General features: G+C 39.8%; 15 protein-coding genes and 1 long non-coding RNA gene across 44 annotated transcripts; 10 read left to right on the top strand and 6 right to left on the bottom strand.

The window, feature by feature from the left end:
* Positions 1 to 22,687: 22,687 nt before the first annotated feature.
* Positions 22,688 to 47,273, top strand: si:dkey-121b10.7 (heparan sulfate glucosamine 3-O-sulfotransferase 6). The gene is made up of 2 exons (XM_035403062.1): positions 22,688 to 23,704; positions 44,219 to 47,273. The coding sequence occupies exons 1-2, from the start codon at positions 23,133 to 23,135 to the stop codon at positions 44,835 to 44,837; spliced, it is 1,191 nt and encodes a 396-aa protein (XP_035258953.1). The 5' UTR covers positions 22,688 to 23,132; the 3' UTR covers positions 44,838 to 47,273.
* Positions 47,274 to 77,948: 30,675 nt separating this feature from the next.
* Positions 77,949 to 84,157, top strand: meiob (meiosis specific with OB-fold). 2 transcript variants are annotated; one of them, XM_035403726.1, is made up of 14 exons: positions 77,949 to 78,148; positions 78,483 to 78,608; positions 78,933 to 78,990; positions 79,232 to 79,363; positions 80,000 to 80,072; positions 80,820 to 81,015; positions 81,158 to 81,258; positions 81,358 to 81,410; positions 81,502 to 81,597; positions 81,872 to 81,967; positions 82,461 to 82,614; positions 82,853 to 83,039; positions 83,556 to 83,642; positions 83,866 to 84,157. In XM_035403726.1, exons 2-14 carry the CDS (start codon positions 78,540 to 78,542, stop codon positions 83,965 to 83,967), a joined length of 1,404 nt encoding a protein of 467 aa, XP_035259617.1. In that variant the 5' UTR covers positions 77,949 to 78,148; positions 78,483 to 78,539; the 3' UTR covers positions 83,968 to 84,157. The 2 variants fall into 2 exon arrangements, with proteins under 2 accessions (XP_035259617.1, XP_035259616.1); XM_035403725.1 differs by having other exon boundaries at positions 77,949 to 78,187.
* A 1,428-nt stretch (positions 84,158 to 85,585) lies between these two features.
* Positions 85,586 to 93,300, bottom strand: narfl (nuclear prelamin A recognition factor-like). Of its 2 annotated transcripts, none has more exons than XM_035402707.1 (11): positions 92,971 to 93,300; positions 91,733 to 91,828; positions 90,868 to 91,011; positions 90,101 to 90,230; positions 89,374 to 89,508; positions 88,933 to 89,051; positions 88,508 to 88,637; positions 88,293 to 88,365; positions 87,751 to 87,888; positions 86,736 to 86,893; positions 85,586 to 86,432 (listed from the first exon to the last, which is right to left on the bottom strand). In XM_035402707.1, the coding sequence occupies exons 1-11, from the start codon at positions 93,034 to 93,036 to the stop codon at positions 86,191 to 86,193; spliced, it is 1,431 nt and encodes a 476-aa protein (XP_035258598.1). In that variant the 5' UTR covers positions 93,037 to 93,300; the 3' UTR covers positions 85,586 to 86,190. The 2 variants fall into 2 exon arrangements, with proteins under 2 accessions (XP_035258598.1, XP_035258599.1); XM_035402708.1 differs by having other exon boundaries at positions 90,101 to 90,227; positions 92,971 to 93,298.
* A 236-nt stretch (positions 93,301 to 93,536) lies between these two features.
* On the top strand, positions 93,537 to 99,823 carry mlst8 (MTOR associated protein, LST8 homolog (S. cerevisiae)). 3 transcript variants are annotated; one of them, XM_035402719.1, is made up of 9 exons: positions 93,537 to 93,679; positions 94,206 to 94,359; positions 94,954 to 95,005; positions 95,084 to 95,246; positions 95,394 to 95,469; positions 96,324 to 96,476; positions 96,812 to 96,936; positions 97,055 to 97,218; positions 99,449 to 99,823. In XM_035402719.1, exons 2-9 carry the CDS (start codon positions 94,231 to 94,233, stop codon positions 99,565 to 99,567), a joined length of 981 nt encoding a protein of 326 aa, XP_035258610.1. In that variant the 5' UTR covers positions 93,537 to 93,679; positions 94,206 to 94,230; the 3' UTR covers positions 99,568 to 99,823. The 3 variants fall into 3 exon arrangements, with proteins under 3 accessions (XP_035258610.1, XP_035258612.1, XP_035258611.1); XM_035402721.1 differs by lacking the exon at positions 93,537 to 93,679 and adding an exon at positions 93,686 to 93,848; XM_035402720.1 differs by lacking the exon at positions 93,537 to 93,679 and adding an exon at positions 93,686 to 93,869.
* Positions 99,824 to 99,987: 164 nt separating this feature from the next.
* On the bottom strand, positions 99,988 to 105,790 carry bricd5 (BRICHOS domain containing 5). Of its 3 annotated transcripts, none has more exons than XM_035402728.1 (6): positions 103,580 to 105,790; positions 103,162 to 103,308; positions 102,815 to 102,967; positions 102,606 to 102,710; positions 100,881 to 101,034; positions 99,988 to 100,491 (listed from the first exon to the last, which is right to left on the bottom strand). In XM_035402728.1, the coding sequence occupies exons 1-6, from the start codon at positions 103,631 to 103,633 to the stop codon at positions 100,397 to 100,399; spliced, it is 708 nt and encodes a 235-aa protein (XP_035258619.1). In that variant the 5' UTR covers positions 103,634 to 105,790; the 3' UTR covers positions 99,988 to 100,396. The 3 variants fall into 3 exon arrangements, with proteins under 3 accessions (XP_035258619.1, XP_035258620.1, XP_035258621.1); XM_035402729.1 differs by having other exon boundaries at positions 102,815 to 102,955; XM_035402730.1 differs by having other exon boundaries at positions 103,162 to 103,293.
* Positions 105,791 to 105,833: 43 nt separating this feature from the next.
* Positions 105,834 to 110,119, bottom strand: pgp (phosphoglycolate phosphatase). Its single transcript, XM_035402723.1, has 2 exons — positions 109,137 to 110,119; positions 105,834 to 108,964 (listed from the first exon to the last, which is right to left on the bottom strand). Exons 1-2 carry the CDS (start codon positions 109,729 to 109,731, stop codon positions 108,639 to 108,641), a joined length of 921 nt encoding a protein of 306 aa, XP_035258614.1. The 5' UTR covers positions 109,732 to 110,119; the 3' UTR covers positions 105,834 to 108,638.
* A 2,836-nt stretch (positions 110,120 to 112,955) lies between these two features.
* On the top strand, positions 112,956 to 120,631 carry e4f1 (E4F transcription factor 1). 3 transcript variants are annotated; one of them, XM_035402704.1, is made up of 14 exons: positions 112,956 to 113,600; positions 114,714 to 114,865; positions 115,214 to 115,304; positions 115,491 to 115,654; positions 115,881 to 116,001; positions 116,108 to 116,260; positions 116,864 to 117,003; positions 117,362 to 117,571; positions 117,749 to 117,863; positions 118,198 to 118,415; positions 118,670 to 118,868; positions 119,053 to 119,213; positions 119,390 to 119,443; positions 119,575 to 120,631. In XM_035402704.1, the coding sequence occupies exons 1-14, from the start codon at positions 113,462 to 113,464 to the stop codon at positions 119,923 to 119,925; spliced, it is 2,268 nt and encodes a 755-aa protein (XP_035258595.1). In that variant the 5' UTR covers positions 112,956 to 113,461; the 3' UTR covers positions 119,926 to 120,631. The 3 variants fall into 3 exon arrangements, with proteins under 3 accessions (XP_035258595.1, XP_035258597.1, XP_035258596.1); XM_035402706.1 differs by lacking the exon at positions 112,956 to 113,600 and adding an exon at positions 113,993 to 114,173 and having other exon boundaries at positions 115,194 to 115,304; XM_035402705.1 differs by lacking the exon at positions 112,956 to 113,600 and adding an exon at positions 113,994 to 114,173.
* Positions 120,632 to 121,412: 781 nt separating this feature from the next.
* zdhhc4 (zinc finger DHHC-type palmitoyltransferase 4) lies at positions 121,413 to 125,023 on the bottom strand. Of its 5 annotated transcripts, none has more exons than XM_035402717.1 (8): positions 124,825 to 125,011; positions 124,347 to 124,477; positions 123,506 to 123,579; positions 123,040 to 123,218; positions 122,813 to 122,938; positions 122,464 to 122,579; positions 122,335 to 122,376; positions 121,413 to 121,812 (listed from the first exon to the last, which is right to left on the bottom strand). In XM_035402717.1, the coding sequence occupies exons 2-8, from the start codon at positions 124,467 to 124,469 to the stop codon at positions 121,522 to 121,524; spliced, it is 951 nt and encodes a 316-aa protein (XP_035258608.1). In that variant the 5' UTR covers positions 124,470 to 124,477; positions 124,825 to 125,011; the 3' UTR covers positions 121,413 to 121,521. The 5 variants fall into 5 exon arrangements, with proteins under 5 accessions (XP_035258608.1, XP_035258609.1, XP_035258607.1 ...); XM_035402718.1 differs by having other exon boundaries at positions 122,335 to 122,373; XM_035402716.1 differs by having other exon boundaries at positions 122,335 to 122,579; positions 124,885 to 125,023.
* Positions 125,024 to 129,366: 4,343 nt separating this feature from the next.
* grid2ipb (glutamate receptor, ionotropic, delta 2 (Grid2) interacting protein, b) lies at positions 129,367 to 164,907 on the top strand. Of its 7 annotated transcripts, none has more exons than XM_035402692.1 (23): positions 129,368 to 129,788; positions 131,270 to 131,508; positions 131,596 to 131,928; positions 132,067 to 132,221; positions 146,027 to 146,299; positions 148,709 to 148,794; positions 150,032 to 150,101; positions 151,597 to 151,884; positions 152,005 to 152,156; positions 152,296 to 152,430; positions 153,829 to 153,929; positions 154,052 to 154,199; positions 154,549 to 154,862; positions 155,628 to 156,407; positions 156,532 to 156,619; positions 157,718 to 157,807; positions 158,482 to 158,678; positions 158,822 to 158,977; positions 159,494 to 159,580; positions 159,806 to 159,935; positions 161,202 to 161,320; positions 161,840 to 162,004; positions 162,304 to 164,907. In XM_035402692.1, exons 1-23 carry the CDS (start codon positions 129,707 to 129,709, stop codon positions 162,373 to 162,375), a joined length of 4,260 nt encoding a protein of 1,419 aa, XP_035258583.1. In that variant the 5' UTR covers positions 129,368 to 129,706; the 3' UTR covers positions 162,376 to 164,907. The 7 variants fall into 7 exon arrangements, with proteins under 7 accessions (XP_035258584.1, XP_035258583.1, XP_035258582.1 ...); XM_035402691.1 differs by having other exon boundaries at positions 131,255 to 131,508; positions 157,730 to 157,807; XM_035402690.1 differs by having other exon boundaries at positions 131,255 to 131,508.
* Positions 164,908 to 168,117: 3,210 nt separating this feature from the next.
* Positions 168,118 to 172,631, top strand: LOC118219513 (testis-expressed protein 47-like). Of its 3 annotated transcripts, none has more exons than XM_035402726.1 (7): positions 168,118 to 168,416; positions 168,761 to 168,842; positions 169,612 to 169,715; positions 169,855 to 169,916; positions 170,209 to 170,401; positions 171,812 to 171,959; positions 172,050 to 172,631. In XM_035402726.1, the coding sequence occupies exons 1-7, from the start codon at positions 168,303 to 168,305 to the stop codon at positions 172,085 to 172,087; spliced, it is 741 nt and encodes a 246-aa protein (XP_035258617.1). In that variant the 5' UTR covers positions 168,118 to 168,302; the 3' UTR covers positions 172,088 to 172,631. The 3 variants fall into 3 exon arrangements, with proteins under 3 accessions (XP_035258617.1, XP_035258616.1, XP_035258618.1); XM_035402725.1 differs by having other exon boundaries at positions 168,761 to 168,857; XM_035402727.1 differs by lacking the exon at positions 168,118 to 168,416 and adding an exon at positions 168,518 to 168,550 and having other exon boundaries at positions 168,761 to 168,857.
* A 178-nt stretch (positions 172,632 to 172,809) lies between these two features.
* arhgap17a (Rho GTPase activating protein 17a) lies at positions 172,810 to 215,606 on the bottom strand. Of its 6 annotated transcripts, none has more exons than XM_035402698.1 (21): positions 215,510 to 215,606; positions 215,044 to 215,157; positions 196,299 to 196,338; positions 193,175 to 193,279; positions 192,987 to 193,063; positions 190,775 to 190,886; positions 190,389 to 190,465; positions 190,124 to 190,241; positions 188,603 to 188,671; positions 188,015 to 188,096; positions 185,858 to 185,985; positions 184,563 to 184,674; positions 183,877 to 183,958; positions 183,640 to 183,720; positions 181,957 to 182,070; positions 181,633 to 181,724; positions 180,828 to 180,984; positions 179,480 to 179,731; positions 178,108 to 178,271; positions 177,341 to 177,856; positions 172,810 to 174,501 (listed from the first exon to the last, which is right to left on the bottom strand). In XM_035402698.1, exons 2-21 carry the CDS (start codon positions 215,094 to 215,096, stop codon positions 174,356 to 174,358), a joined length of 2,577 nt encoding a protein of 858 aa, XP_035258589.1. In that variant the 5' UTR covers positions 215,097 to 215,157; positions 215,510 to 215,606; the 3' UTR covers positions 172,810 to 174,355. The 6 variants fall into 6 exon arrangements, with proteins under 6 accessions (XP_035258589.1, XP_035258594.1, XP_035258590.1 ...); XM_035402700.1 differs by lacking the exon at positions 215,510 to 215,606 and adding an exon at positions 175,163 to 175,207 and having other exon boundaries at positions 174,364 to 174,501; positions 215,044 to 215,503; XM_035402702.1 differs by lacking the exon at positions 215,510 to 215,606 and adding an exon at positions 176,755 to 176,778 and having other exon boundaries at positions 174,365 to 174,501; positions 215,044 to 215,503.
* lcmt1 (leucine carboxyl methyltransferase 1) lies at positions 179,964 to 232,778 on the top strand. Of its 4 annotated transcripts, none has more exons than XM_035402710.1 (12): positions 179,964 to 179,987; positions 220,086 to 220,206; positions 220,754 to 220,845; positions 222,059 to 222,180; positions 222,397 to 222,473; positions 224,841 to 224,902; positions 226,399 to 226,501; positions 228,010 to 228,130; positions 228,234 to 228,335; positions 229,567 to 229,658; positions 231,588 to 231,685; positions 232,207 to 232,346. In XM_035402710.1, exons 2-12 carry the CDS (start codon positions 220,121 to 220,123, stop codon positions 232,227 to 232,229), a joined length of 978 nt encoding a protein of 325 aa, XP_035258601.1. In that variant the 5' UTR covers positions 179,964 to 179,987; positions 220,086 to 220,120; the 3' UTR covers positions 232,230 to 232,346. The 4 variants fall into 4 exon arrangements, with proteins under 4 accessions (XP_035258601.1, XP_035258600.1, XP_035258604.1 ...); XM_035402709.1 differs by lacking the exon at positions 179,964 to 179,987 and adding an exon at positions 219,777 to 219,936 and having other exon boundaries at positions 232,207 to 232,778; XM_035402711.1 differs by lacking the exon at positions 179,964 to 179,987 and adding an exon at positions 219,871 to 219,889.
* Positions 232,779 to 234,680: 1,902 nt separating this feature from the next.
* Positions 234,681 to 238,972, top strand: aqp8a.1 (aquaporin 8a, tandem duplicate 1). The gene is made up of 5 exons (XM_035402724.1): positions 234,681 to 236,276; positions 236,623 to 236,749; positions 237,537 to 237,751; positions 238,165 to 238,299; positions 238,760 to 238,972. Exons 1-5 carry the CDS (start codon positions 236,005 to 236,007, stop codon positions 238,800 to 238,802), a joined length of 792 nt encoding a protein of 263 aa, XP_035258615.1. The 5' UTR covers positions 234,681 to 236,004; the 3' UTR covers positions 238,803 to 238,972.
* Positions 238,973 to 241,620: 2,648 nt separating this feature from the next.
* Positions 241,621 to 247,028, top strand: LOC118221192 (aquaporin-8-like). Its single transcript, XM_035406022.1, has 5 exons — positions 241,621 to 241,950; positions 243,701 to 243,827; positions 244,030 to 244,244; positions 244,604 to 244,738; positions 246,490 to 247,028. The coding sequence occupies exons 1-5, from the start codon at positions 241,697 to 241,699 to the stop codon at positions 246,530 to 246,532; spliced, it is 774 nt and encodes a 257-aa protein (XP_035261913.1). The 5' UTR covers positions 241,621 to 241,696; the 3' UTR covers positions 246,533 to 247,028.
* A 2,921-nt stretch (positions 247,029 to 249,949) lies between these two features.
* zgc:163057 (uncharacterized protein LOC563335 homolog) lies at positions 249,950 to 254,542 on the bottom strand. Its single transcript, XM_035406023.1, has 3 exons — positions 254,130 to 254,542; positions 252,064 to 252,268; positions 249,950 to 251,391 (listed from the first exon to the last, which is right to left on the bottom strand). Exons 1-3 carry the CDS (start codon positions 254,219 to 254,221, stop codon positions 251,263 to 251,265), a joined length of 426 nt encoding a protein of 141 aa, XP_035261914.1. The 5' UTR covers positions 254,222 to 254,542; the 3' UTR covers positions 249,950 to 251,262.
* A 130-nt stretch (positions 254,543 to 254,672) lies between these two features.
* LOC118221194 lies at positions 254,673 to 256,064 on the top strand. Its single transcript, XR_004764069.1, has 3 exons — positions 254,673 to 254,740; positions 255,529 to 255,748; positions 255,975 to 256,064. It is a non-coding gene; the product is annotated as an uncharacterized LOC118221194 (long non-coding RNA).
* Positions 256,065 to 284,780: the final 28,716 nt, after the last annotated feature.

The following is a 284,780-nucleotide window of genomic DNA, read 5'->3' as shown; positions in this document are numbered from 1 at the left end:
CATGGCACAGAATGTTCATTTATTGCTAATGATTGTTTTAAATCATTCACATGCCGTTTATTAAGCTTTTCTTGTCTGTTAATGAATGAAGGTTAAATTTAATTTCTCTCACAAGTGTGCTGTTGGACTGATGCGAAACAACTTGAGGTTGAAGGTCTAAAGGGACTTTAGACATTCAATACTATTGGCACACTCACCTATACTGTCTGTTTTAATAGGAAGTAAAATATTTCTTCCTGTAATTTTACTGAGAATATATGTGTATGTGTGTATATATATATATATATATATATATATATATATATACACACACAATACAAAAAACAAACTCAATTTTTTTTTGTTATTTCTGAGGTTGTATGCTGCTTTAGGCCTATGATCACAGCCCCAAAAAGTTCATATCTGCAGTATTACTTTTTGGTGCCATGGTTTATTGCTTCGCACAATTTCTTGGCGTTGGAAGGAGCCTCTACATCCGTGGGGTCGTACGCTACCTTAGGCTCCTCCACCCCTTGTGCCCCTGAAGTATTACTGTTCAGGGCCGTGGTTTATTACTCCCACATTTAGTATGTCAGAGGGTGTGCAGATTTGGGAGGTGGTGGCTCATCTGTGGGGGAGTTTGTACAACAAGTCTGTATAAAGCATGATGGGATACTAAAAAGTGTCTGCATCAGCTGTGGATGCAGACGATGCATTTGACCTAGTAAGGGTTAGTAGAATTGCAATAGCAACCAACTAGGCCCCACAATTCTTGGGAGCCGGTGGTTAAACACATCTGTTGTGACCCCAATGAGCTGTCCATAGCAGCATCGGACAGCCTGGACTGTCCACCTGACCCCTATCAGACAGTTTGAGGAGGGCTCAGCGTCCAACCAGGGGGAGTGCTCCTCTTCATCCGGGCCTCCAGCCTTGGATCCCTCTGACCAGGCTGTGGTATTCAGGGCAGCTGAGCGTGCTGGCCCTCCCTCTCCACCCCCAGGAGCCCAAGCCAAAGGGTTTGCCGTTGCTTGACTTCATGATTGAGTTACAATCATCTTGGCAGTCTCCGTGGACTTCAGCCCTCCCCAGGACCCAACTTGCCAATCTGGCTGGTTCTGCGTGCTGTGGGGTGGCTGCTGTTCCTTTGGGATGCTCACAGGGCTGAATGAGATTCCTGGCATCCCAATAAAGACTGCCAGGATACCCACAGTCAGCTGTGCAAAGCCTACCAGGCTTCTGACTTTGTTGCTCTCCTAGTCAGCAACAATGCACAATTGTTGTTGTATTTGGAGGGGTTGCTGCAGGACACATTCTTTACTGCTCCCACTGACTTAGCAGTGGAGATGTTGCAGGTGGTTGATGTTGTGATGCGTGGGGCTAGTGGTCATGGTCAAACTCTGAAGCTTTCCATAGCCACACTCATTCAGACATGTTGCCAGATGAGGCTGTCCCAGTCCAGTCTGGCAGACGAGGATGGCCCTTGCAACCCCTGTGATTCACTGTTTGCATCACCTGCAGAGGCTGCTATGGAGCAATCTCGCAGGGCGAAGGAGTTGATATGTTCTGTGAGGCACCATCATCTTTTGGCCCCACTATGTTAGAAGCCGGGTCTTTATGGTGCCTTAATCAAAACAGAAAAACCGCTCACACACTGGATAAAATTGGAAACCCTTACTTTATACATAAACCCCTGAATTTCCTGCAGCTGTTTGAGTCTGAAGCCACTTTAATTCTGTTTTCTTCCAGCACAACACTGTTCAAAACATTATTAAGACTGGATTTGCTAAATGTGCTTCACAGAATCACAGAATTGTTAGGTAACACTGTACTGCTCTGTACAGAACACAGTCCATCAACTACGTGTCATGCAATCCTTTACCTGAGTCAATCTTGCTGTGAGGTTTCAATGTATTCTTCTGGGGCCTGCAGTGCCATAAAGTTTCCAGCAGATGGTGCTGTATGTCACAAAAAGGCTATTATGCTATAATCCAACTATGGAAAGTAATGACCTCATCTTACTTGGATAATTACAGCCTCTGTTGTAGAGGATATAATTTTGTTTATGTGCCTGTCTATGTCAGTATCTTACTGCATTGTATTTCTGGTAGTCAAGTGTATCAAACTGACCCTTAAATCCAGAGTTTCACAGTTTAGTTGTGTATTCTTCCAAATACTCAGACTAGAGTGGAAAGATTGCTGACCACCGTCACACAAGGTCTCTGAGCAGCAGGGCGCAGAGCAGAGTGTAGGTTTCTCTCTCCTAAATGCACTGAAGGATTCCTAAGCAGTACATGCCCACTTATTACCCTTATTCTTAAACGAAGACACTTTAAGAGCCTGATTAAAGGGCTTGCAGTTTAGAGACTGGTTTCATGTTGACTGTTTGAAGGAGGAGTCTTTGAAGATGCCAGGACAAGAGATTCTATATATTTCAATTTTATGATTGATCATACACCCTTCAGCTAAGACGTAGCTGTGCATGAACTGGCAACCCTGCACTCCACCATCCAGATATGACAGTAAATGTGCAAATCACCCTCTGTTTCTTTTTTGTTGTTGTTGTTGTTGGTTTGTTTTTTACATCAGAAAGAATGGCACAATAAGAGATAAAAAAAAAGAAAAACATCAGGCGCCGAACAGATGTTTCCTAAATGCCACTTTCAAACAGGGCTGAAGTGGAGTCCCAAACAAGAAAGGAATTTGGAAAGCATTCCCAAGTGTTTAAGTGCTCTGAAGTACAGGTGTGGATCTAAAATACACAGGGCATGGGAGAACAAGTGGAGTTCAAAGATCAGGCGCTCATAGTTCTTACACTTCAGAGGGTTAGCTGTATGGGCAGAATCCTAGAAAAGGTAACTGCCTGTTACTGCCAATAAGCTACTGCTTGTATTTGCGTATACAATTAGACCTGAAAGCTTCAGCATTGTTCTGTTCACAAACAAAAAGATTTAACGAGGCCAGATCTAACAAAGTACCACCAAACCATAATCATTTTTTGTAAAAGGTTTCCAGTTATTCATTTCCAACTTGGAAGATTGGAAGACTAAAATTATAAATAAAATACAGTATTGGAGTTTATTTTTTTTTTAAAGCATTCCAAAATAAAGGTTTTATACCATATAAAATGTTGTTCAGGAATGGTATAAGCTGGTTTTGTATTCAAATTAAATTTATTGCTTCTTGTATGTGTTTTTCCTCCTATGTGTATAGGTAGGAATAGATCTTAGTTCTGTTTCCCATTCAGTGAAATCTGTAGGCTGTTGTTTTCCACTGGTATTCTTGAGTCAACTATGGATGAAGAGGGTTGGGGAATATGAACCAGTCTGGACTCTATGCTGGTATTGTGTATAAGAGCTGAGAACAGGTCCAGTGAGGTGAGGTGGAATTGTCTTTCCTCCTTAGTTAATATTGAACTAAATTAACCTGCATTAGTTGCGTGATAATTCTACGAGGGCACATTCTGTTTTACACAATGAAAGGGCACCTTCTGATTGCCAGAACTATAAATTTATATTGGAGGTCAGCAATATGATAGCAGGTCAGAAGGTAAAAATGTAACCCTCTCCATGTCTGGAAGAACTGTGTTTTTGTCTGCCTATCAGTATTGCTGCAGTAACTGATTGGTTTATCAGTTTAAGGCAATGAAAACATTTACAGGAACGTGTGAAAGAGTCTAATCAGTCTTAGTTACACAACATTGGAAACAGAAATTCAAGGGTTAATGGTGCATGAAGATGGCAGCTGCTTTGTGCGGTGGATGCCAGTGGGAGCATTACAGGCCAAAACACAGGGGCATTTGCAGTGTTTGGTTGATTAAGCTGTGTGGGTATGTGAAATGGGCCCAGGCCACCACAAGGGGGCTGTTTCACAGTCTCTCTTTGCCTGTTGCCGACATTGAATAAGCCATAGGGCTTAGAAAAACAGGTGGATACCAAGCTACGCGTAACAACTCATTATGAGTGTGCGTAGAGACTACGCATCATACTTGACCTCAAAACAGATGGGCCATATATCACACAAGGTGTGTTTCTCAATTTGTCATTCTTCCTCAGGTGGCTCATTTGAATGGTCAAAAAGCTATGAGAGAATAAGTTTATGGAAAGTCTCAGCTCTCTCTTTAATTAGTTCCCAATACTTTATTCTATAAAAATAAATGCAAAGCCTATGGTGATCTGTGCTATGTATTTTTTTGCACACTTTAATTTTGAATGGCCAATTTCAAATGATTTCTTGTGATTAATTAAACGACTGCTGTGACATTGAAATCAATAGTTCTACTTACAATATAAAAATTGATATCTGTCTATATCTTTACATTTCAGTACCATTACAAACTTAATTTAGTGAAGTGCTGTAAGACTATGGCAACAAAAATATATATTATGAATTGAGTGAGAGTGGTTAAAATTTTGTTGTTGTTTTCCTCAGCTGACCTCTCAGGCTAATTTGACTGATAAACAGAACAGTGGCTAAATTAGATTAAGGCAGCACTCACATCGCTGCATCATTACAGCCCCTATGAGACCACACCTGTCAATGGTACCGACTCACACAACATCTGGAGTGAATTAGACACCATTTCCCCTTTGCTGGCAGGTAATCACTGCATCCATCTTCATCTGCGGACATGCAGTGCTTCCCCCCCCCCCCCCCCCATTAGCTCCACCCCATCCCCCATGTCACATGTTACCCTCATCAGCCTCATCCCCTCAGTGCCGTGGCACATGATACATCAACTCCCAGGATCCAGTGATGTATCAGCATACGAGCTGCCACTCAAGAGTCCTGAAGGAGACAAGTATCGCATCTGAAATGCAAATAACATGCAAAGCTCATATTTTCGCCTCGTAGATAAAAAGGCAGGCCATGTTACCAATTACGCATGCAACTGTTTTTCACATTGTCTTCTTTTTAAAATAAATTAATTTCACCTCCTTTCCTTGTCTCTAAAATGGACTCTGCAATTATGCTTCCCAAGTTCCTAGGATTTCTTGAGCTTATAGTTAGGAAACCAGTGGTCTTATAAAATGTCAGTAAATGGTTAAGCAGTCTCTTCTATGTTTAGTAAATCGATGCAGTCCCTCAACGCGTATTACTTTGTCATTTTGTCATTGTATGTCCTGGCATGCATGGTCTTGAGATAAACATTCAGAATTTCAGTTTCAGTGCACGTATGGCGTGATTCTTATTCACATGGACAAACACATACAGAATTCCTTTTGAAACAGGAATGGTATCCATATGTTTTTAGTGAGAATGCATGTGTGCTTTTATGTGTGCAGCCAAACATCTGTCACACTGTATGGTCAATTTGAAGCTGTATACAGTATCCTTAAAGATGGATGAAACTTTGCTTCCGCCTTGGATCAGAATAACTTGCCTCATGATTTTTGCACATAGCCTGTGAGGTGCTTTTGTTTCCCTGCTGGAAGACTTCATGTGTGGACTGTTCTGTTTCTGGGTGAAGATGTCATGGATAGGCACACTATTGACAATGCCTGCATTATTCTCAGTAGCATGCAGGATCACAACATGCTTTTGTACACAGTGCATCAGCATTGCTACTTAGGTTTAGCTCCAAGTAATAAACAAATCACAAAATCGGCCCTGTATTTTTACCTGCTCACTCTTTTACCAAGGGATTCTGATGTAAAAGTAAAAAATGTGAAGATCTACTGTCTACATCCTTTCTGTATAGCAAAACAAATATCAAAACACCTGCATTTCATTTTTTGATCTGTTTCTGTAAGAAATTGGCGTCCTGTAATTCTGAATTACTACATACAGTACCGCTTGGCGAGCTGTATACAGGCATCTGGATGAATGGCAATCATTTGTGAAGACAGATTTTTGAAGATTTTGAAGAGAAATGTTTGTAAACATCAGACCTGACCTCTGTCTCATGTTCTTATCTTCCCTGGCAGAGATAGCTGTAGAACACTGGCTGTTGGAGGCTTCAAAGCAGACATATTCGAGGGAGCTGAGATGCAGGCACTGTAACTATTCAATCAGAATCTTTTCACTAGACTTCTGCTGCAGACCTGCAAGTATGATAACCTAAAAGATCCAAACAGGGAAAAAGAATGCTTTCTTTCCTCCCTTTTGATTCCTTTAACCTTGCTGGGTGGCACAGGTCCAGTCGGATGGACTATTTGAGTTAGTGGAAGTTAGTGGAAGAAGCACACAGTGCTTCTGGATGTTATAATCACAGCTGGTCATATGGCAGTGAGAACCTTCAGAGGAAGAGAGTCTTTCATTTGTTATGCAGCTGTATAAATTTTTTGTTTTTTGTCTAGAATTATTTCCGCTTGTGTTCCTGATTTTATATACATTTAGACTGAATAGCAAAAGCAAGCACAGGTAAATACATGGAGAGTTTGAATGATTGATCTGTTGTTGAAAGATCCATGAAGCAGAAGGACTGTTGAAATGGCTAATCGTGATATGCATTAATATGGCACATAATCAACCAAAATTATATACATTTTCAAATCTGATATAAATGGCAACCAGAGGTTGAATTTATGTGAAATAGTGAGTCTTTTTTGAAACATGACCAGTATCATTACATATGAAGTCTTTATGTTCAAGTTGATGAACTTACAACCTTGACATTGTAGATAGAAAAAAAACCCCACTGATCTGCATCATGTCTTGAGTAATGCCCATGAGCTGCATGTGTTCTATATGAAATCCAGATCTTTGAGGGAAACAGGATGATTGGTTGCAGAAGCAGGGGGCCCAGCAGAAGATGTCCTTCTGAAAAACACTCAGTTCTGTGGCAGCACATGCGGCCCTCAGCTGGATTTGATGGGTGGTCTTATTAGAGCAAATTGCCCCTCGGATAGCCTATCAGAAAGGGGCTGATTGCTTACTTCTGTGGAAAAAAGGCAGTGTTGATTGTTGTCAATGGCGTTTAAACATTTTCTTCTTTTACTTTTGTAGTAGTTCTTTGAAATTACACATTGGCTACAGCAGTTTTGACATAAGGAATAAAGTATGCCATTTGGAAGTATTTTTAACCACTGTTCAAAAGCTAATAATGGTGCGAAAAAAGCATATGAGCTCTTTTGTATAAGTTATCCAGGTTATTACTTTTTGAGGGATTTAACATACCTGTAGATACCTGCAGTTAATAGCTCCAGAAAGATATGAATTCAAAAGATGTGTGTAAGACACAAAACCAGGCATGATTGATTAAGGGGAACTACAGTGCTTCATGTGGCGAGGGTAGGGGCAGGGGGGCCTAGCTAACACTTCTCACAATATTACTGGAATGCTTTGTCAATGTTTTAACACTGCCACTACATGGCAGCAACATGGTTTTTGTTAGCTGGGTGGGCCTGTTTCTTCACACTTATTGTGGCCTGAAGGTGTGTGAGGCATACATAATCCTGTCCACAGCTGCCAGTACACCAGACGGGGGAATTTCCTGATGCAGCACATATCACTTTTGGTACATTTTGGGGAACAAAAAAGTGCACTTCTTCATTTGAGACATTTTATCTTTCTGTAAAGTTTTTAAATTTTGCTCGTCTCAACAAATGTCAAGGACTGTAAATAGTCTTTTTGTTGTGCCAGTTGGTGAACCCATCATTACTAACTATGTCATAAAATACAGACTCATTGATTTGACCAGAAGTCAGGCTACAATGACTAATCTCCGTGTTCAGTTATGTGTGGGATGCAGGTGAAATGAGTGTCCTGCAGCAGAAAGAAGAAACTGGCGCTCAGCAGTAATAACTGTGTCACCCCCTACCTCCTCCCCATCCTCCTCCCCCTCCCCCTTAGCTGTTGTATTATATGTGGGAGCCATTAACAGTTCTTGCTGAAGGCCCTCTTGGACCTTTAGAGTGACATCCTTCCATAGAAACAACAAAGAGAGTCTAGATGAGCACCATGGGCACCAGTGGACTAGTCTATCTGTCACAGGTCACATGAATTCAGCCCTTTACAAGATGGCACTCTGAAAGACACGTGTGTTATTTTTACTGACAATGTGATGGGATCCAGTGCTTTGAGAGGCTGTCTATTGCTGCATTGATGCATAAAAAGGCCCACCAACTGACATGCTGGAAAACCCAGATACCATGAGTGGTTCTGCGGGATTATTCCCCTAGCCACAAGCTACTCATTTAAGAGCCAGTGTCTCATTCCTCAGGGCTTTGGTAAGTGGGTATTCAGCATAAGGTCAGAAACTGCATGTTATTCTGCATGGGTGACAATGGGGATTTTGCCCTACAAGAGTGGCACTGTCAGCAGAAATCACATGGATTCCAAGGCCATGCCTTCACATACTAGGCATCCTCACTTACAGATTTATGGCACGTCTTTGTGGCCCAGTCTGAAGCAGTGTGGGACTGACATACAATCTGGTCCAGTCAGGTTAACTCGTAGGCCTCTAATGGAGAGATACCTGAAGGTTCTCACATCTGTAGTATACAGAGGTTTGGCTTTACTTGATGGTGGAGTTTACCTAGCCTCAAGGGTTACTTCCTGAGATGATATTTCTGAAATATTTACAACAGTCAAAATTACAAAACCTAATCCAGTGATTAGAAGCAGTTATGTTGTCTATCTGAACTGAACAGACCTGGATGAATTAAAAGACTCCAGACATGAGGAAACAGAAAACAGAAACAGAAATTTTTTTTAAGTGTAAGTAACTAATTATTTTGAAATTGTCTGAGCATAGTTATTCTGTAAGACCTTGGGTTGTTTTCCTGTCTTGTGATTATTTTGGCAAATGATGGCAGCAGTTCTTCGATAGTTACTCAGAGGTCAATGATAGTGGTGGCTTAAATTCAAGGCTACATTACCAGCTGACTGGCACCATCATACCAGTGTAACAAAACTAATAACCAACAGTAATTTCAGTGAAAATGCAGAGTAACTGAAACGTCAAGGCTGATGTTTCTGTATGAGCACTGCTTAAAGAGCATGACTCCAGACTTATTTAAGTGTAAACGTTCTGTAACTATGGCATTGTCAATAACCATGCCTGCAAAGAAAACATAATCCAGAATAGCAATGCATACAGAGTTCATGTATGCACATGTAGCAATATGAGGTCAGAAATTTCACACTTAATAACTTGCTAGTTAGTGTATATTGTAAAATGTAGCAGTTTGCGCCTTAACATCATAGTGATGGTGATGTTACACAGGCCAATAATAACACTTGATATCTTTTTTTGAAGCCTTTCTTAATGCATCATTATTGATAAATAAATCTAATCAAGTTATTGTAACTTTTGTAAATCCAATGCACATTAAATGTATTATAGCAACATATACAAAGGCTAAACAAGACAAGAATATTGCAATATAACCTTTCCTTACCAGTTAATAAAGATGAAAACCCTATTGCATGCATATATACAGTACCTCTCTGTTTATGTTTCTCAGGGAGTCACTCACTGTTGTGCAGATTCAAAATATAGATGAAATAGGCTAAGGGTGAATATGGTCACAAGCTGTTAGTTCCAGGCCTTGTTTGCACAGACCTGTTCTGAGCATGAATGAGGCTGAAAAGGCAGTAAGCTCCTAAATTTGCTCTAAATATGTGGCTAGAAGCTGTCAAAACACACCGTTGTGTCATTCAGTCTCAATGTGCTCTTGGGCACTTCCTTTGGTATTCAAATATATATATATATATATATATATATATATATATTCAGTGTTCTCAAATCTCTTTGAGCCTTGACACTTCTACCTGTCCAGCCAATGCACAGGCAACTGATACATCTGTTCAGCTGCAAGGATGTTGCCATGACACGTGTGTAAAAAGATACCCTCTGTCACACCAAAATGTTGTTTGATCTGGATCATGTTGTGAAGACCTCTTGTAAGGAGACATCTGAACAGCTGGGAATTCTATCTTCTGTCAGAGTGGTGGGAAAATGTAGGACTTTTTTTTACAGAAAGAGTTTGAAAATCTTTTTTTTTTACCTGAACTACTGACCCAAAATGACAATCATATGATAATATGATTTTCGTTTAAGTATGAATAATACCTCCAACCCTATTGTAATTGTATAAATAAAAGGATAATGACTGAAAAATGTCATTCACAGTGTAATAAAGTTGTATTGTGAAAATATTATTTATTTATTTATTTATTTTTATTTATTTATTTATTTATGTGATGCCATGGTTTTTTCACATGACAGATCAGTTCTACAAGGTATGTGATTGACAGTCATTTACAGTACATGTTTTGAGTTTTTCTTTTTTTTTTAGTTTTTTCTCTACAACTGAATTAATCACATGTATTTTTTTGAAAACTATTCACAAAATGTGAGCAAACATTATCTGCAATGCTTCTTTTTCCTGGTACAAATATCCACAATAAAAACCAGATGAGATTCTCAACCCCTTATTGATTTTTACAGCATTTACAATGTGATGTTTATTGAAAAGCAAATGGTAAATGGTAAATGGACTGCATTTATATAGCGCTTTTACAAACAAACAAAAATATAAAATGGTGTAAAAAAAAGCTTTGGGATAAAAACAGGTTTCATTAGAGAGATTGTAAATGTTCTACTAGCTGTAAATGTTAAATGGGAAAATCAAGTCAGCATTCTTCTGCAGCTTTGATGGCATATTTGTCTTCCAGGTTCATTTCTTGACTCAGAATGCAGATAAACATTTTATTCTCAATTCCCTGGTTGCAAAGAGCATTCCTGTGCAGACACGTCTGGTATTTACATCCTGTTCTTCTTTGAAAGCTTTTTGCTCTGCTATGCCTGTTTTGTAAGGCACACAATTGCCTCCCCTATACTTACAGCTAACCACAAAACTTACAGTGAGCTGCAATGCGCAAGCTAGGGCTTTGCCACTTGAGTTTGCACGATAAACTCTAAAAGGGCTGTGCGGGGTCAGTCTGGCACTAAAGCATGAAAGTGTATGTATATAAACATTTACAGTGTTTCCTTTTTGCTCTTGTGCTGAATGAACCTTGACTTAATGAGCACAGGACTCTAAGTATATACATTAATCTGCTTCTGATTAATCAGAGCAGTGGCAGTAGTTTAACAAGATTAAAACTGTAAGAATTCTAACAGCACAACTGACACAAAGCTGGGTAACCTGTTATACTGTGTACTGAGATTTTCTCACAAGATGTATTTCCGTTTATACAGAGTACATTTTTTATACTATCAATATCTGCAATGAATCTTGAGAAAACCTGTTTTAACAAGTTCACATTTATATTGCATATAATTATTATTTAAAAGTCAAGTAACACAGCATGACAAGAAAACTAGTTATATTCTGAAATGAATTTAAGAATATTATTAATGTGGACAATTGTGACAGAGCATATTACATGCCAGAGAAGGGCTTTAATCACAGAATGTAAATGCACTCTCAATATAAATATTTAATTCAATTTAAACAAATTACTCAATGAGATGACATAAACAGGCTACCGCTAGCACCTATGTGAAGCAATGCATTGTACAATTTATGTTTTAAATTCCAAATGCTATGTGAATTTGATAAGTTAGTCAAGCACACAAGATTAACAACTTGATTTAACAATTACAAAAAAAGTTACGAAAATCTTTAGAAGTTTCAATTATGTTCTGGAGTGTTCTGACTAAGAATCATTCGTGCAGCTGGTCTGAACAAGCCAACCATTGAGGTTCATTTCGGCAACCAAATAATTGCATGCTTAGTGCTCAACACTTTTCCCATAATGACTACAGGCTAGTGATACAGTTGAGCACATTCCATAGACACTTCTAACTATTGCCTAAACTATTACACAAAGTCATCAGTCCTGTTCATGCCCCACCATTAAATCGGACTGTGCTCTTCCACTAACATAAAAACAGCAACAACACACTCAAATCACGCAGATACAGTAGAATACCTAAATATTGTATCTCTAATATTGGTCTGCTTTGCACCTTAATATTCAGTTGATATTTGGGGGATGTGTACGATGTTTTGTACAGTTTGTCTCCTTGTATGTGTCTCATCTGGCTGATTCTTGCTGCTGGAGTCTCTGCTGTGCAGAGGCTATGGATTCCGCTGGCAATATCTCTACACAGTAGCCTAATGTTGAGTATGGCACAAATGACTGTTTTTCTTTTCTTTTCTTTTTGCATTCCTGTGTATATGCAACACCTGCAACTTGTGGCTTACCCTAAAGTATATATCTTAGAAGCATCTGTTAAATTACCAACAACTGTTGTCCATGGAGATTCAATATTAGTTTTTACCCTCTATCTGGATACAAAAGCTAATATTTTCCCTTGTTATGTGCAACATTCTTGCACAGTACTGACAAAAAAACCTTGCCAGAGTGATCTGTAACCTCAGAATTCACCCTCACCTGTATTTCTTTTCCTTTCCCCTTGATTTATCCATGGACACGGGGCACAAGGATTGAAAAAAGATGCCTGCTTGTCAAAGGTGGTGGGGTTGGAATGGGAGCCGTGTATCAGGTTGAGCCTCGCCATAATACATACATCCGTTCACATATTCTTTCTTCTCCCTCCTTAATGAATATCACCGGTGACCACTGAATAAAACTTCATTTCATGTGGCTCCTTTTATGATGAAAGGCGGAGGGCATAAAGGGAGGAACATGGCTTTGCGCCGCGGAGCCTTTGTTCTGGGGTGTCCTCTATGATCCTGTCTGACAGCACCGACTGCCTCTGGGGACAGCATGCTTCCAGTCTGAAGGGATCGATGCCCCAGGGTGAGGCCAGACTGTGCATTCCTGCTAGGTGATTTAATATCCCTTTTCAAGACCTGGCTTTCCATGTGAACTAACCAGCAAGCGGACTGGTTCAGGCAACACATATTGTACAATGGCAATATGGCATAGAAAGTGTGAGAAAGTATGTGAACCCTTTAGGATTTTCTATTTTTCTGAAAACAGTTGACATGAATTTAGATATTCATCTAAGTCATACCGTTAAAGTGAATCTGACTAAACAAATAAACAGACAATTATTATTATTATTTCATTTCTTTGCTGAACAAATTGATCCAACACTGTTGAAAAAGGTTTACCTCTAAAATCTCTCTAAAATCAATAAAGTGTGCACCACCTTCAGCTGGTGTTGATAAATCCTGCACATCGGCTAAATGAATCATATTCACATGCATATTTAAAGTATGTTTCTGTCCTGATAATACATGTTGCACATAGTATCAGACATTATAGTATAGTATAATGGGTAAGGAGTTGGTCTTAAAGGTCACAGGTTTGATTCCCCAGTGGGATACTGTCGTTGTAGCCTTGAGCAACGTTCTTAACCTGCATTGCTTCAGTATATATCCAGCTGTATAATTGGATACAGTGTAAAATGCTATGTAAAAAACTTGCTCTGGATAAGAACATCTGCTAAATGCCTGTGATGTAATGTGATATCGAAGGTATTTAGTAGAGTGATATTGAAAGTACATGTTAAGTCAAAATGCAATGATCAGTTCTCTCAGTGAAATTTTAAAAATATATACATTTGAATGGATTGTACAAGACAGGCTTGACTGCTGTGCACTTTGGCCAATGCACTGTTTCACATGTGACTGAGGGCTTCCTAATAGCCCTGGAAATGACAAGCCCTGGGTGGAACATGTTCTTTCATGAAGGAGACTTGTAATTTGCCATAATCACTGACATATGGGCACAGCATCAGTGAGCCTAAAGCTTAGGAAATCTTCTCCGTCCAGAGAATCTAAAACATAATATACATTTGCCAAACGTTTGCTTTTATGAGTCTTGGAATCCTGAACTGGAATACTGAATCTTGGAATACATGCACTGGTTACTGACTCTGAAACTCTCAAAATAGATTTCTGAAATCCAACTGAGAGGGAAAACAAAACAAAAATGAAAAAAAAAAAAATCTATTTAAAAAAAACTGAAATAAGTGTTTTGCTGTCACCCAAATCTGCAAATCTGCAAAGCCTGTGCACACACAAGCAAATCCCATTTGGCAGGATAGTTGAACTAGATTATGAGCTCTCTCAATGCTTCAGCACTATTAGCCATCATTTATTTTTATTTTTTTTTTGAAAGTTAGTGGTATAAGACAAGTGAATATTAAGGGCAACTTATGCATTTTAAAGACGAATCTAGTGCATAAGTTGCCCTTATTATTCACTTGTCTGATACCACTAACTTTCAAAAAAATAAATGATGGCTATAGTGCTGAAGCATTGAGAGAGCGCATAATCTAGTTCAACTATCCTGCCAAATGGGATTTGCTTGTGTGTGCACAGGCTTCGCAGATTTACTTAGAACAACACTGGCGATTTGTCTGTGGATTGTTGTGAAACAAGGTATACTTTGTTAACTAAATGCTCTTGATAGTATAGAATGGGTTGACACTACACTTGTAGCTTTGATCAAAAGTTAAAGAACTTTTAAAGCATTCAACACTTCTCCTGAACATTTTAAAAAATTTGTTTTGCATTTTGTGTCCCATGGTACTGTTGTGTGCAGGGAATCATTCAGTTTTGTCATTCTGGAGACCTTCACTCTGACAGAGAAAACAGACAGCAATAATTTACCCTTCAAAGGAAATTATCAAGCCTTCATGAAATTTCCATTTGCATGTTTACTAATAATGCACTGAAATGGTCAAGAGCATACCAAAGAGTGCACCTTTGAGGTATTTGTTTGACAAACCAAGGCATATCTACTTTAGACTGAGATGTTGAGTAAGTGCAGACACGCTTTTGATGACACATCTTTCTTACTTTCTGACACTAGATGTATCTCAGACTTCATATCTTAGAGAAGCTGATTAATTATATGCTTTCCAAAAAGAGATATGTCTGTGTGTCAACTTAAGTAAGCTGTTGCATACCAATGCTATTGATAAAAGTTGTGGTGAGAAGTGTTTCAAGGGCACAGCTAATGGCATGCTTCCAAACACCTTTAAGAGCTTTTGAAGACTGTTTTATGAGCACAATGCTTATGAGATAGAAGAAGATGGGGTCAGTGTCAATTATATTTGTGAATACTGTCTACATTACATCAACTTGCTAAAAGCTTAGTGATGAAAATATTTTTCAAAGGAATACAACTCATATTTTCCAGCTTTACATGCACAGTATGGACTGTAAATGTAGGCACAGAGGCTGTGATTGATTTTTTTATGTATTACATGAATACTATCCTAATATTTTATATCACAATGATCGCAAATATGTCACTTTTTACTGATAGTTACAAGCCAGTATGCCATTAATCACAAAGTACTCATATGGGGACATTGGGTCCAAATATTTTTAAAATTCAAAGATTTGCTACAAATCACACTTCCTTTGCAGAGATATCAAACTTTCTATAATGACAAAAGTCCTCATAAGAATATATATGTGCTTTATCAGTTGGTGCCATCTTGAATTGGCCACCAATTTGTATTATATTTGTAAACATCTGTAACAGTATATTTGGATGAGTGGGGGAAGTGGGGGCAGGGCTTTCTCATTTCAGGCCATGTCTCAGAAGATAAAAATTGTGTATTCAAATCTGCAGAGGGAAGCTGCTCCACATCCCAAACCAATTCCATATTTTTTCAGCAATACAATACTTTAGTTTTCTCATTGAAGAGTTCAGTAAATGACAAACCACATAAATCTGCACATAAATTCCAGTATAAATAAATGTGAAAAAATCTGATGATATTGTCAGATGAGATCAGATGGTATTATAATTAATTTTATTATTATCGGTTATTATTTCTGTATATTTTGGCCACATATTGCCCTCTAAATGAGAAATTCAGTTCCAAAATGAATCTTATCGATTCAATCTATTGACTCAATTTTTTTTCATTTTTCTAACTTGGACTCAATTAAATGTAAGCGTTACATTCTTTTCCCAGTTCAGAGAAATCATCCATCCATCCATTTGGTACAACGCTTACTCCTGGTCAGGGTTGTGCGATGGCTGATCCCATGGGGTGGGAAGGGGAACACATCAGACATTGGGTGAAAGGCAAGAATACACCGGACAGGTCACCAATCGATTACAAAGCCCACACACCATTCACTCACACATTCATACCCCAATGACCATTTAGACCCTCTAGTTAACCTAGCCTGCATGTCTTTGGACTGTTGGAGGAAGCCCACATGGACACAGGGAGAACATGAAATCTTCACACAGAAAGGCCCTTGGCTGGAATTTGAACTTGGTACCTTCTTGCTATGAGATGACATTGCTACTGAATGCACTACTGTGTCACCCTTTGAGAGATTAGTGATCACTAAAATGAACTCATCTTTTCTTACTGAAGAAAAAGAGTAACACTCACATTTTCTTTCAAAGTTATGTACAAATGTTTCAAATTGAATCCAGGCCTGATTCTCCAGTAAGAATTTCCCAGACACAATAAGTAAACAGGAAACAGAATGTATTTATTTGTGCAGTAATTGATTTGAGCCGGAAAACTATGTGCGGTAAAGAAATAATACAAGAAGACATTTTCATTTTTTCATAATATTTTTCCTTTAGTCTGAGCTCTTTTGCCCCAAATCTTAAGCACAAAAAACATTTTGACAGCAAAGATATACATCTATATATCCATGAGTTCTGCTACATTTACAGACTCCTTCCACGCAACAGTAGCCAATTCAGTTTACTACTGTTAAGCTTTGCATGACTTCAGTGTGCATCCCATGGATTATTACATCAGCCTTTACCATCCCTGAGCCCTGGCCTTGACTCTAAGAGAATGTGCTGATGCATGTGGAAGCCAGGTGTCGCTTGGTCTAAAGCATGGTTTGCACCAGATGGACAGATTCTGGGAAAAGCTGGGGTTGTCTTGTTTCCTCCCACTTGGCTAGATCTTAAGAACACAGTCCTCAAACCCCAGATTGGGCCTGGGTAGGTGTATAGGCAAATTGCTTTAATCAAAATTTTGATCAAAAAAACTAAAATCATGGAAAACCCTGTAAGGCAAGTGCTGATATACAGTAACTTATCAGATTGGAAAAAATACACCTCCATATGTGAAAATAGACACCCAGTTCAGCATGCGTGAAAAAAAAGTTGGCTTGCTCCAGGGTAATATTCCAGGGTTATTTCCTAGCTTGTTTTTTTCTTATAAACACCATCTTGCGTGACTCTGAAACCCTTTGTTTCACATTTGGTCCTTTACTTTTTGCAAAGGTAAGCTTGAGCGTGCCTAATGTCACAGTTAGGTCACTCTGTGGTTTTCCCAAGGATTTCAGTTTGTGTTCTGTTGTTACCATTGGCTGCAGTGAAAAATATGAAGATGGGTTAATTATAGTTTTACTTGCACCAACTGGAAACTCAACCAATAATTTTCATTTTTTGTAAACAAGGTGTTGAGGCTCTGGCATGGCACAAGGCAATCATCAGGAAGGTCTGTTTTGACTTGCAGCCTCTGAGCTGAGACTGTTTAATCAGATAACCGCTTCAAAGAGGCTTCTCGGTCTGTGACAGAGCTTTATCTGCCATGGCACAGAATAACAGCACTGCGCAGAGCTTTGTTCAGCTGTTTCTCTCCCTCAGTTAACACATTACACAGGACTGCAGGAATTTGACTTGGGTAATGTCACTCACAAGCATACCACAACACCTGACATAGGGTACCATTTAATGACATGAGATGCCAGACAAAAACAGGCACTTTGTGGTTTTTTTTTTCATGCCAAAGCCCAGGTCATTGCAATTATGATGGCTGGGGAAAAAAAGAAGACACAGTAAGGAAAAACGGTGGTGGTGCTCATGAGCACAATGTAACTGAATCAAGATGATATTTGCAAGAGCATTACACTTTTATGCTAAACTGGTCTCTTTGATGCCTGACATGTTTTGAACCCTGGGAATGTACAGGTCAATAATATAGACTTATATTAAAAAGGGAAAAGATGAATGCTGAGTGAAACTGCCGGGACTTTGACATGCTGCCAGGTTGAGCAATAAAGATCAATGGAGATTGTCATGTGTCTGAGGCACAGATGAATAATGTCTATCATACACAAGGTTACTTCTAACCAATCATGGGTTTTTAGTCTTAGAGGTGTGCCCTTATCTTAATATTCTGCAGAGACTGGGAATCATGCAGCTTCACACCTTATAAGACTCAAACAGGATTCTTTTGGAGATTCTTTTATCTTAGCCCTCCTCCGGTTTGCTGATGTCTGACAAAGACAGTGCTCCTATTGGCTGTTGGCAGTGTAGGATTATAAAGCACATTATTGACCATCACAAACCTATTCATTCAAGACTAAAGGCTCACGATAATATTAAACGTGCTTGATTTTGTCAGAAAGACAAAAAATTGTCACAAACTCAGTTGGGCCATCTTAATACGATGGCCCAACTAACTGGATGCACCGACTGAGGTAAGACTGGCAAAATTTTACTACGACTTCTAAGCGTAAGGCTAGCATGAGTTGCAAACTTCTCCAGTAATTAAGCTTTAAGTAGGAATAACCTCTTCTTTAGGTACAGATAAGAATTGGAATTAAATAAAATAAAAATCAGCCTAGTCGAGAAATATACTATATGAACAATTCAACTAGAATGTCATATACTGGCAGTCAAAATCACCCAGGATCGGAATGTTTAAGATATGTAAAATGTATTCTCTGTGCCTGAAGTGAAAATATGATACTACTATTCTAAACCTCCTCTTCAGACCCATTCTTTTTGGGTTTGGCAGTCGTAATATGGAGACAGTGTTTTGGCCCACACACATAGGAGACACTGCAGCTGATGCTACATTGTACTATGGTAGAGCTGGCAATGAAGAATAGAAGGGCACATCTTGCCTGTAAGCAATATGGGGAGCATGCTGTGATAACCCAAAGAACCCAGGCTGGCTTATACCCGTGGGCTAGTGTAAACCAGGCAAAAGCTCATTGTGTCTTGCTGCTGCAGAATCAGCACCATTGTTGGCTAACAACACAATCTAGACATGAATTAGCAATGTCTGGGTTACAGGGCTCAGTCCTCCCCAGCACAACCACCACTCAGGAGGCCCCTTCCTGATACATATAATATGTAACACCATAAACAGTTTTTACCGTTTCATTTCAAACCATGATTCATAGTACAATCTGTAGAATGTTACAAACCATGTATTAATTGTATGAACTTGAGTGGCTGAATGACCTTGCATATCAAAAGGTATTGGAGTGTGATTACTTGCATGCCTATGGACAATTGTTTAACTATTTTGTGAGTAATTCAAACAGATCTATATAGTATACGTGTTACTCCTACTCACTGACCCACACTAATCTTCATGTAGCATTACTATAAGATTACTGCTGTATATATTGTGTGAAAGTGAAGATTGTGTTTGCTACATTGTTATTGTTGTTGGTTTCTTTAAGTTCTCTTACGTAATCATTTTCATAATTCTCTTACCTCTGCACTTGTCTTTTGAACTCCAAAGTCCAAACCTTTGCCTCACACATTATCTCATCTTGGGGTTTAAGCCAACGTTGATATGGTGAACAGTGCGTACTTTTGGCATAAGTTAACCTGAATTAGTCAGTTCTACTAATTTAAAATGATGATAAGAGATAATGTCATGCACCTCATTTGTCTGTAATTGTGCTCACTTACATCTGGCTCAACCCCCGATTTGAGTCGAAGTTATTAAGTTCCCTGTGCAATAAGACAATGAACAGTTATTAAAATATCACATTAAATGTTCAAATGCATATTCTGCAAGTTCTGATACACTAAGCCAAAAAATTAAATATTCAAAGAAGACACCATTTTGCTATTTTCAGTCAAATAATATATCCTTGCCAAATTTTGAAAGAAATATGCACACACTAAAAATTAGTTTACATTTTTTCGGTGTCGCTTTTCAACTGACACAGCATTGGATACACCTGGGTGCAGGGATGCATACCAATTTTGTAACTTGTGCACAAGGGATACACATGTTTCAAAGATGTGCATTTAGGCACAGAATGTTTTTGATCTGAAAGTAGATTTCTGCAGCCTTCCTTTGAGTGGTAGTCATTATCGTGCATTAGCATGTCAGACTCTAACTTTCACCAAAATCAAAAAGGCCCTCTTCCCTTCTATTCTAGATTCTTGCTCTCTTCAGTAAATAGATGCAAGAAAAGAAAACTGTTTTCGACCTGACTTTGATTTGATAATGATCTGCACATGAACTGCCTTGCTTGACTTCACATGCAAGACCCCGGCATTGAATGAGCATTCATCTTTCCCTGCAGATGCCTGTGTTTGTCTGATTCATTTCTGAAAAAGAAAGCAAGAGAAAGATGGTCTATATTAACCTTATCTGATTATGGCCGATCAGGTGAATTAACTCAATTAATGTGCTTCCCTCAAGCAATAGTTCAAAATGGCCTTACATTCATGTGTATATGAAAACAAACAAACAAAAAAAAGATCTATGTATGTTAATTGGGTACAATTATTATTGCCAGTAAATTATGTTTTTATATTCATAATATTTGTAATGTTACTTATTGGTTATTGGTTACAATAATAATACTACAGGGGGTGTTAACAGAGCATCCAAAGAATGTACTGTTTTCAAGCTGTGTTACTAACGGCATGTTTATTCTTATACAAAACTTCAAGTTGGAGTATTTTTAGAAATACAGTGCCTTCACCCCCCATTCCCGTGATTGTTTCTCATTTTGCTGTGTAGCAAAGTCTAATTAAAATATTTTTAAATTGCACTTTTTTTCTACTGTAAAATGAAAATAAGTATATCCATGTCTTCAGAATTATATTAAAATGAAAACCTGAAAATGACTTGACTTATAAGTATTCATCCCCTTTGTATTAACAATCTAAATTGGTCCAGGTGTATTCAATTTTCTTAAGAGATCACACTAAATACAATTTATGATATCCACTTGTGTCGATTTCAAATCCACCGGTGTACAGTTGCATGATTGCATAATAAAATTATTAGTTTGTGAAGTCTCACAATAAAACAGCAGTTAAGATCAGTCAAGCTATCATGAAGTCTAAGGACTGTGGAACTTTATGATGAAATTGTCAGGTGACAAAAAGCTGTAGAAGGTTATAAAAAAGATTGATAAAGCTTTGAACCTTCCTCGAAGTAGGGCCTTCAGTTGAGTCCACAGTAACAAAATGGAAACAGATGGAAAAGCCCAGAGGTTTGGCCATGCTACCAAGCTGAGCAACCAGATGAGAAGGGCAATTGTCAGGGAAGTGACCAAGACCAGCTATATTCACACAGATGAAGAACACATTGGCTGAAATGGCTGAAACACATAAGCCACATGACAGACCCTGAGACCTTCTGGAAAGTGCTGTGTTTGGCACAAACCAAACACAGCCAAGCACTCGGGCAACACCATTACTACCATCAAGCATGGTGGTGGCAGCATCATACAATGGGGTTGCCTTCGAGGAGGATGGACTGGGAAGCTTGTTGCCATCAAGGAAAAGATAGATGAAGCCAAATACAGGCAATTCTTTGAGGACAATCTGCTTTCAGTAGATCTGCGGTTGACAATGATCCAACGTACGTGGCAAAAGCTACAAAGGAATGGCGTAAAAACAAGAATATTGGTATTCTGGAATGGCCCAGGCAAAGCCCAGACTTAAATTCTATTAAAAATCTGTGGTATGACCTAAAACTTGCTGTCCACTGGCAATTTCCATTTTAGGCAGAGTTACAACAAATTTCCATGGAAGAATGGACAAAATTTCCTCTAAATGCAGAAAGCCCATTGCAAAATTAAAAATAAATGCACTAAAATTTGAAGTTGTAACAGGACACAATGTGATAAGGATTTAAAGGAGGGTTAATTTTTTTCAGATGGCGCTGTACGTATAGGATGCAGGTTCCTCCTGTTAAGAAACATTTCCTTTTTTATCCCTTATTCCCTAAGGATAAGATTCATTATTCACAAATCTGTTCTTCCGTGATCCAGTACACAGGTGATTGCAAATGCATTTCAGTAATACACGAGAATGTCTTATAACTCCCTTAGCTGGCAAATTATTATGGTTTCCTTTAGCTATGTTTGGTGTCAGTCATTTGCAATTGCGCTTTGCTTAGTTTTCTGTCCTCACAAGTAAAATCTAAAACAAGACTTTTACTATAAGTTAATTTAATGAAACATTCAAATACATATAGGCTATCGGGGTTTCAGGAAAACATGTTTTACGTAAGTGTCTGTAAAATACTGTCTTCTTGATGACGCTGGCCACGAGAGTTTCCGACAGATGACACCTGTCCGGCCCCATTTGGTGTTGTGTAAAAACGGAAGAAGCCTGTGTCCAGCCTGTGAGCCTGTCTTCCGATACAGCGTGTGTGCTGACGGACAGTTGGCAGAGAGAATTATGTCAGTCCTCTGAGAACAGTCCTACAGAACTGTGCCTTTCATCTATGTATGAGAATGATAGCTAATCACCGACTCCACAAAATAGACAACCATAATCAGGACATGCTCAATAAATTTTCTTCTTAGATATTGTAAGAATTCAGATACATTTTAATTATTTAATGCCCGTTGTTGTCTTATTTAATATATTTGGATGCACTGAAAGTGGACTAGCTTATGCAAATAAATGGTTATCAATGAAACGATAATATAACGTATTATTTTCTCCCTAACAGCTGACTTACGTTAGAATGCTTCTTTTTCCAGAATACGCCGGATGAACTAAAGGGGTGGGGAGTTTTAAAAAGGGCGTGGATAACAACCTTAGAAGGAAAGGAGTCTGCAAAACCTTGGCTGCCGGGAGAGGGACAGAACAGCGAAGAGGGATCACGCAACTGAGCAAAGCAAGTCTCTCTGGAATCACTGACATAAATAGTTATCACAAAAGCTCAAACTCAGTGAAACACGGGGCACTGGATTAATTGTCAATTGACATTACTGAACTGGAAATGCTCTTGCGAGTGGAAAATTGATGACATGCATTTATTTAGAATATGACAACTAAATGAAAACCATGCATGGCATATGCAGAAAGATTGCCTCGTATAACACATGGACTGGTTTACAACTGTTCAGCTTGTTAGACCTGACGTTCTATTGATCCAGATTGGTTCTTGGCATGCCTTCCCATTGAACTTTTCCGCTTAAAATAGGCGAAATACTTGAGGTAGTGTAATGAAGCATGATTACGTTTTGCCTCTTGCATATTGATCAGCATAGCGACTCATGGGATGTAGTATATGGAGGACTAGGCTCAACTTTGGACAACTGAAGGTGCAGTCCAAAGTGTCGGTATTTTTTACCATGATTATTATTTTCACTTATTTATTTTACTGTCTTACTGGATATTGCGACTCCCTTCCGAGACCAGTGTACGACCATAAAACTTTAACAAACACAAACAAATACGATGCACTGGACACCGTGCATAACGGATTCGGGTCTTTGGCGCCTTTACCTCAGCACCAACTTGGCGCACAGGGCCACTGGAACAGAACCTCGGCAGCCCCAGAACTTCCTGACTTGAGTGAGCTACACTCCATCCTGCAACAGATTGGACAAGTACATCAACAGATATCGAACGGCGAAAGGGCGAAAACAGAAGATGTCGACAACAGCATCTCTGTGTTCAACAACTTCGGGACCAAAAAATTCCCACAGGCTATCATCATAGGCGTGAAGAAAGGGGGTACGAGAGCGCTACTCGAGTTTCTTCGTATTCACCCTGACGTGAGAGCCGTCGGCGCTGAACCGCACTTCTTCGATAGGTTTTATGACAAGGGACTCGAGTGGTACAGGTAAGCTCCTTCCTTATATATTCAGAGATATATCTTAGAAGATAGCTGACGGACAGTTCATAGAGTGTTTGTGTTACACACCTGAGAAAAAAAGTTATCGGTGGTCATCTAAATGGAACAAGCCTACGATTTTTAAAAACACAAGATAGGTCTACTTCGAACTAGCTACATTGCCAATTAGACACGTAGCATATATTACTTGATCTACAGCCTTTGAGAAAGTGCATCTTTGAAAATAATCATGAATAATTATGTTTTCCTTGGAATAATGAATTTGAATTTGCATAAAACTTTGAAAATTGGCCAACATATTGTTAACCTTAATTTCGATAATTTCGTAACTTGATAGCCTTAAAACCTGCGACTATTAATTTGACACCAGTAGCCTAGTCTCAAAATTGCTTATTGTGCAGGCTAGTTATTCAATAGGCCTAATAAACTCGCACAAATCGTAGTAGCCTAGCCTAAATCATTAAAATGGGAACAGTAAAAAGAAAATTGACTGACTTATAACATGCAGTGAAACTTCAAATATATGGAGATGCGTATTAGTAAGCATTATTAGTAAGCCTCTATTTATATCACCGGGCATAATCAATAGATAGCCACTGACGTGTTCAATTCTTGCCATTCTGGAAACGTAGTTCAATAGTTCAAAAGTAATCATCTGCTTTAATTTCGAAGCATCCTCCCACGCGCACCTTTTTTCCAGAAGGGTATCCCAAAGTCTCCAAATAGCCTGAGGATATATTATGTTTTTATTAGTCTGTTTTATTCATCTGTTTAAATAATTTGTGAAATATATTTCGTAAAATGTCCATACGATTAAGACTTTCTTCATCCAGCTATCCAAAGGGAGTGTGCTCCGGCAAGATAAGCAACAACATTATTATTATTATTATTATTATTATTATTATTATTATTATTATTATTATTTTTGTTGTTGTTGTTGTTTTTGTTGTTGTTGTTATTTGTTTAGTTGTATTAGTAGTTGTACGAATAAAATGTGTACTGCAGTTGCTTGAAGTAGTTGCATACAACACTTAAATCTGTTAGACATGGTAACTGTTTTGGTGGGTCAACTGCTTGCAGCTAAAATGCCTTTCATTGCCTAAATCCAAAGACAATTCTGTTACTGAGATTAAGCATTAATTATGCATTCAAAGTATTTTCTGAATTGTGTTTTTTATTTCATTCATGATATTACGATAAATAATCAATCTTTAATTTATTCTGTCGAAGAGATCATTTAATCAATAAGGTAAATTCATGAATAGGCTATTGTGTAAACCGGTGTATCTGTTCAAATGGTGTATTGAGAGTTGTGTCTTAATGACAATGTTTTAGGAAACACATCAAATATTTTGGCTCATGTGAATTGATAGTCAAAAAAGGCCAATGTGTTCATTATCTGTAATATGGAATGTACATTGGGAGCCCTGCATGAATATAATCTTTGAGGATGGTTGATAGTAAGAAAGCAAAATTAAAATGTGTGCATGAGAGAGAGAGAGAGAGAGAGAGAGAGCAACCGCAAAGGGTGGTGTAATTGATTATTTCTCCTGAGCAGCTTTCTCTACCTTGTCAGTGCTTCACTCATTAATATCACTTGTCAATAAACACTGGGGATTAGAGCCACACTCATTGGCAGGGTATTCAGTCCCTTGCCAATAAAATGCTGTTTATTGACCTGACACTCACAGAGTTGAAGTGACTCAGTAATTCCCTGGGGTTTGCACTATGATTGATGTGTATCCACACTGCATCATGGGATTGCCTGAATGTAACTTGACACATGTGACGTGACACTATTCCTCAAAGAGACTGTATTAGTTCAGAGGTTGTCTATTATCACTTTTAGGGGTGGGGGGGCAAGTTTGGCTTAAACTGATACGAACACTAAATATTTTTTATTAAATTCAGCAAATTTAAAAATAGTTTAAGTGTGTTTCTCACACTTAGAGTAAGAGTGACAGACTATGGCAGTTAGCATCCATGATTAGATCCATAAAAATGTAGTTAACATGGTGTAAAAGTTTCCCTGCTTTCTAACCATACTTTGTTGTATTCATTGAGACAGAACAATAAATCAATGCACAGCTTGAACGATGAGTTGCACATGGCCAGGAAAATAAATCAAGCAGGAAAGGATGAAACTCCACTCCTAATAATCAAAAATGATATGTTCTTTTTATATATTTCATGACAGAGAACCAGAATGCTGGCACTCAGAATGCCTTGGCGGGGGACGATGGGGACAATGGGATAAACAGACTGCTCTTTTCTCCCCTTCATTAGCAAGTTGACAGTTGATGCGAGGACATGTCAGATCTCCCTACTCCTCCCTGCTCTCATCAGTCAGGCACATGTTAATGCATATGCCAAATTAGGTCCTGCAGTGAATGCATTATGTGATCATTTAGCAGGAACTTTTGTGACAAATTAGAAATTTCCCCGTGCATGTTGTCAGTGAGAGATTTTTAAAAATATTAATTGTGTAAAAGGCATCTTATTAATGAGAAATGTGAATTTACACTTTTAAGTCCATGTTCATGTCGACACAATGTTTGCATCATTCATTGGTTTGTACATGTATCTACTTGCTCTATAAGACAAGCTAAAATAATGCAACAAAGAGAAAACAAGCTGAAGAGTAGCTGTACTTATGGAAAAGGAACACTGTCTGCACTGTGAGTGGAAGACAACACAAACCAAGCGTGCATTAATTAAGAGCACTAGTTCCACATTTCAGATTGGGACACAGGCAGACTCTCTGGACTCTCTGAGATGTGCTCTTGCGATTGTTTTCTATCTCATGGCCTCCCACAGTCCAGCCCCTGGGCTTTTAACATCATGTATTTAATGCTTTGTTCCACCTCATAGGTTTTCACTTGTGCAGAAAAAAAACAGAATGGTTTTTGTAGTCCTTAGTCTGCTGACAGCTCCGTCAACACCAGAAGGATTTTGCATCCGTAATGACAGCCAGGTATCAGCTCTACTGGCTGGGAGTCATTGAAGGGGGTTAGAGATTATGACCCTGTCACACTTGACATGACATTACGCAGAGGACTGCTACATGCTTTGACATGGCTTTTATCTGAGCTCACACAATAGCAGGGGTTTAATGAGTATGGTGGTAAAAGGCCTGTTGGGAGAGGAGCTGGGGTCTCTACCCTCATTCACATGACTGCTCTCCTGTGTGCCGCGACGGAATTGTGGCAGCCATTAGAGGGATTGTAAGGGTAATCAAAGGAGGCAGGGAGCCAATGACATACTCTCAAGGGAAGGACCCTGCATGCGTACTTTGAAGGGAGGAGAAAACTACTGTGACAACTGCTAGTCAAGTATCTCATAGAGACATTGAGAAGAGACCGGCTTGTAATTTCAAAAATGAAAAATGTAGTCTTTGTGTATGTAACAGAATTAATGCGAATGGAAAAGATGAGCTGGGTAACGGTGAGCCAGCCTGTGAGTAAGGGTGGCTCACTGGCTCGCTGCTGTGAAGGCCTGACTATGAGCAGATATCTGGGAGATCTGAAAGAGTCTTTCATGAGGACGGTTCTGTCAGTTCTGAGAGAGCATAGCATGGCCAAAGCGAAAACGGGAACCAGAGAGGGAGAAACCACAAACATCATCAAAATTCACAGCTGTAATTTCATCTTTTATGTTTTCTTCTTCCTCTTTTGCTTTTTAGCAGCATCCAATTCGAAACATGCAAGCACATGGAAACGCTTTTCCCCTGATAATTTTAGTCCGCCGGCACTGCTTCTCTCTCCTTCACACTGGTCCCGTCTCCCTCCTCTCTCACACACGCTCTCTGTCAGTGCTTTAAAGGCAGGAGATTAAGTGTTTGCCTGGAAATGCCTGTGGCAGACCTGGCTTCCAGGAGGCGAGGCTGGGTACAAATTTGAAAATTGCTTTAGCAGCACTGTGCTGTAACAGGCCGGCTCGGAAAGAGCCGGGCCAGCTTGGCCTCCCGTGCGACCATGTAACCAGATAAAGATGCGGTCGAGCGAGCGATGGTAACTGTGGCCTTTCAGATCAATTACGTGTGTGTGGGAGCACATTCTTCATCTTATTATTGTCATTCATTGAAGTAAGCTTGGCAGATGCCGTCATACACCAAGTGGTTCCACTGAGTGGAAAAGACAAATACAGCATTTAAACATGTGGCACAAGCTGAAATCTGAAGTCTCAATGTTCACAGTCTGCAGTGTTTGAATTCAGTGATGTGTAACATCACTAAGGCAATGACAGTTTGGACAGTTTTGATATATATATATATGCATAGCCATGTCACAAATTTTATGTAAAATCTTTCAAATGGAGTTGTTCTGAATTCATTATAAACCCTAATATATGTTTGCATGCTACTGTCTGTTACATTCAAATGGTGTGTGCAGAATGTGTACTTCTAGGTGACCAGTCTGTCCTTTGGCCTAGGTCTTACTGCTGCTGCATAGTTAAATTACTCGCGTAGCACTTTTTCACTACACCATAAATTTGCTTTTGGGTATAATGTCCTTTCCAATATTGCTTCTTTAAATTAGGTTTGTCCCATTCATTGATTGCCTTATACCTTTCTTTATTAGGGTACTGCTGGAATAATGCCTACCTCTGAATTTCCAATACCGTCAACTAGATAGCACCATTAAACACTGACAGTTACTTCTGGCTCACCTATTGTATTTATATGTTCTATTAGTATATTGTTTGAGACTATGTGATGTCAGGAAATAATCTTAAATATTTTCTTTCTGTCTTTAGTGCTGTATTTACTGGATGATTCGGGCACAGCATGCAGGGGTCTAGGCAGGACTAAGAGCTAAGCCTTAAACAAAATGCACATACATTATAGACACTGGGAGCCCATTGCTCATTTGTGTCCATTTTTGCATTTTGCTATTCAAATCAAAGCTGCTCATGCAATCCACTCATTTCTTTCATCGTGCTGTTTTCCTATGGTTCTGCTGATACAGACAAGGATTTAATCCTCTTTGTGGAAGGAATATAGGAAAGGCTAATGTACTGTACATGTTCTAAACCCAAGATTGCCACCAGTTTATTTACACTAGTCATGATCATCACATTGCGTGTCCATCATACAAAAATGATATCAAGGCAGGTCAGCTGTTTTCACTGTACCTGCTCTTAGTGTGCTCTATGAAGAGAATGTGCTTTGTGCTTACTGTCAGGTTCAGAGGTTACTGCATTTACTGCTTTCTCCCTGTCACTGGATCTTTGGGTTAGAGGCTAGAAGGCTAGAAGGTATTAGTATCTCTTTTCATCATGCATGCTTTTAAAGAGAGGAATGAGCCTGCCTTAAGGCAAGGACCTTCTTTTCTTCCTCTATCCTGCACCTTCCATCACTAACAGCAGAGAGGAACAGTGAGAACAGCTTCTCAGCGATCCATCACACATAGTATTTTGAACCAGGGCAACAAGATATTAAGTGATGTCACACCTCAAATGTACAAAGTTTACTGTACACTTTAATTTACGTCCTTTTCAATGTACTCAAATAGAGCAGATGAAAGGTAAGCACTTGTCAGTGTGAATTCCTGCAAAACATTTCCCAAGGAGGATATAATATAATATAGAATTTACAAACAATTAACAGATTGTTTCAGAGCGTTCTGTACTATAATGGATACCCCTTATTTGTTGCCGCAACGAGAAACAATTGATGGTATTCTGAGATGATGAAGCAATAAATAATAGCACTCATGCAGGATAATCTTGCAGACTGTATCATGTTTTCCTGGTCATGCTGTACGTGCAATTTGAGGCCAAACAAAACTAAACGATTACAGAAGAAAACAAGCGCTGCATGCCAGATGTGTGGGTAGGGCTCCGCGTAAACAATGACAAAACTACGATCACAGATCTAGCAGGTGGATCTGATACCGCAATTACTGCCAGTTACAGATGAAGACTAAGAGCAGTGAAGCCCCGTGTGAGGCAGTTTTGTGAATGCGGGTAAGGGGTCCCCATAGGGGTGACCCCTTTCTTTTGTGCGGGTCATCCTGCCACTGAGAGACAATGATTTACAGAAACAACTGATCTTTGAAAAAGGATGACACAGCCTGAGAGGGTGTTCAAAAGCCAACAAACAGACACATTGCAAGCACATAACAAAACTTTTATTCAGTAAAAGTTACACAAAGGAAAATGACCCATGTTAAGTAGGGTGTTTTCACTGCACTGGTTTGCACAGCTTAAATTGTTGCCATCCACTTTTTTATGATTGCTAATTAATGTGCAAGTAGCTTGTTTGCATGCGTATGTGTCTGATATTTATGAGGGAAAGATCTGTAAAACAGTGGAATCATTGTGGGATTTAATTATGTTTTTCTGGATTAAAAAATGCCTGATCAAGCAAGTTACTTGCTTGGTTTTTATGGTGCACAACCTGGCTTTTTAATGAGTTGTTTTGTTTCGTCTTTATTTTTGTAGTCTTTTTCATTTTTTATGTAGCATTTTTGTTTTTGAGAGCTAACATTTCTGAATGAAAAGAGGAATAAGAAAAGTTGCCAAAGGGACCTATAACTGCCACCTCTTAAGTGGCATTTGGTGTGAGTTTGATTCTGCATCACCCTCTTAAATATGACCTCAATCCCTACAAAGCAAACACAGAACAGTTGGAAAAAGGGTGGGGGACAGAGAAGGACATTGTTCTGAGAAAGTCTTTCATGGTTGAAAACATGGAATTGATTGTCTTCAGAATAATCAGATCTTTATAACTTGAATAAACAAAGCTGTCATTGTCTGGCTAACTATTACAATGTCCAGGCAGAAGATTAGAGGGAAGGGACCATTAATTGATTTTAACACTTCTTATTTTCACTTTTCCAAGTTTCCACTCAAAAAAACATTGTAAATGTAGCTTTGACATTTTGAGACTTTTCTCCATTTCAGTATTTAACTAATACTGTTAACCTGAACCTACAGTTATGTCACCTCTTATTGTATCATTAGATATGAAATTGCTCTGTTACTATGAGGTTATGAGTTATTAAATGTTTTGAAATTAGGATGCTTAACTTTCATTTGTGTGCTAGTAGACGTTTATTTGTTGGAGAAAACCTTTTATTTTCTCCAACAAACTTTTGAAAATCAGATCCAATGTTATGACAATCAGATACAGATCTTGATGTCTCAAGATGTTTGAAGTAATAGCAAAGGCCTTCATTCTTCGTAGTGATGGACCCCAAATGCTGATCATTCCAGGAATGATGCCATTTAGCAGATACGTGCATACAAACAGGTTTAGGCAACAAGCAGTGTTGATGATAAGTCATCAGGGTCACAGTCATAATCTTCAATACATAATCATACAACATAAAGTTAGATTATAAGACTATAGAGTGAAAATGTTGAAGTTAGCTATTGGCCTCTTAGAGGAACAGAATTGACAAATTATTTTGTGCAGTACCATTGTTCTGAAGTTGCAACCAGACACTGTAGGGGGAAAAGGATATAAAACTATTTTTAGTCATTTGTCACTTTAAAAAGTGATTTAATATTGATGTGTCATGTTTCCATTTAAATGTGTAGTTTTAATACTGTTAAACTACCAGTTTACTATCTTTGGCAAACTGAAAGTAGGGTGGTGACCGTTACAACTCTTAGAATAAAGAGATTCTGCCTGGGTGCAAATTCTTAGTTTTTGTGTGTGAAAATCCAGTCAATACATTTCGGTAAAGGCAAATACTTAATAATGTTTAATGTACAATAGCTGCGGTGCTTATTGCAGCAACATTTCACAGAGAGGCTTTTGATAAGCATGCTGTTTTGTTTGTGTATCTAGCGTGAGCTAAGTATATCGTCTATATTTCCTTCATATGTCCTGTTCATGAAAAACAGATGTTGATTTATAGGCATCAATTAAGCTGGTAATTATTCTTACACTTTTTTAAGAGCAGATGAGCTGTTTTAAGGTTTTACTGATAGACGCCAGTTCACTGCCTCAGTCCAATAAGAATGTACATTGGACTTACATTAATGTTTTATAAGCCAAAGGCAGAACCAGCATGCAATTTAATGTGTTCCCTCTTGTATTCCGAGAAATTAAAGCAAATTGTTGCATGCAAGTTTAGTTTAATGGTAAAACCAGCCTCAACCATACACTGAACATATTATGCATCAGCGTTTAAAATGCCCACTTCTTCAGACCCACAGCAATGAAAGCCACAAGGAAGACTAAGCAAAAAAAGTCTTTTAAAAAAGCAAATGAGCCTACTTTCCAAGGTAATTATGCAATCATTGCCTGGATAAAAATTACTTCATTTGACCATTCAAGTTATTTGACCATAATTCCGTCCTTTAATAAGTACATATTATTCATACATAAGTATTTTACTGATGCATTACATGGTTCTGGACTGTCTTCATACATCTACAGAGGAAAATATTTGAAATACTGTTTAAAGTTTTTAGGAGTTTTGCCAGTTTAAGAAAAACTGCTTGGTAGAACCTCTCTTAAAGCATTTTTCCCAATGTTCCCCTGTGACAACATTACATATTACAACTCAGTTCGGAATATTTGTGTTTTAGAGTGGCAGCTATGATCCATGCTGGTAACAGTCAGTGCAAAAAATCCTGTGCATATAACTAGAAAGACATTTACAAAGTTATAACAATTATTGTTTCACCTACATGCTACATCATTTGATCAAATTATAAAAAATGAAGTAATTGTTCATTGACAGTAACCATGTCAAAAGAACACAACGGACAGTGGATGTGAATTGTCAAATATCAGACTTATAAGTCTGATATAGTCTTTGATATAGTCCAGGGGATGTATTGCATTGTCATTCAGAAAGAAAATGAACAGGATTAAGTAACATTTCAACATTGCATATTTGTTAAAATGTACAGATATTCAATGCAGTATGTATGAATGTATGAATTTAGCTAGCCAAATCTTAATTCCAGTGCTTTGATGTTAAATTATAATTTGAAACAGGGAATTTCTCTCTTCAGGAGTTTGTATACAACATTATTAAGAACTTTGCTTATGAAGCATAAATTCTGTTTCAGGAAGACTTCAGAAGTATGAAAAATAGCTGATTTCTCTTGAACTCTTAAAACTCTTACATATAATAATAATAATAATAATAATAAATTCACAATTCTAAATACTCAATGTATTGATGGTACAAATATTAAGGAGAGTAGTCTTATAGGTCCAACAAATACTCATTATACCATAACTCTTAAAATGACCTTCAAACTTCTTTCAGTATTACTGTGAAAATGCCTATGAAAATCAGCACTTGGAATAAACAGGCAAATACATACTGAAAGCTGAACATGGCCTGTTAAAAGGTTCACATTGGCTTTTCAATTTGCGAAAAGCCCTCATCCACAACCTCTGCCATCAATATTTTGACAGGTTATCAATTGTTTGACCTTTACTCCTTGATGTCAGACACCTTCTTCAATCAGAATTCAATTAAGAAAATAACATAAATCTTTAATTTAGCATGAGGGCTAGGGGAAATTGAATTTTGAATAGAGAAAAAAGACTATATAAAAGGCAGATCTTTTTCTTCCTGTACACGGTTTGCTACTCTTTTCACTGCACATAGGGTCCGCATTGGATAGTATTATGTATTCACCTGGATACTATTTTTACATTATTTTTGAACATCACATGACCACAACAGTGAAATGAATAGAAAGGGTATATGTTATTTATGAATGAACATTTCCCCCCTGCCTTCTTACTGACTGACCTGTGTATTCTCTGTTCATTAAAATAAATGAATACATTTTAAACAGATTGATCCACCGTGACTGACTATTGATTATGCAGAGAGATTAATTCCTCTCTGGCAGGTTCCTAACTTAAAACCACTCACTGATTGATCTGGTTTGTAGGGGACAACAGAAAGTCCAAAATAGCCAACCAGGTACCTTCAGTTAGAGACTTTGGCATCAGAAAGAAAAATAAATTACATATATTTTAACATAATAAGATATCATAACTTTTAAATGCAGGTTTTTAGAAAGTAAAAAGAAAGTGGTAGCTGTTTTAGTTTTAGTTGATATATTTGTGGCTGATAGCTGAAAGCTTGCTGTTAAAAAATTATGTTTCTGGTGGTATAAGTTATGATTGTGATTACAAGAAAAAAATTGCATGTGAGATTCAATTGAATGATACCTTTGGGCAAAACACGTAACCTGAATTCTCTTGTAAAATATTCAGCTGTACAATGAAACGATCTTTTCTTCTTCTTCTTCTTCTTCTTATTATTATTATTATTATTGACATAAAGGTGCCTAGTTACTGGCTTGCCCATTTGGTCTCTTTTGTCCTACCCTTTCATACTCATGAACTAGCTTTTGAGCTGCAGCCTTATCATTAATGATACATTTTTGGGGCTGTTGTCTCAGTGATGCTCTGTTGTTCCTGTCTACCATTGTTTGATGTCTGGCAGTACTCGGGGTGATGGGGGTGGGGGTGTGGGCTTTAAAATAGACTGCTGCCTGGGACTGGAGTAATTCACCTTTATTTGTTCCGGTCTCTGTTTTAAGTGTCATTTTGCCTTTTGGTAAGCCAGTTAGAGATAAAGTCATTTTATACTACAGTAAGCCTTGCGTCATCATTCTAGGCATGAAGTTGATGAAACACTATGTATGGCAAAGACTGCGAGGTGGTGTATGCATGCTTGTATTTATGTGGGTGTTTGCGTGTAAACATGCATACAAGTTCATCTGTGTTTACTCTGGAGTCCTGAGGCCTTTAAGTATACCCTTGACATGGGCTAGACAGTCATAAAAACAGCAGTTCCATGGTGTTAAGTAAATAACTTTTGTCATTTGTGGCAGTCCATATACTGATGCAAAGTCAGAGTGATAAACTGATAAAAGGAAAAAAGTGATTTTCTTTTAGATTTTCTAAAATGTATATTTTATTAGAACTTAAGGAATGACTTGACTGCACTGAAGAATACTCTTTCCCAGGCCATTGCTGTCTAGGAATCAACAGTTTTGAAGTAGAGAGGACTGAACAGCTGTACAAATTGTCCTCATGGGAGACATTTAAAAATCAGGGGTGAGGTTTATTTACAACTGTCTTTGAGCCAGCTTCCTTTCTGTCAGAAATGGCTCCTTGAGACACAGAACCGCTGTTAAATATCCTTCATGGAGATTTGACAGTGCGACAATATGGATTCAGACTGCGCGTATGAAAGTACAGGACTCCTGCACATCAAAAGGCTTCACATCCATTTTCTGGGTGTGGAGCTTTTTTTTGGGCAAAGCTGGGATCTTTCCAGCTCATTCTCTCCACAACGGTCCCTGTACGTCAGTTAAGGGCAGCCACCAGGGACAAGCAGAAACCGCAAGGAGTGAGATCTTTAACAGGCTGGGAAGTGGTTTTCTGTGCCGTCCAGTCACAAGTCATCTTAATGGTGTGGAGCTGGGTAGGTGCCAAGCGGCCCATGTTTGAAGGCCATATGGTGTAAATTATAATGTTCTGAGGTGCACGCTGGTTCATTTGAAAATGTTCATTAAACTGAGCAAAAACTTCAGACATGTCATTTTTCGCTCACTGCAGTAATAACACAGTTGGGGGAAATGCTATATAGTGTTAAGTGCCTGCGTAGCGCAGCTGGGATTGAATGACAAGGCTGCACAAAAATATCAGCTTCAGCCCCACTCTAAAGAGCTGTTATGGTTTAGCACTGTCTGTAATACTCAGAATAAAATGTAAGATTAGACTTTCAACATTTTATTATATGACTATGAAATTATTATTTGGTTTTATACATAAAAACATAGGGGTTGGGTTGTTTGCCTTTTGTTTGTATTTTTCCTTAGTCCTTTGCATGTATTGTATCTGTACTGGTAAGATCATGGCTAACAGTTTCTGCCATACAATGTGTGGTCTACTGACTGTAAAGAGAAATCAGAGTGTAGAAGTTTAAAGCTGGCTTTACCTAAAAATGGTCATCTGCTTCTTTAATGGCAATAAGAAACTACTGAAATGAAAGACTAGCTGGAAATCTTGTGTTCTTTCTGCATGTCCATTCCCTCATTATGTTCATTTTTTTGTAACAATGTTGACTTTAGCTAATGGCTAATTACTTTTTTTTAAATGCATTTTTATAGTTAGGACAATGCTGCTTTGCATCTCTCTATTTGCATTTAACAGAAGTTAAATAAGCTGGTTTGCACCTTGGCATTATTTCAGCACGCCTTAGTAGGGTATAATTTGCATTGGTTCCTTTGAAGGTTCATAATTAATACTGGCTGCTTCTCTTTAGAAGTTAAAGTGCATTTCAATGTATCATTGCAGTAATCTCACATACAGTACAGTAACTGGTTATTTAAGCACAAGTACTGTTCTGCCTTCCTCTCTTTCCCAAAACTTTTTTGTGCCGTAAAGTGTCCAGTGGAAATGTAAAGCTTTGGAATGTTTTAATTATGAAATGTGTTGAAACAAACAGTGATTTAAAAACATATTTCTGCACCTTTAATTTCCTCACCTGAAAGTACAAGATGGGCATCTTGTACTTTCAGGTGAGGAAATTAAAGGTGCAGAAATATGTTTTTAAATCACCTTTCTAATTGCAGTAAAACTTAGAAGCGGTTATATTGTTATCCCCAAAGCTGAGTGTTGTAGTTTCAGTGAGTGCATGGTAGTAGCAGGAAATGAATATAGTAGAAAAAGTCTGAGTTTTAATTGATGGGGAAGTTGCCCACAGCAATATAACCTTCAGTTTCCTCCTCTTGTCTGTTCATCATTGGGTGTGGGCAGTTGTGTCCCGGCACAAAGAGATAAACTCACAAAATCTCAGAGACTTCTGAAGCAGGGGTTACATTAGAGAGACACAGATTTTCCCATCTGATACAGGGAAACAATTTGAGTAAACCACAGACATAGCCCTCCCCCTCCTCCTTCCTCTCCCCTCTCTCAATCTCAGAAAAGTACCTCCTCAAGCAAACAGGCCCGAATGATCACATTGACTTTGAGTGGATCTTAGACCTAGTGATGCCTCATGTTATTATTTTTGGCAGTCTCAAAAAACTTAGCTTAGTGAGGACAGCAATAGATGAATATGACACACAGTTGCAGTTCCATTTGGGAGAGCACATGCCATATCTCTGAGGCATCCTCCCACACCCCTGTTGTCTCTGGCTGCTGGACTTGGTTGTTACTGCTCTTTTATTGGGCTGCTTGTTGCTTACAGCTGCCTTTTAATTGCAACCCACAAACTTATGAAGCTCTCATTTGCCCTAAATAATGACAAGGCCGTTTCTCACCAGAGCACTTAATCACACACAGACCATCTCTCAGAGTCTACAAATGCACTCAACCGCCTGTATATTTATATGTCATATTTTTCTCTCGGGCTGATGAGACTGAAGCCTTACTGAGGTGGAGAGCGCTGTGTGCTCTGACAGTGGGAACACTGAGCTTGGCTCTGTGGCTACATGTGGAAGCACATAGCAGTAAGAATAGTTTTAGTGTTTTAAGGAACCTTAGAAAACATTTCCTCTTAACCTATCCAGTAAAGTTTTCCCCCTCATACACATACATGCTTAGATTTCTTTTGACCATAATTACAGGACATTGGCGTGAATTCAGTCAAAATGTGAACTTAACGTTGATTCACAAGTGAGTGCATGTGCTACGTTTTTTTATTTATTTTGTGGACAAAAAAAATCTTGAAACAATATCTGTAGAAAAATTATAAATAAAATTATGAACTAATTACCTCCCAAACAATGAAGAGAACCAACGCTTACATTTAATTGTGAGTGTAAAAACAATGTTCTTGACATTAAATACCAGGTTCTGTGGCAATATAAATGTTATATATGTTATATATTTATACTGACTTATCATTTAATGATTATGTTAATCACATTGCATTCCATTATATTAAATGTATTGCTATTAATAAATTAAGCATGCATTCACCCTTTTAATCATGAGATTTGCATGATGTGCTGCTCATGTCAATGGATAAAGCATTGTCACATGTGGTGGAATAATGATTTGGGAATAAAGGAAGGTGTCTCACAAATAATGACCTCTCCAGATGCTGCATACATTTTACAATAAAGGTGTGAGACACAATAGCTCTTTTTTTAAATGTAAACATGCCTACAGTCCTCATGCACTGATACAATGAGATTTTCAGATTAAATCTATTTGAATCATACAGGACTGATCTCTGGTGGAAAACAAAGCAATTTATTTCTCAAAGACAATGAACATTTATATTTTCACAAAGGCGGTAGCTTTCATAAAATATAGGATATGCCTGCATTTTCACACCAGTCATCAAAGAGGTTAATAAGCGATAGTATTATAAATAGCACAGTATTCTGGAACAGCCTACATACCATTCAATACACACTGGTGACATTTTGCTGTCATACCAGAAAGCAAACATTCATGGAGTTATAACTGCAGAAATAAAAGGTGCTACTAATTGTTCATCTGCTCCCTTTTTCTCCCATTCAGTCCCCTTCAATGACATATGTGGCTTCAAATGCAGCCCTGCATATTATTGACTACCTGAGACTGTTGGAAAGGTCAGCTCAGTTGTCTCAGTTTCTTAGCCTTGTTATTCCTATCTTTCAGTGTCTTAATATGGAGGCCAAAAGGTCTCTAATTTTCTGTGAAGAGAATTTTCTTTGTCTTATGGTATTTTATGAACCCTTCCCATAATTCAGTTGGTGCTGTGTACTGCATGCAGTATGACTCCTGCTCTCCTTAATTTTATTGCATGTTTTGACTGTCCAGCATGTTTCTGTGCAACATCTAAGTTTCCAAACCAGCATGATAATTTACAGGGTGCTCACTGAAAAATGTCTTCACAGTATATAAAGCGCTCCAAGCTTTGTGCGTGCAGTGGGACTGACTGCTGAAGAAAATATACAAATACACACAGTTACATGGTGGTCTGTAGCTCATTCAGTTAATCATTAATGTCTCATTGTGACCTTGAGGGGGAAAAGGCCTGTAATCCTCTAACAGTCGGGTCTGGTCTGGCTTGGTCCGGAGACTTGCATAACAAAAAGTCAACAGCAATTTCAAAAAAAGTTCTGGCTGAGCTTTGAAACCAGGGACAGGACTTCCTATCCCAGCAAACACGTCTCTCTGCTCTGAGCCTTATTGCTGCCAGATGTTGGAGCATCCTGTGCCATTGGTAGCTCGGTAGAAGGCTGACCCTGCCTCAGTCGGGGGGAGCATCAGGGTGTGTTCCTGAGAGAGGGAAGCCATTTATAAATCAAAACTTCTGCCCATTATTTACACTCATGGGCCGCTGGGCTGCACCCTGCCGTGGGGAAATAAGTCTTGCGTTCAGTGGACAAACACCGATGAAAGCCCCTGGCCGAGCTCTCAGTGTGTGCTGTTGCATTTAGCTCTCCAATGGACTGGAGTTAATGACCTCTCTGTTTGCCCTACCTGCTCAAGTGCTCCCGCTGTACACATGACGCTCACTAATATGCAGACCTCACCGGCAGAACCCATATGTGTGCGCTGGTTATTGTGTGCCCATTTATCTTAGGAAGATGCAATTTCATTTTTATATGTAAGGGCACCCCAGGTTTTCCTTTTTACTTATATCTTCCATGGTTCCCTCATGCAAGGAACTTGTGCTTGATTATCTGTGCTTGTGCTTCATTCAGTTGAGTATTTTGAATAAATCCGTAGAACACACTAAGAAGAGCACAGATATGTTATGAGAGGATGACTGTACTCTTCTGAAGAGTGTCAAAGTTTTCAGTGCCTAAATTCCAATGAAAAGGTGAATCCCCTTGTAAATTACATCCTTTGTGCCTTGTTCACATGTAATGATTTACAACGTAAATGAGTGGCTTTTTCTAGGGAAAACAATTAATTTTGAGTACCAGACCTTGCCTTGAGCTCATCTCACAGAAGTGAGAGTGAATGTTAGGTAGACAGGGTCCATAAAGCCGTCAACCCTTAGACCTGGGCAGCCGACAGAGGCTCATAACTGCACACACACGCAGGACACACATGTTGACCTTATTACCTCTGCCATGGACATGACCTAGAGCACAGATACAGAGCTTCAGTCATGACTAGATAACAGGAAATTTATAAGTTAAGAGCAGTGAAGAATTATCAGTATAACTCTACCAAGAGCAGTATGTAATTGTTTTTGTAGCTACGTATGCAAGTAATTGTTTTTGGTTTGTTAGTATTTCAGCAACTACACGCTTGTCACAGATTTGGATATGTAATTCTGTTTGGATTGGCAGTTTTGACTACATGCCCATCAAAATGTCCTTACAGTGGCATTGCTTAAGATATCTTGGAAAATGCAGGGGCGTGTGGAGAATAAATATCTGACAGAGATAATTGGAGGAAAGGAAAGTGCCTCAGCATTCAAGAAACTGGCACCAGTGTAACTGAAGAGAGGAAGCGTACTGGAGACAGTGAGGAAGAGTGGGCAGAGAAAGCAGGGAAAAAACCGCATCATTAACTATTGATAGACACGGCGGAGCTGCATAAACTCATTTACAGAAATGATGCCTGCCCCCTTAGAGGTAACACAAGCTCAGATGGGTGTAAGTGACAGAGACAGAAAGGCTCCCCGAACTTAATTTCCATTACCCACCCCCACCCACCTCCCCCCATCATGCCCCCCCCCCCCAAACCACAGAGACCAACATATTGATCTTCATTTCTGAACCAGGTGACAAAGAGCCTTTCACAGAACGGAAACGGACATTGCACAGTAAAAGGGTGACATTTTAAGATCTTAGAATATCCAGACTTGAAAAAAATAAGAATCTGCTGTGTTTGCGCTAATATCAAACATATGCATATTACCAAGGCCTGTATCTGTAAATAAAATAATGTGTCATCACTTAGCGATGTCTTCATATTAGTCATGAATACATAGGCTACCAAATTGTTAAATAACAAGAGCGTGAAAGGTGGCGAGATTTTACACTAAATTATAAGCAGGTAGACTGGAGTAGAGCATGGGAACCTGGGCCCTATTAAAAAGCGAATGCGCGTTGGGCCACCCACACATCCCTCCCCAGCCTGTAAACAGCATGCTGATAGCCGTCTGTGTGGTGATAAATGCTACAGCATGCGACGGGTCAACCGTCGGGCCACAGCTGCCGAGAGAGCGGCGCAAGGTGTGATTAAAACAAACAGCAGGACAGGGGCCCCTCAGAACCTGTGTAAAAATTTAAAACACCACGTCTGCTGATAATGATAAATTACAAACCGATAAGCTACAAAAGAACACCAGGCTCTGCCCGATCGGCATGCTGCTGCTTTGAATTAGCTTGGGCACAGTTTGAGGTGCAGAAACGCTACTTTTTTATTGGACAGGAGAGCTTATCAGGCTGCACTCCCTGTTCCAGTGATGACTGGCTGGCCTTTACCAGTGTGTGGCCTCCTTCTCAGCTTTGTGTATTATCCAAGCTATTCTGTGATTACAGGCCAGCACTCTAAAATGTAAACATTGTGTCAACGTGCGAGGCCTGCCCAGCATGGCTTCCATTAGCTTGATTGCTTTGAATTAAACATGCACTTAGTTCTGTACATATACTTAGCCCAGCCGTGTTACCTTTTGCACTACTGCTGATTATTATCAAAAAGAAAGACCATCACGCTCATATTTAACTCTCTAACACAACCTTAAATTATGGAGGAATGAAAAGATGAAATAATTTGGGACATCCACATTGTGGCAGACCATAGAGGTCATCAGTGGGAATTCTTGAGACATGTGGGTCTGGGTTAGAGTGCACATCCTGGGGTTAAATCACAGAAACAGTAATATTCTCTGTTTACCCTGTGCATTTTCAATCAGGCATGTTTGCTTCCTCACAGGTGTGGGTTGTTCTCAAATGACAGGATGGGTGAAACATTTTCCCCCAGAACTGACCACTGTGCTGCCTTGTCAATCTCAGTAATACTCACCCATTCAGTGACAACCACCCACCTATCCCACCTCAAATCTAATGGCTAAATCCCGCCGAGGGCTCCTCCCACATTTTCAACATTGGAAATCATGACTTGCCTGGCCTACTCATGCATTGAATAAGAAAGTTTGCCATATTACACTCATGTTTTTCATTCTGTGGCTATTGTAAATATTCAGCCATAAACATTCTTCATCTTGGGGCTAAACAAGGCAGGAGTGGTTAATCCATATGCATGTATTATTTTATACAGCAATAGTAAGAGGACTGTAGGTTGGCTTTCCAACTAGGATTTGCTTTTGTGCCTGTCCATTGACAGATATGTTTAGCCACTTCAAATCTTAAGACTTATGTTGTACTTTACTTGTTTTTTTGCCAACCAGAGATTGAAGAGCAAGATTCAAAATATTTTATGTGTAAACAACATACTATGTGCTATAGAAGTCATTTTAAGATTTACAGATGGATTTTGATAATTGCAATACGTATTTCTTAAACAGACTGTTACAAATGATAATTGTTCATTTAGCTGTTTTTACTTAGACATAATTTCTTGTTTTTAGCAAAACAGTTCGCTTTCCTTTTTTCCATTAAGTTTCCCAAGCCAAGGAGTTCATTTAAGAAAATCTGCAAATGTTTTCCAGCTGTAATAAAGTATTTCAGAGGGAACACTGCTTAGTAGGTCTAGACCACATGTCCTCTACGATTTAAAAAACAAATAGCCAAAAATGTACCATAATGACTGCTTCAAGCGACACAATTTAATGTTCATTAAAATTAGTCAATCTTTTAATGTAAAAACCTAAGAACAAAATCCATGCCTCATCTCTCTCAATATGTTAAAGCTCAAAAATTGCATCCAGCTTTGAAGATGTCATTTTTAAAGTTGCTTCTGCATTTAAGAATAAAACCATGCATGCATATTTTGGTTTGACTCATAAAATCTCAATTACATTATCAGAATCAATTAAGCTATGATGATAAATATGGGGGTTGGTAGATGGTATTTTCCCACACTGTACTTTCACATCACATTTTTTGTTTGTCATTTTTATTAAAATTTACTACACTATGGCAAGAACATCATTGCAAGCTACAGAAAACACATATGAACCATCTGCTGTACTAGAGAATGTGAGTGTAGTCTAAGAATACACCCTTTGAAACCCTGATCATGTGAGACAAGTGCCAAGACTGTTGCAAAACAAGAAGAAACTCATAACAGTAGCGCGATGCATGTCCTTCTTATGAAAACTATCACCCCTGTATGTTTTCAAGATGGTCAATAAAAGAGGCTTCATGGAGATGGGAAGAGGATTCACTGAAGAGAAGCACGGCCAAATCTTACATCCATGCTTTTTGATTAGGGCTTATGGGTCTAGGGAAAAAACCATGCCTCTGACAAGCATGAAAACGCAGAGGTTGTCTCTAGGAAATTACTGTTAAGTGTTTCTTTGGGGCTTGTGGCTTTTTTGAGTAACCTCTCATTCACTTGGCATTCCATCACACATGTATTTCACAAGGCTAAGATTTAATGTAATAAATATTTAATATTAATGTAATCACAAGATGTTAACTTAATAATAAGGTAGAAACCAAAGACCTTCACATCTGAATTAGAGTCAAGGGGGGTGTAGTCTGCACTCTGTAATAATGAAACATAAAGTAATATCTCAGTAATATGTAACATATGGTAACAGCCTTGCTCATATTGTAAGTCCACAGGCACCAAAGCTAATTCGACATGTCCCAGTATGTGGCGGTGTGTTGTTTGTTTGATCAAACTGAGTAGTTATTTTTAGTGTCATTATAGATTTTTGTCAATTCATCACAACGTATCATGTCTATATGTAACTGCAAGGCTAAGAGTATAATATGTCTACAAATGTAGTCAAACATAGTCTTAAGATATGAAAAAAAACATTTATAATTTGACCAAAAAAAGGAAATGAAATTGATTCAATTTTCCCCTATGAATTGTGATATTATTGCCAGCTGTGTCATTTCAAAATGATAACTGAAGGGCTGCTGTGTAGCTTCATGTGTAGCTTCAAGATCTCGGATCAAATCTGACCCGTGCAAATGCTGATTGTGGCCGCCTGCCCCACAGGGGTGATGCACAATTGGTTTCATGTCACCGAAGGGATATATGGGAGGGATTCAGTAGCTGATGATAGCAGTGTTCATTGCTCAAGCAACCTCTGTTTGCCATCCAGGCCTCCGTGGCTTTCTCTCTGCGCACACGTATGATTGGGTCTGCTCCGCACCCCACTCTGCATGTGCGTGGTCTGTGGCTGCAGTGTGAAAAGAAGCATCTGGCTGACACTGCGTGGTTCAGAAGAGAACTGCAAGTTGTCTTCACTCGTCTGAGCTGGCTGACAGGGGGGCATATAAGAGCTTTCTTGTACACAGTTCACAAATTGGACATTTCAAATTGGGATGGGATTGCAGCGGGCAAATTTATATATTAGAATATATGTATCTGAATATTGACTAGAGGCAGGAAAAATGTGAGACTAGTTTTAGTCTGATCGTCTTATTCTGACATATGCTCTCCTGTCTCTGTATTAGAAACCTGATGCCTCGTACATTGGATGGCCAGATCACCATGGAGAAGACGCCCAGCTACTTTGTGACCAAGGAGGCTCCACACCGTGTGTTCGCCATGAGCCGTCACACCAAACTCATTGTGGTGGTTCGGGACCCTGTGACTAGGGCCGTGTCCGACTACACCCAGACCCTGTCCAAAAACCCAGGGTTGCCCTCCTTCCAGAACCTGGTCTTCAAGAACTCAAGCAGGGGGCTCATAGACACCTCCTGGAGTGCTGTTCGCATCGGGATCTACGCCAAGCACCTGGAGAACTGGCTGCAGTACTTCCCCCTCTCGGGCCTCCTGTTTGTCAGTGGGGAACGGCTGGTCACCGACCCGGCGGGAGAGATGGGCCGAGTGCAGGACTTCCTGGGCCTGAAGCGCGTCGTCACCGACAAGCACTTCTACTTCAATCAGACTAAGGGCTTTCCCTGCCTCAAGAAGCCGGAGGGCAGCAGCCGCCCACGCTGCCTGGGGAAATCTAAGGGCCGCGCCCACCCCCACATCCCGCCTGAAGTGCTGCTTCGGCTCAGGGACTTCTACAGACCTTTCAACCTTAAGTTCTACCAAATGACTGGCCACAACTTTGGCTGGGACTGAGCACATAGGCCTGGTGTTCTGAAAAGTTGTTGAGGGGCCAATGGAATTTCTTTTCTGTTCTTATTTGATTTTTAGAGGATTTGACTACGCTGCGCAAAATGACATTAGGATTAAAGAGTACATATTGTACACATGTGGTTGGTGATGGCAAAATAATTCCATCTTCCTGACATTTTGTTCTGAAAGGCATACATTATATGAATGTGTTTGCATTCTTTTCAACTTTTTTCTTTCAAATTATACATTTGTTTCATTTTGAATCAAAACTTATTTTGGCTTGTTCTGTAGCGATCCTCCAGTATTGCGCATGTTAGGCATTAATAAGCCTGTCTGTACTAAACAAGATAACAGTATCTTAAGGGAAGCATTATCAATTTCTTTAAAAAGGTCATGAGTGAAAAGCACAAAGATTTGTAATCTTGGGTCAAATATTTCACAAGTGGTACTCACTGTGACCTTTGACATCGTGAGCTTAAAATACTTGAGCACTTGTGTTATGAAACAGATAAGCCATGGTTGATGTTAATAGCTTAAAGGCAGATAATCTCATGTCCATTTTAAAAGGACGGCATCCTTATCTTCCATCTATTTCAGAAACTTGCATACCTGCATTTTTTATTTATACTGGCTTTTGGGGTAGTAAATAGGTGCATCTGAGCATTCTGTTTTGTACTTTTGATTGGTGGCAACATTCAAATCTCTGATGTGACAATGCTGGTTGTGGTTGAGTTGAGTTTCTCCCCTTCGTTATTTTTTTAAATGGCATTCAGAATGAAAAAAATTCTTTGCACAGTTTGTTCTCCTTGTACAAAATTAAATGGATTGTTTTTATTACACAGGGACTTTCTTTTTAACTATTTTACTCACAGTCATCTATATGCGTGCATCATTATCATTCTTAGCTACTTCAGTGTAGCTCTTCAGGATCAGAATTAAGAAAGCACAGATAGAATACATTCCCTTTTTTGAGTCTCATAAACCAGAAAGATTAATAGAAACACTCTGGCTACTTTTCATATACCAGATAAGAAGCACTTACAGTAAGACTACAGCCACTTGTAATTAAAGCGATTTCTGTGTGCATTGGTTGTGTGAAGGCTACAAACAGACATAAACTGCCACATGCTCTACTTGACTGCCATGAATCTGCCATCGCTGTAGATCAGGGGTTTTCAGTATTTTCTGATCCCAGGTCCCCCACCCACGCCCCAGAGTCATCCAGGGGACCCCATTATAAGTTAAAAAGGGCTATATTTAAATAAAAAAAGGTTTTATATTTTAAAATATTTCCCCAAATCTATATATAGTCATTGCATATGAAGTCTGGCCAGAGACCCTACAGGACTTTAAAGGACACCCAGGGGTCTGCAGACCCCCTGTTAAAAACCCTGGGTCTAGATTATAATATTGAACCATATATTCAGAATGGGGGTTCTTTCATGAGGGTTTTACTTCTGGCATGTTTTGTGTTGTCAATGCATTCATTATATACTAAGATTACTGTTTAATAAACTACCACCAGGCCCACCAGGTAACACAGTTAATGCTGATATAGTATACTGTCGAACAGGGGTGCACAACTCTGGTCCTGGGGGGGCAGTCAGTTTTAGTTTTCTGACAGCTCTCCAGACTACGCTGGTTCACTCCTGTACTTGAGCACAGTAAAGACTTTACGATACACTTGCAGCTGTGGCTGTAGCTGGTGCTACATACAAATGTCAAACCAAGATATGATTGAGCTAACTAAGAAATTATGAACAAAAGTTGGCACAAAATCCTCAACTGAATTTGCCTTTGTTGTGCACCACTGCTGTAGAATTGCATTACATGAAAACCCTCTTTTCATCCCTTTGTCCAAAAAACCTCTATCAGCTACTTTATGTAAAAGTGAGAAACATGATTTATTTATTTATTTTTGTTTAGTATAAAAGTCTTTAGGTATTAAAATAATATTTAAGAAGTGTTGCAACAGTGGCTTGAGAGACATTTTATAAAGAAAACCCTTCCTTCTTTATAGATGTTGCTGTTGCTTTATTTAAAATCCTATTCATTTGCATTTCGCACATTTCATTGTTTATGTACATTTATGAACAGTTATCAGTTGCTGGTTTTCTCTGATTTCCTTTAGGTTTTTCTTACTGTAAAATTCATTGGGATGAATGCTGGATTTCTGCTGGAGTTTGCCTTACTCTCTTGGTACAATGTAACTCTATAAAAAACATAAGGTATATGCAATACTCACTGTAAATCACCACATGTAATTTATACTGTAAATGTCATGATATTGGGGATTATGGTCTTATATACTGGACATATGGCAAAAGTTTATTTAATACTTATTTTTTCTAATACAAAACTAATACTATTCTTTCTCTGTACAAAAATGTATTGCTAATTTAAATATTAAACAATGCTGTTCTCTTAGGTGGGATGTTACATTAATCTTCTGTGTGCATTTTTAATGTTTTCAAGTCTTAGCTGACTTATTTTAAATGTGTGCCTTCTCTGACTCATGGAAGATGCCTGTGCCTTCATGAGTGTTTCACTGTGGTTTTGCGGTATTTTTTGTCTGCTCCTAACACCTGTTATACCAAAAAAAGACAACAATTAAATATAATATGCACAGAAGGATAGCTTCTTCTGCAGTAAAGCATTGTTCACTCACTATTAACATGTGAACATCTCGCAAATTGTGGGTTCTGGAACCACCAAGCAAAATGCATTTGCATAAAATTAATGGGTAAATGTTCACATTACCCATTGTAAACAAGCCAGGAATCCTCTTTAAATGGAGCACTCCAGAGCTTTGTGAGGGGAAAGGAAGAGGGGGTCATGGCTCCAAGGCTAAATTTGAAGTTAACATAAAGGGGAGTCTTTTGAATGTGTAAGCAATCAATTGGCAAGGGTCATTTGAAACCTTAGGAATGGCATTCTTTGACCCTTGCCTGCCCTTTGACCCATGTGCTGTGTTGCATTAAAGTGCTGACCACTGCCACTGGCCACAGGAGCTGCTTGGCCATCTTTTCAGCAGAAACCATTTGTATTGCTAACTGAACTCCCATACCCTGGCTAGAGGGAAATTGTTGAATCAATAACTGCCTTCTTAGTTTATAGGTGCTGCAATATGCGCTTATATGTACTATGTGCCTATGTCAGTTTGATTTAGTTAAGGTCAAGGGTAATACGCATTTATAAATTATTCTTAAGGAGTGATTTAAAGTATATGTCATACAAATCCAATTGATGCAGGGTTTACAGATGATAGTTAAACGTCTTCTTAGCAAGCATATGGAATTTCATATGAGTCACTCATCAACTATTTAGCTTCTTGGTTTTATTTTGTTGTCTAAACTTCAGATATTCAGCTGAACTCCTTTCACTGCACATAGGATTGCTGTTGAATGGAGGACTGGGACAGGCAGAGAGTTTGCTGCAGTAGCCTCATGCTTGCGTAATGGCAGATCACCAACATTTTTTAAATAGAACAGTTCCAGAAAGGAGTGACCTGATTGTTTAGGGTGATCGACCAGTGATTCCATGTGAATTTATCTTCCTGGAACAATATCCTGTGGGATAAATATTAACTGTTTATCCCACAGGATATTGTAATATTAAATATTTACTTTGGGGTTCTGTTCTGCGTGTTATCCAGTTTACTAAAGGATTTTCAGAAGTCTTAAGGAGACTTAAGGAGCATGTTTTTAAGGATAGGAGTCTGCACAAATTAGGACAGACTTGTAAACAGCCCCAAAAATGTAAGGGTTTACACAATCACACATGCTCAGTGGAAGCCAGTCCACAGAAGTCACTCCCTCTCCATTACCAGGGTAACCCAATAGAGCGGCATCAAAATGCTGGTTTTGTTTCATCCCTGAATCATTCACTATGGCTCTATCTCAGTATTCTTGCGTGACTACAACATATTTCAATGTTCCCTGGTCATGTGTTTATGGTGTCAGAGTTAATGAATGAATTTCCATATGTACCTTACACATCAAGACAACACTATTTGTACAAAAGCAGAGAGTTGATTGGCTGTAGATGGAGTTTGAAGGGTTGGAGGTAAGAGGAAGACATGGAAGAGGCTAAAGGTTCGCTAAAAGGGAAGAAGGAAAAAACTGGGACAGAGGTACAGGGCAAGGGCAAGGGTCCTTTCTAGGTCATTGTTCTTCCGAAGAGGAGTGTTCAAGTCGAATCTCTTTCGGGTGAAGAGCCTTTGAGAGCCTTTCTTAGGAAAGTGGCCTTTATGAGGCAGGACGAGAGGTCTGAAAGCTGAGATAGTGATCCTATTTATCAGTTGAGTGGCTGCATTCAGGCCCGAACATATTGATATGCAAAGAGGCATGCCCGGGGTCTGCAGCCCAGCCTTTGTCAGCGGGCCCTGCTCTTCGCTCAGGCTGTGGCTCTCCCGCCAAGGCACAATGGCATGCAGGCAGAATCCTGCTTAGCTGAGCAGCATTCGGTCTAGCCTTCTCAGCGGCCTCTGTGCTACCACAGGGCTGTTAGGCCGTGGTTGGAGTTTGGTAAGTCCATCTATGGATCCGGCAGACCTGACCTGAGGGGACTCAACCTGTCCGACAAACATAGTGAGACTAATTGCTGACCTCTACCATGAGGGTCAAGTATTGGTGTTCTCGGTAATGGAGAAGAGCTAATTCAGGCCTGTCCCACTGCCATACACAGCTCATCAGTCTACCAATGGAACTGATGGTGGGATTGATGGTGGATGATTAGTGGATGATGTCAAAGCATAGCCATCACTATAACATCTTAGTTTTTCTGATCATAGTGAAATATTTTATATACTTTCTTGACATGGAGACCTACATAATAAAACAAGCACAATATTTACATGTAGTAAATATGTGTTAAACTTCACTCAACATCAAATTAAGATCCCAACATGTTTAAAAGTCCTTACTATAAACACAAAATCTTTTTAATAACTTTGTATATGCAGATCATCCATAAATACACATACTGAAAGTATGTACATCAAACATCTTCCATTATGTCTCAACCAAAGGTACTCTTTTAGTATTAGTATATATCTTAGTATATAATTGTCAACTTGGACTACTAGACAGCTGACCCAGGAAATGTCCACTGTCTCTACATGAATGGCCACACACATTCTGCACATTTCAACAGACTTGAGCAACTGTCCCTGCAATCCTGCCAGGAAAGTGTGTCCTCATGGGGGGCATAACCTGCTCCTGTTGAACTGAGAGGTCAGAGTAAAAGAGCATTCCCAGGCCCTATCACCTGTGTGCATCGGAGCCTCTCGAACATATGCTACTCTTGGAAATGGGAAAGTACGTCTCTATAATGCCTGGCACTTTTATGTGCAGTGTAAGATGATATAGGTGCTAAATCTGTTACAGATATAGAAACATATGTTTTGTACACACCCACAGAAAACAAGAGGCAAATAGCTATGATTTGACCAAGTATGAGAGTAGTCAGAACATCTATAATATTGACTGTGAGCTCAGTTTCATGCTCAGTGGAGGGCGAAACTCATCCTAAAATATATGCTCCGGTATAGTGGTGGTTGATGGGATATATGTTGGAGAAAGGGAAGCTGCCCCTTAACAGAGAAGGTGACAACTGCTGTCATCTGACCCTGTCCCCTTTAAACACCAGAGGTAATGGGGTCATGGGAAGACTGGCTGTCCGGGAACAGCACCCATGGAATAATGTACATGCTAACCCTTCTATCTTCACCCCTGACAAGGTACCCATAACTGTCAGCTGATTACTGTATTCCAGTACACATATTAAACTAATTTCTGTGATATAGGCTGTTTCACATATTATTCTTTCAAATGTAGTGATTTGAGTCAGCACTTGAGTCAGCTAATATTGAAAATCTCCCCTCGGCAATCAGACGCTTCAAATGAGAAACCAGGTCCTTTTTGCATTCATGGCAGGGATCGTGCACTGTGTTATTTCCTGAGGCACTCAGGCTGTGCCTTACTTCCCCCTATAATTACATTACCTGGAAGGATACAAACAGGACAAGCTCTGTCTGAATGAGCAGTCATGTGCTGGCTACAGAGTAGGGTCACCTCCTTCAGCAAAGAAACAGAGCTCTGCAAGCTCTTTTCCGTCTTGCTCAAAGTGAGTCACCATGTGGTGACAAGAGCTCCTGAACTAGAACAGATGGCAAAGAAAAAGCCTTCCCCAGCCATTTTCACATGGAAAAATGTCTTTCATTGCAAAACGTGTAGGCTGTCTTTAATAGCACGTTTGTTCGGCAAAGGATTTGCACCCATGTTTCATATTTGTTAGATTTATACGACGTCACATGCTGCACATATGTTCCGCAATAGTGGTTCTCATTGTGAGAATCTGCCATTTGACAGGAAATTGAGCTATGCTGTTTCAAAAACTTTTAGCTAAAAAAAAATATATAAAATCTAACAATCTTTAAAGTATTGATTTTGTCACATGTGGCCTATAGGTAATTCTAATAATAAAGCAATGAATCAAGGAAATTGTCTTATAGTCTACAAAGGACAAACTGCAAAGGAATAACCTTAACCTACAGTAGGTGGCTAAAATGTTGCTGAATAAATCAGTGATCATCACTGACTGTAATTCCTATTTTTACACTAGATGTATACCCATATCAAATGCAACATTTAACTAGATAGCTAACAAGTTAACTAAATTACTAATTAGTAAGCTTGTTAGTACTAGATTAGCTACACCACTGCCAATGTGATGCTTGAAGTTCATCAAAGCTAACTACAGTACACATTGCTTCCTCAGTAGAGGAAGAAGTATAAAGCAAAAGCTGCAAACTATGTAGATGCAGATAGAATAAATACATCTTGGTATCCAATTAGCCTGCTGATATGCATGCTGACATCTAGTTAAGAAGCTAAAATCTACCACAAATGTTTGCATGTAGCTTGCTAGTTTTGGTCATTCTGATATTTTATATTATTTTGATCATTTTGTTTACAGAAAAGCAAAGTGATCCCTAGTATTTTGGTTACTGCAATGTTGAGGATATTAGAGCTGCTGAAACAAAATTTGTCACCGCTAACAATATATTTTAAAATATTATATTTTCCCCGAGAAACAGGGTTATGTAGCCATATAACCCACTGGCATCTGACATCTGACATCTGGGTAAGCTAGCTAGACATTGTAATCACCCAAAGTGTGCAATGCGTTTAAGAAGTCACATTGGTGAAACCTATAAATAAGATAAGTGTAGGGTAAAAGCAATATTGCATTTTTTTCTACCAAAAAAAAAAAAAACAAGGATAATGATTCAAATATACTGTGTCTAACTCAATGTGAGATGATTGTGATGGCTTCTCAACTTGAAAGGCATGAATATCCAAATTATTTACTGTGTCATGTGGAACTATTTGATTACCAGCTTAGACCCCAGCAACTCAAAATGCATCAGAGATACAACATCAGAACAAAGCAAAGGTTGTCCATAGTGCGCTAAAATGAAATGATAGACTTTTAATGATGGAATGATGCAGGCCCATCATCATTTTGGTGGAAAACGAGAGAAGTAAACACAGCCGACTTGTCCCCCGGTCCTGTTATTAGCAGCAAATGAGGCTGAACTGGAAGTGGAGATGGATCTCTGCCCCCTGCCCACGAAGGCCCATAAATAATCTCCCTCCACTCATCCCCCAGACTCAGGCTTCACTAATGCCAGGAGACAGAGTGCCTATTCTAATAGGCAGAGAGCAAGAACAATACCCATTCCACACTCTTTCATACCACGGTTGAGCGCTCTGCTTCCCCACAGTGCTGATTACCCTGTCCTGTCCCTGTACTTGGACCGTGATTATACAGCCGGCCTCGCAGTGCGTACGCTCACCACCTGTACTGTGTCCACTCACAGGACTCAATCTCCCCCAGAGAACGAAGGACAGCCCAGCCCCCAAAGGTAAATTGGATGCCACCCCACTTAGCAGCTGTCTGTAACTGCCTTGGAATGGAATGGAGTCAAGATCTCCTCCTTATGATGTCACATTTGAGACCTGACCCTGACTAAATAGTGCCTTTTTTGTTCTTCAATGGGGGAGGTATAGCTGCACCCTGAGGGACAACCTGTGATTACTATATAGTTTGTAATTTTCCTTCAAGGGGTTGAGGGGGAATGGAGTGGGACAGGTTGTTTTGCTCATGGGTCTAAACTGTAATTGTCAAGTGAACCATCTCATTAGGGCTTTTAAGACAGAGGTCTCATTCAGCAAAATCACCAGGCTCACAGCATGTTCACCTAGTATTATCTGTTAAATTATAAATTTAAAGGTTTCTTGGGGCAAATTACAGGTAGCCGAGAATGTAAACTATGGTCGATAGGATCCAGAAAAATCCTTGTACAGGATTTATCATTGGGATCTTATTCATATCCTGGAGGATGACAACCTTTTACCGCATATATTGTTCAGTTACATTCCTTAAACTTCACAGCCTACCTTTAAGGTGTCTAATTCTACATTGATAAACTTACCACTTTCTTCAAAATAAAAACTGTGGCAAAGCTATGCATCAGAAGCTGCCGTGTGTGAAAGGATCATGCAGTCTGACAGAGGAGGTTCTCAGCTGCATCACAGCACTATTTCCAAATGCCTGTAATGTAATTTCCAGCGATTAGTGATCAGATCTGAGACAGTGTCCACTTCCTGCGCCGCTGTGGGAGACAGGGCTGTGGATTATTCCCACATTTTTAGGTGGACGGAAAACAGCCACAGAACCAAGAGGCCCCCGAGGCCAGGCTGTAACTGCTCCCCCAACTCCTCGCTGTTTAATATCAGACTACTTTATACAGAGGCTGCTGGGTGGTCAGAGATTTACCGCATATGATGTATTCACTAACAAGGCAGTTACAAACAGCCTAGGAGCAAATATTCCTGACCTACAGTTGAGAAGGGAGGATTTGTTGCCTGCATCTTCCTGAGAATGAAAATACCTCCTCTTTGTAAGAATACACATCTGAGGAACATCTTTCAGTTGTTTATAGAGACCAGCGCATTGATCGTATGCCAAGAACTTGTTTTCCACTTTTGAGCAAAAGACAAGAAAAATTTAATTAGCAAAACTAAATAACTGTATTATTTTTACTAGTGTAAAATGTTTAATTGTCTGAAAATACTGGCCATTCTCTACCACATGTTAAGTGTTTCATTTACATAGTTTGCTGAAAATATTAATCTTATTCAGTAATGAGAACCTAGAATTAACTTAAATGTTTAGAAAGAGTATGGCAATGGTAAAACAATGGGTGTTTTTTTCAGGCCTGTAGCTGGCATCCAGGTCCCATCTGCTCTATTGATTTTCAGTAAAAACTAGTTACCATGTACAGTACAGAGGCATGTGTGTTTAAATGTTTAAGGGCTACAGTTACACGCAGCGCTAAGCTTCCACTTGGCTCTCGTGGACCCCTCCTGACCGCACCTCACCTTGTCCCTGCAGCACTGTCACATTCCTTCCCATCGCCCACTCCGCACATACCGCTATGGGGGAAGTTTTACTGGCCTGGCCCACCTCATAAGCAATTAGTGGTTTTGCTGCAATTAAATGCTATTGGCATCCGGCTTCTGCCAGTTTGTATTTTATTTTTTTAAATGGTTGCCTTCCGCTGCTGATCGCTCCTTTTCCCACAGACTGCTGCTCAATTTGTGCCTCTTTGTGCCTCCTGCTGCCAGCTTTACTCAGGCCTCCAGACGAGGAAAACATCAGCACCACTCCATCATCTGCAGGACAGAAATGGTAAATGGCAAATGGACTGCATTTATATAGCGCATTTTACAGCAACAACTGCAAAGCACTTTACAATGAATGTCTCTCATTCACCCATTCTCACACACTCACACACCAACGGCAATCAAGGCAGCCATACAAGTCGCAAACCAGAAACTACAGTATTGCTACATCAGCATTTATTCATCAATATATTACAATCCAAGTAAAAACTTCAAAGCCTGTGGGGTGGGATCAGGTTTCAGCAGAGTGTTTGTTGCTAGCTAGTAGCTACTGCAATGGCGGCTGTGAAGAAGCACATGTAGCCCACAGCAAAGTGAAATGACATGCCGACAGAGCTCCTTCAAAAACCAGAGTCAATCTTGGAATTGCTTTTCCAATTCACTGACAGCGCTGAAATTCACAAAGGGGATGAAAAGTCACACAGAGTTGGCATGTTTTCTGTTGGACCTGTAGGTACCAGTACCTCTAGCTATTCAGCTAGCTACGTTAGGTACCTAGATGGTTTAAGTCGAGTACTCGGGGTGAGTGGGTGGTGTTAAAGACAGAGGAAGAGACTTTGATTGTAAACACAGGACTACAGCAAGGCAAAACAATTCTGCATAATATGCCTTAAAAAGAAAAGGCGGGGAAGGCCCACTCATGAAGGCATTTGAAGGCACCTCTTCTCAATTCTAACTAAACATGAAAAATACCTCAAATGCTTGAACACTATCAAAAACAAAACAAAATTCTACTTTATAACTGTAGTCTAAACAGTGACCTCTATGCATAGAAGGCCATACAACACTAGTTAATTATTCAGTGTCTGAAATCTAATATTTTGATGAGAGTGTTGCAGTGAGATATAGGGCCGGCCCTAGGATTTTGATGGCCCTAAGCAGGGGGCGGTGGGGGGGGTTAGCTTGGTAAAATCCTTCTTACATTACATTGTTATGAAATGTTCGGTTCCGTTTAAAATTTATACAGCTAGTTCCGCGATAGGGGATAAATAACGTAATTGCGAAAATAACGTTATTTACCTTAGATAAACATTGGATCGTGTGGCCCCCCCTCGTGGTCATGTGGCCCCCCCAGTGTTTTTGGCCCTAAACAACTGCATAGACCGTTTATGCCACGGGCCGGCCCTGGTGAGATATATCTACAGTGCAAAATTGTATTTCCATTACTCTAGGTATGTCTCAGTAATGTGGTGGGCAAGCTACAGGACAGCCTTTTGATATTCTGGCTTTTTAAGTCCTTGTACAACTGGTATTATAGGAATTCGTTTTTTTATGTAGTTTTACACAAAAAATATTGTGCAGGACTATAACAAATGCAAATGATCAATTAATATTTTTCATTTAACTATTGTTCAATGTTAAAAATAATAATTTCATTGTTATCTACAAGTATCTGTATACTACAGATATTACGTAAATCCAATGTTTTGCATTCATGTATGATTTTGTTCTGCTTCTGATTAAAAGTATGCATCAAAAGCGACTTTGGCTGGGTGATGGGGGAATCGGTGAACTGTCTCATGCCTTTTACCTATGCTGTAGCTCCTCGGTCCATAGAATCAGATATTGCCACTGCTGTCCACTCAGTTCAAAATGTCAGGCGCTTTTAATCTTCATATTAATGTGCCAACAAAGATTTACCGTCTGTTCACGAGACTGAATATTTAATCATGCATCAACCTGAATCCATTAGGCTGATATTCATATTCAGGGCAGAAGTAATTTAATTTTTTTCTCCAATGTTTATGCTGTGGGAGGGGCTGTGAGGTCACACAGTGAGGGCTCCTAATGTGACACATGCCATTCACCTCCCCAGCAATCGATGAGCAGCTCAAACCAGCGCAGTTTAATTCCGTCCCCACCACCATCCAGGGCCATGACATGCAGAAAAGGTTATGCAGTGGATTGGAGTCCACATACGAGCTTCAAGCCAGGGAAGGGCAGATCAATAGGGAACTATAAGGACAGGTAATAAAATATTGATGGTCTGGTTGTGAGCTGAGAGGAACGGGATGAGTGGGGGGCGGGGGAAGTAAGGGGGGAAATGTAGATGTATCCTCAGGATGCATTCAGAGATGACATGGCAGTGCATTTATTATAGCACTTTCACTCAGTTCTCTTCTGTCAGACTGTGCTAGGCCGATGTATCACAGCACAGTCGCAGTGGAGGGAAATCAATGAGCCTGAGAGCTTGTTAATTGGAGCTCTACATTAGTACTAAAACGGACACCTTGTCCCAGACATGCCAGATGTTGAGACAGAACATTGGCATTCACACTTCAGTTAAAATGGTGCATCATCATCATAGGGGTCTTTTTATGTGAGCAGCAATTCTTTATATATCTCCTGGTAATCCGTGAAAGGCAAAGATAACTATGAAATACAAAGAGATACTAGAGGAAAAGACATGCACGATTCACCCCACCAAATATCCTGCACTGGCAGCTACTGCTAACTCAAATCCAGCCCACTATGTACACCAGAGATTTGCATGCATAAACAAATCAATCATATTCTTAGAGTCACTTTTTGAACCAGCACACTGTTCTCATCTAACACAGTATCTGAGTGGTTACATGCCTTGGGAGGTTCAGAGTATTCACACTTGAAAGCAATGACATGATAATTTAACCCATTGAAAATAAACAACAATTAAGTGCAGCAAAAACACATGATAATTTAAGAGAACTGTATGACCTATCTATTATGAGACTGAGATTTTTCAGTTTCACAACTGACTGTGAAAGGCCCCCAGAGCACCAATATGTACCATGGTATCTCCTCGATGAACATACGCAAAAACCTCCAAAAATTAAGCTATAAAGTAACTGAAAAGCAAATTAACATTGCGAAACACAAGCCTTGGGTATTTGCATGTGTGTCAATAGAAAAGTGCCTTTGTGTGTGTGTGTGTGTGTGTGTGTGTCTGTGTGAGCATGTTTATGTCTGTGAGGTGCAGTATATTAATTCCAGAGCTGAAAGGGTTCTTCATCCATTCGTTTTACTCCCCTTGAATGGTCGCCTGATCAAAGTGCTCGGGCCAGACTGTGAATGGGGACAGAGCCTCAGACAGACTGAAGCCCAGAGAGCAGCCAGAGCTGGGGCCCCCAAACCTGTCTCCTCGGATGATACGGTCTGGAACAATCCGCACCCCCCTCTCCACCCAACCTTTCTTCCTTTCGTCAAATGAAGTGAAAAGGAGTGTTTAATACAGTAACACTGTGGGGTGTTGAGAAGAGGATATGAGATGAGTGTGTCAGTGGGAATGCAGCTTTTTTCAGTGAGGCCAAACAATAGTATGATGTCACCGGTCTGTACTACAGCCTGGACCTAAAGGAATTCATGCTTTCAGAATTCCTTAACAAGCAATTAGCAAAATAAATGTATGTTTTTACAAACTGCCTTCTTTTGATTCAAGCACAAATGGGTGGATTTGGAATTCTACAACACAAAAACTGCCCCCCTCACCAAACAGTACCCATAGCAGAGAATTTTATTGTCACAGGTTAGTGTGCTATTCTTTAAAGTTCACAGAAAGCAGACACAGAAAGCAAAGAAATCAGTACCAATTCATAACAAATGCCCTAGGTGTTTCTGTAAAACAAAAACATCATACAAAGTACAATCACTTCTAACTTCCAGGCATGGACTGGGACTTTTGATTTGGAATTTCTAATCCCTAGGAATTTACTCATTACTTCAAGTTATCCTCAGACAAGTAAGCATTTGCACTTTCAATAAAATATATATTTTTTTGTTTAAAGATGAAAATAAAACATATTATATCTGACAGGCATGAGGTTATAAGATACTTATCCTAGTATGTAGTTCATAAGAAATTTAAAGTAAAGGCTTGCCATAGTTTCTTACAATTGTGGCTTTTTGCCTTCTATAAAAAAGATGAATCCAATTATAATCCTATAACTTAGAAGATGATGGAAATATGCATTTTATGTGGGATCAGATTGTGGCTGTTCCTTCAGTTCAGAGAAAAAATAATCAGAAACATGCACTCAGAATAAAAGGATGACACACTGAGGATGCTGACTATGCATGGAATAATTTACGGATAAAAGAGACAGAAGTGGAATTACATAGAAATTGTAGCTTCACATTTTTCCTTCCCAACTAGGAACTGACCAGAAAGGAGCAAAATCTATTTCTCTCTTGATTATTTCTCTTCTCTTCTACTCTTAATAATGACATTGAACTATTGTTGTTTTTTTCCCTTCTCTATTGTGCAGAAAACATCAGTATGATCAGAAATGCACTCCAGTCCAGTAAATGTGGGATTCTTGCAGTGTATAGTCCATTATAGGACCAAATATACTAATTGGACGGCTATTCTCTTCCCACGTGGTATACAGCATGACTTGCCTTTGGAGAAAATCTCATTTTTTCCTATGCATAGATTGCTGAATTAATTGAAAATATGTATTTCTGTCTTTTACAGAGTTAACAAATTAACAGGCAGCCTTTTATGTGAGTCATCACATGCTATTTACAGCAGATGTAAATTCCCATCTTCACAGTGTCATTTATTGCTCCACTTGCAGTCTTTCATTAAGCAGGGTGTTGGCAACTGCCAATGTCTGCAGTAGGGCAGCAGTCACTGGGAGGTTTTCCCAAATTTAATTTTGTGCATTGATTAAAAAAAAAAAAAAAAAGCTTTTGCTTGTATTTCTGTACTCTCCTGTTTGTCTTCTTTCTTTTGCCATTTATTTCAACTGTACAGCAGAAAATGTGCCTACAGGTCTTTGGCTTTTTCATATAATGTGCATTTATTTATCCTTAAAGGTTTTTTTTGGGATTGAACTCCTACTAGGCTGTATCAGTGTGGTTTAGGACAATAATAGTATTTAAAGGTAAAAAGTTCAGAATTCCTCTGCTATTATGACTCCCCATCCTGCTTTCTGATGAAAACCTTATTTCCATAAATACCATGATCATACATAAGGTCACCTATCCCAACTGTGGAACAGACCCCAGGGCTTGGCTGGTTAGAGTCCAGTAGCCTTCTATTCAGCTGAAAATTCCTGATCTGAATCATGTTTCCAATCCATGGAATGGCATTTTGCCATCCTCATACAAGGGTCAGATTGGTTAATAATACGTTCCATGTTTTTATTAAACAGAACCACTCTGTTATTAATTCTTCTTGAAGGGTTGCCTACAACAAAATGTGATTGCTCCCATATGTGGCATAACACCCAGTCAAGTGCTTACCATCCAGAAAGGGACTGATGCAGTGAGACAGCTAATACTAGCAATACACTTTGGATCATTTCCCCAGTGGGAATTTCCATTTTCCTCACTATTTCAAGGCAAGGTTATTAGATCTAGTCACTGCAAGTAAATCCCTGTTAGTTATATTAGTATTGTCTGATAATTCTAGTTATCTATTAAATCATAATCAAAATTGTTTCTGTGACAAATATACTTTTATATTTTATGTATCTTTATATTTGCAAGCATGCATCATTTGCAACATTTGTCACATTGATGAGATGTTGGGGAATGGTCAGTAACCTGTAAAGTACAGTGATGATTGAACTAGTTTTGTATAATGCTTTTATCATATATTCAGGTATCATGAAATCATAAAAATGGACAAGTAACATTATTACATTTATATGAGGCAGGAATTTGAAGACACATTTAAAGATTAAATAGGCACATACACACATATACATATAGAAATTCACATCATCACGTAAGAGTGCAGAAACCTAATCTCTTTAAAATAATCAGGCTGCTAAGTGTATAGTACCACTGTCAAACTAAGGACAAAGCACAGCAGGCAATTTGGCCAGAGATTGACGCTTTCCATAAGTCTGTCAAGCATGAGTGTTTGTCTCAGTTGTGGGTTTCAAATTCATGAGAACACAAAGTATAGCAACTCACACAGAAAATGATCACACAGGATGGGACCACATGTCAGATTTCACTCTCCAAAGAAATAAAATCTTTTCTCATTTTATTGGAAATGCCATTATGTTTAATATTTCCCAAAGCTATTATTTTGTCCTTCCAGCACTAGGGTGCAAAAGAAACATTTACTACCTGTGACACAATATTGTGTATGAGTGCAGTTTGGGGGGGGGGGGGGGGGTGAAAGTATTTAAAGTTAGGAAACAGGATGCATCCATGCATCCGCATTCGGTCTGCACTGCTCATGTTGAGTCCCCTCTGATTCAATGTTTCCAGTCGACTGGGGAGGTATGTACGTATGGTTCTGGGCACGGTGAAGAAATGAGCAGCCACACTGCTGCTGTTAACCTGGGCCCCTGGCCCCTGCATCACTCATCTCCTTCACTGGACTCAGCTTTCAGCACAGGACTCACTTTCACATGTCATTGTCTGACTGACAAAAGGAGATGATTTCTCCGAAAGAAAGAAAGAAAAAAAAATACTTCTTGAGAAAAATGCTTAGAAGCGTCCAACACTGAAACGCACCTGTTTCCAGAATGAAATTATGTGGAAAATGCCATGCTGATTACACGTGGTCTGACTGACTTACTGACTCGTATTAGCTTAACAATGGAGCTTTGCAGCCTTTTAACAAACAGTCATTCATAATAAAATATCATGATGAAGTCTTTGATTACTGTGAATAATTTACACATAATTTTTGTACTCACTTGTTTCAACTAGTATTGCACAAGACTGATCATGTGCATGATATACAGTACAAGACATACTGGCTCACATTGTCAGACATATTAGCGCTACAGGCAGTCTGTCTGGAGCAGTGTGTAACCAATACCTTAATAATAACACCTAACCCCACTGGGCAAATTCTTCTGCACTTTACTAATATTGACAAGAATCATTCATGGTAGGCAGATTTACACATGCCCAAAACACAGGCTGTCTATGTGCTATCTTCACTGTCAGTGTCACAGAATATTTTTGTTTGGGGCAAAGTAAAAAACCTTTTACTGACCTACATTACTCACATGCTGATGATACAAAGCAACAGCGGCAACCTGATTGGCTGTGTACTGAACAAAGCCTCATTCAGGTTGAACACAAAGTAAATGTTACACATATTTCCCGTGTATCAGCGAAATTGCATAGACACTTCTTCATGATTGTTATTGCTTGCATTTGTGAATATCTCACACTTTTCATGTGAAAAGGTGTCACAATCTTGGCCCTGACGTATAGGCCAGAGGTCACCCATGGCGTATAATAGCTTCACTTGTCAGGCTCAGATATACAGTATATAAGCCTCACTAACTTTTCTCTCCAATGTGGTATCACCCCACCAACTTTTTGATATGCTTTGTTTATAAATCAAAGGTGTCCCAGAGTGCTTTGGTAAAAATGGTTTACACACGAAAGGCTTGTAACTATCCATCTACTGCACCATAAAATATTCCACATGAAATGCTGGTCGCTTTGCTTAGCTAGTTAGGAAATAAGGATGTCAACCTACTATAATAAAACAAGACTTACCACTGAACCTCTGGAGAGGCACTGGAGTGTGCTGAAGATGAATGTCTCCAGTGATACAAAAACAAGGTAAAACTTGACATTAGAAATATATATTTAACTATGTTGGCATTTCGACTGGTACATGTAGCTGACAAAGCCTTTCCCTTCAAATATTCACTTGTTTCTCCATAGAGACATCATTCTCTAGGCCTTGCTGGATATTTCTTTGATTATCAACCACAAACCTGTTACCATATCAGGCTTCAGTTTTCAACCAAAGACCTACTGCAGTAGCTTCAAATAGGGGCGCAATGAATATTGCAACAGCAGCCTCAAGAACATCTTAAATCTCCATATTAGCAAAACAAATAATCCACTGATGCTAGTTGTACCAAGTGGAGAAAATCACTATGGGAGCACACTTCAGTTTCCCGCTGTTTTTCAGTGGGCACAGATACTTGTCGTGGGTCCATAAAATGAAAAAACAAAATGACCCCAACTAATCAAATCTATTATAGGAAATCTGCTACCATCAATGAGATTACAGGAGGCCTTTGCCAGAAAAGTTAACTAAGTTTCCCTGATACTGCCTCAGATGCTGAGCATCTATATTTATTTATTTCAATAAAATGATGTTTTATAAGGGTGTGAATCCTCAAATTGGACAACGTCTTCTCTTTGGCTGGTCTATTTCATTTTTTATAATGTCTGGTGCTTACCTTTTTAAATCTATTGTAAAATGTGAAAAGAAGATAAATAGGGGTGATAAGGTCCCGCCTCTTGATTTTTTTGCAGCTGAGTTTTGGACAACTTAAAGAGGATGTGACGTATTGCAATGTAAAAACAGCATTAGAATAGTCTATGTGTGATGAAATAAAAACATATATAATAGCTTCAGTATCTCTAAAATGACTAATGTTCATTTTATCCTGTATACAAATCATTTCCTGGACCTGGTGGCTCTTCATGAGAATCGATATCCAATACATTTGTATTTATTATTCAAGGGAGACATGACTCCTCAACAGTTAGTTATTAATGGAACTAAACGCAGTGTTACAGGAGAAAAATTTTAATAATGCTACTGTGCACACAAATTCTCCAAAAATAAATAATGGTAGATAACATAATGGATTTATCCAAATGAATTAAACCCATACTTTAACTACAGGTCATCAGTAGGTTCAAACCAAATGTCAGATCAGTCACTCATGCCACTTCCAAAATAAAACTTAATTATTCATATGTCAGGACATAATATTTCTGCACTCACATCCGTGAGAGAGACATCAGGAGCAGTACCATTTCTGTGGAAAATACAACTATCTCTGTCACCTTGAAATTTCCACTTGAGACTGGAGTCACATTCCTGAAAAATAGACAACATATGCAGCTGGTGATGTCAGCAGTAGATTAATGAGCCCATTGTCCTTTGTCATACCTCATTGTGACCAACTGTGAAAGTTAATGACTCCCTAAACACGTGCGGATGGTTTACCTCTAAGGAACACAGTTGGAGCAGGACTGACTGCTGAGATCTCATTTTAAATGCAGGAGTAACCACCTTCCCATTACTCTGATGAATGATGCATTACCCAGGACAAATTAAATTACATGAGGAAATCATCACTAAAGAGGCTGTATGGTGTTCCTGTTTTCCAGCAAATATTGCAGCTGTACAATAAATTCAGGTGCATAGTCTGCACTGTTTGAAGCTGGCTTAATTTACGGTGTATTTCATTCCTGGTCCTGGAGAGCAGCAGCATGGTCTGCTGGTTTTAGTTTTCGCATTAATAATTGGCTGGTTTAATTGATCAAAAAAGTGTGAACTAACAATAAAAACCAGCAGACCCTGCAGCTTTTGAGGACCAGGAATGAAGATAACTGAAAGTGAGAAACAAGTTAGAAAGTGTGTTTCTCACATTTTGCAGTTACTCTCTTCTATCACTTTTTTGAGGAAAATATTGAAGAAAAGCAAATACTCAAGGACATGTTTTTATGTTTTCTCCAGAATGGTACAGAGCAGACACATCTCAATGGGATAATATTTCCAGTTAAAGGAATGGTGCACAACTCCAGCCCTGAAGGATCAGTCTGCAGGCTGGTTTTTGTTCCAACCAATTACCTTAGTTTTAGTTTTCTGACTGCTCTATAAATTGCACTGGTTCACTCCTGTACATGATCACAGTAAAATCTTCACAATTCTCTTGCAGTCTGTGGTTGAAGCTGGTGTGTTTCACAAATTTCAAATCAGATGTGGAAAATCCAGGTTAAAAAAGTAAAAGTCCTCCCCACTATTTTGTTCCAGTCACCTGGATTTGCTAATTAGCAGAATTCTTCGACCGGAAAGTAGAGCTATTTGAATGAAATCAGCTGGTTGAGTTCATGGTGGAAGCAACACATGGCCGGCCTTTTACTTTTTTGACCCCTGGACTTTCCACCTCTGTGTCAGATTAAGATATAACGGAGCTAATTACATAATTAAGAGCAGAAGTTCAAAATCCTGAAACAGATAAGTCCTTGTTACTCTGCGCTGAATCAGAATCTGCATCTCAGTATACAATATTGCCATCATACATTTTATAAAAGGTCGCCTTTGCAAGACAGATTAACTAGCCACCATTAAACAGATTATTAATTGTTCTGTTCTGTTAAGTGTCAATTTTTAATTACCCGTAACCGCATCTCAAAGGTATTTTTATCATTAAACCAACCCTATATAACCCTCAGTAGACAAACTTTACCACCCATTACTAAGGAGCAGAGCTGTACGGTGGTGCACCTCGTGATCTGTAGATATTATATAAATAGATGGAAAACAATCACTGCTTAGCAGTAGCTGTTGATGTGCTCTTCCTTATTTGCAAAGGAGATCTAAGTGTATTTGAGAGTGCATGACACAGATGCCCCCTGTGGGGTTGCCAGTCTGCAGGCAAGGAGAGAAAACCCCAGACTGGAGGCAGTTTGCTTTGCCTCACATTAGTGACTGGCATCCAAGGCCTGAGCTGTTCATCTGGCACAAAGAGATGTCATTTCTCCTTAAAGGTATAATTTCATTTACTCTATTTTAACTATTTCCAAAAGAAATCCAGTAAATGGGTACATTTAAAAACTTTCAAATGTAATTTCAGTTGAAATATATTTTATGGCACCATTTCCTATAGTGTTTCAAATTCCTTCACAATGACTGAATAGCAGGATTTGTACAGAAATAGTAATTTTCATTCCTTTACTTGTGCATGTTCAGGAGTAAAATGGCCTCATTGTTCTTCGGAACATATTCAACTCAGAAATGAGCTCCCTCTTTATATATTTGAGTTCTTGAACAAGTGTGTGTGCCTTTCCGTTTAGCACTTAAAAGACCTGATTTATTCATAAAATGAAAAACTTTGATGAGACCCACTGTTTATATTTTTGTTCTGGGAAGCTTTATGAAACACACTTGATACATCTACTGTACAGAAAATAGACTAAAAGAGTCATGCAAAATGTAGGACACAAATAAAACACAAAGCAAAGTTTCTGGACAGTGCTGTATTAAATGTTATTTAAAGCAGTATGCACTTTATCAGAATCTCAAGAAGGTTTAAAGCAAAATGTGAGCAAAACATTTCTATAAAGTAATATGGTAAGATGTCTGTTATGATTGTGACTGCATTGTGTTCAACCTATGGTTTTACAGATATGTATGTTGCTAAGCAATGGCACTCCAGATTAATCAATCAATTTAGCATTTACTAATTGATACCATACCATATACAGTACAGTGCATCCCAAAGTTTCATTTATGGTGATTTTGAAGACATGAAAAATGTAGAGTATATGTTTACTATGAATCCTGAAAAAGCTGAAATCAGGTGAATTTCAGCTCATATTTTCCGAGACATAAAATTCAACAGTATTGCGACAATACCACCGAACATGTCTCTACACTGATGAATAGTGATGTATTTTTTAGACTATACGCCATTCTCCTATCTGTTCTGACATAACAACTGCACATATTGACAATGAAGGAAGTTAGTAGTGTAGGCCTGGTCTATTAAACCTTTTATCAATACAGATAAAGAAATAGTCAAAATCTTTACTAGGGTAACATTAATCATGATATGAATCTTTTCCATTATCGCAGAAGATAAGAATTTTCCAAGTAATTACTTCTCTTTGATATCCAGCTTTAAATATCCATTGCTTGCTTAATAGAACTTTTTCCTCCAACTTACAGCATTGTCTTTTGGAGAAGGGCAGGGGCATGCCATTTACGTACAATCAAATGAATGAGGCACTTTGTCCGGTCTTCCCTGTATTGTATTTCAAGAAATAAAGTTTTCCTTCAAAGGACTTTCATATTTTGCCTAGGTTTAGGTAAATTGCTGTGCTTATAAGGCACAATAACCAAACAATCCAGATTTACAAATTGTGCGTCAAGACATATTGATGTCATAAACGGTTATATGAGGTCTTCAGAAAGTTCAGGCTGACTATAATTGAATTCAGTCAAATAGTCAAACGGCCAATGAATGGATTGGCACTGCACCTTGAAATGAATATAACAGATGCATTATTTGAGAAGGGAAACATTACAGCTCGAACATGCTGATTGCTGACATCATGCAGGGCTGTCTCACTGCCTTCCATCTGTGCTGTTTTTCATCAGCACATTATTAATATGATTTAGGCCCATTGCAGAATGCCAGCTTCCACAGGCTCAACGGGAAACAGACTGTTGGCTTTGTTCAGCTCGGAACAGGTGATTGGAATTACAACCTGAGAACTGAATCTTAATGCTCTCTGCTCAAATGAATGCACTGACTTGTCTTTACCTGTTTCTCTTATATTACTTAAGGCGGTCACATCAGTGGAACTGGTTTTGTCATCAGTACAAAAGCTGCCAGTGATCTTTCCCTGTCCCATTTGCTTTTAAACAAAGTGAGGTATCCGTGTCCATGACTCACTCCCACCATCCACCCCCCCATCAAGAAGCTATTTAGAAAGTCATTCTATGCAATTGGACAATATGACTGACATAATCATTCAACTTGATCTATCATCAGGGTTCAAATAATGTCCATAGCATCATGCAGGCAGACTGAGGGATTCCCATGGATTTGCTTTCAAAGATGACATTTAGTCTGACTGCCTGTATGGTATGCTGATCACATGGTTGACACGATTCTACCTTTATTCAGAGTGCCCTGTGTAAGTGTAGGTCACCAGTATTTGAAAGGAAATCGGATGTATCAAGCAGTCATGACTTCCTCAGGTTAGCAACATAAAAATGTCTAATTGTCAGCCTAAGGAATCATCTTATTTGTCTGAATGAAATATGACATTAGGACAATTCTGTTCCATATATATCAAAACAAAGGTAAGGCAGGTTATGAAAGATAAAAGGTTGCATATAATAATGCAGCTATATAATGTACGTTTTGCTACCAGCAAATCAGCTAAAAATATGGCATCATTAAGGTCAACAGCATTATGGCAGACAAAAAAGCTAACACATTTCAGAAGAATGTTTTTATTACAAGATCTATCTGAGATCATATTGCACATGATAAAATACTATGTTATGTAGATTATGTTTATTGGCCCATTCTGGAAGACTTTTAAATATAAAATTGAGAACTCAATCAATCAGAATGGAGAATTGTGTCAATAATCAATGATTATGCATATCGCTTTCGGTCAAAAAAAAGCCAACAATACCTTTACCTAGCTACACAAACAAGTTATAATTGCTATATTTCAGTCTCTGGAGAATCTACAATGTGGGCACATTCAGCAAAGATGTTGCATCACAGGTCTGACTGCAAAGATGTGGGCACATTCAGCAAAGATGTAGCATCACAGGTCTGACTGAAGAGAATCGCCATTGTTTGTGCTTGGTGGGAGGGTTTTGGTTTACTGCAGCCGAAATCCAGCCTCTGAGAATATGAAGTAGCTCTTCTGGCTGTAAGACACATACAGTATAACCAAAGTAATTGATGGCACCTCTATTTTCACTTGGTCTATAAATACTGGGTTTCATGCAAAACCTGGGAGAATTGCAGGCCTTTGACTGCTATCCCTCTCAAGAGGGGAATATTTGCAAACAAATTATATAGAAAGTGCAGTCTGGGGAGGTAGCTGTCTGCTCTCATTTTCGAGAAGTCAATTAACTATAAAAATAATCAATTAAAAATAATACACTGCTCCACCATCTCAACCATATTAGAACTTATATGACAACATTAACATTTTATTATTTGATCTATAGGACAGTACAGCCCATGTAATATTTCCATGTTTATGATCTGACAGCTCGACGTGTGTTTGACTGCAGTAATGCAGATATCTAGCACTCTGCCCCAGGATGTGGGCAGTCCCTACATTCTCCATGTTTCCACGAAAAACGTTTTTTGTGTACTCAAGCTTCTAAATGAAGTGGAGTGAGCACTCTGTGATTGCGTATATTGTAGACTTAAATAATTTACTGCAGACTTCAGATTTCATTCAATGAACTCAGGCTTTACCTTGGGCTGTGAGATTACAATGAATTACAATGATTCCTGGAATTCAAAATGAAATTGTCACATATCTCTAGGGCAGCAAATGCATGTTTAACCAATGAAACCTAAGATACATTTCCCACAGTTTGATTTGATACATTAAAAAGTATAGGGCTTGAAAGCTGACAGTAACAAGATACTTTTTTCAAGTTCTATATATGCACTTTGTCACTGACTGAACACTGAAAATGCTGTTCTTATCCAGCAGTGACCTAAATCTAGCTGAAAGTCTAAACAAAACATGCACTTTTATTGTAATGCTAAATATATTTTACTATTTGTAAAATAGTTTGTGTAATATTATGACCCATACCTTTGACCCTGAGTATGAAACTTTGTGTGTGTGTTGCGTGTGTGTGTTTCAGTGTTTGTCTCTGTGTTTGTGTGAGTATGTGTGTATTTATATGTGTACGTTTGTGCATGTGTGTTCTTGCATGTGCGTTTTAATGTTTTTCCTTCCGATCATGGAATGTTTCAAGTGAAATAGTGCCCTGAAGGTGGAGAGAATCTTTTTCAGAGGGACTCGGGTTACACAGGATGGGTCTGAGACAGCCGGTGCCAGGATTCTGATAACTGACAGGCTGAGAAGAGACACGCAATGCAACTTGGAACAGATGTTTCACACCCAGAGAAAGATCTGCCCATGTAAAGGGCAGCCTAAAGCCATTATAAGAAAGAAGCCTATTCACCAGCTTTGAGAAAAAGATGGATATGATGACATACAAAGTCATGCTGAATCGCAGTATCATTTATGGTGTCGTTTATAAAATATATTATGAAGGCAAAAGAACAAAGTAAATCTGGTATTTGTCTTCATTGCAATATGACTGTGTATGTCATGTTCAAAGAGACAAAAAGGAAAAAAAAAAACAATTGTCACTCAACATCCACAAAAATAGTCCTGGACCCATCTGTTTCATGAATTTTATGATTTTACTGAAAAGTATGATTTTGAAATGCATATACAGTGCTGTGAAAAGATATCCTGATATCTTCTATCATTGCATATTTGTCTCAATGAACTGTTTAAAATCTTTAGACAAAATGCAATATAAGTCAAAGAGAACATGGGTAAACATAAAACACATTTTTAAAATTATTATTTCATTTATTGAATGAAAAAGGTCATCAAACACCCATATCACCCATGTCAAAAAAGTACCCCCTTAAATTTAATAACTGTGTTTTGGATCATTGTCTAGCTGCATAACTCAATTACACTGCAGCTTCAGCTCACGGACAGATGACCAGACATTCTCCTGAAGGATATTTAAGGGAAGAGTAGAATTCATGGTCCCTGCAATAATGGCAAGTTGTCCAGGTCCCGAGGCAGCAAAGCATCTCTGCACCATCACACCAGGACGTTTGACTGCTGGTATGACGTGCTTCGTGTGAAATGCTGTATTTACTTTACACCAGACATAATAGGACCCATGTCATCCAAAAAATTTCCACTTTTTACTCACCTGTCCATAGAACATTATCCCAAACAGCTTGGGGATCATTCTGGTGCTTTTTTTGCAAATTTGAAACGAGCATAGATAGATTCCCTTATTGTCATTGCAGTGTACAACGAAGTAGTGAGTAGCAATTCTGATGGTGCATTCACACATAACAGCAACTAAAAATAGAACAGAGTTCAAGCTAAACTAATTTAGAGTGCTATATATATATATAAATAAAATATTAAATGTATAAAATGTATATATTTGCAGTAACCTATAAAACAATAAGATATAAAACAATACAATACGGTAAGATTAGCAGCTGAGATATTGCACATTTGCTGAACTGCAGTGGCCCTATGTACAAGTAGTGCAGTTAAGAATATATACATACAAAGGTGCAGTCGAAATGTAAACAGCATTGATGTTTCTCTTGTTTAGCAGTGGTTGCTGCCTTGCTACTCTCCCATGAATACCAGTTTGCCAAGTCTCTATCTTATTGTGGAGTCATGAACACTGACCTTAGCTGAGGCCAGAGAGGCCAGCAGTTCTTAGGATGTTCTTCTGGGATCTTTTGTGACATCATGGATGACTTGTAGCTGCATATTTAGGCAGGCTGGCCACTCCTGGGAAAATTCCCTACTGTTCCAAGTGTTCTCCATTTGGAGATAATGGCTCTGACTGTGGTTCTCTGGAGTCCCAGAGCTTTTCAAATGGCTTTGTAACCCTTTCCAGACTGATATATTTCAACAACGTTTTTCTCATCTCTTCAGGAATTTCCTTTGATCATGGCATAGTGTGCTTGTAGACATTTTGTGGTGGCTACTTCACTCTGATGTTAAGGTTCAATATGAGTGAGGTTTAGATTCAACAGGGCTGGCTGCAGTTAAGCCTGGTTGTGTTCAATCAGCTAAATCTAATTATTAATTAAATTTGGTTAATTGGTTGATTAAATAATTAAGGGGGCAATTATTTTTTCACATGAGTGACATGGGTGTTTGATAACTTATTTGATTAAATAAATGAATTTTAAAAAAATTTTATTTTGTGTTTACTCAGGGTCCCTTTGTTTATTATTACATTTTGTCTAAAGATCTGAAACCATTCAGCCTGACAAATATGCAGTAATAGAGAACATCAGTAAGAGGGCATCTACCTTTTTCATGGCACTGTACATACATCTGTAAATCAATGGGTGCATGGCCTAGAGGGTACAATTAAAGCCTTCATGTGGCAATAGAAAGGGCATACTGTGACCACTAAATACATAGAACTGTATGTTAAACTTGATAATATACTGGACAGTTGTTATATATATGGGATTCATTACAATCCAAAATCAAGCCTGGAAGGCTAGTGTTCTTCCAAAAAAGCAGTTTCTTGGCTATGAATCATATAATCTGATCAAAGCTTGCGAGTTCATGAAGACTCTGAAGACTTTTTTTTCGGTCAAAAACATATATCTCATTTCCATTAAATTGAAGTTAACAGAAGAAGGAAAGACTAAAACAAAACTATTTGTGTTTGCATGCTATCTTCTGCCGGAGGATTATGATGTCATGTAAGCCATTTTATTATACCCACCTTCCTCAGTTTTCCTCGGGTATGCTAGTAAATAAAAATGAAAAGCCAATTCCCAAAATGTAAAACTGTAACTACAAATCAACCAATGATACTCGGATGTACAGTAATTCATACTTAATGTACTTTTGGAAAAACAAGAAGAACAGTCAATGTGAATGGTTGATCCCTAAACAAGTGTATATCAATGACTTGCGAGGGGAGCATTAGGAAAGGGTTGATGAAGTGCGTATTGATGGCCCCTCTGATATGACTACAGCCATCTCTCAGGTTAACACTGCAGCTCTTTCAGCTGACGGCAGATGTAGCACAGTTGATTAACAATCCTGGGGTCAGCCATTTCAACTCTGACCTCCCTGTGGTGCACTCCTGGGAGCTGCCTCCTGATGTCTGTGCGCAGTGGTGGGGGGGGCACCCTATTACAGCACATTCCATCACTGACAGCCTTTCACATATTGAAAGCATCTTTGAGGATGCCTTTATTCAAGACCTAAAACTGCCAATATATTTATACATACTTTAAAATTCTAAATACATCCAATGGAAATGTGACTGTCTGTTAAAGAAGCAATGTAATTAAAAAATGATAAATGCAAAGCCAATGGCAGAGGAGGCCTGAGGGCATTTGTGCATCGTTCATCCGGGGAAAAGAGACAACACAGTGCCAATGGGCTGAATCGTGTGTGTAAGACTGCATATGTCGGTAAAAAAGGGGATGGCAATTCAGTTACTGTTAGATTTAGCAATGTGATTAAATTTGTTTGCATACTAAGTTTAGTAAGTGAACAGAGTCTTGTGGAACTGGATTTTCAGTCAGCTAAACTGTGTAGCAAGGTCAAAGAAAGATTAAAAGATGTATCCATTGACTCTTAACTCTCCATATCACAGGAGCATTACTGAGCTCCATAATGTTTGGGGCAAAGACATCTTTTTATTTTCTTTGATTTCACCATGTAGAAATTACAGCGCTTTTTATACATAATGGCTTTGTTGACTTTTATAGGCACAGCTCTGTTCCTCATGTTAACAAATGTCAATAACAGACTCCAAAGGCAATCAAGACTAGATACAGAAAACTCTCTTATACCTGCACTAAGGAAGCAATTGAACAGACGTGGCTAATCAAAAACACCTGTGAAGCCATTTGTACCAGACATTATGGTGCTCTGAAATGGGGGGACTATGTATAAGTGCTGTCATTTCTACATGGCGAAACCAAAATGCATAAAAATACATTTTACTAAAAGCTGAGAATCTGAACTTTAACCACGTCACTTGTTTGATTACAAATCAAAAATTGTGGAGTACCAAGCCAAATCAAGAAAAAATGTCTTTGTCCCAAACATTATAAAGCTCACTGTAGGTGCTATGCTTCACTTTAGTGCTTAGTTTGTTAGTTTCTGTAAACGTAAACAGAAAAATAATTAATGTAACTACTCATTATTTGTTCTACTGAGCCTGAAGCAAAGCAGGCAGGTAGGCACATTTGGTTCAGATTTTGGGACCTTGTCCCCTCCCAAGGATATTGTGGTGTCATCAAGTGAAATATGAGTTTTTCCATTGTTGGAGAAAACTACGAGTTCAAGTTCAAAGAGAAAGACCATGGATGCAATTCTACGACAAATGAATCGGTTGCTTGTCAGTGGAGGGAAGGTGATTATATTTTGGGTGAAGGTTAAGTAAATGGTGATTATGGACATGAAAGAATATGTTACAGCAATTAAATGCAGAGGAATATTTTTATTTTTTTATGTGTTTCCAGTTGACCTGGTCAATTAACTTAAGCGAAAGACAGGGCCATTCTACCTCCATTTTTGTTATTACATTTTTTTCTCAGTCATACCACATGATTAATTCAAATGCTTGTCAGTCCAGGAGGGGGTACACATAAACATTTAACAAGGTGGGCTACATTTAAATGAGAACATTTCAGGCTTTGTTTGATTTGCTTGTGAATAATTTCTAATACCAAATAAAATGAATGTCTTAACCAAGAGAATACTTCACCAGCTGAATAAATTGCAACCAAATATAATAAACATGTTGTTCATTTTTATTGCAGCTTTTTTCTCTCTCTGTGTGGCACAGATTGGATGGCCGGGTGTCCAGATCATCACAGGTGTACAAATCCGCTTTACAGTACAGATAAGTCTGACCCCTTGAGCTTTCCAGGGTTATACACTGCACCCATGCTGTTAGAATGTGGGAGAAGATCATAACGTGTTTTTCCTTGTAGAAACTATTTCTGAGAACAAATTTTTCAACTGTCATCAGTAAAATTGCCTGTAATTAGCACTGCCTCTCTGGTAGTACTGTGTGGCCTCCAGTATGGACCCTAGCCACTGGCCTGGGGAATATATATATATATATATATATATATATATATATATACATAACGATATATACACCTCAGCTGCAGGTGGCACAGCAGTCACCCAAAGGGCACAAGTGGTGGATGAAGTGGGAGAATGAAGTCGTCTTTTTTTTTTTTTTTTTTAAAGGGAAATGGTTTCTAAATAAATTTCTACATAGTTCAAGTTAATAATTAAATATAAATTAAAATGAGCAGAGCTGTAGTTTTCATGTATATGAAGCTGCTCCACATACAGGCATACTACAGTACAGTAAATATCCAGCATATTAATACCAAATTCCTAGATTTCCACACGCTTACTTAAAAGAAATGATTTAAACATTCCACAGATATTATTTGGGCGTGGAACTAGTATAAAAACACACACTAAAGCATGGGAATCAGCCAGCACTGAAACCCTGATGCCAGAATAATCCTAAGCATTAGAACTCCTTCACGTGACCGACAACGCCTGGGTGAGGTTTTTCACCCTTTGATATCCTGGTAGCTTTGTAATCTGCCGTATCATGTTCCAGCTCCAGCTCTGTTAATCAGCCTGCCTCAAAGTATCAGGTGGAAGGATGACATGCCATAACTGTCTCATTAAATAAATAGCGTACAGAATCAAAGGGAGGTGGGTTTATAGAAGAGAAACAGACAGGACAATGCAGTGGCCTAAGGCACCGCTCCCCTTTTTGTGGTGGTGAGACCTCTCAGGTGCAGGTGCACCGTAAGCTTTTGTATCGTGAGGTAGATGTGTTTGAACACTTGCAGGACATCTCCTTTAGTGGGTCGTTTGTATTAGAGCTAATACCTCATAAAACAAAATTGGGTTTTTCATGTCATGCAATCATGTAAACATAATGTACATCAGGAAGCAACAGCAGCTAAGTGAAGCATATTACTGAACAGATTAAATATTGAATGTGATACTTACTGTATAAGGTTTCAGAGTTATAAATAAATATTCAGCATCTTCTAGAAGCCATATTCTTCATGGTGTGCACTCTGTTCAAGGTAGAAATGAAGGAAAGTTGATTAAAAAAAACTTCACAACAGGGTAAATTCTGTGACAAAAATAGTTCATCATTTATGAGCATTTCTAGGAGTCTATATTAAGATTCTCAACTTTATCATCACAGTATGATAATACGCACCTTTCCTATTGATGGCAGTATGTAATATGATTTGGAGTAAAACTGGAATTTAAGACTAGGCATGTTTGCACATTGTGTGTTCATTCATTTGCAGTTTCTTGGTGCAGAAGAGAGTCTTCTAAAATAAAACATAATTAGGTATAAAGCAAAGTGAGCTTTCACTCAGCCCATATCCTGTATTATAGTGCAAAATTAAGCCATTCATGTAAAATCTGCCACAAAAGAGTGCTTTATGTGTGTCCTGGAAAAGGATTATTATATTCTATAAGAAACACAGGAATTTAAAAAAAAAATGAGACAGTTGTTTCATTAACACATGCCACAGTCCTGAATGGCAGATCTTTGTTTCTTTAGGAACAATGCCCAACTGTGCACATTTAAACTAAACTGCTAAGGTGCCTCCTACTGTACTACTGACCTTAACAAGTGATAACTCCACCTCCAGAGAGGCTTTGATCTTTGAAGAAGTACTTTCTTTTCACCACCTCTATTTCTTTATTGAAAATTCAATTTTAATCGCAGACGATACGTGATATTGATGTGGTAAGTCCCTTTGCCATTAGCAACATATTTTATCACCAATACACAATTATAATTCAATTTCACAGGTGAAAAAATATGAGCCCAGGTGGTTTGTTTCACGGCATGCAATAATACAATGAAGGTGCTTTGCAGTACTGTACTGCCATACTGTGCTTCATGGACAACATAGAAAAAGACTGAATCAGTCTACAAGACAGGATCATAAAATCTCTCAACCAGAGCAGGAAGAACCATATAGCCAAGATTACTGAGATCGCTGTGTGATGTAATATATACTGTAATATATAACCCGAGAAAGGCTCAGAGAGCTCATTTCATCTATAGACAGCAGCCCATTCTTGGATTAGACCGCATCAAAATATAATAATATATTTTCATCTTAAACCAGTCATTCTGTTCGATATATACTAACTATGAGAGATTAAATCTGTTGGAGTGCTTTTGAAAATAAATAAATAATAAAGGAATCTAGCCTCAAAAAATATGTAAAGAAGCTGAAAAATAGTTCAGGGATTCAGGAATTGTAAAACAAAGGTGTAAAGGAATTGCATACATGGGTTTACAAGAGATGGTAAAGTCAAATGTTATGGTCAAGCTTAAACTTGAATTGCAGAGTATACAAATATACCAGTTTGTGTTTTACATTTAGCCTACAGTATTTCAAGGTAAACACTTGCCCAGGCTAGGACCAATCTACTTTGTGATGGTAGAAATGATGTAGTCAAAAGCTAGTGAACGGCATTACATTTTACTGTGTAGTTACAGAATAGGGCAGAAAAAGATATTTGCTTGCATACATCTCCTCGTTATATACCTTTGATATTTCAATGAGTTGAATTCCTCTGGGAGAATGCACAATGCTCCTTAAACAAGTGCATTCATACAGGTGGAAGTGCCACTGAAGTTTCTGATAATGATGCAGACTATTTGCTCCCATTTATATATTTGATCTATGTGAACAAGGCTTTGTGTAAATATGTGTAAAGGTCCTTGCTCTATTGTATGTTTAACCCCTGCTTATGCTGAATGCTCTATCATCATTTTTGGGGTAACAGTGGTTTTAAGGCTCATGAACATCAAATACCATCATACACTGTGTCCTTTGAAAGAGGCTTGGTAAAACATCTTTGTATACATTGCAGGGGAGATTAGAACTATGCTTACTTGCATTGAGGAAGAATACTCAGCCTTAAATATGAAAAAGACAAACAAAACCCTGTTAAATCGTTTGAAGTTGGACAAAAAATCCACACAACAAAATAAAAAAATACTTAAGAATATTCATCTGTAAATAATATACTGGAAAATACACTTATTCCTCATCAGGTTTGCAGGGGGGGCTGGAGCCTATCCCAGCATGCACTGGGCAAGAGGCAGGAATACACCCTGGACAGTTTGCCAGGTAGGGCACACACACATTGTAGGGCATACACTCGTACCTAGGGGCAATTTAGACTCTCTCCAATTAACCTGAAATGCATGTCTTTGGACTAAGAACCGGTGGTAACCAGTGTACTTAGGGAAAACTCAAGCAGACATGGAAATAACATGTAAACTCAGAAAAGCCTTGGCCAGGATTCAAACTATAAGGACCCTTCTTGCTGTGAGGCAACAGCAGGCATTTTATGCTAACTAAATGCCATCCACAGAAAAAATAAACAACTGAACTGAATAAAATAAAATGTTCTATTTATGGTAAATCAAATGTTTTCAACAATAATGAAATGCCAATTTTGCAAAGAAAACAAGGCACAAGACACTGTAGGACAATTGAATTTGAAATGATTCTCAGACATAGGCTATGTCCGACTGCACGAGTTTCTGGCTCCAGTTTCAACATAATTTGCTACATATTTAGGAGAATGAACACAGAAGCAATACCAAAGCTTCAAAACTTTTTGTCTTTCCAAGCAAATAGCTTCTTCCAATAGCAAAACGATTAAGAGTACATTAAGCTCCAAAACTTAACAAAATTTTGATGCTTACCCCTCAGGAATTCATGAGAAACACACGAAGATAAATAAAATAAACCTCTTTCACCAGTCTAAACACGTGAATGCCTGTTTAGCATGTAGGGCAACCTCAAATTTTGTTTCCGAAAGGCAATATACATAGGCCAATTCTGATTAAAATAGGCTATTGATTGAACCTTAAATAACCATATTTAAGACAATACTTTATTTCATGGATTGCCAATGTATTTCTATGACATAACTCACAACGTAATTACTAACGTTAGTCTATATTGTCATTTCGTGCAAGAACATTTTAACCACTTTTGTACTGATTGAAAATGAAATGATAAACCAGCTATCTCGTTGCACTTGTCAGCCCTGTATATCTTTTTACGACAAGGCTTCAAAATGCTCTTAGGCCTACGCTACATACAATTAGCTGCCTATGCTTACTAACTGGCAGGCCAGCTATCTAGCAATACTGCACGCGCACCATCTTACGCCCAGCTCGAGTCGCGTTGTCAGTCACGTAGCTGGGTAATGTTTAAAAATTAGCAAAGGTTATTTATTGTTGTGGTAAGGCTAATTCAAACTGTATACGCTACAAGCGTGGATTTCCGATACTTTGGAATATAATACTAAATGTTCCTGTTGTCAGATATGGAATAACTTCTGTGAAAATAATATGTCTTGTTTGACAGTAATGTAAAGTTCAGTATTATTTCCGTGAGAAAATAAATTGGCTAACCTTAGCTAACACCTAGGTAACACGATTTAGCTGGGTAGCTAACGTTAGACGTACAGATAAATAAGACAACTGCTGAGAATTCCTAACTTTAGCAAGTCAACCTTGGTGCCCTTGTTTTTATAGGTCTTGCATTCTGTTCTACTTCTGGGGGTCTGTTCCGTCAATATTATTCAAAAGAAAATGACGTACCATGCCACTGCTCATACCTACGTGGCCATTTCTGATTTACATCCGAACTGTACACATCCGGTGAGTTAGCCTAATAGCGTTTTTTCCCTGCATGGCATAGTGGCTGGGAAAATCTCGATGGCAGGGTCAAAAGGTTAACTAAAAGAAAGGCAATTAATAACTTCTTAATCATTATTCTAGTAGCTATGTAGTTATGCCTAATTATTTAACGACAGTTATTAAGGATCTTATAATATCATAAATACAATTACTTATTTTGGTTTTAGGCATGATTTAAATTTCAAGTGCTTTTGTGGTGTGTATCCCCCCCCCCCCCCCCCTTTTTTTATTTATTTATTAATTTTCACTTCATCTGAATTGTATTCTGTTATTTTTTGTTTGCAGAACATTTTAGGGGTTGTTATTGGGAAAACTGATGTCAAAGGCTTTCCAGACAGGAAAAGTAAAGTATTTTTTCCTCTCAAATAAGAACTTTTGGGTTAAGGTTTGTCAATAGTCATAGCAAAATAATTTTTGCACTTGCATATTCTCTTTCAAGTTGGGTGCCAGCGTTTCCTCACATTAAATTTGAAAGGCTCTCTACTGCCCTCTCCTGACAAGATTTAAAATTTACTTACAAAAGGAATTAACACTGTCATTTTTTTTTCACTTTCATTGTTTGAACGACCTGTTTTACTTGTCAGATATTGGTTCCGAAAGATTCACCTTCAGCTTTACCATTAAGGACTCAGCAGACCATTTCATCAATGCTTCATCGTGGGGCACAGATGATTATATCCATGGGCTGTCCAACAGCTTCAGAATTGGAGACTGTGGTGAGATCACTCAGTTTTCTGAATTTGTAATGTATTTAATAATTGACATTATATAAGTGACTTTAATTACCGGGATATGTTAGAATGATTGTGGTTGCAATCTACTCAGGTTATCAAATCATTACTAAAGGCAAAACATTTCTGCCAGCAAAATATATTTAGTATTACATATGCAAGTGATATGCCTTAGAATTAGTACCAGTGGACTCTCAACTGTCTTTTTCAAAGTGGTCCTACTTCAATTCTGAGTTAATTTCAGGTCTTGACAAGAACTTATTTTTGTGCCAATGTTGTGGGATATTAATAATGTTATTCTTTCTTACTTAAGAAATGTGATACATCCATTCATATCCATTTCTACATTGCAGAATAAAAGAAAACATTTTTCATTTTTCAAGTCATTACAGTTCTTTGTTTTAAAAACAAATGAAATAACTTCATACCTTCCAGTGTTTGTTTACACAGACCACTAGCTTCATGAAAAAAATTAAATGCTTCATCAGCCCTCTTCCAAGGCACTGTAGTGAGTTTGGACTGCTGACTGCAGTTACATAATAATCTTTCTCTTTTCATTTGTGCAAAGGGAAGACCCTATGCTTTCTTATAATGATATTAATGGAAAACATTGTCTTGCAGTAATTATTGAGAATCCTTTAGTCCTCACAAAAGATGCTGAGAAAGAGGACAGATTCTGCCCTTCAACTCCAAGGTGAAGCTTTATCCTTTAGAAGAGACTTGAAGGACTGCTTTGCATGCATACACACGTAACCTTTGCACGCATAATCCACTGCCTGGGTGGCCATGTAGGACACTGCCCTTGTACCCTTGAGCAAGATACCTAACCTGCAGTGCTTCAGTATACAGTATATCCAGCTGTATAAATGGGTGGAATGTAAATGCTATGTAAAAAGTTGTGTAAGTTGCTCTGTATAATAGCATCTGCTAAATGCCTGTAATGTAATATTTCCTAACAGAAATAAACTATGTGAAACATATCTCATCTTTGTTATTGCTATTAGCCTATAAACAGTAAAATGGGCATGTAAACCATACATTGCTCTCTCGGTCTGGGCCTTAATTAGCAAGGTAACAATTAGAGTACAGTAAAAAGCCAGGCTATATGCAATCAGTTTGCACTGTGTGTATGGAACATGGACTGAAGCTCCTGTTCTGCCCTTGAAGAAAGAAACATACAACAAAACTTATCACTGCCATTATAATAACATTTTAAATGTAATAAACATTTGAGTTACTTTCTTTTGTACCTATTACATTTAGTTGTATGAAGATTTGTTATTGTAATCTGTCTATTAAAATGATATACAGTACAATATGGTGTGCTCAAAATTTATCTGAGTAATAGTCTAATGGTCTTTGCTAAATATCTTCTCTGATTACATCTGAAATTATCTGGAAGTGTATTTTAAAACCTGCTTATGTATTTTTTACATTTCAGCTTCTACAGGCTGTTGGTAACTGAAAATCACTCCACCATAAGTGTATACCCAGATATGGAGGCAGACGACAGGCTCCTAGCTCTGCTCCATCTGCCTGTGAAGGATCCAGCTGACTTCTATTCATTGGGGGATATTGTTGCAAATGGTCAGACCTTGGACGGCAGTGTGATTAATATTCTCGCAGCTGTTCAGTCGGTAAGATCCGAGTCACAAGAATGCTGAATTCTGGACAAAGATGGCGCTCATCACCTCCGTTTATAGCAACAGTAGTGCGTTAATGAAATATGATCCATTATGAGATTTATCACCTGAAAAATCACTGATGTTCTTGCTGCAGATCGGAGAGATCAAGTATTTCACAACTTCAGATGGTCGCAAAGGGCAGAGGTGTGAAGTGAAACTCTTTGATGAAACCGAGACAATGTTTTCCTTAACCTGGTGAGAAGAAGGACCATTCTTTCAGTTAATAATGCATGTATGTGCATACAGTATCATTATTCCTTCTGACTGGTGAAATGTGGCCTCCATTTCGTTTAGTTGGGACAGAGAAGCAATTCAGCTGGTTCAGGCGTGGATACCAAGAGAGACAGGTGCAGTGAGATAGTCTACAATTTGAACATGCATACTGAAATTGATTGTAATGGTCACTGAACTATATTTTTTGTCTTATTTTTCTTTTAGTGCTCTTCATTGCAGATGCACGTGTCAGTTTTGATAACTTCCGCAAAAGTATGGTTGCCACAGTTACCTCAAAAACAATCATTACCGTCAACCCTGGTAAGAAAATCCCTGGAATTAAAAGTTTGAAGGGTTATAACAAATAGAAAGTGATATGCAATCTACTAACTAATTTTATTGGCATATAAATGATTTGTGACCTTGTGATTTGTGTTTGGGTGTATAGATTATTAAATCTTTAGTCTAGTTCTTAATTTTAGCCCAGTTAAATGAGCAGGCCCTGAACTTATTCATTACTGTAAATAAGTAAAATTAGACATTGTTTCTGATAATGTGTGCGTAATGTGTTTAATCCTTTTCTTTCATTGATAAGACACAAAAGAGGCCAATCAGCTCTTTAATTATGCCAGGGAGTTCTCAGAAACCGGAGGACTGGATGATCAAGAAAAACAGCCTGGAGAAGTACCATGTATGTAGTCATATATTGTTTTAATAAGATGCTAGAAACTTAATTTCAAACTGCAATTATTATAACATGCATGTAGTAAACAAAAAAAATAGCAACACCAATGTGAAGTCAGTAAATTGGGTGTTGGGCTGCTGCTTGTGGCCAGAACGGCCTGCATGACCCCTGGCAGAGTACCAGCGCCTGGAATTCTACTGTAGAAATACGTCACCACTTTTCACTGAGAAGGTCGGTCAGCTCATACTCCGCTGGTGGAATTGAAAAGGGCTGTTCAAGGCATTGTCATCTCTGCAGGAAAGAAATGCTTTAATTTGGGGTGGAAATGGTCACTCGGTGTTCTGAAAAGCGCTATATAAATAATAAATATTATTATACATATTTGTTGACATTGACCTTCTAAGGGTGTGCCCAAACTGTGACACTATTACAGAATTTAGTTCAGTACCTAGTGTCCTGATATGTAATGCTGTGTTTTTGTATCTGTTCCTATTTTCAGTGGATTCTATTACTGATGTGTTCACTGTGAATCAGTTGAAACTCAGAGCTCAGGAAAATCTTGAGAGGCAAGACACCATCTATGGAATCACATATGGCTTCATGACCACTTTGAGTATTGACTCCTCAATTTCCAAAGTCATTCGAAGCAGGTGGTAAGTGTACGCGTGTATTAAAAATGCCCATCCACTTGAACAATGTTTTACTAATGCATAACGTGATAATGGAGTTCATGCCTGAGACTTGAGGAGTTGTCATTTCTCTCAATGCGACATCAAGCAATGTACATTTGCTCATTGCCTATTCACTGTATCATTTTCTAGGGGGCACTTTTGCAGAAGTGTCAGTTTTACTGCTGATTTTTGGCATTAATGGGCAAGGTGTGTATTTCAGTGCCAAGTGCAGATTTCAGGTAAATGAGGAAATGCAGGTGTGCGCCAATGCTGCGTGCCCAGCGCAAGGGCAGCCCCTGGAGGCCACGGCGGGGTTTGACCTGCTGGTGGACGTCACTGATCACACGGGCACGCTGCAGTCCTGCTCGCTGTCCGGCACTGCAGCGGAGAATACGCTGGGATGCACGGTGAGTGCAAATACAGGCCACAAGGCTCCAGTCATTCAATCCCATTTGCCTTGGGATTATCAAAAGAGGCTGGGTCGGTGTGACCATATTTATAGAAACATCATAATAGGTCATATTTTAACATGTTTTAAAGTTTCCACTGTTCCTTGAAGCAGAACTCCTGAGATATGAGTCTATCTAATCAGCATTTATGATGGCATTTATATGTTATTAGGCAGATTACAATAAACAAATTATTTATTGTGATTGCGCTAGATGTACCAACATTCACTTATGAACAAGACATTTTGTCGCTCGATATGAAAATGAAAACAAGAATAGGATTCATTGTGTTGCTTTAAAGTAGGTCAGATTGGTCTCATCTCATGAACTGGAATTTTGAGGTGAAACCCACCTTTCATTGATGTCTTTAATTGTCACTCATTCCCAGGATTTAATCAAATGTAAAATTTACAGGCTCAGTTTAAACTCAATTGGAGTTTTATGTATATTCATCGGGTAATCTTTTTTTTCCAGGCTGAAGACTTTGTTTGTCTGACAGAGGTGCAGAGGACAGCTCTGAAATGGAGATTCCTTTTGGAAAGATGCAAAATCTATCTGAAGGTACATACACGTTTAGTTTTTACAATACATATTAGTTTATCTTACAGTGTCTCCAATAATTATCTAAGAGAGATAAAATGTATCCAAAATTCAATTCAACAGTTTTACACTGTTCATATTTGGTCATTATCAGAGGTCCACTTCACATATGGTGGTAAATCAGGCTAATCTTTTTTTTTACTTTTTTACAATCATTTTCAGTGGATGATGTTCTTAATTTCAGGTTCTTCCTTCTTCAAAAGCCAGAACTGGGTTGAGAGGGAGCATCCTGTATTGCACATTAGCTGATCCAGTGGAAGTGCGTCAAAATGTCCTGACTGAGTAACGCAAGTGCATAACTAATCCTGGGATGAGTTATGTTGTGGTTTTTTGGTTTACTCCTGGGTGTAATAGCTTCAGGTATTGCTATTTTTATGTGATATGTTTGAATTGAATAATTCGAGTTTGTTACACATGGGTTCCACCAAGTTACAAAATAAATATTCCAAGTATTATACATTAAAATGTATTATGAATTATGTTGTCGTATTATATTGCATATTGTATCCCATTGAGATACATTATTCTGAGATATCACATACATATTGAATATTAAATACTGTAAATATTAAGTTTTTAGTAGGGTACATTATTCCATGGATTGGGGAGTTAAATCAGCTGAATCACTGTGACAGGCCAAACCAAATCCTTTTTTATTCAGTGATATTTTACTGAAAAAAGAAGTCATTAATGGCAACATTCCTTTCATTGTTCATGTTATGTCAGCCAGAAATGTCATGGTGAGAATGTCCTTAAATGCCAGCCTGTCGTGAAACCCCCTTGGGTCTCTCAGTCAGAAATTCCATTTCCTCACAGAGGACAAACAGGCGATAATGCCGCATGGAAATTACTGTAGCTCTCTAGTTCAGCTGTTCAGAAGCATATCTACCAACCGTACAGAATTTTACATTCAGATGTGCTTAGCCTTCTACAGTACTGATGAAAATACTCCTCTCAGTTTTCAGAAGCATGCAGTCATGAAGTTTGTTTTATAATTTACATGCACATAGAGCATCAGTAGAGTAGAGTTCAATACTTTATTATTGCTGTCACAGTATGTCGCATTATTAGAGTTCAGTGCAGCTGTACATCTATACTGGGAGCACTGGCATTAGCTGTGCTGTGATTTTACCAAAATAATCTGCACATGCATCTCTATTTATTTTCATATGCACATAAAGAATGTTTTATTCTATATGAACATGAACAGCTAAAATCAGTCGCTATTAAATTGCTTAATCATTAATTCAGTCACAATATGTATATTAATTTTAAACAAGACATAGGACAGGATTTCACGTTTTTGTCAACACCAAGCCAAAACCTAACCATCCAGATTTGTCCAGGTTGTAAGCGTTCAACACTTGGCAAGAGGCTTGCAGTTTCCATGTAATTTCTAGATGCAAAGGTCACTGTCTGTCATTAATGTGATGCTAGGTACAGCTGATGTGACAGAGCAAGGGAGGAACAAGTGTTACTGTGTACTTAGGGTGAGTCGCAGCCATTAGACATCACAGCACAGTGTAAAAAATAAAAAACCTGATTAGCATCATTTTATCCATAGAGCAGTAAAAGTGGGGCAAAATAATATATGACAGTATATACCAACAGCCATATTGACTGCCGCCTTATATGACTTAACCCATAGTTTAAATGGAATTTGTAATTTTGTGAACTGCATGAACCTCATGAGCACATAGCCAGTTACTCATGACCTTACGTGCCTGTATGTACATGCAGTAACAGAATATTAATATGCAGAGATGCTTCAAAGCTATTGGTAAGTTGGTCTGTAGGCTTTGTGGCGCAGAATGGAAGATAATGATTTGGATACTATTAAACAATGTTTTGTACATGCAAGTACACTTATGCAGCAAGTCTTTAATTAAACAAATAGTCCCAGCTTCAGTGTGTAAAATATATTTATTTAAATATATTATAAAATATTACATGGATAAATCAGAGATAAATCACATAAACATACTTATATGTCATACATACTCATATGTCATATTTTGTTGTGCGTATTTTAGACTTTACGGCTACATCACGAACCATACGTACACTAGCATCCTCCGTTAAAACTTAGAATGAAAACAATATCAACACAAGGAAGAAAATTCTGAAGTAGCTTTATGTTGTTCCATGCTAAACTGGGATAAATCTATGTAGTTTTTATTACTGCTAACTGCAAGGATTTACCCAATAAAGCAAAGTTTAAAAAAAAAAAAAAAAACTAATTCAAAAAGAGTAATAAAAAAATAGACCTGTGGCTTAGACATGCTTGGGAAGCGAACACACATTGAATTCCGGTTTACATAATGGCTTTTTTGACTGCTTTCCTCAATATGTAGTGACTTAAGGAAGTAGCTTTACTGAGGGCTGTACACAGAAAGAAAGGGAGGGAGGACTGTTGTGTTACAGAAGCAGTGTTGTGCAGAAGCTCCGCCTACCCTTGAGCTGACTGACGGCTACGCTTGAGCCTCACACGGTGTTCACCGTGTAATTTTCACCACTTCATGACGAGGCCGTTGGTGTTCTTGGCCACCCCATGGTATCCTGTGTGTAGCAGCTCCCGGGCCTTCTCCTCCCCCACATGGTGCAGCCAGCTGTGGTACAGATGTGCCACTCGATCCTCCTCCTCGGGCGCCCGGGTGTTCTCTGCCTTATACAGGTCCTCTACCTGCTGCAGCAGCTCCTTGTTGGGCTTGTCAGGTAAGGGCTTTACCTGCCCTCCCCCATTCACGCACCCTGCGATGGCAGTCACAGAAAAGATATGCTCAATATCCTCAAAATCTTCCAATGCATTGTCAAATATAATGATGACATCTTGTTCTATCCAAGGGACAGATTAAACCCTATCGCAAAACTTTTAGCCTTACCCCCTTACTAAACACCCCCACTCTATGACACACTTCAACATAAGGTTAGATCATCTCTGACTTTCTGACTATTCCAAATTGCTGTCTACATTTTAGAAACCCAAAGAAACGTGTTTAAGATTTGTTGAGCTATGATATGTGGCGAACCACTGGAAACCCCTCATTCCCTCACCTGAAGGGCAAGCCATCACTTCCACAAAGTCATAGGACGCCTTCCCTCTCTTTAATTTCTGCACCAGGTTCTGGATATTACGGAAGCCATAAGTGATTGCAAATCGCAGCAAAACAGTTCCGTCCTTTTCCAGGGTAACTTCCTGGAAGTCCTTGTTCCTGAAGATTTACAAAGGAGAATAAAATGAGGTGTTTAAAAAAGGTTACAACTTCACAACCTATCGTATTAGTAGTTCCTTACCCACGGTAGATCACACAGCAAAATACCTCTTAAATATCACAAAAACCCACTGACTGATGCACATTTGATAGTTACGCCTGCATTTTAGCAGAAATTCTGCTTCTGAATAGTTGCTTACGGTGACAGTCCAACGTTTTGGAAAATACACTTTTTGGCTGTCTTACCCATAGTTAGGCAAATTTCATCCCGTCCAACGATATCATGCTAAGTGTGCTACCACTATGAATAGCTTCAGATGCAAGTAGTGTTATGCCGGCTAAGTGATAGAAATACAAGCATGAATAGGGGGTTGTCAGGTATGCGTGTCACTGACTGTTAACCTGCGCACCCACTGCCGCTCCCACTGCAGCCAATAGTACTGCATACCTAGCAGCCCAAAACTCGCACTTCAAGCGGTGCTGCACACATATAAATCACTGCGCCCAGTGCATGGATACATGGTTATTTCTCAATTATAGTTCTAAATTTAGCTTCCTCCAAAACAACCAAGATCTTGTTTTTCTGCTTTTATTTTTACTTGTTTAAAATATGCAGGATGTGAGTGTAAATAACTAACGTTGCCACTGTCTGTAGCCATTCATAGTGGTAGCAGTTAGCACAGACCCTGTAGAAATTGCATAATATGTTTGTCCTGGACGCAAAGGGATGAAATTGGTATTGATGTTATCGTCTAACTATGGGTAAGTTAGCCAAAAAGCTCATTTCCATACATTTGGGACTATCCCTTTACTCTGTTCTACCAGGCCCTTTCTCAGGGAAGTCTGAGGGGGCTTACTTGAGGGTCTTGTACGTGATGTCTTTCACCTCCACTCCAAAGAGCTGTCTGGCCGCGTGAATGTACACGTGATGCAGGTATCCGCCGGAGCTGCTCCCCGCGTGACGCAGCAGCTCGTCCTCGTGCACGCTACTGAAGCTGCAGCCACAGAGAACACGGCTCACTGCCCCTGGCCTCGCCACCTCCCCAACAGTGCTACTGCGCTTACGAAGCAGGCTACCCACTCAGTCAGGATACCGCTCTAATTCTGTCTTCAATGCATTGTGAAGCAAACATACAAGATATACTGTACTCTAGTTATATTTAAAATGTGCTCTAGTATGTTTAATAAACAGCTACCTAAAACATACTGTACTTAAATATACACTGAAAACATATTCAAGACATTCTGTACTCTGGTATAAATGTAATAAATATTTTTTATGTGCTATATGCTATACATTTAGCACACTCAAAATATAATGTTTCACTTAGTACACACTTATCACATATTCATGCAATAAAAGCAATAGCTTTAGATATATTAATGGAGGAAAGCTCACAAGGTGTCCAAAGGTGCTGGTTCCACATCATTCAGAGACAACCCTTCCTGCTCCAGCATCTTCATAACCTCTCCTGCATGTTAGAATTCATATACGTCAAAGGTTATTTCTATGAAAGTAAGGTGCAACAGAACTCATCAAAAGGTTCTATACCTACACAGTTTTACACTGACGTTTTAAATGTGTCACTTGTTGGTCAACTTTTTCCTCCATACCTGACGTGATGACACAGTCCACCTCTCTTGTGTCGGCCTCTTTCAGGAAGAAATCAGATCTAGATGCCTCCAGCTTCTTGTCAAAGCAGGGCATCACTGTTACATGGTAGATCTGATTTGGGGTCAGGTTCTGCACAAACAAAATAACCAGCATCACACAGCATGCACTCACTTCATATGCACAGCCAGTGAAAAAATGGAAACACCTATTTAAAGTCACTTATTGGACCGCTGTCATTTTTAATTAAACAAGCTGCTCCAACCCCACGTTAAAAATTGCTCAATTGCAGTTGCTCACCTTCTTGCTTCACACTTCAAATGAATGCAAAAGCATCACAACACTCTAAGTGAAACATACTGACCCACTGCTCAGATCACTGTGTATCAATATTTCTACAATTATTTATTGATATACTATTACTTACATGCTGCTCAGCAAAGTAGCCCTTCACCAAAGAGCCCATGACCTGCTGTGGGGAGCGAGTGGTGCTGATGTAGGGAAGAATGAAATCCCCATGAGTCTTCTCTGCATAGCAGATCCAGCCTGTTCACCACACACAAGAACACAGGAACTGTGTGAGGAGTACGCTAGAAAAGATGCCCTGGATGAGTCTATGCTGGATGCATCAACGCTAGTCCGGCAGGAGCTGGTGGAGGCCTGGTATTTCCAACTAAAAGCAGTTCCTGGGATTCATAATTTATTTCCCTTCTATAGAAAATATTATTTTAAATGTTTACTGAATAAACTTCCAAATTTCCAAGTTTTAAAAACTTAAATACAATATGGCCTAATAAAGATATAGAGGAGCAACTAGGAACACTGTGTTTGCCTTGTGACCAACAAGAAGGCAGTAGTTTCTGGCTACCTGGACAAGCAGAGGCCAGCATTGGCAGGGCCTTCTTGTCCCGGTCCTTGCGCTGGAAGCGTTCCACAAATTCTCTCTGGCTTTCCAACAGGCTGAATGTCCTGCTGAATCCAGTGTCAAACACATGGTGCACCCCTGAAAGACAAGCACCAACACTGGCAATCAACAACCACCTTGTTCACAAAAATCATGTCCGTAGGGGAGTAACATTCTTTTGTTAGCTTAGAAAACTTTTTTTGCGTGTATCTGTATTGTAAAGATATTCTGTCCATACTTTAATATTCATGTCATGGAACACCATGGAAAAGTTTGGGTGGCTGAATCACAGCCAACGCATCTCCTATTATAACACTTTCTGTAGTATTATATGCAAAATAGAGCAGGAGGACCGAAAACATAGCAATTTGTAAGGAAGACAATATCTCAACAAAAACACGTTTTCAACATACAAAAATACCAAGATACTCACACATACAAAGCACTGTCTATAATTAAAACTTGCTCAATTTAGGCCTGCCATTAAAAGTACTGATATCAAAATAAGGCCAAGTCACAACAAACAATATCAGAGATCTTAGCCAACACAATTTAAGCAAGTTATATTCCAACGCAATGCTACCCAATGTTTCCAAAATTACTTCATGTAACTTGGCCCTGTGTTTTTTCATCAGGAGAGGAGAGAGGTAGACACTAGCAGGTGAGAAGGCTAAGGACAGTGGTCACTCACCAAGATTTTTGAAGAAAGCAGTCAGCCGCCTGGCAGCATCAGTGGTGCTCAGGTCAAACCGTGCCGCCAGAGAGGCCCTGGACTGAGGTGACACCGATACCACCACCACTGTCTGTTCAGCGCTGTTCTGCTGGATAAAAGCACAGTGCGTTTGTGGAAATGTACCGTGCACATTCTGCAGAGCGTGTCCAAAAGGCATAATTTCCCTCCCGTATTGCAGGCGTTCGGCAACAGTACGTGGTGACCTACATTTTTTGCAGTGCTTGTATAAAGGGTATAGTCTTATGCATTGGTTTTGTAGTGATTGGATGAGGGCGGTGCTGGATATTAGCTTTTTGAAATGGGTATGTACTTCATGGTGTATATCATCTTGTTGTCGTAAATGTCGGCAGTAGCATGTTTTGTATTTGTAAGGCACGAAGTGTATTATACCTTGTTGCTGCATTTGCATTAGGAATATGGTGCACAGTTGTGTTAGAGGTACAGTATATGGAACCTTGTAGTTTATCTGTAATGGATACACTCTATAGGTTTAGTATCTTGTTGAGTCTACTGTCGAATTAATATACTGTTTGCTACATTGTTTTGGCTGAGCAAGGAGTACAGTATTCAGTATGTTTTATAGTAACACAGGGGATACAGTGTTTTACATGTACTTTGTGGTTGCTGTATATGGAGTAGAGTATTCAGTATATAATTAGGTAGCATGTGTAATAGGTACAATGTATGGTACCTAGTGTATGGTGGATGGGTATAGCATACAGTACCTTGTTGCGTTGGAGCACTTTGTATAGCTCATCTTGACTCTGTTGGGCTATCAGGACACTCTCAGCAGATGTGATACAGCCACTGCAGGCCAGGCAGTCATTCAGTGTAATCTTTGCCTTCTCCAACTTCTGCAGCCCACCATCCTGCCAGCACACAGTGTTTGTACCTTTATGATATTCACATTACATTTTAGGCATTTACCAATTGCTTTTATCCAGCATTATTGTAACAAAGTATCCATTAATACAGCTAAGTACAGTGCTCTAGAGTATAATCACTGCAGGTTAATTTCCAACACACAGTCTCTGGGTTACAAGCCCAGTTCTCTAACAATAACACGCTATACTTCCACCCTTTATTTTACACCCTTTGTGGGGACATCTCAAATTTTATCTCCCCACTTTCAACCCTGCTAGTATTACAGAACAGCCAAGTCATCCATGGGGAATTGACTAGACTGTCGGTCCTCTTCCTCAGAATCCCTTCATTTTCCATCCATTATCTACACCCACTTATTCCTGGTCAGTCGTAGGGGGTACTGGAGCCAATCCCAGCATGCATTGGGTGAGAGGCAGGAATACACCCTGGACAGGTCGCCAATCTATCGCAGGGCTCCATTCATTTTTTATATACATATTCCTTACCTATTAGTAAATATGAAAACTGAAGTTAAAAATGCCAATGCATCTCTCTTCATTCCTAGAACTAAGATGTGGGGATATGGATAGCATTCTATCAAACAATGTACTTGGTATGACATAGCAGGGAATAAAAACATCACAGACAACACAGGGGCGGACAAGAAAATGAACTGCTTGGTAATTTAAGAGAGAATAAATTCATTGCTGTTGCTTTTATTATTACCTGGTTAACCTGAAAGTAACTCCCATCATCTTCTATTTGAATTTTGGCAACAGATTTCCCAGGCTTCTTCTCCAACTTCACTGGTTTTACACACGCCTGTAAAACAGAATGCCAGGATGTGTAGGTCATTTGCCCCACAGTTCTGTGATTTACACAATGTAGGCTACTTCTTATACACAGAAATGCATAGCCTAAGCCTTCAAGGCAAGAGACAGCATAACATGATATTGTGCTATACACCTCTCAAACAATTAAAGTTCCTTTATAATTAAAAATTAAATGCCTTCGCAAGCATGCAGCAGGTACACGGTAGCAAGCACGGTAGCTGTCTAACTTGAAAATAATTTTAATGGTTTTAGAAACAACATATAGGACAACATATATATAACACTTTGTGCTAAATATCTTTAAAAGGACATTTATTGTAGTATGACCCATACAGCTAGCGTTAGTCCAAGAGGTGAACAGAAACGGATCAAATCAGACTTACTGGTTCATAACTGTAGTTAACTTGTTTAACATCAGGACAAAAATAGCAAATGATGGGTAGCTGTATTTGTACGGATATTTGCACAACAGAGTCTGTTAAATTTACTGTTATATTACTTTATTCGCATTATATGTCATCATTAAAAAATGAGTTTTTACCTGAATAAAAATCCAACAAGGTAAAGTTACCAGAAATCTAAACCAAGTACGCCAGCAAACGATTACCCAACAGCCCAACGGAACTCGTTACAAAATGATGAGCCAGCTCATTTAGTCCTCAAACCTAATCCTGGTCCAGTAGAGCCTGAGCCACAGTGTCTGCTGGGTTTTCTTGTTACTCAGCACAGTAGCATAACAATTGATCAGTTGACTACACAGCCATGTCTGATCACTTGGTTCTTCGGGACAGAATCAGTTGCTCACCTTAATGCACAAACAAAAGCCAGCAGACGGAGTCTGGGGCTCTCCATGAGCAGCAGTGAGGATCACTGAGCTAACTAACGTTATAATCGCTGCATCATTCAGCATATGCACCGTCAGTTAACGTTATAGTCTATAGTTACCCATTTTAGTTAACTTAGACTAGCGAACGTTGTCAAACGTCAAAACAATATCTGGATCGTCCTCTCTGATAGCCGGCTAGCCGGTTAAAGTATGCATAACCTCAGCGTTTTTTAATAGCTGGTTTGGCAAAACATAATACGTCTAAATATCCGCTCATCACGGCAACTCAATAAGCTATTCATTACCTGAGATGGGGTTATAAAATCATCCAAATCCGTCAGTTGTAAGACACCACTGAATTGCGATGCCATGTTTTGCCCTACTACCGTAAAATGTTTTGAGTCCAGGCCAGTAATACAGTTCCGCGTGTTCTTTGCTCTGCCAGGTCAACTGAGTGCACTGCGTAGTGCAACCCTTCCCTTCCGTCACGATACGGTCTATGGTCACGAGATAACGCAAGAAAAAAACTCAGAACTCGCAGAAAAAGCGTGAGGCGGATTCGTTTTATAACGTTACCAGATATGACATGAATAGTTTCTGACTGGCAATATGACCAGTCACAAACGTCCCTATGCATTTCCGTAGAGGTAAAATGTTACATTTACAGTGGCGTTCATGAATGTCAATTCTGCTCACTACAATTTGTACTCTACTGTTCGCATAACTTATATGAACTATCTATAAATATTACCTATATATAGCCTACTAAATATAAACAATGCGTTAAATAATTAACTCTTCAACACACTCTGAAGCCAGAAAATATTTCATATTACTCGCCTTATGTTTCTTGTTTTTACAAAATAACAGTTTCAACTCTTGAGGAACGAAAATGATCTGAGGTTTTTACTATGGAACCATCTATGAGGAAAGAGAGTGATGGTCGGAGTGGTTTAGGGTGAACACCAGAGTGAACACCGTAAAGACCAACTGCGCCCAGTTTCGGAAAAGAGGGTAACGTGAGCTTTGTCAATATTAGAGAACTGGCTATCTGTTAACTATCTATGCATGTTTTAAGTCAGTTGCTGGATAAATGTAGTAGTTATGTAACCGGTATTTAAGTGTAGAAGTGGCATTAGGTGGAATTCATAATTGTGTTTTACTCAGATCTTGCAGGGTTGTGGTATGTTTACGTTTTAATAAGGTAACAAAAAATAATGTTTGGCTTTGTCCTCACGTGTGAATTGTCACTATTTTACAATTTCACTTTGTTGCTGTAATATCTTTGTAATTACCGATATTTTTACTTAAAAGACGGCTCCATTTATTTGCTGCATCCTTGAGATGTTTACATAGGGCCTGCACGTTCAAGTGGGTAAGGTTATCTATATCTGTACATGTCACTGCCTATGTTCTCTGTGCGTAAATGACTACCGCGTAATGAAAATCATGTTTGTTCAGAGGCACAGGGCCTCTCTTCGAACACTATCTTTTTTTAAACTAAGCTGCTTGACGTGCTATAATTTGAATGCTAATACAGGTTTGTAGCGGCTACAAAGTTGAAGATGAATGTGAACCAGGGGACAGTTGGTAGTGACCCCGTCATTTTGGCCACAGCTGGGTATGACCACACGGTGCGATTCTGGCAGGCACACAGCGGCATCTGCACAAGGACAGTCCAGCATCAGGACTCGGTATCCTAAAACAATCGGTGCTCTTTTTCTATGAAAAACCAAGCCTTTGAAAGACTGCATAGATAATTGCATACTGTGAGTAATGAAAATTGAATCATTTAAAGGATACAAAATTACATATTTGTATTTTCTTTTTTGGTAACTTTTTTGTTAGACGATAGTCATCATAAGTATCAATCAACACTGAATGGGCTTATATTCTAAAACATTGCATTTAAAAAATGTTTCCAACAGAGATTTAAACACAAAATTATATTGTTACAGTAGCAGACCCGTTTCTACTCCATGATGAAGCAGATCTACGTACATGTGCTATTCTTTTTATAGTTGATGCTTGTCAAATTTTTATTTTTAGTTTTATTTCTCTTTAGGACTGTCTTCTGATTGATTCCGAACTGGGCAAGTTTCTATGCCACCGGGTACAAGGCTGTATACTGTAGATGAGCTCTGCTGTCATAATAGCTGTTCATTTATAGCACTTAACGCAGTGCAAGAAAACACTTGGCAACCAGTTAAACCAGGCAAGAAATGGAACGAGCAGAACCAATAATGCACATGCACATTTTTTATTTTTCCTTGACGCAAGATTCAAAGCAGGTGAATTCCCTGGAAGTGACTCCAGATAGGAGTATGATCACAGCTGCAGGTGAGATCACACACACACACACACACACACATTCTCAATACATGTTTTGTACCTTATTGCTGAACCCTGTTTCATCAGGTTACCAACACATCCGTATGTATGATCTGAACTCTAACAACCCCAACCCTGTCATCAACTATGATGGTGTCAGTAAGAACATCACATCAGTGGGCTTCCATGAGGATGGCCGCTGGATGTACACTGGAGGGGAGGACTGCATGGCTCGTATCTGGGACCTTCGGTATGCCTGTTTCTTCTCCATATACACCCCCATAACAGCCATCCGTTGAACATGGCGAACATGGCTTTCACACACCATGGACTGTTTTCACTTTCCTTAGAGGACCACTTCCTTGATATATTTAATATGACTCTCTTTCCCTTGAAGGTCAAGGAACTTGCAATGCCAAAGAATCTTCCAGGTCAATGCGCCTATTAACTGCGTTTGTCTACATCCTAATCAGGTGAGAAAAACTTTGATTTACTTTATTACATAGTGATGCATATAACACATGAATCACATCACTAGCTGTATGATAGGAGTGGATTTGTGTTGTGATCATATTTTAAAGTAATCCAACCATGGTAAACATGGTTAATGATAGAGAAACAAGAGTGGTTGTGTGAATCAGTTTCTGCGGTAACTAGGTGGCACTCCATGAATTTCCCGGCATTTCCCACTAGAGGGAGTAGCAAGACTCATTTTCAAGGACATTCAAAAAATAAAAATACACAATTTACTGGAAAAAGTGGTGATGTCTTAATAAAGCTTTGCTGTGAATATCTCTTTTGATCCATTAACCTGTTTTGGGTGCTAAATTCATAAACTTTGAATCATCAGCCAATGACAGGTTCACCTGCCAATTTGTACTTCGATTTCAAAAGTGAGCATATTAGGTCTTTTTATTATCCGCAATGTTTTGAAAAATTGAACATGAACATGAAATGATCTTAGAACCATTGAATACCTTGCATATTGGTATTAAGGCAGACACCTGTTTGTTTATAGAAAAGTTGCATTATTGTCTAGACATAAATATCCATGTCACTTGTTTAGATAAAGTCTGTCACGCTGTTAAATCATGAGTGGCCAAGTTTCTATTACAAACGATTGTATTGTTTCCGGAGAAATCTCACACTAGGTTCAAGTTACAATGTTGAAGTCCCTCGTCAACAGTATTGTAACCTTGAGTTTATATATGATGAGTTTGCACGTGGTAAAGAGTAGCTGCAGTCATTAGACTGGTATAGAAATGATGCATCACACCCTTCTCTGTAAAACGAAGCAGCCCATGTATTGCTGTCTGTGCTTCTGTAGGCAGAATTGATAGTTGGGGACCAGAGTGGAGTGATTCATATTTGGGATCTGAAAACCGACCACAATGAGCAGCTCAGCCCTGAGCCAGAGGTTTCTGTCAACTCCGTCCACATCGACCCCGATGCCAGCTACATGGCCGCAGTCAACAGTTCAGTGAGTACTGGCATCAGCCTTTACAAGGCCGTACAAACCACTCCCAACATAACTGAAAAGACAAAAACCTGGGATTCTTACTTCGGTTTTTGTAAATATATGCAACGACAGAACTAATGTACGCAGAAATAAGTCTGATGCCTTTTTTGGGGGGGGGGGGGGGGGGGGGTGTGTGACATATAAAACTACATATACCAAGAGTATAGGTGTATATTTCAGTACTCCTGACAGTTCTAACAGTGTGTGAGGGTCTCTGTTTTTGCGGCCCAGCCCTGCTGAGGGTTGGTGTGTTGTGAGCTTTCCGCTGAAGTGTGTGGTCTCCCTCTCTTCCTCAGGGGAACTGTTATGTGTGGAACCTGGCGGCGGGAAAGGGGGATGAGGTGACCCAGCTCATTCCCAAGACCAAGATCCCAGCTCACAAGCGCTACTCCTTACGCTGCAAATTCAGCCCCGATTCCACGTACGTGCAGTCAGCCCATGTGATATCTGACACTCCGCCAACACGTGAACATGTTGTTCAAATTAATCCAGTGTACCGTTACGAAACTTCAGCTTCTGATTTTATGTCTTTGCCACAGGTTACTGGCCACTTGTTCTGCAGATCAGACCTGTAAGATCTGGAGGACGTCCAACTTCCAGCTGATGACAGAGCTGAGCATCAAGAGCAACAACCCTGGGGAGACGTCCCGCGGCTGGATGTGGGACTGCGCCTTCTCAGGAGACTCTCAGTACATCGTCACAGGTCAGTCCGCGCACACGGCTCGCTTTGTGAGTCACAGGTCAGTCCGCGCACACGGCTCGCTTTGTGAGTCACAGGTCAGTCCGCGCACACGGCTCACTTTGTGAGTCACAGGTCAGTCCGCGCACACGGCTCACTTTGTGAGTCACAGGTCAGTCCGCGCACACGGCTCGCTTTGTGAGTCACAGGTCAGTCCGCGCACATGGCTCGCCTGGTGAGTCACAGGTCAGTCCACGCACACGGCTCGCTTTGTGAGTCACAGGTCAGTCCGCGCACACGGCTCGCTTTGTGAGTCACAGGTCAGTCCGCGCACACGGCTCGCTTTGTGAGTCACAGGTCAGTCCGCGCACACGGCTCGCTTTGTGAGTCACAGGTCAGTCCGCGCACACGGCTCGCTTTGTGAGTCACAGGTCAGTCCGCGCACACGGCTCGCTTTGTGAGTCACAGGTCAGTCCGCGCACACGGCTCGCTTTGTGAGTCACAGGTCAGTCCGCGCACACGGCTCGCTTTGTGAGTCACAGGTCAGTCCGCGCACACGGCTCGCTTTGTGAGTCACAGGTCAGTCCACGCACATGGCTCCCCTGGTGAGTCACAGGTCAGTCCGCGCACATGGCTCCCCTGGTGAGTCACAGGTCAGTTCGCGCACATGGCTCCCCTGGTGAGTCACAGGTCAGTTCGCGCACATGGCTCCCCTGGTGAGTCACAGGTCAGTTCGCGCACATGGCTCCCCTGGCGAGTCACAGGTCAGTTCGCGCACATGGCTCCCCTGGTGAGTCACAGGTCAGTTCGCGCACATGGCTCCCCTGGTGAGTCACAGGTCAGTTCGCGCACATGGCTCCCCTGGTGAGTCACAGGTCAGTTCGCGCACATGGCTCCCCTGGTGAGTCACAGGTCAGTTCGCGCACATGGCTCACCTGGTGAGTCACAGGTCAGTCCGAGCACACGGCTCGCTTTGTGAGTCACAGGTCAGTCCGTGCACGTGGCTCGCCTGGTGAGTCACATGACTGCAGGACACCCGAAGGCTGTTATTTACCGCGAGAAACACACTGCACATCACAGGTCAATGAGTTAACATCTAGAGTGACAAAAATAGCCTTGAATGGAAATATAGCATCGCATGTTAAAATGTGAATTCAATATGGAATGAAGACTTGTTTGCATGCTATAAACAATCAAACACACTTATTAACAAGTATGTATATACATATACAGATGGTACAAGCTTCATATTTTTGGAAATGTAGCAGAAGACAGTCATTGCATAGTATGTAGATATTTATAGGGGAAACAAAGCTGTTTATCTGAAACCTTCACAATCTATATAAATGGCAAAAAATGTACTGTGTTGTCACAACCTGAGTACATGTCTTGAAAATGAAGCTTCAATGAAACTCAGCTGAAAATGGTAACTATGCATGAACTAAGGTAACCTGTACAAATGGCTATATATCTTTATGTGAGTGTTCAGAGGTTTTCAAGCATCAAACATTGCTTTTATTGAATAAAATAAGAAACTGTAGAGTGCTTTGGGTAAATATAAGTCCCAGAGATAATCACCATCGTGTAATAAATGCATGGACATGAACAGTATAAAGGAATGTGAGCAAATATCTGGATAAGGAAGTGGGTTAGCTGCCATTGCACAAGGTTAGCACTGTGTGACTAAAGTATTTCATCAGCAACCACAGGTTGGTCTACAATAGTTACAAAATCACTTACAGTTTGCCTACAGTTTCACCCAAGATAGTGTGCAGGCAGTTGAATTGACAGCAAGTTTTCATGTGTAATAGACTTTGGTAGAATGAGTCCCGTCTGCCAGTCTAGAGCATTACTGGGTCATTTACTGTGAGCTGAAAAATGTGCAGAAATTCCTCAACTGAAGTGGTAAAGGTGAATGAGAAGATGAATGAGATTGTATACTCTGTCTGGAAGGGAGGAAATTTAGTAAGGAATGAGACATTGGTTAATATTGCTATGATCAAAACTAAGGATTCTAAAGGGAATTTCAAGCATCATCAATGAGCCAATCAATAGACTTGAATGAGCAAAATGATTTGCATTGTTTACATTATCCATTTTGTGTTAATTTTACATTCCTTTCCTCCATTTAAATCTTGTGTATCAGACTTGTCATTACTGGTTCTCTTCTGTCAGGGAAAGACAAAGGTTGCCTGTTTTGTGCTTAGTAGGTGGACCTGTGCACTGACTGATTTGGGCTTTGATTGGTTTCCAGCCTCCTCAGACAACCTGGCACGGCTGTGGTGTGTGGAGACGGGTGAGATCAAGCGGGAGTACAGCGGCCATCAGAAGGCTGTGGTGTGCCTGGCGTTCAATGACAGCGTGCTGGGCTGAGTCACTGCGGCAGCTCGGCCAAAGGGTGACCTCTGACCTCCAGCATCACTCCCAGCTATGACTCTCCTGCAGGACTCTAGCATCTCACAAGCTGTCTAAGCTGACCTCAGAAGGAAAGGAACCTGCATTTCAAAACCCTTATTTACAGAAGGACCAGATCGGTTATAGCTCTGATGTGCAACCTGAACCAGATGCGTGTGCGAGTCTTGTAGTTGTCTGTTTGACTGCAAGAATGACCAAATGTAATAAATGTAATCCACTTCCACAAGTAAAGAATAATGTTAGTATTTACTCTGAAATTTATTTGTGTAGACTCTTGTATAGAGAAGCAGTTTTATTGTTTTAATATCCTTTAAATTTTGGTTTTAGTTAAAGGACCAGCTACATTTGTAGAAATATTTATTCAAACCGTACTCTGTTCTATGCAGCATGTCTCTCTAGGCTTTGATTACATGAGCTTCTACAGACAGTGGTACCTTCTATAATGGTGCTTTATTGCTGAGATGAGACACTCCAGCCAACAGCAATCTCTAAAGTCATGAACTGCAGGTTTAAAGAAACGCAGGCATCAATGGATCTTTTCATCTGCAGTCAAATTCCTCCACCAAAAAAAAAGTTTAAAAAAAGATGAAAACTTTTGGGATTAGTAGACAGGGTTTCTCCGGTTACCCCCCTTGGTAGGATGAGGGGACGCAGGGCTGCGTGTTCTGTGTGGGAGTGGAGATTCAGCACGCGTCCCCCCCCCCATGCTCTTTCCACAACGGCGGCACCGCCTCAGCAGTGGAGAGGAGGAGCACGTTCCCTGGGCTGTGGAGCTGAGCCCAGCCGCTCACTCAGGCAGGTAGTAGAAGCACACGGACACGCAGATGTTGCTGGGGAAGCAAATGTCGATGCAGAAGTAAATAAGCCTCTGTTTCCCTGGACCTGCAACGAAAAGAAATTGGAGGAATGGTGTCATTTGGTTGAACAGGATTTAATATTTTTAAAAAAGAAAACTCGCCTACACTGGCCTGGGGCCCTGACTTCACAGAACCGGTGTGTCTAGGGTTCTCATTCTAAAGGACAAAGTTGTTCTTGTTATTTATGCCATCACCTCAAAGGTCACGTTAGTCTGCCGTTAAGAGATTGGGTTTCAGCTGGCTGCGTAAAGGGCAGGCAGAGAGCCGTGTCACCAAAAGTCACACACCCTGAGCCCCCTGCTTCTGCTAACACATGAAGAGGATTTCAGGACCTTAGGAGCTATTTTTATTGTTAATCTGAAGCCCAAATACACAGCCACGTTATATTAGGAGGATGCGGGTGTACAATCTCACCGTCAGCTCTGCGGGTCCAGTAAATTGAGCTTTGCTGGCAAAGGGTCTGGAGGGGTTCCTGGAGGGTGGAGGCATCCACTTGGCTGCCCCCCAGCACCCCTAGAAACTCTGTGTGCCTCTGCGTCTCATTGCCCACCAGCCAGAACTGGTTGACCTGTAAAGACATGAGGGAGAGACAGGAAAAGGTCATTTTATGTGGGATAGTGTTTGACTACAATAGGTGTATCAGATGCAAGTGAGTCATGCAGCTATCAAATAACACTTCACATTTTTAAAGCTGAAAGGTACACGGCATCAGTCTCTGATCTGATGTCATTTGTCCCCTGAAATATGTGCACATGTAATTACACCATTTACTCTGCTAATAGGTCAGATAAGCACAGCTTTGGTCATGGCTGGATGGACATAAAAACCACCCATTATCCTTGTTTCTCAGTGCACCATATTCAATAACAGAGATACAAGACACAATAGGTCTTTGTTTGAATCGGCATTTTGGTTAATATATTTGAAGTACATACAGATAGCTAGGTTTAAAAGACTGCAGTAGAACCATTCCTGAAGAATCAGTTTTTCAGTTTATTTTTTGGTTGTGAAATGAGTCATTAGTTGTTGGAGATCCAAGTTCCCATGCAACGTTTCAACTACATAATCTAAACTTTGGATAACCAGAAGAACCTCACAGTTGTAACCACTACCAATTAGCTATAAGAAAACCGTTATCTCTATGTTGTTATTGAGATGATTCCAGTAATTCAGACCGAATAATGACTTATTGGTATTTAAGTTAATCTATGTAACCTTTATTGAGCAAGTGAAGAGGTGTTAGCAGAAAAAAGTAATTCTGACCATTACTTAGAGCATTTCAATGTGCCCAATACGAAATGTCTCCACCCTGTACCAGTGGCAAATTACCAGAGGAACACTCCATTAATGGTGAGGAGCAAAGTGCTCAGAAGACACTCGTTGAATCTTTGATTGCAGGGCTTTTTTCCAGGAGCAAAAAGCCCTAATTTGCCAACAGAGTGGCCATTGTGCACACCCTGCCCTCTGAGGTCCAATCCGGTAAATGGATCTGGGAGAGGGGGTTGTAGGATCAGATGTGCAGAGGAATTTAGGAGTGGCTTGACTCAGCCCTATGGGCCTAGTCTGCTTCATTTCATCCTCCTGGACTCACAAGGGATACATACACATGCCACCTGAGCTGCCCATTCCCCCTCCCCCCCCCCCCCCTTAATGCAGACAGAGGCGGCGCTCTGGCACCTGTCAATTAACCACACTACCAACTCCCACGTGAACACACAAAACATAGAAGTCCATATCTGACAAGGGGACCTCAGATCTAACATCTCTTGTTAAGTCCTAAGTTCATATTGTCACACAGCTGGCATCTCCCTGTTCAAGGCTGAGGTGAGCTAGGGCTGTTCTGAGAGAAAATTAAATGTATAGTTGAATCTGTCTTGTAAGTTTATGTTCCACATACACTGCACATCCAACAAAACACTTTACCTAGGCTTAATTTTCAAATGGTCAGCTTTTTCTGAATAAACCAAAAATACTACACACGTATCTAACAAGGGATTTGTCTAATAGTGACTGATTGTATTTCAGAGAACATGTTTTAACTCCTTCATTTATGTGGGTTTGCTTTTGTCTCATGCTAAATATGAAGTAGTTTCAAAATAAAATATGTAAGTTATAATCTTTTGATTTCAAATATTGTACCTTTTTAGATTCATCCAGAAGAGTGTGAACATTTTCATAATCAGTTCCCTCCATTTTGCGTAGAAAGCAGATCTCCTGGTTATCAGGTTTGTAGCATATCAATCCCTGAATGAATTGAATGAGAATTGGCGAGCATCAGTGAATATAATCGCAAGATGTGAGACCGTGGTTCAGGATGCTCCCTTCGAAAACAAAAGAAAGGGTCTCACATGCTTAATGTCAAACATCACCGTGGAGGTGTGGTTGGCGATGGAGGTCACAGAGTAGATCACCACATCGTTTCGCTGGTCCACCAGTGCTGACTGATTGACCATCATTCCAGTCTCATCTGGAACTATGATCCTAACCACCTGTAACATAGACTATATTGGACATGCTTGCTGAATAACACCCATACATATCATTAACATAAGGTATAAGTGCAAATACCGCATTAGTTTACTAGAATTTGAACGTCTGACACATTAGTTAATTAAACACTCAGGTGGTCAACTGAAGGGTACGCGGAACTGCATAATTCTCATTTTGGCATTAGGTAAGGCTGTAAACCCCTTACCTGTGGGTCTGGCTGTCTGAAGCCTATGTGTCCCACGACACTGAGTGCTATGACAACCATAAGCAGGATGGCACTGAGAGCACCCCAAAATGCCCTGTGAGGAAACTGGGGGGACAGTGCTGGGGCCCCATCCTGTTGGGAGGGAAACTGAAATGAGAGTGCTTTGTGTGCTTCTCTGTCACGTGGAAATCACTGTATGCTGAACACAATTGATCAATACTATCAATACCATCAAACACTCAACACATTTCCCTTTGCTTTCATCTGATAAAGCAGATAGGAATTACATTATCGGCTCATCGTAACACTGACTGAAGCGAGTAGATCCGAAGCTCAATTAGTGCACTGTACCCGCATCACACAGAGTAATTTCAATAATTGTAAATATTGACCAGTCAAAATGTCTGGAAGGTCTCACCGTGTGTGGCGGTCCCTCCAGGGCTGTTGCTGAACAGTTCCAACACCTCTCCATCCTGCGCCCTCTTACGCAGCTTCTCTGTGCCTTTCACTCAGCTGTGCATGGAGCCGTGTGCATGACCAGAGCCGCGCGAGCCAGTCAGCCAGCCAGCAGTACACCTGGCTGCTTACTCAGAGTGGTCCAGTCTCCCTCTCGCAGACACACGTGACAGCTAAAACCACAGGCCGGGCAGCTCCACAGACAATGGACAAAGGGGCAGGAGAGCCGGGCTGCTGCGGACAGCAGCTGTCACTGCGAGGTGGAGAATATGAAACTTTGCCCGGTTTACTTCCAGACGTTGACAGACCAAGGTGACTCGAAGCCCTGCGGCAATTGTGTGGTAAAATTCAGTGCAACAAACTTTACCCCGTTTAACACAAATAAAGATGGGGCTTAGGGGAGGCATTTTAAATAGACTGTTTTCATAAACCTTGGCCAGTGTTTAATTTACACATTTATTTGGCTGAACACTAGGCATGCTAATTTAAATCCCTCATAGAATATTCTTTTCATGTGAAACCATTAACCCACAAAATACTCAACACCATTTACCCTTATATAGCAGCTTACATAACTAAATTAATCTCATAAGAGAATGGTCACTACGTAGTGGTAGTTTTACATCTGCCCTCATTTGCATTTGCAAATGTGAGGATATACAAGCTAACAAAGATTAAATATTGTTCATTAGCTAGGCCTATTCATAAAACTGTGTGCTTAGGTGAGAGTGTTAAGATAGTTTTAACCATATTAAAGGTTATGGGACCTATTCTTGGACCTCTGCCATTCTGGACCCCACATTAAAGTAGCCACCTGATAACCATCCTAAGAGAAAAATCTGAGCACTGAAACCAGTGAGGTGCAGAAACTTGTGTAGGGGAATGAATCATCCCCTATATTAGATGTTGTTTGTGCAGTGGCTGGTTCATCTACTCCCAGTTGTTTTCCTTATTGTAATAAAACATACTAGCACCGGTGTGGTCCAATATTGTTTGGGCTTGGTTGTTAACACTTCATCTTGACTACGTAAAATAATATAGTGGAATGTAGCAGAATATTCTTTTGATTGACAATTGTTTGCATTTTGTAGAAGGAAAAAAGCCTTCCAAGAAAAACTGAGGGGAAGAGATTAAAATCTTTTATCAGTGGCTAATGCATTTTGCGAGCTCAGAACTCAAATTAGGGCACTTGTGCCAAACCAATTGATTTTTTCCCACTTCCCCACTCTACATGTGACAGCACTGTAGACAATGAATACACATTAGACCACTATAGCCGTTTCAAAAACTGGTTTATTGCCTGTTTTTACTGCCAACGAAAAACATATTTAATTAACCATTCATGACCTAGAAACTGGCAACATTAATGTCCATACTCATGTTATTTGTAGTTATAGCTAAGGTTATTTTGGAAGTAAACTTTGTTTTCACAGTATGAGAAATTATGATCTGTGGACATTTCAGGTTGAAAAAGTGCAAACATCTGAAATCCATTTTCCCACTTCATATGTTTCAACAATTCACACTGAGAGTAAAATGACATCGTCTTTTAGTAAATATAGACTTCAACAATGAGAATTACATGCATAATTAACATCTACAGTATTACACTGAAGGTACATTTGGACATTAATAGTGAACAGCTTTCTATTACATACAGTACTTGGACAAAATTTGTGACAGCAAAGAAAGTGATTTTTAGCTCCATTACACAGTATGTGATGAGCCTGAAAGTTTGATAAGCTGGAAGGACTGTTTAGCCTTGCTATGTTTGGACCTTGTGTGAGAAAATGCACTGGTAGCAAGTTCTGTAGCAGAAAACAACACAACCAATGTATTCTGAAGTCCTGGTTTCATGGTAGCATGGCAGTTGACTCAAGTTCTCTTTGGATAAAACACTATAAACAGAACTATAAAACAGATAATTTATCATTTTAATGCCTAACTCTCAAGTATCTCCCTGAAATATCTGTGTAGCTAGCATAATCAATACAGAATCTACAGCATGTATCGTTTTATATTCTGTATTAATGGAGTATATTTATTGATCCATTCCTAGGTTGCAAATGGTATACTCTGATTGTGTCATTTTAACCTTCCTATTTAAATGAGGTACAGTATAAATGCTTGCTCGCTCTCTCTCTCTCTCTCTCTCTCTATATATATATATATATATATATATATATATATATATATATATATATGTGCTCTCTATATATGCATAACATGCACGTATGGATTTTTTCACGTTAAACAGTCATGAAGGCAGACAGGATTATGGTCAAGAAGTAACCTAGGTCTATGTTTTTGTTGCCAAGTCAGAAATACAAGTATAAAAAGTTCCAACAAACTTTAAATATAGAACTTTCCCTTTTTTCTTTTGAGTACTTAAATCGGACACTACATATAATTATGTCACAGTCATTTAACAGAGCAAGCCTACATTGCAACAAGCACCCAGGCTGGTTTTTAAAATTCTTTTTTAAGTATTAAATTTCACACAAGCCCATGCAAGCAGCAATTGGACAGAACTGAGAAGGCTAGTGTCATGGCTGAGATTTGGGAACTTGCAGATCAGGGGTGCAGCAGTGTTCTGGATAAGCACAATGGTCTGATGGGGGAGGCGGGGAGACCAGCAAGGAGGAGCGGACAATGAGGGATTCTCATGATGTTTTACATGAAGAATCTGCATGCCCGACAGGCCACTGTGATGTTCTCAGAGAGCAACAATTTTCTGCCCAGTACCACTGAGATCCCTAGTAGTTAAGGAGGGCAACACTGTGGCACCATCCAAGGTGACTGAAAGTCACTTCAGGGGGTGGTTTGAAATTCCTTGTAAGTTTGATCAAATATGTGCTAAGACCAGTGTATTAGATGGGTGAAAGGAGAAAAAAGGTGTCATTAGCATAGCAGTGATAAGACGGGCTATAGGCACCTGTCTGTCAGCTCTATGGGGCTATATTGATTATCACCATTTAAAGTTTATATTTTGTATGACAGGCTGCTTTTTGTATCAAGTGCTACACATATATAAATTGTTCTTATTATTATTATTTATCGTCATTGCTGTTCTGTACCCTGCCAAAAGTCAAACATGAAAATATTAATATACCATGATACATTGCCACACATTAAAATTTGCATATTGAAAAGTACAACCATTTGTTTATTTGTTTCTCTAAAAAAATGCTAATCTGCATGTCTCAAATGAACATTGCTCCACAATGGCTTCATGTTAAACATCAATACTTATGCAATTACGGAGCTGGAGCTTTCCTCAAGTAAGCTCCAGCTCCGTAATTGGTATATCTGAACAAGGTACATCGTTTTGTGTGTGTGTGTCAGGGGTAAGAAGGATTATATTTTTGAAATGCTACATCCACATTCAGTCCAATACACTGCATCTGCAAACAACATTAACACAGCCAAAAGTTGAGAGTATGTTATCCATGTAAGATTTGTGAAGAAATGGGCAAGCATGTATTTTGTGTACTCATAACACTAATGGAGGTAGTTAAAAACAAGCAAGCTTTCTGTCTGCATTGGTAAAATTGTACACACAGAACCTAAAATGAGACCCTTCAGATCTGTGCATTGAATTATATTGTCCTTGCATTGTTTCTGTCAAACAATACAAAACAGTGTGTTGACGGTACACCACAGAAGTGTGGAGACATTAATAATAAATAACCAAAAAACAAGAGATGGAGATGAAAATTGTTTTTCCATAAAATGTTTCCCATTGTGACACAACTGCTATTTGTAAGGGGTAACATTCCCTTGCAGACAAAACATCTTTTTCATCAAAATAAATTTAAAAAGGACTCAGATTGGGAATACTGGCCCACTTAGAACGGGAAAACTACAACCCTGTCCTTTTAAGGCTTTTTTGAACAGAGAGGACAGTCACACTAAACAATACTAGAAAAAAGGAATGGATCACTTTCTGGGTTTTTAAAATATTATTTCTGTTTTAGTATACACCTTTAATAGGGCCAGACAATTTTTTTTGCATGCAATGAAAGATGATTCAGATATTCATCCAAGTTTCTGATGACCTGCTGGATTTACAATGGCTGGCATTGGGGCATTAAGGATTTGAGGTCTAAAGCAAGAAAACACACTTCAAGAAACTCCAAACTTCTTCTACAGCAAAGTTATACCTTTGGAGATTGTATGTCTATAAATATTACCCCATTATTCTTCAAGAAATTGTACTTCATCTTATTTCAAATTTGTAACTTGAGACTGCTACACTCAAACTGTTATGGCTGCCACTATCAACATTACTACATGACTCATTTAAGAGCTTGCACCATTTGAGAACTGAGCAGGGAAGTACAGTAGTACTGGCACAATAAAAACATTGATATCCACTTTTCTAATTGTGAATAAAGGCTATTATTTTACAACCCTGTTCATATGTACAGCCTCTGGAAACACAAATTCACAATACAAGCTGCTTTGGAGTTACTTGTATTGTAGTATTTTCTTGATTTAGACCATGAACCACTGAATGCCCCGATACCAGTCATTGCCATCAGGCTAGTTAGCAAAAACATAAGTATCTAAAATGTCCTTTATTGCACACAAAAACCACCTGGGCCAATCAACAACATACACTGAACTGAAATAATATGAAATAAAGACAGAAAGTGAACTATCCCTTTAAACAACTGATTACTGCTGTCGCGAACCCAATTGCTGCTGTCCCCAATCCTCATTACGTTCAGGCAAGCTGTTGTGTTTCCATAAAATTCAATCACCACATGATCCCCCATGAAACATATTATTAAAAACCCTACCTCTCTAATAAAGTAACCTTCAACCTACGTGCCATGTTCGCTCTAAAACACTTTGTTACTTGAGTGATAGATTATCCAACCAATATTTGTCTAACCAAATTAATTTTAAAGTAAAACCGCAATCCTTATTCAGATTTTAAAAGACATATCTAGTTTTCTATATTTGTTCCATTTCTTTCAGTGCATACTTCCAATAAAATTTTCTCAAGTCATGGTCTACCCCTGCAATGCTGGCAAGAGCTCAGCAATGGTCTCCACAAAGTAATCAGGCACCATACCAAGGCGGTCTGGGCAGCCACTCTTCTGGTGCTCCATGGCATCAGCTACAGTTGACACTCCAGTGAGGGTCAGCAGCGTCTTCAGGCCACAATTGGACCCCATCAGAATGTCAGTGTCCAGTCTGTCCCCCACCATCAAGGTCTTGGCAGGATCCAAACCGTACTGGCTGGCCAAACAGTCGAACATAAAATGGCTCGGCTTCCCTACCACATGGGCCTTGCGCTGGGCTGCAGTCTCCACTGCCTTGAGCAGACAGCCTGTCCCTGTAGCAGAAAACATTCCAGGTAATATTAATGAAAACTACACTGTATTTTCCTAAACGAAAACTGATGGGGAAAATTATATCAGTTACATAAGTTTCAGACAGTTACGTCTGCAAAACATTCACAAAAGCAGTGGTGCAGAGCATCAGACAGCATGACCGCTTTCACGTACCTGGGACGGCTTTGCCTCCTTCCAATGGCAGCCGAGTGTCAGTGTTAGTACCAACGAGCAGGCATTCCGTGTTGTTGAGGTACTGAAGTGCTCGGTTTAATTTCATATAGTTGAAGTGCTCATCAAAACCAACCAGAACGGCTTTTACTTCAGGATCCAAAGGAACATTGGCCCAGTCGATCTGAACCCCTGTAATTGGATCTGGACCTGCGCCTACTTGTTCAATCCCCACATTTAGGAGCTCCTGTTTCATTGCATTACTACCAATCAGGTACACTTTACCCTTCAGTTTGCATGTGGACTTCAGGTAGATTGCTGAACAATATGCTGTGCCGAAGACTTCCTCTTCGGTGGCGTTGAATCCCATTTTAGCCAGTTTATCGGCGTACATTCTCCTCGTTTTAGTGCTGTTATTGGTTACGAAAAAGACTCGCTTTCCATTTTTCTTTAACGAATTAATGACATCTGGGGCTCCGGGGATAGCTTGATCTCCTCGCCAAATGACCCCATCGCAATCGAAAAGAACGTTCTCTAAGGAATCGAGCAATTCCCCTGTCAAGGAACCACATAAACGGTTGCATTTCGACATGGCCATTGCAGTAATATAGCCTAATGTTCTATTATTACTGTTCTTTAAAAGCGACGTGAAAATACTTTTCCGTGCAGTATCGATAAGAAGCAACAGTTCGATCGTTGAGGTTAAAATAATGAATCCTGTCAAAAGACATTCATACGGCCCGGTTACACATTAGCTTTAGCTTGCTGACCTTTTCCTGCCACACGAACTGCAAACACTTCCGCAATCAGCGCCGACTTGTAGCGTTAAAGAGAAGAATGTCAATTCTGCGTAAACATTATACAGCGCGAGGGATTCTGACCCAAGCCAAAAAGCACGCTTTCTCAAGAGGGGTGACAAGTAAACATTTATGCATGCCGTTTTTGGCTGAATGTTAAATATGCAACGTACATAGGCTAGTTATTCGGGGTTCTACTGTCAACAACCTAGGGATCTGAAGGTGATCTGTCATTGCCTTGAATCATTGACGTGAACAATACCATGTTTTTGAACTTTAGGACTTAATGGGGAGAGGAAACAATTAGGCTAGTGAATCTTCCCAGTTAGACTCAGAGACTCGCCATCGGGTCTGGTACAGTTTAAAAGTTTACTGCAAAGTAAAACGGTAGGAAAATGCGATTAAACGATGATAATCTACAGCAGCCCGGTATCAAATGCCGAAGTTAAAAATATAAATAAAATAAAAACAACTAAATTGATTACCCACATCACAATTTTTACCCCTAAATGTAGTCGTTGGTATAGGCTACTATGGAATTATACATAAATCATTTTCAATGCTCGTAAGTATCTCCATCGTTACGATTAGGAATTCTCCATTTCAAAGCCTAATTCGTATTAGGCGACTAATGAACACTCACTTGAATCATCATTTGACTGTACGAATTATAAATAGGCTACATGGAATAGAAAACAGAATTTTTGCTTTAGACAGGACATTTCATATAATACTAAAAGACAGATAAATAATTCGAGCTCAAAGAACACGGGTTTTCAACCTTGTTTGATCCAGAGACCCAAACTCCAAGGTAAGCCTACCAGGGGGCACTTTCAAATCGTATTTAGAAATAATATTTTCGTACAGAACTTTCTTTTGGAAAGTCAGGTAGTTTATATTACTTTATACAGGTGGATGCTGCACAAGAAGGCGTTTACTTGCTGGCTTGCTCTCTCTCTCCCTTCTATGTCACTCTACTAGGAATGCAATGAAATACCGTGAAAAGGGGGTATTTCATTAAAGTTGTATCCAACCATGGCCAGTTCAGGGGATCGATTTGGGCCAATGGGATTTGCTACAAAGCAGGTACACCAATCTGGGCAGTGCAATTTCTAGACCGTTGTCCTCCATATGCTTTATATGTGGGAAAAAATATTTTGTTTTTTTATTGTAGATTTGCAAAAACAAATTTAAACATATTTTCACAATCTGCTTTCAAACAGAAACATAACGATCGTAAACCATGATTTAAAATACAATTAGGGAAGTTTAATTTTGCCTTCAAAAGTCTGATATTTCTCATTGACTATCAAGGGGAGCTCCAATGCTTTACACTCACAGCATCATGTGCAGTACAGGCTTACTTCCATGTCCGACACAGTTGAGGTTGTCTGACGCTGTGCTTTCCTTGTTCTTTTTGGTGCACTCTATTTGGGTGCGTGGGCATGTCATTTACTGCATAGAGGGAAGGGCAGAGAAAAACACTTAAGGCTGCAGTCAGACAGGACATGTTTTTAACAGCTGAGGGCACCTTGCTTCTAATTATTTGTAATGTGTCTGAAGCTGCTATTGCACACCAAGCACCTCGCTGTTTTTAATGAAGAGCTTGGTGCATACCAAGATGAAATGATCCTACTTTGCGCTCCTAGAAAAAAAAATGCCCTATGTCACTGTCATTCTTTTCTCTGCTATCCAGTTGCATGAAAACAGAGGCAGGCCTTGAGATGTTGGCTCACAGTAAAATGTCTAGTGTTAATTCAACACTCAGTAGAAAACATTTGGTCCCACATTCCAGAGACTAATAAAGTTTTTAATTGGATTTGAAACCACACCCACTGGGCACAAACACGACATGTGCCAATCAGTTTTGAAGTGCACCACAGACCTGCAGTAGCAGAATATGGAAAGATTGCTACCTCCTTCAATTAAAAATAAGGGGTGCACAACTGTGGTCCTGGAGGGCCTCTCTGTCTGCTGGTTTTTGTTCCAAGGTATTACTGTAGTTTTAGTTTTCTGACAGCTCTATATGCTATACGGGTTCACTCCTGTACTTGAACACAGCAAAATATTTAGGATATACTTGCAGTCTGTGGTTATAGCTAGTGCGTACACAAATGTCAGATCAAGATATGATTGAACTAATTAAATAATTAAGAGCACAAGTTGGCACAAAATCCTGAAACGGATCGGCCCTTGTGCACCCAAGGTAAATGATTACCTTAAGTCAGCTAACAGTACCAGCATCTCTTTTCTTTCTTGACCTTGATTTTGTCTTAGTCTAGGCAGACATGAGGCTTCTACATAAATTCTAAGCCAAGACTAAAGCACAAAATGAAAACTCCAACTCTGATTTCAAAACACTGCTTGGCCACGATGAAAAATACTTCCTGTAGGTGACTGCTTGTAGTGCATTAGTGGTGATCCTGGTCTCCCAGTCAACATGAGCCATGCCCATGACATAGGTGGCCTCTAAAATGGCAGGTTTTTTAAGTTCTTGTGCAGTTGTGTAGCGTAATGGATAGAGAGCCCGCCTAAGGGAATTGTATGCATCATGGCCAAGCAGCTTTGAAATTGACCTTGTATTACTTCTGCTCGGCACTCTGTTCTGCTGTTTTTTTCTCAAAATGTATTCCAGTGGCTCCTTATCCTGGGGGACCCCTGTGTAGGCTGGTTTTCATTCAACCATACCAGGGTTGGGCAGTCCTTTATTACATAGTTTTAGTGGCCATGTGTCCACCACACCTTCACCAAGCAGGAGCCTATTAGTTCACCTCAGTCTTTAATTTCATGAGTTAAATAGTGACCTTATGTAATTGTTTGCAATACAGCACAATAAGCACAATGTTAACATGGGCATTTTATTCTTCTTGACGTGCATAACAATTTCTGACAATGTGGTTTAAGAGGGCGAATAATCCCTATATACATAAAGAAGCACCATGTAAAAAGAACAGTTTATTAAAATACTGCAATTGTGGTTGCAACGAAAACTAGCATATACAGTGGTACCCCAGGACCGAGCTTGAGAACCACAGCTTTAGTGTAGGCGTCTGCCCATTCTCCCACTCCATTAACCTTGAGCGACAGGAAAGACAGAGATGTGTTTGGTAAATACACTAATCGACACCAATAACGGCGTCTTTACCCCAAAACTATTGTTTTTACGGTCGGGTTTTGTCGTCTACGAGATCCTAAAGAAGTGGGTGGAGGGTGGTTTTCTTTTAAAATAAAAAATCAGTGTGGATGAAAATTAACTAAACTCTTTGTAGCAACTTAAGTTATCCTAAATTTCAGACGTTAGCACTGACGAGTTTACGCAATTTACTCCTCCGCTTTATTCTGACCAAAAAAATATCAAAAGGCAAAAATCCAAAATGGTATTCATTAAACTACTCTTTTCGAAAAATTACCATTGATCTGGGGTTACTTTTCATGCTCATTGCTACGTTTCCACGTTCACAATTGCTCCGCATTTTGCATTTATTTTCCGTGCCCTTTTTGTTGTTATGACTACGGGGTCGTAAATCCGCCATGTTTCTTAGTTGTGAAGTTGCGACAGGGACGGACAGCTTGAACATGAGTGCAGAAAATAATACGGCAGAAACACCGACTGATCAAACGGTACCCACAGGGAACATCATCACCATCCACACCACACTCGGGGACGAAGGTAAACACGCTGATATACACTTTCATTGCCATGATATGACCATATTTACAAGCTAAATAATGAAAACTTGATTAGGCCTTGGCGTAGGCCTGCTCTTGAAGAAGTAGACTGCTAACCCGCTTACAAGATAACGTCAGTCAGCTTTCTAGTTATCTTGCAGACTGATTATAATACAGCGATGTGCAACCACGGTGTGCCTTGCTGTTTGACTCATCGAATTGACTAAAGTTGGCTGCATGCACTGTGTCTTTCCCTTCTAGTAGTTTTAATACTGAAAACGTACAAGTTATTAACGTAGCACACAGATTGCTAACGTTAGCTACAGCTCTTATGAGCTCTCTAGCCAGTGAGCTCCACTTGCTTGTTTAGCTAGCTAGCTAGCTAACGTTGTCGTAAAATTTCTTGTCGTGAATAAAATCTGACTTGTTTACATTCTGGCCAGATGTGACTGCAAAGCGATTCTATCGCAATTACCGTCACAGCACATTCGACGTGATCATTGCCGTAGCATAGTTCGATAGCGTAGCTACTACTAGAAAGTTAGCTGCCCATTTGATGAGCAATCTGACTGTGGTGAGTGAAAGACCGTTAAGGCATCACTAATGCTTAATCGCTTATACTAATAGCTAATACACCGATAATGTCAAGTTAATATATAGCACTGTTTTAAGACAATTATCATTTCGGTAACCCCTTTCTGATTTCAGTTAAACTTGCTAACTAGCTTGTAGTTGCACTCCTTAATAAATACCGTACAAATCAGCTAGGGTATGTGTGCTGTTACCGACCATCAGCGCATGAAAAGTGGCAATTCGTAGCTAGTAGTAAGTTTAAAAGGCCTCTCCACCTGCAGCGTCTTACTATAAATGTAACATTCTTACATTCACAAGTGCTTGCAGTATTGATCCCTTGCACAACCAGTGTTGCAGTAACTCAACTTTACTCAAATTTACAGAATGATTAATGCAGTAACGTTAACTATTAAAAATCGATTTTTCAGATTCATTCTTGTGTGAATGTTTGAAGTAAATTACTGACCAGCACTGACAAAACACACCGTTTGTCCTTAATGCTTTGGAAAACCCGTTCATCTTGCAATTTGTTTGAGTGTAGATGAAGATGTGCACAGATGTGGACGTTGCCAAGTGGAGTTCACCACCTTGGAGGCTTTTATTCAGCACAAACTGCAAAACAGCTGTCAGCGGGCTCAAGAGGTGGGTCATCAGCAACCTCCCAGTGACGCCCATCATGACCTCACTCCAGAGGTAAGAATTGATCATTCATTCACTTATGAAGCTAAATGCAAATCATTTCCCCTTCATCGCAGGATGTGTGTTCTAGGTTAATCATCTGACTTTTTGAAAGGGTAGGAATGCATATTGATGCATTTTGTGATTCATCTTTTTAGGGGTATAGCCTTTACTTTTTATAAATGATAATTTTCTGTTTATAGGGTTAATATAGCAATGTGATTCATACACGTACTCCCTGCTTTGTGATATGAGGCAGCTCTTTGTCAGATTTTAAGTAGTTCAATAATGCATTTGTTTGGAATATTAAGCCTTGTTCTTGATTCTTGTTTGTTTCAAATAGCGTTTTGTGCAATCTGACAGGTAGTTCTGATTGAAGGAAGCTCTGTTACTGCAACAGAAATGGATGACTGTGCAGTGTCCTCAGAGGAGAGTGACAAAACAAAGCTCACAGGTAGGCCAGTACTTTTCAGCAGACATCAACCTCAACCATTATTTTTAAAAATGAACTTTCCACCTCCCCTTCACCAAGAAATAATTCAGTATTAATGATGAGTCATTTCTGTCAGGAAAGTTGGCCCATGCTAATGCATGTGTACACTGCAGACAGTGAGACTGTGGTGATTGTTTTCTGATGAAGGGCGGGGCCCTGCGGCCGCTGTGGCGCGCAGGAGAAGGAGCAGTGCAGCTAGGAGCTCGGGACTCGACCAGAGCGTGGAGGCCCACGAGGTCACAAAGATTCTAGTCAAAGTCAACGAGGAAGGGCGCTACGTCTGCCATATCTGTGAGAAGACTTTTAAAACGGTGCGTCACACTGATCATTGGAAAAGTGCAGCTCTTCATAACGATGAGATAATAGCGTACCTTTTGGGTATTACATTTTTTATTTGGGATTTTGTAATAACTTGCAGTTAATCATGCCATCACTAAAGGAGCTTCATGTATCACATATTTAGCCTGTTGAGGCTTATAAAAATAATCTATATGTGTCAGACCTGTGCACAGTTACCAAAGTGTTGTTTTCTTGTAGGTAAACATCTTAAGAACACATCTGACCACACACAGTGAGAAGAAGAACTTCCACTGTAAGCTGTGCGGGAACTCATTCAGAACCAAAGGCTCTCTGATTCGGCACAACCGTCGGCACACAGGTAAATGGAGGGCGAGAGGATGTTCTCTTCAAAACGTCTGCTAATGTGATTTAGTCCTGGAGATCTTTTGGGAACCTGTCACTTACAGTATTGTGTTGTCTCCCAGATGAGCGGCCTTATAGGTGTAATCTGTGTGGGCTGTCCTTCAGGGAGTCTGGGGCTCTGACAAGACACTTGAAGTCCATCACTCCCTGCACAGAGAAGATTCGGTTTAGCCAGTGCAAGGAGATTCTGGTCAGCAAGGATGGAGTGCAGAAAGGTACTGGGATGTTCAAATTGTTATTCTGACCTTAGTTTAATTTGAGCATAGTCCAATTATTCTGTAAAACTGGGACATAAATTGAGGATCCAAGCCGTAAATGCCTGGGATTCTCTTTGGTAATGTGGTAAATTCAAGCAATAAGGATAAGTGATACTAATAATGTATGGACTACAAAAATTTATACAGACTAATGGGAAAAAATTCCCATCTGTCTTTATACAATCAGCCTTTCTCATGCCCTTGGAAAGATTTATTTTCTCAGCAGGCATAGAGCTCACGGTTCTACGTATTAGAATTTTTATAGTGCAGTTTTCTTATTTATATTGCAGAATTCTTTTTTGTGGCAAGTTGCTGTTATTTGGTTGGGTATTGCATGTACCATGTTTTAACCACATAGTGTTACCAGAAGAAAACATACTCTGAGTGACCAAAATAGGACTGAAGGGCCTCAGTGAGTGTATTTCCTTTCAGGTTTAAAGGACTGTAAAATGTGTCACTTGCTATATTTTCAGTTGTAGTCGATCTCCGACTGTGAGTTCTGGTATTCATGTTCCAGGGCCAGAGCAGCTGATACAATGGTCCCGTCTTGCTGTGTTCCAGGTTTTAAGCAGGGCTCCCCTTCACTGGCTTCTTCAGAGGAGGAGCAGCTTCGAGTGGTCAGTGTGATGGACAACTCTGAGGAGGTCATTCAAGAGGTCCATGTGCAAATGGAGGTGGACAGCGCCGAACAGACCCAGCAGGTCTGAAACCTTGACTTCATTTTTATTTTTTGTGAAACTCGCTTTCAGAATCTGTGGGGTTCAGGCACACCTTTTCTGGGTTTTCCTGTTTTTTTGTGACATGTCTTAATGGCTATACAAATAAAGTTGAATTGAATATACTCATTAATTTGGTTTGTATTTGCATGGCGCCCATTTGTTAAAGCAAGCTAATCTCCAGAGGTGTGTGTATGACCACATGCCGTATCAATTGGTCTCCATTACCTACACAGCACGTAGAAGTGATCTGGTGTGGTGACTTCTGATGGGTTAATTATAAATTTCTCTTGGTACACTTTTGCTGTGTATAAGACCACTTGGTGTTAATTTTCATGCTCAGGAGGAGCAGCATGCCGAGTCGGTGGAAGAGGGAGACAGCCTGCTGGGCCAGGCCATCATCAACTCGGGCATCAAGCTGGAGACAGACAGGAGCGAGCAGCCTGGGGCCAAATCTCCCATGCAGCCCCTTCAAAGTGGTGACCCCGAGGGCAGGATTACTGAGATCCAGGTCACAGAAGAGTGTGTGGAGTTAGACTCTGAAGATGCAGGGGTGAGTGGGAATCCTCAACTGAACTCATTTAGGATTATGAACACTGTGCACCAGGCATTATATTTAACTAGAATTCTATATACCCACATCTTTATTATTATATATCATATCATGCCTCTTCCCTCGTAGTTTGTTTTGAGATTTAATGTATACGTTTTGTTTTGTGTTTCATTTTAGGACCCTATGGAGAAACAAGGTGAATCGTCCTCTCCAAAAGTTCATAGATGCCCTCACTGCAGTCGGTCCTTTAAGGCCTTGAACTACCTGCGGGTACACGTGAAAGGACATCTTGGTAAGCCTGTGCTACTCCGAGTATGCTTCTTAATGGTAATCTCTCATAGCATGTCCCTTTGATTCCACAGTGCGGTTATACCTGACCATTTCACATTGCTGTTAATTAGTATATTGAACAGCCTTTAGCCTCATCCTTTCTATTTGGTGCATGGAATGCATTTTTAGGAAACGCTGAATTTATGATCAAACATATCATGTTCTCATTTTTTGAAGTGCCTAGATGCGTAGATATCCTTGCATGCATTTCTGGTGTTAATTTACCACGACTGATTTACTACCCTTGCCACTCAGTTTTGAAGCTTCGCAAAGTGAGCTGACGGTGCCTGTTGCAGGGTTCAAGCCTTTCAAGTGCATGGTGTGCCAGAAGGAGTTCCTCACAGGGTACCTGCTGAAAAAGCACATGGAGGCTCACCTCAGCGAGCGGCGCTTCAAGTGTGGCGAGTGCGGGAAGCTCTACAAAACAATCGGCCACGTGCGCGAGCACATGAGGGCGCACTCCGACGAGCGCCCGTACCACTGCAACAGGTGCAGCAAAGGCTACAAGACAAAGGTAGTGAAACGCTGCCCTCAGTCCACACTGTGTTACTACTGCTGAGTTTTAGGCATTTGAATGACAGGCTCTGGGGTGGGTTTCCCGATAACGTTGGATCTTAGGGTTACCAAGTGTGTTTACAAGCTCCTTAAGTTACAGTTACAGTTGTTAAACAGACTCTTAAGAGGAAACCCACCGCGGAATGGTAGAACATTTCTTTTCCCTACTCACGTCTCTGTCTGTCTGTCTCTCTCTCTCTCTCTCTATCTCAGAATGCCCTGCAAGTACACCAGCGTACCCATGCACAGGACAGGCCATACGTGTGTCAGTACTGCTCGCGAGGGTTCAGGGAGAAGGGCTCGTTAGTTCGTCATATCCGCCATCACACGGGAGAAAAGCCCTTCAAGTGCTTCAAGTGCAGTCGAGGGTTTGCGGAGCATGGAACGCTTAACCGCCACCTGCGTGCCAAAGGTGAGCTGGGCTCGGACCTGCACATCACTGACCCCTTTTCTTGTGTGCAAAACACATTTCCTTCAGTGCAATGAAGGTTTGATTCATCCCTTCAAAATGAAGGGTGAAAATGACTTACAGAAGCTGCCAGGCAGTACTGATGCTTGATTCCTAGTCATTTCTTGCTGTATGTCTCATGAAACAGGGGGCTGCAATGGGCCACTGAAGGAGTCTGAACAGCCTGTGGTTTTGGAGGAACCGCACTCACCCAACAGCATGGCTGCCACCATCATCTCTGAGGACCCCCATGCAGTGCTGGTGGAGTTCTCCTCCGTGGTGGCAGATACACAAGAGTACATTATCCAGGTGAGCTTTCATCAGCAGCACTGATACCGGCTCCCTCAGCAGGCTAGCTGAAACCTGGCTGTGGGTATAAGCCGTTCAATTTGCACGCTGAAGCTTTTGGGAATGTTGAATTGTAAAAAGTAATTTATTTCAGCTTAAAAGATGTTTTTATTTTAAAATTTCTCCCCTTTTTTTAGGCTCCATCTGATGTTACGGAAGCGGATGGTGAAGTTCCTCTCAGTAGGAATGAGGTTAGTTCAGGGCACTGAAGACAGTTGGTGTCGCTTATGAACAAAGTCCTCTACTTAGAACTTTCACTCCTATGTTGTAGTCTGAATTTGTTAACTGTATTTGATTATCATGTTTCCTCTCCTGCATCCAGGTGGGCAGCCACATCATGAAGGTTGTGCAGCAGATCGTCAGCCAGTCTCAGTCAGGACACCAGATCATTGTGCAGAACGTGTCCATGGACGAAAACGCCGCCATTTCCTCGGACTGTGGCGACACAATCACTATTGCCACGCCGGAGAGCCTGACCGAGCAGGTTGCCATGACATTAGCCTCGGCAATCAGCGATGGCGCCATTCTGACCACAGACGGGACGTTAGAGACAGCGGACGGCACGGTGACCATGGTGGAGTCCCGAGACATCGAGGTGATGGAGCAGGCGGAGGAGTTTGTCATCACTTCACCAGAGGAGGTGGAGATACAGACTGTTATTGTGCAAGATTAAAATACAGCCACCTTGATATCAGTTACTGAAGGAATGCAGCTTTATATGCTCGTGAGGCATAACAAATGTCAGAACTCTGTGGTTTTAAAATAGGAGAACACTGAACTGGTAGCAACCCTTTCGTAGAAACACTGTCTTCTTTCCTTTATTGTAATGGAAAACCTGATTGAAGAATAAGTGAGATTTCAGACCATTTGGATTGGACAAATCCCCTGTCTGTTAAAATGTATTTCCCCAGGATGAGTTGAGGACAAACTATTTTGTCAATTTATTAAGTTCTGCATTTCGTTTGGTGTCATTTTCATTGTGTGCTTCTCTTATGATTAGACTACAATTTTAAGGATTTAAGATTCTGTTAATGACAAAGAAAAGGACAATAGTCTTACCAAAAAAAAAAAAACTACCTAGAGATCTTCTACCGGACAAATGCCTACCTTAACTTTGAATTTGAACATTGAAACAAGTGGCCGTTCCTTAGGTTAATTATGCACCGTTCTTTTCATGAAAATGCTTGAAATGTTTACACTGCTGTTCTGAGCTGCCTTGGTGCAAGATTCTCTTGAGACAGTCTGCACAGTTCTGAAGAGGTCATTGGTTTTGGTTGCAGGATGGCAAATGGGCCAGCAAATGTAAGAAGCAGAAGTTGTAAACTAAAATATGAAATTCTGTATTTTTTTAATGCAAATAAATACCATTTTTCAATAATTATTTTTGTTGACTTTAAAAAATGGAGCTCAGTGTGGATTTTATCATTCAAATCATTATAGGATATAGATTTGAATGCATATTTGTGGGTTTACTGAAAGATTGGTATTCCTGTATTAATTTCAGTTCTTGGGAGAGTGTGTATGCCATTTCAACTGCCATTTTTGTGCAGTAATAATATAACTACTGCTCTGAAGTTATTTATAAAACTCTTGTCGAACATAAGTAGATGTTCAAGAACAGAGTCCATAACTTGGGTCTATAACTCAATTTCCAGTGCAGTTCATCCTACAGATGAATCCTCTAAATCCATGCCTTTTAAAATAACCCACACTAGGTCACAAGCACCTTTGCATCTAGCCACACACTGGTCCAACGGTAGCCAAGCCATCAAGAGCAAGTAATAGTTTTCTCCATCTATCCCAGGAAACTATACTGGTAAGAGGAAAAAAGGCTGCTGTCTCAATCTACAATGAAAGGTTATGTATACAAGCAAATATTAATCATCAATAATATACTGTTGGTTAAATAAATTTTTCCTTATCAGTTTTAATAACCGCATCACTATTTCCTTTGCACTTTTGTTTCCTTTGACAGTGCATAGAAGATTGAGTGCAATGGATATTTTATTGTGATAACTGGGTTCAAGAAGCGCTGGCCCAAGTTTTAATACCTTTTATATATTTGATGAATATAAAGTAAATGCATTAATATAATTAAAGTTATGTCAGTATACTGTAACTGACATTCCAGTCAGGAGAATTTAACAGCGCACTTTTTATAAAGGCAGAAATAGTTTATTTTCCATGGAATCAAAAACCCAATGATATGTTTACATTGTACAAAAAGTTTAAAAATCAAAGTATGGTACACTTGTGTGATAAGAGTTGGCTATTTGTGTTTCTTGCCACTGTAAGTGAGAGGCCAAAGGATTTCTCCTAGGTTCCTGAGGAAGCCCCGGCTATAGAAGTGTCTTGACTGAACGTGGCCCACAGAGCACTGTTGCCCTGCTGTGGGATGGCAGTGTTGACAGCCATGCCCACCATTTTTGGACCACTCGTTAGAGGTTTGATTCACCAGTGCCAGGTACAGGTGGAACATTGCATATCCTGCCAGGACCATAAATAAGAAAACTAGGAAGCCAAGCATGAAGATGATCCTGGGAAACGTCAGGAAAAGGTGCTGTAAGGCAAAGATAATATAAGCATTAGAACTGCAAAGAATATATATATTCATTGTGTACATCTTAAGTAAATAGAGTATCTACGGTGTGTAGCTATGGAAATTCCTGGTTTAAAGCCGAAATGTGTTGTGATTAATCGCATGAATTTTGTTCTAAGGGTGAACCAGATTATTAGAATTCCTTTTGGCATTAGTCATTAACTTACTCCCACCACCTATATGGTACTATCATCCCTTATGTTGAGAAAATTCATCATTCTGTTTACAACTGAAATTGAAATGATTTTGCTTATTAATAGAAAGCATAGTTAATGCAACATACTTGACATTAAAAAAATTGTGTACTACTGTACTTAAACCCCACATGCTGAATTGAAAAAGCAGAGTGTGCATATTTCTTGTCATTGTCAAGTATTTTTATTCAAAATTTGGAACATGAAATAACATCTAATTACATTTCTGATTTTGGAATAGGTTGTGACGTGTTACAAAGGAGCTCTTGCATAAAGCACCATGACTTACTTGTATAATGAAAACTGGCCCCACTGGCTGTTGTTCCCCCTGCTGGTCAACATAGTGAGCATGTAGAAGGCCAGATGCAAGTACAACATTCAACAACATATCGGCAGTCAGCACTGCAATGTCACTTGCCATAGCACATAAGCACACCAGGTACAACAGGAAGTGTCTGATGTTCTGAGCTCCAACACAGTTGTTGATCCAGACACAGTGATGGTCAAATCGTTGCACACACCTGTTGCACACACCTGTTCCAGATAAAATGAGAAAACCACACATCAGTATCTGCTCAAAATCCATGCTGCAAATGTAATCACAGACTCCTTTCAGGGCAACCCTGAGCAAACTAGCATCTTGATTATTTGCTGAGTCAGAAGCCATTTTAGCTGTGAGCCTACAGCGCTTACAGTTTTAAGATGTTCCATTAAGGAACTGAGAGAAATAGGTGCAGTGTCCTGCTATTCTTTGGAAATGTACATACGGCAGTGTTTGGATCTGGCAGGTTTCACCAGAAGACACGTGGGACAGGACACCCCGGGGTGGAACAGATTCCTGTCATACTGGTACACCTGAACTTGGGCAAAATGGTTTTCCTTTGTCACTGTACCTGCATGACACAAGATAACACAGTCAAATATATTTTAACACAGTGGTACACAAATATGAGTGTTCTGCTTAGGGAACCAACAGGCATACAGCCCTACTTACCAGGGTCTCTGCTGCAGCACTGATAGAAGAAGTAGGACTGCACAGCCAGTAACACATACGGCACACACAGGCTGGCCAAGGAGGTATTCATCTCCCTGCAGTAACCGAAAACTTCGTACGAAAATTCTGCATACACTACACCCTCCAGAAACAGGTGGAGATAAACAAATAGCCTGTTCCTGCAGTGAAAATTAAACAAAATTGGATTACATTTAAGGGCAAAATATACATTTAAATCCATTCCATAAATCCAGTAATCCATGACACATCTATAGAAAACTCAATATACTGTATTACCCAGTCTGGAATTTGTACCTTCTTATGCATAAATAAATAAATAAATAAATAATAAATAAATAAATAAATAAATCACTGCTGAAGTACAATATTTGACAATTTAATCAATGCAATAACTGTTTTAGAGCCATGTGAATAAGAGACAAAAGTTCTCTGTGTTTGTACATACCGCTGATGGAACAACTTGTGCACAGTTTTGTAGGAATATTGCTGAAACCATTGCGGAACCCAGGGTGAGATTATCTATGGAAAAAATGCAATGCTTGTTAATGTTACCCAAATGCACTAAATGCTACCGACACCATTGGAAGATCTGTGTTTATTAACACATTTAACACTTGTACAAATAAAAATATGTTAAAGTGCCAGGACAATAACTAACAAAGCTAAATAGAAATGCATGAATGAGTAATTCTGGGTTTCCAATTCAGGTTTTAATCGAAACCTTTTCTGTGTCATATTCAGAGACTGAACGAAAGACACTTCAGTTCACACTCTAATTGATATCTGTAGGTTAAAGAAAAGTCTGTCAAATATCTGTAACCTAAATTACTTTTTGCACAAAAATGCAACACAAATGAAAATAAAAAAATGCCATGCAACAAAAGGTAGCCATTATGAAAATAGTCAAATGTTCTAAAAGGTTATTGTCATTTCTCTGGTATCATTACTATCAGTTAAACACTGACATTGGTGATATGACCTGGTAAATTCAAACAAGTGCTTGGAAAGGATGTTACCCATCTGAAATCTAGTAGACGCAACTTTTCTTGCAAGTTTCACTTATTTGTTGCCGCATTGTGTGGCAATAATTAAGAAACTTTCAATAATGTATGTGGGAGCTTCGTTGATTGTAATTGAGGTAATCTTTCAAAACTCACACAAAGTGTACGTTAAAGCAAAAATAGTGCGTATTGTAAGATTTTCAAGATATTTGAGGCATCCAGTGATTATAGCATTATTTGGTCCTGACGTACAGGGCAATATAGCGCCATCAGGTGGGTACTTACCTTAGTAAGAGAGCTGAAAATCCTCCCAAAAGGAGTTTGCTGTTGGCCAGAGCATTTACAAACGAGAAGAATACAGGAAACCACAAGCACCACATATATTGCGAAGAGAGTGAGGAAATCCATTGGTTATCCTGCACAAATTGAAATGTAAAAAAAATGTTTTAAAATACAACCTAACAAGCACTACTCCATCTTACCACAGTTCAATAAAATGCAAATCCTATTTTATTCGTGCATACCATCAGTACTCAGGTGTTTATGCCCGGTTTGGGCTCTAAGCATCTTGAAACATATACTAGATATGTTTCGAAATATTTAATCAATGGTAGCAGGCAGCTTCACAGATTGAAACGACTAAACTTACTTAGCTGGCTAAATGAAGAATGTCACATCAAACAAAAATGTGAAGTGGTACATAATGTTATTCACTATCAACTATAAACAATAATTATATTAGTCATGTCTCTCTGTTACTTGCCTTTACAGCATGACATGTTCTCAATTAATAACCTATTTTTTATATAAAAATGTTGCGTACAGCCTGGATTCCAGCCGCATTTCCTGCTTCCTGGCTGGAAGACTATGGCATGAACATGTGTGTATGAGCTATGGTGCCTTCACGAGTATCAGTTTTACACAGCAACATTCCTCATGTTGAAGTGCGCAACTGTACGCATGCTCTCACTTTAGACCGGAAATATACCCTACGCAAGTACGCCGATGCAAATGAAAACGCCACGCCGACGAACTGCAAACGCACGACTCGAATAAACCCAAGTCCTCAAGGGGGCGATCCAGGACAGTCGTGTAAAGACTAAGCGGAAGAAAGCAGAAATCAGAGAAGAAGGCTTCATCCTGCGACGCTTGAAAGTGCAGCTCGTGGTTAGAATTTCAGGTGACACATTTTAGAACGCGACTACACATGAAATCGACTTCGCGTAGCTCAGATGGTGTGCGTTCGCGTACTTATGTAGGGTATGTTTCCGGCCTTAGGACTGAATTAATGAAAATTCTATGTGAAACACATATTTCTGTTTAATGCCAATGTTGTGAGCACAGTGCGCAGCATTTTCATTAAATGTATGTGTATCTGTGTTGATTAGGCAACTAACACTTTATAATTGAGCAAATTAAAGAATGAAGCCTAAATTTGCAATTTTTTTCTTGCAAATTCACTAATGTCGTCCTTGAGTTCACCATTGTCATAACACAGGCCATATGCTAAGAATGTCCTTTCATAAATCATTGTTTGTCAGTGGTCATGAAAACCCACTGGCTATAAGAAATATTTTCCATCCATTAGGCTATCTATACCCGCTTATCCTGGGCAGGGTCGCGGGGGGTGTTGGAGCCAATCCCAGCGGGCATTGGGCGAGAGGCAGGAATACAGCCTTGTCAGGTCGACAATCTATCGCAGGGCACACACTGTTCACTCACACACTCATACCAATTTATGGGCAATTTAGGGTCTCCAATCGACCTGCCTGCATGTCTTTGGACCGTGCGAGGAAACCGGAGTACCCGGAGGAAACCCACACGGACACAGGGAGAACATTCAAACTCCACGGCCCTAAGCCGAGATTCAAACTCACAACCTTCTTTCTGTGAGGCAACAGTGCTACCCACTGCACCACCGTGCCGCCCAAGAAAGATTTTGATAAACATTTTTTGCTGTTTTGATCAATTTTCCAAAAATGTCAGAGCCCCATGTTCTGATCCTGCACTAGTCTTGTGAACTCCTGTAATTTCTAAAGAAATTGTTATTTCTGGCACTATTACAACAGTGTCCAGATTTACCCCTAAAGGCTCTGTTTGTCTAAAATTCAGTCTGACACTATTACTTTTGTGTCTTTTTTAGAATAATGATTAATTACTTAGTTACTGAGCTGGAAGCAAGTTGCCTCCCCCACCCCAATTAGAGTTATAATGTACTTCCTGCATCTGGAAAAAAAAAAATTAGATATGCACAGATTTCACACCAGCTGGCAACACTTTATTTTGCATCTTGATAATACAACATTATTTTATTGCTAATTGTTTCAGGCCCCAGTCCTAATGGGTGGACTGAAATGGGATGGGAACATGACTTTTATTTATTTATTTATTTATTTATTTATTTAGTTACTTGACATCCTAGTATCAATACATTAGATGCTAGCATTATTATAAAACCTGGTTACATGAATGTATTGTTAAGTACACAATAAGCAAATGCACTTATACGCTTTGTTTTAAAAGAACTGTTTCATTCGCAGATCAATTAAAATGTGAGATATTGAAGTTCAAGCCCTGGAAAGTGTGGCTGCTCATACTTTATCTAAACAAGTGCAATGCCTGAGTTATCAATCATTGCTTTGTTTGGGATAATCAGCATCTTAAGTCACTCATGATTTGTATATTACTGTGTTATGCATACTATACTACAGTAGAGCTGGGTCATTTGCAGTGAAGTCGGTAGTTAAGACTTTGTTTAAAGACAATCGCTGAATTTGAAAAATTGAAGCCCTTATGGATACAATGTGTTCCACATTCAGTGTGTTGTTCCAACGAGTCTTTCACATTGGACTGGTGTTTTATTCCATTTGCATGCTGGTCATAAGGCATCATGTGACACCTGCCTTTGGTTCAGGTTTCAAGGCTACACCTGCATCTTCTGTCTGTTCTCATGTTACGCAGTCTAGAGTTAGTCAGAGGAACTTAACTAATGGCTTTCCGGCTAAGCCAGGTTGTAGCACCACTCAGATGCTCTCATGTGTTTCTGCATGACATTAGTTTTGCGCCTAAACTGTGAAGGCTTCACCTGGGTCCGGTTTTCTTGAAGAGGGTAAGATTGTATTTGAATTACTATTTACTAAATCTAACAGAAAAAGAACTTAGAAGAACTCTGGATTATAAGCAACCAAAATATGCCTCCGTTTGGTTGAATTGAAGAAAGGTATTTATGCATAATCTAATAAGATTTTGTAAGTTTGAAATGCTTTATCTTGTTTGGATTCTTATTTTGATTCCTGGTATATTTAAAGTTGGTCTGTGTGCAGTTTTTAATGTATTGATTTCTAGCAACTGGATTTGAGAGAGGTATCTAAATTGCTTCCATACTGAGTTAAAAAAAAATATAATATTAGTTTTTGATATTTTGGGCAACCCTTAGAACAGAAACCTATTTCTGTTCATTAATCTATTCTATATGCAGTACCATTAGATCCAAATATCTGTAATGCTTAAAATGTACTGTATATGCCAATGATGGCATGTTCAAAAATACAGTCAGTATCATCATACCAGCTGCAGATTGGAAATAATGCTAAAATAGAACAGCCCAAGCTGTGTCATCTAAGTATGTGTGTCACTATCCTGATTAGCCTGCATTTCTCATCCCTAAGGAGATGTTTAGGCAAGGACCCAATGAACAAAGTAGCTAGCCTTTTTAACAGTGAGAGTTGAAGGACACATAATGGACAGAACTATCCCTTGTGGCAAGCCATCTCATTTACTAAATAAGCATTTATGCACATTCCAAGCTCTACTTGGATTAAGTTTGCATCCTCATTAGCAAATATCTAAGCATGTACGAGTAAATATTAGCTGTCTGCAGATATAAACAATTTTTATATTCGTCTTTCTGCCAATACAAAATAGCAGAATAATCAAGAAAAATGTTCTTAGTTGTAGTTGCCTATTCTTTAAGGGTACTGTACACATGCAAATTGTTGAATGATCATGATTTCAACTGATGTGGCATTGATTTGAATTTTTGTTTTGCTGGTTGCAAGGTTTTTTCAATCAAAATACAAAATAATAAAATATTGAATTTGTTTACTTTAGATTGGCATGCTAATTTTCACTAATTTCTTTTGAGTACCCTGATTCACACACTTGATGGGCAGAGTGGCCTGTTTGGGTGAGATGTAAGCTGAGAATGAGGCTAAGGAGCAGTGTCTGTTTGGAGGTGTAAGCAGCTCTATTGAATTATTCAGCTGGTCTTGCATATCTTACCCTGGGAATTCTTCAGTAAATGATGAGTCTAATTACCTGTAGTGACCATGTTTGTACATATTATGTCTCTGTGCGGTGTGGTTGGTTTTTTGGTATTAGTTTCATTATCAATATGTCATTTCTGGGTTTACCTGAGTTGTGCCATATGGATGGTTCCCCCAATAGTAGAGATCCCTTGTAATTTGTATAAAATGGTTTGTTTGTTGAACGAATCACCTGTCGTCAGCAAACTGCTTCTTCTATAATTGCTTTCATTTTGATTGGCACACCTGGGATAGACCTAGACCTGATTTGAGCTTTGATTATTTGATTATAAAAAGCTTTAACATTTGTTCTAGAATATTCCATACAATTGGGTAAAAAGACATTCCAAGTTCCCCTGAATCCATGCAAAAATTGACACTGCCTGCCCCCAGACCAAGAGTAATTGGTAGAGTGTGAGGTCTCTCATGAAGGCCTTTATGATCTCCTGTCTAATCCTTGGAAATTGGGCCAGTTTAAGACACTTTTTCACAATTTCTGGCAAATTGAATGCAACGCAGACCGTACATTTTCTCAGGGCTCTCATAACTATGATAAAGGACATGTGTATTAAGGGCACCAGAAAGCAGTCAGGCAATAGGATCCTTTTAAAATATGACATGTTGTGAACATCAGACTCCAGCTGTAACAATGAAGTTCATCTTCCCAAAATTTTTTACAATTTACAATTGTAGGTGTGCTACCCTGACAGAAGAGGGCATCTCTCTGTGCAACTGCGAATGTGAACTTCAGATGCTCCCTCTAATCCATCTAATCCAGACAAAAAGGCTTAAATGGCCTAACCCTTCTGTGATGTACCACGTCTATACATTGATACTAATGTAGTCATTCCAGTTAATACCATTGTCCTTTCCTGGCTCACACACTCTTTCTGGGCCAGTATACATTCCTTGGAGAGGTACTGAGCTGGGAGAGGGAGGGCGGGAGAGAGACAGGGGTATTTATAGAAAAATGGGGCCTCACAGTACCCTTCCTGGAGAAAGAATTATTAAAGAACCACGCTGGTGTGTCCCATTTTTATGATTAGCACTCAGCTAACAGGCATGACTGGCCAAACTCACCAGAGATGCTGAGCCTACGGAATGACAGGATTTCAGCTGGTCTTCGGCCACCTTCCTCTCTCCTTCATTTTTTATTTTCTGATTCTGGAGCAGAGATGTTCGTGGTGATTGTAGTTTTGAAGTGACGTTTAAAGCGGCAGGTTCTTGTGCCTGAATATGGGCTCGACTCAAAGGTGATTTTGCCGTTCTGAGATAAGAGGGTAGTGGGTTACCTCTGTGGACATCACCTCTCGGGCCTTGACCTGATACCCTTTAAACAAAATGAAGAAGTTTCTTCAAAATCGGAAAGGCAGGTACTCTCTGCGCCAGAGCAAGTCTGGTGCTCGTGTACCCAAAGATTTCTGTAAGTAATATTTTTTAATTCTATCTATCTATACTCTGCTGCAGAGTGGCAGCAATGTCTAATATGAGCTGAATCTATCCAGTCATATGCAAAGCATTGTCTAGTTAGTCTGGTTATTCCTCTATCCTGTGTGTGGCTGTAGCTGTGTTCTCATTAGCTGATGTCGAAACATAGACCAATTTCTTTTATACTGTGTGACATCACTTTGAATGTGAGCAGTGCTGGAACCAATTCTGAATGGAGCTTGAATGTTTTGATCGACTTTAATCTCAATCCAGTCTGTGAGAGGTCTTTGGTCATGCATTTTGCTTAATGCATGTGGATCCTATTTAAATGTATGTAGTTTCTTAATCTGTAAATTACGGTTTAATTTACAAAAATGCATTTAGTATAGTAAATCATATAAAAGGATAACCACCTTTATTCCCAGATATAATTTTCTGTTGGATGTTATACCTTTAAGATTAAATATGCAAGCTTTCAATATATGGCTGTAGATAAACTTTCAGATGATTTGTAGCTTGTGTGTGGTCATGTAGTTCTGAAGGTAGTCATGGCATGTACTGTGCTTGTATGTATAATACCACGGTGGTTAAATTCAAGGGGCCTCTATTTTACCGTTGTTCTTTATTGAACATTACAATGCTATGGTGAAAAGAAAGCATACCAAATTAAAGATGTTTGCGTATAGCTGTGTGTCTTTGTGTTGGTATGTCAGTGTATTGGTGTAGCATCTGTGTCAAATGGTTCTTGAGCTCAATTATCACTTCATTTATGAAGCAAGCCCTAAGGATTCCATCTGTATTATAAAATATATTTAATCATTTTTAAGGATTAATGATGTTGAGACTGCCAGCTCCATTTTACAAGATTAACACTCTAGTGCGAGATAAAAATGACATCCATGCCAAAATAAGGTGAGTGACCCAGTGGACTGAATCCAGTTCATCCAGGACTGTTTGACATCATGGCATGTGGCCACAATGTTATAGGTAGTCCTATGCGCTGTTAAAGTCTGAAGACCACTTGTATCAAAAAAGAATGAAAGAATGGGAAAAATATGTTGCTATATAAGCTCAAATCTCTTCGCGAATAAAGCACTGACTTCTTGTTTAAATCCAGGCAGTTGTGTTTTTACTACTATTAGATGGCAAGACATCTGAGGTTCAAGTGGTTCATAGCAGGGTAAATAATAGAACCTCATAAAAGTGTATATTCTATGTTTTTGCTTCATCTTGATATCAATTTAGTTTTTTGCATTTGTTCCCCAGAAATGTAAAGTGATAATCACCAGTCTGTCAGCGGGGCTGGAATTTGACTTGATATTAAAAAGTACAGTGTCATATGGGTTTACGATAAATCGATCTAATACAGTTGCATAAGCTTCTGGGCTGACGGCTTTCATTTGACATAGATTGCAAAAATGATTTGAATATAAACTGCATTTTTTCTCTATATCTGTGAAGTCCTGACTATGCCAGCCTCCAACCAGGGCTGGCCGGAGGAGTTTGGGTTTCAGCTGGGAGGGAATGGGCCCAGCTACATTTTGTCAGTGGAAGAGGGCAGCAGTGCCCATCTTGCTGGGCTACAGCCAGGAGACCAGGTGCTGGAGATCGAAGGCCAGAATGTTTCTACACTTGGTACCCAGGCTGTCATTGCCATAGCAAGGACACAGAAAAACATCCCACCTAGCATTGGAGTGGTGTCACGCATACAGCAGGTCAGAACCACTAACATCACCTCTGCCACAATCACATCTCCCACTGCATAATTATGAGTCCATTCAGTCCATTCCTCTGTGTCCCAGATGGACATCTCACCAGGTCCTGATGGCCGCTTTGGCTTCACAATTGTTGGAGACTGCCCTCTGCTGGTGGAGGACTGCTCACCCAACTCACCGGCCGGGCGTGGCGGGCTGCGAGCGGGCGATTATGTGATGGAGGTAAACGGGATCCCGGTGAAGCAGCACGAAACGGCGGCGGCCATGATAAAGGCCTCTCAGGGCCGCACGCTGCGGCTGGGCGTGCTCTGTCTGGGCAGCCGGCAGAAGCACGCCAGCGCCAGCATTAAAGAGTCCCTGCTGGGTGGCGAAGTCGTGCGCCATGACCGTAAATACAAGGCCCTGGAGTTCAACAAGAAGGTGAGTTCCTGTGTTTCTGGTGGGGAGAGAAGAGGCGTTGGTACTTGAAGGGAATGTAAGGATGTACTGTAGGTGGTTCCTAGCTTGCTGGTCTTGATGAGGTGAATGAAAGGTACTTTATGCATTTGTACGAGACAGATTGAGGATATCCTGGGGGACGAGCCTGAAGTTAAGGAGAGGCTGTTTGCTGCGTTGAAGCAGTACGCTGCGGAGAGGAAGGTGGACCGCTTGGCTTCCATCCTCCCAGACATTCTGACTGAGGAAGAGCATCAGGAGCTTATTGATAGCATCAGGTATGCATAAGGACTGTTCCCATCAGTGATGTCTGTTCCTTCCAGTGCTGTCAGTTTTTTTCATAGTGCTGCCTATGCCATTCAGTGATGCCTGTCACTTTCAGATCTGTTTCCCAGCGCTCTCTTCGGGGTTGTCTGTCACACTCAATGCCCTCTCTATCCTCCTGTGCTGTCTGGTTTTTCACCGCTACCTGGTTTATTAATTTTCGCCTGTTTGCTTTGGCACAGCATGTTCCTTTCACTGACATCTCTGTAGCTTTTGGTGCAGCCTGCTCCTGCCAGTACTTGCTGTTCCATTTAGTTCTGGCTGTTCCCTGAATACATTTTTATCCAAGTTTGCCCATAAAATTCCTTGGTCTTAGTTACTCAGCAGTCTGCATTATTCTTGGGTTTGTTTGATTATATTTAGAGTTTACATGATTTGTCTTTGAATAGTTTCCTGTTTAACGGAATGGGATATACATTCCATTTCAGGCTGAAAATGCACCCCGATGTAAACATACAAGCTCCCATTCCTGGAAGTAGTTGTGTATTTGTTGCTCTCTGTGGTGTGTTGTGAAACTGTTGATTGTGAACACTGGATCTGGCAGTAATGAGACATAGCTGAAAGAAAGATTATATACATGGTCCTTTAATAATAATTCATGTTGAACACAGGTATGTAGGCTAATTAGTACTAATTATTATCACAGTGAGCAAGTTCCAGCTGTTAAGGGAATGATGAATAATGTATGAAATGCAGGTTGTTCAGCTGACAGATTATTTTGATGAAAGTGTATTTTTAGTCAGCCTATCTTCCCACTGGATCATTTTAATTAGAATTGCCCCAATATGTATATAACATTATTTATGTTATAATGTCTACATTACAAGATTCTATTGTGCCACATCTTGGAGTGACCCTGGTTTACCAAAACATGTTAATGTGTATGTCAATTTTTAAGCATCAGGTTTCACTTTATCTGAAAGACTTGGCTTTACCATTACTTCTCAGCATGAATATGTATTTAATTTTTAACAAATTATTTATCCAGAGAAACTCGTGGATAATTATTTTGGAAAGAAACAAAAATTATTTATTTTTGAAGTCAATGCAATTATGAATATTTGGCACTGTAGGCACTATTTGGCACAGATATTTTGCATCAGGGTTCATGTTTTCATGAGCTGACTGTATAACAGATCAACAAGGTTTCTGTTTAACATTCCATGTCTAACCAAATTTGAAATTTTTTTTTATAAAGATTTCACAACTCCATTTAGAGGACTGGATTGTATTTGTTCTCAGTCTTGCAAGCATATTTGCACATATAACGGAAAGACTCAGAGAGAGTGGCTTGCGGAGATAAAGACAGCACTGAGTTGCACTTCCCTTTTGTATTTTGTTAGTACAAAATTTTGTCACCTGCTCTCACTGCGCTATATAATCCTGAGTACATGGTAGGGCTTAGAGGTTTAATCGCCGCACATTATAGTGTATAAGTGGCTAATATCGTGCATGATCTGTGTTATATTGCTTGAGAACAATGGTAACATTAGCCCATTCTGAGGGCAAAGCTGTCCCCAAGTGTGCATGAGAAAGAAAAAGAAGGTGAGAGGCTATAGTGTTTTTCAGCCTCACAGAAATAGCCTATGTTGTTGGACATTTTGAGGGATTATAGAGTTCCACTTAGTGCCAGGTCATTATCTCCCAACGTATAGTGGGTCTGCTCCATCTGGCCAGAGAGTTAACAACTAATCCAGGAACCTTCCTGTGGGGGAATAGAAAAAAATCAGCTGCATGGCTTTGGGTACCTTACAGTTTACCACATTGTACCAGATGCAGGGGTGCATAGTGTGTGGCTCATCAGCAGACTACAGTGTAAGCTTTACTTTACATCATCATTCATTCCAAAGTTCAGACTCAAATCTCATGAGCCGCTGAACAAATATGTTGGAATCAGAAGTTTTTGGGAATAATTAACATGAATTTGACTGCCCAGATAACATCTGTTGGTATTTTATCAGGTTACTTTTACTGTGATGCAAATTTCATTTTGTCATTTTGAAATTGTATCTTAATTCATCGTTCTAAGGGTTAAATGGGGAAATATTAAATAAAAAATATTTATTTAATCAGTCAGTCTTCTAATCACCCACATGAAAGTGTTTAACAACACATATCCATTCATTTTACCGTACAGTACCTTGAAAGATTGCAAAATTGCTTTCTACAGAGGCAATGTGTTATTTGAATCTTGAATGAATGTGTTTCTGAATACATGTTCACATAGGCATCAGTCTTGAAATGAGTAAACGGAGAAAGAGTCTCTATGAATAATGTAAAAGCCTAATAATATAGACCAATAGACTAAGTTGTGACATTTTCTGTTTAATGTTGTGTGCTGTGCAATAATTTTGAACAACTGTCAGGACAAATTTATTCACTTTAATTTATATATCAAAGGAAACTGTCGGATGGGAGATTACTTTGTCTCAACACTTGTAAGAGGATTATATGTGTTTCTATCATCTGAGATAATTCCTTCGTTAAGGTAATGTAGAGGAGGAGCACAATGTGGTCATTACTCAGTGTTATCAAGTCTGCCAATGATAATGCTTAAGGTTAGAGGTGGTAGAGCACTGGATGAGATATCCATAAGTATCACTCATTGCAGTACTCTAATCCTTATCATATACAGCTTTAAACCTGCACATAAGGAATGCATTTGCCATGTTTACCAAAGCACCAGGGATAATGTTATTTGATTCCAACATTGGAAATGGAAGCATTCTAGATCTCTTAATTGAGCAGTACATTCAATTTTTGCCAGACAGTTATACTAGAGTACATGCAGCCAGAGTAAGGTTACATAATATAATTACAAAGCATGAAATCAAGAAGATAAAGTAGCATTGAGAGGGCCTAGATTGGTAACATAGCAATTATACTACAGACTGGGCGGCACGATGGTGCAGTGGATAACACTGTCACCTCACAGTGAGAAAGTCCTGGGTTCAATTTCTGACTGGGGCCTAACTGTTTGGTGGTTGCATATTCTCCCCTGCATATGTCTGTGTGGGTTTCCACTAAGACTATTCTTTTGTCACTATATAAAATGTTTTGCCATGGTCTAATCTACAAGTGAACTACCATTTGTTTATAAGAGTTAATTGGCTAGGTGACCCAGGGTAGTTGGTAGAAACAAAAATCATGAGGTCTGTGTACATCCGCTCTATAAAATAGTTTCTGGACACCCCCCGTGTGTTCGTTTTTCTCTCAATCATAACTGCCACCTGCTGTTCAGAATTATAATGAGCTGTAAATAGCTAACACTAGTAATGTCTTTGAAGGATTGAAGTATTTATCCTCTTAAGGTCACATTATGTTGGAAAGAGCTGTGCCTGCCATGAAAAGTAAATGTCCCATTATTCCCATCCCATGACTTTTGATCGCTCAGATCAGCTAATGCTTTCATCTTCTGTAATGTGCTATATGACAAGCAATGCCTTCAGAAATGGGTTAAATATTTAATGTAATAAATTATTGATTGACAGTTGAAATCAATGGGTTCTTAATTGCTGAAATTGTGGCCAACGGGTCTCAGATACTAAACCTTTTGGGAGAAATGAGGAGGCGAAAGATAAAGCATTGTATCACATAAAGTAAGATAAAGCAGTGCCAGTGGGTCAATGGTGTAAAATTTAAGAAAAAAAAATGTATGGAGGAACTTAAACTTGCATGGTTAACAACCTTAATCAACCAAGTGATTGGCTGTAACAAACACCTATATAATATGAAACCGCTGGTCTTAAGTACTGCAGTCAGCTCCCTCCTTAAACAGGCTTGAAAAAGGCAACAATAAACTCCTAGGCCACAAGTGTCAAATTCCAGTCCTGGTGGGCCGCAGTGTCTGCTGGTTTTCTGGGGTGTTCTCTGCACAAGTGTCTCATTTCAGTCATTGATTGTCCACACGCCTTGTTCTCAAGGCCTTAATTGGCAGCTGATTGAAAGGAAAACACAAAAACCCACAGACACTGTGGCCCCCTTGGGATTCAGTTTGACACCACTGCCTTAGGCTGATTACCAATCAACTACAACTGTTATTCCAGTAAGTGAGGCTGCACATGGTCCTGAATGGTCCTGGTTTTCGGAGACAGAAAAAAATCCTAATGCATATACCAGCAAGTTTTGTAGCTGTTGCATATTTGTATGAATATCTTTACATTTTCATGCAATTTTTACTTTCAAAAACAACATTAGACTACCCTCCCTTCCCACACACTGTACACTTGCAGATGTTTTCTGTGTATATTTGCTGTTTTCATCTCTAATGGATTTCCTCCTTATGATTCAGCTCTAAGCTCTTGCTGGGTTTAATGTGTTGGGTTATTGCAGTGACAGTGTGCTAGCACTTGGACTTGTCATCAGACTGCCACCACTGACATATGCTGGAATCACAGTCTGCAGGACCGCATTAGGGCTTAGCAGGCATTTATGGATACGTGCATGTGCATGCACATACAAAGTCAAATTCACAGATAAATACTTGAATTGCCTTTTCCTGGCTTGACATAAAGGAAGACTCCATAAAATGATGAGCTGCCTTAGGTGAGTGATTCTGTTTGTTGGAATTGCAGTGGTTATCTGCAGCACTTACTTCAACGCTATAATGTACATTAATTGGTTTATGGTACATGCTACATGTTTATGCTACCTCTATGAAGACATAGTTCATCAGCCAAACATATAAAGTGCAGTAATGTATCCTCTTCGGGGAAGCTTCATTATTATTAAACACACATGACTTACACGTGATCAATATATATATGTATGTATGTATCTGTATATATGTATATATGTTATCTTCTAGCCCACCTCCCCTTCACTTAAGTGGCTTTTGTCGCTTGCCAGGCCACCATTGTAAATAAGAATTTGTTCTTAATGACTTGCCTGGTGAAATAAAGGTGAAATAAAAATAAATAAATAAAATGTATATAATATACATATAAAAATGCGTGGCCAACATAATGACCATTCTTTTTAGGGAGGGAGTTATTCCTGGAAGCCCATTTTCAATTATAGTCAGTGATTAATCGTTGAATGATCATTTATAGATTTAATTTGGTGTAGAAATATCGCATTAATTAAAAAAATATATATCCTGGACATATTCAGTATCCAATAAATGAATAATACATCTTCGGATTTTTTTTTCTACTTTCCTATTTCTGCAGTTTTGGGTTTGTGCTTTTTGGAAATGGAAACAAAAAGGAAACTGATTGAGATTAAAGAAATGTTTCTATAATGTTAAGAAATGGCTGAAATGTTTCTATTATATTGAGAGACCAGAGAATATATAGTCTCTTACCTGTATTTCTTTCTTTAAATAATATTCACAGATTGAAAACTTTCATTGGGTGCATTTTGTGTTCAGAACTAGTTGCCATCTGAAATATTCCTCTGATTGGTATTGTAGGTCTTTACCTTTTACAGTGTTGCAAGTAGCTTCATTGTCTTTTGTTGAAAAGTGTTGTTAGCCTGGTTTATATCACTGTTGATACTTTACCTCATGTGGATGCATCATTACATTACTTGCAATGCAATGTGCTCTGGTTAAGTGTAATGTAATGTAATACAATGCAGTTTATCATATTCATTTTTATGAACTGCCATCCTCTGTATGTGTACTGAAGCAGGCTGTATTATTTTAATTATTATGCTATGTTTTCTTATGCGTGTTGATTGTCTCTACAGTACATGGCAGCAATTGTTTGTTGTGTTTCAACAAAAGCATTCAAGAATTTATACATAAAATGTCTTCAAATGTTTAATACTGGTATGGTAGGTTTTGTAAATGACATCTTGAGAGACATCTTGGATCCATTTTATGGGGTTTGTTTTATATAGCTATGGGAAGTGTATCAGAAAAATTTATATTAATACAGTATGTACTCCCCTTAGCCGATGCTGTGATGGCTGGGTTGGGTGAAGCCAGTTCTCAACAGAGAGTAAAGTGGTGATAAACCCTTTGGTTCTTGCCCTGAGATTTCTGTGCAATGGTGGCAAATTGAGGCCGATGGCACTCCTGCTCACATTGTTAGCAATGGAGAATCACACATGCCAACTTGCCATCACGATTCAGGAGGGACCCGTGCTCTCCTCTGTCTCCCTCCTTTTCTGCTCACATTCTCTCCCTCTGGTTCTCTCATACATGAGAGCTGCCACAGCTAATTTACCACCAGTCAGAAACAGGGTGGCTCAGCCAGGGAGACCTGCAGCAGAGGTTGTGTGAGGACGCATGGGAGGAGGCAGAGAGGAGGAACAGGAGGGAAATAAGACCAAATCTGAGGAGGGGAAAGACGTGGATCAACGTCTAGCTCACTTTTTACCTGGCTTCAAAGTGCCATGGACAATATTTTGAATGAAAGAAGCGCTGGTCTCCAAACCCACCGTACCGTGAGTCACTTTTCTCTGCATCCCTCTTCTTATCCATCCCCTTTCTTCAGGCTGGAACACTTTATGAAAATAGACAGGAAACACACGAGTACAAATTAACTGATTAGCTCTATCAGATTTACCATCGAAACAGCAGAAGACCAATGGGACGGAACAGAAGCCTGTACCAGCACTTTCGGTACGGCGTTCTCATTTCTCTTTTCCCTTTTTCTCTCTTTAATGTGCTTGTATTTTTTTTAATGGATTTTCATCATTGGTGACCTCTGATGTTGTTTGGAATTTTGTAGCAATTGCTAAGGCCTGTTGCTAAGAGCAGTCACCTGATTTCCTTCTTTTTATTGCACAGAGGCTGGTAAGAAACTACTGTCATTCTTTATAAAGATTGTAGATATCGTTAAGGTAGAGTATTATCAAATTTTTGGATTTCTTTGCTTGTTTTTAACCTCTCATTTGGATTTTTTGGTGAAAGAGCTTTCTTTTATCTTCATTACCTTTAGTATAAAACAATACATTCCTCATTGTAAAGGTAACAACAGAAACTGCCATTTGACCTGAATACAGTTCGAATTTGTAATTTTCAAAGCTGTAAAGTATATTGTTTTGTACTTGTCAGTATTGTCTCATTAGCAGAGGAGGATGTTTGATACATACCTACGTCATGACATTATGCTTATAGAAATAATGATGCATAGTTTTATAGATACATATAAGTACATAGATGGATGTAAATATTAAATTTATTACATACAGATACTTCATAGATACATGTAAAAATAGCTTTGACTTATTATTATTATTATTATTATTATTATTATTAAGGGATGTTGTTGAAATTTTAAAATAGGTTGCACTGCTGACCACACCTAAATCAGTGATGTCAAAGCAGGTATTTTTCCATTGACAGCTGAGGCAAACTGCCTGTAATGAAATCAGTGATTGGATGTGCCCAGCAGAGCAATCACGTTGAAAAATTTTTAACCCACAGAGTGCTGCAACAGCAGTTTGCTGCCCTGCATTGACTTACTCTAAAAATTAACAAAAAGACCCAAAAGGGGATTATTTCTTTAAGGGCATGCACTAATTTTTTGCCATTTTGTCCCTTTTTTAGCCCAGTTCAGAACAATGACAGTAGTTGACTTGGACAAGTTAAATGAAAAAAAAAGAAAAAATTCCCTTGACAGAAAATATCAGTGTTCCCCATTTAGTGGGTCATATGTTTTTAATGCTGGTGGAGCAGGAGCTTGTACCAATGCTAAATCCAGTGCGTTCTGGTGCATTTGTAGATGGCCGAATATAATTTTCATTTGCTGGATTACCTCTGGATCATTGCTGTTATTCCAGCGTTCTGGATATGCTCAGACAGTCTGTCTTTGTGCAATCTCTTGGGATGACCCAAAGAGATTAATGCTGTTCAGTTTATTTTTAAGCCAGTCTTGATATGCAATTTTCTGGATCTGTCAATCAACAGTATACAGTGCACTCCCACTATTTTTATGTGTGGACCTTGTATGCTGCTTTTGAAATGTAATTTACACAAATGCACTGGGCATTATTCAGCCTGGATTGTTAGAACTGTGGCTGACAGAAAAAAAAAAAGAAATAGATAAATTTTATATTTGGTTGATTCCATGCTGTTTAGCAGAGGTCTGTCTTTTCCTTCGCGACATAGCTCAGGAGGTAAGAGCGGTTATCTGGCAGTCGTAGGGTTGCCGGTTCGATCTCTGCCCTGGGTGTGTCGAAGTGTCCCTGAGCAAGACACGTAACCCCTAACTGGTGAATGAGAGGCATCAAGTGTAAAGCGCTTTGGATAAAAGCGCTATATAAATGCAGTCCATTTGCCATTGCCATTTCCATTTACCTTCATTGGGAATCAATAATAGGAGGATTAGTTCTAACTTGTGTTAGATGTTGAATTTTTCTGGTTATAATAAGCTAATATATTACAATATATTGCATAGAAATGAAAAGATCAACACTTTGTTCATGTTAGTCCAACTTGTTGACACAAAAGTACGAGTTTTCATGAAACCTTCATGATATGGTTGACATTTACTTGTGATACTTAAGCATATACATTTTGTGATTTTGTGCCTCCACTTAATTAATTGTGATAAATCAGATTGAACCAATTTTCTTAAAAATGAAATGTAATCATAATTTGGGAGCAAAAGTCAGTTCAGACTGAATGCCGTTTTTCTTTTTATATTTCACTTTTTTTTGCTAAAGGGCAAGGTGAACTGCATTGAAATCAATATATCACTATGCAACTGTGTATTAGTACAGGTGTGCTGGTTTCTACTGTACAGAGAAGGGATCCATGCCCTTTCAGAGTCAGGAAGGATTTTGATCCTACACAGCCCTCTTAAATGCTACTGAGGGACCACAATGCCCTGAAGTGATCACCTGACCATTACAATGCTTAGCAGTTTTTTTTATTTAAATTCCCTATTTGTTAATCACACTCATATTAAACCATGTAAATCCTGTGATATCTGGATTGTTGTAATTAGGTCTCTCAGCTAGAATGTGCTCTGTGGCAGTTTGTCATTCATCCCTTTGAAAAGTTTGTCCTTGATGTGCCTTCCCTTTATCATGATTAATTTTAGAACCTTACTGAACTCCTTCTAAATGAGGTGACCTCAGAAACTAAATGAGTTTTAAATACATGGATAATTTAGGATATAATTTTCCCAAAAAGGTTTTCAACTTTTTTTTTGCTGAATTCTAAAGGAATGGTTGAAGCCAAACACATTTGTAGACCTCTACAGGATGTATATGCAGTATAATGTGCATACTATAGAACATGTGATGTAAAATGTGACTGGCTACAGAATGCCTTTGCTACAGTACACTGTGGATATTGTACTATGACTTGGAACATACGTAGGCAACTAGTCTTGAAAATCTGCAGGCCTGTAAACGTTTTCTCAATTTCTCAACTTGTAACTTACATATTACATATAGCCTGAGTGAATAGGCACAAACAGTTATAGTTTTCTCTCAAGTTACACATTTCTAAGAGAATGATTGCAGTAAATTGGAAGTTTATCCAGTACTTTGAAACAGCATGACGATTGAAACTAGCATTAGCAGCAGGGGTCAATTTCACTGGAACTGACACATCTTGCAGCTTTTTATTTCTGAAATATAAGGAAAGCTGCAATGAAAGACTTGCTTTGTGCAGGTCTGCGGTTTTAGGTGCATCAAGGCTTTCCCTGTTTTCTTTAAACTGTCATTTAAAAAGTGAATTTAATTTTCTGGATCAATTGTAAAAGACAAAAGCTACTTTATTAGGACATCGACTTTATCCTGGTACCTCAGTGATGGTAACAGCTCCATAAAGTACAATGCACCATGTGGATATGCATGTATATGGCATCAATTGAACAACATAAACCTGCCTCCCACTTCTGCGATTTATCATCTTAGTTTCCATGGAAACTACAGCAAGAAGAGCTTGCTTTATCAGCCTGTGCTTCTCAGTAGTGTGGTTCCTCAGCTCTGTTGTGACATGGAGAGAACAAAATTGGAATGTGCTCAATTTGAAAAAGACTTAGAGTAATGGTTGATCAAAGCCTTTCAGGTTCTAGGCACTGTGCTGTAGCAGAAAAAAAAAAGGCCAGCAGGATGCTGGGATATATAGCCAAAAGTACTGAGAACAAATCCAAGGAAGTTATACTTATCTTATACAATACATTTGTTTGAGCACACTTGGTGCATTGGGTGCAGCTCTGGGTACCGTATTACAAGAAAGATATAGAGACTGTGGAAAAGGTTCAAAGAGGAGCAACCAAATTGATTCTGAAAAAAAGATAAAAGCTATGAGGAAAGATTCTTAATCTCTTCAAGCTTAGTAAAAGGAGACTCAGGTGTGATTTGATTGAGGCTTTTAAATTTATAAAGGGGCTCAACAAAGTAAACTACAAGAGATACTTCAGGTTGAGTTCTGTTGGTAGAACGAGATGATGTAAATGAAAATTAGCGAAAGTAAATTCCGTACAGACATTAGGAAGAATTTTTTCATGCAGAGAGTAGTCAATGTGTGGAATAGCCTGCCAGGTCATGTGTTAGAGGCAGAAACTCTGGGGATTTTCAAGACTAGGCTTGATACAATGTTAGATACTATTTAGTCTGTAGGTAATCAGAGCACTATTTTAGTCAGGAAAATGGCGAGCATTGTTGGGGTGAATGGCCTGTTCTCATCATGTTATATTTGTTATGTAATGTTATATGTGTGGACACAGCGTAATGTCAGCAGGTTGGTACACATCCACTTCTAATAGATCTAGAAGTAGGGGGTGTAGTTATATCAAATATAATGATGAAAATAGGTACAATGGTGTCAAAGATGCATGTTTTGCCCCAGAAATGTTTGCAAACATCTGCTGAAGGCCTTCTCATGGCAGCAAATGGCCTCAATGACCTCAGGCCTAAGCCCAGAGCCCAGGTACAATTTGTGAAAATCACATTTGAGTATAGGCCTAGTGTGAGTATTCTTGTTACACTCTACAAGATGGTTAGAATCAGGGAGTTGTATTGTGTCATCCGCTCAATAGGCTGCTACAATTTATGAGTCATGCATGCCATAAAATTAGCTATATCCAAGAAACACATCACATGTGTCCTTGCCACATTTGGGTAAGCTGTTCACATTCTTTTTGCCCAGCATATGGCTCCCATGAATTTTCTTTCTTTCTTTTTTATTTTTGAGGTATCAGAGAGTGGGTATTATTATTATTATTATTATTATTATTATTATTATTAATATCAACATCCATGTAGGATAACATGTATAGTCCAGTACAATATCTCCTCCTTGGTACATCATGAGAGATTCTGTATTACTATTTAGTATAGTGTAATTTGCTTGCAAGTGCCAGTTGCTATGGTAATTGTGTGCTTGTTGCAGTTGAGAAAATGTATCATAGTAACTACATTCCAAAGAAATGTAACAGGTTTCTTTTCCGAGGTGAATTTCATCCCTTTCCCTCCTGCCTCCACAGAATAGGGATGAAGCAAAGATCTGCATTTTATTAAAAAATGGGCAACAAACATGGTTTTACGCTGTGACACAGAAGTAATTGAAGAGCTTGGAAATTCAGATCTCAGTTAGATGTTTTATTTTCATATTTATAAAGTGGAGATTTGCTCAAAGCTATAGCCCCAACTGGAGGGCATTAAAGTTAACTGAAAAAGTGAGTGCAGTGTTCTCCTCATTATTTCTTCTTATTCCACATCAACATTCTGTATGCTACTCCTCCTACTGCTTTCAGCAAGAATTGATTCCCCTCTGTTCTCTGTTCACAATATATGATTCTGAAGAGTGAAGAAAACCTGTTTTGGGGTATAGATATGTTCAAAACATTACCCATAATGTGCAATTTGGAGAGGTTTTTGGACATTTAAGAAAGACCCTTCAGAAAACAATTCAGTGCTTTTAGTTATCTGCACAATTTTTTGGGAAACAGGTTGGGGTAAACCGTGTATGATTTTTTTGCTGCTAGCTGATATGGATTTTGTGAAATAAACAGTAGAGTTGTATTTTTATGTACATTATGTGTATATCATGAGTAATTCTTCACATATTTTCTAAATTTTGATACATAGTCTTGATGCAGCCTTGAATGTGCCTTTCAAATAATGCCATAATCTCTCTGCTGAGTTGCCACAAAGCTATAAAGCTTTATTTAAGAGTAGTGCATACCCAGTGGAAAAGCTTTTTTTAAAAAACCCTTGAAAACCATGAATTAAAAGTGGTGTTCACATACTCTTGGAAAGGTAGTGCAGTTCTGCAAATGCCACATATGCAATGTAGAGTTATGAGCAATAAGATGCAATGTATGCTAAATGCATAATGTAATTCAGGACACTCAAGATGAAATCATCTCAGTGTGTTTCCCTGCTCAGTAAAATATGAACAATACAGCAACGATAGCTGTCAATGCATACAATGCTTTTGACAGCAAAGATTATGCCATTGAGGAGGAGGGTTGAAGAGAAGAGACATCTTTTTTTTCTAATGGCATGTTCTGCCTTTACAGACATTGTTTGCAATGAGAAGTATTATTCTTTCAAGGGGGAGGAGGAAAGTAACTAATTCCATACTGGGATACTTTCTCCCCCCGCACAAGCAATAATACAGTATTTGTGCTCTCATACAATGGATTTTGTCAGTTAGGTCTTATCAAAAATCAGGATTCAGCATGTCTGGAGATGTGTCCAATAGTGTTCTCTGCCTTTTGAGACACAAACATAGGTGTGTCGTATTTGTGCTAACTGTTGCTTTTCCCGCAGTCATATAAAACAGCAGTCCAGTAGTGACACTGGCCATCTAAGTAGTGAGACGTCTGCCTGCTGTCATTAATGAGCCGTGGAGCAGCTCTGGATTCCTCCGTTCCCCGCTGCACCTCCTCCCTGGGGAAGTGCTGTGCGGTGTGAGGCACCGCGTGATGCTGACTTCGCCAGTTCAGAAATAATCCACAAACAAAATGAACATAGCCAAACAGGCTAAAACTTCTGTTCCGGGGTCTGACTGAAAGGCAGACTGCCAGCCTACAGGAATGCCTCAATATAGCAGGCGGCTCCGAATGAGCTCATTTACTGCAGGAAGGGGGGGATGGGGGGGGGGCGTAGAGCATTCTCTAGAGGTGGTAGTGTAATACTGTGCTGCCACCCACACCTTGCACTGTTGCTGCACTGTGGAATTTGTGCCCGGAGTGCGTGAGGAGAGAGCCTCAGTGAGAGAAGCTGTGCTCTGGGGCTCCGTATACTGCACAGGGGATTCTGAGAGCTTCCACAGAGATCTCCCTCTCTCTCCACCTCTCTCTCCACCTCCATCTCCACATCACCATTTCCCCCGAGGATTACAGAGCTCCGCTGAAAAACAGATAAAAGCTTTCCTGGCATTTTCTTTCTGGGCTACACTCCTGCATTCTTTTGGAAAATTTGATCAGTTGTTATTTTTCTGTCAACATAATGGAACAGGCCAAATTTGGTCTTTTTTTTCTACGTATTTCTTTAAAACAATGATTATGATTACAATTAAGCGAATGATGGAGTTTTTCCCAAGCTGGATGCTGAATGGTCCACTACAATCCTATCATCACTTTGTGGTTCCGTCTGGTTTTTTTCTCCTTTTTTAAGCAGTTTGAACCAGGATTTTCCCACGCAAGCAGAACGCTTCTTCCTCACAGTATTCTGCCTCTACCTCTCGTGGCTATGTCCGGATCAAAAGCGTGACCTACCCAACAATGTTTGTCTGCAGACGGCCAAAGGAGGCCATCTGGTAGCCTGCAGCCCCGCGGCCGTGGCAGAGCAGATTTCCTGCCTCTCTCTGATGTGCTCTTCGTTTTGTGATGTTCGCCAGGATCTTCATCCCCAAGAAACACCGGCAGCGCTTCGACGAGGTGGTCTCCCAGAGCCTCATCAACCGGGTGTGCCGGGGGAAGGGGCTCGGCGAACCGGGCCAGAACCGACTGCGCCGTAGCCGGAGCGAGGACCACCCCGAGCGGCTGCTGGTGTCCACGCGGGCCAGCTCCGTCCCCCGGCCTGTCGGGGACGACAACGAGCCCTCCGACCGAAACCTGAGGAAGACCGCCTCGCTGACCCCCGGGCACTCAGCCGCCGCAACCAACCGCAGGTCAGTGCCTCTCACCTCCTCCCCCCCCGCCTCCTCACTCACCTCCTCACTCAATTCCTCCCCCGCAACCTTCCAAATCAGATTCCAATTATGGACTGACCGTGAAGTGCATTAAATGTCAGCTATTCTGAATGCAATGGACTCGTAATACGGCTTGTTTATACATCACTAGAATGCAGCGCACGTACAGAAGAAGACACTTCCACCTGACATATGCTTTAAGCAAACCGAATCAAAAATATATTCCTGGTGGTTAGTCATTGCTCCCGCATTACTGACTGTTTGCAGTAAATGTGCTTTGTTTCTACAATATTATTCGCTACAGCAAGCAGGTGCTACTGTGTGGGATAGGGACTGAGTGGGAGTCAGTATTCAGCCTATTTTAGCATTGCTTTGAAAACAGGATGTACTTCCCTGGTAAGAGGAACATCATGACTGTTTTCACAGGAACGCAAATTCTTGACTCAAATTCTGTTTCTAGTTGGAATTGGGGCATACATTCATGAACCCTTTTGTATCACTATAATCAGAATTTGTCTTCAGTGGTGTGAAAAAGGTCTTATTTGTACGAAGCTTTTTTCTACCACTATGGACAACAGTATGCACCCCCATCTTTTTGGGGGAAGGGGTTCCCTTGGCCCTAATCTCCTAATTGAATTACAATATTACATAAAGTCTGTTCAATTTAACAGATCAAACTGCTCATGAGACTACCATGAAGAGATTACCACAGGAGTGTGTAGAATATGAAGCAGATTTAGAGAAGCAGGATTATTTGGATGGTTAATGCATCTGAGTAAATAACAAATTACTTTTATGAACATTTTTTGTGAGGGTAGACCATCACAAATGAACATATTAAACAGAGGGATTTATGCATACCACAATGCTTTAAAGGTATCTATGTCAAACTTTTAAATATACAGATACACATGTAAGTTACTGTACTTTTTGTGCATATTATGTAAATCCTCACAAGCTGTTTTATTTGCTTTGTGCTTCCATTTAAAAACCAATCTCCCAGCTCCAGTTTTCTCTATGTTAATTCTGTGCTCCATATGTTAGCACAAACATAAGAGCTCATCTTGAGAAGCACCAGGTTTCAGAGGTATTAATAAAACTGATTATAAACACAGATTATTCATATTTTATATAGGCCCAGGTCAAAGGGCAGATTTTCTGATGGAACTCATTTGTCCTTCCACAATGTAATGCTCCAAAATGCAAAGAAATCCAACAAAATAATCCCTGGAGAAAACTGTGTGAAATGAACAGATCAGGCACCAGGGCACACAGCTTGTTTAAGGTGTGAGCAGACTGGGGTCCCATCAGAGCATGAGAAAGCCCAGTTCCATTAACAGTACCCCCCAGCGCCATTGTTTCATCAGTAGGGCCACGGCTTTTCATCTGTTTCACTCAATAGTATCTACAGCTTTGCTCAGCATGGTCACTTCTTTTAAATACAATATATATTCAAACCCCAACTGCCATTTTGCTTCATGACACAATTGTGTATGGATGGTAAGAGGACGTATCACGAAGGGATTTTTTCCCCCATGTTTATTTATGCAACATCTCTTTGTGTAGCCTTGAGGGGTTTCCACAGCAACCACGCAATACACTTAATATTGATCTGAAGGATGTTCACAGGAGGACTTATGGAATATAGGCGTAATGATATGTTGTTAATACATTGCCTGCAACACTTCTCTAGGACATTTTTGCATTCATTTTAATTTCCCCACATTTGTCTTTTTAAATTTTGTTTGACAGAAATGAGAGACGAGCAAAAACTGTGTGCTTATCATGTTGACAGCTGTGAATATGAATTTTTAAATAGCCTGCAGAATACCTCTTTGGCTGATCATATTTGTAATTCCCTTTGGTGGAAGCACTTTCTAGTTCATGACTTGTTAATAGGTTTCCCTTTCCCATACAGTGCTATGGGTAATTTGTGCACATACACATATTTATGTAACCAGCCTCAGCTAGTACATTTTTTCTCATTAAATATACTATCAAAGCATTGACAAAGCAGGAAAATCCCTTAGCTGAAATTTACTCAGCATAAATGTAGGAAGTACCATATAAATCATTAAAACAAATATACAAGATTCCCTATTTACCGCGCAACACTGTGATTGGCTAAAATCAGTAATTGAAAGTACATTGAAAAAAAAAACCCACCTCTAGCCATGAGGTTCGCCTGCTATAAGTCACCCATAAAATCAACAACAAGCCAATAATTTGCCCATATATATCCACAAATTCTTATTTATCCCTAAAAAGGATCTTTACAAGAATGGCTGAAGGCTGTTGTCCTACTGTTTCAGCTCATTGTTCTGTCCACATTTCTCTGCAATTTGAAAGTACTGTAATGCAACATATATCTCCTGTTTACTGTTATAGGACATTGCGAGTGTACAGAGGAAACAAGAGTTTTGGATTTACTCTGCGTGGTCATGCTCCTGTGTGGATAGACTCAGTCATTTCAGGTATGGTGCTGTATGCAGTACATCACACTATATTTTTCATTTTACACGTTTGGCAAATGCTCTTGTCCAGCTTACATTCATTTTACATACAGTCATTATATACAGCTGGATATGTACTGAAGTAATTCAGATAAAGTACCATGCTCACAGCTACAATGAGAGTGCCCCACTGGGGATCAAACCTACAAGGTACAAGGCCAGTTTGCTAACTATTGTGCTAAACTGCTGCCCCAAATATATTTGCTAATATTTTTATGTACTGAGGAGTCCTGTTTTCCTCAATACCATTTTTTTGTGTTTTCTTGACCATTGCTGATGAAAGTATATTATAAATACAGGATGGTGTGCAAATATTTTTGGGACACACCTCATAATCATCCAGGTTGCACATCACAGTAAGTACATATATATACTGTAGTGGGCAACCTGGAGACAGACATTTTGCCAGCTGGGTTCATATATTTCAAGCTAGGCTTCTAGTGGGTATCCCCAGTGTAGGGACATTAATGTCTAATTTAAACAAGAAAATCAGGATTATTATAATCAAGATTATTATTATCAGTTTTTATATTTATTTACTTATTTAATTTATATATTTATTTTAAGCCTGAATCCAAGATATATTTTTCTTGCAGCTGAGATTTATGTTTTTTTTTTTTTTTTTTTACAAAGAGAAGCAAGGATACTGAGAATGATCATACCTGATACTGTAAAGATTCAGGATATTGTATGGAATATTTGAGAAGGAGGTAGTGTACGCGATATTGCGCACATTGTTTTAGGGAGGGAGTGAGATACTGTTGAGTTGTAAAGAAAACAGTACCTAATACTGTGTAGAGTTTGGGGAGAGCATGCTGTGCAGATTTTTGGAGAAAGAGTGGGCGTGAGTGTTTGTATGACGACAACCGCCCACATCAGGGATATACTCAGCCCAGGCTAGGCTGACTCAGCAGGCCTGAGGGGGTGGCAGAGGAACATGGTGTGGGCATGCAGTGCCTGAAGTCACCACAACCATTCACAACCAACCTTCAGATGAGAGTACATGTACATGAGTGGATGTGTCACACGCATAAATGTTGGCACAAGAGTTCCTTTATTTGGCTGCTACGAGTTACGATGCTATTCTGTATTCCCAAAGAAGGCTGCATGTGAACGCACTCATCATACTGTCAGCCAGTAGACATAAATCACTATATTCCCTCACTTTCTCCCTCCTTTGTCTTTTTTCATTCTGCAGGTAGTCCAGCAGAGAAGTCTGGCCTTAAAACTGGAGACCGCATCCTATTTCTCAACGGACTGGACATGAGGTATGAGCCAAAATAATGGTTACTTTATTATGTTAGCGTGGACTGGACATGAGGTATGGGCCAAAATAATGGTTACTTTATTATGTTAGTGTGGACTGGACATGAGGTATGGGCCAAAATAATAGTTACTTTATGTTAGTGTGGACTGGACATGAGGTATGGGCCAAAATCATAGTTACTTTATTATGTTAGTGTGGACTGGACATGAGGTATGGGCCAAAATAATGGTTACTTTATTATGTTAGTGTGGACTGGACATGAGGTATGGGCCAAAATCATAGTTACTTTATTATGTTAGTGTGGACTGGACATGAGGTATGGGCCAAAATAATGGTTACTTTATTATGTTAGTGTGGACTGGCTTCTGGAATCTGTTAAGCAATGAAAGTTATGGTTTGGGGTGGGGTGGGGTTAAGCTCATGGTTGCAATTCAAACTGCTGCATATTGGCAGTAATGAACAGAATATATGAAAGTGTGAAGTATGAAACTAGTTTTGAATTCATTTTAAAATGAATATTGCCTCCATTCCAATCTATACATATCATAAAAAGAACATTGTGGATCTTTAGTTTAAGTTGTCATTCCCAACATTTCATACTGAATGGTGTCTAGTTTTATCTGTGATTTCATCAAGCCCTCAATATTGACAATAACATTTTGATTATATTCACTTAACTGCCTGTAATAACTTACGTGCATAAAATGTTCATAGTTCCTCCAAGGTCAAGAGGTAATTGATATTTCACTCTTTTTGGATTAGATTAGTAAAAATTACAGATGTTTTTTCTAAAATAGAGTGCTGTGGTTGAAACCTTAGATAAAACAAGATAAAGCAAGAACTTGAATCATTTATGAGTCACCCAGACATATTCCCACTCATGTTCTTTAACTCATTCAGTGCCAGTTTGCCGATTTCAAATTGTGTATTTGTGAATAACCCTTACAGATAACTGAAGTATATTCAAATAAGTAAGTTCAACTAAATAAAATATTAGTTAAAATATTCAGCTATTTATCCCAAAAAACTAATATTACTTTGAAATATTTAAAACAAATACAACAAAATTAATATTATTTGAAATTACTGAGATGTAACAAAGGCTGAAATGTTAAATATTTTTAATCTAAATATATTCAGTGGTTCTCAATGAGTTAATGAGTGTAATTACTAATTACATAATAGTAGAGGAGGATTCCAAATGAGAAGGAATGTTAACAAAGACAAGTTTCTTTCGAATTCTGGATAATTAGGCAACTGCCTGCTAAAATTCAGTTCATTATACAATTTATCAGAACTACTTCATACTCATTTCGAAATAATGATCACTTTAAGATATACAGTATGTATGTATTCAATTATTTTAATAGGACCTCTTTGAATATTTCAGACTATATCTGTTCAAAAAACAGTAGTATCTATATGTACTCCATCCAGGAGTTGAAAAAAGGACCTGTACTCAGGAGGCTGTGTGTCTGTGTATGTCTGCTGACCAGGAGCTGCTCCCATGAGAAGGTGGTGTCCATGCTGCAGGGCAGTGGTGCCATGCCCACCCTCGTGGTAGAGGAAGGGCCTGTCACCTACTCATTGACCGAGCCTGAGCTGCAGGACACCCCCCCACGCTCCCGCTCCCCGGTGCTTAGCTCCCTGCAGTGGGTGGCTGAGATCCTGCCCGCCAGCATCCGGGTCCATGGCCGCACCTTCAGCCAGCAGCTGGACCACCTCCTCACCCTCCAGGAGCGCTACGCCATCTGCAAGGCCCTGGAGACCTTCTTCCAGCACAGGTAGAGTAGAGCAACCCCAGCAGGGTGGCCACAGCACTGAAGAATTATATGCTTCATTTTCTATCATCGAAAGGGCAGCGTGCTCAAATTGAAGGACTCTCTCTGCTGTCCTGTGAGCAGGAACGTGGACACCCTGATCGTGGATGTGTTCCCTGTGCTGGACACCCCGGCCAAGCAGGTCATCTGGCAGTTTATCTATCAGCTGCTGACCTACGAGGAACAGGAGCACTGCCAGCAGAAGCTCTCTCGCTTCCTTGGATACAAGATTGCTGGTGCGCGTTGTCTTATCCTATGATTGTATGTGTGTGCGTGTGTGTGTGCGTCCATGCTCTATGTGTACTATATTGTGCTGTACGTGTACTGAATGTGTACATGTGTTCACATTTAACTATGCTGTGTGTCTGCTGACAGCGGGGGAGGAGCCTGAGCTGGGGCCGGAGACTCACCGGCGCAGCAGCTCTATGAGAGTGACAGGGACTGCCTACAGGAGCAGTGTGCGTGGGAGGAGCTCTGATGACTGCATCATCGGCACTCACTTGGGAATGGGTACTCAAAATCATATCTGACACACTACAATGCCAATAACACTACGCTGATAACCTGTATTAGGAATTCTCCTCTCTTAATGTTATAGCTTGCAGCTGACAGGAGCTAGTCACAAAGGGCAATTTTACAGAAAATTCATTGCTATGAACAAATTAGCTGAATGGAGTGGTTGCCGTTTTCCATCAGTATGGTTAACTAAATTGTTCTGGTACTGTGGATTTTGTTAATAAAATCCATAATGTTAGCCCGCAATGTCAAAGAAAAACATTACTGCATTTTTAAGCTTCACAGTAACGTAATTGCAAATTATAGTTTGCAATTATATAGATTTATTATTTCAGTCTACAGAGATGTACATGCAAGCACTTTAATGACATGCAAGTGTAAAAGGTTATGCCGTTTCAGTGGATATAAAAGTGGCCAGGTTGCCATTAAAAAAGCCTTGGAACCATTGTTTATGAATATAAAACTCTTGAAATAGTCCTGTGTGAAGTAGGTACTAGAAGCATCCCCATTACTGAAATGAGTTATTGGATAGTCCTCAGTCCATAGGCAGGAATTCCCATAACTCTTTCTGTAAGGTCTCCTGTTAAAAAAACAAACCAGTGCTTAGAGAAAGGAAAATAAAGCCTACACAAGTGTCTATCAGTCGTGTGATCAGTAGTGGGGATACTAATCAGACTGTTTTTAGAATCACCTGTGTTGTCTGTGTTACACACAGACACGTACATCTGTCAGACTGCAGGTCCTCTCCTGCTGTATCTGATGCAGATCTCATTCTGCAAGGCATTCTGATCCTGCCATTGACATTGTTTGTGTCCTTCTGCTCAGACATGGCATATTCACCATTGCTGCCTGTCATTTAAGCAGACAGAAGACGGTAGCTTTCTTTCTTGCATGGTTTTATTGAACTCTGTAGTAATTAATAAATTACACACCATATATTATTCTTTTTTTGTGTTACAAAAAATGTATTTTTCTTATCGAAACGCAACAGGCTTTTATCATCGATTCTTGAACGTTCCTAGTAATGCCAGATTACAAAATCTATAAAAATCCGTTGGGCTTGGATGAGAATTTTTTTTTGTAACACTAAAGATGAATAATATATGGTGTGTAATTTATTAATTACTATTGACAAATGAATACCAATCAAATGCCATGCCTGAGATAGAAAATGTTGCTTGTTACAATAACATGTAAACACTGAAATTAATGAGAGCCCATAAAACAGGAATAGGACTGAATGCATAGAAAATGCATGACGTATATTCCTCTCACAACCAACAGACTTCACCCGGCATCGTTTGCTGCTGTGCACTGTATGGTTTAGCTTGCTTGTGCGGGCACACACTGCCCATGTACGGTGTCCTGGACAGCACGTTTTCTGTGTCTCAGGGTTTCATGTTGACTCTGAGGAGGTGGGGACGATGCTGACATCAGGCGAGAGACAATCCGGAGATGGGACGTCCCTCCCAGAAACCCCAAATGTACAAAACGTGGGTACCTAAAAAGCACACAAATCATTTCTGAGGTTGCCAGTAATCCATTAGGGATCAAACCACCAGTGAAAGAAAAATAAAGGTTTCTGCCAATAATGTAATCATACTGCGAACCATAGATTTCAGCTGTGTACGGAGAGCTGGAGGGTGTGCACACAGAAAAGAGCGTGAAGTCCCTGCAGAGTGCCTCCTCGCCTGCCCCAGACAGCCTGGCTGATGCAGAGGCCCATTCGCACTCCCCTTCCCCGTCCATGCATGCTAAAGAAGGTACACCTAGTTCTTCTTGCTCCCCCATTCCTGTTTCCTGGTTTACTTCATTGCTGGGATCCGTTGCACAGAAGGATCAGATGATCATTAAGATGGCATAACATGACCTTGTCTCCATTTAAAACCCATGGCTCAATGCTAACATTAGCATTGCTTTTTGTTTGCATAGAATAGTGAACTGGCTAACACTGCCAATAACATCAATATCATGCTTTATGTTACATGGTACATTATGAGAAGTAGCTACTTGAAAAAGATAAATGATAGTTTAATAACGAGACTCAGACATGTAATTGCAGTACTTTGGCAGTTGTGTTCTGCGATTTTCATTATTTGCTGTGCTCAACAGGCAACCAATCTGGCTTCTCTTTGTCTTGGAAAGATCCCTTGCCGAGCCCCCAGTCTCGATTGTACCCACAGCATATTCCCTCACCAGGCAGTGTGGATTCTAACCCTTACGTCAGCCTGGACAGTCCTCTCCCATCGCCCATGCCTGTAGAGTACCCTCCCAGTCCGCTGTCCCGCCGTAAGAAGCTCTTCACTTTCTCGCGGCCCCCCCGCAGCCGAGACACGGACAAGTTCCTGGACGCTCTCAGCGAGCAGCTGGGACACCGGGTCACCATCGTGGATGACTTCTTGTCACCGGAAAATGACTATGAAGAGGTAAGCATTTATTTATAGGAGTAGACAGATTACAGTGCGTAATCATAGACTGTAGAAAAAATATAGACAAAGTGGCTGTGACATCACCCATTGACTTTCCATGGGGTGGTGAAAATGCGGGAGTGCATTTTTCGCGTCACGATGTTGTACAAATTGCAGCCAGCGACTGTTCAGTAGGGAAAAGGGGGGACCCTAATATGGTCATGAAGTCAAAGCCAGGTCCACGTTGTCCACTATGTGCGTGAGATAATAAAATATTGTTCAAATGACACAACTTAACAAATCGGCACATGAGGAGACATTAGACAAAGAGAAAACACGTATTGCCACTACATGTTCTTGTGGGAAAAAATTATTGACTTTGATTTTGACTGTGTTGTTCCCATTGACTTACATTGAAATGGGTGGCTCAAAGACCTATACTTCATCCAACCACACTGGAGGTAGTGAGCAATGTCTTTCACAAGACCAGGAAGTGAGCTTCAACAATGTTTTTAAGAAAATTTTGTGTAATCAGAACATCATTTGGAAGTTGTTCTCTGGTGTAATAAAATCACAAAACACAGTATGTCTATTTTAAAGTAAAGTGTACCTTAATTCCAAAAGATTTGTTTTTGTTTGTACTCCTGCATAGCAAGTTGGAAAAAAACTAGCAAATTACATCATTGAGAGACATTAATTAATTAATGAGGTTAATGAAGTTAAAAAATGTAATAAGAGATATGCTCTACATGTGTGAGAGAGTCACTGGGGATCATTTTCCAGATGAGCTTCCTGGATGAGCAGGAGACCAGCTTCCTGCCCCATGAGATAAGCAGCGCCAGCAGCGAGTATCACAGCAGCAGTGAAGATGCCAGCTCCCTGACCTACTCCTCCAGCAGCGACCACATCCCTCCACCTCCACAGAGCCCCCCACCACCCCCACCCATTCAGTTCAATGACCCCCCACTGTACATGGACTTTACACCAGAGCATTCTCCCAAAATGTACCTGTCCTACCATCAATACCCCATACCTCCCCCACCACCACCTCCTCGTGCTACCCTGCCCCACCGGCATTCTTCACACAAACTTCTGTCCATCAGGCAGGACTACCAGGACCCCCCGTCAGCCCATCAGTCCCTCTCGCCACGCCCGTCACATCATCCTGCACGCACAGGACACTCGCTCCTCCGCTCTATCCAACCTAACTTAACCCCTCACACATCTGCACAGTCCACACAGCCAAGCCAACGGACTCATCAAACTCATCAGACCTACCAATCCCAGACCTACCAACCCCAGTCACCACAGCCCACCCATCTATCACTAAAACGCTCCACCCATCAGAGTCACCAGGCCCATTCACCTCACCTGTCTCTCGAGAGCCCTCGCCCTCCTCAACTCCCAGGTCCCCCTCCCCCTCCTCCTCCCCCACCCCCACCTCCCTGTATACCGCCTCCTTTGCCCCAATTCTCCCACCACAACTCTGACTCCAACCACATGAGTGTGAAACGGCTGCGATGGGAGCAGGTGGAGAACTCAGAGGGAACCATATGGGGGCAGGTGAGCACAGCATGGAAAAATCTTATCTCTGGTAGAGCTGGAATCCACATTAAACTGTAGATGATGCAGTTTTCGTTTCCCATAAACTCAGCATTTATTTCCCACTGTATGTTTTATTCCACAGCTTGGAGAGGATTCTGATTATGACAAGCTGAGCGACATGGTGAAGTACCTTGACTTAGAGCTGCACTTTGGAACACAGAGGAGTTCCAGTAAGTGTAAAATTGTACATAAGCACATATGTTCTGTTCCCACTGTACCATGCCATAGCCAGCATAACTTTTAGCCAAAAGCATACATTTTAGGTATGCTTTTAGCTAAACAATTCCAGAATTACATCAATTCCAGAATTATTTCTTCCTTGTACTTTACACAGTCATTTCACAAAGTTTCATACATATCCACGTTTTATTAACAAATAAAATATGGATTTGGTAAGTCACCCCCCTGTTGTACTAATGCAAATTGAGAATTATATAGTTATTTAATCTGGTCTGTAAATACTGTTGATAAATGTACAAACAGAAAACTAAAACCAAAAGCAGACTTGCTTAGCTCAACTTTCTTAGCTTCAGAAGTATCTTAGCATATGATTTTCTGACCTATATTAATGCTTATGTAACAACTTACATTTACATTTATTTGTTTTCTTATTTCAATATCCATGGCAAGCCAGGTATTGGATTGACTAGTTTTTTCTAGTGAATTGTGTCAGTAGTCTAAAAATAATTTACATAAAAGCTCACAGGTATTGAATAATTCAGCCTCCAGTGCAGATAACTGCTGCATAGTTATTAACGGGGAGACACGTAGAAATGTAGTTGGAATTAACTTCTGGAAACATTATTTTTAAGGCTGTTTGCTGTTTTTGGAAATATGTTAGATATTTTAAGCTACTGTTATAGTTTGAGTAAATTCCCCATTTTTTTTGTTATAGCCACTATACTCTAAACATTTTATACATGTTTCGAATGTTTTTGTGATGTCTTCATTGTCAATTGAATATTCAAATGAATATTGATTCCATGTCATAGACCATTAAAATGCTATCCTATGAATTCAGTTACTTTAAAGCTTCATTGAGTCATCCTGTCATTGGGTGTCTGATGTATTTGTGTTGTATCTGCCTCTTCACAGCTCAACGCGGTCACCGTCTCCCTGGAGACCTTTGAATTCCTGAATTCAAGGCCTCACCGCCATCCACACTTGACTCCACACCTTGTTTTCATGCTTTTTCACTACCATTCACTATGTGTTTCCACAGCTGGAGCCAGGAGAGCACATCCTTACATTGTGATTAAATGTGTCAGTCTCTCTTCCAGAGCCCACCTTTCTGCCCGAGACCTTTAAAAAGAAAGACGTGATCGAGATTCTCTCACGCAAGAAGGCCTACAACGCCTGTGAGTATAAGTGTGACTCTACCCGAGGAGAGCTCAACACAAAGTGGCAGGTGCCCATAAGACCTGATTGTTGACTGAATAGCTTGCCCAGCTGCATGAAATGGTGTATTTTTGATGTTTGGCTTTTCACAGACAGTTCCAGTCCAGTACTATGCATGAGGAATAAATGGAAAATATTTAGAATTATCTAGTTTAGTCTGTTTCTGAGTCTGTTTTTGAGTAGTTAAGACTACTTAAGACTAGAAAGAAACACAATGGCTCATTTGCAGAATTATTAAATTCTTAAGCCCTTGTGTTTAATGTGCTCTTCCAGTGGGTTGTGTACAGTATGTGTTCCTCCCAGACTGTGGCCTGGATTCACTCAACATGAAAACTAAAATTACAATTGAAAGCAAGTGTTATTTCTTTCTTCACAATCAATTTTGGCACAATAATTTCATTTATTTTAAGGACAAATATTGATCAAAGCCAATATCTTTGAGGCTGTGTGCATGTGTCCCTGAGGCACGGTGTTTGTAATGCTCCTGTGGCTCCTGTGAGATGGTGTCAGTGGAATAGGGCCCTGTGAGTCTGTGCAGTGAAAGTGTCCCTGTGAGACTGTGCATGTAGGGTGTGCATCCTCACATGACCGTGTCTGATTTGTGGTCTGACCCCCTGACTGCTGCTCCTCACAGCCATCCTGATTGCACACCTGAAGCTGTCTCCTGCGGAGCTGAGGGAGGTGCTCATGACCATGACCACAGAACGCCTGGAGCCCTCTCACATAAAGCAGCTGCTCCTGTACGCTCCTGATGAGGAGGAGGTCAAGCAGTATAAGCAGTTCAACCAGGATCCAGCCAAGCTTAGTGAGCCTGACCAGTTTGTTCTACAGGTAATATGTGAGTCCTAGAAGAGGAGAGGTGAATCCCAGTGACTCACAATATCTACGGCAGCTAGAATATTGGCTTTCAAAACTATTTACAAATTAATATTTGGTGCATGTCTGTATGTGTGCGTGTGTGGGCATGGTCACAGATGCTATCAGTGCCTGAGTATAAGACACGTCTCCGGAGCCTGTACTTCAAGACCACGTTTCAAGAGAAGACAGAAGACATGCGTGCTGGTTATGAGTGCATCTACAAAGCCTCCCTGGAGCTCAAGAACAGTAAAAAACTGGCAAAGATTCTGGAGGTACTAAATTGTCTGCAATCTAATTATTACTCACAGAGCACAAATTCAGAAAAAAACATGAATGTGCCACACTTTCTGGTTGCTCATTTAGTTTGCCATGCTTATACAGGTTTACAAGTTTATTTATTTAATAAGAGAGACAATGCACATTAATGAACTTATGAAGAAGTTATATGTAATTTGTAATACATGCAAACAGTTACAGCATGTTACATGGTATACCTAAAATGTTTAATGTTCCACTGAACAAGGGCAATGGTACAGTAAATGTGGTTTCACTTACTCTGTTCTTTCAATTATTTCAGCCAGGTCTGTGCTAAACTCATTTTTAGGTAACTTCTGAAGCACATGGTTATATTTAACTTTTAGCCAGCCTAGTTAATCAGGTTAAAAATGTAAGTACAACATGGAAATTTAAAATTTTCACTTGATTTCAGTCTTAATGTTTGAATGGCAATGCTAGTCCTTTTTGGCACCATCTCAGCTTCCTCTGCCTGTCTTTTTCTCCGCCTACAGTTTGTCCTGGCAATGGGAAATTACTTGAATAATGGCCAGCCCAAGACAAATAGAACCACTGGATTTAAAATCAACTTTCTCACCGAGGTAGGCTCTTAATATGTTCATTTTCATAATCTAATAAGAAATAAACATTTTCAAGCTTAAATATATCTTATGGAACGTTACCAGGGATATGTTTCTCCTCGGTTATCATAATCAAAGTGGTATAAATTGGTCTGAATAAGTTGTGTATAACAAATGAATACATTTTATCAATGAGTGAATATCCTGTATTAATGTCTGTCTCATTACTATGTCATTGTCTTGTAGCTCAGTACTACAAAAACTGTGGATGGGAAATCCACATTCCTGCATATTCTTGCCAAATCATTAGGCCAACATTTTCCAGAACTTTTGGATTTTGCCAGGGACCTAAAGACAGTACCACTTGCTGCCAAAGGTGAATATCTGATACCTGACATCCACTGTCTACAGAAGGTTTCTCCTGTTCCATTCAAATTAACACATTTGTGAAAACAGAATTTCAGAGTGTCATATATGTTACAGGACACATTATATGTAAAGCTGGATGTTTGTCACAGAAGTAAAGGATGTCCCGGATTCCATGATTTTTGCTATTTGAAAGTTCTGTGACTCCCCTTTTTTCTGTTCTCTTGATTTCCTGTTTTTAGTGCTTTCCATGATTTTTCAGAAGTTTTGGATGATAACCGTCATGTAGTCATGCAGTTAATGTAGCCTAGAGTGTTACTTCTATAGGCATAAGAATTTTAACAACATTTCCAGATGCCGGTAGAAACAAAGTGCAACAATGTATACAGATTCTGGAATTCCTGTCCTTGTCAATTGTTGTAACCCGATGTTCAATGACCCGTGTTAACAATACTGATGCTCAGTACTCCTTCCCCAACTATGGTAACATTCAGTGACAAGGAAGTGCTCCATCAAAGATCAAACCTGGTAATGTAGGCAACATGCTGTGCCAAAACAAACTTTAAAATAGACACATGGTAACCGTATTTATTTTAGTAATGAAATTTGAGCTTGTTCTATTAATAACAGTGTTTTGTGAAATTAGCGGCAAAACCGTATGCTCTTTCTTTCCATGATTAAATGCACCAGCCTATCAATATTTAACTGTAGGCTATTTGTCCCTAGCAGCTGATGATTCTTTTAAACTTCAAGCAGCAGTGACTGTTGCTACAATTGCGCATGTTATTTCACAATTTTCCCAATGCTGCGCATGAGATCTAATTAATTTAATAAATAAATGTTTTTTTTTCTTCAGTTTTCTGTGATTTTAAACAACTGTGCCATGACCGCTGACAAACACCCAGTCTTAATTACATGCATTGAAGTTCAGAAAAACTTCCTTGGACTGTACCTAGTTCTCCATTTCTCCATAATCTCCAAGGAATGCATTTTGTGAACCAAAAGTGTTTTTTGATGACTTAGGAATTACTTTTTGGTATATGAACATGCATCTAACCAGCAACTTAGAGGATAAAAGCAGTTTTTATCATGTTTTCTTTTTTAACATCTGTAGACCAAATGGGAAAGTTCCAGTGGTTAAAGTATTTTACTTTTTTAAGAAGTTAACAGCATTATTGACTTTACTGAAAATCTCAATTCAGAATTATTTGCCCTTGAATTTTTGAAAGCATTGAATGTCAAAGTTTTCTTATATCCCTTTTTCTTCTTAATACAGTGAATCAAAGATTCCTGACGACTGACCTTAATGACCTTCACACAACCATTCAGGACATCAGAATGGCCTCCCAAAACATGCCTGCCACTGCTGAAGATCGCTTTGCGGTTATAATGAGTGTATCCTTTATGAGCCTGCTGAAATCAACAAAATATGATGTTTCATATAAATTTCTTTGTCTCAAAAAATATTAACTGTATGTTGATATTAACAACATGTAATGAATTCCAAAACAGAATGTCATACAGTGAAATCTACTGTACTATGTGGAAACTGTTACAGCAAAAAGTGGCATTCTGTAGAGAAAAAAATCAGCATTGCAAAGTGGTATTGTGTTATGTTTTCTACTTTGTTTCTAACTGAAGCTTGCTGTATGACAAATTGCTATCGTTTTACTCCTCTTAGGTGAGTGCACCATTAACTAGAATTAAAGCAATTTCTCTTTGTCTGTGACCAAACAAAGCAGCAGAAGAAATAATGTCCCAACACCCCAAGTGGCTCACTTGGTAACTGAGTGCACAGTGCTTCACCACTATAGATTGCAGTCATTGAAGAGTACCATTGAAGAAGACAACCTACTCAGAGATATATGGTTCTATTGTACATTTGTCATTGACAACTTGACCATGACAAACCAGGGCTTCCTGGAAAACACTCATCCAGCAGTGCAGTCACTGGAGTCCCTGCAGCAGCGGGCCATGGATGAGTTTACAAAGGTGGCCTCCTTCTTCGGAGAAGACAGCAAGGCCACCTCTACAGAAGCCTTCTTTGGCATCTTTGCTGAGTTCATCTCAAAGTTCCAGGTAAGCCAGCTTCTGTCCGAACACTGGCCTAGTCAAAAAAGGTAAGGTTACGCAGACTACATGGGATCATGTAATGTTGAGAAAGTAACTTTGTGACCATATCAATGATTACAAGCTAACCTACTGAGTCTAGGAACTGTGTATGCTGTGTTATCTCTCAGACACTATTCACAGTTGGCAATCAACAGTGTCCAGTTCAATGGGTATACATGCTGCAGTATGGTGGATGCATTTTGGTCCCTGTGTCTGCTTAGATATTCAATGCAGCAGTCTTGTACATTAATGGAGTTGTTTTGCAGAGGGCACTCAATGAGACCCAGGCCACACAGAACCCCAGGAGCCCCCGAATGGCCTCTCCCCTGGCCTGGTGAGGGCAGACATGACTCATCCTCTTTTAATCCTCCATTGTGCCAAGAGGACCCCAGGGGCATACACTGATGCCTGCCTGGGAACTAGCTCACTTTGAAGCATAGGAATGGACTTCAACAGAGAAAACTAAAAAAAGATAGAATAACAGAAAATCTATTTAAAATGCATACTGATTGAGATATAGAATATTTTATATTTTGTCAAATGTGCAAGGTAAGTCAGATAGAAGAAAAAAGAAAGCACAGCAAGCTCCATTACATTTTGGACAAAGACACATTTCTTTCCTGATTTGGCTTGGTACTGCACAATTTCAGATTTCTAATCAAACAATGCATGTGATTAAAGTGCACATTCTCTGCTTTTATTAAAGGATATTTGTATATTTTGGTTTCACCATGTAGAAATTACAGCACTTTTCATACATAACCAATTTCAGGGCACCATAAGGTTTGGGACCTTTATGAAGAACTCTTTTTGCAGGCTCTTTTAGATACTTCTTAGCAAACTGTGACCTGTACATCGTGTTTTTGTGGCTAATGAGTGGTTTGCATCTTGATGTGTAGCCTCTGTAGTTCTGCATGTGAAGTCCTCTGCAGACAGTGGTTTTATACACATCTACGCCCACGCCTGAAGAGTGTTTCTGATCTGTCGGACAGGTTTTTGGGGATTTTTTGTCATTATGGTGAAAATTCTTCGGTCATCAACTGTAGAGTTCTTCCTTGGCCTACCAGGCCCATTGTGATTAGTGAGCTCCCCAGTACTCTCTTTTTTCTTAATGATGTTCCAAACAGTTGATTTTTTTAAGGCTAAGGTTTGGCCTATGACTCTGACAATTTTTATTAATTTCTCAGCTTCCTGAGAAATTGTTTCCCAACCCAATTGTTTGATTACAGATGTAAAATTGTGAAGTACAGAGCCGAATCATGAAAAAATGTCTTCGTCCCAAACATTACGAAGCTCACTGTATGTACAGTAAGAATTTAGCACTTTTGATGTTTGCAGATCTTAGATCCCTTTAAGTGTCTGACAAAGCTCTGATTTTAAAGAAAGAACAATGATATATATATCACATATGCCAGCTGATCATCACATTTATAGGTATGAAAAGGTGACATATTTCAATGTCTCAGTTAGAATTAATAGTTGTGCAGTCAGTTGGCATTTATAAGTAAACCTTTTGGCGGGCAGTAATTCACAATCAAATTATTTCAGTCAATAGTCAGAAACAGACATCGTCTTTGATATTAAGCTGATTAAGTAATCATCAATTTTGGGCAAGGGAATGAATTAATAATTAAAAATCTGGATTTGATGTTAGTGTATTCAATACCTCAGATTACTGAAAAGATTATTACAGAAGACATCTGATATTGTGGAAAAAAGAGTTTTTCCTTTATTGTACTACTTCTGCCAACGAGTTCAGGTAATCATCAGCCTAGCTTTACCTCATGGAAATATTGAGGTTCAGTGGAGAAGTTTACAGCAGGGATGAGAAGCACTGAAGACATTTTGGTTGTTTCATTTTCATGGTAATAATGTACAGTTCACATAAACACTAAACAAGGTTTTTGATTTACCTTACTGCATTTCTGGCTGGACCACAACAGCGGGGCCAGCCCTATAAACGTGAATGTCTGTGACTGAGTGAGTGATGAAGATACACCGTGCATGTCTGTGACTGAGTGACTGACTGATGAAGTTACACCATTAGTCAGCTGGTTCGGTCCAGCCATATACTAGGTTTTGACCTGGTCGTGTTAAGAATACCCCCAGTATTTATGCAGGAGGCTTGTTTTAATAGGTATTCAACTCTTTGATGGAGGACCAGTTTGTTCACCATTTATTGATAGTTTGTATTCTGCCTTGCCTTTTTGGACTATAGCTGACCTTAAGAGAGTGATGGAGATTGTTATACTGCACTACTAATCCCATGATACTCAGTGTGGGTGGTTCAGACTCCTTATCCTAAAATGACTTGTGGTTTCAGTGAAGTCACATTCTGAAAATGGTCTGACAGTATATCAAAACATCAAGCGCAATGATACGATAACATTATTATAATGTTAATATTTTCTTAAGAATTTAGAAATGCAGAAAGTACAAAGAAACTATATTGTGATTATATGACTACTCTCTTGTGACCAATATTTTTATGTGCATAATGATTGTGTTGAAATGGTACAAAAGGACTCAGAAAATAATTTTATTTTAAAGGTTTTATAAACGCATTCATCTGAGATTTACATAAAGTATAGGAAGTAAAAGGCATTAACTGTAGCATTTGGGGGCATATTATCCTGATGTCTCTTGCTCCTTGGTGATTCTTACTACTTCATTAACCCAATAAACCAGGGGTGTCCGATCTTATCCAAAAATGGCCAGTGTGGGTGCAGGTTTTTGTTTTAGCCTAGCACTATGACACCTGATTCAACTAATTGACTAATCACGGTCTTCAATTAAAACTTTGATTGATAGAATCAGCTGTCTTAGTGCTGTGGGCTGAAATAAAATCTACTCCCCCATCGGCCCTTTTCGGACACTCCTGCAATACACTTTTAAAATGCATTGTCATTTTTAGATTGACCCCTGAATGTGTACTGCACTTTTATTGTACTTCCTATTTTTATTTCATTTCATTCTCAGCTCTTTACACAGGGATGTTTCCAGTTGGGTTGCCAGGGTCACACTGGCCACTTAGGGAATTTGATTGGCCACTCCAGGTGCCACCCGCATTTTTCCACCTAAAATTTTGCATCACCATTGGCTAATATAACTGTTGATCATAGTGTGAACTCCCCTGCCACCCCATGAAGTAAATCCTGGTAACCCCCTATAATACTACCCCTTATATTGTAATTTTCAAGTAAAATAAGAAGGAATTCATCATAGAACTTGTATCACAGGTGAAGTCGTTATGATGATATTCCTAAGTAGTTTGTGGAGTTTGAGGAAATATGTGGGCATTGCTCACCAATAATTCTGGCTAAAGGTGTCACATAATTATCCCTGTGTGTTGGCAAAAGCAAATATCTCTGTGCTCCGTACAACTCTGTGTGGTCAATATGGATGATATTTTGGCCCCTTGAGTTGTCCTCAAGCTCAGAACAAGTTGCTAAATGTTTCAGTATTACAAATGTGGCCACAGAAGATAGGCTACTCTATTTTGTACAGTTATTTCTATTTTGTGTTGTTGAAATAAATTTTGAATTGTAATAATCCCAGTAGTGCAATGATAATTGTTGAATGGTATTAAAAAAATGCATGTCAAAATATTTCTCAATTTTGTCATTCTGGACATGCTGTATCTGGGCATGCTTAGCTACAATACAAATACATGCATTTGTCATTTTAATTAGATGCCATTTGTCATGTTTAAGATCCAGTGTAGCTTACTCTACATCAGAATCACAATTTTCACATCTACCGAATTCCACCTCAGTTACCATAATGTGTTGATGGCTTATAAAGTCAGAATTTTAAATTGGAAGCATTAGGGGGCAAGAGAATCAGATGTCACTTTTCCGTTGCCATTTCTGTAGTATTATAGCTATATTGATGAATTATTTGTGAAGACATAGGTTGTGTAAATGCACTTTAGAAAATCAGGATTATAATTTTGTTGTCCATAAATTATGCATTAATTGCTTTGCCTGTTTTTTGATCAATTTGTTTCTGAAATGATGATTCATCAAAATATACATTATGAATTTAATTTGTTTTGCTGTTTTAACTTTTTTTTCTCGCTTATGGTGAATATAGTGTGTTGCTGTTACGTGCCAGTCAATATTGGCTTTAATTAATGTGGGCCAAACTGCTTGTGGCACAGAAGACTGTGTTTTGCATTGCAAACAGCAATGACTGCTACCATGAGTAAATAAATCACTATGGAGTCAAACATGTCTGTGTCACCACCTTATTTATGAGTAGTCATCTTAGCTTAAAACAAGCAAGACATTCACAATGAACCTAGAAGTCTATACAGTAGCAAAGAAAACAGCTGAAAATTAAGTGTTCCCTCTGCACCGGTTGGGGACTGAGAAAGAATCCCATTGCTTTTTGAAAATCATTTATTAAAACCTACATTTTAGTATTTTCAGAGGATGGACATATGAAAAAAGGCCAGCATTATTGAACAATGAGATGAAGCCAAACACATATGGAATAGCTATGTTTGTGGGTGGAATTTAATTGCTCACAAAATTATGCAGCTAATGTGAATTCCTTCATATAATACAATCAATCCTATGGATGGGCAATAATATACAGAAATATGTACAGCTCAACCTGACCAGAACTCATCCATGACCTCTCCCTCATCCTGGATGCCACAGGTAAGATCACTCATAACACTTCCTCAGCCAGAAACCTTGGGTGTGATCCTCAAAAACCAACTCTCTTCCTCATCCCAAGTAACAATGGAGAGTTGGGTGTGCAAATTCTTTCTAAGTAACAGTGGAGTCTGCCCCTTCCACACCACCTATTATATGCAACTCCTATTTCAGGCCCTAGTACTTTCATTTAATAGTGTTACAGCCACAAAACCCCTGTAGCTTATCCAGAATGCAGATTCTTTCCTACTTATCAGTTACAGCTTGCATAAAGTTCAAAACCTTTGATTCTAACCAACAATGGTAGTGAATGGAACAGTTCCACTATACCTCCAGTATATCATTGCACCTTCCAAACTGGTGGGATCAATCGATTTGGCAACCTCGGGAGGACAGGCTGTTCCCTAGAATTACCAGCCATCTTCCTTCCACTATTTTATTATTTAAGGATCCTGTGCAAAGTTGATGTTCAAAGGCCATGTAAAAAAGGAAATGGTGGTATGATATTGCAAGGAGGCAACTAGCCTATTAGTGAAGTAATGATTCAGAAGGCAATGTGCATTTGGCATCATTCATATTTTTAAGCCTATTTGCATTAAATTATAAAAACAAACAAACATTCCCCCCAGAGGTAGTTTCATCATAGCATAACTTCCCTTTTGAGGTCATTTTAATTCATAGAGAGAGTGTCTTGGCCTTCCAGTGATATGAAGTGGGAACATCATTGAGACTGCTCTGGATACATTTTGTGTTGTTTTTTTCTCCTCTGAATTCATGTCTATTTATAAAGTGGTCAAGTCATTTGTGCAGGCAGAAGGAGATCTAATTGTTGGCTGCAAATGGTATGGTAATAGTCCTTACACTATCTAGCAAGGTACTCACCATGGTGGGAAACATTTGCACTTCAGTTGAATCTCCTGCTTATAGGCCTGGTCATTGGGTAGCACTGCTGGAAAAACCGCGCGAAAGTCCTTACTGTCGCTAGCTTCACACTGCTTGGAAAAACCCACTGTAAAATAAGTGCATAGCCTACCCATCAGCCAAAAAAGGAAAAAAATGAGTTATTTACCTCAACCTGTGCTCTTGGTTCCTCTGTGAAAGGCTTACAAAAAGCGAATCACAAAAGTGAGCAGAATCTCTATTCGCGTTGACATCAAGTGGACCAGAAAAAAGCACGGTCGAGTTGTCAGGCGAATTAAAATGTACAATCTTATCCTGCTGGTCAAGGTTCGAATGTTTGAGCTTCTGGACAATTTGAGGGTTGCAGTTTTAACCACATAGTGACATTTTTGCGTGTCTAACTGATTAAAAAGTTCTATGCCGTTCTGTGCAGCCTGTTGGACAAGACCAACGTAAATCCTTTAATTTTACATATTAAAACCACACATTTTAAATGGCCCTTATCATTAAGCACATCTATTAATACCTCAAATGTAAAACCCTCTGATGCTGAATTTCGAGTCAGCTGCCTCTGCTGTTAGAGCCATGTTGTTTAAGCTCACTGCTTTGTCTTAGCCTACTTCGTAGCTAAGTAAATTAAGTAGAAGGACTGTGGCTTTTACGCCTGACTTCATCGCGCGACGTTTTATTTGAATGAAATAATGGCTTCCAGTGTAGGACATGACATGAGTAGTACAATTAGTAGTCTGGGGCAATATTTTAACACCAACAAAAACTCACTTTTTGAAGTTGAAAAACAAAAAAATCATTACAAGGTAGAGTATGCTAGTGTCATCAAATAGGTCGGCTAGTAATGGAAAAATATTCAGATGAGACGTTATTTAGCTTGCTAGCTAGCTAGCTAGGCCTGCTGCGGACTTGTGAAATGTTAGCCAACACATCGGAGACGGTAACGTAGCATATGGGTGAAACTAACTAGACACAAAGGCACATTACTCATTTTACATTTTCATTAGATTGGTCTTTATCTGTCTAGTATCTGTCTAGATAGTTCAAGATATGTCAATTTCCCCCCAGGTGGCTAACTACCCCCCCCCCCCCCCCCCCCCCAAAAGCCACTAGCATTGCGAGCTTCCTAACGGTCTTGTTTCTTCGTCAGTTAAACTTCATTCATAGATTGGTGTATGTGGCGAGGACCAAGGAAAATCCAACTCTAGAGGATAAACGAGGCGAAATTGTAGGTAATGGAAGTTACCGTAAGAAATCAATATTCTTTTTTTTTTTGACAACTAGACTAACAGTAACAGCTAATGGAGGTTCGTGGTCTAAAGCACGAAAAATACCTACACAGCTGATTGTGCTGTATGTTTCCAGAACAAACAGCGTTTATTCATAATGATAAACATCACTATTAGTTTATAGTATGCCGAAATATAAAGTTACATTAAGTGTATGGACTTTGCTTAGTCTCTACATGGTAAAATAACGTCGTGGGTGCACTTGCTACAGCTAAGCTGGATGGCGAGCAAAAGAAATAGTTCACATTTTAGCTAGAAGGGTAAAGCTTTTATTCACAGTATGCAAATTAGACAGTTTATTTGTAGCCATTGTTTCCTTTTGTGCCTAGTCGAATCTTTTCGTCCCAATTTGACTAAACTGTATCAGTATAGCTGCTGTATTCACAAGTATGATTCTAAACAGATTTTTATTGGGCAAAGCATAGGCTATGTGTGGACATATGTAACACTGCAAAAGGTTGTAGCCTATGCCTTTTTATGTAAAATTAACGCTACCTAAAGCATGTTCAATTAAACTGCCTGCTTCAAAGCTTGAGAGTCAGTGGCACCAGAGGTATTTTGATCATGGCATCGAACAACAATTACTTACTGTGCAGTTTTTTTTTATTGGTGGGTCAGCTAAATAGTCAAAGGGCATTCTACCTCCCTTTCAGTGGCTTTAGAAACTGTTTGATTTGGTTGACATGTTTTTTTGTTTTTTTTTTGGTCCTAGAATACTATGAGAAATTTCTCTCCACATTCCTGAAGAATATGTTCATGGATGGAGTCACTGGCCTACTCCTCTTGTACCACAACTGTGTCATTCATTTGCTAGAGGTAATCTGATGGGTCTGTCAGCTTCTAACTTGTATTGTAGAGGTTCAGTCTTACGTGTGTTCTATACTTCTCAGTATGATGAAATGTAACAGTGAGAGGTGAAACAATGAATGACTAAAATATTGTTTTACCACTGCAGTCCACTGCAGAGGTTCAAACTGACATTTTAAAAGATCTGAGTACAATGGAAGAGACCTCTGGGTAAGTTCCTCACTGTATCTATGCAATCTGATATGTGTTTTTACAGTAGATTAAAAAAAAAAAAAAAAAACTCTAATAAAGTTCTTTCTGTTTAAACACTTTTCAGGAGATTCAAATTTGTTCAGTGTGCATTCAGTTTTTCCGCAGACACAGTAACCATATAACTGTTAATTGAAGGAAAGGACTGGCTAACATTATTTAGAATTAAGTAAAATGCTTTTATTTTATGCACACTGTGTGATCTTTTCAGCTATTGATGAAGGTATTGAAGCTTGATTCTTCCTTGGTCTAGCGCTCTCATGCGGGATATCAGGATTTTGGTGATCTCTCACTGCATAGAAAACCGCATGTTCCCCTCATGGAGGTACCGCTTACTGAACCCGTGCCTGCAGGATCCTGAACTGCAGTCACAGCCAGTGGAAGTCCTGGTTCTGGATTCTCTTACCTTGGTGTACCGTCTCTGTGTTCACCTACTAAACCGCTCGGTCAGTAATTTCTGGAATGAAGACGTGATAATAATAAAATCCAGGTTAAGAAAGTAAGCGTCTTCCCCAGTATTTTGTTCCAAACAACTACTTGTATTTGCCACAATTCTTCAGCCAGGAGGTAGAACTACTTAGTGAAATCGGCTTCGTCTTCAATCAGAGTTCATGGGTGGGAGAAACACATGGAGGTACTTTTACTTTCTGACCGCTGGACTTTCCACTTTGGCTGGAATGTAATTTGTGTATATATGATCCCAAATCTGAAAATAAGGTCCTGAAAAATCTATTTTACCACCCTGGAGTGCTTTCCTTTCAAGATATGCCAGTGTGATATGATCAGTGATATGGCCAATGATGCAACAAAGTTACTGTAGATTGTGTACTAGACAATGTTTCACTTTATAGTGGGGATAGTTGAGGTTCTGGTTCACTCTGGTCATTACTTGATAAATACTGTAACTGTACACCTCATGAATTCTGGGCTTGTTTTTTAAGTTTATTTTTTCCATTTATTTGCAAAAAAAAGTAATTTGTTTGTTATGGAAACCTAAAATTGAACAGTTTGATTATATAATGTAATGGATCTTTTTTTAATGGTGAGGTTTCTTTTACTCCGCTTGCACATGCTATTCGGTCGTATTTCTAAACTATTCATTTACAAGTAAATGTAAGCATTAGCCTTTCTTCACAAACAGTTTGGCAAGTTAGTTCAGTGATGGTTGAACCTGCCAAACTATTTTAGAAGAAAAATATATGTTAATTCTTAGTCTAAGTTATGAAGAAATGTTTAATCTCAGCCTCAGTACAATCAAATGAGTGCAACAAAAAATTATCAAGAGTACCATAGCTAATATTTATATTATATTATATACTATCAACCCACTTAAAGGGGAATTACACTTTAAAACACATATGGGCTTATTTTATTTCTGATTTTCTTCTAATGAATGTGTCGACCTTAATTTTTTGATTAGTTATTTCGTTTTGTTAATATTTTATGATGTTTTGTTGCTTACTTTTACAAATTCAGGAAGTAGACCTAGGCAGCATATCATTGTGTGACCGGAAACCGTACTACTATGTGGACTTGCGCTAAAAAAAATAGGTCCTTGTTTCTAACGTTAGACATTTAAAACGAAATAACTAATCGAAAAATGAAGGTCGACACATTCATTAGAAGGACAATGTAAACAAAATAAGCCCATATGTGTTTGAAAGTGCAATTCCCCTTTAACTGGAGCTTGAGGCATTAGATAATCAGTGCAACAGAATGCATAATATGGCACATATAATCCATTCATGTTTACGATAACAACACATATGATTTTGTAAAGTTGGAATTATTTTTTTTTTTTATTACAGAATTTGTTCTTTTATTCCGGAGTGATAATGTGTTCGTGTCCCCTTCAGGAAAGTTTCACAGAAGAGGATGAGGAGGAGCATGACCTCCTTGTGGATGAAGGTGTAGTAATGTACCTCTGTCAGAGCACCATGCTGCGTTCACCCTCCACTTTCTTGGAGGCCTACGACAAGCCTGTCAACATTCTTCCTGACTCTGGTAACTGTCATTTAGCATCAGATTTCCATGATCTTTTTTGTTCCAAATCAAACCTGTTAAACTAATTTCTGTTCTCTTCTTCCTTTTTAGAAATAGTGTGTCCAGCTCCACGACGCCTTTACTGGTAGCTTGTGTGTGAGGTCACAAGATCTGTTCATCACATTGCATTTTGAAATTTTGAGGTGATCACAATGATTTTTCTTAAACTATACAATTAACAATGACTGGCCTTCTCTGTGCATTACAGTAGTATGCTGATGTGTACTATTTAAAAGCTGAGAGTGTATTTACATTTTTGTTCACTAATATTTAAATTCAGCTGTTTTCCAAAAGCAAGTGGTGTGTATAGTTAAAGAAATAAAGTGGTTTCAGGCATTTTAAGGAACACCAATACAAATGAGAGCTTTCTTTAGCAATTCATTCATTTTAGCCCTATAATGCACAAAGCCTGGATAATTTAGGTTGCAAATAAAAACCAGAACCTCTTTGTCAGCTATTATCACGGAGTCTGCAGTAATAGGACACCTTGCCAGGGAGAAAAATGAGCAAGGGCTAAAATTGTCCCTGAAAAAAAGAGAAAAGAGTACCTCAAGACAAGTGATATTAGAGTAGATTTACAGCATGGTCACACATTTAAATGTTTAAATGACCTAGAAAATTACGAGTGGAGTTGAATCCAGTGGAATTCTAATTCCAGACCCATGTTTTAAATTCTTATTGTTCTTAACGTAATCCTTGAGGAGGTGTGCACCATGGAAGATGAGATGGGTATACATCAATCCATTCTCATCACTCATCAGGAGGCACTTAATTGCAGCAGTAGATACATACCGAAAGCATGAATCTGATATCAGCATTTCAATGGATTTTCTTTATTACTTTGAAAAGGAGTTTTGCCAAGCATTATACATTTTGTAAATTTATATATAATTAGAAAGACTGCTGGGCTTAAATGCAGCATAAACAATTCTGTGAATACCATTGTTTATTTTTCTGAGCCTTTACAAAAAGGTCTCAAGTGCGGACCAAGGCAAGACAGCGAAGTGCACTTAATATAGATATAAGGCAGCAAGGAATAGAGGATTTCAACAGGCAAGATTGTTTCTGGAAGATAGCCATTACGAGAACTGAAACATTTACAAATAATCTTCTATAAGTAATCAAAGCAGCCCAGACGTGGTACCATTTTGGTTCTGGTCTCTGAGCAGAGTATTGACTTTATATTGAAGAAAACATGACAAACAATGCCAATGAGGCTTTACGGGCTGAAGAATCTTTTACCACTTCACTGCTGAGTTTTACAATGGTTTCTGTTAATTACAAAATACAGCTCAGTGGAAAGAAGGAAAGAGCCTGAATATGTTGAGTGTACCCACTGGGTCTGAATTCTGCCAGTGAGCAGTTTTCATGAATGTGCTTGCAGCAATGGTTACTACTCTGATTTAGAAAGAAGCAATCACACCCTACATTTACCTTCATCTAACCTGCCACATTGCCAGTGAAAGTAGGTAATTATCAAATAGCAATGGGATTCTAGAACTAGGCATAACATCATCAATAACACTCCAATAACAGTCCATTTGTTCTTCATATATCCCCTGTAAGCAATTATCAGCATGTACCGCTACTTGCGTATAGTGGCATCAATAACCCACATGGTGCAAGAAACAAAAAAAGGATTAACACTTCAATCACAGGGAATGTGTTCATGGAAATAAATAGATTAAATGAGCAGAGGACAGGCGTAAACTGTATGAACTGACAACTGGAAACCTGCAGTCACCAGCTTCACTTACAGCAATAAGGTTTTTGGTTTCTACTTTCACAACCCACTCTTCTCCAGTACTTATATTGTTTTAAAATATTAGCTACATCAAGATTTCTTTTTTTTAAACAAAGGTCATATACTTAGGGAAAAAATGCATCCCAAAAACTGAAAAAGTACATTAAAGACAACCTTACTTCAACTATTAAGAAAAAGCAGTTTCTTTTTTTCTGCCCATAACATACAAGCCATCACCCATCAATGTCAACAAAACTATCCCAGATGATGCAGTGATCCATTCATACATTTTGATCAGTTTGATTTCCAAACTTCATATTGCATAATTATATCGCCCATTAATAAGCAGCAGCTTTCCTAAGGCCTCCTCAGTGCTGCAGAATGAGGATTCATAAGGCCTCCTCATGTACAATGAGGATTCCCTGCGGCAGTCCTATTACAGTGGCGTTTTGATTGTCTGATGCTCTTGTGCAACGGGTAAATGGCTGACGGTGGAAATGTGGTGACGGGTTTGGGTAGGTGTCAGTGTGTGGACAGAGCAGTGGGGCGCGTTTGGCTGTTTGGGAGGCTTTGGAGAGAGTGGCGTCTCAGAAGCAGGGGCATGTCCTCTTCCTTACAAGGCGGTACTCTCTGAGTCCAGATCTGTGTCCTTGGATAGGGTGATGGAAGACTCCTGGCTGGCAGGGCCTGTGGCCTGCTGCTCTGCAGCAAGCTCGGGGGTCAAAGTGTGACTAGGCCCTTTCAGAGTCACAGAGGAATCTGCACAGGCACAAGAGCCACAATAGCAGGTTAATCGTCACATCACCGCAACAGGTACCGTTCCAGCATAGCAGGGCTATGGCAGAAACCTCCCGTGATAACAACAGTCCTGCTATCTGTGGTCAAATAGAAGACTTTGATATAGCCTAGATCTTCACAATAATTTTTAATCAGTATAAACTTATATTGGGATGGTTTTATTTGGAAATTAATTCTTACATAAGTGCTGCTAACAAACCAGTTTTTTGAGTTTTTGCACCTTTTTCCAAGGTGGAAACTTCCTAACATTGAAATCATTATTCTGCAGATAATGTGAAACAGACCCAACCTCAGCTTATCTGCTAGTGAATGCTTACACATAATCACCCTGTCTTATGTATTCAATCCAGCACCAATTCTACACTGTTTAAATGTTTGAACAATATATATATTTTGTAAAGCAGTAGTTATATGCACTAAAGAGCAATTGAGAGCTGTTAGGCATTGAAGGCTTTTAGAAACCCAGCCCAGGACTGATTGTATCGTTGATATCCCATGCATGTTAGTACAGGTTGATACCGGCAAGCGGGGTTAGTGCACACATGCACAAGTTAGTAGGCAGAAGGGCAGTTTGCTATTCAATACATTAGCTATTGGCCAATCATATGCCATGTGTTCTTACCCTTGCCTGCCTCTCGGCTCATAGGCAGAATGGCATGTCAGACATCTGCAATATTTAATATTTAAACTGTAAACTGTAAATTCACACCATATAGTAAAGCACTGACCCTTTAAGGAGTTTGTGTCTGATGCATATGCTCTTTGTGTCAGCGAATAAAATTCAGGAAATACTGTAACTAAGAAATATGACTAATTTATAGTTTATCAAATTATAATGCAATCATTTGTCTTAAAAATGTGTGAATTTTGTGAAATTAATTACCACAAGAACACCATAGTTTACAGTGGTGGTACAATAAGTACTCACTCCACTTTTTTTTTTCTTTTTTTTTTTTACGACATGGCATCACAGTGGATTTAATTATGCTTTTTTGCTTGTTGTTTTATATTTGTAATTCATTTAGATCCATGTATAGAAATTTGTTTTAACTTTGACATTAATGTGTTTCTGTTTATTACATGGCAAAAGAAGCATAATTAAATCCAATGTGATTCCATGTCGTGTAAAAAAAAAATAAATAAAAATAAAAATCTGAACAAGTCCAAGGGGGTTGAATACTTACTATACCCACTGTATGTTACTGAGAAATGGAAATAATTGGAAATAATTAAATTAAAATAATTGAGCAATTGATTAAATGATGTGGCGTTTTTAATGAAAGCACTTATTCATGCAGATTACTGGAGCTGAGGGCAGTGCATCTGTGTCAGAAAGGTGCTGTCAATACAGGCTTCATACAGTAATGGGCAAAGCACACTGGACACAAAGGGGGGAAGGAGAACGCCGAAAACCTTTTTATTTCAATAAGAAATTCTAATTAATTGTTTCCATATTTAAAACCAAAACTAGAATTTCTAATTGACAATAGGCTTAAGTCTATTCTTGAGCGTTATTCTAAAACTAGTGGATGGAAAGAGATCAGTAATCATTAATTTCCCTACTTTCACACAACCGCCAGAGCACATACTCAACATGCACAAATGCTGCCAAAACCGGTTATTATTTCCAAAGTTAAGCTTGCACATTGAAGAGACAGCTTTTAGCAGAATGCAGCAATGCGGGAGCAGTGCAAGTGAACTTCTGCACAATGAAATGACCTAACTATGAAGCCATTAATGGAAACTTCTAAACATTTATTTTTATGACTTATTAATAACATTAAAAGGTGATGGAACTGTCATCTGCTACAATTCCTTTACTCCCTTGAGTTTCAGAGCACACTTGAAATTTACAAAAAATACCTAGTGAGGATGAGAGAATGAATGTACTGAAATGAATGGATGTAAATCAGGGGTTGCAAAACACTTTATGAAAAACTGACCAACTTAATCAGGACTCCAAATACAAAAGAGAAAGCCAATTTAAACAATTTTTGATGAAACATTTACAAATGTAATTTGCAAGCCCTAATTATTGTTGTCAAAATGTTTTTGGAGATTAAATGGCAGCTATGGATGATGTAAAGGGACAAACGTATCAGCAGGCAAAAATACCACAAGCATGTTTACCACAATGAATCTGCGGCAAATGCAAATAAAAATGACAAAGCTGAGGGCAGATGCTGCAAACGCAAATATCCTTTAACTACAAACCTTCCACACTGAAAGATCCTCAACCTGTGAAGGTATTGTGACACAAAACTATTAGTGTTTAAGTACTGAAACACCACTGTATTATAGGTCAGAGTTATGGTGGGAGAAAAACCATCAAAAAAACAAGATCTGGCACCACTGAAATAAACAGTAACTCAATCACCTCAGGCTTGTGTTTGGCTCTTACACAATTTTGCTTTCAGTATTAAGGAAACAAACCAGTGACGCTTCCATCTGAACGTTTTTAAATTTAACACACCAAAGAGACACATATTTCACGTATCATCAGGTGTAAAAATGTACAGGATGTACAAGTCATTGGTTTTTAATCCAAAGATATCTCAAAATTACTGATGAACTTGTACAATAGATGATGAAAGGTGAAAGGGAAAACAATTATTATTATTATTATATAATAACAATAATGAATTTGCTTATGCTGCAGTACACCATATGAAGTAGGTCAATTTACTTTTCATGGTCATTTTTTCCATTAAGAAAGGGCACTTGATATGGTAACGCTGTGACGCGCTGCTAATGTTTGAGTAATATCAAAAGGGACATGCAGAATCGTCCGCTAACTTACCAGTGATGACCTTTGAGGCGGAACTGCAGATTCCGTTGGTGCTGTCGTTACTGTTGGTGGGGGGCTGTGGGGGCGGGGGCACGCTGGGCCGGTGCCTGGGCTTCGGTACGGGTCGCGGCCGAGAGAGAGAGCCGGACTGAAAGGGGGTGAAGGACGTGGCACAGGGGCTGTCGGGTGGAGTCGGGGTGCTGGGTGGAGACGGTTCTGTGCCAGGCTCGCCTGCTGCCTGACTCATGGTTTTGGTGTGGGGCGGGGGCGTGACCTGTGAGGGAGGCTGGGGAGGGGGGTGGCTGGGGGCGTGGAATGGTGGCTGGTTGCTGGAATGCCGGCGTGGTGTAGCACAGGGCTGAGGCCCGCTCGGACTGGGGCTCTGGTTGGTAGGGGAGTGGCCAGAGGAAGGTTTGGGAGGTTGTGCTAAAGGCTGATTGGCTGCTGAAGATGAGTGTGTCTGAACACTGGGCTGTCCTGGAGGGGGATTCACTGGTTTAGGTGGAGCAGGAGCAGGTTTCTTGGTACCTACATGCACAACAAAGTAAATTAGGAGTCTACTCATTTAGAAAGATCATCTGGATATACCAAAACTACATTTTAAAAGTAGTTTAACACATTACTTCATTTAAATTAGTCATTTTGGATAATTTTTCATTTCATTACATGAAATCTATATTTATTTTGTGCCGATTTATTTGAATAATCTTTAGTTACAGTAAAAAGCAATGGGAGGAAATGCACAACATAAAGAAGTTTGCAGCAGCAGCAGCTCTCACCTCTGCGCACCATGTGCGGACTGGGGCCCATCGAGCCCGGCTGCGGGGCCCCCACTCCCAGCTGCCCCGCGCCACCGGCCGCGCTGGGGCCGCTCGCCTGCACGCCCGCCCCTCCGTTCCTCTGAGGAGGGGGTGTGGAGCTGGGGTCACGGGGCTTCGAGAAGCTACAGGTACACAGAATTGATCATTGGACGGATACACAGGGTGCCATCAACTCAGTGAGATGCACTGTGAATGAAAGGCAAAAAGATCTACTCGATCAGCACTTCAAAATCTTCACACATGGAATAAGTGCACCCATTCAGTTCATAAAACACTACAGCTGAAATTTCAGATCAGCACAACTTTCCACTCAACTGAACATTTCCCAGCTTTCAAATACTCACTTATCACAACTAATCCATAAGTGATGATCAACTAATCCACAAGTATTATGTATGGTTATTAAAGGGTAAGGTATTAAAATGTTAAAAGTATTAAAAATTGTATCCAGTAACTTTTTAGTAAGTGTCTGTGCTATTCCAGAGGGAGGTCCTAATAAGTTGGGTGAAGTATTTGGCGTTCGCTCGTAACGCTTTATTTGTAAGACGCTTTATTTGTCAAAGAAACTGCACAAATAAAAATGACCAAATATAGTTTTGTTTCCACAGAAGTTTACCATGTGTATTTTTCCATCCTGTCAATCAAAAATCAAAATTAGATTTTAAGATTTCCTCGAGGCAAAACACAGAGCAGCACGTTGTAGGCGAGGCTATGAATAGTACAGGAGACCTATTCTTAAAAATCTTCTACATCGACTGAACATGCAGAGAAGCGTGAGAAAGGAGACAGTCTAATGCCGGAGCAGCTGCAAGAGGCCTCATTTGCAAAGTAAAAAAAAAAAAGAAAGGATGGATATGTGTCCAGACACAACAGTGACTCAGTATTGGGGGTGACCACAGACTAGGCCTCAAACAGCAGCATGAAAGGCAAGCACAGATGCTGGAATCCACAAGCGAGCAATAAAAACCATCACGTCTCAAATGTGGTGCAACACTGGCAATGCACCGAGGACCTCATCACACGCGTTTTATGGATTCCTCAACAGTGTCTCATCACAGACTTCATTAGGCAGACCATCAAGCTAAAGCCAGACTACATTTTAAAAGCAGTGTAACACATTATGGCATTTAAATGTGTCATTTTGAATCACACACTTTTACTTTGTGCCAATTTGAATGGTCTTTATGTAAAAAAGCGACGGACGGGGGACGTTAGCAATGAACACAGCAGAAGCTAGCGGGTAAGACGGCCCCCGTCGCGCGGTGAGCCTGTGATGGTCGCGTGGTGAGTCGGTGCCGCATGGTGCCGGAAGCCTCTGCACAGCCCTTACCTGAGCTCTTCAGCGTGCTGGGCGGCCGGCGACGCCGCGGCCGGTAACCCCGCGCTGGACTGGCCCACCTCCAGGCCCAAACCCGTGGCCTGAGCCTGCTGCGCGGGCGGAAGCTCGGTACCGCACTGTACCGGCGCAGCCCCCCCGGCCTCCACCGGGGGCAGGGGGGGCTGGAAGGCAGGCGAAGTGTGCTGCTTTCTATTTAGAGTGCTGGCTCTACGGGGGGTGTGGTCCGATAATTTATTAGCAGGGCTGGAGAGAGGAGATAGTGGAGACACGAGCGCCACAGTGAAACAGCAGGACAGAGACACAGCGGGTCAGCGGGTAAGCAGGGAAAGTATGCTACTCTACACCAGTGGAAGAGGAGGGGGCGGTCAATTTACACTACCGGGTCCACTCCTCCAGTTGAACTGTGTAAGTGATTTTCTTTGGAACTGCACAGCTCTTGAATTACAGGCACCCTACTATTACTGAGGAGGACACTGAAGATCTTGAGTGCTTCAGAGAGGTGAGTTTACATGCTTTAACTTAATATACATGTTTTAGATCTGCAACATATATATTGTTGCTAAATAAATTAATTTGATGGCAAACATGGCAAGCAAGGATATAAACAGAGTAAGCACTAAGATTACAAAGACTAAGCCAGTCTTTCATATACCAAGGACCGGCAATGGAGCAGAAAGCTGACGGACAACGTGACCAATCACACAGAAATGTATTTTTTTCCAGAGACTTGCCCTGAATTAATTCAAAGCCATACTATATACAGTACCAGCACATTGGACTGGCTGTTTGTAAATTCAGAAACACAGTGGACTGCTGGACACTCAGGAGTTACACAAGATGAATGTAACTAACACAACCTATAAATTGTGGTCGAGAAACTGCAAACCTGGAGGCCCATCTTGCAGGTGAACGGTTCCAGTGCTCTATGTTTAGACTGTGATTGTGTGTGCGGGAAGGACCCCACAATGGAAAACGAGCAGTGCAAAAGAGGAAGCTTGCTGGCAGCAAGCCAAACCCACAAACACAAACTTGACATGGATCAGCTAACAGATTATCCTTCAGGTTAGTAAGGTTAATCATTTTTCTTTAGTAGCCATCAGTGACCATGAGTAAAAAAAAAAAAGTACTTTATTGATTACAGTGTCATTGTTCATACATAAAAGAAAAAGGAAAATAAAGGGAGAATACGGATTCTTAACACACTTAATTCACTTAAAGCACAGACTACTGCGCTTCGTTGACCTTAACTGTGATAGACTCCTCAGACACAACATACACAGCAGACAGTGGGTTGGACTTTGAATCCTGCCTTTGGAAACCCCGGTGGTGGGATGGATACCTGTCTTTGCGGGGACCGTCGCCCTCCGGCAGGACCACGCTGCCTGGCCGCTTTCTCTCTATAGTGCCCGAGTCCAAGTCAGGCATGCTCAGGTGGTTGGTGTGGTTTGCAAGAGGGGTGGGCATGGCAAACATGCCCGACACGTTGAACTCCACGTCTGCGGAGAGACGCACACGCGTTACAGGGGGAATTGATGGTGCCGCCATTTTGAGATCATTTCCTTCATTTTAAACCACTGTTTCAGACATTTTTATTTCTTATGTTTTTAAAATGAAGATTTCTGATAAATTTCTATTTCCTGCTGTCCTACAGGTCTCTTATAGCAGATATAGCATAACAAATAATCCTAGAGGAAAACTGTGCTGGGTTAAATTGCCTTGGAAACAGATTAGCCACCATGACGGCAAAGAGCTATTGGAAATTAGTCTTAGTCACTGTCAAAATCCATAAAGTGTCACGTTGTTCATTAATGCAGAAGTTAATACTGCCACTTTTCAGCAGAATAATGAAGTCAGATGGGATGTTCTTACCACTGCTCTCCAAAACAGGCAAAATTGTGCATACATAAATATTCTGGACACAAAAGAGTTCTGATCGTTTGTATACTCCATAAAAAAATCTATGCCTTGGAATTGATGCCTTTCCCACCAAACTAACAAATAATTATCGCCTTTCTGGTTTACAGACAAAGAAATTAAGCAGAGAGCAGATGACAAAAAAGGCAAAATAGCCACATATGCAGCAGAGAAGCACCGCCAACTCCTATTCTCAGAGAGAGGGAGGCTCTGTCTTAGTTAGACTGTACCCTCAGGGAAGAACCAGTCAGCGTGCTGGATGATGGGTTCGATTATGGTCACCACATGAACAGAGGTAGCTGCTGCCATCTCTGCCAGGGTCCTACAAGCCCAAACGAAAATACCAGACGTTATACATTTTTAAACCACTGTCCCATAGGCACACACCGTGCACATGGTAATGGCTAAGAGAAGCTATAGAGTATAGTACAGTGCACGAGATAAATACATCCCATTAAAGAACCAAACCTAGTTCTAAAAACCATTAAACAAATCCAGTTTATCCAGTGAGAACCTTTAACAAACAGCAAAGGAATTCGCAGTGAACTTCTCACCCTTCTGTTTTAGCCCACAGCAGATTGGGACCCAGTACAATGGCAATGTTGCTGGGGGTCATTTTATTGACTTCACTGTCCTGGGCAAGCTTGGCCAGGAATTTCACCAAATACCTGTCAAAGGGTCAGAAACAATTACATTTCAAAGGGCACCGTCTTATGAAATGCACAAGACAGCACTGTACAAAATTCACCAAAATACACAAGTACAAAACAAAGCTCACATTTTCAACCTCAACTGAAGGCCAACGCATGACCAAGCAAGTCACTTCCATGAGCTAATTAGACTAAGTGTGCACAACTTGCTTGAAGGGCCATGGTGAGAAGTTTTTTTGTGGTTTATTATTAATGAGCCAATTTAATGAGCACAAACCCCAGCCCTCCAGGAGTTGTACACACCTGGGTTAGGCTAATGTTGATCCTAAGACTAGAGCAACCAGCTGAAATGAAGATTCATGTTGTTTAATCAATAATACTTAAGGGGAGGCACCACCCCTTAATAGGAAAAATAAATTTGTTTACTCAGATCAAAATGAAGTTTTACCAGTTGAATAAACACACAAATACAAGGTTTTTTTGCATCATGACTTTTCATTTTTTTATTTTTAAAATATGCAAATGAGCTATTTGCTCATTAAATATATGTTAATTTGCAAATAAGGCATTCAATATTTAAGTTCAACCGATAAAATCAACTGATTTTTTTAAAAATGTGATCAATAACTCAATAGTTAGGTCTTGTCAGAGGCTTTCGTCAAAATATTGTTTTTTTAATTAATTATTCCAAAAACAATATGTACATGCTTTTTTTTTTTTTTTAAACCTATTTTTACTGATAAAATCCCACAAAATGAAAATGACAAAACATATTTTAAACAGCCTCTGACACGCCATAGCTATACATTTAAGAAACAGAATCTAAAATTAAGTAGCTGTATCTATTGTTACAGTTGAGATAAATTGAATACCCTATGGGCAATATACGGTTTTGAGGAAATGGCTGTTAAAGATTTGCTGATGTAAATGAAATTGAAGAGTTCTGCTTGTCTTTCCTCCAACTTCACAGTGACAGCAAAGTAAATAGCCACATATGGTCATACTGGCTGTACGCTCCAGGAAACAAGCTTTTTAACGATATATGATTCAACCAGGTCAGTTTTAAAACCGCGGAGGCTTTTAATCATAAAAGATGCTATCATAAGCTTATTTTATGCTTCATCTTCTTGACGATGGTGTTATATTATCATCTAAATTAACTATTTATAATTATTATTTATCTTTACTTTGTTCATTTTATGAAACTACAGAAGTTATAGAAGCAAAATATCAAAGAAAATCAAAATTGACATATGGAACCAAAATCATAGTTTTTTACGGTGGTGCCTCCCCTTAACAAACATAACAGAAGACAAAATTGCTAAAACGCAGAACCATGCTAAAATAGGTAAAATCTGCACTATGGTTCTTATTTGACTGACCCTTTCAGGCCCTTCTGATTTTGTGTTTCACAATTAAAAAAGGAGTAATACAATCCAAACAGGCAAAGAGCAGGCAGTCAAAAAAAAATAAAAAATCAAGCAACCCCAATATTGCTCATCACTGTATTGAATTATAATACAGTCAGAGCAGAATGAGCTCCAGGACACTTTCCATAGCTGGTCTGAGGCCAGTCAGTGCACCAACCTGAAGTTGGCCTTATTGTTCTTTGGCAATTGGTCGCATGTCACCCACAATGCCTGCAGCCTTTTGTCTTGGTCAGACACACTGTGGATAAAAAATAAACAAGTTCACTCACATGGCTGAAAGACCAGTGAGATTCACCCATATGGACCATGAGCGGTTTGCAAGATTTATCGCTGATAAATTTGCTTGAAGTGAGCTGTAAAGATAACTCCGCGTTTAAGGGATTCTCAGTCTTACTTGGATGCGTGTGTCCACTCGTCATACAGCTGGAAGGTCATTAAAGGCTCTGGCAATTCCCTCAAGTAGGACTTCAGAGCACCTGGCCAAGGAAAAAAGCAACATTTTAAAAGGGAAAGACATACGCACTCAGGGCAGTATTCAGACAGGTGGAAATGAACTGAAGAAATCGGTATTCACTCACACTGGCCACTTTCCAGACTGTACTCACCATTCAGAAGGCAAACCCCTGAAGCACAGTTAATTTAAGTGTGATATGACCTTCATTGCAAATGGCTCAATAGCCTTAACTGACTGTAAGTAGACCTGGGACGTGGGTTGTCATTATAGAATTATATTTTGGGTTAACCAAACAAAACCTCTTTTTTCTTACTCAGTGCTGGTTGTTCATTCATAATAGTACACAAAACATTAATGCATACTTTCTAATCTTAATATATCTCACTGTGTATTCAACAACTTCAGGAGTACTCCAGCTAAAACGCTGCTAACAAAATGGTAGCGCACCTCTGTTGTAAATGTAGTGCTACATGAAGCAGTGCACGGTTATTGTTTGCAACACGCCATGGAGCTGTGCCCAGTGCATTTTCCTGCTGCCAGCGCGATTTTAAAATGATGAAGTGAGCAAAAGCAGCACCAGGCACATTTACAGACAGTGTCTGTGGTAAACAGGAAAAAGGCAGTACCGGCTACAGCGTGGGGGTCAGAGTAGAACTCCTCCAGCTGGGAGGTGGAGCAGTCCAGCGCCGCCTTCAGCTTCTTCAGCTTGGAGGCCCCAGCGGCGATCCTGAACAGGCCCTGACGCGTGAGGAGAGAGGAGTCAGAGCCACGCACGCCACACAGCGCTTCACACGGGCGCAGAACCAGGACAACACACCCCACTAAACCAGAGCCCCTTTACGTCAGCAAAACACCAGCAGCCAGCACTGAAAAGAGCGCAAAACGAGAGATCACATCTTACTGGTAACGTGGACTGGTAAGAGGCGAGACACGCGTCTAGTTTCTGTAGTATTAATACTCTACTCTTTGCATTGCTTTTCTGTCAGAAAAAGGGAAGTGAAACAGAGCGTGTAAAAGCGAAACGGCAGAAAGCACGCTTTAGCATCAAGCAAAACTCAAATGCTCAGACAGCAGTTTCAGGTTCCCCTTATATAAATACACCAAAGACAAGAGAAATAAACACTATGGCCCCTACAATTTCTGAAGTCGAAACATGTGGAGCTGCACATACTATGACCTCAGTTGGTTCGAAGTCTGAAGGAGCACACCATCCTGAACCAAAACATTTTCAATTTCAGCATAGACCACTTTGGATTAATAATTTTATCCAGTTATTTTTCCCAAAAAATCTACAGCTCATAAATAAATTAGACCCATCTGAAGAGCCAATAAACTAAGTAAATGGATCATTCATAATTTCTCATGGACAAAAGCAAGTTTCTTTACACTTCTGGGCTTTTTCCAGTAATGAGGCTGATATCGGGTGTGTGCAGTGCTTCTGTGAAGCCTGTGTGGGATCAGGTAGAGCTGGAGCTCACGGAGCTTCTGTGAAGCCTGTGTGGGGTCAGGTAGAGCTGGAGCTCCCGGAGCTTCTGTGAAGCCTGTGTGGGGTCAGGTAGAGCTGGAGCTCCCGGAGCTTCTGTGAAGCCTGTGTGGGGTCAGGTAGAGCTGGAGCTCCCGGAGCTTCTGTGAAGCCTGTGTGGGGTCAGGTAGAGCTGGAGCTCCTGGAGCTTCTGTGAAGCCTGTGTGGGGTCAGGTAGAGCTGGAGCTCCCGGAGCTTCTGTGAAGCCTGTGTGGGGTCAGGTAGAGCTGGAGCTCCTGGAGCTTCTGTGAAGCCTGTGTGGGGTCAGGTAGAGCTGGAGCTCCCGGAGCTTCTGTGAAGCCTGTGTGGGGTCAGGTAGAGCTGGAGCTCCCGGAGCTTCTGTGAAGCCTGTGTGGGGTCAGGTAGAGCTGGAGCTCCCGGAGCTTCTGTGAAGCCTACCTCCTCCTTCATGCCGGTCTCCAGCAGCATCATCACGCAGGCCTCGATGGGCAGCGCGATCTCCCGCCCGCTCCGCTTCAGGTGCTCCTCAAGAGCCGTCCCAAAGGCAGGCTTCTCAGTCCAGCTGTCTGCAGGGGGAGACACCAGGGTGGGAGACCGTTAACCATGAACAGAGAACACATAAATCATCGAGATTAAGAGCATTTATGGCTAAATATCGAAATTATCACATGCTTTCCCACTGCAGCAGTTTAAGCCACCAGGTCAGAGCTTACAGTAGAATAACCAGAGGGTTGAAGCATATGTGTATGAGTATTCTTTTCAAAAGGGAGGGTGTAAGGGGCTGGGGGGCCAGGTGGGAAAGATCAGAGCGCTGAGTCATACATCACATGCTGTGAAACAGGCCTGTCTCCTTATTACCACATGTTTTGTGGAAATGCTCAAAGGAACAACAGCACAGAAAAAAGATGCAGTAACAGCTCGACTTTTTGATTTTGTAATAACTGAAAAGCTCGAGGCAGCCTTAATGCTCAAAAGAGTGAATACAGAGCAACGACTCAGAAATCTGAAAGAAGCACTACTGAGTATAGATTCATTGAGAAAAATGCACACTCACAACAGTTTGTGATTACTAGAGGTGATTTTCAATGCAGTATAACAAACAATAAACAGAACACCTTCAATAATATGACTTCAGTGTGTGCTGTACTATAGCTTTGCTTTTCACAAAGTATGGCCATGAGAAACACAGGCTGCCATTTCCTAATAACTAGTCACATCTCCCCATATGCAATTCTCTTAACTGACGTCAAATAGAACAGATGACCTTTGAAAAAATAAATAAATAAATACATTTTAAAAAAATTAACTGTGCTTTTTCCAGTTATTAATTCATGAACCAATTTAATCAGGAACCCTGCAGACTAGAAAATAAGTACTGTATGAAATGCATAGCATGACATTGCATTTCTTCAGAATACACTTCCCAGCCCGAAACCACCGACAGCAGTGAATGCAACACTCACAATAGGCGGTTACGATTTAATCTAACAAACAGAACACAATTAGTTTTGGCATTATTATAGACTCAATATCTGCTTTCCTTTGTTGAAAAAAATTACATGAATGGCGGCTGCATAACCTAATTAACTGATGCACACTGGAAGTTGGAAACAGGATGTGTCATAACTTGGTGAAGATATCAGCAGCTCACCCAACAGCTTCAGACCATCTATTTAACATAAATATCAGAAAACAATATAGATATAATAACAGTACATTACTGTGCAGAACTTTAAATCCTATGAGTGGAATAAACTGGAAAAAACACTATGCAGTCATTTAGAGTTACCGCCATCCCTGGGCCACACAAATAAAGTTTTTTTTAATGTCATTTAGTGATTTATGTTGGAGCACACAGCAACAGTCTTGTTAAGGGCCACCACATCCCTAAGACTGGCTCTGCCAATGAGGGTGCGTGAAAAAAGTTGTAAGAATACATGATAGCCTTGTTAACCATGGTAAGAGTTACAAACACTTAAATTGTTAGACGGTTATGTACTTGCTAAGTGAATCACCAGGAAACACAGGAATTTTGTTTTTTTTATGAGACTGGCATCAGTGAGTGAGCACATAAACCTGTATGCAAACTACAGAACAGGTACTAAGACTGACTTACAGAAGTAAAATACAGAACGGAAAGTTGCAAGTAGGTCAGCAATACATTTACTACCATTAAAGTGGCAGACAAATTGTGTAGTCATTTAATGTGGGGGGGATAAGTTTGAAAAATGTTTAAAGGCCAATTATTGCAGTCTCACATGCTCTTATTATATAAGCATGAATATTTGCTGATGGATAACTTTACAAGCACCTGTAGTATGAAGACTGAGCCTGAAAAATGAACCATGTCTCTGTGACCGTGGCTTCTGGTTCTGTGGCCTAGTGTCAGGTTTCATTAAAAAAATCATAAGGTATCAAGCAAATTATAAACCCCAGACTGCTTTTGTTATGGGAACAGTGAAGAGAAAACAAAAAAAGGAACAACAACTTTTTCAGTGGCAGTAATGAGCCATAAAAAATGCAAAATGTCAAGGACAGAGGACATGGAAAGAGAAAGCAGATGCTTGCAGAAGAGGTAAGCCAGTGAAACTGTACCTTGCTGCGCTTGAATGGTTGGCAGCACATTTTCCAGCACTGCTAAAGATTTTCTATGGTAATCAGCTTGTGCTTCCAATAACTGGGAGAAGAAAACACATTGAGAGGCAGAAATTCTAAGTCACAGTCATACGGCAGTGTAAAAGACAATGAAACGTACAGACGTAATCCACACTGGTCATAAACAGAAAATATGTAAAACCGAACAGTTCATAAGTCAACTGCCTCTCAGCGAATCACAGAAGGACACATAGATGTTCCCAGATATATCACTGCACCCACATGACATTTACAGTTGTGTTGCACTTAGAATCGGTCATCCATTTTAAGCTAAATGCATCGTATGGTTTTGATGAACTCATGCATCCCATATACGGCGCAGACTACACGTGCCACAGAGGCACTGGTCATTATACAAATATAGACACTAGACATAAAACCTTGCACATTAAGGTGTCAAAAACTATTTTATGGTGCGGTTCTGTATAAGTGTGCAGACACACAGACTCAGACACGCACACAAACACAAGCCATGAAATCTGAATGATAAAAATGACCTGCAGCCTGACAGTAGAGGCATTTACTCACCATTACATAATAGCGGGCATAATCCCCCTCTTTTGAGAAGAAATTGTACATGTCTGCAGCCAGCTGGTCCTGGGCACAAGAAGACAGAACAGATGGCAGTTGGGACTGTGCAGAGTTCTTCAACACATGTTGACACTTACATTTTAACCCTTCACTTTTCTCTTTATTGATTCAATTTCTAATACTCTGTAATAGCCTGTGACATTTTGTGGCAGTGTACACATATTTTGCTTCATGCAATCAATCTACAGGTGTGGTGAATCGCCATATTCAGGACTGTCTGTGATTAAAAGTAACATGCAGCTAAACAAAGCATGTAAGCCATATACTCCAGTTATGTTCATGGTCAAAGAGAGAACAATTAGGACACAAACTGAACACTCTGCAGCAATACTGCTAAGAATTCATGAAGCATAAATTATACATTAATAACTGGCCCATTAACAAGGGTCAAACTTTTAATGGTTTCGTTTACACCACTCAGGATATCTAATCAACACAAAAATCAATGTCCTGCTTTATAGCCTGTATATTGTGAAGCAATACTTCTACCGCCAATTAGCAGTGATGTAGCAATGCGGCTTTACATTGAAGGCCATTAATGTTTCATAAAGTCAACAGAAAGTGGTACGCCAGAGGAAAGCAGAGCTCTTCACATCCTGAGCCCTGGGGCAATGCAGACACGAGCGGCCTTGCAGCCCCAGAGAGAGCGGAAGGCCAGGTCTGATGACCTTCACAGATATACCTGAGCCAGCACAGCGCTGAGTGATAGCATTCCTGAAGCCTTGTATTTACATGCTTGAACTACCAACTGGAGCAACAGTAATGTACTCTTTTGTTAAATTTTTTTTTACATTTTTGTGCAGTTCAGGCTAATTAAAAATGTAAGTCATTATTTTGAGTGAATTCTTTTTCTCTGAATTCATACTTTGTAAATCTTCATGTATTACGCATACTGAAATAATTTATTGTACCATTAGTCTCATCTGCATTGCAGGGGGACCTCATTAAACCCACTGAAACCCACTGACTGACCCGCTCATTCCAAAATGGTAAAAGCAAAGCAAGATGGCACTCTGCTCCATGCCTCTGGTATTCTGAAATAGGTTTCTCAGTCCTTAGTATAGTCTGAAAACATTCTTGGTGGTGTCTTACATCTGCCCAAGGGAACAGCCTGAACCTGTAAGGTTTTATGTTCAACAGTTTATTTCCCCAATGCATCAGATCCAAGGCATGGCCTACTAGTGGTTTTTTTATCGATTAAAATTTTTTTTTTTAGATGACAAAAAAGCACTTGGATCACACTTCCCTGACAGTTTAATACCTTATCTCTTTTAATACTTTTGGTTCCTTCTTCAGTCTGCTTTATAAAATAGGTTTTGCCAGCTGGGTGTAACTCTTTGGTAGGATTGTCCACATTTGGCCAAACTTGCCCCAAAGGAAACCTCCCATGCATTAGGACTGCAGCATGATTTTCTACCCTGTATATCCTGTACGGTACATGAGAACATGTGGCGATACCTTGCAGAGCTCCACTTTGTTCATAGCTTCATCCACCTCCTCTTTGAGGGAGTCCACCTTGGCTGTCAGTGCTTGAGTGTTTGTTCCTGAGATTACCGACTTGGTTGCCTGCAACCATCTGAAAAAACACGCAGCCAAACACAGGATAGCTGAATTGTTAATCCAGCACGGGGGCAATTAACCTGGGACTGGAACGAAGTAGCAGCTAAAAACACACCAGACAGTAATCCTTCAGTGTAATCTCTACAGAAACGCAGAACCTCACCGAGCTTTTGCGGAATCATAGTCCAGCACCAGCCGGGCCAGCTGCCTGCGCTGTTTCAGGATGTTGGGAATATCAACCTGGGATTGGAAGATGGACGTTATGAGTGTAAGCCTACTACATGATAATCAGCTCTCACCATTGAAACAACTCAATCAATCTGCAAAAAAAATGAAATGCACTTCACAGACAACCTTATTAGTGCTCCAAATATCCTGTGGTTATTAATGTAAATAACAGCATGCATTACAATAGAAACCTGTGGTCATAACAGTGACACAGGTAGTAGATAAAGCAAAGCAGTAATGTCATCAACATGCCATGATGGGTCAGCGATACTGCAGAGGACAAAGAGATGAAGCATGTCCATATCAACACTTCCTGCTCACCTCTGCTAGCTGATTAAGGGGGTCAAGGACATCTTTTTCGATCTGCACCTCATGCTGCATCAGCTCAGAGGCCAGACGGTTCTCTGCCTCCCCACAGACCTCCATCATCTTACTGCAAAACAGAGACACCATTATCATATCATTATCTTCTTCTTCTCTATATTTCAATATCTTAGAAGACCTACATCCATAGGCCTTGGTAGTTAATATTTTTTAATAAAAAGTATCCAAATACAATTGTGAAATGAAGAAAATCCCTTTAGGAATAGAACAAGAGAAATTCTTTGGGGAAAATGTTTAAGAAAACTGACCTTAACTTACTAAATTTAAGAGCATGTTGCAAAAAGAAGATTAGCCTCCAGAACAATATTTCTCAGTAAAAGTACTGTCTAGAAACAAATTACTCTGAGTCACATTATGTACTAGGCTTGTTTACAAAATCTATTTTTATTTCAGTAACACTTTTTTTCAACTGCCTGTTTAACTAACCGTGTGGCATATCAGAAACTAAAAATATTCAGTCCATTTTAAAAAATTGAGAGCAGTATTCCCACTAGAGAATAGTGAAAACTCTGAAATTCCAGAACATGCTTTTCTTATAAAATATGTGCAGTTAAAGGTATAAATGGATTTAATCAGTATGTAATCTCTGGTGGTAAAACTAAAATAAAGATTATGCACAGGTTGTTTATATAGCTGCACTTTCATTCCACCAGTAATCATAATGAAGCCATTCCTAATTATTGCCTGTGCATGACATAAATCTTACCAACCAATTACTTACCACCCAGGCAGAAAATAAATAATTCATTGTCTAAAATTACTTTCCAGAACCAGAAGTCGGGTTTAGGTACACTTCTATAGCTTCCCTACAAATTTTGTACGGCACTCGTGTTTACTGTGCCACAGCCAAGCCAGCGATCGCTATAAACACAGTCCTATCATGTCCCCATAAGTCTATCACATCCCCATAAGTGAATGCAGAAACACAGTGGGACAGATTACACCCGTCACTAGGATATTTTCAGTGCAGAGACCATACATCTCACACTTCCACAAAAATAAGTCAAGGCCAATTATTCAGAGATAGCAAAATGGAGGGAACATTTCTACGGTTTGAGTGATGGCCTTAAGAAACATGCACTTTTTCTGAGCATACCAGGCTGAATAAAATAATTGGTATCCATCCTCTTACAGGTAAACAACATTAAAGTTTTCACTGGTAGTGACACAGCTAGTTTCATTGTTTTTTTTTTTGTTTTCTGTAAAATAAAAACTGCCTGCAATTCCATAACTGACTTAAGTTGTCATCCATTCAAATTTGTAATCCAAATTTATTTTCACCAAAAAGCATTGAATTTTACAGGCTAACGGGTTTAATCATGCATAACGTCACTGGCTTGGGCTTAACATCCAGAAGTGTAAACTGCCATAAATGTTTCACTTCTTTACGGCAATTAGATGTGAGATTTCAGGTGAATCTGAACAGATTTCAGGCAAATTTGAACAGAAGCCATAATTTGTGACAACAGAATTGCTTTATATTCCAGTGGATTGTTAAGATTAATCAGCTATGAAGTTTAAGTTGGAGCAACATCTTTGTTTTGTTTTCTGGTGGGTCTGGTGTCTTGAGTTTATTTTGTCAGCACAGTTTCACTTCTCCCAGACAGCACATGTAGTCGCCGTCTGTCTCTTCCACATTCCCAGCAAGGCCTTTTAGCGATCAATAAGCCCGCTCTCACTGTGTATAGTGCTCCTTGACCACTTCAGCACATATCTACAAAGGTCATCATTAAAGTGCCCAGTGATTAGGTCCTTTCTTGCCTTGTTTTTGCTGGCAGTTGCATAAATTAATAAGCAACAGCCCTTGTTGTCTGCAGTGGGTTGTGCAGTATGTCATACCAGAAAAACGCATCCAGTTCCATGGGACTTGTTCGGGCACCAAACCGCCACCAGGGTGCTTGTTTTGCCGACTTGGGTCAGTTTGCTTTGGAAACACTACTTCAGGTAGAGGTGAGCCACTTTAAAGGCAGGGCTGCTCAACACACCCTTTTCAGCAGCGGTAGAAAAGTTGGAAGCGTATGCAGACTCCGCATCCTGAGCTATTTGTCTGACAAGCCACATCCTGAATAGCTTATGTAGACAGAGTCGTTTTCTTGGAGGTAAGTTCATTTCTAACTCAATGACCTGGAAAGCAAAATTGTGAACTCACCCAATCAGAGACTCTTCTCCCAGCTGAGCTCCTCCATCCTGCATGGTCTGTGATAGCGCCGTGAGGGGGAGTTTCTTCTGTGGGGGGGGGAGGGGGGAGCGATGGCAGTGTGAGCAACACCCTCCTGAGAGAAGGGCTCCATGACAACAGCGAGGCAGGCCGAGCAGCGGAACACGAGGGCCACTTACGTGTCTCTTCTCCGCGTCGGTGCCGAGGTGCCCCTGCAGACATGTGATCAGCTTCTTGTGCGCGTTGTGAGAGACCCCACGCACCAGCTCCATACGCCGCTCGATCTGAACCAAGGCATAGAGACACGAATGCATCATCAAAGCATTCACTTCAGCCGCTGCTTACTGCTCTCATCTGAAAACTCGCAAACTGTAAAGAAACCTCATGAATCTAAACTTATGATCGTTGTCCATCTCAAAACCAGTCTCGAGGCTTAGAGACAGCACTTCTGTTACACCCAACAGTACTGTACACTGGCACAGATGCCAGAACTCTTCCCTTAAAATTCCAGGCCCCTGTCTGTGCTCTGAAATGGGAAGCAGCATAGCTGTTACACCGCATACCATTCCACACTGCGCTTCAGGCTGGGCCCACTGAGCTGTGCGGCGGCTCTAACTGGCAGCTGTGAGGGGGTAAAGTTCATCTCTGAGTGATAATGGCCCCTCCAGAGCAGCTAGGCTAAAGACTTTAAAGCCCATGATTAATCTGTGGCAATTAGCAAAAGCAGGTCCACCAGTTTGTCATGGGGTTCAGTCTGGCTGTAGTTCTTATATATTGAAGTAATTCAGGATGGAAAACAGAGACACGATGACCAAAATTTACATTCCAATTAGAGTTCAACATCTTGAGTGTTAGGCTCCCAGTCAGAGATAAATAGGTCTGCTGGTTAAAGCATTATTTCTTATAAGTACGTGCCATTTTTCAGAGTGAACTGAACAAGGCGAGATTTATTCAACCTTTTGCCCATATTGTACATGTAGAGAATAACTGAGACAAAATACCTTGCTAAAGGAGGTCATACTATTATCAAATTGAGTGCTCAAACCAGCAATTTCTCAGTCACAAGTCAAATTTAATGTCTAAATCCAAATCTACTTTGCCACTCAAAAATGAGTGGCTATTTAAGTGAAAATACAGAACAGATCATAATTTTCTGGATGCTCAATTACATTAAATTACATTACATAGTGAGAGCACCAGAGGGTGAGAACAGGGCATCATCCTACGCATGCAAATAACATGTTTACAGGATTCTGAAATGAAATAAGATGGCTTGAATTTCGCTCAGCAGTTAAGAGTTTTTGTCATGTTTTCACTTGGAAACAAGAGCTTTCCTGTTTTGACTTGACTGTACGACACAAGAAAAACAATTTTCTTTGAAAACAAAACAGAAAGCGAGGCAGCAAACCCTAAACGAAGGAAGCACGTCGGCGATGAATAATTTGTGCCTGAGCCGTGACAAGGGATCTAAGAAAAATGAACACAATACTGAATACCGCTCCAAAAACAGCCTGAAGGTCAGGAATTCCACAGGCTGGGAAAAGAGATAACAGCCCCCACACCTCCCGGGTCCTCCCGGGCACTCACAAAACATCTGGGTCAACACTGTCCGCCAGGGTGTCTCCAGGCAGTGTGGACCCGGTACCTGGCACAGAGAGCGGGGAGGGGGGACCCAGGCTGCTCTTCCCTCTGTACAGTACGTCTGCAGAGGGGCATCCTGTCCACGTGACCGCTCTCCGTCTGCGCGATGCGGGACATTTTCGACTTCCCCTTTCCATTACAGACGGAACGGAGGCTGTAAACAGAGCAGCGGACTCTGGGAAGCAGCCTGTGGAAAATGACTCGTGGCGGATGCTGCTGGTCCCCTCTCCGGACCAGGGACAGTCATCCGGCGGTACATTAAGCGCTAGAGTTACCGGAGCAAACAGGCCCAGGCACGCACAGGGCCAGGGCCACAGAAAACGAGCGGCAAACCGTGGAGCCATTTCCAACTGGGCGCATTTATAAAGCATGACCGACGGTCACAACGATCAATAATTACAAGTTTAGCTGAAGGACATTATCAATGTCACACTGGGTTTGGGAGGGTAAATGCTTGCTTTACTCTGGCACTCCCGATATTATCATGTTATTTTTATTTTTTTTACTGCCGTGAAAATCGAGTTTAAAAACCGATGACACAGCACGTAAGGGGGTGCAGGGCCTTCAGGAATGAGAGCTGAGGCCAGGAGTCACATGCTCTGCATATCTGCTGTGCCTACAAGGCCACCCTGTGACGTTCCTGTGGGACAGCTGCGAGTGGGACTGCGGGACACTGCTGAGATCGACACTTTCCAGCAGTCTGCACAATCGCTGCTGTGAGAACCTCCTCCCCTAACCCAAACTGACCGACAATACAAAGAACACCCACAGACTCATCACTGTGCACAGGAGAAACAGCACCAGGAGGAAATTCAACATCCCTCCATACTGCCTCCAGTTCAAATGAAAATAACTGCATAAAAAATGCTACCTTATATACTGGAAATGCATTGCCCGCCCCCTGCATATCAACCAGAGGTTTAGGAGGCCATTTACTGATTGAGGTCCATCCCACATCATTCTTAATGTGGAATGACTGGGATAATGGAGATCAAAGGCAAAACATACAGAAGGGAGTGATGCAAACCCCTTTAAGTGAGACTTAAAAGAGTCTTATTCCTACAGCTCAGTACAGTTGTGTAAAATGGCAAATATTACAATATACTCAAAACCATATCAGTACTTTGCTAATCTGCTTGGAACGCTAAATCAGTCATAGTTTCATTACCATGCATTAACATTGCATGAATGCCACACTGAGTAATCTACCGTGGTGTTAGGAAATCATTTTTTTTAATGGCAAAATACAATACTTCTCACATATGAAAGTATGTGCGATAAGTCAACAAGCTAATATCATAATCTTACAAGTTGGTTTTATATTGGGCTAAAGTCTGTCTGCTTGTTGCATTTACTTCTCAGTTCCCAAGACTTATTATGTAAAAAAACTGAAATTCCAGTCATTCAGAAAAGTGCAGAAATGTGGTTTCCTGGACTCAAATGTGGCTTTAAGGTTTCAGGCTGACTGCTGAAAATTCAAAATAATTGTATGCAATCTCAAATTTCTAATATAAGAGCTTTGGGCCAGTGCAGTATTACTACCCCACAAAAATAACATATCAAACATATTGATGCTGATTGATCATGTAAAAAAAAAAAAAACTAAAAGAAGAAGAATCACATTATCTGTTGATAATTAACAACAATAAAGGCAACTGTTACCTGTAAAAGGTCATCACTAAGAACCTCTGTCTTCTCAGCTCTGTAAAAAAAAACAATATATGTATTGTTAAAATAATATATGTATTATACAAACATTTCAGTGTTCAAGTAAACTCCACAAAAAGGAGACTTTCCACATGAACTCGATTATTTTCCTGCTGAACTGTGTGACTCAGGGCTTCTATGGGCAAGTCTGGTGCACTGTTAATTGTTCAAATTGTTTTTCATGGCAAAGGTAAACTAAAAGGTTGTCGAAGATGTATTTCATTAAAATGCATTTTAGTGGGCAGATTGAAATTGAAGATAATGTTCCTGCTTTCAGTGCTACCTTCCTACCATTTCTTCATGAATGCAGTTCATTCAAATTTACAAGCACAAAAACAGCAAACAGCTGCATTTTAAAAAAAGATTGTATAACAGTAGTCAGAACACTATTAAATTGTTATTTCCATGCTTATCTATCTCTTTCTTATTTAACATATGTAGCATCTTAACTGAAAGTAGTAACAGGGTTTACATGTTTTTAGTGATATCCAGTCCATATCTGTACAGGCCATGTTTCACGAGTTGGTTGCAGTTAAACTCGTGAAATGTGTCAGGAAAATGAGTTTGTTTTGGGAGGAGTGGCCAGTAGATCTCTGGGAAAAAGTAAATGCGGGAGGCAACAATTCGACAAGTCAAAGTGCAGCACTTGTGCCAATAAAACTGAACCTTGGCACCATTTCAGACAACTCTCTGGAGATACCTCCATTCTTGAACCTGTTTGAAGGATTACAGAGCATTAAACATTTCAAAAACATTTCAACCATTCCATTTTTGACAATAAAAGGAAGAATGAGCACTTTTCAGGGAAAGAAATGACTTCAGTGAATGCCCATATTAGTGCATTTTCTAGTGCACACATGATGGTGCTCATATTACAACAAGGAAGCTACTCGGGCAGATTTGCCTCTTCTCACAGCAAAAAATTAAAAACAAGGAAAATGCAGGAAGCACAGACCATTGAGGATGCTCACATAGGCTAAATAATTCCCTTTCTCTAAATATAAACACCAAAAACAGCAGAGGCAAAAATAATTCTGTGGGGGGTCTCGGGAATTTTCAGAAATCGCTCAACACCTTCTTGAGCAGGCAAGCCAAGCAGCTGTCTGGAAAAGGTGCCATTTAAATACACTTTCCCAGACTGCTTCTACTCAGAGAAACCAGGCGCACTGTCTGCACATACACAGGGCTGCCGGGATATTAATAGCAGACTAATGGGAGGCTACGGGTCAGAAAAAGGGAATGGCAAAACATGACACTACGGGGTAGCTTTCTAAGTGTATTCACACGCACGCGCACAGACACAGACACAGACACAGACACAGACACACATACAGACACACACACAGACACACACACACACACACAGACACACACAGACACAGACACACACACACACACACACACACACACACACACACACAGACAGACACAGACACAGACACAGACACAGACACAGACACACACGCGCAGTGGAGCTTCAGTGAAGGTTCACTAGGAAAGGAGCCAGCCTCCCAGCTCATACCTCTGTCATGACTCACAGAAGGCTCTGACATGCTCAGTCGTGGCTCTCTTATCAAAGCAAGGAGTGTTCCGCACAATATTGCTATCAAAGTACAATCTAGTTAACGCTGGCAATAGAATCTGTTATAGTCCAGAAAACAGAGAGACAGCTGAGATAAAAGGTTCTGTCAGGTAGAGATGGTTAAAATAGAGATGTGATTTGTTTTTTATTTGGTTGACCTAAAAATGAAAATAAACATGTAGCATTAGAAAAATTACAGAAATGAAAGACGAAAGTACAAGGCACGCATTACCTGAAATCAATGCCTTTACAATGGTCTCTGAAATGAAGTCCAGTTCAGAAAAACACAATGTGTGATATCACACAAAATGTTTTTTGTTTGTTTGTTTTTTTTTTTTTACTTATTTGAACAAGACAACAGAACTGCATTACAGTACAATGTATATTTTCAGAATGTCAATGAAACCGTTTCTCTTTGTAATGTCTAGTTCTGGGGCTCCTGCGGCAGAGTCAAGCTGCTGCCAGTAATACTTTCTTTGGGCTCTTAGCGCCTTTGTGGGGGCTTATTTTTGAGCTGATTGAGCACAGCTCCACTGCTGTTGCAGCTCAAACAAAGTTTACTTCTGACTTTTCTGTCTCCCTGTTACATTATGTAAACTAAAATACACTGACTTGCATGTAGGACACATTTAATGATAAAACTGCACATTTGAATGGCTAACAAATATGAATTGGTCCCTTTAAATAATAATGTAAACCAAAGGATCAATTATAACCCAACTGAATACATGCAAATTATACATGCACTTCAGATGCTGGTTTCACAATCACATAAACATATAGGCACTTACCCCCCCTCCCCCTCCCCAATTAACTGCCTTGTTTTAAGCTAACAAGACAGTTAATGAATCCTGTAGGACCCACTGGCCTCTTTAAAGACATGGGCAAGTAATGTCAGTAAGAGTTTTAAACAGCCAGATAAATACACTGCATGTGGGCAAGGAGAAAGGGAAATGCGAAAAAAGAAAGAACGAAGGAAGGAAGGAAATGCTCACAATACAATAAAACCAGATAAGATTTCTTTGCCAAATTGCCTTGCCATCTCAACAGACCAATCATAGCTTAGTTCAAAGATATAAAAATGAAAACAATTATATAATATTTAATAATTTTTTTAAATAATTGCAAAGAACACAAATTCAACATCGGTTAGAGTGCTTCTAAAACACAGACCCAAGCTACAGGACATCTTAATATGTTTGATGGACGAATGACTGAACGATTGGATTAAACTTTTCTCCTGAGGTTATCAACAGTGCTATCAGTAAGGGCAAGTACACTCTGTGCTAAAACAGTGCAATGATGTTTCTGCCTATCCATCCTGGCAGATTTTTAAAAAATCAAGCCATGATTCAATCTCCTCCACCAACTAATTCACATAAAACATATGTTTCGCACCACATTTTAAAGGTGTGAAATGGGTTTCTTCAACTATTCTCCATCAGCCTTGGATTGAGTTCACACTATTGCAAAGACAAAAAAGGACATTATGTTGTTCAACATTTCCCCACATTGCCATTTTGCCAAAGCCATGATTTGCTATGACAGGTGAATTCATGAAACCAGGGATTCAACAGCTGCCTGCTTCCATACATGGGGACTGAGTCAATCCCACCGCCGAGAGAAATTAAGTTTCAAGAACCGTAAAGTTTTGTAATAATCGTGCTTATTGCCAATGGCTGACAATTTCTAGAATACAATTAATATTGCTGCTGCAAAGTAAGTACTGCTCTCAACATATTTGTAACCAGTCTGGTAAGCAGCTAGGCTGGCATAGCAAATTATGTGGCCAGCGACTGCCTTCATAAATGGCTGAGGTAGTTCCGTTTTTGACATAAAGCCTGACTGTGAATATGTTCACCGTTAGCCCTTTTCCTCTGCGTTTGTGCAGCCTGCTTGCTACTCGTGTCTGCGCACCAGATGGCTGCTCCTCTCCAGAAGCTTCTCACAGTCGCTTACCGAAACAAAACGGCTCCTGCAGTCACTGTCAAACAGTGTCTGCCCAAAACTCCCACCACTGCATATATACGCCAACATTTACAGAGTGACAATACAACATTAAGAAGCATAGACTGGGCAGTTGTTTGAACAACCTTTTCAGGAGAATGGTAGGTTTAGGCATTTGAGGTTTTGGTGTGACAGATCTCGCCATGGTCTATGCCGTACTTAACACTTTGAATTCTAGACACATTTCACGGCAATGATTGAGAAGTGCCAGCATGTTATTCAGCATTTCCCTGCATGGCATCACACTGCAGCTCGGCCTCTCGTCCAAAGCGCTCACCCGTGCGTCACTAACTGCACTTCCTGTTCCGCGCATACCTCTGTGTTTGTTATGGTAACAGCAGGAAAGAGAGCAGCGAGGAGGAGGGTCGTGTCAGCGTGTGACACGTTTGTCATCCATGCGGGAGTGTTGAGAGGAGAGGGGAGGAGGGAAGTGCTTAACCCATAACCCAGTTCGTCAGAGCAGCTAAACACTGTAACATCCTCCCTGCTCGGGGGTCACGACGAAGAACGCATTCGCACGGAGCAGGGAGACTTTAACCCTCCCACAGTGCTGCCGTCATTTATGAGCGCGCTGCAGTAAAAGAAAAATGGGTGGAGTGAACAGGCTAGATCAGGCTATTTTACCTACTTCCTAGCAACTGCTACACATTACGGATGCAATTCACTGACTGAAACGCAAACCTCAGAATGAAGGGCCCTGCAGTCGAGTGTTATGAACTTGCATGTTTTTGATAAAAGCTCCCACAGAAATGACAGAAATCCACAATGACATCCACAATGCAGCTGCTTTAGAGGAGAGGTGGTGCAGGCGGTGCATAGGCAACAAGAGGTGATAAATGGCTTTCCTGCCCTGTCTCTGAGCACAGTCAAAAAAATAAAAAATACTCCTGCGAAACTAGAGTGATAATTGACTACCGAGTGTCCCACACAAAATATCAGGCTCCCACCTACTCTCGCTCCACCACCCTGCCAAGTGTTAAATGGCTACATCAGTACTCTGTCACACGAGGTACAACTCAAAACAGGTGGAGTTGAGGAGGATGCAATGCAGTGTGAACTAGGATGCAACATTCCTGCCTCCGGAACACTGGCCGCTTGTAAGGGGGTGTTTACTTGCTCTTGGGGCTGGGTGCAGGCTCGTAGCATGGGGGGGATGGTTGCCTAGGGACAACAATTTCAACACTCGAGTCTGGCACAACACAACTTTCATTTCCAGCAGCGGGAGGAGGATCACACACTCAAAGCTTGTGTGATAAAGAGCATCACGTAAAAATACCCATCAGTTCCGGGAAAACAGACGGCTGATGAAAGCACTGATGGAACAATCAAGTCTGATAAACAAATCTGGCAATACAGCCCCAACTGCGTGCAGTCAAGAGACCACAACCCAGACAAAACAAAAAAAAATAAGCCTCATTAAAAAACGGTTCAATTTTCTCAAAACTCCCTTCTGGCAAATGTAGCTTTCCCCCACTCCCCCTCCAGTACCTCTGCATTGCTCAACTGGCCTGCCAAGTTACCCGCAAAACTCAGTCCCTCTCTTTCCAAAAAACTCCATTCTGTTCACTGTAGTAACCTCGTGACAGTGGCTGACAGCTGCTTCCAATTAAAAAAGAGGGGAGGAGGGGAAAAATGGCAGCAGCTACAACCAAATACAGATAGAATTTCTGGGGAACTTCTGGAGGAAATCCTGTATGGTAAAGACAAATGTAGAGAGCACATTCTTCTTTTGACATCTCAGTGACATAATCCACATGGTGTGGGTGGCACTTCACATTTACACTTTAGGTTCACTCTAAAAACAATAGAGTCTGTTCTACCAATGATACCAGAAATGATTCAGTTTAGCTAAGCTCTTGCTAAATAAGCAGAACTGGTATACTCAGTGCACAGTGTAAAGGAGCCTGGTAGCTCAGCTCGCTGGAGACGAGGTTTCACATTTCCTTACTAATGAACTGAGGAATAACCTTGAGGGATGCTGTATCTTTTCTCTCTCAAGTTGTGGAGGCGGGGAGAAAATATTATTGGAGACCACAGCATGCGCACGTACGGACCATAATCATCTTTACATGACCGCATGGACGATACTTCCAGCTAGCAAATGTATTCAATAATGAAAAAAGCTCAAACATAAATTAATCTACAGCTGAGCTGTCATTGACAAAGCAATAGTGTGTGTAATCACGAAATGCGATTGACAAAGATAATGTTTTCAGCACTTTACCAAAACATTATGCACCAGTATGGGCTTAGAAGTGTCTCTGTCTCTGCAGAAATGCGGCAGTGTGTGTTCAGCAGTCGGGGCATTGTGTCAGTCTACAGCAGAATGCGAGACTACACAGCTAAGCTGGAACGTGCTGACACAGCCGGATCCTGACGCAGCTGCGCGGCTTTATCTCCTAATGCTGCAAACAACGCCGATGGCACCCTGCATCCTGTCCGCTCCAACATGGAATCCCATCCGCTCTACATAAATAATCAACAACTACACAAATACAATAAACACACACTCATTATGTAATACATTTCCCTTGCTTTCTCCCTAAGTGAGATTTTCTCAGCACATGAATCGTGGCACAAACCGGCCATAGCGCTATTCCCCACATGCTTGCATTTCTGGGAATCCACGGTCAGAGACTTTACAGAAAATTGTAGCAATACAAAGCCACACATCTGTGCCCAAAGACAATCCTTCGTTGAACCAATTACATATTAAAGCTATAAAATAAAGTCAGACTGGAACATATTTCTATTCTGTAACTACTATAGTACATTGCCTCCATCCTGAACTTAAATGTTCTTTTGATCTTCTCATTTAAGATTGAGAACATATGCAATTTACAATTCCAAGAAACCATTCTGTAAAGGCACATCAAGACCTCAAGGCTCTTGTGGTTACAGGAGCCATTGTCAGTTACGAGCGGCAGAGCCGCTGGGCACTGGCATGAGATGCGTTTGAAGTGTGCAGAGCGCTGCACAGGCCCACATTAGTGCGCTTCCGCTCTGACGTCAGGGCCAAATTTACACGTGTGATCTCGGCAGTTCCCTGGAACTAGCAGCAGCTTTAGCTGCACAGAAGACAGTCACTTCAGGACTTCGGAGTAGGTGGAGCTTGCTCCACTGCTACAATGGCCCCCGGGGGTCCTGACAGAGTGGAACTGCCTAGGGGCTCCGAATCCAGCCCCTGGACGTTATATGGACTAGCGAGCCAGCTGCAGAAAGAACACTTCACAAACTCAGAAGGCCTTTCCTTCTGAAGGTGCTCGTCATCAAAGCCCCCCATTTTTCACTGCCGCTGCTCACTCTTAAAGGGAGGAAAGATGGCCAATTTATGGACAGGGGTTCCTCTGTAACGGGGTAATGAAAGGACTGACACTCAGTCGCACTAATTTAAGAACAGCTCAGCAGAAAGTAAATGACCAGGACAGGCCCTGGTAACCATGTTAAATGTGCTATTCAGGCAGCACAGCCTTCATGCTTTGACTTGAGGCTTTATTTACTCTACTTCCTTTTATACAGGCTGAAAGACACTAATTGAGGGTCAAGGAAAATCTGTGATTCTGCATTTCAGCATTTAACAATGCAAAGCCACACAACATGCATTTCTTTCTCCATCAGATTGTGATATGTCATCATAATATAAAACTTTAAGTAGTCAAAATGTCAGTCGATGTGTACGACACATAGCCTACTGCAGTACGACTTTGTTTGTACACGTACAAAATATAGTCAAAACACACAAGGAAACCATAAGGTTCCTTAAAGGACAATGCTGTTTATTTGAAATAAATGTTACAAACAGGCAGGCTATATAAGCCGTGTCCTTTAACTTGACCCACCCAAACAAATGGAGATGACAATCTTTTGATTAAAAACAATGGGTGACAAATGTGCGTTTAGACGAGCGTTGGACAGATTACCCAACGGTCACAGCACTCAATAGGCGGATCAGTGTCCATGGAAACCTAGTATCAGAGAGGGAGTACACTGTATGTGGAGGCTCTGTTATTGAAAAAGCAGAGCTGGTGCCGACATCTCGGGGCAGCCATTAAGAGACTGAGGGACAGAAAAGGGGCCACTTATGCACTCTGGCAGCTACAATGTTACACTGTTAAGGGAGAACCACGGAAGGGCTCTTTCAAGACTTGGGCTATAACCCCAAACCCCGAGTTACCGAGGGATGGCTGGCTCTCAACTTTGGAAGCACTTTTTGAAGAAAAATAATTCATTACACAAATGTTTTTGCAACAGGCAGTTATTCAGTACATACAAGACATAAATTCTTAAGGACAGCTTCAATGAAGCACAATAGAACATTATTAAAATGAAATCTTCCCAAGATGTTACAGTAGGTTCTTGTACTGTACAGTAAGTACAACGAAAGTCAAATGCACTTGGAATGGCAGAAACCAAGTGTAAACAGTCAGAGAGGAACAGGATTCCTACAGCTTAGCAATGTGAGATATTTGGAAAGTTGTCTAGTATTTGGATTTTGATATGAGCAAGGATCCACATAACTGTATGGCAACCATGTAACAACTTAATGTGATATTCAATTATCATAATAATTTATAAATGTACATACTCTTAAATGTTGTAAATGCATACAATAAAGTAACCAAATAGACTCAATAAAGGACAGAGAAGCATGTGTCAACCTGTGCTGCAGCAGAACTATACACTGCGTAAATATCAAATGTATATTGCTGGTGCAAGATAAGCTCTTGGACCAAGTCAATACTTGATACTTAAGCAAACTATTCACAGGGAGCCACAGACAACTTTGCCTGACAGGGATCAATAGGCACCGTTTTGTTTTCTTTGACAAACACACTTCCACATGTGTACAGCTAAAAACATCTGAAGAATGAATTCAGAAGTTTTTACTGGATTTTATAAAATTACAATATGCTTGTGCCAAAAACATTAAGATATTTCTAGGTACTTCTGGTAAACAAAGTGATATAAAACACAATGCTCAAAAAACACTGAGCGTGTTATATTGCATCCAAAAAATGATGGATGCATTGTGTTTTAGGCCATGTTTCTGTGTGTTTTTAACTGAACTGCAACTTTACTTTATCTGCACTGATGCATTCTATAAGGTATAAATGATCAAACTTTCTCAAATGTTGAGCCACATTTAACAGCAGATAAGGCTACAAGACTAAGGCTAAGACTTCATCCTGAGCCTCTGTAAAAAAAAAAAGGTATGCAGTTGAGTAATCGTATCGAAACTCAAACTGTCAGAGCCGAGTATGTCGGCAGACTTCCCTTCTGGTGAGGAAATTAGCCACCTGATGAGATTTTGTACATTACAGGCAATGCTAACCTATCAAATTCACTTCCCTTCCAGATTTCTAGTGTTTTCAGAGGCCAAAAACCCAGTGAATCATGTCCAAAATGGGGTATCAAAGGGGTTGTGCATTCTTCATTTAGCTGAATGTAGATCCTTGCTAACAAAGATGCTTTCTCAGTACTCAGTTGAATCACATTCCAGCTGTATCCTCTGCTTTTTACATTAACTAGATCTGCATTGTAAAATGTGGACTCTGCCTTCTGTGAACAAGGGCAAGATGGAAATATGTGAAAGGGGGAGGCACCCATGTTCACATAGTTTAAACTAAGTTTTCACATCTGAAATAAAGCTAGGCTAAACCAAGAATGTAGGCTATAAATAGACCAAATATGTGTAGATCAGATATGCCTACCAAGATCTAAATGACATTTTGAATTTTCACAAGAATGTCCATTGAGCACTTTAAGCCATTACCCTTACCAAATTCGCCTCATCACCTTTTTTTATTCCAAGTTAGTATCTGTTTATGGAGTTTCCGATTTTCTCAGAATCACCCAAGTCATTTTATTATGATGCTAATGGAGCCAGGTTTATAAAGTAATGCAAAAGAGAGAGGCAGAGTGCATGTATAGATAATAACTAGGCTCAAAATCTACAGCACAGTAGCTTTATCTGAGCCCTGCAATTCTGATGAGTTTTCCCTAATGCATATCTCCATGTTGCATAAACCAGAATAAGAATAAAATGTGTTAATATCACAATGCACTGAACCCAATTAAAAGTTTTTCAGACCACACATGCTGATATATTTCTGTAGACAGCATAGTTGTGTACAAAGCAACACCAATTAAAATTTCCTCATTGCTGATTTGCACAACACTACAGTGAATCAAAGGAAAGCAAGCCCCCCCCCACCCCCACGTACACATATTTACCAAACACAGAAAACCTGTCCAGGACTGTTGTTAAGCCGGCAGTGTTGTAGTAAGAGAGAACTTATCTGGCACTTATAAATATGAGTCACGTGTGTACTACTGATCACAGTGTCAAGAATACAAGCCATATTTCCACGCATTGTCAAGATAGCCGACGCTGTTACTGTATCTGGACACGGAGAACAGCTTCTTCGCTGAGCACCTGGTGCTGTTCATCGGAGAATTTAAGCCTGCTTTCACTCCGCCATCATTTCCTGGCCATTGTTACCTCCATTTTGTCATACAGCCAACTGTGTCATACAGCCAACTATGTAATTTACATACTCAGGTTCAAGAAATTGGCTACTTGCTTTCAGATTACCTTGCTTTTAAAATGAGAAAACTGGAGCAATTCAAAGACTAGTCTAATTTCACTGTTGTTTTCATAAGGCTGCATTACTAATAAAAAACAGTTGATAATTCACTGAGGAAAAAAAGTTAAATTATCCATTGATACTGGTTTGCCATGAGCTGTTTCCAGAATAAACACTCAGCATTTAGGCCTAATCACTCAGCAAACTAGCTAGCTATTTCAACTGAGCCAACTCAGCCAAGCAATGATGAAGAGCACAGATCTATAAACTAGTCAAATGCTGATGGACCAGTGAATGTAGTTAGGTTCCTCTTTTAATAAAATGCAGCCAACATGACTGTTCGTACACGGGCAACCCAATCACATACATGACGCAAGCAAAGAAACACTCCGACGTCTGTGAACACACCGTATTTGTGCGGATCCCAAAGCTCAAAAACTTTCTATAACTAACGTGCTGCTTAATATCAAATGGCTCAAATGCTCTAGGCCAGCCATCATTCTCAAATGTCTTGTAAGCTATCAGTTACAACAGACTAATTATCCAAGCCATGCACAGTCAGGTCACATTTCAGAGCTGCAATAGAAGATAATGACTGCAGGTTACAGGGCAGTATTTCATAATCAGCCATACACAACTGATGCACAGCCTAATGCCTTCCAAGCCAAGAACACTGGAGGACAGATGGAACATCCATTCAGAAATGATTTATACTTTTGAAAGTAAGTCTTCCGCTGTGTGCATTTCCAACTTTCACATATGTAAGCAACACTTACCCTCAGGGGCCACTTTATTAGGTACACCTATCTAGTACCGTGCAGGACCTACTTTTGTCTCCAGAACAGCCTGAATTCTTTGCAAGGTGTTGGAAGCAATTCTGAGGGATTTTGTCCCAAGCTGACTCGATAGCATCACGCAGTTCCTGCTGATTTTTCGGCCACACATTCATACAGCAAACCTCCGATTTCACCTCATCCCAAAGGTTTGGATTGAGATCTGAGGAGTGTGCAGGCCATTGGAGTAAACTGAAGTCATGGCTGTGTTCGTGGAACCAACTTCAAATGATGCATGCTTTTTGACACATTGTTACATTATCCTGTTTGGAAGTACCAATTTGAAGGGTTGACTGTGGCCATAAAGGGATGCACGTGGTCAGAAACAATGCTTAGGTATGCTGTGGCATTCAAATGATGCTCAAATTTTTTTTTGTTTTTAGCTATTTCCCCCGTCAACAGATTCCAGTTTATCACAATGAAAATGCGGTTCAAAATGAAAATGCATATGCGCAACAGAAAATCACTTTACCGTAGCATAGAATTTTAGGTTTTCAAGAGAATTATCCGTCGCTCTCCAATAGTAATTTTGTCCATGAAATGCGACTTTATATCACAATATATCCATCCAGGAAATATCTGTTGCTGTTGATAGCTTGGATGGCACATCTGGTTATGGTGTTCACCAGACTGCGGTGATGTTTTAATTACATTCAGCATTCTCTTTCCCCTAAAGATTGCTTTACATTACATGCAATTTAAAGCCGAGTTCAGACCAAAGCTTTGCAACGCGATGAACTGCAACTGACAACTCTTTCCAAAACTCATGGTCAGCAACATTAAAAAAACTGACCCATTCATATCAAAGCAATGAGAGGAGACATTGCTTAAGGTTACCACAGCAATGAATCCATGCACTTCCTTGTTTACAGTTACTTCTTAGTTGGTTGCAGTACTCAAGTTGCAGTACTCGTCTGGCAAATATCTAGGTCAATGCTGTCTAGCAAAAATGGACGAAAGTAGTACCGAGTGAGACGCCTGCTGTCGCAGCAGAACTGCTAATAAAAACAAGGCTGTGTAAGAGCCGAACATTCAGTCCTTGGAGGCGGCCATGGGAGTTTCAGTGGCCGGCACACGGATCATACGCAGTTGTGCAAGCACATAGTTTACCAGTTTCTTAATTTCACCCATCTTTCTCAGAGCAGTACGCGCACCGATAAGTGAGTGTCACTGTTAATTTGGGAGACTACTGTAGAAGGCGGGCTCTTTAAATAATATGAACTCCCCCCCCCCCCCCCCCCCCCCAACACTTCCACACCACCTACTAATACAAAATTTCTATGGGAAACAATGGCCAGTGAGTTCAGTACAGATTGCAGACTAATGTTACAGGACTACTCCTGCCAAAACTTGGATGCACAATTAACAAATGGTACTCCGATATCTACCCTAATAGCTACATTCTAAATTGCTGCTGCAAGTTACCCAGTCGTGTTGAATTTTTCAGATTGCAAAAAAGACGGAATTGAGGCAAATTCAATCATCTGCATGGATGGAGCTCTCCTAAGTAACCTCAATAATAAACCATTTCAGAGCAGCAACATTCTTCAATCTGACTTCCCCTCCCTTCTCATCTCACTCTCAGAGCCCAGAGCAAAAATAAACATCATCGATCATAGCATATTTATAGAATCAATCATGAGCCAGGGAGATCTTTTCTGTCAGCAGAATTACCATTTTGCTCAAACAAATGCTAATGCCTGCTGTATGAAATGTGTCACTGTCACCAAACCATTCCACAACTGCACAAGTTGTGGAAAGAAAGGCAAAGAATGCAATGTCACTTAATTTTTCTCCAGTTCTTACTCTGGATACCATCAGTGACCAGTGTATGAACTTACAGGCACTGCCATTTTGCATGGCCCTCTCCTAAGCTATGTGCCTATCAGGCGTGTGCCATGCATCACAAACCTCCTGGCTGACACACAGCACAAAGCATTCCCACGGGCTTTCAACTTTTGAACTGAGGAAGACAAATGCCATCTGTGGACTCACAGTATTGAGCCTGTTTCTAAAAGATATGAACAGATGTAACCACTCATTTCATATTTATGGGTATTTTTCTGTCTAAAGAAATAACGACCTTGCTAACAGAAGTGGCAGTGGCTTCATATTTGCCAAGGGCTTAAGCAGAAATCTTTCCTGGCTCGTTTCGCACTGTACAAAACACACCACCTTCTTTGTATCTTTTTTAAGCAACCTATCAGCTTATTTGGCATGTGACCTTGAGATTCTTTTTAGGGCATCTTAGTTTCTGATAAACAGGTTATGAGTGGAAGACAGCATTCCCTTAAAATGACACTGTGGTCAATCTCACTGTTACTAATAATGTAACTTTAATAAACTCTTCCTTAATTTCTGCCATAGCTTACATTGTTTCTAAATGTAATTACCATTCCAGTATTTCATTTGAGTGCTATACTAAACTGACCAACTTCTCCTTTCACCCCAACAAATACATGCCACCAGAGGAATAGGCACCTTGAGACATTGTAACACTGTTACCACGACAATATATATGTAAAAGGTCCACAACAGGTAGCAAGTGCCCATTTCTCATTAATAACTAGACAAAAGCTGTTTTTTTTATAACAGAAGTGTTTGGCCTCCAACAGCCCCCAATTGCACAAATCTGTCATCAACTCTTGTCGGACTAAAGTTCTGAAATTCAACACCATAATTGGTTAAGCTACATATTATACATGATATTTGAAAACAATATCAGCTAGTTCTAACCGTTTTATGCATGGACCCCACCCCGTCTACTTTTCACAGTGCAAGAGCTTCCATTGGCAGACGATGGCTGTGTGGGATCTCTTGCCCAGCAGTGTACTGTGTTGCTGTGCAAATTAACTTTGAACCAATGACAGCAGAGTTTGAGTGGTTTAGTATTCCTCCAACACATCACTACGAAATTACAGGTTCTTGCACTGTTCCCGCTTTGTGTGTGATGGCTGGTGCCTTCTGAGACTTCCCTTCAGTAGCAGTACAATCACAGGAACCCACTCCAGCCCTTGTCCTGAACCCCTGGGCCCAACCGGCCCTCGTCTCTCAACTCTGTGCAGTTAGTTCTGCGTTTTACACCACTGCCTGTGATTTGCCATTAAATACATTCAGGGAACGATGAATACTCCAGCACGCCTTCCAAGAACATCATAGTTAAAGAAACATTTAACTTGCAAACCATTTAAATAGGCTAACTTCTACATAACAAAATAAGGGATGTTAGGAAGCCATTTTCTCCTTTTGCATTTATTTGCCAATTGAATCATTACACCTTGGGCCACAGAAAATGGAGACCAAAATGTAACTATGATTCAGAACATAAATGAGGGGGGTACTGCCCACTTCTCCTGAGAAGCAGCAGCCTATGGTTTCATTTCTTTTTTCTCTAAAAAACACCAATTCAGATGATTCAGAGCTGAAATGTTGGTTCTTATTTACAAACGACCATAGTAACTTTCAAAATCTGTGTTTTACAAGAGTCTGAAATGGCTAATTCTTAGGCTACTTGTTCTGATGTAGCCTAGTTAAATGAGCCTAACAATACATACTAATTCATCTGAAAGGTTAAAGATTTTTTTAAGACGCCTCACATTGCAGTGTGAACAGCACTACCTGAACATTACTAACACTTTAGTTAAAGCAAAGCAAGTCCCCACTACAGCCTAGAAAATTGCAAAACATACTGTGAGTCTCAAACAAAATGGATCATTTTGTGTTTTTGGCAAATAATCTCAAAAAGTATTGTGCCAATGCACAATACCACACAGAAATAACTTAAATTACTTTTTCATGACAATATAGCCTACTCTGTCATTCTTACAGAATGAGAATACTGTGGTCAGTATAAAATAAGGGTTTCATCGTTAGGTTAAATGGACAGTTTTAACTGTCAATACATAACCTACACTCTTTAAGTTATGATGTGAATAATATAGCTATTTATTTACTTCAGGTTATAGTCACACTTAAAAAATGATAATATTCACAGTCTAATTGCCTATAGTAAATAAGGGCCAACTAAGCCTGATTTCCGTTATGTCAGTGTCGGTCAATGACTCATGTAAACATTACCTTTAACGTCACGGAACGTTACCTTTCTTTGCCTTTAAGCCCTTCTTGCACCCCCCGTGGCCATAACATGCAGCTGAATATTCTATACCTAAATCCTATTCATGGCACTACAATAATTATGCAAAATTGTCCTATATTGCAGTATAATAAAAACACCATTATGTTTTGGAATACAATATTCGAATGTAAATTTGTATGCCAGTTCACAGCCCTACCTGTTATGATCTCAAGGTGAGAACAATTTAAACATCAAGCTACTTCATACTGGTCTGAATGCCCGAGGTCTAGGTTTCTACCAAGAAGGCTCTTGCTGTAAATTCCCTATAAAAGCAGTGCCATCAGCTGTAGATTTATTCCAACATACTCTTTCCAAAGAGAAAATTTGCCTCATTGTGCTGCCCATTGTGGAGCACAGGTTTACAATCTGAGGCTTGAAACTAGGCTGTATCAGCCTGCTATCAACAACAGCAGTAGAAGTTAATCAGCAAATCTCCAAATTACCAAAGATTACATACAACTAGGCTGCATGTAACCGTAATATCATTCTGTACAGCATGGGAAGGTGTTCTTGTGTGTAATCACTGTGGTCATTTTGTTCAAAAGCAATTTAAAAAGGCTCCCTTAATCCCACACAATTTGATTTGTATACACTACAAGCCTAAGGCCTTGAAAACAGGAAGCTTTGTACAGTGGCAATACAGCAAGTGAGGAAATGTCCCACACAGACTGGAATAGGTTGGAATAGTATCCGTAACACAACTACACTACATCACAATGTCCAACACATCATTCACATTCATTCTATTGGCATTTGTTTTTGTACTCTTATCTACATTTAAATATAAATGTGAATTTCTAAGTTGTTCCTGTTGTACACTGAAGGCACAGAAGACCTGAATGATAAGTAAGCCCAATTAACTTGTGATATTCACACAGACATCATAAGGCAGTACCTCAATATTAATATCCTTTTTACAACAAGAGTACAATTAGTACAAGAGAAAGCCATTTACATTAGTTTGAAGTCATTTTTCGCCATTTATTCAACTAGAGAAAGCAGATAATTTCAGGGATTAGGGTGAATACAAGCCCCCAAACTGTTCTACAAAAATAATACAGGCTGAAAGTTGAAAATCAACATGAAAGTTTCACATTACATAAATCTTTTAGTACCGCCTTTTATTTTTGTTCAACAGCAAAATATGACACCATTAACCTACAGTGACTTCTATCCGGAGTAACCAACCCATGAAATTCTCCGGCAATTCAACAAGCTTCAAAATGATAGTTTGTGCTTTGTAATATTTTTTCATATGAAAATGTTCCAGCAACTATACATTAAAGGAGTACCATGGTGATTTTCACACTTTCTCGGTTTTATGTGCTTTTGCACAAGAGGCATTGAAGAAACACAATGAGCAAAGTATTAAATATGTCCGTTCTGTATTTTTGGAGAAATATGCGTTTTAAATTCATCGTCCTATTTTCAACCGGTTGAGAAAGTTGTAATTTTGCTGCGTCACGAATACAGTAACCACTCCCATTTCCACGCCCCGTAAAGAAATCTGACGACACACCGTCCTGCTGTTCAGACAATGCAAATATTTGACTAACGTTAGGTTCACTTAAATTAGAGTGCCTTTAGATTATTTCTGGTTCTATTCATTTCGCTATCTAGCTAACGTTAGCTAGCTAGGAGGTTTGCTTTCATAAGGCAATGTTATCGATAACGTTAGCTTGCTGGTTTGCTTTTATGAGGACGTTATAGTTGTGCTTTTATCTTAACTTGGCTAGCTAGATAGCAAAAATTATAATTGGATATAAGTCAACGTCCTTACCTTAGCTATCTATCGATACTTGATATACTACTAAGCTAGCTAGCTTGTGAAAATTCAGTCTCCCAAAGAGAGCGTATCATGGGGGTAGCTATGGTAACGGGCACGGTCTGTCAGTCATAGCTAACTGACAGTTCTCATTACCACGCCCAGACGGTTCGGGTGAATTTTTATAGTGGGAAATTTAGGCTTAGAAAAATACGTTTTAAAGTACATTGAAATGACTGAAGAATAAAAAAATTATACACATTTGTTTTGTTGTTGCCTAAAGACAACTGGGAAGTGTCATGTTCAACCACCATGGTACTCCTTTAACAGACCAGAATAGCAACTGCATTTGCATTTCCATACTCAAAACAGTATGCATGAAAGATGAAATTGAATTACTTTGCTTCTTCTTGTGGATCATTTTCTTGTCTGACAGTTCTAATCAGACAATCTGCCACGGCCCTGTCATCCATCTGTAAACCTGGCTCAAACTCATATTTGGACTTATATGTTCACAATTCTGGTACTATCTAGCCACCATATTTAACATATTTGCCAATGGCCCCAAAAGTTTAAGAGTTTGGTTTTCAGGTTTCAAGTTGGAAAATTGTGTATAAACCTTTTAAGGTTTGACACGTTAAGAACAAAAATATCCAAATAAAATCAGATAGTAAAAACGAAAGCCTCGCCCACTTTTGAAGGTCAGTCATTTTCACTGCTCATGAAAAAGGGGGAATATTTTTATTCAAAAATAAAATAAAATTGCCCCATTGACAGGCACTCGTCCAGCTGGAATTTATCAATTTGGTGCTTAGTGATTTCTAGAGGTTTTGGAGATGGCTGAAATAATACAATCATGTCTGGTGTGGATCCCCCTTCCCCCTTTTTTAACATCCACTATTAGTAAACTTATCTCAGGTCATACGAACAGTGCGGCCCGATATATTTTAAGTATCTAGTTAGAAAGGGCAATTAGCTATCCAGTTTCTAAGTTGACAATGCACTTAAAGTAGCCAAGAAGTTAGAACGAGGCCAGCTATTCTTGTTCTGGAATAGTCCGGCAATTGTGTTTTGTGACAAAATGCGTTTTCAAAAGACAAAAAGATTGATTAACCACCATTGGCCAACAATCCATTTCACTGCGCAGTTGCACTCCCGTTAGCTAGCAACCATCCAGGAAAGTCGGCGTATTTCAACCATTAACGCGTAACCATTCAAGCAATTTCCCACGGGCCGTGCAAAAACAGCTGTCAAATCAGTCGCTTTAGCAGACTGTCAAACCAAGGCTATTACCCACACCACTGCTTTGACAAACAAATAAATGTTGCAGTAAAAAGATGTACACACAAGTAGCGGAGCGATTAACTAGCTAACGTTACATTAGGTACCCCGCTAACTTTTTCAGGAAAACAGTTACTTTGATTGTAAGCAAGTTGACAAATTAGCTTAGTTACTTAGTCTAAGCATAACGCATATAATCTAACACTAAGTTTGTGAATAACATAGCCAGCTAGTTTACGTCACTAGTAAAAAACGGATTTAGATTTAACTGTTATTTGGACATCGACTCCTTCAAATCTAAGTCGAACTGCATCATCTCGAAACAAATCCCGGATAGACGAAACTGCTTGGTCACTAGCAAACGCCCGAAAAGATATTTCCAAGCTGCCTAGAGAATCAAACAGCTAACGTTATCTCGAAACTGTTTTTTTTTTTTTTTTTTAAATCAGGGCAGTCTACTAGGACTACATAAAACCGCAAGCAAACTCATATGAAAATATTAATACTTGCCTCCCAACCGTTTGGTTGGCCAGTTGTTTCATCCGATTAAACTGTTTCTTCATTTTCACTTCTTATCCTATGTCCTCCTTGTTTTTGCAAGTTTTAAGTGTCTCCAGCGATACCCTTCATCAGACGAGAATCAAACATTTGATCATTGTAGCAAATGTTAGCTAGCTGGCTAACCCATAGGTCGAGCGATTCCACAGGTAAATCAAGTTAACCAGTAGTTCTGTTAGAATCTGACTTGCTCCCCATAAAACAGTTAGTCTATTATCTTAAATTATGCAACGAGGCGATACTTTTACTCTCAAAATGGAATCAACCTGAGGTGGTCGTACACTTTTTTTTAAAGCTAACTAGCTAACTTTCGAAAAGTAGATTGGCAAGCTAGCTAGCTAACTTTCAAAAAGCTGACTGGCATGCTAGCTAGCTAACTTGCTACTCCATTTCAGCTCCGCACGGTTTTGCCACACACCTTTAGCTCTCGAAGCAGAGCTGATAGCTAGCGGTTTAGAGAGGCAGGAAGTACACGTAGCATCTACTTCCCTGCACTGAAAAGCTGGCATACGATAGTTTGTGAAACAGTTGCATTAATGCAGTATTAATGAGAACTGATGAATATTCAATAGGATACTGAGCCGGGTTGGCACTGGCATTTATTATTATTGTATGCCACCAATGCCAGTATTTGTTCCTAAGTTGGTAAAATCTGCAGACTATGTATCCGTTATTGGCCAACGTTAGATAGCGATGTATTTGCGAGGCCTGTTTCGGATCCGTTATAATCGTCATAAGACTCCTTTTTCATGGAAAACCGAGTGAGGATTTATTGCATATCCGTCAAATCCATTTTTCGGTTTCCAGCTGTTACCGGCTCTTCACAACTTGTTCGACATTTTGTCTTGAACAAAGCCTTTTGATATCAGAGATTTGCACCTAATAGTCATTCATTTTGAGCCAGTAGTTGCACTTTTATTGTACTTGTTACGTCAGAAACCAATTACCTTACCTGCACAGGGTACCGACCATAGACCAGAAAAATAGTGGCAACAACACAGTCACTAGTCAGTTCACAATTGAAGTAGCAACAGTGAGAAGTGTTAACTAGTTACTTGCATAGAGCATACCCATTTAACTGATTTAGGCTACTAGTAAAGTCAACGTGTTTACTAGTTCAGTCAGCACATGCACCAGTAAACTAATTGTAAAATGATAATTAGGAAGCGGTAAACAGGCATGTAATGAAGGTTCGTATTTGCGTTCCAGCCCACATTTTAAACAATCAATCAATACTCAAGATTTTTATAAGCGCCCAATTAATTTGCATGCAGTCCACTAGTTCACATGGCCAACTGAGCATTGGTGACTTGTTCCCTTGAGCCGGCACACTGCATTCCATACAGTCATATTAAACATGATCCAATGCCGATTTTTGATAGCCAAATTTTTTATGCTTACTAGTTGCCATTTATTGCTTACAAAGTGCACAAAAATTCTCATTAATGATCACTAATACAAATTAATTATGCTAAGTGTGAACCAAAATACAAATCCTGAATAGATACAGATTACATCCACGACAGGCTCCAGGAAGAAAATCATAAAAACATAACCTGAACAAGTACAAAAGGCAAGTGTGTTTGGTGGTGGGGATAGGAGGGAAAACAGGATGTGCTGTGGTCTGCAGAGGTGGGTTTTCAGTCTCTGAGGGGTAGGCTATCCTTCAAGTTTAACCCTCCTATTATGTTGAAATTAACTAACAACTTTTATGTTTGGGGTCAATTTGACCAGCAATATAAACCTGCAGAAAATAATTGTAACTGAAAGTGTTACCAAAGTTTCTCTCTCAGCTACTTCAGGCCTTTCTACTGACCATCTTAATAGCCCAGTAAATAAAACATGACTCCCCCCATCCTCCCCTTATACATCAAGTATTGATTTTATATGACTATTGCGAAATATGCAAATGACTGTACAATCTCATTCATTGACCTAAAATGGAAAACAAAGTATGTTTTGGTGTTTGCATGGCTTTATGTTGGTATTAAGTGCTCATTAAAAAAGAAAAATAACATTTGGAAAGAAACACACCTTTTATTATCAAGCGTAGTAACATTTTATGTTCAGGGTCAATTTGACCCCAGGAAAAAATATTTAAAATGTCAAACATTTCAAATGTTTAGGTTGAGAAAACACTTCAGAACATCAATAAGTAACATATGACAGTTATTCAATAATGATGAAACACCAATAAAAAGTAAATTAATCACCAGAATTGAGTTTTGATAAAAAATGAACATAACAGCTCAACTAGGTACCCGTGGGTATCAATTTTTTTTTCATTCAGATGAGATAGGTGCAAGTTTGTCATGCTCCTGTCGACTCTGCCTTGTTTCCCTGTCATCAAAGCGTATAATGTGGGAGAAAACATGAAATTTCTCCAGAGACATTGTGGCTGGAAAAATTGCCCTACCAGTGTCAGCATTCTAAAGGCTTGCTGTTGCTTCACCTTTTGACTTGTACAGTCCTGCCAAAATAAGCAACCCAATATAGGATTGCTAGTGGGTCACATCCAGCTCTTTCCAATGTCACCATACACACGCCTCCCCTCTAAGTTTGTCATCTCAAGAATATCTTTTTGCATTGATGGTGTTATGAAGACCTCAAATGCAGACTTTATGTCTTGTACATGCCTGTCTTTCAACTGGGGATCCAGTTTTTGGAAGTGAACATCAGAGGTGGGTAACCCGGCTTCAAAGAGTAAAAAAGACTGACCATGTATTTGCTCCACCAACATGCACTAAACCAGCTGATTACAACAGTTAGTTCTCCTATCATGCTGAAGAGTTATGCTAATTAGAATCAGCTGGTTTAGTGCATGGTGATGGCGCAAATACAGGGTCAGTCTTTTTACTCTTTGAAGCCGGGTTACCCACCTCTGGTGAACATGTCAGTTCTTGGTGGTTGAGAGATGACAGGGGTGTTTCTTGGGGGTTGAGAGATGACAGGAGGGTTTCTTGGTGGTTGAGAGGCGACAGGAAGGTTTCTTGGTGGTTGAGTGATGACAGGGGGGTTTCTTGGGGGTTGAGAGATGACAGGGGGGTTTCTTGGTGGTTGAGAGATGACAGGACAGTTTATTGGTGGTTGAGAAACAAAAGGAGCAAAACAAAAGATCAAGATCAAAAACAAGATCAAAATGATGGTTTTATATAACAATAGAGTTTGGGGTCAAAATGACCCCAACAACACCGATGCGTACAACATGTGTACAGGACATTGAAAATAATTTTTTCAGTTAATTTCATGTTTGCCATGTTGTCCCCATAAAGTTAGGAAAAGTCATGAAATATCTAGCTGAAAAAAGTATGGTAACCATATTTTTAGAGACAGTAAACATTGAATGGGGTCAATTTGACCCCAAACATAATAGGAGGGTTAAGTAAAATACCTCCAAGTTAGCTACATTAAGGCCTTTTCAATTTTAACAGAAATACCAAGTGGTAGTGCATCGAAATGCAATATAATATGAAGTCTTATCTATTGGTTCTTGTTATTCTATGTAAAATAAAAACAGAGTATGCAATATAAAATGTAAGTATTGGCTGCTGGTTTTTGTAATTCTGTGTAAAAGAAACAAACGTAATCTCAATCTCAGTTTTTTATTTATTTGTATAGTGCTTTTTAAAGAGACACTGTCACAAAGATGCTACAGAGGAAACTGAAAGGAAAATTGGACAAAAACCAGCCCCGAATCCCCCAAAAAGTGAACAGCACAAAAAAAAACAAAAACAAAAAAAAAAACAAACAATGCCCCAATGGGAACAGGAACACTCAAATGGTGGGGAGAAAAAAATGGCCAATCGGAACAAATCTGGAGGAATCCAGTGAAGGGAGAGCCCAATCTCTGCTGACTGGCCTGGTGTAATAGCTAATGTAGAATGAATGGTCACAGAAATGTAATGAGGGATCTATCACTGCAAGTAATAGAATGTTCTGGGCAGGTTACAGTCTGAGGTAGTTAAACTACCTGTAAAAATAGGCATTTACACAGTCCAAGTGAAGAAATGCATATTAAGATGCAGTTCAGAGGGGTAGGGTGATGCATGTAATGGAGTGGGCTTGAACTTGGATGGGGATGGGGCTGGGGCAGACTGTGAACTCAGGGCAGGGCAGAAGCCCCAGGGAAGAAAACAGAGACGATCAGAAGAAGGTTAGGCACTATACAATTCTGAGATTGCCTGTCGTATATCTAGAGCCCTAAATGCTGCCAGCGTATCTAAAAGATAGAAGGGGGTGTACACAAATATGGGAGTGATCCTGGACTGACTGCACCTGAACTCGAACATGCACAAGCAGAACATCTATTATTATAGCATTTTATTGTATTTTTCATTTTAGAGTTTTACTACGTGAGAACTGATCTATGAAAACAAATGTTTGGTTATATAGCGTCTCTTTAAGTTCTTTGACATTGTTTCAAGTACATTAAAGGTATTTCTTGGGAAAAAAAATCAGCCGTTTTTTCACTTTTTCTATAGCCTGTGTTCTGGGAATCCAGGAATTTACTGAATGCTGTTTGAAACAGTTGCATCCGTGCCACACAATGAACAGTTAATTGTTGCCACCATACGGGCAAAGAGATTCGAATCTCTTTTGCCACAGTTCATTGGTACCCTCGCTCTATGGTTTAAATGCCTAGAACGCTCCGGGCTGCGCTGTATCTGGTGGGATAGTGTTCATAAAATGTGACGTCAGGAAGAGCTACGAGAACCAACCAATACAGTGCTTCTTTGTTAAGATGATGGCGGAAGCGGATGCTGGACTGTCAGTGGTCTGTTTTGTTTGGATTGCTTAAGTGCTTGAGCAAAACTGAATGGGAGTCGTATACAACACATTATTATGGTAACTGAAATGTGTTAGCGAAGTTCAACATGTTGCTATAGTTTACTGAGCTCTCATTTACTTTTTAACGCACTTGAGAATAGTTAAAACGCTCTGCGCAACAACATTATGATAGTGAAATGATTGTGTCGTCTCTGCTTTTGTTTCAGCATTATTTTCTTACGGTTCATGTGTGAATGTGATCATGGCAACGCGACAGTCTTTCACAGACTCTGACACTGCTGACGAAGCAGTGAGAGCGACTTGTGATGATGCGTCGATATGTAAAAGGTAGCTAGGCATCTTTAAAATATCCATACAAGTAGCACCACAGTAACTAGCTACCTCGCCAGCTAGCAGGCTCAGTGGCCTGAATGATGTGTGTTTGTAAATGGGCGATATATATGCTGTTAAAAAGCTACAGTCGTCCGTGGTCATGCTGTATGAAGTCATCGTCATACGCTTTGGCTGCTGGTTGGATCTCATCTGTGCATAGTCCTGTTTACCTTATGCAGTTAATCAGACTGTAAAATCTGTGCACTTTGGGACTATCGAACAGTGATCCCATTTAGAATATCATTTTCATAACTCTCAGTTGCTCCCATAACATATAATGAGTTTTCTTTTCAGTGACTTTGGAATTGGCATGGGTTTAAAAACTGAATCGCACTTTAGGACAGTTAGATGCACAATTTTGTAGTCGATGTTAGTACACACATCAGTTGTCCATGAGATGGTGCTTTTTACTGTGGACCTTTTCTCTGAGTAAGCTTATGTAAAAATGTATGTCAAAATACCATATATAGTTAATGTGATTCGCCATTTATTTTATTTACAGGTTTGCAACCAGTAAAAGCTATTGGAAGGACCCATACATCCAGTACTTTGTGAGACAGATAGGTGAACGGAAGGCTCCTGAGATCAACAGAGGTGAGTCATTGTACTTAGTTGTCACATTGCTTGAATGCATTACAAAGTATTACATTCATCAGTATTCATCAGGGCATTTGTTTATTCTGGGCCCGGTGTATAAGTACATGCATCCCTGTGATCCTCCTCTTTTTAAAATGTAGCCTAATATATGTTCATATTATGGAATGCAAAATGTTTTTAGCATATGCCACATCTATACAAACTGTAACTAGTGCAATTATTAGTTTGGCTGGTGCCTTTGACCCTCTTTAGACACCCTTCATTTTTCTTTCTTTCCTTGTATTTTGTTTTGGATAATGTTGTAGGTATAGCTGTTTAAGATAGGCTATCTGTCTAAGTGTACTTCTTTTGTTACAATACACATTTGTTTAAGTAAATATCCCATTTAGTGGTTCTAAAGTGTCCTATGCCTTTGTGGTGATACTGCAGTTTTTATTCCTGAAAATAACACTATGTTCCTTTATGACTGTTCATTGTTCTCGATAAGGGCATCTGTGTAATTATTGTAATATAGTAGTGTAATGTAATGGTGTGAATGATTGTGAAATGTATAATATGCAACAAGTTATTTATTTTTTCACTTTTATCCTGTGACCAACCAGTGGTTTGGGGAAAAATGTGTAAATGTATGACATTGCTAAAAATTACAAGTGATCACTGACAAGAACTGTATTTTTGTACAAAGTGATGAGGCAACTGGTAGGTGAATGTGATCAGTAGCTCTGTGTTAAACAGTTTTTGCTATTTTTTGATTAACAAGCGCATTGCTGTCCATCCGTATTCAAAAAGCATTAGCAACAGCAACATTTGATATTTTTTTAGTGGAAGCATGCAACACTGATAGTTTTTCGCCCCATACGTATTTATAACTGGTTTTAAAATTTTAAATATAAATTTTGGATAAATAATCCGCACATCTTGTTCTCAAGGCTGTAATTAAATCATTCTAACCAATTACAGCATTGAGAACAAGACATGAAAATTATTTAGCCAAGCAACATCTCAAATGAATCACTGGTGCTGAAACACACTGAAAACCGGCAGACGCTGTGGTCCTCACAGGACTGGTTTTGACCCCTGTGGTTTATTTAATGTATTCTGCTGCCACCTAGGGAATATTTTGCAACCTACCTTGACACAAAAGCTAATGTTTTGTCTTCAAAACATTTATCATATGCTGTTGATGTTTACAGTACTTCTGTGTTTTCAGGATACTATGCCCGTGTACAGGGGGTCAATCACCTCCTGGATTCTTTTCTCAGAAAGACAGCATGTGACTGCCAGGTAGTAAACTTTGGGGCTGGGCTGGACACTACTTTCTGGCGACTGAAGGTACATACTGTTGAAAATGGAATTACATGTACAAGTTGTCCATCTTAATGAATTTACTTGTAAAAATATTCAACAGACCATAATCACCTTCTGGGTATTAAATTAAAAGGCATATACTGTTAACAAATTTGCAGTGTTTGTACTATCTCAGGTCTTGGCCCTGTGCTACTGCATGTTGCATTAATTATAATCTGATGGCATGCTTTTAATTTTCAGGATGAAAACATCTTGCCTAAAAAGTACTTTGAAGTTGACTTCCCCATGATTGTTGCCAGGAAGCTACACAACATCAAGTAAGAAATTACCAATAGCTTTTTTAGAAACTGTAGACAGTTAGCAGTTGGTAGTCTTTCAGAATCAGAGGCAGATACATTTTTGTGGTTTGTAAAGTTAGAGAGGTTTCATCCTGCTATGGATGACCCTGGTAGTGGAAGGGCACTGTGTGTTGATATTTCTTAGTTAATTACGCTTGACCGGGGTGTTAATTTGATGTGTATGTGCATTCAGCAATGTTTGACAGATAACCTTTCTGACCCATTTGAAAGAAATGTGTTGGAGATGCTTTATTCTGGCAAAATATACAAATTGGAGTATTTTTTAAAGCTTATTTTCTGTGTCTAAAATTTGAGGCTGTTTTAAATAACAGTTCATAAAGTGGTTATTTTACCTTGTCTTTTACATTGTACCACAAATACAAAGCGCAGTCAAATTTCCAAATTCATGGAAGGATAAGGTGAATACAGACATGAACTTATATAACAAATTTATATATAGTCTAATATTTCAAATTGCATACTTTATTATAGAACAGAGAGTATGATTCGGGAGAGCTGCTGAGTCTGTATAGCTGTCAATGTATTAATTATGCAAAGGAATCACTGGTTTTGTTTGCCAAAATATGAATTATAGATGATCGAATTCTCAAGACATATTGTGTGGCAAATACTGAATGTATTTGTATTTTATTTCACTTGTATAAGGGTGCCTTTTTGTATACCTTCTGAACGGTACTTGATTGACCTGAAATAATCCCCTCATAAGTAATAAAGGCAGCCAACCTTCATCTGTGATCTATAGATAACACTTAGATTAAGATGCTGTGTGTTACCTGACACATTTTTAAAAGGAAATATTTATTGCAGTGGTCCGTTTACGCACGTATGACGAGTGTACGCTGGACACAACTGGTTCTCTATCTTATATTTCCACCCATCACAGCCTTTCCTACAGTCTGTCACCTCAGGCCACAGTGCGAATACCTATGTGACTTCAGCCAAGAACAAAGAACGTATATTAATCTTTGAATCGTCTTCGTCAGCTTTTTAACTGCCATAAAACTGCCTGTTTACACACGTATCAAATATGCACCGGTCACCAATAGATGCCAGGTCGCAAATAGTTTTCCTTTAGCACAGGTTGCCATCGATACAACAAGTAGCGCAGCCAATAAAACTCTGGTGACACACCAGAAGCATCATGCAGACAAACATTTAAAAATGCACAAGAAAAGAAAATCATAATGTCCCATCATTCTGTGTTATGCCCGTGACATTAGCTGTTTTATTCGTTCTGCTGTGGAGTATCAATATTTTTTGGATGTTTTTGCGTGTCCAGCAGCTACATTTATTGATAGGCTTTTGCGTTTGATTGTTTTTGTATGAAATGAATAAGATTGAATTTACCAGAACAAATAAATGTTATAACAAGACCAGGTTAAAACCTAGTATATGGCTGGACCTAACACACGTGATCAGGCCGACCAGTGGTGTGACTTCATAACTCGGCCGACCAACGGTGTAACTTCATCACTCAGTCAGTCACAGACATTCGCGTTTGTAGGGCTGGCCTTGCTGTTGTGGTCCAGCCAATAAATATGTAGGCCTATCAGTAACATTTCAGAATTTCAGAGATAGGGATGGAGATAGACCTACAGATTGCTTCTGTTTTGTTTTGTTTTCCAAATCCCCTTATCAGAAATGGTAGCTACCGTTATGTTCTGTTGATGCTTTTGCAATGTTGGCTTTTTTCTGACCATTTTTGATGTTTCCTATGCACGCAGTATAGAAGGGAGTCATTATAAACGTAACAGTTTTGGTATTTTACTAATTTACTCAGAAAATATTTAGTCTAACACTATTACATTTTATTGCAAACTGGTGTGACATGTCAGTTGGTAGTCATTACCCGTTCCAATTACGTTCATAACTTAATAGAGTCAGATACAATTTAAGTGCAAGCAGTCCGATGTTAGGTTCCTGCTACCTAGTCGGCATAATTGTAACAGAGAGGCAGAATAATTCTTTCTTTTACTAAGATCTATGTATGTAAGTATTGTTTTGCCTGTTTACATATCTCCAGACTTGCATGTGTTACACTGGCTTCCTTTTGTCATTTAGAATTGAGCTTAAAGGTCCTGTACTGGTTTACAAAGTCCTTAGTGGTATAGCATTGCATATAGCATTTTGTTTCTTATTCAACATTGTGAAATTGGCTGCATTAAGGTAAATAAAAAAGTAAAATTTATTTATATTAGATTTGTCCAATTAAGGGCAACACACTTCATGCTAAAATTGAATTGGGGTGCAAGTTTTGAGGGATTCACTGAAATGAAGCAAACAAATATTTTTGTGTTATGGTAATTCCATTTGCTTTCTTTATAGGACAAAACCTCCCTTGTCAAAACCTATAATTGAAACACACTCCACGGATTCACTATTAATAGGTAAGAGGTAAGGGTAAAAATATTTTAAAACTTCTTATAATTTTCAGTGCTGTCAAAAAAATACTATATTAGAGTACCACTGGTGGAACAGTCAGGAATGAGCATCCTTCCCCATTAAGAGTAACTGCAAGGCTTTGATCTGCTGATCTGCTGGTGAAAATGGCAGCTCACAGCCAGTTGCTTTGTAGTATTTTATTAGTTCTATAGTGATTGGGTGAAAATGTAATTGTAGTGACTTTTCCTTATTTTATTTAATAAAAATGTTTGTTATAAACTGGGCTACAGAGCATAATATGTTAACCACAGACCTGTACCATTAACTTTGTGGACCAACACAGATGAAGCATACAGAGTTTGGCAGGTTATGGTGTTAACTTACATGCGTTGGCAAAAATAGCAAGGCGACACACACTGTGTTTCCTTTTTACGTTATCAGGCATGGGCTGCTGTGTTCTCACGCGCCTTATCACAGCTGTGGTCTTAAGAGCGGGTTCACCAGTGCTGTCCCTTAATGCCCTTGTCCCAACAGGGCAAAGGTGTTACTGCTCGTGTGGAATACAAATTACAACTGTACGGTGTACAACTTACAGGAAGTGATTCTTATTATAATAATTCAAGTAATTATAGCTATAATAGCCTTTCAGAGCATTAATTTCATTCTGATTAATTTTATATTTATATATATATATTGAATGACATTACATGATTGGGCAAAAATGAGTTATATTTTTGTTAAGCTTGTAGGTGCACATGAAATCCTGCGGTGTGAAAAAATATAAGCCTAAAACCACAGTCTGTATGTCCATTAAACAAAATGTCACAATGAATTTTGAAAGAATTCACCCATGATTGCAATGGTTGCAAATCCATCTTTTGCCTATTTTGCACAGCATTGCTGGATATATTTTAGCTTGTTTGCTACTTTTAGTTTTTCACTTTGCATTAAATAGGCTGCTTTTCCTTGCCCACGCTCAATATTTCTGCCACCACATCACACTCCCCTTTCCCCTCACATTTGACATGTCTGTTAGTGCTTTCTTGCTCAGTTATCTGTTTTTATAGCCTTAGCTGTGGACCTGCAGCCAGACGCACTGGGGACACTATAGTAACTGATAAAGAGTTTTAGCATAATGCTGGGCAGTATCCACTTGTTCATCTCCTATTTGATATTGTTCTTGAAATTCCCTGTTGTTTACCACAAGATCACTATTGAATTAACTCTCAGCATTTCTACGCTGACCGAGCTTGACCATCTGTGCTGTGCATCTGATCCAATAAAGCACCCACTGCAATATTCCATGTCTAAAACCAATGCTTCATGATACTTTGAAGTAAGTAGTTGACAAAGTTAAACCTCACTAGTGGTATGTCCCAATTTTCCCCCTCTTGCACTGCTCCGAAGTGCACTAATCAGATAACTGCTCCTTATGACCTTCACTTTTGTGTAGACAAGGATGTGGCCTTTTCTTTGTTAACTGCTTCTGTGCGTCTGACAGATGGCCACAGCCTGGACTCAGACAGATACTGCATCATCGGTGCAGACCTCAGGGACCTTCCCGGGCTAGAGGGCAAGCTTAAGAAGTTCCAGATGAATCCAGAGTAAGTGGCTTACAGTGTCTTGCACACATTTTCTGTCATGTGTACACTCAAGTTTGTACACCTTGCATTCGCTGTATTAACCCTCTTCGATTAAACACATTTTTTTCATCACCCTCTAACCCTTCCTTCTATCCATTCTGTACGTTGACAGATGAGAGACACTGACAGGGAAAACTTGCTAAAATACAAAGGCTCTTAGCGTCAACATAATAATGAATCGAGCCTTTTTCAAAATTATACCCGGCTTTACAGTCAAATTGATTTAGAGTACTGACATTTGTTATGATTATGTGTGAATTTGCTGTTTTCTGATCACTGTTGAAGACCGCATCATTCATTGACTTGTCTTTGAATTTCATGCAGTGGAATTGATGGAACGGTTGACTGAGCATCTGTGTGCTGATGCATTTCCCCAGTGTAAACTGAGGAATTGTGGTTTTCTCTTGGAGCTGGTATGGGAAGAACTGTAGTTTTACAAGGCTTTTGACTCTATTGCCGGATGGCCCAGGGAACGGTGCCAACATTGCCTAGGGAAGGGCAGGCTCTATCTCTTTGGCACATCCTTCATTTTTATGAATCAGTTTGTTTTGTTTTGGTTGTCGAGTGTTCCACAGTGCTTTCCTGATGACAGCGGTCACACTGGGGAAAGTCCTTCATCTCCATCTGTGAAACAGAAGTGAACATCTTGCATCACATTTGTGGATGCAGCTTAACAAAGTCCACGTACCCTTGGGCTGGATTAAAGCTGGCAACATTCTAGACAGTGCAGCTCCGAGTGTTTGTCCACAAGTTCCAGTGAGTTTCGCTCAGCTGGCCCTACTGTGTTAAAGGGCAACTTCAATGCCAATAAAAATAAACGTTATCCAAGTCTCCACATCTGCTGTTGCTGGTAAAGCACTTAATTTGTTCAGTAAGGCCATGAGTTGTTTGATCATTTGCTCTGGATTTATTAATCAAGTGCCTGTTCGTCACTTAAGCATTAGACAGGGCACACACTGGTATTAAATCATTAAAAATGAAAGTAGCAAATGATGGATTCTCCAGTGGGGCATCAGGTTTTTGCTTTCCAATGTGCATGTATACCAAGCTGTAAGCTAAGGGACAACATTAAATTTGAGCTTTTTAGTGTAGTTGCCCCCTTAAGGTCCTTAGATTTGTTTGGAAAGATCCAGATAGCCGTACACTACCTGCCTCAAATACTGGTGCAGGACACTGTTGATCTCAGTGGACAAGAAGATGTTTATTGTCCTTACAGAATTCCCCAGAGCTATGGTTTGAAAGGTGGTTTAGGGTCTTTCAGATACCTGCAACCAAGTGGTGTCCAATTATCTCACAACTGAGCCATATTAATTTGCTACTAACAGCACAGGGCGGTATAGATGCCAGGTGTGGCATTTTTTATTGACCTATTGTACTAATGCCTCAGCCCAGAACCACTCCACACTCTGGCTGCAAGGTTTTTTGAGTTCATTTGATTTGTATTGGTTTTCTTCTTCCCCATCCTTTAGTTTGCCGACATTGTTCCTCTCTGAGTGCGTGCTGGTGTACATGGCCCCTGAGCAGTCCTCTAAACTGGTGCACTGGGCAGCCCAGACGTTCCCCACCGCCATGTTTGTCAACTATGAACAGGTCAGCAAGTGCCTTGCTTAGATGTCACAATTATAGCTGCCATTACTTATAAAAGATGATAACTGGTATGCAGTAAAACCTTTAAATTAGTTTTTGTATGTAGGTGAACATGGCAGATCGCTTTGGACAGGTGATGATTGAGAATCTACAGAGACGCCAGTGTAACTTGGCGGGAGTGGAGGTGTGTCGCTCTCTGGACTCTCAGGTACGCTGTGTAGTATTTGCATTCTGTACTGCTCGGAAATACACATGCATTTAATCTCCATATGCTGCAGGTAACAATCTTCCTATGGCTGTGAAATCTTGGTTGTGTAGTGAGTTGAAATGACATTGTAATCAATCATATGCTGTAAGCTTCGGAAATGAGAGTCCCCCTAGACGTGGCTCGTCTGCATATCACCACATCTGTCAAAATGGCTGCTGTTTTGTCATGTGGCTGCACGATAGACTGTTTACAGCAGCTGTCAGCGGTTCTGAGTTAATCATGGCATGGAGTAAAGAGCAAGGTTAGGACCCAGCTGGCGAAGGACTGGAAGTGCGCAGCATGGTAAAACTGTCGGAGTGTGAGTTGCCAAGGTCATATAAGGCTATGTTACATTCCTTTGTGTACTTTGTAACTTGTCAGCGTATGCTTTGTTTTTTGTTTTTTTTGTATGTGTATGGTTATGTTTAACTATAAGCTCCTGTATGATCCGCGTAATAACCTGTTAAGCGCAAGCCTATTCTGAACCCTTGTTGGCTGTACCTCTAAATAAATGCTTATACTTCAAAAGTATTTTGTGTGAATACTCAGGTATCATATGAAAGATATGATTTTCAGGACTGTGTGTCTTATCATTGAACTGAACTTCATCTCCAGGTTTCCTCCTGCTTCTGCCAGTTAAATTACTGGAGTCAAAGAGCTAATGTCTTATTTTTGAATTGTGTTAACATTAATGTCACTGAGATTAGCAGCTTGCTTTCTAATGCACAGACAAAACATTGCACTTCTCAAACTCCTCGCCATGATTTCCCCTTCGAATTGCAGTTCAGACCAAGAAAATCAATTTTAAGTTCAGGAATTTAGATGTCAATTCTGAGGATTACATGGATTAGTTAAATATGTCACAATGCCAATAGCAGATTTGTTTGTTCGGTCTCTGTGAAATTCCTTGATACGGCTGTCTTTAGGACATTGGTGTGTGCTTGTGTGTGTGTGTGTGTGCGTGCGTGCGTGTGTGCGTGTGTGCGTGCGTGCGTGCGTGCGTTTGTGCGTGCGTGCGTTTGTGCGTGCGTGTGTGTGTGCGTGCGTGCGTTTGTGCGTGTATGCGTGCGTTTGTGCGTGTATGCATGCGTTTGTGCGTGTATGCGTGCGTTTGTGCGTGTATGCGTGCGTTTGTGCGTGTATGCGTGCGTTTTTGCGTGCGTGCGTTTGTGCGTGCGTGCGTCTGTTGCAGAAAGAACGGTTCCTGTTATCAGGCTGGGAGAGTGCAGATGCTCTGGACATGATGACTGTGTACAGTGTGCTTCCCCAGGAGGATTTGGCCAGGTATGGAACCAGTTCATATGTATGCATGTATGGTGTCCGTAAGTATTTAGACGGTGGTGGTGCAGTCCATAAGTGTTTGGACTGTGGCAAAATTCTTGCTGTTTTGGCTTTGTACTCCAGCACAGAGGGTTTGAAATGAAACACTGAATATGAGGTTAAAGTGCAGACTGTAAGCTCTAATTTGAAGATATTTATATCCATATTGGGTGATCTGTGTAGAAGTTATCGTTTTATACGTAGCCCACCCATTTTATTGGACCAACAGTAATTGGCTGCTCAGCTGTATCCTGGCCAGCTGTGTGTTGCATCATTAGGTAATGCACAATAAAGCTAACAAAAGGTCTAGACTTGATTCTAGGTGTGCCATTTGCAGGTGGAGTCTGTTGCTGTTGTCTTTTAATGTGAGAAGCAAAGAAGTGTCAGTGCCAGTAAAGCAGGTCATCATGAGCCTGACTAATCAGAATAAATTGATTAGAGATATAGCCAAAACATTGGGTATGATAATGTAGTTACAAAGCATATTACAATTGGTCACAAATTTTTTTAGAATATTTCTGAAATTGCAATGTTTAACGGTCAATGGAAGGGAGACATGGAATTGAGTATTAAGAATACTGTGTGAACCTCCTGATACGTTTTTGTGGCCATATCAAGAATATCAGCACCGATCAATTTAATAATATCTATTTGGTATATTTGTTAATAATTTGGTATGTGGCTTATATGTTAAGATTTGAAACAAGGCCTACCTCAGTTTGCATTGATGTTTTATAACCTAAAATGAACTCTTAACCACATTTTATTTTTCAGCAATACACAGAATGCAATCTTTCCTAAAAGCAAGATGGTTTTTATAAAAAGTATAAATAGTGCTATAATTTCTACATGAGGAAACCAAAATGTATAAAATACTATTTAATAAAAGCTGAGAATCTGCACTTTAAGCACATGTGAATACTTTGATTACAATCTAATGTCCCAAACATTATGGAGGGCACTGTATGTAAGTATAGACAACATAGGTTGTGTGTGTGTGTGTGTGCAACAATTCTTCCAATGTCATCAAGGGTAATGGAATGGAACTTGAATGGAACACAGAAAATGGAAACATTGAACTCAAATGAACATCCTGAACATACTCTGAACATTGATGAGTGCCAAAATGCCAAGTTTCACAGGCAATTTACAGACAATATTCTGCCATAAATGGTCAGCTTTGAATGTTTTAGTGGAGGTAAATGAGAGCCATTTTCCAATTACGGCAGACATTAACCTGTGTACACCTGTTGACCTGATCAGGAGGAATCTTGCCAAACGCTCTGCCTCATAAAAGTTTATGTAATGAACCTGTGCGTGTCTCTCACACACCCACTCATGCACATGGGCTCACAGTATTCCCATGCTTCACTTTCCTGTCATAACAGCCTGTTACATGATCATTGGCACTCTTGTCTTGTACCAGTCTACAGACATTTTGTCCTGCCTACCCTGTGCCTGTAGTCTGTCCTAACACGATAATAACCATTTTCTGAAAATGAAAGCAGTGAAATTTCATTTGGTCCTTGAAAACCGAGTGCAGATTTCTTTTGGAGAAGGATAAAAGGATATTGATTATTTAAAGCTTTATTGTATGCCATTATAACATATTTTTAAAGTTCTCTCTGATACTAAAATTGAGTATAACTTTAGAAATGTCATTTCAGAGTGCATGAACCTCAAAAATGTCATTATTATTATTTATTATTACTTATGTTCCTAAAGTAATAATGTGTCCTATGTGTGTCTTGTGCTCTCAAGAACACTTGCTCTTCTCTGTCAGAAGTTTTACTGATGCCATATAACTATTGTTTTTAATGTTTAATCTTTACTCTTGGAAATGCTGAGTGTCGAGTTTGTCTTGGATAACCACACTTAAAATGTCAATTACAGAATGGAGAGGCTGGAGTTCTTGGATGAGATGGAGCTCCTGCAGCAACTGCTTCAGCACTACTGCATCTGCTGGGCCGCTAAGGACAAGCTCAAATTAGGTATGCCTGAGAACAAGATGAATGTTATTTCATTATTGACTTACATTATTTGGGTGTGTTAAAATACAACCTTGTTCTGGTGGTACCAGCTTACAAACCTGCTACACTCAGGCCTGTATTCAGTCAACATTTGTGCATGACTTGTCCTTTTTTCCAAGACTTGCGCATAAATGGTAGTGTTATTTTTAAACGAGTAGTTTGACAAGTAAATTTAGGAGATTTTTTAATGTGCCATTCTGTATTCGTGAATAAAGCATAACACTTGTACAGTATTAGCTTGTGAGTGAAAGTGAAGAACAAATTTTGATTCAACCCAGGATCTAGTTGGTGAAATGTCAGAAACATGGTTAAATAAAAGTTCATTTTAAATTAAATAAATTTTAATAAATAGAGTTTAAAAAGCAACGATTTGAAAATTGTGTTCCTACCATTGTGTGCCTTGCCTTAAGATTTTTGAAACATTTTGGAAATCTTTCTAGCAATTAAATTAAAATGACCCTTGCTTTTTTTTTTTTTTTAAGGACTTTCTCAAATTGCATTTTAAACCAAGGAAGGGACTGGTGTTGTGTAGTGAAGATGAGTAAAATGAAGATGGTTCAATGTGCCATAATCCAGAAAACCAGAAGAAAAGGAAACTATATTGACTACTGTATTATTGTTCCTTTATCTGGCTTGATTATCAAAAAGTGTGTACAACAAGCAACAGCATTTTTCTGTTAAAGAAGTTGTGTTTGCTTACCTTGTGTATGTTCACGGCATGCGGTGACTATAGAAAAGAGACAATGCACTTTTTCTAAATGTGGTAGATTAGTGTACAAAATGCTTTTCCTGCTCCATAAACTGCAGCATTTCAAAAGGTACAGTAGGGCAAATACAACATTGACAAATAATTAAAATATTTTTAACTTACAATTGCACATTCAAAAGTCACATGTCAGTATCTGCCTGTTCAGTTGACAGTTTTACCTTGATTAATTAATTGGATTTCTAAACTTTTAAAGGCTTTCCTGTTTTTTTTTTTTTTTTTTGCCCGTGGATTTATTTTCAGTCTTCTTTAAAAATAGTTGAGAATGAACTATTGTGCAGTGTTTTTTGTTTTTATAAGAACATGGACAAATTAACCACACATCTGTATGTATATATAGCACAGGAAAAAAATGTATGAGGCCACCAGTGTGTTCTTTTTTTTTTTTTTTTTTTGTGAAAAACCTTAGGTAGAGAAGAATTCAGTTAATATATGCACATGAATAACAAACCAAAGTATAAACATGTTTTTATATTTCTACCTACAATAACAAAAAGTTTCACTTAAAAATAGTAGACACAACTTTCCTCAATATAGCCTCCTTTGCCTATGATTACAATTAAGCGCGTTATTGGAAGTCTATCCAATCATTTTGCAAATGGTGGAGAGGTAGCTAAATTGATTGACTGAAATTGACTGAAATCGTATCTTATCCACAGGCAGCCCAATGCCATTGGTCTGCGGTGTATGTAAAATAAACTCTAAAGCTACAAGAAATATGGCAAAAAATAAAGTGTTGGGCTTAAATGTGTGGGGCCAAGCAGTGAGAAATGGCAAAGAAGCTTAAGATGTCAGGGTTCAGTGTTCAGTACACACTAAGAAGGTTCCAGCTGGTGGGCAGTAGTGTTAACAGGAGACCAGGTAGCTCACAAGGCAGAAGACAAATTTTGTTGTCTAACAAGAGAAACCAGCGTAAAACTGGACCAAAACTACAGTAAGAAATCAGTGCTGCTAGTGAAAAAAGTAACCCCTGACTACAGTGAAATGGCAGATATGATCTGCTGGTCTAAAGGGATGTGCATCTGCCTTTTTTCTATCTTTGTTGATGATGCTTGGCCCATTGGAGTATTTTCTTCTTGTTAACAGCACATAGAAAGGGCTTTTTTCTCAGATACATATTCTTAGTTGTGGTGCAGTTTTACGATGGGTTCTCTTGCTAGATCACTAGATAAGATAAGATCTCTTGTCTTCTGCCTCTTGATCTTCCTGGTCTTCTCCTGTTAACATTACTGTCCATCATTACATTACATGTCCAGTGAAGGGAAATTTGAATTCTACAGCATTCAATGACAATCTAGTGAATTATGTTTCCAACTTTGTGGCAACAGTTTAGGGAAGGCCCTTTTCTGTTTCAGCATGAAAATGCCCCCTTGACAAACATGGTCCATAAAGAAATGGTTTGTTGAGTTTAGTGTGGAAGAACTTGACTGGCCTGCCCAAAGCCCTGACCTCAACCCCATTGAAGACCTTTGGGATGAATTGGAACACTCAACATTAGTACTCTACCTCCCTAATTTTCTTGTGGCTGAATGGAAGCATATCCCCACAGCCATGTTCCAAAATCTAGTGGAAAACCTTCCCAGAAGAGTGGAAGCTGTTATAGTCGCAAAGGGGGGACGAACCCTGTATTAATACCCATGGTTTTGGAATGAGATGTTGAACAAGCACATATTGGTGTGATGTTCGGGTGTCCACATACTTTTGGCCATGTAGTGTAAATATATAATATTGTGACATTTTGTAGAATACAAAACGTCACAAGTACATTTTCAGTGTTTTTATTTAGAATTTCAGAAAGTTAATCATGATAAAGAAGAAATAACTTTTCATGAACCCATGGCTTTCCATTCAGGTTTAATTGCAGGTCAACATACAATTTCTCTGTCAGATAATGTGAATGACCATATACTTTTAAAAACCACAGCATGTATAATAAATATGGGCAGTTCAACTATTAGAAAACCAAGAGGCAGAATATTTTCACTTTTGCTGTGGAAATTGAGTGCCCGTAGGGTGACCTTTCATGCATCCTTCAGGACTTAAGTCTCAAAGTCTCCATGTATTAGCAAGGTCACCAGTCATTGGTTTTCCATATTTTGAGCAGTATAAAAAACCAGAGCTGTGTTACTCTTTGATCTTCACAAGCTGATCAATTTCACAAGTTTCCATTGCAAACCTCTCCCAGTTAACTATTAACCTCATCCAATCTGGTGACTTCATATTGTCAATAAACGCATATCTCAACAATTTTAGGCTTTGTACATTATCCAAATCAGATAGCAATGTCTTTATCAACCCCATAGATAATGTGTTTATAAAGAATCATGTGTTTGGCTGAACACCAGTTCATAGGTAATATGTTAAATGTAATAATGTGTCTGTAACTCTATTCCATTCTTATGAGCGATATCTTGTTTTGAGTGGTTTTCAAGAATAATTTATTTCCAGCTAGCACTGTTTCACAGAAATGGATAAATTCAGGATTTAAGTGATACTACAGAAGAAAATCACATATAGCAATTGTAAATTCTGTCTGTGAAATCCTTAAGATATATTATCAAAGTTTCTTGTCACTTGCACATCAATGCTTCATGTATAATCATCCCAAAACAATTGTGAATAATGTTAGTTTTAGTTATAATTCCATATTGTTATCATATAATCCTGGGTCTGGGTCTGTAAAAAGGCAATGTTCATTGCTTGTTTTATTGCGTGCAATGAGATTAGATGATAATTTTATAGCAACCCTGGTAAACAGCCATACATATTTATTACATTGCATAAAAGGGACTGAGGAATCCTATATTACATAACACAGCCTCCTTAGGCATCTTTATAGGCATCTTACCTTTTACCAATGGTTTTATAATTTATAAACATCTATTCTGGATTGGCAGTACTGTGAACTATAGAAAAGTAAAGAATAACTGAAACCAATGTCCATGTTTTTCCCTTTATATATAAAAATCAAATGTCTAGAAGGGTTCTGTTAAAAGGCTTTAGACTAAAAAAAATCAGCTACTTTACTTTGTTCAGGGGAGAAAATAGAGGCATTTTTATTGATGTGATATCGAAAGGTTTTGGTTTAAACAGAATACACCAGTACGAAGCTGAAAATACTGAGCTGAAGATGACCCTCAGCTGAAGAAGATACAAAGATATGAATCAAGTCCTTAAATATGTGACCACCCCCCTTTTTTATGCTAGCTCACCTTCAAGCACCTTGCCACTTTCACCTTCTATCTCTATCCAGAATTCTAGTTTATATGTGGAGATAAGAAGGCCCATATCTACATTTTCAGAATCAATGTTCATTTCTTCCATGGCAATCGTGAAGAATTTCTGTGTTCAGCAACTGGGATGCTGCCAAAAGAAGGGATTGTAATGTCCACTCCCCCCCCCCAAAAAGACACACACCCCTCACTCATCCCCGTGCAGCCTTATCAGCGCACGACTGTGAGCACAGGTCAGAGGAGAACATTGGAGCTCTTTAGTCCACGACAGCGCTGGTAGGATGTCTGTGACAGAATCTAAGACAGAGCTCTATAACATGGACAACATGGACATGGCAGAGCCAGCTATAGAGAAGGCTGGTTCCCACCGCGGGGCTGAAGTGTTTGAGCGCTACATCCAGCCGTGCGTGGCCGAGCTGCTGGGGTCTGCCCTCTTCATCTTCGTTGGGTGCTCCTCTGTGATTGAGAACGTGGAGGGAACTGGCAGGCTGCAGCCAGCCCTGGCACATGGACTCGCGCTGGCCATCGTCATTGCTTTGTTCGGGGAAATCAGGTAGGGACCACCTTGAAATTTCTTTTTGCAAAGCTGTCCACTTTCCTAATCCACAGACACACTCAGAAAGTGTATTGCAGACAGCTGTTTGCAGACAGTACAGTTATTATGGCTACTTCAAGAAATGCAGAACATGCAAAAGCATCTTTTTTTTTGTTTAACCCTCACAGTCAGACGGTACATTAACTTTACTGTTTGTTTATTACTGCAGTAGTAGTCATTAAACCCACCGTCTAAAATAATTTTTGTAGGATTGAAACTTAACATAAAACTTGAAGTGGGGATAATGAAGAATATTGCAATGCATATAATGACTTCATTTCCTGTTCTTTAAATGTGTGTACAGTGGGGGCCACTTCAACCCAGCAGTGTCTGTGTCAGTCTTCCTCGTTGGGGGTCTCAAGGTCATTCTGCTTGTGCCCTATATTCTTGCCCAAATGCTTGGGGGGATGATTGGTGCAGGCCTTGCTAAGGTGGGTACAGTCTATGCTTTTTATATGCAACCTTGTTATACGGAACTTTAAAAAGACTGCCCTATTTAAATATAATGTTATGGAATATTTATCTCATTTGTAGCTGTTAATGTTCTTGCATACTTGTATATATTTACTGAGGAGTCTAGCCTATTCCTCTCCACACCTGTACTCTTTTCGTTTTACTATCATGGATGCGTATGCCTTTGGTTAAATGTAGAAGATTCATAAACCCACAGAGTGCTGTTTTACAAAGCTGTATTTGGCAGTTGCTGTTAACAAATCTGAAATCAGGGCAAATGATGACCCTAAAATGAAATATATATTTATATACGATGAGGCATGTCTCTGTAGTTTGCAAGCTTTTTCTTGTTTCTTGTCTTGTTTGCATTTTGGTAATACAGACCATTGTGAAAATACAGACACATTTCTCTGTTACAGTGATATAATATAGTGATATAAATATTAACACATCTCACATGAGAGAAATAACTGAATGTTTCAAGCAATCTCTTTAGTTATGGGTTTACAACCCTCAACATGATTCAATGAGTCAAAACAAGCCTTGTGGTTACCTTTTATTGGCTGCATACTACCAATGTCTGATATGATATGCTTTAGCCAATTTTAGGCTGTCCTATGGTAACATTCTCTTTCACACAAAATCACAGGGAAAAAAAACTGCATTTTGATTCATTATGAATATTTGAAAAGATTCTCCTCTACACCAGATGAATGAATCTATGAATGTTCATAATTCATGAGCTTTGGTTAATTTTTTACTCAGGCAATCTCTTCACCTGAGAAATACAGCAACGCTACAGGAGCGGCATTTGACGCGGTGAAAAACGATGCTGAGGTGGGAGCGGCCACTGTGGCTGAGATGGTGATGACGCTCTTCCTGACAATGACGGTGTGTATGGGGGCTGTCAATAAGAGGACCAGCAGTGGCATGGCCCCTTTCTGCATCGGTCTGACTGTGGCTGCAGACATTCTGGTTGGGTAAGTCGGCAAGCGACATTACTGACGTATGCTATTGGCCCATGAATTATGAATTATACAACATAATTTAAAATAACAGGTCCGAGTTTTCAGGTGCTCCATCGGTCATTCAGTAGGGCTTTCTAATTTACCGGCTTGTTCTGTTGCACAAGCTGAAAGGTCAATGTGTAAATTGCTGTAACATTCACAGCTTCAACATAAAATTACACAACTTATTCATTGTGTTTGACATAATGCTCCTCTCTGAAATGTAATTCACATGAAAATCATCAATATCATTCACATTTCCACTATTCCCATTTTTGAATGCACATAATAAAAGAGGCAATAAGGTTTTCCCATAATCGTAATGCTTAATGTTTCCGATAAATGTAACTGTGATAATGACCAGTTTGTGTATTTCTGTGATTCAGAGGAGCAGTGTCCGGAGCATGTATGAACCCGGCGCGGGCCTTAGGTCCAGCTGTGGTTTCTGGGTACTGGAGCTACCACTGGATCTACTGGGTCGGGCCTTTGCTGGGGGCTCTACTCACAGCCAGCTTTGTGAGGTGTGTTAAATCTGAAATTTATTGTTTGCTAGACCTGTGCACTTTTACAACTGCAAATGTATAGGTATTGTGCACGGTCAATTTTTAATTGAACGTAAAACGAATGCTTGGGCTACTTGACTTTAATCATATACACACGCACACATGCACACACTCACACATGCACACAGTGTACGCATACACACAAACACATAATAGCACAATACATCCACCTAGTGTTTAAATGGTGAACTGCAGCAATGTAGTGACATTTGAAAAGCACCTTAGTTGCACAGCTTTGAAAAGTTCAATTGAGTTGAGCATAAGTTAGAACAATTTAGTTGGACAATTTAGTTGGCTTGACGTTTTCATAAGGCTGATTAGGATATTAATTTATGCAATATTATGAAATATTTTCTGGTTGTTGTTTGTTTTCCCTATGAACATATTCTTTTAAGACAGCTACTTTTTAAATTCACAGACTGCTCCTTGGTGACAAGAGAATCCGGGTTCTTCTAAAGTGATCGCTGCTATGAAGAACATTATGGCTTTATTACACTGAAGGGCGTGGATCTCCTGATGGACGTGCTACCTGCAGTTATTGTTTTCAAATTCAAATGGGTCCAATCCTTTTCAAAACTAGTGTGAAAAAAATTTCAAACCATTATAAATCCACTACTTGTTTTTAAAAAAATTCAAGTGTAATATCATGAGATAGGATTTGAAAATAGAAATAATGTCACATCTGCAGCTTGTGCCAGTTTCTACTGAATACCCCTGTCCTCCCAATATATTTAAAACCTGTGCTGCGTTTACTATATTTATACCTGTACACATTTGTCCCTAAAACCTATTTTCTTCCATTTAATTACTTTTGTTGATCATTAGGTTTGAAGATGTTTATTTCATCAATAGCAATAATTTCCAAAATTACTGTACATTAACTAAATTTGAAGTGTGCTATCTCCTAGATAATATGCATTTTTATAACATTTTTATACTTTTTGTTCATATTGTCTAGTATGTTCCTAACTTAAAAAAAAAAAATTGATGTACATCACTCTTGCTGATGAAAATAAATTGTATTCATCAAAGATTGTCATGCATTATTGCATCATTTCATGCTTTATCTTTATTCCAAATGATCATGATGTCTGTTAAAACAGAATATGTTTCAAAATACTCATTACATCCTGAAGGGAAGTCAATTAGCCTGGGGATAAATACCAGCTGCAATCATGGGGAGCCACTAAGAATGTCAATATGATTGCAGGAACCATTAAGGGTTACTTCGGAATAAACATATTTTTACCTTTGCCATTAATTAATGGCATGCATGCACTTTGGGGATATATTTTCTAAACTAGAGAGGCTAGTTTGTACGCCTCTCAATTATGAAATGTTGCCACTGCTTTTATCAGCTGATGTTGTGTGGCTAAATTATCTCGACAAAGAAAGGTGTGCTTGATAACAAAGGGAGATTGTTCTGAATTCTGATTTTCCAATAATTAACCTACTTCTATAAAATAAATAAACTCCACCACCATAAACAAATGTGTTGTAAAAAAAAAAAAAAAAAAAAAAACATAGGTAATGCCTGATAGCAGAAAGCAAATGAGATCTAATGTCCATGTGGAGGTATTATATTGTAGGAGGTGGAGAGGATATTTGATCAAGGTCACAATCCTGGTCGTAAAGTCCCATGTGCAGGGATACATTCTGGCTAACTCTTAATCTAGCTCTCTCTCTAATCTAGCTAGTCTTCATCATGCTGATAATCCAAATCATTTGGCAGTGGAAAAATGTGCTCTGTTGGAGTTGCATTGTTTATGACTTAATGTGATGAAAATATAATTTGACAATTATTTCATATTTATCATCCATGAAAACTAGAAAAAAAGTTTCATTTTTTACTGATGAAATATTAGAACTATTAAACATGGCTGCACAGCTAATATATCTGGCTAATAATTTTGTAATTTCGTAATTTTACAATGTGGCATAGTTCAAACAAACTATCAAGAAATATTAACATACTTCAGTATTTTTTTACGACCTCTTGGTATCTGCACATTTTAATCTCTTGCAGGTAATACATTCCCATTCGGGTAATGCATTCCTCATGCACCTCCTAATAGAAACTGTTGAAATGTTCACACTGCATAAGCATTAAGAAAAAATCAACTGTGATTCATAAATATGAATAATTGACAATTGACAAAAAAGGCAGTGGTTATGCAATACATTGATTTGATACTTCTTTCATGTACATAGTCCAGGTATAATATATTGTTTTATAGGCATGTGTTCATTACTCACTGTTCATTCACTCACTCCTTATATGGTGTGTTACAATGAACCTGAATAAAAACCATAAACCATTATGAAATATTTTTGTAATCAATTTCCTAATAGGCGGCCTACTTCTGAGCATACTCCATACTGTATATTATCTTGCAGAATTAATACATTTTAGTATACAGTGTATCAGTTAGGCCATACATTTTCAGATTTTCTCATTTATAATTTAGACCTTCAGCAACAAAATGATTCCGTTTCCCAATAGGCAATTAATGAATAGCAACTAATGCTAATAATGCAAAACTGCACATGACATAACAGTTCTCATGGCAATTATTTGCAGTTTGTTCTGTTTTCAAGTTAATGTGTCAATAATCCAATAATGTATACCAGTTACAAAATGTGTTCTCTTCAGCTACTTTTCTACTATTCGGTTAACATGCATTCAGTTAAAAGATATTTTTTGGATTACACCACATCCTTGTTGATAGATATCTTTTAATTCACATAATCAAAGCATTAACTCAGCCATAGAACATATTAGGTATTCAACGACAGTAGCTACAGACACACATTGGGGATATCAACTGAATTTCAGGCTAAATCAGGCAGCAGAAAAACCTTGTGTGGAAAAGACATTAAAAAAGCTGATAGGGTGGTATGGCCTAGTCATTAACACTTCTTACACCTTTACCGACCTACTTTTATTTTATAATATTGTAAAATCATAATCTCTGTTGAACTATAACACACTGACCTTGGTGGCAATAAAACTTTGATCGCTATTGTTTGACTCTCTCCATATGATCTTTCCATTTATACAATATTTGGTAGGACTCCAGCTGCTCTTATGAAGGACTTTGGAATGAATATATTTTGACTTTGAGGCTGTCCTTGTAATCTAATTGGTTCAATGTACTAAAAAGGCGTGAAAAGCTGGAAAATCCATATGGTAATTTTATGACAGGATGCTGTCATAAAAAACAAAAAAAATGCCTACCAAAGTTCAAACAATTAGCAAGGAAGTGGTTATAAATTTGGAACTGTTAATGCTTCTGTAGCAGTCCTTCACCCTCACTTCCCTGCTCGTACACTAAAGTACCACAGCTGAGACCAGATGGCAGAAGAGAAGCTGGAAATGAGCAATGTAGAGACCACTTTGATATCAAAGCCAAACAAATCCCCACCCCCTCCAAGCGTGTTTGAACGCCTGATCCAGCCCTGCATTGCTGAGGTGGTAGGGACTACCTTTTTCGTCTTCATTGGATGCGTCTCAGTCATTGAGAATGTGGAAGCAGCAGGCAGAGTGCAGCCAGCGCTGGTGCACGGCCTGGCAGTGGCCGTCATGGTGGCTTGCATGGCAGAGATCAGGTAGGCAGAATCGTATGTTCATCTGTCTTTTTCCAGAACTTTCCCTTTAACTCTGAAACCTCACCTTGCTCATATGCATAGCATGCAGATATGTTGTGTGCGTTCTCTCCTCGTCATTCTCCCTCTGCTCCTTCCTTTCCTCTGGAATAAAGAACTTCATTTCTAATCTCAATTTTTACAAACATATGTTATTACAAATTCAGAACAAATATGCTGCATATGAACTGTAGATAACACTGTCCATGATAACTTAACAGTAGTTTGTTACTGTCAGAATCTAAATTTCAGAAATGTCCCATTGTTTGACTTGTTTTGGTTTATTTGCCTGTTTGGTTTATCCTTCATTGGCTTTGATCCAATAGGCACATGTTGCATACTAATAATTAATTTCACACTATCGTAGCATGCTTTACTAATACTTGTGTGGGTGGTTCATACTATGTGGGACATGCCTTTATATGCAAGAACTGAATGTAATGCAAATGTGCATGTAGAATTTGAAAGTTATGCCATTGACAGATTCTCCTATTGACAGTAAGAGAAATGCAAATGTGGCATAATGCATTTGCTGTATACAATATGGCTGAGCCTGTGGTTCTTTGCTGTTAGAGGCTATTTCCTATTAATTGTTGTGACCTGACAAGTACTGTAGGTCTTTTAGCAAAACATCCGGTGTGCTTTATCTTTTAGATACTGATAACATGAACACAGACCATGCATGTAAATGTAAGTGACAGGGACTTTTCTCTTCATGCACAAGCAACACTTGTTTATTACTGGCAGAAAGGAGTCAAATGAGGCATCTCAGTCAAAAGGAACTTAATGTGCCTTGTGTGTGCGGGCAGAAGGCTGGCTATTGCCTTGTTATTCATTTACCATCTTTTAGTTCTTCAAGGCACTGTTAGATAGTCAGAGCTTGATGAAAATAATGTCCAACCCATTTCCAACTTGTGACATGAATTGGTAAACAATCTCAAACATCTTTTACAAATGCAATACAGGCAGGCTTTTAACAGTATTATAACTATAAGGTCAAATATGAAAATCCACAAAAAGACCTAAAATCAATTTCATCATTAACCACTGGAAAATGAGTGCTATCTCCATCACTTCCCTGGCTTAATGATTGCAGTTACTGTATTTTATTTCATGTCATCTAAAATACCTGCAAACAAAAGCTTTGGCAATTTAAAAAATATTTCTTACTGATATGCCAATTTAATAAAGACATTTTAATTAATTTCTCGCTCCTACAAGAGCACACTGAACTCTATTGAAGTAAACCCAGTTTTATGTCCTTGCATTGTTGCGTTCTACCCTACTTGTTTAAAATATTTGCCCATTTGTGCAATGAACACAACACATGCATCACCCTGTGGCCGTCACTGCTGTCCCAGGGTAACATTGGTTCGGTCAGGATTCCATACCAGACTTTAGGGCCCATTTGTGCACTACAACAGTGCCTTAACAGGACGAACCACCCAGAAACCCCAAGCATCTCTTTTAGCAATCAATCAGAGAGCACTAGAAACAGTCCTCTTCACACGTCTTCATGTTGAATCTTCAATGTCAGATATAAAATGATTTGATTATTATTTACTTTATTTCATTATTCTTATTTTCCTAGCCAGTTATAATTCATTACTGTATAGACTGTATAGAGTTATATGGTGATTAACATCCATCTAACTATATATTATAAACAGTGATCTTGTAAGTCTTAAATGTGTTGTGTTTTTCCCGTATACAGTGGCTCCCATTTCAACCCACCATTCACCATTGCAATCTACCTCTGTGGAGGCATGCAGCTAGCTATGGTTGGCCCATACATTATCAGTCAGCTGATTGGAGGTTTGCTTGGAGCTGCAATGTCAAAGGTGAAATAAAATTTCCTTTCAAACCACAAGCACACAAACAGAAGTGAAATTCTTTTACTTTTCCCCTTTCCGGTAATTATTTTTCCTCTCCTAACAGAAATGAGAATGAAAAGATTGGAAACAAAGCATCCAACTGCTTCAGCCTCAATAGGCCTGAAATTAATTTAGTTTAATGACCAAACTTGAACCAATCTTTCCTCAGGTAATGGTACCAACTGAACGCTACATTAATGCTACTGGAGCAGCCTTCTCAATCCTCAAATCTGATGAGCAGCTTCCAGGTGCCATCTTTGGAGAGATGGCAATGACATGCTTGGTCACCATGGTGGTTCTGCTGGGAGCTGTTAATAACAAAAGCAAAAGCCCCATGGTGCCCTTCTTGGTGGGCTGCACGGTTATCATCAACATACTGGCTGGGTAAGTTACAGAGAGGAGTTGTGTTGAAACGTTTCAGTCCATAGAGATAAAGAAGAATCACACTAAACAGCTAACTGTACTCGTCATCACATAGATCACTCAATCATCAACATGCATATATGGGGCCTTATGGGAAATATGGATCTGTATTGGCAATTAATCTGTGATACTACCACCTGATATGTTCCAGAGAAAAGGTCAATTCTGAGTGGTAAATGTTGTCTTAAAAGCATGGACCTTTGGTGTGTTGGCCTGGTGTCGTCACATGCTGAAACTAAAATATTTATTTATTTATTTATTTATTTATTTATTTATTTATTTATTTATTTATTAATTCATTCATTCATTCTTTGCTGCAGAGGTGATGTGTCCGGCACCTGTTTGAATCCAGCCAGGGCTTTTGGACCCGCAGTGATGGCTAATTATTGGACGTACCACTGGGTGTACTGGGTTGGCCCTATCGGAGGCTGTCTGGTGGCAGCTGCTTTACTCAGGTGAGGCAGCTGACAGACAGAGACCGCACCAGTACAGCTGCACACAAACATGCTGACACCAAAAACAGGGCCATGGGATACACCCAAACCTTTATACATTCCATCCTTCCAAATGAGATTCATTATATATGCAAGAACTTGAAAATAAGTGTCAGCCAAATCCTGTTTCCTTTAATGGATGTAGTAGTAGTGGTAGTAGTAATTTATTTTGGTCCTTATTAACAATTTTCCAAAAAGAATGCACATAGAAATAAATAAATAACAATAAGGCATTAAATTAAATTAAAAGGAAAACAAAAAATATTGACCGAAAAGGTGTAGGCTGAAGCTTTTAGCTTATTATACCTACCCTTTTTTACATAACATATTCTAATAGGCAACCCTTTCACTACTAGGTTTAGGCGATACAAAAACAAAACAGAACAGAAACAAAAACAAAAGTTCCAAACGTTTCATACACAATAATGATCATAACTCCGTTTTATATTTGTTTACCACATCATTTTTAAACATTTTTTTAAATTTGCAAAGTGAACTACACATTCTTAATTCCTTGTCACAACTATTCCACAAATTAACCCCTAATGTAACTTTTGGAAAAGAGTTATTCAATCGGAAGGGGCTTCCTTGTTAAATAAAAGTTTTATAAAAACCTCACCTACTGCCAACAATGAGGAATGTTGGAGTCATTATAGATCTTTGGTTCAAATATTATCACATATATTGAAGCAACCTGTGGGGTTGCTTATTATAGTTTATGAAAACTAAAAAAAATTAGCTTTTGATGGAAGGTCTAGTTGCCCCTTTTCTACAACTTGAATAAAAACTTTAAAACTGCTCTAATCAAGTTGTAGAAAAGAGGTGACATTTAAAACTCAGAAGCCCACGTCCACACCAACACAAATTAATGGTATGAATTCCATCAAAATTTGTCTTTAACTTTTCATAAATCTCAAATTCTAAATTAACATGCCAACTAGTGTTTGTGAAGCAAAATAACAACTTGTAAATCAAAATTATGGGCAAATATCAAATCCATGCTTCAGTCCCAGTGAGTATATACACATTTTATTACACCTTCACTGGCAGCCTCCTTCCACTTAGAATCAACTCTAAGATCCTCCTCACAAGTATCCTGTCCATATTCATGCTCCAGATTACCCATCCGATGTCCTGTCTCTGTAATAATGGACAGTATGCAGAACAAATATGAACACTAATGGCCACAGATTTTATTGCTCTCACCCCACCTCCACTCATCTGATACTCAGGGAATTACATCCTTAAATTGTGGCTCAAGGTTCAAGCGTTTGGATTTGCCTTTAACAGCTGTGATGTGCTCCCTAAACTACCTATTGTTTACTACCTATTTAATTAAACTGGAACAACCGCTGTTACTATACTACTAGTTAATTAATTAAACTGACACAACCGCTGCTATTTTATATAACCGCTGCTACTTTATTCTTTAATTATTTTCTTTATTTATTTTATGTATATCGTTACTATCTCTATGTTTGATGTGTGATGTTTAACTTGTTAACTTTTTAACTTATGGTGCTGTACTCACTGGAAACCTGAATTTCCCTAAGGGAACTTCCCTACGGGATCAATAAAGTTTCTATCTATCTATCTATCTATCTATCTATCTAAACTGAAAATTTTTGTATTAAATAAATCTTGTCTGTATTGTGTTGCATTAGTTTTGCTGTATTTAAAACATTTTAATAATAATAATTTTTCTTTTCCAGACTGCTACTTGGAGACGAGAAGATCCGAATTATCATGAAATAATTTTTATGCAGTTCATATTGTATATTAACGTGCCTCAGCATTATCTTTAATTTTCCTTTCAGTAGTAGGTAGTGTCTGAGCACAATTACCCCAGTGTAAAAAGAAAATATCTTGCCATCTTGCCTTCTGTCCATTCTGTCTATTTTGTAATATTGTGTTTGACTGACATGATTAAAATGTACTACAGAAGAAGAATAATAAAGAAAACTATCTCAAAATCAAGCCCAGCCATCTTATCTGAACAGAAAATACCCAGTATCTCCTCAGCTGCCACCTCAATATGTCTGTGCTTCCATTGCAAGGTCAATCCATTGAGCCTGTTCTCTATCACTTGAAAGCACAACTTTCCCATAAGTCTGTTCAGCCTTTCTCTCTGTAGGCTATCATGACAGGAAGCACTGATAGAAATAAAACAGTAGTTTTTCATTGCAGGTATTCAATGCATTTATTGTATTGCAAGTGTGGTGTCCCAAAATAAAAATGAATCATAAAGGTTGGAGCAGACTGGCAGACGTTCTCTGTTCTACAAGGACATCTAACCACAGATCTCTTGACACAAGCTGCTGAAAGGTAGACACAATCATGTCATCCCAGGAACTGAGAATTAATTTATTTTAAATATTTCAAATATTTGTTAAAGAAGATGAGGCATGAGCAGCTACAGGCAAAAATTTTGGATTTTTACCATTCCTTTGCACTCTCAACCCCCATCTGCCTTAGACATTTATCAATAGGCCACTCTTGCATTCTGTTATTGGCAGTGTTTGTGGCCAAAGTCGCTATGTAACAGGAGCTTGTGTCGTTATCTTCTCTGCACCATGCAGCAAGCTAAAATATAAAGCAGATGCCTAGACTACTGCAAAGCTGCACAGCAGCAGGTTTGCAGACACTCCTCATCGCACACAGCCACTTCACTGAATATGTTTTACCACTAGAGGGCGTAGTCTCTACAGTCAAACCAGGAGGAGGTTCAGTGATGTTTTGGGGTTGCTGGGCTGCCTCTGGCACAGCGCCTTGAGGATGTGCAAGGCATCGTTGAATCATGATTATCAAGCCATTTTAGAGTGCAATGTTGAATAGCGCCAGAAAGCCGCATCTCCATTGATGGATCTTCCAGCAGGACAATTACCCCAAACACACTTCAATAAGCACCAAGGACTAATTTAAGACAAAACACTTGACTGCTCTGAGGTGGCCAGCAATGAGTCCAGATCTAAATCCCATTGAAAACCTGTGGAGATCTGAAAACAGCAGTTGGGAGGAGTCCTTCAAATCTGGGAGAACTGGCAGAGTTTGCACAAGAAGAGTGGGGCCAACTCCAACAGAGAACTACAGGAAGCTTATGCATAGCTACAGCAAGCGTTTGATTCGTATGCTTAACCTACACAGTGTAGATTATGGGAAGATCGGGAGACACGTGACCCCCAATATTTTAATATAAATGAATTGCTAGACTAGCTATTATGCTTCTGAGAATTGACATTTGACGACACAAAAATAGGTCGGCCAGCAGTGTCTCCCCAAAGATGAAATTAAATTAAATGAAAGGAATTTTTATTTTCCTATTCACCAGTGGTACCTCCACCTAGACTGTTAAGTGGAAAAATACGGTTTTGAAATTTTTGTATACAATTTTTTGTATACAGAGTTGTTTAGGCTGAAATTGAGTACGGTAATCTAGACTTCAAAGAAAAAATATTGAAAATACATGATTTACTTGTATCAGGAAATAAGCAGATTACTCTCTGAAATTTAAAAATATGATTACTATGCTTGCCAGAAAGTTCATGGTGTTTTCGATTGCTTATCAACACTAAACATACTGAAGTCGAAGGTGGAGCCCGTCAGAAATGGAGATAGAACCAATCTGTGCTGCTTGAGATATACCCTTATGCTAGTTAACAACCATATTCAAATTCAATTCAATTTACAATGCATAGGCCCATATCTCACACCACTTCTTTTTATGAATAAAACAATTGTTTTAAAAGTTTCAAATGACTGGGTAATTTAAAAAACGTTAAAATAGAGTTGCATTGGCCTGTTTACAGCTGATGGTTAAAATGCCTTCAGAGAAAGAAAATATTCCGTAGTTTAGGCAAACATTTACTGTATAGGTCCAATAGGACCTATACAGTAGTATCCAACTGTTTGGTGTACTCTCTAAAACTATTTCCACATGAGAGTGCTTGAAAACTGAAACTTCCACGGAATTTGCTTGTTTTCTGCACAGTCATTGTATGGTGTGGCAGGAATTATAGGTTTTATTAAGAAAACAAGACCATTAGCTACATGTGTGTCTGTTTGTGCGTGTGTGTGTGAGTGTGTGTGCTCGCAGCAATGCCTTAACAGTATTAACAGAACCCTAAACCAATGAGTTCCTTGAATTACTGCTGAATAGATCTCTCCCAAATTTACCAGATACCCACAGGCTAACCTTCATTTTATGCTAATATGCCTCTCTTCTGATTGGCTCTGACCCTCCTGTAGTAGACTACTGTGTGGCATGTAGCGTAGAAAATATTCACTGGCTGAAATAGCATACTACCATACTGCTCATACTAAATAAAAAACAAAATCAGTATGTAGTATGTTGTACGTAGTATGCTATTTCGAACACAGCCATGCTTCTTCTGTAAGTTAGTGCTGATATAAGTAGCTCAAGCGGTGCAACGAGAGATTCCAGACAGCCAGGCGTTGTTGTACTTGTCTTTGCGTACATGCATAGGGTATGTTTCCGACATATCGGTTTTCGTATTTGGCTCAATTCTGAAAATATTACTAGATAGATTAATAATTTTTAATCCAAACAACCTACATCCCTTGGCTATGATTGCACATCACAATTACATTTCTGGGACATACCATTCACTATACAATCTGACCAAAAGTACAGAAAGTAAAATGTTACATTTAACCCCGTGGTTGGGGTAAAAACGAACTCTGCGCAGGGTACACTTAACAGTACTAATAGATTTAAAAATGAACACAAAGTTAGGCACTTAAAAAAATTCCATGTTATATAAAACAGTCTTTAATTTATTTTTTGATTACATTCATATGTTTTCGTGGCCTCACAGAACTTCTCCGTTCCTGTTTAATGTATGTTCGATCCAAACAGCTGTAACTGTTGATGTCACATGTCACCATGCAAAGTTAAAGCTAAGTTAAATAAATAATATCCGGTCTGAGTTGAACCAATCCAATCAATTGGTTAATTAATTGTCAAATGCCAACAGGCTAACAGCCCCATTCAGTTTAACCCTGCAGTGGGAGTGTCTGTACTTTTGCCTGCCTCATGCTTTTCAGGATACCCCTCCAGAAAAGTTGAGCACAAAAATAGCAACTGTGTGTGTGTGTGTGTGTATGTGTGTGACCTCGTATGAGGTCTTACAGTACAGTGGCTGGCACTACTAATCAAGTGGCAAAAGAAAATCAAGTATTTTTATTGTTTCAGTGGTTTTAATTTAAAAATACAGAGCCAAAAATAAAGACATTTCCTACATTTATACATTGAAAGATATTTAAAGAGAAACAGCAGCAGTATAATTTAGTTTTATTTTAAGTTTCATTACAAAAATATAACATATAAAGCATTCTTTAGGCTAGTGATTCTGAAATTCTGTCCTGGGGACTCCTGTGTACAATATGTTGCTTTTTGTTGCACCCAGTATCTTGCTCAGTTAAAATAGTTCAACACGTGTCTAATTCTTTTATATCTTTTCCTTAATTGTATTAACACAATGCAAGTTTGGTTTTGTTATCTTTGCATTGTCTTTGAATTCCTCATTATCTACCAATAATTAGTTTTAGTGGCCATGTGTCCACACGTTCACTAATTAGAAGCCTGTTGACACACGCAAGTCTAATTTGATCTATGAAGTTTTTTTCATACTCATTTCATGTAATTGTTCGCTATACAGTACAGGTAAGCACAATGTGAACGTGGGACTTGTACTCTTCATGGCATGCTTAACTACACTGCCTGGCCAAAAAAAAAGTCACGCACTATTTCGTCAGACCACCTTTAGCTTTGATTACGGCGCGCATTCGCCGTGGCGTGTTTCGACAACCTTATGCAACGTCACAACACTTATTTCCATCCAGAATTGCATTATCTTGTATTGACGACGGGAGAGTCGAACCACTCCTTAAAGTCTTCTCCAGCACATCCCAAAGACTTTCAATGGGGTTAAGGTCAGGACTCTGTGGTGGCCAATTCATGTGTGAAAATGATTCCTCATGCTCCGAGAACCACTCTTTCACAATTTGAGCCCGATGAATCTTGGCATCGTTGTCCCGGAATATGCCCGTGCCATCAGGGAAGAAAAAATCCATTGATGGGATAACCTGGCCATTCAGTACATTCAGGTACTCAGCTGACTTCATTTTATTGCCGCATAATGTTGCTGAGCCTAGACCTGACCAATTGAAGCAACCCTAGATCATAGCACTGCCTCCGGAGACTTGTACAGTGGGCACTGTCCAAAAAATGGCGACTTTTCTTTTTGGCCAGGCAGTGTATTTCTGACATAATGTGTCTTAAGAGGGTAAGCAATCCATCAAAAGATGAAAAGGGTATTCATGAAAAATAAATAGCTTGTTAAAATTATGGAATTGCAATTTTGGTTAGAATGAAAACCAGCTTGCACAGGAGTTTGGGAACCACTGTTTTGGGCTATTTTCAGAGCCTAACACACAATTTAGCATGTTTGTCTTGACAAAGCATCCTATCTGTATTTCTCAGCAAGCACAGCTGAGAATGCTGAGAGGAACTTATCCGTGGCAGCATGTGCAGCTGGTGTGAACTCATCAGACATCTCGGTTGCCAATGTCACCAGGAGACAGTGAGACAGGAGCTGCAAAAAAAAAAGCTTATATAGTCAATTATGGTTTGAAACAACATCAAAATGTATCTGAGAGCAGAATTTAGTTGATAAAATTAGAAAAAAACCATACATCCCAAAAATTCCCCCCCCCCTCCAAGGCACCCTAAGTGGATTAATCTGCTCAATTTTGCAATCCATGTGCAAGTTTTTGCTTCCATAAAGAGTAAATTAGAGTCACAATTAGCATCCCAGCATGTCTTTGGACTGTGGGAGGAAACTGGAGTACCCAGACAAAACCCATGCGGACACAGGGAGAACATGCAAACTCTACACAGAAAGATTTGAACCCAGGACCAGTGCTACCCACCGTGCCACCCGTGAATGTACAGCATTGTCCTTTTGCTTTACTGTTTTCCTTTTTTTATTACTACATACATTGATTTAACCCCTGTTTTGCTTTATTATTAAGACTATCCATTTTCAAACCACAGCCAGGGTGATTTGATCATATATTTTGGGGGGCTGATTACAACAGGTTGCTTTACAGTATTCCATATTTTCTCTGTTAATCTTAATGAACGTGCCACTGAACTGTAGTCTTGCAGACATCAATTAATTTAAAAAATGTGGGGCTAAGACGCATTTGCATGTACTATCAAGCCTTAAAAGGTGTTTTATGGGTGTATCCTATTGAGGCAGCACCTTGAAATTAGTAGGATGTATCCTCAGATGGTAGGCATGCAACGCACTGAGAGGCGCCAATGTGGTGGTCAGCGAATCGATGTTCCTCGCCCCTCGTGCTATCGCCAGAATAATCTTTTTACCATGGGAAAGAAGATGGGGGGATCGTGGACTGATGTCTATGTGGGCAAAGTAGGTCTTGGTTTTAGGAAATACTGTAAACATCCTATAGATCAAAAGAAGAATAAATGTGTTACAAGATACAATGAAGACTTTGTAAGACTTCACAGGACAACTGTTAGCTCCTTAATTTGTCCTGAGATAACTGGCTAGGGTGCTTTTAACTATTTGCTACACTAAAGTTACATTAAAGCTTAATTAAGGCCACATTATATGGTAACTTGTGTAAGTTGTGTGAAATATTGTTATTAATCACCTAATGAGAAAATATAGCTAGTCAGCAGTGCAGATTGTGATTTTTCTGTTCATATAATGGTAGTCAGTTGGTTGCAGAAGGATTTAAATTAGTTTAAATGCAGAAACATAAACATGTAAAAATATTTTTTTTTCAGATTTCTGTTCCAGCCAATCCCTTCAGCCATTACATTTTTTGAAATCATGAGCTTATTTTCTTCCTTATTTTTTCTTAAACTTCTTCAGCGCAAGTTTGGCTCATATCTAACAGCTCATAGCCATTCGTTTGCTGTTGCTTTGAGCTCTTCATTTTCCAAAAATGTGACCAGGGGTTCGCATTGTCAGTATTTAGGGCTCCACTGTTTTGAGCTGCCAGTGTAACCATTTGCCATGCTGCACATTAAATGAATGCATTAGTTAATGGTATGTGTAGGATTGTATATGGGACATGTATTCCTGCAATGCACAACTATTTATGATATAATGTGGCCTTAAGAAGGTAAATACAATCTCTTGCCAGACATTAAAAGTGTCTAATTTGGAACAATGTACAGTACATTGCTATTCATGGGATGCACCTGTGGATGAAAGATGAAAAAAAAAACAAAAACAAAAAAAACAGCATGCACAGGGGCCACCAGGCCAGTACAATTTGAGAACTCCTCAGCAAGCAGATACAGTAAAACAGGTTCCCATCTTCTTTCTCCGACAGCCTCAGTGGTGAGTATATCCCCACTACCTCTACCTTTGAAATACCTCAGATTTACAAACATACACGGTATTTCATTTTACTGTTACACCAACAATAATCATTCAGTTGTATCTGCAAGTTAAGCCATAAGATCCGAATAAACTCTTTCAAATCACCGTTTCAAAAATAATATTACACTTTTGATGACAAAACTCCTGAGTAACATTGACTTAAGACGTTGAGACTAATCTTCCTCGGCTTTAAGTTCTAAACAAGCAGAACCGTCCCAACCTAACTTCAGCCAGTTCTCACCCACTGGGATCCTTTAATAAATAAATAAATACATAAATAAAATCGCTTTTTCAGTTAGTCTTCGTAAAGAAAAATTCATATCAAATTATCGTGTAGAATAGGGTGCCACCTAATGTTTTTTTTTTTAAGTCAAACGTACATTCGTAGTCATTTTCACTCATATTATTCGATAAATTCCGAGTTCGAAAAAACGTAGCCTATTTTAGATGGATAAAATCAACACAGTATTGAATGCTTAAAATGTGAAAATGCATAGTTTACCAAAAAAAAAGTAAGCGCTTATAATCCTTACAGTTAATTTTCGTGTTAAACAACTATATAACCCCTTATTGCTGTTGGGTTTTATGTAAGAATCCCCTTATAAAGACATCGATCTCCCCTTATAAAGACATCGATCTCAAAGGACATATAAATATAATTAATAGATTCGCCACACTTTAAATTATTTTTATGTGGTTCTTTTAAGTAGGCCACGACTCCAGCAGTAACTACCTAAAAGTGTAATTTTTCTAAAATATATTTTCCTTTTTCACAACCCGTTACGTTTCAAATGAGAATCTACTTCATATTCTGGGATTGAGACCGGTTGGAATAAAAACCAACATAACAGGGGGCCCCAAGTTCGGGAACCCCTGGTGTAAGAAAAAACAGTGAAGGAATTATTACATACCTGAAAAGCGCATCAGAACCTATGTCTTCAGCCTTAAGGGACATTTTTTCCCAAATGGTAACAAGAAGCTCTTTTTCGTATTTAGAGAGCATTACGATGAACTGCCCTTGGTGAATGCAGGTATTTGCCCAAGTAGCGTACTCCCTCCGCGCTAGAAACCACCGAAGGAAATTTGCAAAACGGCGCACATGATTCCCTCATGTCTTATCCCGACATTTTGGCAACAAGAAATTTGCTGACTTTAAGAAATGTATCTATTAAAGTTAAACGAAACAACTAAACCATTCGTTTTACTGGTATTGTCAACAAGCAACCCGTACAAGTAGCCTACGATTGTTTTTGCAATGATAGTTTATTAGGTGTTAATGGCTCTCCATAAATACAATCGCTGATATTAGTAAAGGACATGCGCGTTCCAGCTACACCCGTATCTCAGCACTGTATCCTGACCTGAACAAGAGGCGTGCGGAGTCCTCCGTCTCCCCACCACCTCCTCCCCCTTCACACTTATTTAGTTTCCCCCTTGCAGTGCTCTCATGCATGTTCATGGTCATCACAGGAGTTAAACGCTAAAATCGACACCACAACATTTATTACTGTCATCATGTAAGGTACATAAATTGAAGAAGAATATTGAATTAATGCAGAATATATTAAGTTGTCTTTGAAATGGGCTATTTTAAATTGTAAGATTTATTGATTTATTTTCGAGCAGTTAAGTATACTGTTTGGCAGCTGGCAAATTGAAAGTCAGGGAACAAGACATGAACAAGAAGCGGGGCATAAATGACTGTTTACCAGGAAATGTAATGTAATGTAATGTATTTATATATGTATATCAGTTCACGGATGCATATATATACTTATAAAAAAATAGGCTTCTTATTTTTTATGAATACTGAATCAGAGGAGAGGCCTGCTCAATATAAACCTCTTGCCCCCTCTAGTGGAGGAACACACACGTTGGTAGACATGAAGGTATTGTGTCTCTCGAGTGAATTATTAAATGAAGTATTTGCAATTTTGGTTCCTGAACAGAAACATGATGCAGCTTTTAAGTATAGTAAAATATTAGTATGTGTTTGGCCCGTGGTCATCCAAATAAGATTCAGTGAGTACAGAAGCGTGCAATATCATTCAGGATATTTTTTTTTTACAGTGCACTGCTTTCCAAATCTTTGAAAATGTAACTGTATTCACACATGAATGTGTACATGCGTTCCAACTGGACAAGGCTCTTAGAACATTATTGCCCTATGTGCATTATTGTTTTGATATCTATCTGGAGATGACTTACCATGTCAAATAGAAAATAGGTATTTATATGACAAACTGCATTAAAATGTCTCCCTCTCTCCCTCACCCCTCCCCCCCCACCCCCCCACCCCCCCTCTCTAAGTGACTCTTGGCTATCATGCGTTCTCAGAAAAGGAGTGTGCCGAAATGTAATCATGATAAAACACCAGTGCTGCAGCTATCCATTAGGCAATCTGGAGGCAGAGGTCGGGTGGAGGCCGTACAGCACAGTAATCATGCTCTGCAGTGCGGCCCTGCCCTCCCCTCGTACGTCAGCATTTAGACTGCTGTGGCAAGGTCCCAGACGTAACTGAACACAAGAGGTCAGACTCCAGCTCGCCCCATATTTAATGTTACCCTTTTTGCCCACTTTTTGTCAGAGTCATTATTCTACAAACTCATGCTTGGACCATACTATCAAGGGTTTAGTATTGATGCTGTTCATTCATTTACTATTCTTTTAATTTTAGTTTGGTCTGCAGCCGTTAACTGAATGAAAATATTTTTTTCATACCTTTGGACTCCACAGAATCTTGCTTTTATTTTCAGGGCTCCTCTTCTTGAAGTCCTGGAGCAAAGCCTTAATTTTTGGAGAAACAGAAACCATTAGAGACAATAGTGAATACCCCCCTCCCTCTCACACTTGACCAGAGTAGTTTTGGTCTCCTCAGTGATCATGCGCCTATGGATATTGTTAACTTGACCATCCATATCTGAATTTGGGCCTATATGATACACCACTTCCACCAGGGCACCTGGAAAGATCTGCTACCAAGCCGTTTCAATTAGCATTCCACAAGGCCCCATACGGCCATTAATTTACGTGCAAGTGTTTCTTAAATTTATCTGAAATGACACAATGCATTGCTTTTTGTTGTATGCTGTCACAGCTCACAGCACACACTATCCCACAGCTTTGCGTCCTTATCGATTGCTCTACCCCTGTCTGCTTTTTATGCTCTTCTGCAACTGCCTGTCCGTCTGGGCCCTTCCCCCCTGCCCCTCATTCTCACCTCTTATCTCCATTTCTGGAGTGTGCTGCACAATCTCACTCATCACACTCTCCTTCTCTGGGCTCATTATTCCTCCCATTCATTAAGAGACTAGCTCTTGAACACTGAAAATTCAAAAGATGATGATTGGAAGTAGAATGTGTGAACATGGTGTGGAACATGGACACGACCCCTATGCTTCTTTTTGAGGCTCTGTCTTATAACCTGCAGCTGCTTGCCATGGTGTCAGTTGGGAATTCCTGTGTTAGCATTTTTATCAAGTTTATGGATCATTGATCTCAAACATTTTTGTCATTCTACTTTTTTAGTCAACTACATTTTTGACATACTTTTATGCAGTAATTCTGAAGGCTTACAGTAATAGTTTGAATTGAAGGGGATATAGTTTTAGATTTGCTAAAGAAGATATGTTTGGACTGGTAAATTTTTATCTGTAGTACAGTAAGCAGAATTTCATGTGCATTACTTGTTTAGCAAAATAATGAAAAATTGTGGTACTTTGTTTCATCACAATGGCGGTTTGGCTTGTTGCCATTCACTGTCAGTAAACTCCATTCATTTTATGCAGATGGTTTCAGGTTTCCACACTCTCAGCAAATAGGACCCAACAGATTTCACCTGTTAATTTATAATCAAACCAGTTAAAATGGAACCTCTTTCAAATGGAATCATTTGTCATATAGTACACGCAGCACAGAAAATGAAAGCATAAGGTGGTCTGACTGATTGAAAATCCTGGCATGTGAATATGGGACATTTATTTTTAAGGGCATACATCAAGTCAAGTCACGTCAAGTACAGTGCTATATCTGATATAATTAAAATGATAATGAATTAGTGTCTAGTTAAGAACAATTAGCAGCTCATTATAATACAGAGCTTGCTACTATAGTTGGAACAAAAATCAGCCTACACAATAGGTCCCCAGGACCAGTGCTGAGAAATACTTCAAATGTAATGAGGCAAGTTCAACCTTATCATTCAAAATTATGCCAAAAAAAAGAAAATGATTTGTAATTCAGTATATCAATTAAAAAATCATTATGTTTTCAATTCATGAATTCGAATTGCAATTGATTTCCAGGACTGGCTGAATTTTAACAGAATTGACCCCACCCTGGTAGCTGGTGTGGCTGAGATAACTCTGCCACCTTGTGGAATTACATCATAGTATTTAACCACTTCATTAGTTGAATAGATCATATGATGTATTGCTTTGTCTGCCACTGATGAACTCCTGAATGCTTGAAAATATATATAGTATAGTTCTCAAGTGAAAACTCATTGAAATACCAATAATTTATTTTCTGCTGCGTCCAAAACCAGCCATATTACAGCATTCATAATATGGAAGGCCCAGGGATAAGTATGTTAAAGTCTCTACAATATTCCTCTCTTCTTGAGACAAAAGCAGCTCTGAGCTCCATTATTCAGTAATCTGATCTTTTTAACCACATTATCTAGAATCAGTTCTCTTATGCTTATTATTAAAATAAATGTGCGGAGAGGAAATTAAATATTTAGTCTTCAAACCCATCTGGAATGTACTGAATGCTAAAAAAAACTTTCCCTGCATCACAGCCACAGCTGGGGGATTTCTGGTGGTGATGGTGGTGGTGGTGGGGGGGGGGGGGGGGGGGGGGTGGATAATGCTCCTGGGTGCTGTCAAATGAGAATTGTGCTTTTGTCTCTTTTGTCTGTGCAATGTTTCTGAGTACAGACCACAATAAAACATAAAGGCTGCTCTGAATTTCTGGATTCTTTAGACTTCAGAGCTGTGGGGTTACCAGAGGGACACGGCATAGGAAGTCAGACAACAGTCTGTCCTGACGTATGTCTGCTATTGGAGGTTCCCTAATTACATACACATGTTTGCAACCATACAGCTAATAGGGCCCTTATGACTGTCGATGGGGACATTTGGTGAGTAAATGGTACACTGAAATGAGGACATTTTCGGTTAGAATTATTAAACCTGGGAGTCTCTGAAGCTATTGAGGGAGAACCATGGAAGTTCTGCTTTTTGAAAATATTTAATTCACAATGTATTACTCCCCTCATGAACAAGACCCACTGTGTTAGGGACAAAATATCTAACTGAAGAATGTACAACTGGACTACGTATTTTCTGATTGCTGCACATTTATGCCATTTCCATTCAGTACATTTACTGGAAGCTTCCTCCACATGCTGAGTGTGGAGTGCTCATCCCACAGCTTACATTAGCATGATCATGCCTCTAATGCACCTGCATTGAGCCATAGAGAAACACACAGGTGTGCGCTGAGGAACCAATCACTAAAGACTTTCCTACACTGAGTAGTCTCGGTCAGAGCTTTGGACCAGGGCCCAGAAAGCACTTTACATTGATTCATTCAGAGAAGAAAACATCTATTTTAACCACACTGCAACATGGGATGTACTGTCGTTTACAATAATGGCAACCATTAGACGCTGTATATAAATTCCCTGGCCATGGGGTCACATCTGCTGCCATGTGATCCTAGGTGTTTTCTGAGAATCTGTTTTATTGCAGCTGAGTTTCACATTATCTGTGTTTTTCAGACAGTATATGATGTGAAAAATGAATTTGACTCAGCCTCGAATGCATGAAAAGTGTTTTTTTCATAACTCAATGACTTGGCTTCAAACAGGCACGGCTTGTGAATGAGGCTTGGATGGTTTAAAGCGGCCCCAAATCTGGAATCAAAATCTCTACGCTTGCAGGCCGGTCGGCACGCGGCGTTCATATTTGATGATGGTGGTTGGGAGTCCAGCTCTACCGTAGTGTGTTTAAGGTTACACTGGAGATGAGTATTCCAGTAACACAGAGCCTGGAGGTCTAGTGTGTGCATGCCAGATGCACAGGCCACATGTCAGAGTAATCATCGCCACCTTCATCAATGTTTCGTAAAGGCAATAAAGCCTACAGCGTGGAGAACATGTCCCATACTCTAGCCCACCATGCTGACACTTTGTTTGCCCTGTGATGCATCTGCCTGTCATAGAATCCCCTTTGTCTCTTCTATGAGAGCGTACAAATAAATCTGTCATAGTCTCCTGGGGGAATGAACATACTTGTGGTTGTTGCTGAAGGGGAAGGGATTGATTGATACACTCAGATATACTGTAGGTCATTCTTGGGCATTTAGTAAATCATTCAATGCGGTGAGCTCTTGAGCGCAGATTTATGTTTGCTCTTAACCTCTTCATATTTAGATTACTACTGAATTCAAACTGAAATGGTGTATTGCATGGATGTACTGCATGACACAGGACTCTTTATAAAGTAGCCCAGGGCATCCGCCTATTTAAGAGGAGGTGGGGGTTCTCACTAACTGTTCCACTGATACATTTAAAGAAAACTAGTTGATTGGAAACCTATGAAATTAAAGGCCTTCAGCAAACAGTCAAATTTATGTGGCCAAACATGAGAGGACTTCAGAGTGGTGTTTATTATAGGACTAAGATTATAAGTACAATGTACAAATCTTCAGGGATATTGAAGTTGTATCCTGAAAATCAGCAACTATTATGATGTTATGTATATTATATATAATTATATATAATTAACACTAACTGTTTTGCTGCTTTTTAAGTGGAAAATAAGATCTGTGCATCACATTGGATTATGAACTAGAATGCATGTGCAAATTACATGAGAAAACAGCCATGATCCCAGAGCAGGTGCAGTTTTAATGTGGCCTGTAGGCTCTCAGTGCTCCCAAACTTCTTTCCTTCATCCCCTCCAAACATAAACGAAAGAAGATTTGTTCAAATCACAAAATATCAGCAAGAACCTTAAGAAATTTGTAAAAATAAAAACAATTGCCTCTGAAGCATTTGTTGATCTGTCTCCAAAATATTAGAATCACCAAGCTAGTGAGAGAAAGAGAGAGCACAAGTGTCGTTTCACGCATTTTAAAGATACATATTTCTCTGAAATATTAGAAAAGCACATTAAAAATAAATATATACTGAGGCAGAGAGAGCAAGATTTGGTTCGCCCATCACCTTTGTGTGACCTTCTAGAAAATATTTTCTTTTACCACAAGCATGATGATTTTTTTTACTCTTGGTATAATTCTCAGATATAAATCACTTTAAAAAATCACTAGCAAGTGATAAACTTGCCAGTTTAAAAAAAAAATGCACCAGGGCATTTCCAGTTAGGGAGCCTATGATATTCCCTTTCGTGATCAATCACTCTTGTTGCATAAAGATCTTAGCTAAAGAATAACATGTTTAAATGATTATTCCAGACTACACAACCATTCCCATGCCACCCTGGTCACCTCCAGGACTTCAGAAAGAGAGAGAGAGAAAATAAAAGGACGCCAACATCAGAAGTAATTCACTGCTTGACGTTGAGAGGAGCTGAATGTTCCAAACATCTGGAGAACCAATGGAGCCAACATAAAACCTCTCATCCAAGGACGTTTATTAACAAACACAGGTGGGAGATAAATAGTAAGCCAAGCAGATAATGCTCACAGAAAGAAAAACTCAAAATTAGGTTTTGCGCAGATGCTGCAGGTGTACTATACTGTAGGACAATCTGAAACTTTTCAGCCATGGGAAAGAACAGTGTAAGGAATGAAAAGCATGCTCTTGGGAACATAGACTCTGAAATAATAGTTTTCTAAAACTGCATGTTTTGTCTTATACTTTCCTTAAATTAGGTTAATCTCAGGATGATGTGTAAGGGACTCCTAAATAGGCTTCCACTACATTATGAAGAAGGGATGTAATCTTCTCTAACAGCACATCTGGCTGTTCCCCAAGGAGGCCATCACCTTCAGTGCATTGGCACATTTTGTTTAATAACTGTTACTCCAACATTTCACTTAAAGGCAATTTCACTGAAGTCAAATTGCTTCATGACGATTAGGGTAATTCACGTGTAAGGACATGAGCTTGGAAATTTTCAGCTGCTTTGTTAATCTTGGAATTCATTTGTAAAATAAAGAAGTGTGCACTGACTCATTACATGCTGACTGCAGGAAGAGGGGGATTCCATACAACTCAACCATCTGGAACCTCAACCTACTTTCTAACCTGGTCACCCACTTCTCCATGTTGAAGCTCATTGGCTATTCATGAACTGCAGAGAGTGCAGCAGCACAGCCACTCCCTCTTGGGATTGTTCTGAATTTACTGGCTTTGTCTGGCCTGGTATTTGTGGTTACTTGCTTCCAGTAAAGTGCTTGTTCAGTCTGGGTTACTGTAGATCAGGGTGTGTATGCTGAATTTTAGCCTGAATTCCTCCAATATGAGACAGTGCTCCCTGTGCACCCGCCCCCAACACTACACAGAGAACGTAGTATCAAAGGTTGCTCAAATGCAAACAAAAGAAAAAATGTGGGTCCAACAGCTAGCCTGCAATGAATATTCACACAGCCTCTGATTGGATGGTCTGTAGGGATCTTCTCTCCAGTGCGACAGCCAGAAGTAGAGCAATGAGTAAGCTTTCCTACACAATGCTTCAGTGCAGGAGAGACCACACGGAGAGTTCCTACGCAGTTTCCTGCTGGAGAAACCACACTGAGGTTGTGCGCTCACAGTCATCGCTCCAAAGATGTTAATCAGTCTCCTCTCATCGTCGTCATACCATGCTCTCCAGGGCCAGCTCATAGCCATTTTGTTAGTCAGATAACAAAACACGCTGTCTGCATTTCCTGTCATCCATTCAGTGTTTGTTCTCTTGTTGCTGGAATTATGCTTTGCTTGATATTTCACTGCTTTTCCATTTTTATTTGAAGCCTGGATGTGTTTCAGTCAGCATTGGCAGGACAAGAAATGGTCAAAGGCAGTATAATCAGCGCAGTGTGTCCTTAGGGTCAGGGAAATGAGTCTGTCTCAGAGGCTATCCCACCTGGCAGTGGGGGAGAGGGGTGGGATTCAGGCAGCATTTTGGACTGACTCTCTAAAAACCAGCCAGACCGAAGCAGAACAACTGCATCGCCTCATTATTTTTAATAAAGTTTTGAATTGGAGTGCACTTGCATATTTTTCAATGTCAGTGCCAAAGCCATATTCAACTCAAGCAGGGACATTCTCCTGATTCTCCAAAAGCTTTCTGTGTAGAAACTTAGATCAGAGGTTAAAAAATAAAAAAAAACCTCAGTCATACACTGGGAAACAGCACTCTCCGCATGTTATTTTTTCATAAGCAATACTCTTATACAAAATACAAAAAATGAAAAATTCATAACTGATATTGGACCTTGTTAATATAGGAAAGTTACCAGTGGTATAAGGCTGGTAAAGCAGAAATGTACAGTTTATCATACTTTAACCACTGTAGGTAAGGAGATATGCCTCACTTAAAGATAAATGTTTTACATGAAGATGCTCCCAATCATTTTGTTATAGTCAAAATTGAAGTCATGCTGTAGAACAACCACTTTCTTTCATGTGACCTAGTATATGTTCTTGATCTAAGGTCTTGAGAGTTTTTAAAGTCACTACAGGAACCCATAATTCCGGCACCTATAATCTGGATCAAATTTACATTTTTTTAAATGAGAATTTCTTTTTTTATCATGTGCTATGGATTCAACATCATGCGCTCACTGTTTTTCTGTCCACTCCAGGACTGCTCAGATTGATATCTTCAAAGGAAAACTTAAAACTGTAAAGTCTAATAGAGACGTTGTGGATGTACTTTTGCAATGTTCAAAGAAAAATGATTCTTTGATCCCTCTGTGATTTCCTGTCTCTGCACCTGATGGGCTCTCCAGTCCTTCTCAAATGTAAATCTATCACCAGCCTTCCAGTTATGTCTCGTCCACTTTATTCTTTTCATATATAAGTTGACAGAAGCAGTGCAGATTCTGCCCAGCAGGTGGCACATGTGTGCCAAGACATTCTTAGCACTTCAAACACATGTGGCTGAGCACTTTCTGCACATAAAAAGTGTATTATTCTAACTGTTGCAGCATAATAAATTATGTGAGCTTCAAAACAATTTCCATTTAGTGTTTTCTCACTTCATACACTATTACCGAATGCTCAAACAAGTTTAAATTTGGTTAAATTAGTGCCTTTTTTCTATAGTGATTAATTCAAGAAGTCGTGCATTCACAGTCGACTTGTGATTGTGAGTTGCGGTTTACAAGGTCTCTTTCAGGCAACCAGATCGAACTGAATGGAGCTCAGCAGGCCTAGCACACCAAATTTCAGTACCTGTTGATGACAGTTCACCCCAAGCTGTGGATCCCACGGCCATACTCCAGCAGAGCATACAATACAGCCAAATTAAGAAACAGACAGGAAGCATGCCACTTGCATCTAATAATGCCAGTTGCATTCATATTGTGATCTGAACCTGGAATTTATACGATTCGTGTCTCCGTGACATTAGGGCCTGCGGAAATGCTGTTACCCAGGATCATGGCACAGACTACTAATGCAGTGTGTTTCCCTGCATAAGTAAGTGCTTCCGGTCACAGTGTTTCCTGTTTAACAGCTTGTTTAGATGCAAGACAGCACAGTCCTTGTCCATTCCGGGTTGAAGAGTTTTTTGCTTGCATTCTAATTTAAAATCATGAGAATCCACGCAATTCCGGTTGTGGCATGTGTTCAGATATAGAGTCATGTAATCTTTTAGGATCGGGGGAAAGGATGCACAGTCACGGTCAAAATGTTGGCACTGTGTAGTTTACGTCATGCCAGCAGACCATCTGGGATACTACCCCGGTAAGCAGTTTTACTGACTAAGCCACAGTATTGCTATTGGGTTTCACGAACAATGCTGGAAAATTTTATTTGCTCATAGATGGTGCCAGGGTTCATCCAAATGCTGATCTAAATAACCTCAAGGCTATCTTTTACTCAGATCTCTCTCAGTTAAGCAATTGTTTCTCAGCTAACTAGATAGCATGGTCAGCTAGCAATTGTGGTAAAGCAGTTTTGTGGTCTAGTGGTTGAAACATAAACAATCTAGTGGTTTAAGCTTCCACTAAATACATTTTAACCCAGATTTACCTCCAAAATTTTACATCAGTGTCTCTGGAAGTCATCTCATTCTGTCACACCCATTACATGAATATATGAAATTCTCACGTGTACGCATTCAAAACATTTCATAGGTTCATAGATGTGTGTAAGTGTTTCCTGTGTATTTTATAGTAGTGTACGCAAGGCAAAGTCCCAAGTTAAACTATTGTGTAAGATCTAGTACTGAAAATCTGTAAATCATATTTCTGGCACAACATCCCAACTCTTGTTTATTTATAGTAAAAAAAATCAACAACTGAGGAAGGCTGAAGAATGTTAGAAAAGAATATAAACAGTTTAATTTCACCCACAGACTTTCTTTGATTTTCTGTGGCCAAGGTCTGCTCGTCTGAAAGTGGCCATATGGAAGTCATCAGCCTCTATGTGTATTCCCGAAGGGGTAATACATTGGATCCCTTCTAATTGTGCTTCCTGTCATGACCAGCAGTAATCTTCATCTTATATTTGCATGTAGATATTTAAATGAGCCAAATATGCTGATAATTATTATAAGTAAAGAATAATTATACTTGTATTAATTTTCACAGCTGACGGTTGTGTTAGTTGAACCAGTCTCATAGATAATATTATGGCACAATTTTAAACATTTCTAAAATGAATATAAATATTTTTACATGACTGAGATAAGAACCCATGCTTTCCTTGGTCGGAACCATAGACACAGCTACAGTACATGAAATGTTCTAATAAAGAATGAATCCTGCTTTTCATTTGATTAGATGGCCAAATGTAGAGAACTCATTTTCTGGGAGATGACTAAATATGGTTTATATAAAACTACTAACTACTGAAATGAAGATACCAACCATCGTGGCCACCAAATTCACCCATATGAGCATATGAGGCACCTTCAAAGATTAGCAGGGAGGAGGCACAGTTTCCTTTCTATTCCCATGAATCAGCCCAACTGCATCATATGTTTTGTGCCTGTGGGCCTGTGTTCCTAATTCTCTAATTCAATTTAAGATATTACACCTTATAAGGCCATGCTGATTAAGTTAGTTTGCCTATCAGAAGAAACAAGGGCCTTTAAATATAACAAACTGGATGCTTGATCAAATTTAACCTTGGGCTAATGGAATTAGGCTACTTTGGACAAAGGCAGTCAGATGAAACATGTATTTTTGACCAGCAAAATGAATCCAGAGCTGAACAACATAATGGTTAGATATTACAGGGGAAAATATAGGCTAGGTCACCCTAAATGCGCATTTTAAATAATGATCTAATTTAGTTTCATGCTATAGCTCAAAGGTCTCATGTGAGTGGAGGAATACTTCACATAGAGAAGAGCAGGTCAGCCAGAATGACTTACAGCCTGAGAGTTGGCAGCGCAATGACTGAATGCATTTAATACATAACCTAAAACAGAATATCCTGTTCTGTGATGGATGCCTACTTGAAAGCATTAAAAAGCAAAGGCAGGATGGAGAGGGGATGATCACATCAGTTCAAGTAGTTTTCACATGCATCCTCCACTCTGAAGTTGATCAGAATGAATAGTATGGACTACTGAAGATTTACATCAGTTTTATTATTCTTCTCATACTTTTGTTACGTATGTAGCGTATTTGTTGTGTAGAAGGTGCTGGCTATTTGATCTTCAGTCTGACAAACTGTCTGTCCAAGATCGATGTGAACTGAACAGAATGCCAACTTGTGAATACTGCCTCTGTGTTGTGAATACAATTATTATCTCTTCATAAGCCCTTACTTTGCGTGCCCTGTGCTGAGTAGACTCATAAGCCTGTACATCGATTTTTTTGTCCCTCAGATAAACATGTTTCTTGTCCATTCTCAAAAACTACATGAGCAGAATTTACACTGTTGCTTTGGTCGCCTAATGATTAGGTTGCCCTCCCTTCATGTTTTCAAGCTTGTCTGGACACAGAAAGCTATTTAAATGTATTAATTTCAGGGGGATAATTAGAGAGCCCTCCTGCAGAAGGTACCATTGCTTTACATCTTCCTCTCATTAAGGTTCATTCTGAGAGCTTCTAAAACGTCCATGCAAACAGCCTGGGAATGAGTGGAAAGGGCTTGACATCTGTGAAGATGTTTATAATCAGAAACATGTGGCTGGCAGACAGATGCAGGAAGGATACTGGCTTTTAAGCATGCTTCTTGAGAACGGATCCCTGATATAGAAGGCCGACCTCAGTGATCCAACGTGGCTTAGAACATTCAACTCTCTCTCAGAGCAAAGGCCTTTCCATTTTCCCATGACTCACAAGAACAAGTGTGAACAGGGCAAAGTGTGAAGGAGCCAAGTCTGGATATTGGCACTGGAACTCAATAATGTGATACAATTACATTCACTTTTTGGGTCAGGGCCAAGGGCTGTTTGTGACCCACAAGGACTGTGCAGATCCCATGAAGGCCTGTGTAGACTCATGAGTTTCTCTCATTCTGACCCTGTAATGAACCACTCAGCTGATGAAAAGTCTTTTCTTTAAAGTATTCCATCTTTATCTCTGAGTTTTTCACCATTAACTGTTGGACTGCCTTTGATGTGATGTAGAGTGCTCTGGGTGGAAATTGAATTTGTTTCAGCTTCCTGTTTCATTTTTGGTTATTTTTTTTTTTTTTTTTTTTTGCTGTTACTACATTGTTTTGCCATGGCCCTTTCAAAAATGACAAATTGTTTTGTAGCATTTGTACTGCTTAGGAAGTTCCCCATTGTCTGATGATGGCATGTCACCTGAATGTCTCCTACAGGGAGAAACCATTAATGTGGTTTGTTTAGTACCTCCTTTAAATGTTAATTAATTTTCAGGTTAGCCAAACCCTCAGTTTGGAAATATTGAATAATCAGTGTTAGAATATGATAATGTTAGACTTATAGATAACTAGGGAGGGATTTTCCTGTGCTGTGTGACTTATCATTATGCGATTTTATCTTTGACATTTATGAGAGCACTCAACAGATCCCCTCTCTATTAGAGATGATCGGCCCTAGCAACTGTTTCGCCCCCATTAATTCCCTGTCGTCATTAGTTACCCTGCAGCTGTGGGCCACAGGTAGTGACAATCTGTATGGGCCGTTTATCACTGCCAGTGAGTAGGCTGCAGACTGTGAAGGCAGAAGCACATGCATTCAAAGGGGAGGTGGCAGCACTACCAGAAGGAATAAAACAGCGAAAGAAAGCGGAAAGAAGTGGCCAGACTTAATACTGCCCCACCTCTAAATAGCGCAGCGCAGAGACAAGTTGCCAGATGTGGCTGTCAGTTTGAAAAACTGGGTCATTATGACATTCTCCTGGTGTGCAAATGAACACACGCCCACCCGCCTACAAACACACATAACTGGAAAGTACAACCAGGAAATGAGTCAGCATTCCGTTCACTTCAACAGTGTTAAATATTGTTTATTTAACCTATAATATGACATGATTGTGACAGTGGCACTATCTGTCATTAACTCTGTAACTGATCCCAACATGCAAATGAAGAATAAAGGTAGGAAGCATTTGGCATGCATTATATCACCTTAGAAACATGACCTTGGAGTTCATATGCAGTGTTCCTGCCAATCTGTCTCCACAAGGGCTGCAGAGTCACTGCCATCATTGTTATTAACAGTGACATGGCAAGACCTGTTTTTTTCTGGGGGAGGGGGGGGAGGAATGCACAGCATTGGCACTGTGCATTGTATCCTTGCTGTGTGTAACTTCTCCCCTTTCTACACTGAGGTGGTGTAGATGGCATCGGAACTTCTCACTGCATGATTGTGTTTGCTTGCATTACATTATGTTACATAATCTTTATGGGAACATTTGCAATTTTTCATATTTATAATTGGGAAGAATAAAGGTATAGGAGATCCGGAATCTAAGTTTCTGGTTAATAATACTCGTATATGCACTTTTCCCAAACTTTTCTCCAAAAACATTTAATAATGCTCACCCTTTGGCCACAGAGATGTTGTATTGTCTGAGTACCATAAATGAAATATTTATGTTGTCTGATTTTCAACCTTACCCAGCTTATCTTCCCTTAAATATTATAAATACATTTTTAAGATCTATTTTATCCATGTTTTATCTATTTTATCCTGTTTTATCCATGAGTTTACTTGTATTCAAGTCGTAAATAACGGCATTTGATTAATTCATTAATTTTATTTTCAGTGATATTTGTAACTTTCTAAAATTTACTTCAAATGGCATACAACACTCTTTATGAAAGTATAAGTTGTGTTAAGAATGAAAGATCTTTACCTTTTGACCATTTTGGCTGTGTAAAGTAGTTGAAAGTGATTGTTGTAAGTGCACTTACACTGGCAAATCCAAGATATGACTAAATACTTTCTCTCTAAAAATGTTGCTGCCTGTGTTCTCACAGATTTGACAAGATAATGGGCTATCCATTCTGAAATGTCTGTGCCTCCACCTACGGTTTCTCTCTTGAGTACCGATGCAAATACATAGCCTTGCAAAAGTACTTTTATTAAATTGGGCATTAACTTTTTCCTGACCCAAAGCTTTCCTCCCATGGTAGGATCTGATTCATAATCGTAATGGGAGCAATATGAAGTGATATAGGCATGAAACATCAACCTAATTTTGCATTTAGCACTTATTAACCGCACTCTGTATGATAATTTACATGACTGGATATAAAAACATTTGTTCTCTCTCACAGCTGCAGTTTTATGAAGGCTGTTCCAAGCAGACTGTCATTTGGCAACAATTAGCAGTGTTCCAAGCCAACAGAGAAATTTAAAAGCCTTTAGCAGCTTGACATTGATGCATATCTCCTAGCACTACATGGATGGATCATGAAAATACCATTGAAATAATAATGCAGAACAAGCCTCTATGGTATATGAGGGCAGAAGCCAGACATTGCAAGACAGAATGAAAAACAGTGCGTGGATAATTTGAGACAATCTAGAATGTTTTATTTTCCATTGGATGCTGACTAGGGGGTTATTCTTATGTGACAATTTTTGTAAAACTTTGGGTAATGTTCAGGTTTATTTTATATATATATTTGAATTATGGAATTATTATCTTCTTATGTAAGAGTGGAGTGTTTCCTCAATTTCCCTCCAGAAACTTCCTATATATGCTGTTTTTGTTGAAATTACTTTCCATTGGCTGGGTTAATTAAGCTATCACCCCGGTCCAATGGAAGTCCCAGTGCTGCAAGTGAGCGCTGTGATCTTTGTTTTTGTAGATCTCAGTTTTATGTAAGGATGCTGTATTCTTGTTTGTTCTGTCTCTTTCTAATTTCATTTTTATTTAAAAATTAAAATGTATCCATTAGAATAATCAAGCCACAAGAGGCAAGATGTTTCAGTCCGTCTCAGGAAGTACCAGCCTAATTAAGTGTATTACAATGCTACAGACTGTTACGTTCAGAGTAAGGACCCACACGCAGACCAGGGAAATCCAAGAAAACGTTGTCTTTATTCCGTGCGAAGTTCGAAGCCAGGTGATCAGAGATAGTGCGGTACAGAATCGAGTTTCCAGAAGAAAAAGTAAAAAGACAGGCAAAAAGTCAAAAACCAGGAGATCAGAGATAGCGAAGGTACAAAGGGGCAGGCAAAAGAGAAGTCAAAGAAAAGCGAAGGTCGAACCAGATCAAACAAAACCAAAAGGGGCAGGCAAACTCGAAGTCGGGCAAAGGGGTGTCGCAAGAATCTCAAAATACAAAGGCTTACAAATAATCGGCACAATGAATCTGATCAACGTTCTGACAAGAAACAAGTGGAAAAGACTGACATTTATACACTGGGGAAGATAACAATCAAGGAGGGGTTAAGTGAGTGAGGGCGGAGTAACAAACAACATCCAGGTGAAGAACATTAGGATAACTAATTAAATGACAGGGGACTGACAAAACGCGGACTGGAATCACATAGACAACAATGATAACAGACGGCCTGGGTTTAGCAGGTAAAACACGTGCAGAGAGAGAGAGGTGCAGTTAGAGCAAGAGACAGGTGCAGGCAATTGCAGAACTCAGCGTTAGAGCAGGCTAGAAAGAAAAGGGGCGGAGCTACAGAGCAGCATGGAAAAGGGGAGACTGGTTAATGTATTAGTATAGTGATCTAAACTATCAAAAACCCAAAACTAGTGTGTGTTAGTCCATTAGTAATATTCACATGTTAGTATATTAGTGAGGTTAGTACTTTACAATCTATAAGTTAGTAGGGATTAGTAGAAATTAGTAAAACTAGAAATCAGCAGGAAGAAAGTAAAGCGAGACTGGAAAGAAGGGGGGAAACCACGAAAACCCGGAACCACCCGAATAGTGAAATCACACAAGTACAGGGGAGTGAAGCAGCTCAGGGAACACAGACACAGAGACAGTACTGGGGAGACAAGTGACCGGAAATACAGACTACAACAGTACCCCCCCCCCCTAGGAAACGCCTCTTGGCGTTTTCACCGGTGGCACAGGGTGTTTAACATGAAAGTCCTTAACAATCTGCTTATCCAAAATGAAGCGAGAGGGGATCCAGCTTCTTTCCTCGGGGCCGTAGCCTTCCCAGTCCACCAGGTACTGAAGGCCGCGACCCCGACGACGAACATCCAGCAGTTTGTTCACGGTGTAGGCATCACCACCATCAATGAGTCGGGGGGGAGGGGGGGGCTCAGGGGCAGGGCAGAGTGGATGGGTAACAACGGGTTTTAAGCGGGAAACATGAAAAGTGGGGTGAATTCTGCGCATGGTGGAGGGTAACTTTAATATAACAGCAGTGGGGCTGAGGATTTTAACAATAGGAAAGGGGCCAATAAAACGAGGAGCTAATTTCTGGGACTCAACATGTAGGGGAATGTCTCTGGTGGTGAGCCAAACACGCTGTCCAACTCTGTAGGAGGGGGCTTTAGAGCGGCGGCGATCAGCCGTCACCTTCATCCTGGCGCTGGCGCGAAGCAAGTTGAAGCGAGCGGTCTTCCATGTCCTTCTGCAGCGCCGGATGAAGGCTTCCGCTGAGGGGACCCCCACCTCCTCCTCCTGACTAGGGAACAGAGGCGGCTGGTACCCTAGGCAGCACTCGAATGGAGAAAGTTTGGAAGAGGAGGTGAGAGTTTATGGCATACTCTGCCCAGGGTAGCTGATAAAACCATGAGGAGGGATTCTTGGAGCAGAGGCATCTAAGGACGGTTTCAATAACTTGATTGGCCCGCTCGGTCTGGCCATTGGTCTGGGGGTGAAATCCTGAGGATAGACTAATGGAGGAACCCAACAGTGAGCAGAAAGCTTTCCAGAAACGTGCAGTGAACTGGGGGCCTCTATCGGAAACTATGTTAGTGGGGATGCCGTGTAGTCTAATAACGTGATGAATGAGTAAGTTGGCGGTTTCTTTAGCAGAGGGAAGCTTGGTGAGGGGAACGAAGTGAACAGCTTTAGAGAACCTATCAACTATGGTGAGGATAGTGGTGAAATTGTTGGATGGGGGTAGGCCTGTGATGAAATCTAACGCTATGTGAGACCAGGGGCGGTGTGGGATGGGTAGGGGTTGTAACAGACCTGAGGGTGGGTGGTGAGAGGGTTTGTTCTGGGCACAGACCAAGCAGGCAGCCACAAAGTCCAAGATCTCTTGTTTCATGGAGGGCCACCAAAAGCGTCTCTGAATAAAGGTCCTGGTTCTGGTGGCCCCCGGGTGGCATGAAAGTTGCGCAGGTCCAGCTTGGTGAATATCGTGGCTCCTTGCAGGAGTTCGAAGGCGGAAGCCATGAGGGGAAGTGGGTAACGGTTCTTGACCGTAATGTCATTGAGGGCACGGTAGTCGACGCACGGCCGGAGTGAGCCATCCTTCTTCCCCACGAAGAAGAATCCGGCCCCCGCTGGTGAGGATGAAGGACGGATGATGCCGGCAGTCACGGACTCCTGGAGGTATTTGTTCATTGCTTCCGTCTCCGGCCGAGACAGGGAGAACAATCGACCTCTGGTGGGAGTGGTGCCGGGCTTCAGGTCAATGGCGCAGTCGTAGGGGCGGTGAGGAGGCAGAGAGGTGGCTCGGGATTTGCTGAAGACCTCTTTAAGGTCCAGGTACTCGGGAGGAACCGCCGACAGATCCGTCGGCTTCTCGGGATGAGGTGACTCGGGAACAGAAGAATGGGCCTCTCGCAGACAAGATGCTAAACAGAATGGGCTCCAGCCCAAAATCTTGTGCGAGTTCCATTCCAAGGTGGGGTTGTGCTTCTCAAGCCAGGGGTGCCCGAGAATGATGGGTGAGTGGGGAGATTCAATGATGTGGAGCCGAAGCTCTTCTTGATGGTTACCGGAGAGCCGAACCTTGAGTGGAACGCTGGTGTGGGTGATGTTTGCCAACTTCTGACCATTGAGCGAGTTGGCCACTAGGGGGCATGATACCTTCTCCAAGGGGATTCCCCATCTCTCGGCGGCCCCAGCGTCCAGGAAGTTCTCCTCGGCCCCGGAGTCGATGAGAGCGGTGGTCCCTTTGGTTCGTCCCCCCCACTCAATGGTGACAGGCAGGCAAGTCCGGTGTTTTGAGGAGGATTCAGTCGGAATCATGCCCACTAGTGCTCCTCGATACACTAGCGGGCGTTGTCTTTTAACGGGCAGGCTGCGACATAGTGACCTGGTTTCCCACAGTAGAGGCAGGACCTGGTGTGCATCCTTCTATCCCTCTCCTCCTGGGTCAGGCGAGCACGGTTGACTTGCATGGGTTCCGGGTCCGGCATCATGACTGGAGGAGGTTTGGGGTTGGTAGGGGATGCAGCAGTGGTCCTGGACCTCTCAGTGACTGCTCGGTTGTAGACACCTTGACTGCGAGCCCGTTGGCGCTCCTGGATGCGTGAATCCACGCGGATAGCCAGGGCAATGAGATCGTTGAAGTCCTCGGGTAGGTCCCGGGTCAGCAGCTCGTCCTTCACGCGCTCAGACAGGCCATTGAGGAAGGTGTCGTATTGAGCCTTCTTCTCCCAGCCACTGGCGGTAGCCAGAGTACGAAAATCGATGGCGAAGTCCGACACCGTCATACCACCTTGGCGCATGTGCAGGAGTTCTTGCGCCGCATCGTGGCCGTGCTTGGAGCGGTCAAAGACCCGTTTCATCTCTTCTGCGAGCAGCGTGGAGGTCTGCACGCAGGGAAGCCCCTCCTCCCAGGCAGCCGTTCCCCACTTCCTAGCTCGCCCGGTGAGCTGCGTGATTATGTAGGCAACTCGGGCCTGCTCAGTGGGGAAGGTAGCTGGCTGTAGCTGGAAGATCAGCCGGCACTGGGTAAGGAATGGGCGGCAGCCACCAGGTTCTCCGTCGTACTTCTCCGGAGGAGGAAGGTGGGGTTCACGAGCACGTGCAGGTGGGATGTCAGGCGTAGCGGGAGCCGCAGGTTGCTGGGGAGCGAAGCCAGGCGAGGAGGCCCGGAGTGCAGATGTCAGCTCTGCCATGCAGGAGGTTAGAGTCTGCAGCTGGTGAGAGACCGACTCCAAGTGGGACTGGTGGCGTCCCAACATGGCTCCCTGCTGCCCAAGTACAAATTGTACCTGGGCAGGGTCCGCTGGGTCCATCCTGGTCAGAACGTACTGTTACGTTCAGAGTAAGGACCCACACGCAGACCAGGGAAATCCAAGAAAACGTTGTCTTTATTCCGTGCGAAGTTCGAAGCCAGGTGATCAGAGAGTGCGGTACAGAATCGAGTTTCCAGAAGAAAAGTAAAAAGACAGGCAAAAAGTCAAAAACCAGGAGATCAGAGATAGCGAAGGTACAAAGGGGCAGGCAAAAGAGAAGTCAAAGAAAAGCGAAGGTCGAACCAGATCAAACAAAACCAAAAGGGGCAGGCAAACTCGAAGTCGGGCAAAGGGGTGTCGCAAGAATCTCAAAATACAAAGGCTTACAAATAATCGGCACAATGAATCTGATCAACGTTCTGACAAGAAACAAGTGGAAAAGACTGACATTTATACACTGGGGAAGATAACAATCAAGGAGGGGTTAAGTGAGTGAGGGCGGAGTAACAAACAACATCCAGGTGAAGAACATTAGGATAACTAATTAAATGACAGGGGACTGACAAAACGCGGACTGGAATCACATAGACAACAATGATAACAGACGGCCTGGGTTTAGCAGGTAAAACACGTGCAGAGAGAGAGAGGTGCAGTTAGAGCAAGAGACAGGTGCAGGCAATTGCAGAACTCAGCGTTAGAGCAGGCTAGAAAGAAAAGGGGCGGAGCTACAGAGCAGCATGGAAAAGGGGAGACTGGTTAATGTATTAGTATAGTGATCTAAACTATCAAAAACCCAAAACTAGTGTGTGTTAGTCCATTAGTAATATTCACATGTTAGTATATTAGTGAGGTTAGTACTTTACAATCTATAAGTTAGTAGGGATTAGTAGAAATTAGTAAAACTAGAAATCAGCAGGAAGAAAGTAAAGCGAGACTGGAAAGAAGGGGGGAAACCACGAAAACCCGGAACCACCCGAATAGTGAAATCACACAAGTACAGGGGAGTGAAGCAGCTCAGGGAACACAGACACAGAGACAGTACTGGGGAGACAAGTGACCGGAAATACAGACTACAACACAGACATTCCTATGAATGTAAAAACATTTTTAAAAATATTAATTAAGCATTAATAATGGTTATTGTAAATTCAATGGTCAAATAATAGTGCATTTAGGACTCCAGCTTCAGTGCTCTGCTTCTTGGGTGTATTGTTTTTCTCTGTTCAGCCTTGGTGTTTATCCTAGAGTTATAATTTTAGCAGTGTGTGCTAATAAGTATTTATAAACAGTGCCAAGCACTTAATGCCAGCTGCCCAGAGACCAGGAAACAGGCAGAGCCAGCTCATTCTGCTGCTGAGCCATATGTCAGCCTCGTAGTGTTGTCCTGGCTTTAGAGAGACCTACACATTCATTATGCTGCCAGAAGCCACCGATTCAGAAAGAGCCCTACATTGATCCAGACAATGGCACCCAGTTCTTAGGCCTGATGCTGTGAAAAAAAAGAGAAAAATGTGCCTGGATCAATCTGCAAACAGGTGTTAGTTATTTGTCCTCTAGCATTTTTGATTTCCAAAGCCGAGACTTGTTAGTATTGTTAGTATATTTATTTATTTATTTAATCTTTACATTTATTTGTAGAGGTAATATAATGGTGGTTGCAGTGCTCTAGTTGACTCAGTATTCCATGAAGAGAGGTAAGGTATTCTGCAGCAGGAAAAAAAAAAACTTTGGTTGAACATTTTAATTATAATTGTAAAATGAAAAGATGATCTGAATTTCCCACACGCACTGTAGCTAACACCTTAAACAATGACACAGAAATCCCTTCTTTTGTGAATTAAAGAAGCTTTAGCTTGTAGCCGTGCAAACGAGTTTCTCTGTAATTGTTATCAACAAGCCACTTCTCCATTATCCCATTACTGGAAAATATAGCTCACTATTGTTATGATTTCAAAAGCTTTCTTCTCCCTCTTTTAACTGATTTAAATGAAAGGTAGACATAGACATTTCCCTTATGTACCCCCCCCCCCCACCCCCCAATTTAATTGACATTGACATCTAAGTTTGGGATGATTTGTTAGACATTTTATGCAAAGATTTGGGAGTCTGAAGTAAGCCATAGATACTCAGTAACCTCAGATGAATACTGATGGTAAACTGAAGAGTGGGTACTTAGAATTGGACCTCTTTGGCAAGCACTTCAGGGTGCCCTTGATATTCATTATTGTAGTTTGACGTTGTTTAGCTGGATCTGATCTTTTTCCCAGATCTTTTTGCTGGCTTACAAAGAAACAATCTGAAAGATTTATTATGACTGGAAACTGCAAGTTAGTTGAAATGGGGAGAGGGCACAAGGGATTACTTTAGATTACTTTCTGCTGATAACAGGTCAATGCTGAACTGTACATGCATTGTACAACAAATTCTCCAGCGGTGCCAGTCTTGTTGGACAATTAATTTCTGTCATTTATGTGCCTCTTGTTTGCTTATTTTTGCAGTTAGATCTGGTTGTATAATTTAGAGAGAGCTTTCATTCCGAGGATTTCATGTGAGTTTGGCTGGACACTTTATTCGCATTGAACATTGTAATGCATTCCAGAGCACACACTTATTCATCAAAAAAGTTTGAAAATCCCAAATCCAAGTATGATGTCATTATTTAAGTCAATAAAATCTATAAATTGCAGACTGAAATAACTCAAGTCACTGTGCTGGCCGTGTATTACAAGCAGTTTGAAGAATGATAAGATCGGTGGGAAATGGAGAGATGCCAAAGAGAGAAGAAGGATCCAGCCTTCTGAAGCTGTGCTGGTGGACTCTCCACAGGCACATCATGCTCCTCAGCCTTTGCTATTTCCAGCCAGGTAGTATGCTAACTCAGGCACCTATCACCAAGGCCATCAGGAATCTGAAATGGTGGTCATAATTGCTCAATGGTGGTTGAAATTGCTTATCATTGAACTTTTTTTGCCACTGGATGTCGACCCTCTCTTCCTCCAAGAGGGCTCACAGCCACTTGTGTCACTGTAAACAGGATATCCGTGAGCGGCGCTGACTCCTCCTCATGTTTATTTGAAGAGGGAGGCTCCAGCAGCTGGCCCCCAGTGCACAGGCAGTGGGAAAAGGAGAGCCTGCAGGGACCTGGTGGGCTTGCAGGGGATGGGGAGGTTTCAGTCCCTGATTCCAAATGGCCTGTGACCCTGAGCAACATACCCTGAGACAACATACAAACCCTGAAGGGCTCTTACTGAATAAGAAAAAGAACAACAAAAGAATATGTGCATGGATGAAATGTTAAAGTGCTCATGTTACATTACATTACATTTATTTAGCAGACGCTTTTATCCAAAGTGACGTACAAAAGTGCATATCAAGGTCATTGGAACAACAATGTTGAAGGGGCAGCCTCCGTTTCTGAACGAAGTTTTTTATTTACATGACGCAGGAATGGACTTGATGATAATAAGGGGTGTTTGAATTGGATGTGAGTGGATGGAAATTTAGAGGAAATCGATCATCAGAAACTATCACACTCTTATCACCTTCCTAAATACTCTGGCACAGTGAAAAGGTACAGTATGTCGTATCCAGGGTATATGCAGTATACAAGTTGAAAACACATCTTTAGAAAAACTTCAATGTATCAACCAATGTGTTTGTTTTTTCCATGGAACTCAAAACAGTTTTCTGTAACTCTGCAGTAGTTTCTAACCATCTAAGTGGTGAGAGGCCTTCCCTCGTTCAAATTACCTCTGTATATATCTTGGGTTGTAAATAATTGGCTGCTACTCTGGACTGGCTGCAATCTACAGTAGAGTGCAGTCCGTAAGTACACAATCTTTATTGTTTCAGCTCGGTACTCCAGCTTGGATTTGATGTTAAAGTACAGACTGCCAGCTTTACTTTGAGGATATATATAAATCCATATTGGGCAATCCTTGTAGGAATTGCAGCCCTTTTTTCAACAGGTCCCCATTTTAGGGGGTCAAAAGTAATTGGACAAATAACATACAGTAATCATAAAGATAAAGTTGTCATATTTAGTACTTGAAAATCATTTGCATTCAATGGCTGCTTGAAGTGTGCAACCCATAGACATAACTGGACACTGGGTATCTTTCCTGATCTTCCCAGGAATCAACTTTAGACCCCATGTTTGCTTTCTTGTGCATAAACTAATGATGCAACAAAATGCAACTGGCTAAGAAAGAGTGGAGCAGCTAATTGTTACTGTTGGTCCCATAAAATTGAGGGACTACTGTATATATAAAAAGAGCTGAAATGCCTGATATGAATGTAAATACCCTGCAAATTAAATTAAATTAACCCTGACAGTCTGTGTTTTAACCTTATATTCATTGTGCTAGAGTAATGAGCCCAAACAACAAAAAACTGTCACCCATCCAAATACTTACAGACTGTACTATATATCACTGCATAATATGAAATGTGTTTCAGATTTACTGTCAGTTCTTCATGTAATAATACAGCCACAATGCATCTCTTGATCTCTCCCTTGTCTCAAAGGAATGGGAAGGGCTCTTATTTCTTATGATTTATTGCTCCCTGGTGATGTGTCCAGCCACCATGTCAGTGGGCAGATTCATGTTCAGTGTCCCAAAATTTCCCTGGGAATGAAGTCAGTATAAAACTGCAGTGAAATCTGAGAGAAAGGGTAGAACAGAGACCAGGGCAAAAAATGGTATTATGTTCCTGCTTTAGTGTCCTACAGCTAGCCATATACGTAGGCTTTCAGAGCAATTCCCATTGTTTACCAGATACAGTTATCATATAGGTATGCTTGCTAGACCATTTTATCAACTGTCCACCATCTACTAAGCATGTCACTTTTTTTAACAGCTGATTAGTTCCACTGCTACCTATGCAAATCTAGTGAACGGTTGAGTTTTTATGTATTTTCAATGGTGAATTTTTTTTTGGATCCTGTATTCAGTGTGAAGGATCATTTTTGCTGCTTAACTTATTTTGAGCCAACATGTATCATGCATTTCTTTATAATTTATTCAGTCACAGATCTGGATGTCTGCAGTATGAATCAATGTCCTCGTCTCTGTGAGATTGGATAAAACCCCCATGAAGCTGTAGATCAGTGGGCCCTGGCCCTGTCACTGCCTTTGTTTTAGATGGTGGAGAATATGAGACTGGGTTTCACCTGCCAGGCTTCTGCTGTTTTCCTCGAAGTGTGTGAAAACAGGGCCTTCCGTGGTGACACACCATATCTAATTGGTTCTCCTTGACATATTGACTTCTCCAAAGCACCCAGATGATAGGCCAGCAGCAAGAAGGACTTTATTATACTCTTACTCTCTTCTGGATTCTTTCACTTCAGCTCTTTTTTTAGCAATTTGGAAAAGCAGGTCTTTTGAGGAAGCCTGGAATTATAAATGTTTTTTTTCCAAATGTGATGTACTCACATAGTAGTATTGTAGAATTATTCCCAAACCTGTATGTTTTTACAATGGTGCTGGAATTTACCTGACAGGGCTTGACAGACAGAGCTATAAAAGAGGCTCTCCCCTCTGTCTGATGACACACTTGGCCAGGAAAGAGGCATTTGGCCTAGTCTTGTCTGAGACAGTGTAGTTCACAGACCTGCTGGTGGGACAGTCAGGCGAGGGTGTGGGGGCCAGTCCACTGAATGCATGTCACAGTATGGTTGTGTCATCAGGACCAGCCCGTCACGTGCTCCCTGTCGTCCTGCCTACACCCACCCACCCCCCCCAAAACAGTCCAACTGGCAGGAAACACAGATAAATACAAGAACAGAGAGGGACATGGTCAACCACCCCCCCCCCCCCCTCACAGTCCCCTGGCTCACTGACCCACTGTTCTGAAGGCCTGCCAAGTCAACTTCCTGCAGAGGTGCCCCACAGGGAGGAAGCCCTTTTGAAGTGGTTACTATGTGTTACTGGGCAACAGGCAGGATAGCCTGGACAGGGGGAGAAAGGAGAACACACACACGAGGCATCAATTTCCGCCCAGGTAACAGCCCCTGGGGCAGAACCCTTTAACCCGGTTGCTGGGCTACCATCTAGCTCATGAAACATGTGGACAAGACTGGCTGTGATGAATAATCACCTGCAGTTTCCCATATGTCCTTCTTCGTCTCTTAGACAAGTTACTTCAATAGTTGAATTTCATTTTATTGATTGAAAGACTTGCACTTCTTCCTTTGATGTGTTATATTGTCTGAGCTGACCAAACTGAAGATTTGGCTCATCTCATGCAACGCTTAAGTTCATTTCCTTGTTTGATTGTGATTAAGTCATGTGTGGTCGGGGCCAAGCCTGAAACTAATCGTGTGGTTATTTTTATTTAATTTCTTTACGTCAATATTCCATTCTTTAGTAATGCTTTTTTTGGTTCACAAAACCTTGAGCTGTTTTGTCTTTTCCAGAACCTATTTTCAGGGACAGGCATTTATGTTTTCGCAAACAAATCTAAGCGCTCGTCATGCCATCCTGCTCTGTGTTTATTAAATAGATAGTAGCTTTGTTAAGTCATGTAGTGGAGGTTGAGGATTAACATGAGTCCTACAGAAAGTGAGGAGTTTGAGTGTGAGTAAACTTATCTTAGCTGGGCTGTCAGGGTGATGTGTTCATGCTGTCTCTGTGCTGTAACGTTAGCCCTGTACCAATGCCAGTGACAATAGTTTGTTTGGGGAGAGCTGCCCTGTAATCCTGGTGCAAATAGGAAACAGGCACATTGTACTCAGCAAGAAGGGGGATTGTCATGTTTTTAACATGAAGATGGCAGATAGTATGCCATGAGAAATCTAAGATATAGTAATGTTTTGGCTGGCCCTGTGTTTGTGATGTCACTGCAGTCTCTCAGCTCATGTGTACAGATTTACAGAATCAATCATACATGTATCTACTGAGTTCTAGGGATTACAGGCCATACAGTTAGAATATAATCTTATGTAGAATAAATCACATGGCTGTTTATCAATATGTTCACATGTTTTATAATGGTACTGACAAACAAGTTCCAAGTGGCTTCTAATCAGGTCGCTCAGTCATGTGGTTCATTTGGAATTTGACCAAGTATATAATATCACATGATACTTTAATATGGTCTTGGAAAGTATCCTCAAAGCAGAGTACTTTCATGTGTGTATGTGTGTGTGTGTGTGTGTGTGTGTGTGTGTGTGTGTGTACTGCATCATATACACATACTTGTTATGTATCTATGTATTAATTACAGAATTACATCGGCTTCATGATAGAGGGTGTGGGCTCAGTGTAACCAATTCTTAAACAGGTCATTTTTATGCCCAAATAAGGTCTTTAAAATGATTGGTGAAAGGGCAGATTTGTCCTGCAGGGTGAAGGTAACTGCTGTAGTGCCACTTCACCAGAGCCCTTGTGCGGTGACTGATGAGCCAGTCACATGCCCACGCCCAACACTGTCACTGTCTGGACAGCTGGCATCTGGCACGACTCATGCAGCACCATTCCAGGTCACCCACTGCGCCCAAATGGCCTTGGCTGCCTCTCTGGCAGGACAGTAGGGCAATGCATCAGAATGCAGCCAGCACAAGGCAGCACACACAGTGCTTTCAGAGCGACAGACCATTGGATGACGCTGTTGTGTGTCTGGTGGTCTGGCTGGCTTGCTGTTGTGATGCCCTGGCTCTGTTTCATGTGTGTGACAGCAGGGCTTGCTGTGCTAACCAGCCTGGTGGCTATTTCTATCAGCACTGTCACCCATTTGGCACTAACCACCTCCACTGACACTAAGGACTACCTGTGGTCCACAGGCAGGTGCACTCCCTCTCTGAGTATATCACTGAATATATTCAGCAAAGTGGAGTGCTACAGTATCTGTTTTGTGTTTACATGTGAACTGTGAGCTGCATTTCATAGCCAGTTACAGTCATTTATTATAAGTTATTTTAATCTCTTGAAAACACCATTTGAATATCCTGACAGACTAAAAAGGTGATTTAAGGTGTGAATATGTAAATTATTCCTGCTGGGAGTTTTAATTTACACTTCCATAAAGGATATGGAGGTTTTAAGGGGTTCTATAATAAATTAAATGCTGTGTGCAGAATGATACATGCTGTATGTTTGCATTGGTTTCCTGATAAAACGTTTAAACAGGCAGATGGCAGCCCTCTCTTATTTCGGGCTGTTTGTTGAGACCACCTGCTCAGTTAACAGAGCGAAGGGATGGTAATCACATGAACATGAGCCCTTCTTTCCACATGTTCGGTCACCTGTTTTCTGTGTTTTACTCTGGCTACCCACAGAAGTTGAACTTACTTACTGTTTGCTTGAACCTGAGGCAGGAGAAGATCAAGGCAAGGTTTCCCACTTGCAGGTTTCCAGGTTACTACTGGTTTGGAAAACACATGGCTAGTATACATATTGTAATTACATATTGTACCATATGCATACTAATACAAATTGAGGCTATTGTATAGTGAAATATGACCTAAATCTTCTGATGTAAAATAAATGAACATAAGCAGGAGCCCTATTTTAATAGATCTATGTGCACAGTGCAAGTGTGAGGTGTGGGTGTTCTGCTAACACTGAATACCCATGTCTCTTCAGCCAGTTCACAGAAAACAGATCAGATCTTATTCTGTCTGGGGCACCAAATACACCCCCCCCCCCTTCTGCTGGAAAAGGATCAAGACCCCCACTGTAGAGTGGTCACACCCCGAGGTTCCTTTGAAGTGTGATCTGGAGTCTGGGGAGGTTGAAATAGCTGGGATCTGACTTACAGGTCCGTCTTAGTCTGGCTGAGAAGATGAAAGGCGGTTCCAGTGGCGCTCCAGAGGCCACTGCCGTCTGCCCTGCTGAAATACTGTACACAGTGCACTGAAAACATCTACTTCTGTTCTTTTTTTTTGGAGGGGGGGATGCCCGATGATGGACAGTGCCCATCTTTGGATTTACTTAAACTGCATTCTCTCTCCAGGATTCTCTTGATTATGATATGAATGCCCAGATTTTTGGAAGAGTACTGCCCCTCACTGTAACTGGGTACTATTGTGGTACAGTACATCTGTTGGGACACCTGAAGTGGGTTTGCTTGACAAGTATAAAGCTATTATTGTGGGGTTGGAGGATAAGGAAAACAATACAAGTAGTTACTATGAACAGCCGCCTGCTCCTGTAAAAATGTAGAAATTCTCAGCAGGGTTAGGATACTGGAAATAAAGTGAACTCCGTGCTCTGCATCCTACTCTGGGCTGTATAGCTGTGTCTCTCACATCCAACTTACCTATGTATCTGTGGCCCTTATTGCTCACTTGCCTTTGTATCTGTATCCCTTACTGCCCAGTTACCTTTGCTGGACCCTTGCTAAAATTAACCTGATATCTTTGTCAGCTGACTAGCAGTTCCTAGCGTTACAAATCGCTGGCTCCACAGCCAGAGCCTGCTCTGGATTCCACTGGATTAGCTTGTTGAGAGCACCCCAACAACATGCACACACACACACACACACACACACACACTAACGCACTCATACACATATGTGCATGTGTACACACAGACACAGACTCACACACACAAACACATGCACACACGCCCACACACACACATGCACACACACTCACACGCACGCAGGCACGCACGCAGGCACACACACATCTCTTACAGACCCTTCTTGAATAATTCTGGCTATTGAAACTTGGGGAGGAGAAGAGACACAGAACACAATTAGTGAGGGCTGCTCAGTGTGAGCCAGTGACTGGGGGGCCTGAAGAGCCAGAGGCAGATAAAGGAAGTCTTTATCTGTGCAGATGGGCACAGAGCGGCGCCTTCACTTTTTTTTTTTTTGTTGCTTGTATTGACTTCCACTTTTAAAGGGACATTAATTTGACAGTGTTTTCAGCCATAAGTCTACTATGGTCAGCGTCAGGGCTTTAGCCCTCGCCCCATCCCAACCGCCCCCTTCCCCCCCCCCCCCCCCCCCCCCGCCCCCACCCAAACCCCCCACCCCGCAAAAACTGAGCCCATTTATGCTTGAAATCCCAGACACACTGCTTCAATTTCACCCCCACTGTGGCACATCAGAGGAAGGGAATTTGGAGAGAACCGGGTCTGTCGTCCTCCGGCTGCATCAGCTGGGTGTGAAGGGGTTTTTGCACAAATTATGGACAATACATGGAATGTTAGTTGTGTTTAATCAGAGCTTTCCAAAAAGACAATACATTACCTCACAGAGCATTAAAAAGGGCAGGGGTTTTGTGGGGTAGTCCGTTCACAGAATGTTGTAATGTGAGTGGCGCGGTCCTGAATCAGACGGGCCTTTTCCTCTGTGAAAGGTCATCAGCTCTCATGTGCATTTGCTTAGCCTAGAGGTCCCCTGCTGGTCATCCAGCATCTTGCTGCTAAAATGTTGCAGCTGTTAAAAGAGGATTACTGTAAAATAATGATTTTGTGTTGTGTTTTAGCCTGAATTGATCCTATGCAAAGAAGTGAAATTGAGAAGGTTTGACTCTATTTATTTATCCCTGACCAAGCATTTGAACTCGATACTGTGCTCCCGAATTACTGTAATAGCGAGGAAGCTCACTGTGGAATGAACTCTAAACTGCTTTCGACTGAAAACCACTTTTTAATTTCTACCTCATCTGTTCATTTTAGCTTCATTCATATATTTTTCATGTGGTTTCAATCTGTAGGGGCAGTTACTCTTTCAGATAACTGAAATAATTTTTTGCTGAAATTATGAATGCCAGAAGTACACCACAATGAATGCTTTTTACTTGAGTTCTGACATTCATTGTACACTCATTCATTTTATTCTAAACCAGATGCTCAGGTTTGGAATAAAAATACCACATCACAGGATCCACCTCAGACAAAGGAACAGGGATATTTTGCCCTTAAAATCATTATAAATAA

Source organism: Anguilla anguilla, chromosome 2 (assembly GCF_013347855.1).
Source record: "Anguilla anguilla isolate fAngAng1 chromosome 2, fAngAng1.pri, whole genome shotgun sequence".
In the NCBI taxonomy this organism is placed as follows: domain Eukaryota; kingdom Metazoa; phylum Chordata; class Actinopteri; order Anguilliformes; family Anguillidae; genus Anguilla; species Anguilla anguilla.
This window is presented reverse-complemented; position numbering and strand designations above follow the sequence as displayed.

Excerpts from the sequence above, each read along its gene's own strand:
- lcmt1 (XM_035402709.1), top strand. The coding sequence starts at position 219,849 with ATGCTGGACTGTCAGTGGTCTGTTTTGTTTGGATTGCTTAAGTGCTTG. Across the intron at positions 222,474-224,840 it reads AGGAAGCTACACAACATCAA|GACAAAACCTCCCTTGTCAA; the intron begins GTAAGAAATTAC and ends CTTTCTTTATAG. Across the intron at positions 226,502-228,009 it reads AAGTTCCAGATGAATCCAGA|TTTGCCGACATTGTTCCTCT; the intron begins GTAAGTGGCTTA and ends CCCATCCTTTAG.
- zdhhc4 (XM_035402716.1), bottom strand. The coding sequence starts at position 124,469 with ATGGATTTCCTCACTCTCTTCGCAATATATGTGGTGCTTGTGGTTTCC. Across the intron at positions 123,219-123,505 it reads CACAAGTTGTTCCATCAGCG|GAACAGGCTATTTGTTTATC; the intron begins GTATGTACAAAC and ends TTTTCACTGCAG. Across the intron at positions 122,580-122,812 it reads TGCCAGATCCAAACACTGCC|GTGTGTGCAACAGGTGTGTG; the intron begins GTATGTACATTT and ends TATCTGGAACAG.
- grid2ipb (XM_035402690.1), top strand. The coding sequence starts at position 129,707 with ATGAAGAAGTTTCTTCAAAATCGGAAAGGCAGGTACTCTCTGCGCCAG. Across the intron at positions 150,102-151,596 it reads CTCAACGGACTGGACATGAG|GAGCTGCTCCCATGAGAAGG; the intron begins GTATGAGCCAAA and ends TCTGCTGACCAG. Across the intron at positions 156,620-157,717 it reads TGGAACACAGAGGAGTTCCA|TCTCTCTTCCAGAGCCCACC; the intron begins GTAAGTGTAAAA and ends TAAATGTGTCAG.
- LOC118219513 (XM_035402725.1), top strand. The coding sequence starts at position 168,303 with ATGGCTTCCAGTGTAGGACATGACATGAGTAGTACAATTAGTAGTCTG. Across the intron at positions 168,858-169,611 it reads TGTAGGTAATGGAAGTTACC|AATACTATGAGAAATTTCTC; the intron begins GTAAGAAATCAA and ends TTTTGGTCCTAG. Across the intron at positions 169,716-169,854 it reads GTGTCATTCATTTGCTAGAG|TCCACTGCAGAGGTTCAAAC; the intron begins GTAATCTGATGG and ends TTACCACTGCAG.
- meiob (XM_035403726.1), top strand. The coding sequence starts at position 78,540 with ATGACGTACCATGCCACTGCTCATACCTACGTGGCCATTTCTGATTTA. Across the intron at positions 81,598-81,871 it reads AATCATTACCGTCAACCCTG|ACACAAAAGAGGCCAATCAG; the intron begins GTAAGAAAATCC and ends TTCATTGATAAG. Across the intron at positions 83,040-83,555 it reads AGAATACGCTGGGATGCACG|GCTGAAGACTTTGTTTGTCT; the intron begins GTGAGTGCAAAT and ends TTTTTTTTCCAG.
- narfl (XM_035402707.1), bottom strand. The coding sequence starts at position 93,036 with ATGGCATCGCAATTCAGTGGTGTCTTACAACTGACGGATTTGGATGAT. Across the intron at positions 91,012-91,732 it reads GTTACTTTCAGGTTAACCAG|GATGGTGGGCTGCAGAAGTT; the intron begins GTAATAATAAAA and ends GTGTGCTGGCAG. Across the intron at positions 87,889-88,292 it reads CCAGCACCTTTGGACACCTT|CTTCAGTAGCGTGCACGAGG; the intron begins GTGAGCTTTCCT and ends CTGTGGCTGCAG.
- pgp (XM_035402723.1), bottom strand. The coding sequence starts at position 109,731 with ATGGCCATGTCGAAATGCAACCGTTTATGTGGTTCCTTGACAGGGGAA. Across the intron at positions 108,965-109,136 it reads AGGAGGCAAAGCCGTCCCAG|GGACAGGCTGTCTGCTCAAG; the intron begins GTACGTGAAAGC and ends TTTCTGCTACAG.
- si:dkey-121b10.7 (XM_035403062.1), top strand. The coding sequence starts at position 23,133 with ATGGGATGTAGTATATGGAGGACTAGGCTCAACTTTGGACAACTGAAG. Across the intron at positions 23,705-44,218 it reads AAGGGACTCGAGTGGTACAG|AAACCTGATGCCTCGTACAT; the intron begins GTAAGCTCCTTC and ends TCTCTGTATTAG.
- mlst8 (XM_035402719.1), top strand. The coding sequence starts at position 94,231 with ATGAATGTGAACCAGGGGACAGTTGGTAGTGACCCCGTCATTTTGGCC. Across the intron at positions 94,360-94,953 it reads CAGTCCAGCATCAGGACTCG|CAGGTGAATTCCCTGGAAGT; the intron begins GTATCCTAAAAC and ends CAAGATTCAAAG. Across the intron at positions 95,247-95,393 it reads GCTCGTATCTGGGACCTTCG|GTCAAGGAACTTGCAATGCC; the intron begins GTATGCCTGTTT and ends TTTCCCTTGAAG.
- zgc:163057 (XM_035406023.1), bottom strand. The coding sequence starts at position 254,221 with ATGCTCTCTAAATACGAAAAAGAGCTTCTTGTTACCATTTGGGAAAAA. Across the intron at positions 252,269-254,129 it reads GGTTCTGATGCGCTTTTCAG|GATGTTTACAGTATTTCCTA; the intron begins GTATGTAATAAT and ends TTTGATCTATAG. Across the intron at positions 251,392-252,063 it reads TACATCCTACTAATTTCAAG|CTCCTGTCTCACTGTCTCCT; the intron begins GTGCTGCCTCAA and ends TTTTTTTTGCAG.
- LOC118221192 (XM_035406022.1), top strand. The coding sequence starts at position 241,697 with ATGGCAGAAGAGAAGCTGGAAATGAGCAATGTAGAGACCACTTTGATA. Across the intron at positions 243,828-244,029 it reads TTGGAGCTGCAATGTCAAAG|GTAATGGTACCAACTGAACG; the intron begins GTGAAATAAAAT and ends ATCTTTCCTCAG. Across the intron at positions 244,245-244,603 it reads ATCATCAACATACTGGCTGG|AGGTGATGTGTCCGGCACCT; the intron begins GTAAGTTACAGA and ends TCTTTGCTGCAG.
- aqp8a.1 (XM_035402724.1), top strand. The coding sequence starts at position 236,005 with ATGTCTGTGACAGAATCTAAGACAGAGCTCTATAACATGGACAACATG. Across the intron at positions 236,277-236,622 it reads GCTTTGTTCGGGGAAATCAG|TGGGGGCCACTTCAACCCAG; the intron begins GTAGGGACCACC and ends ATGTGTGTACAG. Across the intron at positions 238,300-238,759 it reads CTCACAGCCAGCTTTGTGAG|ACTGCTCCTTGGTGACAAGA; the intron begins GTGTGTTAAATC and ends TTAAATTCACAG.
- bricd5 (XM_035402728.1), bottom strand. The coding sequence starts at position 103,633 with ATGGAGAGGTGTTGGAACTGTTCAGCAACAGCCCTGGAGGGACCGCCA. Across the intron at positions 102,711-102,814 it reads TGATGTTTGACATTAAGCAT|GGATTGATATGCTACAAACC; the intron begins GTGAGACCCTTT and ends CAATTCATTCAG. Across the intron at positions 100,492-100,880 it reads CTGGACCCGCAGAGCTGACG|GTCCAGGGAAACAGAGGCTT; the intron begins GTGAGATTGTAC and ends TTTTCGTTGCAG.
- arhgap17a (XM_035402698.1), bottom strand. The coding sequence starts at position 215,096 with ATGAAGAAACAGTTTAATCGGATGAAACAACTGGCCAACCAAACGGTT. Across the intron at positions 193,280-196,298 it reads TTAGTGATGACCTTTTACAG|ATCGAGCGGCGTATGGAGCT; the intron begins GTAACAGTTGCC and ends GCCTTGGTTCAG. Across the intron at positions 190,887-192,986 it reads GGAGAAGAGTCTCTGATTGG|TAAGATGATGGAGGTCTGTG; the intron begins GTGAGTTCACAA and ends TCTGTTTTGCAG.
- e4f1 (XM_035402704.1), top strand. The coding sequence starts at position 113,462 with ATGTTTCTTAGTTGTGAAGTTGCGACAGGGACGGACAGCTTGAACATG. Across the intron at positions 117,864-118,197 it reads ACACGTGAAAGGACATCTTG|GGTTCAAGCCTTTCAAGTGC; the intron begins GTAAGCCTGTGC and ends TGCCTGTTGCAG. Across the intron at positions 118,416-118,669 it reads GCAAAGGCTACAAGACAAAG|AATGCCCTGCAAGTACACCA; the intron begins GTAGTGAAACGC and ends TCTCTATCTCAG.